Source organism: Dermacentor albipictus, chromosome 1 (assembly GCF_038994185.2).
Source record: "Dermacentor albipictus isolate Rhodes 1998 colony chromosome 1, USDA_Dalb.pri_finalv2, whole genome shotgun sequence".
Classification (NCBI taxonomy): Eukaryota; Metazoa; Arthropoda; class Arachnida; order Ixodida; family Ixodidae; genus Dermacentor; species Dermacentor albipictus.
In genome coordinates this window covers 346,209,456-346,478,497 of record NC_091821.1, presented here as the reverse complement: position 1 = coordinate 346,478,497, position 269,042 = coordinate 346,209,456, and the positions used below count along the sequence as shown (strand labels likewise).

The window sequence follows — 269,042 nt, the reverse complement described above, 5'->3', positions numbered from 1 at the left end:
CAAGTTGCAACACAGCAATATGAAACATCTATTAGATTAATTACCCATCCTACTGCAAAAAGACTAAAGCAAAACAGCATATATGCAGCAAACATTGTGCACATTTGTTCTGTATATGCATAGCTTAGCCTTAGACATGGGTCAACCAGTCCTCGTGAACATAACCTGGTCACAACTTGTCTAGAGTAAGCTTGTTGAGCTGTCATAATTTTTAAAGGCACACTTCAAGCTAACTATGTGCCATTATCCGCACTGCTATTTCAGAGTTTGGGAACTACACAGCATCTGAGGGTTAAGAAATTTCCACACCCTCATCAACTTGAAATAAATAGGTCTGTTCGATTCACCTGCATCGCCTGAACCACTTGACGAGGTGCTGCACCATGCCATTAGTTTCTATGGCACAGCAATGGCACCCGCTGAACCACGCCGTTAATTTCGAAAGGTGCAGGAAAAGCGCAGGGCTGGTTCACAATTTTTCACTTCCCTCCCTACCGACGGTGCCAGCCTAGTGTAGACATACAGGTGTGAAGCAGCAGTGCAGCAGATGATGCAGCGTACAGGTCTAAGTGTCGTTAAAACCCTACTTACGTGCATCTGTTGTGTCTGTGCAGTGCTGGGTCTGTTTATGTGCATTTTTGCACATGTGTACACTAGCATGTTGTGTGTATATTTGCCATAGCGCATTTAAGCTGTCCGTGCTGATCAAACCAACACTGTTTCAGATGGGAAAAAAATACACGTATCCATCAATATCTAAGTGCTGGTGGCTTTCCTGTATATTTATTGATCTCTAAAACCAAGCTGAAAAAACTAAACAAGGAAAATATCCTGCTTGTTCGACCACGAAAGCACAACAAGTTCAGCTCAAGATGTGCTATTATACTGGGTGTTGCTCTTAGAAATGTGCTGTCGGGTTTTCTGCAGTATAGGAACTGTTGCTGTCTGTTGTTTTTAATATTGTTACGCTAAAGCTACAGAGAGAACGGAAGAAGAGGAGAACGAAGTGCGCTTGTCTTTGCAGTGGCTCGGTGTGGGCTCAGCCCCTTTTCATCAATTCATCTTTAAATAAACGCACCCCATCGTAACAATATAGAACTCCTTGGAAGCAAACCATATCAGCGGTTCAGGACCCGTCACTGTGCTTTACCCCACCTCTCAAACTTTCGCGGACGGCACGCATTACACGGACAAACATAAAGCCTGCACCACATCTGCGTCTCGGCATTCGTTTTCCGTGTTGCACTGTGCCTGCACCGCTGAACTCAAGCTCCACAATTTCTGAACTTCTCATGCCTCGCAGTGAACTGGTTCACAATGATGCAGGCATATTGAATGCACCTAACGTCTGCACCCGGTTGAATGCTGATTTAACAAACCTGTTGCCATTTTTTTTTTGTTGTTCATATATATAAGCCTGTAGAATGCCTCTGGAAAACAGTACTGCACATCATTTCTCTCACTTTTACATTGCACTATCAGTGCAGTGAGATTGTAGATTGCATGAGCACTTATGCAGCCTCTGTGAGAACAATCCTCATAGAAGTTGCAAGCAAAGTTTCATCGTTATGATATTTGCTGGCCTGCAACCTTGCAACCTCATTGGCAGCCACATGAGGCATGTTCCAGTCGCACTCATGGGGCACTTAGGAACCACTAGCAGGCCAGATGCAAGCCCCCGTGAACTAACAGCAACAGCTGAATCAAGCTGGAACTATTATTTTGATATTAACTATATGGACACTCAAGGGGCACTCACACCATCACCATCGTGCTGTCCTGGTATCGAAGGCACATGCGTGGCCTGAGCATGCTGGATTAGAAGGCCTCCAGAGATACACAGTGCATTTGGCTGCAAAAGTTACAAAGCCAAGTGGCCACACTGTTGAACTCTGCTGACTTGGTTCTGCCAGAGCCAGGCCAGGATTCTACAGCTGTGAGCTTCGTACACACACATGGGAATTCTTGCCAAAGAGCTGTGTGCATACCACACCTGGTAAGTACGCTGGTCTGAGCAGGACAAATAGTAAACGTCTAGCGAAATCGATTTAATTATTTCATTGGGCACCAACAAACATTGATGGTCTTACATTGGCCCTATTTCGTGCATTATCGCGGTGCAATGCCTGCGGTGTTGCTGCCGACAACCATAACACTAGTATTGTGGCATGCCAGGACGCCGAGATGCTGCTGTAGGTCTCATGTGCTGTGTTGCGCCATGTTGCCTCCACGTATTGTTAGAATACCATGTGATGAGCTTGAGTGCAATGCTAAACCTTGCCACTGCTTTCAATGCTTCGCCTTTGAGCAAAACTGCCAATTTTTTTTTTTTTTTCGCTGACCTTTGTAACAGTAATGAGTCAGACATTATAATAAACAATAAGTGAGGCAGGTCTTTGCAAGTAGTTTCTGTGCACTAGTGCCATCGCAGTGAAGTTTTTATGTATGCAAGCAGGTGTGTTATTGCACCTTGACCCATTTGCACTTAGGCAAATGAATATTGCATGATAAAGGCCATTCTGGATCATCATGATGCTTGTAACGTGTAATGTGCACATGCTCCGTTTGTTTTTAGGCTATCTCATGAGGATTTGAATGCTCCCTTTTAGATAAGTGTAAGTAACTAGCCCAGGCCCCCCATTTCTGGGCTCTAACCTTCATGTGCTTCATTAATATAGCTAGATGCTGTTTTGGTGTATAGCGATTAGTACTGTAGCCTCTCTTCTAGTATACTCGTAACAATGCAGACGCATTGTGTCAGTGCACATTGCACCTTTGCTGTATTGAAGAGTACAATGGGAGGGTGCTGCTGGAAAGTCTGTGGTCTGCTCTGCTGCAACCTGAAGCCCTACATTAGTTCATATGACAGCATTTGCTATCATTTGACTTGCTCTATGTATGGAGATGAAGCCACTTGGCTGCAAACATAGATAATTCTTATAAACAGTTTTACCTATCTCATCGTGTTGGACCTTATGACAGCTTTATTTCAAGCACAGAAGGAGGGTACAGTTCTTATTCATACAATGTTTAATTCCACACATTTAGATGCAGCAAGAACTTTACAATATTCACACAAGCTTAACAAAGTTGCAGTTGGTGTCAACAAGACTCCTCTTTTAACAAGTGCCAAGGATGCCACCACATCCCACTTCTTCACATTCACAGCAGCACTTCAGACCACCTCCTAATAACACGAGATATCTCTCCAGGTCCAAATGCAAGTCCTTCTTCTGATGATATGCAAACACTAATGTCAATCAGACAAGGGCACATATTGAAAACATGGAATGTCAATCTTACAGACGTCTTCCCGACCTTGTGTATTCACTAGATGCAGCTCGAAGTTCATCCAGGAAGCTAAGAGGAGACATAAAAAGGGTCATACAACCAGTAAAATCATAATCATGCTCAAAACTGCATGCCTCATACAAAAACTTGAATTCTATGATGTTAACTTCAGATCTGCAACAGGACTGCAAACATAAAAAAACACCGCAAGTCGTCTGTATGCAGTAAAACTACATCAAAACAATTTTATTTTTTTGGTTCTACATATTAATGTGAATCAAACCTAGTCATAAATGTATTAAGGAGTGCATTGTACATACTTAGTAACTCACAAACTAGTAGGAATGTGGTGGCAAAAGCACTTTGAAATAATTTTGTGCAACACCAGCCAACTTTAGCTCATCTCCCTTCTCTTGCTTGTGCAAGGGTGTGCTTGTACTACAGGTACCACCAGTGAACAGGAAACATATTAAAGAAGGAATGAAGTGGATGAAGCCAATGCCTGCATTCACATTATCACTATATCCATAGGCATGTGGTTGTGTGGCTTACTAGTGAGTGAGAACCTCCAGCACTTTCTCTTCACGACTTCCACTTCTGTGCATGACACCATGTTACTTTTGTCAGTCCTCGATGAACCAATATAAGGGTGCACAGTTTGTTAAGGGCACACAGCTTGTGTGTTAAATCACAGATGATGCCTAGAAGATCATGCCCAGACTTGCTGCTCTGCAATTCTCGTTAAATGCGGCACTGCTTGTGCTGTCACACATGACAATATGAACCACGCTTTTAAGAAAACCATACTGTGACACAGGATGCCTCATGACAGCGTAACACTTTCTTAAGAAAACTTATAGGTCCTCGCATTGTACCTGGGAAACTGCAATGTGACAGTATCAGAATCAGCACACCCATGTTTTTGACTGCACTGCTTTAGGAATTGGCTCACTTTACAAACTGCACTAAAACCCGGGCGAGGACAAATTGTGCAATGGTATTAAGACAGAGCTACCCATGAAGTTGCTAACGCCACCTCTGGCATTGGCCCACATTATTTTGCATCAGCACAAGCAGTGAATGCTGGTGAGTGTGTTGACAAGCTATTGGAATGCTGTTGAGCTACTGCATTAAAAGCATTAAAAACATCAAACCAATGAACATTCCATTAGCAACTTCAATCAAGAACAGCTTGCACTAACATCACATATAAAGCTCTTTTTTAAAAACTCCCTTACCTTGCGAAATTGTGGACACAAGTTCCCCCCAACATGATGCGAACTGTAGGGTTCGCTACATTGAGCTTGTATACAGAAAGGGACTCCTCATAAGTCACTCCACCCGCAATGAACACTGTTATGTCTTGGTAGCGCAGAATGTTGCTGCTGTGAAGTAAAAGACATGTCTCACTTGATGCCTCATGACAATAACCTTCACAAAGCTCATAATACAAGGAGCAAGAAAGTGCAACAGGTAAGAAACCCTAAAGTATGGAAATAGGGAGATTTATCTGCGCATTTATGGTCCGCTCAGACCAGCATATCCTAACAATTTGCACACAGCCACTGAGCAGGAACACTAATGCGTGCTCTCACAAGGCTCATTTCAGCAGTTGAAGTCAGAATGCTGCCTTCGCTCTACTGCAGAGCCGATTGAGTGGAGCATGGTGGTGAATCTTAGTTTCTGTGACGTTTCACAGCCAACCTGACTGCACAGCCCCTTGCATCACTCTAAGACACACTTGTAAAAAAAAATTCAAAAATAATTAATTTCTTTGCACTGCCCTGGCACATGAAATGTTCATGGAACAACACTCGGCTAAAAAGTTCTAATATCATTATAGTTTCTTGTGTGTGAATTTGTTAAAACAGAGCTAGAAGTGAAGCTAGGAGTGTATAAAGGTACAGCACACTACGCTGACAGTGTATACTTAGTCTGCAAGAAAGCTGTAAATTCTTTTATTCATTACGAGGTATCACATACTGGGCTTTCATAGCTTAATGCAAGCCTTTTATCCTCTATTTTACTTTTCTTGCAAAAAAAAACTGTTCCCTCATAATTATGCCAAGCATGTATAACTCAGCAGTAGCTCTGCGTGTTCCTACACTTGTAAAGGCCTGCATAACAAGCACTGGCTCCACAATTTCTAACATCACTACAGTGCACACTTTTGGTTTATAGTTCTGAGCTGGCATTGTTTTTAAACAGTTAGTTGCTCTAGTCTCACCTGTCCGATGGAGCATAGGCTTGAGGATAAGCACTGTCTCTTAGCCGACCTCGCATCAAGTCTTCTAGTATGTCATAGACAAGTGGCACATGCTGTGTGTAGATGTTCTCGACACCCTGTAAACGATATTCAAAAAGTTTTAAAAAGATTGAGCACGAAGCTGCAATGAAAACATGCACAACTTCACTATTAACCGCTCAAGGCTAATTACCTTTTTTTTTCACACAGTGCCATAATGGCTCATGTTATTTGGCATTAAATGCTTCAGTGATATAGTTAAAAACACAAACATAAAAGCAAATCTTGTACAGCAATGAATAAATGTTTATTTACAGGCATGATTCACCCACATTTTTTTCTTTGAACTCAGTAAAACGGGGCACATTGTTTTGACTTACAGCAGTAAAGTTGCAGCAGTCCTTCACAGCTGCCGTGCAGACAACTGGAGGCTGAACATGGTCAAAATTAATGAATTAGAATCCGGGGTTTTATGTGCCAAAACCACAATATGATTATGAGGCTTGTCACGGTGAGAAAATGCGGATTGATTTTGACCACTTCGGGTTACTTAATGTGCACCTAAATTTCAGTACATCTGTGCTTAGGCATTTCACCTCTATCAAAATGTAGCCATCGGGGCCGGGAACTCAACTTGTCATCTCGTGCTTAGCAGTGCGACGCCAGCCACTAAGCCACAATGTCGGGTCTGACCGTGGTGTGGTATCACTCACACTTGCAGCACGAAACCTCTGACTCGTTATCTGGGGTGTCATTGCAAATTATAGTATGACCCTGGAATGTATGGAATGCTTGCCACTACAGTTGAGTCCCGTTACAATGAAATTGACGAGGCACACGAAAAATTTCATTGTTGCGGAAATTGTCATGATATCAAATACATAGGCGATACGTGACTCGCTGATGAAAAAAGCAAGCTTTAATTCCAAAAATCGGTCAGCTTCTCGCCAAGTGATGGCACAACGCGACTCTCGCATGCTGCCTGAAGAGCCATTGCCTCATCGTTGTCCTGATTGTATCAAGTACGTCCATGACCTGCGATGTAGTCAGTGGTCCAAACTCGGGTTGCGAGGCTGTTTCATCTTCGTCCGACGAAACACAGTCTTCCCGGACGCTCTTCAGGGTTTCTTGGTCTGTCAATTCTTTGTGCAACACCAAGCACGAGTCGGCTTGGATGTACTTGTTGGGATGTACATCGGCAGGCATATCTCCACTTTCCTGCAAGGCTGCCCCTGCGTCTGTGACTTCATCAGACGACAACCCTCTCCATTGCTATCTTCGTTCGCAGAGTCTGGAGTCTCGGCAGCCTACGCAGTGAACTCAGCGTGGAAGGTTCACTGCGTTCATGGCGGAAGCAGTTGCAGATTACGGTGCTTCTTGTTGCGCACCACGAAGCGGCAATCATTCGGAGTGCCATAAAGAGGTTCACTTTTGTTTCGAGGCCCAACTGCGTGTTCAGAAGCAGCCTTTGAATAAGAAGCTCACGGCAGGCCCTCTTGATGCTCTGGATGACCCCTTGGTCGAGGGGTGGAATGATAGAGGTGCACTTCAGTGAGCAAAACTTTAACTGCACATTTTCCAGCTCGGTGTCTTCTATGATGAACAATTGTCTAAAAGTACACAGACCTTTCGGCCTTATCTGCTCATGCTGCGGCTGAAGGCTTCGACACACTCTCCAAAAATAGCCTGGGTCATCCATGCCCAAGTGTTAGCCACGTACTTCACGGGAAGGCTCCGATTTCCTTTGAAGCAGCATGGTTTGGCACCTTTTCTGATAACCAAAAGCGGCCACCTGTCCGAACCGTCCACATTAGCAGACAGGAGCACGGATATTCTCTTCTTACTGTGCTGGCCTCCATGGGAGCACAGCCCCTTAAAATCCAGGGTCCTAGTGGGCAGCATCTCGTAGAAGAGCCCAGTCTTATCGGCATTATAAATATCCAATGGTGCGCAGTCTTTCAGTATGCCTGCGAGGCTGGCTGACATCCATGCAGTGGCACCGTCACGATCCGCCGAAGCGGCTTAACCGCACGAAACTTTGCCAACAATGCAGCGGTGTGACTTGAATCTGTCCAGCCAACGTACGCTGGCGTTAAAGCCATATATTCCTAGTATGCAGGCATGATCCAGCACTTTTTGCCGCACAATATTGCAGCTAAGGGCAATTTTCTTGGCCCGCCTCTCCTTGAACCAGGTATAAACTGCCTTGTCCAAGGTCTCGTGCACCAGCTCAGTCACTTTCTTGTGCATCTCTGACGTCCCTGCAGTTAGCACTTTTGTTATAGCATCCTTGCTCTTCAATATTGTTGAAAAAGAGCTCGCCGGAATTCCAAATTCTACAGGATGAGTGATTTTTTTTTTCAAGCTTCAGCCTGGGAGATAACTCGAGCCTTCTCTTCTAGCGACAAAAACTTGCGTTTCTTTGTCAGCTGCGACATGCTTCAGCTGACGATCCAACAGCTTCGAGAGACAATGACCAAATGGTGTGCAATCGTTCGTTTTGACGCGTGCATTGCCTGAACACCTTGTCTCACCCAGTACCTGGCAACTTCTACATATAGTAACTGTTGTACACTGGAGCCATTTTCACGAAACTTTGTAGAAGATGAATAATTAGAAATACTATAAAAATAAGATTATTGCGTGTATGCTATTTGTACATGCACCATTTTCCAAACCAATATGATCCAAAACATTTCCTCAGAGCTTGGATGCTCCTCCATAAGAGCGCGCTGCATCACCATCACCAACGCAACATGGCAGCTTTCTGTTTTGTTTATGTTGTGTCATGGCCCGAGCAGCTCCAGTTTTCTTTTGTGTGTGTGTGTGTGTGTGTGTGTGTGTGTGTGTGTGTGTGTGTGTGTGTGTGTGTGTGTGTGTGTGTTTGTGTGTGTGTGTGTGCACGCGCGCGCATGCGTGCGTGCGTGCGTGTCTTTTTTTTATGCTTTCAATGTTGATGGTTTGTCAAGGCATGAAAAAAACAATTTTAGGGGTTTCGATGAGCTACAGTTTAAATAATTTTGCTCACGTCTGCTCTGTAAAAACTTTGTTGAAGTGAAAATGTGCCTGTGAAGTAGTTTGTTTGGGAGGGAATTTCGGTGCATTATGTTCTATTGGGCACTGATGGGGAGTGAAAGAAATCTTCGTAGTGGCAAAAATTTCGTTGAAGTGCACTTCATTGTGCTTTGATTTGACTGTATCTGTAGTTTGGAAAATCCAACTCAATAAAAGTGATGACAATGATAATGATAAAATGTCTATTGCAGTCTATGTTGTGAAAAAAAAAAACACCACTTTATGCACTTTGCGTGCAACAAGCCATTCACAAAGTGGTGAGATACCCATTAAAAGGCGGGTTCATCACAAGCTGAAACGTGATGATAGCTCATGACAAGCTAAGGTTCAGATTTAAACAGGGTGTGTAAACAATAGTCCTGCTGCATATGTTAAGTTATGCCTATTATACCCTTTAAGTCTTTTGATAACTTTCACCCAACACTGCTGCGATTTTTGAAAGTTACCGGATTGAGTGACCATCTGTGATCTGGACTGAGTGATCGTAAGTGATATAGAGGGAGCAAAAAACTGTTGCCACATCGGCGACATCCACAGTGGACTTTCTCTTCTATTAATCTTTCCCTCTTTCCCTTCCCCAGTGTAGGCTAGCCAACAAGATTCAGTCCTGGTTAACCTCCTTGCCTTTCATTTATCATTTTCTCTTTCTTTTCAGCCAACATAAAACTGGCACGATTTCCCCAGCCTAACAAGAAGTGTTTTTCATCATGAGCGATCACCGACCTAAACATAATCAAGCATGAAAAACACACTTAAAGGAGATGTAAAAGAACTAACCTTTAGACCTTTGATGACTTTCTTTGTAAAGGCACGCACATTATCAGCACTGAACTTATCATTAGGCTGGAGCCTGCGTTCCTGAAAATCAAGTGCTGCCGGTATCATCTGAAAAAATAGATAACTGATTAAAACAAATGAAATAAATTTTGCTAGATGCCCAATGTCTCCAGTGCAAGTATCAAATGGCAAAAAATCAATTAATATAGGCCTGACGATAGATAATGTATAGTAATTACCATGCAAAACAACTATACAAGGCACATCGGCCAGTTCTAAATTCATTCTGAACGCCTCAATCTTTTGAATGTCCACTGAAATCTCAGCTCAAAGGCATTCTTGCATTAAGCACTATGCTGCCTTGTATTGCTGCCAGTAGCTTCGGAAGTAGAGGGGCAAGAGGATAGGGGTGGCCACACCAATTCACTGACTCCACCATCACTCTGTGCAGTATTTGTCCAGCGTTGACATGGGGCAAACATTAGACTGGTTGAAAAGTTACAGCTGGACCCTTTTCTGCCTTGACTGGGAACCCACCCCACAATCCATGCAGATTAGCTCAGCTGATAAGTAACACATTATGGGTTGGGGAAAGAAAAAAAGGGGGGGGGGTAGCGGGGGGGGAGTCCCATCACATTGAACAGCATTGTTTTGATGATGCACCATCTAGGCTGAAATGTGGCAGCGCACAACACTATAACGTGCCTGAATCATCAGTTCTGAACTCTCACAACTAACATGCGTCTGAAAAAAATTATGCAACCATTTCTTCTTTTACAACTCTGTTCTCACTAATTAAAAATTTTAATTCTGGGTTTGTATGTGTCAACAGCATGATATGATTATGAGGCATGCTGTAGTGGGGGACTCCAAATTAATTTGAACCATCTGGGGTTCTTTAACATGAGCCGAATGCACGGTACATGAGCAGTCGTTACTGGTGCTTGTATAGTTCAATAATGTACAACGCTATTTACGTCGTTCAGACTATCTGATTAAACAAGGGTCTTGCGCTATAAAATTAGCGACAACATTAACTAGAAAATGTCCATTCCAGTCAGATAACAGAAAGCACCCGACATGCGTGCATGATTGCGTTTTGCCGGTTATTTTGGTTGGCAGTGCCAACTTTTGGAAACTCTCCTATGTCTCCAAATGAGGGCAGCACTTTTTTTTTCCTTCCTTCATGCTTGAAGAAATTTTCACACAGTTTAAGGCATGAAGTGCCAATAGGATGGTGCCATTTTTGCGCCGCGCCCGTCTTTCGGATGAAATTCACAAAAGTTCTGTGAACCAGACGATGATTTTAGCACTGTAAATAAATATATTTCACCTTCAGATGGTCAGAAAACCATCCTCGAAGCAGAGCACAATAGAAGACAACAACTATGAAGACCTTATAGACTTGCAGTGTAAATGCTAGCTTCCACCCAGGTGAGTGCTTCGTGGACTGCCACAGAGTGCTCAAGTACTGTTGAGAGCCTCAGGGGTAAGTAAATTTTCCGTAATCAATCACTTACCAAGCGTTTATTTACCTGAGTGCTTTTTCTGCGTGACATTTAAATGCACAAAATCGCTCCTGACTGTAACAACCACCAATTGTGAAATTGTGCGTGACCGCAAAATACCAAAAAAATTTTGGATACACTAGAGCAATAACTTGTCAACAGTGATGATACGGTGAAAAACAGTCAGCAGCAAAAAGTAAAACAAAGTATGCATCAAAATAAACCTTTCCATTTCTAATTTGAAAATTTCTAAGCTTTGCGAGCGACTCTGATACTCACTCGTAATAGATTTTCAGAGATGCCTCTGTTCTTGAGGAGCTGCACTAAGCCACTGATGTCGTTGCTGCTATGTTTATCAAAGTGCAAGGCATACAGAATGACCAACCGTAGGCTGTCGATGTCACGCACTTTGCTGCTGCCAATCAAGCTTCGCACTCGCTGCAGAAAATTAGAAAAAAATCAACATCAACTGTTATAGTCAACTTGAATAATGGGAACCATGAACAACGATTGGAAATCGAGTCAGAGAAACGAATTAAAACACCAGAAAAGATGGCAGACACAGATCTCAGCACACTGGGATTTTGTAACATAAAATGCAGAGAAGTCAAACTTTAGGGGTGCATCTGAGAAATTACTGCCTTTCAAATGAAGAAGGGTGAGACGCAGACCCACAAAAAAGTGCACTGAGTTGTACATCTTGCTGTTTCATCCAAGTGCAGTAGGAAGAAACACAGAGTTAGCGCAATCAAAAACAGCATAGAAATAGTACTCATCTGCACTGCAAAATCTGACCATTGGGCAGATATATAATCAATGAATGCATGGTAGACTCGTTATAAGCTGAATTCTGCTAAGCCATGTTCTTTGATCAGATTAACATTCCAGCGTATAGCACCTATAGATTATGTGTACACTTCTCTCAAGTTAAACGTGTTAGGGTTTCAGCCTCCTGTGCATGTACTACAGTAGACTTCTGTTATTATGACTTCAGTTAATTTAATCTTTCGGGTAATTCGATCCCGACCGAAGGTCCCAGCTGGTGGTGCCCATGCACTTCTATGGGCCCAAACTTTCGTTATTTCAATCCGAAGATTGGTATTCACTGGATGATTCGAACTTGACCAGTCAGCATGCACACACCTGACTCCCATGGCTACTCGAATAGCAACCCCTTTAGTGGCAGTAATCTTGGCAGCGCTCAGGGAACAACAAACACGTCAAAAAATCTCCCGTCGAGAATGTCTATTTTTGGTTTGCCGTAGGAATATTTTCAAGCAATAATGATAGCTCACAATGTCCTATTAGGGTAAATAACTGATTCTATCACATGCTTTTTTTCTAGGGAAATTGAGATAGAAATAGTCTGCGCGGTGCTATCGGATACGAAATCAGAAGAGTTTGCAGTGGTCGCGTGCTTTACTGCATAACACGGCTGCAATGCGGCAAAGCTGTCTTTAGAAAACCGGTCGCCACTGCGCAACACATATTAGACCCTTGTCTATTTTTCGTGCTAAAGAATCAGGCACGCATTGGATTGCTAATTTGTTTAGGAGCTTTAATGTCATATCTACATTAGTTTTCTACTTTGGACACATACAAAGCGAGCGCGCATTTCGTTCGGTATTGTGTTACGATCGGGCAAATGCTGCCAAATGAATGAGCGGTATGTTTTGACATTGTTTCAGCGTCTTGTTTAATTCAACCCGTCACATAATTCCATTAATTTTGTCGGTACCTTCAGCATCGCTTTATTGTAAGTCGACTGTATTACAGTTTACAAAACGCCAGAAGACGTAGATAGCAGCAACAGTACGAGCAGCAACATCTTCAGACTCCCCATTAAGCCACATGACAAAAAAAAATTGGGACAAATAAATATTTCCTATCCGACTGTTCCAGTGCCTGTTGGCAGCAAAGTAACCTTCACAAACACATTTCTGGCAGTTTTGATGAAAACAATTATACAACACAAAAAACATTCCTAAAGTGACCATCATAAAAGACATCAACACTGCTACTACAGTACACATCTTGGGTATACCAGCATTTCGTAAATGGTAATACAAGTGTACCAAGCTAAAGCCTACTAAGGAGGACACATTTACGAGGTACCTTGAAGTTCACTTACCATAGTGTGTTTCATGAAGCCAGTAGAACATAAATATTAACTTCCATTCAATTATCATACAAAATATAAATTATTAATTTATTAGGTGTTGCTAAGAACATACCTTGAGAAGGTCTGAGTGGTCCCTGGTGGCCACGATTTCTTGCTCGACTTCAGACACCTCTAGTAGGCTGTGGGCACCGACTAGGCGTGACAGTTCGCCAACCAATGTGACATGTTTGGCCACCGTCCCCTGAATCTTCTTGAACTGAGGGTAGTGCTCCACAAATGCCTGTCCAGAAAGGGAGAAAGCACAAACTTGATGAACTCCTTTCCTGTTCTTTCTTTCTTTTCTTTTCTTCCATAGTACTAGCTTTTCAGAAATCACAATGCAGGGCTACTGTTATGCCTAGTCAGTCAATACGGTTGAGGCTGCACACGATGCTGAAGTGCCTCAGACAGTCAAGCTTCACCTTAGGTGATTACAGCTACACAGAATTTTACCAAAATTTCCTTAGTCATTTGTTACACACTAAAGTTATCTATCAAGTTATCAGGGCATAAATAAGCACACAAAACTACATGCCCTGCCAAGCATGTATATCTGTATTCTTCCTACAATATCGAAAACCACTCTTTCGAACAGCTGTCATCCAGTGGTTGAACTTGTCATGCAGTGAAGGGTAAAGAAAATAAAAGAAGAATCCAATTTCAAGTATGGTTTTATAAACATGTTGCAAGGTACTTTCTTGAGATGTCAATATCACAGAAATTGTGTCATTTTCACCCAAATATCATATGTCAACAGTGTGAAAGTTCGAGGTAGCTGGTCCCATAAAATGCCACTCTCAGTTAGCTACAATTATTATACTAGTAATAAACCATGACATTACCACATGGCTGTTATGTGCAGACATTGCGTGTCTTCATTTGTCTAGGCTGCCGCACAAAAGGCTACAAGCTGGCTTAAGTGCACGCTGAACACATGCCTATTTGCATCACTACCTGCTTTCTTAAGGTGCCTCCCACTAATAAAAAATAAAAAATCATAGCAATGCCAACATTAGGAGTGAACATAATCTAAATATTTAGTCACTCAATGAGCAATAACTAAGATTTCAGAAAATGTCAAGTCTGCTGACTTGCAGCTCTAGTATTATCAACTGATGAAAGCTTTGCATGCCACATACCTTCATGTCAGCTATGGACTCAACTTTATCATGACTTTTTGTCTTGGCTTGGAACTCTTCCATGAGGTCCTTGATGTTAGAACCAATCTCACCAAAGTTCTTATACATGTTCTGCACAAAGAATGAACCGTGATTACAACAGGTGCTGCCCTATAGTAAGCACTGCGCAAAGCTTACGTTGCTGTAGAACTCGTCATTATCTTCCGACAGCACCATGTCCTGCAGGTCTCGTGAGATGCCAGGAACTTGAGAAAGGTTGACTCGGTTGTTTTGGATTTTTATCAGCTCGTGAACCATTGCCTGATATGTCCACTGCAGAAGAAAACAAAATTTTCTATAGCACATGACTGGGTAACTACCCACCTTCTAATTAAAAGCAGTTTACATCATTTCTAACATCACAAGCACTCGGTGAATGAAAATTCAAAAGTAAAATCTTAATGTGGCGATGATCAGTCTTAACTGCTTCAAGCTACCAAATGGAAAAAGGTACAGAGATTTTGTCTTTTTTCTGGGCCAAACCAACAAGCATCCCAAGAAGTAGGCGTGCTTTTATGAAACAAGCAAAGTGCTTGAATTTGAGATCCTAATGAAGATACATTCTAAAATAAGAAAAACAAATCAAAAATCTTGTGCCTAGGATGTTTTGCTGAATGGTCAGTAAGACACTGATTATGCATAAATATTATGCTGTTATGCAGAATTCCTTTTACAGGAGTGAGGGAAAATGAAGGAATCAAATTGTACCAATTATTTTATTCGTTTTCTTTCACAAGTTTGTGACCCTTATGTACAGTATTACACAATCACTCTGCAGTTTACCTGATTTAGGAGTGGTGTCACTACGTCACTTCTGCGGTCCAAGATTAGCAGCAAAGGTGGCACCTCCGGTTTCCTGAAGTCGAAGAGCTTGGCTTCTCTTTTCATCCATTGCTGCAGATCAGATGAAGGTGAAATAAAGGCTGAAACATGCTGACCACAATATGACATTGATCTATTTCTGATGAAAGAAAAACAAAATTACGAAAATATAAGAGAATGAGCATGAAGGCACAGCTCACTCCATGAAGTGTACAAGTGATTACTCCAAATACTCGCAACGTGTTGTCACCGTTCACATTTTACTTTGATTACATGAAGATAAATTCAAGAGTGCATGTGTTTACGACCAGTAGGCAGCAAATGTTCAATGTAATACCATATGCTGTTGCCACAAACGACCAATACAAATTGTCGCATCGAGCAAAAACATTAAAAACCAAAGGCTTGATTTTTGTTAGCTATGACCACATAAAAGCAATACTCAATGAATTCAAGAAAAGCACAGGACAAATTAACATTTGTTTTTACTTCAAGTTTAGAAATAACGAAAACAGAAATTAAAGGGAACGGCATGACCATTTCCCAAAGGTGGGAGCCAAACCTGCCCCTTCTTCATTACGTGTGCATTGCTCTACCATTGAGCTACTGTGGTGGCCACTCTCCAGTGAACATTTTTGGGTGTTTGTGCATGTGTACTAGGTCCAGCCCTGTGAGTGTTAGCCAGTGTAACTCATGGCCACTCAAATGCTAGAGCATAGCACGCCTAATGTGGAAGGCATGGGTTTGGCTTCCACATGCAGCAAGTTGTCTTTTCATCCGCTTTTATTTCCCTCATTATTTGTATATATCTAAAAAAAATCAATCTTTAAAAACAGTTTCTTTACGCTTTACTTGGCTTCCTTGTTTGTTGCCATCACGTGGTAACAACCAATAATTTAGCACTTTTAACTTTGTCCTATGAATATGTTCACTGTACAACAAAACTGGTATGAAGTGAAAAGTCCCTGTTATGGCTGCTAAGCATTATGAAAAGCAAAAGTGAGCTCTACCACCCCCTACCACCCATGCCACAACATAAATGATGATGACACCAGTCACCCTTCTTTTGTTAACTCTTTATATCACACATTTTTTTTCTCTCATAATCCTGTTTGCACTTGTACACATTTTCTATCACTTCCAGAACAGTAACATCATTACCTAATGACCCAGCGAAACGAATGCCTGTGCACTGTATAATCTTTTTCCTTGTGAGGTTTCTAGTATCTTTTCATATTTGAATGTTTGCTTTTTTTGGCATTCTTTTAGCAACACTTGTCGTGTTTTCTACATTTCCACATGGGAGAGAAGGACCCTTCAACCTAACAGCTAGGTTTGTATACATCTACGTTTGTATACATCTACGTTTGTGGTCCAGTGCCAGTGTTAAAAAATTCTCTTAGAGCTGCATCACTTTCACTTCTACTAAATGAACTATAATTTAAAGTATGGCTCTTGTGATAGAGTTCAACTGTACACACAGTGCACCAACTAACATATGCCAAGATAAAGAATTAATAATAGTAATAAATGAGGCCCCCTATGCAAATGATACCAACTCCACATTGCCTGTAGTCACACATAACAGACGCTAGTACTTATTGTATTTGGTACAATCAGTATTAGTAAACATTAACAGCAGATTTTTTCAAGATATTGATGTCACATTGCAAACTAACATGATGAAATAATTCAGCATATAGTAAGCTAACTTGAACTTGCTGCTTTCACCATGTCACAATTAAATTCTTCAGACACTTGCGGTGGGTCTAGACTTCCTGACGTTTGAGCTTCTTAATCCAAAGCATTCACAAGTCTTTTTAAATGGCCCTGTTGCAGACGGGTATATTTTACAGGAAAAGAAGTAATGATTGTAATGACAACTACTTCGCTTGAAAACACTGTAATGTCAGAATGTGCACCAAATGGTCTACAACAATTTTCATCCTTTCGGACATTCTAGTAGATAACGCACAGTTGGCTGAAAATGGGCCTTACCGAGACACCTTCAGCTAGCCGCCGTGCTGGCTCCGAGTTGCACTGATAGCGCACCACGGGAGCCTTGCGCAGGCTGAGCAGCAGTGCCACCAGACCCTGAACGCTCCTTTCAAAGGCAGCCGTGCTCCAGCGCTGACCCTACATGCATGGGTACATAGATTTAGGCAGTTGCATGAGGGATGTTGCAAAAGTAAGCGCGACAGGGTGAGAGACTGGAGACAAAAAGAAAGCAACATTTTTTTTACAGAAAAGACATTATAGAAGCATATGTTTAAAAAACAAGTACTTTTCGATAAGACAATCAATTTCGTGCAGAGATCATAACGAACTAGCAGTACTATTCCACAGCTGAGCAAGCACAGGATAATCATTGCATAATACTCCTGACAGTCGTATCAGAAGCAGACCCTTACCCAGGGTTCATACAGAACATTCGACTCAAACTTCAAGCACAGTTTAAGCATTTCAAGGATGCTGAAGGCCGAAATTCAAGGAGGGAGAAACAAACCTAATTGGTGCACATACATTGAAAAATACTGAAATCTCCTTCATAGCTGCAATTTCTTGCAGCTGAGCAGCTGCTGAGTTGAAAATATACCTGAAACTCTTCAGTGGAATTTTTCAAAGTTTACTTTTCCATTGCAATGATTTCAATTGCCTTCTAACATGATGGTTAGTAGCGTCGGACATTCGCTAACAATATCCACCGCATTTAAGCCAAATGGCTGAAAGTTGTGCTGCCATGCATATATAGAGCCTATAGGGCTCAAAAATGCAGCCAGAGATGGTTGGAAAATGGAGAATGCAGCAGTATTAACCAACTAGCAAAACAACAAATATAATGATATGACTTGGTTGCATCTAGCTTCATCTAGCTCCACGATGGCAATGACAATTTAAACAAGCCTGTCACTGGTTGATCTGGATATGCCACATTACGTCATTTAGCAGCACTGAAAAGAAAATTTCAAGGATCATTTCCCTATATACAATGTCTATTGCATAGCCCCGATGCAAATTTTGTTACACTGAATGTTCAAAAGTCGTCCTTCAGCCCAATTTTCAGGGAATTCAAGGAGCACATTTATTTTCAACGTGTTTTAAGGATCCCTGAATTTTTATTTTCTAAGCTCAAGGGTTTCCCAGGATTTCAAGGAGGTGCACGAACCCCGAGACCCATACCTGAAAGCAGCCAGTCAGGTTGAATGAAAATAGGTGAGGTGCCAAGGCCACATAATCCCCAAAGAACTCCTTGACTTCCTGAATGCACTCTTGGTCATCAGCCTCCGCAAGCTCTTTGATGTCACTGCGGTTAACTGTGTTACTAAAATCTGCAAATCAGAAACATCAGGGCACACATTTAGTTCCTCTAGAGATCCCTATTTCTGTTTTCGCTGGTTGGGCATGCACTAGTCATTGGTGCAAACGTGCACTTTACTCTTCAAAGAAAGCATTAGGTCTACGGGAAAAAAAAAATTATGTAAAAAGTTCATCTATGTCACTGGCAAGCTGGCTAGCATCTCCAAGTAATCATGAGCTTAGCAAACTTGCAACTATTTGCTAACATTACCAATAAAGCATAACAGCCTCGGACATCAAAACTGTATGCTGCTCCTTAACAAAAAAATACACCAGGTTTAGAGAGCTTGCTTATGGCCAGAAAATTCAAGCCAGCTCTTCAAGTATGTGATGAAGACATTCAGAATAAATGTATACTTGAAGATAGTGGCATGATCTCAATAAGCTGTTATGCCAGTAATGTCCAGTAAACACTACTTATCAAAAGTAGGGGTCTAGCAGAGCCACTGTTTGGGTGAACAGAACCTATGTAGCCAAACCAACTAGCTTTAACTATCATGCCTCCATGCTCAGTTTCACTCCTTGAGGTAGTCACTGCACCACTCTTTAACGAAGGGTAGGCCTGTGAACCTTTATCACCAATTATAGATGCCTGGTTCCTTCTTTCTATCTGGCATCATCAATTGTGACTGAGCAGTTCACAAAAAAAGAAACTGCAATCTTCTTCTAAATTGAAGACAAAACTTAAGAACCTTTAAACATGGCGAATGGGGGTGGTTTGAAAAGGTATATTTACTGAGTCACACTCATGCAAAATCAGCACACGCTGTATTAAAATTGCAGAATGCACTGCGTCAGTTACATAAGTAACATACATTGTAATGAGCATGCACTAACTTGAGAAACAACGCAACAGAGCTTGTTCTGTGAAGGAGAAGGGACACACATCGACTCACAGATATAGTATTGACCGTAGCGGGGATTTCTCAGTTCCTGGACAAGTAGCTCCACATTCTCTCGAATTGGTCGCAGGAATGCTATGCATTTCATGTGCTTCATGGCCTCGGTACCAGCGCACACATCAATTCTCTCAAAGAGGTACACTTCCTTGAGCAGCATTTCTGACTGAGCATATACGACACTCACTGTAGTCGTCTGAAAAGATTCAACAAGGCAATCGTTTGGATTAAACAAAGCATGCATGTTTCACAGTATAAACAGTACTACATTTAGACGAACAGTGTAATAATCAGCAACACAGAACTACATCTGCATTATCTATCTTGGTGCACAGGATGAAAGGAAACAATTGATTTGCACACTAGGCTATAGGGTGATCATTTCTAAGTTTTAAAGAATATTTCAAAAATTACGTGTGCCAGAGAGCATAATTCTAGTCCTTGAGATGGATTATTCAAAGAGGTAGACATTACTTGCACGAGAAATTGAAACACATAATCAACTACTTAATGAAAATTCACTAGTTTACGTCTTAATTAATCAATTTACAACACATATTGCAGTTTACAAATTGTAGCCGGTGAGGTTGCAAGGCATGTCCGTGTGGAACAAATTTTGAGGATGGCACGAGTTTTAAGATATCTGCCATTAAACTTGCAGTAAATATGCACCGTTCGACTTACTTGTTTAAGAAAAAACATTTTTATGCAGTGCAGCACCAAAAAAAAATTAAATTTGGGGTTTTTTGCACTAGAACCACTTTCTGATTATGAGGCACACGCAGTGGGGGCGCCGTGAGTTTTGACCACCTGGGGTCCTTTAATGGGCACCTAAATCTAAGTACACAGGTGTTTTCGCATTTAGTCCCACTCAAAATGCGGTCGCCATGGCCAGGGTTCAATCCTGTGACCTCGGGCTTAACAGCCCAGCACTATAGCCACTAAGCAACCACAGCAGGTAATTGCAACACAAAAGTAATTGGAACATACATGTATTTAGTCACACATTTGGCAATGAATATCTCGAAGCTGTGTCATCCTGATCATTCATTCAAAGTGGATACGCCTTGCGAACTCGCCAGTTACAATTCGTAAACTGCAATATGTGCCATGAAGTAATTCATTAAAAATTTATTTAGCACTTTGTTAATTAGTTGATTGTGTTTTGATTTTCCTCGCAAGTAATGTCCACTCCTTTGAATAATCCAGCTCAAGGACTAGAATTATGCTATCTGCGATAGACAATTTTTAAAAAAGTACCTAAAACTTAAGAATGATCACCCGGTAAATTACATATACATTACTACATATTATACCCTTGCTTTCTTCAATAAAATGTTAGTACCACATTGATGCAACACTTTATTAACACAAGAACAACGCAACATGTTGCATTACAAATTGTACTTTTGCAGTAATCGTTGGAATATTATTTCGGTGATGACCTACCACAATATTTATTTTCAGCCACCATAGGTGCATCCTAATGCAGGCAAAATGCAAAAGCTTTTGTGTACTGGGCATTGGATATTTCAGGTGGCCAAACTAATTTATGACCTTCCACAACAAAGTCTGCCCTAGCCCATGTGCCGCTATGGGACACCAAGCCCTGAATAACAATCGCGTGTTTCCTTGAATACTGGCACCCTCTGCGAATTTATGTAATCAAAATAGCAGAGAAGAATAAAACAAAAGTAAGCATGCTGCCACATGACAGTTCATTTCCAGATAGGGCTGCCAATAAGAATGCTGCAGAAAACAGTTAGTATATACACATCATGTGGACCTACCACAAGGAACAAGTTTTTGATAAATTTGCAATGTCCATGCCAGCTTGTGTCATGCGCTTTGCTAGCTGCTTTGAGTCACCTTGCTAGCAGCATCGCATGCTTTGTTAGTCACTTTGGTTCCTTTGGCTGTCAGCGCTGTGATCTGGCATAGGCAGACATTGGTGTTGAACAAGCGTTGCTCCGAAGGTCACATTGTTCTCGACGATGCCAAAAGTTGGTCGAAAATTTGTTCCTTGTGGTTGGGGGTATAAAGTGCTAACAAAAACACTTACAGAAAACCAAGACACAACAGTTATACAGTCATGTGGGGCTGGGCTACAACTGTAGTAATGACACCAAGTTAGTGCAACACAACTTCAAAGGAAATACAAGTCAAGCAAATGAGCTGGGCATGCACAATTTAAAAAAAAAGGAACCACTTAGGCTTTATTTTCCCTAGGGCGAGTTTGTTCCCCTGAAGAATTGCATAGAGTGCAAATAGCGAAGGTACAAAAGGACACAAAGGGCAGATTGGGCGAGAAGTTCTGTACTATTTTATTTGGTGCCTTATTGTGTCCCATCCACTTGCACAGTCTGCCGTTATATTTATAACACAACTGCAATATGTAAAAAAGAAAGAGAGAGAGAGAGATGAGATTGTTGTACAAATGTAATTTGTCCGAGCCTAGCTGTAACAAATTTTATATAGTGTATAGAATACATTATTGATGTGTAGTGTTTAGTGACCCAAGGGCCAGACATAATACATTACTAGGCCAAAATTAAATGCAAAAAGTAAGAAAAGTAAAATACCTCTTTATCCTTGATTAGTCGAATTCGCATTGTGCTATTGTGCTGTAACTGGGAGCTGTACTCTAGTTTGTTCTCAGCAGTAAATGTTACATCAGCTGTGCAAGTAGTGCAGTCATAGAAGCCTCACTCCACATGTTTTGCTGTGCAGTTATGATCTATATGAGATGCCTTCGGTGTAAAAACTACTTTACATTTATAACTACAACTTGCAGACATAAGGTTACGTCAAATCACAGATTATTTATATTCCTTAATGCTTCCAATATGCGACGTGCTACGTTTTGGCGCACTGTAGCCACTGTTCCCAGGAATATTTCGCTCTAATCTTTCAGTGGTAAATAGATGCAGATGATTACACTATATCTTGCAACATAAATGTAACAGATGTACTGTTACACTGAATTACACAATACATACCTATAGCTTGCGTTCATACGTAATGCACTATTTTTTGTCTGTGAATGCGAGGGGTTAGAGAAGATTTTCTAGCCTTCATGGTGTTGCCTGCTATGCATGAAATGGAGTACAGTACTTGGGCTCTATGCCCAAACTATGCACCTAGCTGTGAGAGAATCGCACCACTGTCACACGTGCCGACAAATGTGAAAAGGGAAATGTACTTTCTAGTTTATTTTAGCATGTCCATATTTCATTGCTTCTGCCAGCACTATAAAAACATGATATCGCACTTCTAAAAGCATGAGCCACAGTATTTTTTTTTCATAAATAAAATAAGCCATTCAGTTTTACCAAGTAGCTTTCTTGGCCCATGCACAATAGTGTCATCGGTTGAATAAAAACAGAGACATGCCTTTTGTGCTAGTTAACTAAGTTGAAACATTCTAGCAACAATATTACTATAAAATTTAGCAATGGAAATATTTCTCTCTGACAGGTGCCATCATCAATGTGTTGTAAATGGGTTTCTATGCTGTCCATGACAAGTGTTCATATTAATGGCACTTCTAAAATCACAAATCGACTTGCTGTTATGAAGGATTTGGTGGTCTTGGTTATATTTTTAAAAGGTACCATGAAGAAAACACCGCAGGAGCATACACACTAATGACAGTAATGAGTCAGATGTGTACCGCACGGTGGTTTTAATGTCTTCAGCATATAGATGCTGTTGACACAAAGATATCAATTACTGTTTGACTACTCAATTTGATTGTAGTGCCACTGCTTCAGTACTCCAAACCTTAACATGTATACCGCGGATATTTTTCAAGAAAAGCAAGCTCAAGCCGTGCATAAACGAAACTAATTATTCAGCAAGTAGCATTACTCTTATATGTAATGAATAGATAAGTTCCATATTTTCGCCAAAGGCACAAAAAGGTATACATTTAGAAACCAAGAACGGTCTCTGAACTGCCAATGATACAGGATGCTTTTTTTCTCAGAACAGACGTGCTTAAGTAGCCCGGCGTGCTGCCTTTTATGAACACAAATTAGCATATAGGTTGCAACAGCCTCCTACTGTCCTTTGAGTAAGCAAGTTAGAACCAGAATTACTAAATATGCTACAGCGTATTACCGGCATTAATGGCATCACCATTTGGAGAGTCACACAATACGCCCCTTGTAGGTCATCTTGCATCGTGCATGCACACCAGTTTTCTGCGACCTTTACAACATAATGGGGTTTAAGAACGATTAAACGGTTCGAATACGTGGTTAGCTTACGGTTTCCTTATCCATCATCAACACTTTCATTCCCGGCCCACTTTCTTCTATCATCTTGTCAATGTAGAGTCGAATTGCAGCGACGGCACTCATCTTGATCCTTCGTAACCGGCTGTCAGTTCAAGCCGGTTAAAGAAGTCTGGAATGTTACTCAATATTCAAAAACTTAAGCAACATTTAGAATGTTAGGTGTTTCGACTTGTCGCTGGGAGAGTGGAACACCTGTCTTCATGGAGACGTGACCCAGTCGATCCCTTGACGTTCGGTAGCAAACACAACCGATGCTACAAAACGCGATATGCACCGAGAAACGTTTTGCACATTCAGATCACATCTGTGCGCTCTGAGACAGTTATAGCTGCATAGCGACAGGAAAACACTTTTCGCAAAGTGTGAATACAGCAACGAAAAGATTAGGTGGAGCCATTGCCAACCATTGATGTTTACATATGTACCATGTTGATGCAGTGATTTTATGCACAAGAACTTAACGACTCGGCTGCATTGGTTGTTTTGCCCGTTCTCCCTTAGCCGTAGGACGTTTTAACTTTAAAAAAAGTTAAACTTTTTTGTTTTGAGATTGAGCGCCGACTCGTACGCTCTCGGACTGCTTTTGCATCCAGCGACCGGAACGACATCGAGGTCAGCACAAACATACGCACGCACTCCGCTGGTACTTCGGCTGCTCCGGCGAGCTGTTTGAGTCTTTTGAGTTGTGTTGCAGGGCGGTGCTGTATATGCTATCCTGTCCTTTCTAGCGTGCAAACGTAATTATGAAAGCGTGTGCCCCTGCTTACTGTATCGGTGCAGTTGCTTACGCTTAGGTTGCTCACGTAGTCGATGCGATGGAGGTGTATATCTGGAAAGGTGACTGGGGGCTGCCCAGCATCGACACTGCGTGCCTGGAAGTCATGGTAATTCATTCGCATCTGTCCCAATCGAACTTCACGTACGCGCTGTGTGCAGAAATTTTGCTGCTTACAATGTGCTAATTTCTTTGTTTCTTTCTGCACAGGCGTACGCAAAGTTTTCCGGGGCGCCACTGAAAACTAGAGAAGTCCGTCGACCGTGGTTCGGTACGTACCGCTGGCAAAAATTGCTTTGCTTGCGACTAATTCCTGCTGTTGTGCGAAGCGATGAACTTGTGCTCTAGAAATTCGCCTTGCTGGCTACCATCGTTATGACGAAATCGCGTTGCAGGATCGTTGCCCGTGATGCGGCATGGACCTGAGACGAAGCTCACCAAGTTTCAAGATGTCGTGGCCTACCTCCGAAAACAGGCAGGAAACACGGAATAGTAGTTACGGAGCATAGTGCATTTACCTCCCCCGTCTTTTTTTCTCTCTCTCTCTTTTTCGATTGCAGAATTATAGCGCGGATGTGCAGATGACGCCACAACAAGCCTCAGATGCAAAGGCTTACATTGCCATGCTAAGACAAAAACTCAAGCCCGCTTTGGTACGTGTAACTTGTTCTCTAGGATGTGAAGAATTTGCATGTTGCATATATTTTGTGTCTCACGTGGTTCTTATTGCTTCAAGCATGGGTCACGTACATCATAAGAAATTTAACATGTCACTAAGATTGTCACTGTCATTCAAGTTTCCCTTAAGGGCTACATTGTGGTATTACACAAGTGGGCAGGGTGCAAAAAAAGCATTAAGGATATTGGCATAAGCCTACACAAACTTGTACTAAAGAACCATACAATCAAATCAAAAGAGACATTGAATGGGAAGGTACATGATAAAATGTCAAATATAGCGCCTTAATTTTTCTGGAATTAGCTGAGAGTAGCTTTGCACACTTAGAATGACAGAAAGCTGGGCTAGCTGGTAAGGATTCATAATGCAACAAAGGGTAAGGCGTGCAGACACAGACAGAAGAGAAGTGGAGTGGACGTCCACTTCTCTTATGTCCGTGTCTGCACGCCTTACCCTTTTCTAGCGTTTTTCACACTTTATGGCGGTATGCTCAACATTTAGCTTGGTAAGTTATTTCATTCTGCAATTATTGTACTTGTAACTGGTTGGTTAAAATCTTGTGACAAACTTGTAACTACTCTATGCTACGAGTGTTGAAAGGTGATGTGCTATGTGTTATATGTACTTGCTATTTTGCATGCAGAGCCACTTCCGACACCACGTCCTAGGTTTGTCTCTGCTAGATCAGACTCAGTATATATCAGCATAGACGAATCTGCACATGCACATACTATCACACTAATTGCACCTCTATCTACACTCACCAAGGCCCTCCACTAGCTCACACATGTAGTCCAAGTTTAGTGACTAGGGGCGCCAGCTTGTAGTGCTATATACATACAACTGTGCACATCATGCTTTTGGGAGCAAAATGCAGCACCTTACAAATAGATTGAAAATGCACATAGCACTATGTTCCATTTGTCTACGTGCTGCCACATTATGTTTTATTGTACAATGGCCTCATAAATGGTGATTTCAACCTCCTTTACCTGTGAAGTATAAATGAAAGCCAGTGCTACTTCTTGGAGCTTCATGCTAGCTTCAAAGGAAATGCCTTCTTCCATTCCAGCTTTACCAGTGGTGGGTCGATGCCCAGAACTTTGTGGAGCTGACAAGGCCCTGGTACGCTAAGGCGCTGGGCTTTCCCTTTAACTACATAATCCCTGGACAAATGCAGCGTGCTGCCACTACTGTCCTCAACTCAAAGCTGCAGGGCTTTGACCTTGAAGGCGACCAGGCACAAATTGCGGTTAGTGTACATTCCTTAACTGTCAGCTTTAAAGGAACTGAGAACCAATCTTAACGTGTGGTGGTATCACGATGCATGTCAAAAAGCCATGTAAAAGAGAAACAAGCATATTACTATTCCTTATAGTTCAAATTTATTTGTAAATAAGCTTGTAAAGTTGTGCAAAGTGACACATGTGCCCCCACAGTGAACCTTTGTCATTAAAACTGTTTATGGTTTACATGAATGCAAATCAGTGTTCATGCATTAGTCATCGCAAGAAGCACTCTGCTTTTCATCTTTAAAAGTTGTTGTTTTGATAACCTGGCAAATTCAGGTAACTTTTAATAGTAAGACACACAAGTAATACCTTGCTGTACTTTCTTGTGTTGCTGTGCTTTGCCATACTTCCATGACTTTCTCTGGAAAGTGATACTGTAGATTATGCTTGAAGTGGATTTGTCTCTCAACAGAAGTCTTTTAAGGAGAATGAGCTTCAGGTTTATTCATAGCCATGCACCCATCTATTTTTCTTTGGGCTTCTAGTGCTGTTGGAAGTAATGTGAATGATTCCTTTCAGCTTTTCAAGGAAGCACAAGAGTGCATGACCACACTATCTCAGCGGCTTGGAAAAGAACCGTTTTTCTTTGGCCAGAGGTGAGTGACTTGTATGCCAATTGCACCAGAAAGAAAGCCTTGCAGAATATTTTAAGTTAGGTCATAAGTATTCCATAATTTGTAGTTTTCAAATGCCTTTGGTTTCCAGCATTGGGAAACTTTAATACTCTTATCAGCAAGGGCTGTGGTATCTCATCTATGCAAGAATTAAGAAAAGGTGTAAGGCAGTGTGCCATATATTGCGTTATGTGTATTTCAGAACTACTAGGCTGTAGTATTGGCTTCAAAAATTTACATGGCACAGGGCCTGTGAGAAAGCATATATTTCTACATGAAAAAGCATATATGCCATGAGAAAGCATATATTTCTACAGCACAAAGTGTAGAATTTAGATTTTGAGCCCACACTATAATATGCAACCAGTGCAATTTTGTACTGTTTTGCTTTACACAAACACGAAATTTGTGAGAATTCAGCACTATTGTGGAGCTGTCACTTGATACTCATATCGAGCACTTCACCCAAGTATGGCCACAAAAGGTACTGCCACACTTGAAAAAAACTTGCAAGTAAATGAAATCATTGTAACATTTAACTACCCTTCTGATAGTTTTCCTAAACAGGCAATATATATTGCAAAAAATTGGTGGTGTAGAATAAGTAAAAAAAGAAATGACATGCAACTCTGACTGCTTACATTAGGGACCTAACATAAACTTTATGGATCTTTTGCCATGTAAGCAGTTCCAGTGATTTTTGCACAGAGCCGTGATGTGCGTCTTGAACTTATGCAATCAATTCTATAAATCACACAATGCAATACAGAACAGGATAATGAACAGCATAGTTTTGCTCTGTGCTTTTTTCATTTGTTTGCTTTCTTGCCATGTGTGCAACTTTACTTTCATATAAATAGTACATACTTCACAGCAATTAAATGTATCAGCATGAACATCCTTTGGCTAAAGACTGGAAAGCCCAAATGAGTAACTGTGAAAAAAAAAAAATGCGTTTGAGGCACCACAAAAAATTAATCTCTTTTTTCCCTTGCAGTAGCATATTTTCTCCTATGATTTGAGAAATTTTTCATGTTTTGGCAGTGCTAATTGTGATTTTCAAGCTTCTGGTATAAAACGTAACTTTTACAAGCTACCAAGTGCATGAATTTGCCAACTTGTGCCAATGCTATTCCAGCCCCACTTCCTTGGATGCCATCGTGTTTGCCCACCTGGCGCCTTTGCTGCGTGCACCATTTCCAAGCTGCGCCTTGCAGAACCACCTCAAGGCATGTGACAACCTGGCAGCATTTGTTACCAGAATCATGCAGCGGTACTTCTCTGTCAAGGGTGGGTTCTTCTGCATTATTACATATGGGCAGCGCCACTCGTTTGTCACCTCGATTTACAGCTTAGCAGGTGATGCATTTGCATGATTCCCTTGAAAGATTTATTTTGTTTTTATGTAGCAGGCTCGGCCGCTAAGCATCTGAGCCATTAAAAAAAGCCAACCGTAGAGCGCATGTACACTATTTCATAAGTTGACTTCTTCAGGCACCACAAAATGTCATGCAGCAGGGTGTACTGGTGGCAGTCAAGCAAGGTCGTCAAGAGCGCACAACCTCTTTGCAAGGTTGCAATACCAATGAGCAGTAAATGAGAGCTAAGCAGAAATTGTAGATGCAATGAATGAACAGCTTATGAGCATCTGTTTTATAAGTATCTGCTAGTGCTATACTTTACTGCATGCAGAGTCAAGCCATGTTATAACTGCAGTATAATTTTGTGTGTGCATGCACTTGTGTTTGTTTCCACAGTACTTGTCATCACATTAGAAATCTGTGTGCAGCTACAGTATCTTGCAGCATCCTTAATGCCAACCATTTACATGGTCGGCCAACTGTCTTGATTTTGTGCTACCGTGCGTCACACCAGGTTGCAGCTGTATAAAGAAAACATAGCTGACCCAGGACAGACTTTCATCCCACTTGGTAACTCTTGTTAGAAGGCAGGCAGATTGTAATGCATACACACTGAACAAAATGAGCAGTTTTTTTGTGCCGCCTCTGTTTGCCTCTTCTGTTCGCATGACAAGTTTGTCAAGCAAACCTACGTGGAACCAATGACAGAAATTATTCCACAGAAAAGTCCATGCTTTATAATATCAGTGATGTTATGAATCTGTATACATTCCATTACCAAACTACACAGCATGCACTTGTACAAGTTACCTAAGTGGTTTGGTGCCATGCTCATGTCTGTCTAGTAGGGCATGTTCTCTATGCTATTTCAGCTTTATGAGTAAATGTTCTGTTGTGAACATTATGCATGTTGATATGGAACAATAGGTGTTGGAATGGAGCAGACAACACAATAAGGGTCTTTTGGTTCTTATTATATGGCGTGGGTCTTTCCGATCAGTGTTGCTCATGCTGGAGGTTGACCAATGTAGCCAGTGCAAGCCAGTGTCAGCATCCACAAACAAGGTCATTATTGCTTATGACACTCCTTTGTCAGTTGTGCAGTCACTGAGCAAACTAGTGAGCAGAAGCTACACCTTAATGTCTGGAGACAACCCCTCCATCGAGGCACTAGGCAATTGTGATTTCATTTTATATGTTGTCAGCAGCCAGTTTGATTCCATGCATGTCATGGGATAACAATATATTATGTATGTCTACAGTGCTAACATGCTGGTACAGTTTTGTGCACATCAAAAGAACCTTTTTTTTTCCTCCCTCTCATCATTGAGTTAGGGATTATTGTTTCTGGCGGGTTGCTGATAGTACATCAGTGATTATTGTTGCATCACATAAAATTTGAAAGCCACTAAATTTACTACTGCAAAATGAAACCCCTGAGGGAAAATATTTTCTGCACACTTTGCAATAAGCATCATATGGTTACAGGTGACGCTTGCTTCACTCTTTTGCAGATACCGGTAGCGGAGACTCTGGAGCCTCAAAGGTGTCAACAGAGGAGTTTTCCTTCTCGTGGCTCAACTCACTGATATCAGTCGGTGTGGCCACAGTTGCCATGCTTTCGTATGCTCTGCTGTCAGGGCTTGTACAAGTAAGTACAAAGCATGTTTATGAAATCAGGAAATATATAAGCTGCTTTTGATTGAGTGTTTAGATTTCTGGAAGTTTCAACATAAGTGAAGAAGTGTAACCAACTTATGTAGAAGCAGCGCAACCACAACACTTGTCAATTACTGTTTCAGTTGCTTTAACTTATGGCGCTACATGCCGTAAAAAGAACTGAAATTTCAAACCAGACATTGTATGCCTTCTCCTTGAGGCAGCCTCACTCCCAACCAAAGAGTCACGGTCACACATACAAATGCCTCTTCGCCATGCATGTTTCGTCACTAACCGTAGCTAGTCATCCAGCGTGGAAGGTGGGGCTCCATGTCTTTCAGCTCCAGTATGGAAGACAAGAATAGAACACTACTTCAGAACGTTATGTCGAGAGAGAGAGACAGGTGCCTCCATTGTCAGCAGCGCTCGCCTCCTGGTGGCACGTTAACAGGACAGTTAATTTGTTTTATCTCCTCCAATAATGAACCGACCGAAAAAATTATTTTGGAGAAATACTTCTTAGATAGCGTTTTACAGCTTACAGTGTGTGTATAACCAAAATTAGTGATGGGGCCTGGTGAGGGGCCGCTTGACCAAAACAATATCAGTGGTCCAGCATGCTACAACAAAAGAAAAAAGAAATTATACTGGCAATTTTTACTCTGTCCATGACTTATTGTAAGAAGGCATGAACAATTTATGCGTCTTCATTAGCCATGAAACACTTGCAATCAGAACAAGAATTAAGTGTAAGAATTAAGTAAGAATTAACAAGAATTAAATAAAGGTCTGTTGCTAGACAAGGCTACTGTGAGGACCTGTAATGATCCATTTCTTAATGCTTGCTTTATGTTTGCACGTGGGGCACGTAGGTTCCTCATTGAAGTTAAACTGTCACTACTTGACCATTCTTGTCTCATCATATTGTATGTATACTTGGGCTATGTTACCAGTACATGCTATGGTTTCTTGTGTGTTATGACAACACCCAAGTCATTACTTCTTTGATTTGTTTATGAACATAGCAATTCTCAACTAACAGGAGAATGAAGAAACTGTTTTATAAATGGGTCATTCCACGCCAACTGTCCCAACCTTGGCGCTCGACCATCAGCGTTTTCTTCGAAAAAAATTGAGGACTATCTATTTAAAGCAAGAAGTCTTTCTGTAAAACATTTTTGCGAAAAAAAAAATTTCAGCCCCGCTAGGAACTTGTGAAATTTTTCAGAAAGCTCGAAAGTATGGGTTGTAAAACGCATTGTCAAAAAATTTTTTCTTCTTAAATTAGGCGCGCACACGATTTTTCATTGAGAATTAAGATAGGCTTTCCACTTAAAAAAGGTTTTATCGATCTTTACATTTCCGTGACTTTTTTATACGGCACTAAGTATGCAAAATTTGGTGCATATTGGGATTTTTTTTGCAGAAAGACAACTTTTACCGGAAGGTTATATTTCAATGTAACTAATTGGCAGCAAGTTGTACTCTAAGTGAAAAATAATTTGGGACGAATATAACGTGAAATGGCTTGTACAGCTGGCGACAAAGTTGCAAAAAAGTTAATTTTAGCATATGTTCAGACGTAAATTTAGCATTGAGGTGGTCGGGGTAAAAATACGCTACATAGTGTATTTATTAGAAAACCACATTGTCTACAAACTGAGAAAGTTTTATCAAATTACTTTTTGTTTTAAGCAAGAAAAGAATTTTTGAATTTGTGTTATGCCGGTCCGTGCGCTTGCACGTGTTTCCCCTTCGTAGGTAAGCGTCCTAGCGGTAAGTAGGACTTGCGTGGACGCAAAACTTCCTGAGTCGATGGAGGAACATCTAGACAGGATAATCATCTCCTCAAGTGTTTATTTGAATGCTTTATTAGAAATTATTAGCCTAGCCAATGAAAAACGCGAGCCCCAATAGAACGCATTTAACCGGATGTCGCCGTACACCGATGGCCTGCACAGCGTCGTCACGCGGCATCGGAAAGTTACGCCGGTGAATACAGAGTGCAGTTATGTGCACTACGATTTAGAAATGGACGAAAAATTTGTGATTAAAAAAAGAATTTGTTGCTTTATTACGGCAAATATGTAGCAAATATCAGCCAACACAATCGTGTTCTAGCGACCATGTTGGCAATGATGTTAAAGGAGTGATGTCGACTCGTCATTAAATGTTTTGGCATGCTCAAGTTCATACTGCATTCAAAAAGATGATGAAAATAAATAAAGACGTTTAGTAGCTCACCCTCTCTGTGTTTCTTGTAGTTAAATGTTAAATTCAGACCGAATGAGGCAGTGCGCTGACCTTTGTGAAGCGCAGGATTTAACATCCAGTCTGCTATAACTGAAGAAAAAAAATGGGAAGGCTCGTTCGAGTTATCGACTGTAAAAAGGTTGCGGCTATAATCCTAAAACACGCTCATATGCTCCTCAGATGCATTATATTTTTTCACACGAAACATCGTATGTTTAAATGTTTGCACTTCCCCTGATGGTCTTGCAGCAATGTTCAGAATAACGTAAGAATGACGTCTCTTAGGCATTAGCAGGCCGCAATAATTGGTTTAAATAAAAGGAGGGAGATTTCAAGTGCAAACATTTCCGGTACCTACAGCTACCATGTATTTCTGTACTGGCTCTAGCAAAACATCAGAACTTTTATTGGTGACATCTGCCAGAGAAGTCACACTATATATGCTGAAGCGTGGAAATACTCGTGCAGATCCGCCTCCAGAAGGATTACAGTTTCGACTGTCCCACTTTTGCGTTATAGAATAAGAAGGGCATCAGATACTTTTCTTCGCGGTTCTGCTTAATAGTCTTTTCGTATATGCCTGTTTTGAGTGGTCGCACTCATTCTTTCATATGTCGGAAGGCAGGAATAAAAAAAACGCGTGCTATTAATTTCGAAATTGTTTATTGCATCCGACATGGAGGTAACCCAGGAGAGACGCCGACCAGCATGAACGTATTGGAGAGAGTGTGGCGGAAGTCACGTGCTGTTTTTCACAAAGGAGCATTGGGTTAGGTACCCCATATGTCAACATTGCCATAGCAACTGCACTCCCGAAGCTTTTGCTGCTGTTCTCGGTCTCTGAAAAGTTAGATAAGATTTTTCCGCCGGTGTCTTTTTCGCAGCAGATTTTGTTCACGGAAAAAGCTGCATTTGGAGTGTGGTGTGTAAGCATGAAAGTTGTGTTTGGGTCTGTGAGGGTGAGTGTCAGCCAGCAACATATACACTCAAGCAATAAAGGCGCGGGTCTTCGTCGTCTTCTTCAACGTGCCACGGAAAAAACAAGAGCGTCTGCTTCGCTAAAACTGCTGGAGAAGTTTCGTAGGCATTGTTTTGACCCGCGTCGGCAGCACACACTTCCGGCGCTTCGTAACAATGCAAGTTCAAACTTCGCGCCCATCTGCTCCGTCGAGCTGCAGAACCACTGATTGGAGGCGCAAAGGAAGATAGCACACCAACATGGGTGCACTTCGGGCTTCAAAAACGTGACGTCGAGCCACTCGTGTTTTGTTTCTTTCCTCCATGGCATCCGAGGTCTTGCAATAACAAATGCGCCTCCCAGGGTGGACAACTTCTCTCACATGGAAAAGAGACCACAGAAAAAATAAATTGGCCTGTGGTGTGCAGCGCATTTAAGACAAATAAGTGCGACAACGTACTCAGGTGATTGTGCACTGCTTTGGTTCATGGCGAACTGCTCCTTTTGCAAACGCGCTCAAACCATCGTGTGTGGACGACGAACTATTCAAGCAGATAGATTTTCTCTGGAGATAATGATTTCCTTCAATTTTGAGCATGAAGTCAGACCAACTTGAAGAGCATGCTTTGATGTGGGCTTGAAGTAGTGGTACTTGCGAGTATTCTTGATGGGAACCGCATGCTTGTACCTTTCGGCGAGGAGTAGCTTTGTTGTATCAATAGCGTTTTTTGGTACCCATATTGCCCTGATGCCGAGAATATTATTTCGTGTCCACGTGAAGAGCTGGTGCGGTGTCAAAATCTGATCTTCATACGGTCTTTGTAGGCTTGCTTTCGCTGCTAAACGTTTCACTGTTCCTCCTACACCGTCACAAGCACTCTTTCCATGTGAAGTAGCGAAAAAGTTCCACTCTGCTGAAATTTCAAAATCTGTTTTGTGGTGGCAAAGATTGATGAAGTTCTTTCTGTTTTTGTATTGAGAAGCAGCCCCATCGGAAAAATAGTGAATGTGGGTGATTGCAGGAAAATCTTGTCTGACTATTTTTAGTATTGCTTCTTGGAACGCAAAGACGGAAGTTGTGTCGTGATCGAGACTGTCAGAAATCACAACGAAGGACATGATGGAAACTGGATCACAACTGCCTTCCGTGGCTCGATAATAAATAACTACTGGATGCAACGATGCCTGCATATTGACCCAGTGAAACTGCTGTGGCGCATCCTGTACTATGAAATGATAATTTTCGGCAAAATCCATTACCACGACTGCTTCATTGTTGCTTAGCTTTGCTTTCAACTGTCTAAAATAGTGTGCTTGCTGTTTATTAACAAAATGGTGACCTTTAAGTTTCTTCAGCATCTCCAAGAACCTTTCGAAGAACTCATCAAAAGAAAGCAGAAGTGATTCGAGTCTGCACCGCGTTCCGCTCACCCACTGTTTAACCACTATGCTTTCGTTCTGCTCGGCGTCAAGATTCAAGCTGTTCTTGAGCAGAGTTTCGATGTGCTTTGTTCCTGGACAACTGCTGCAGTCGTCTAACATGCACGGCTCACTGTCCAGTTGGCACACTGTTGTTCCCAGTAGCTCCTCACAGGTCTCTCTCAATCCAGAAGCGTGGAGCATAAGCTTAAAATTTTGATGCTGCATACAGACGCATACGGTGTGTGTGCCACATCCTCCTGCTAACACGCAATGTGCGGGTCGAAGGCTGGCAAACGTAGAAAAACCGCAAGTCATTTTTGATGTTTCCTTCCAATTCTTGAACATTTCTTTTAAATTCATTAACAGCAAACGCTTTTGATGACCACGCAGCACGTCTTTTTTTCCCGGAAGGCAGTGGGACACTGACTCATCCTCATAGAATTGTTGGATTGAACAAGTAACTTCTTTGCTTAAAGGCCGACCTTTCTTCGGTGGCGGCACGCTCAGGACTCCGGAATTGGACTTGAGTTTCAATGCCTCACGTACCTATCGCTCAGACGCGCCAAAGAAGCTCATAATTTTATTCCGCGACCAGGATTGCGGAGCCAATGTTAGAATCTGGATTTTATTTTGTCGGGGGCCATCTTGCATGAATTTGGTCTTTAGTTCATTCATCAATGACACGTAGTCATCGAGAAGAATGTCTTGTTCTGTTTCCTTCACTGCTGTGGATGTCTCGCTGAGACCAAGATAGGTGTGCATTGTTTCCTTCAAATTCATTCGCAGTTTTTTTGCTTTGTTCTGTACATAAAACTCTCTGCGCCCCCATGCCCGTTTTCTTCTAAGAGGGCTCGCACCTACGGCTACGAGAGCCTCGTTGACTGCATCTGGAATTATCACCGGTCGGTCATCCTCTGGAGACTCTGCTGCCTGAGCTTCAACTTGCACATCAACTCCCAGCGATTGTTGCTCTGGGGTTTCTCTTGGTCTTGAGTGGTAACAACGACGGAGACAGCGCTGACAGAGCCTCTCTCCTGGAATTAATCCCAAGGATGGTTGCATGTTCACAAGAGACATTGTGATCACTGAAGTCCCCGGAAATTCTTTGTATGCTCCAGAAATGGATTTGAGCACCATTTTGATGCTATAAGCGACGTGTACTTCTTTAAGTACACCATGTAATGATGGCCACACACTGTTTCGATGCCTTGCTTCTGCTTTGCTCGAAGAGTAAGTAAGCGGCGTTGCGGCTCGGTGAGGTCCTGAACATTGACTAAGTACTTCTGCTTAGTCTGGGTTATTTTGTGGCATCCATTAGGTCCGAGGGAGCACGGTGGAAGCGAAACACCTGTGAAAAGAAACAGTGACGTGTATAATTTTATGATATATTTATCTACTCACTCTTTTTATTCAGCGAATACGAGACAAAGTTATGATCGCTTTTGACTTCAGTAGCACGTGAAGTCTCGTGACAGAACCTAACGAGTCATCAGTCTGCCGAAAACCTTGCTAAAAGACATGGCTACATGCAGTAACAACGACTTGATTGTGGGGTGTGCGGTAGGGGTAGTACTCAATAATTTCGACCAACTGCACGAGTGCTCTTGCATATTGCCTTCACTGAAATGCAGACTCTACAGCGGGGCTCGAAAGCAAGACATTGATTGAGCTCAACTGAACAATGCCATAGACACTAAGCTGCGTCCCTCTGCTACGGATACGAGTGCAATATAACTACTCAGTTCATGTAATTTACATATACATTGAATGCATTAATAATATTTAACACCTGGATTCAGAAAGGTACTCTTAGACAAGAGCGCGTCTTTATTGGCAGGCATTCTTATTGGCATGCTACTAATTGAAGAGTCCAGCAATACATCTAATTGGCTAGTTGTGCATCCGTTCATACTAAGAGGTGGGCCATGCACAAAGACGGTATGCAAATGTGTTTAGTGTACTCCTTCTACTCTGCGTTTTCTGTTCATGCACTGCACCCCTTCCCGTGATATGAAGTAATCACGAATGGCTACGTAATTACATGTGCAATTACAGGCAATTATGTGTATAGACTAGTGTACTATATGAAACAAAAGTTCCATCTGTTTGGGTAACAAAATAGGCGCGTGTGGTTGCAGTACTGTCTGAAAAAATAAACCACAAAATAAATGCCATAGTAGCCATAGTGAAGAAAATTGTAACGGAGAGGCCAATAAGCCTGGTCCCTAAATAAAAACGTGATTATTTGAAAATGAGCTTTTGACTATGTGCTCTCAGGCTTCTATTTTTTCTCATTGGTCCACTGCTATGCCAGTCATACTTACTATATTTAGCGTAACTATGTGATCAATACACAACATACTTCACTAACTTTATGTCACTCATTTTATGTCACTCCATTAACATGATGCTCTCATTTATTAAAAATATCCTTAGTGGACTCTTAAAAACAAGAACAAGCAATCGATATAAAGTACGTATTCAGTGTCTGGTCGCTTTTGGTCTTTAGGGCATTCCGGATTTTATATGCTGGTTTCACAAAGTAATACATACGCGAATGCTGAAGAAATGAAACCTCGACGCTCGACATAGACCACTTCAAACAAATAGCGATTGTTTGGGTGCTAGTAAACGAAAGTCATCGCTACCCTATGAAGTTCCCTCGATTACCATAGATTAAGAATAAAGTCGTGTGTTCAATAGTGTAGGTTTCTCCGAAAGAAAAAACATACCTTCGTTAGCGCCCTCGTAGCATGGTGCCGAAGGAAGAGTAGGCGCTTCCATGACAAAATAGAAGGGCCTTCACAAAAGTGTGACAAGTACAGGTAATGTCATGAACAGAGCTTCTCGAATGGCACAACTGCTACATATCACCGACTGAAGAGCCGCCTTTGCTCAATGTGCAAGCCACACAGGAGATATCCACCACTCGGAAAATTTCACAGCCTTCCTTTGCAATGATCCAAGGATGTCTGCTAGTACGTCTGCCTGCTAGAGCATCGTAGAGTTTCGTCTGCTACTTGTTTTTTCCAGAAGAAACATGGTCGCTAGAACACGATTGTGTTGGCTGATATTTGCTACATATTTGCCGTAATAAAGCAACAAATTCTTTTTTTAATCACAAATTTTTCGTCCATTTCTAAATCGTAGTGCACATAACTGCACTCTGTATTCACCGGCGTAACTTTCCGATGCCGCGTGACGACGCTGTGCAGGCCATCGGTGTACGGCGACATCCGGTTAAATGCGTTCTATTGGGGCTCGCGTTTTTCATTGGCTAGGCTAATAATTTCTAATAAAGCATTCAAATAAACACTTGAGGAGATGATTATCCTGTCTAGATGTTCCTCCATCGACTCAGGAAGTTTTGCGTCCACGCAAGTCCTACTTACCGCTAGGACGCTTACCTACGAAGGGGAAACACGTGCAAGCGCACGGACCGGCATAACACAAATTCAAAAATTCTTTTCTTGCTTAAAACAAAAAGTAATTTGATAAAACTTTCTCAGTTTGTAGACAATGTGTTTTTCTAATAAATACACTATGTAGCGTATTTTTACCCCGACCACCTCAATGCTAAATTTACGTCTGAACATATGCTAAAATTAACTTTTTTGCAACTTTGTCGCCAGCTGTACAAGCCATTTCACGTTATATTCGTCCCAAATTATTTTTCACTACAACTTGCTTATTATTTCAGTACAACTTGCTGCCAATTAGTTACATTGAAATATAACCTTCCGGTAAAAGTTGTCTTTCTGCAAAAAAAATCCCAATATGCACCAAATTTTGCATACTTAGTGCCGTATAAAAAAGTCACGGAAATGTAAAGATCGATAAAACCTTTTTTAAGTGGAAAGCCTATCTTAATTCTCAATGAAAAATTGTGTGCGCGCCTAATTTAAGAAGAAAAAAATTTTTGACAATGCGTTTTACAACCCATACTTTCGAGCTTTCTGAAAAATTTCACAAGTTCCTAGCGGGGCTGAAATTTTTTTTTTCGCAAAAATGTTTTACAGAAAGACTTCTTGCTTTAAATAGATAGTCCTCAATTTTTTTCGAAGAAAACGCTGATGGTCGAGCGCCAAGGTTGGGACAGTTGGCGTGGAATGACCCAAATGTTGTACTCGCAAAATTTAGCAGACAATTTCAGAGATGAAATCACAAATCTTGGAATCCATGTTTGTTTTCAAGTACCAGCCTTTTGCAAGCTCACTGGCAAAAAATTACGGCTTGCACTCAAGTGCCTGGGATTTCTTTCAGGTTGAGTATACGGAAGAAGAACCACCGCCCATGGACAGTAAAGACAAGGCAACGAAACGTGCATCAGATTGACAGTACTCTCAAAAAGTGCATCACATAGTGCAGTGGTGTTCAGCACTGTGCAGGATCCTGGTGCAGGTTTGCATTGCAGATGACTTGTCAAGCATCAGTTCACCATACTGCAACCTGACAGCAATGACCTGCAATGCTTTCGAAGAGACACTGCAGCATGCAAGAGGCACAGATAATTTGTGTGTGGGAGTAGTTTGCCTTGGAACGATGCCTAAGTGTATGTGGCTTCATTTGATCCACAGAAGCACACCAGCGAGAGGTATTTGCTAATGCCAACTACAAACAGTGCAAGAAACTTGTTTTTGTACAAAGAGTGCAGATGCGTAGGCAACAAGGAGCAAGAACTTTCTAATTAAAGCACACAGATAAAATTGTTCATAATACTACAAGCATCGACTAGCAATGTAAACTACGGAGGAGGCTAACTGGAATTGGTACGAGACCATTTTGAAAAAACTTGGTGTCTCTTGAACACAACATGAAAAACTAGATGCTGTACATAATGTTGTCTGTTTCATGTTCAAAAAGCAAAAATACTTTTTTGCTGTTACGGCAGAAAATTTTGTTGCTGCAGCATAAATATATATGCCGTCTCTCCATGCACAAGCAGCTAGCTATATCCACTGCAATGAAGTTCTTTTGAGAGCATTGCTAAATTGCCCCTTGATGGGCATTGCAAGTCAGTTTATTTGAGTAAAAGCATCAATTTACCTGAAGCTTTAGCAGTTTGACTCACACTTATAGTGTCCTCCACCCATCGTTTTGGAACAGCTACCTGAACCTTGACCACGTGCTCAGATTTTGTAAGTTTATATCTGCTAGAGAACATACCAAGCTCCAGAACCTAAACCCGTTTCTCAACAGCAAAGCAAAAATATAGCAATGTGCTATGGAGGGTTGTTTGCGGAGGAAAACGTCAACCTGCTGTGAGTCAACTTGGTAGAAAACAATATCTTCAACATGGAGCAAGAAAAGTATCTTAAAATAGACCGGTGATATTTACTTCTAGCCTTTGCACTGCAGAGAAGAAACGGCCAAATAGATGTGCTGCACAACAATCCCGCTGCTCTACTTTGCCGCTGACTAGAAGCAAAAAGATGTCTTTGAGACACGAAACTTTGTACTGTACATGCAGTGGCTATATCACTAGATGAAGTACTGTTGTACTCACTATATTTACATGTTACAGTGGAAGCTACCTCATTCATGATGGACCTCAATATTTGGGTGCCACTTCATACTTGCTGACGATGCATCCAGCACTGTAGTCAAGCTGTAGTCGGCTCAAAACTACATAGTTTTTCTCTCTTTAGTGTCCTTTGTTGGTGCCAGGGACTAGTGCTTAGCATTTTAACCAAGCTTTGCAAGCAACTGGAAACACTGCGCAGTTGGACAAATTTTAGAATTTGCTAGCAGAGAAGCAGTGGTGACTTGGAGGGTTACGAGATTAACATTTCTTTTTGATCATGGATAGGGTAGGTTTAAAGGAAAGGTCACATAGCAGTGACGTACTCAGCAAACATTCATTTATACTGAATTCATTGAAATAGCAATATTTTGTTCTATGCAGTATTCTGTTAAACCCAAGGAGGCACTAAGGCAGCTGTAGTGAGGTGAAAAATTCATCCTAATGCAGCACAAGTTAACAGAACACACACGTGAGCATAGAAAAAAAAAACACTTTTTACTTGCCATGCGGCATTTTTATTGGCATTTTATTGGAATTCTTTAATTATTGTATTCTTTTAAAAAGTGGATGCAAATAGTGCTGTTAATTTTTTATTTTTTTGTCTAACATAGCTTGTTATGTTGCATCCACTACAACTACACTTCACTGTGTTATTAGGTAAATGGATTATTGGCATTTCTGGCCAGGTTCAAGCATACAAATTTACATAGCCACACAAGTGCAAACGCTTACCCCCACATTTTTATTGTAAACTGCCATGACACGCCTTCCCGTCTTATTTCCTCCGATCTATATCCTTTCTTATTTTTCCACTAGACCCACTTTGTAGTTTGGGTCTGAACCGCCGTGGTGGCTTAGCAGCTGCAGTGTTGTACTGCTAAGTATGAGGTCACAGCATGAAATCCCGGCAGCCATGGCCACATGTTGATGGGGGCAAAATGCAAAAACGCCCATGTCCCATGCATTGGGGACACGTTAAAGATCCCCTCATGGTCAAAATTAATCTGTAGTCCCCTGCTACGGCATGCCTCATAATCAAATGGTGGTTTGGGCATGTAAAACCCTGGAATGCAATTCAACGGTTTGGGTCTGATGCAGCATAAGTTGGTAACAGGCAGTCACCTATTGCAGATGAATGTTTGGAATTTGCCTGTTTTCTCACGTCTTCTGAAACAGCTATCAGCATGGGATATAGTGAGGCCAGACACATTATAGTACGGCAGTGACTTTTTTTTTGGCTTTCTTGCAGTGGCCCAAGTAGAGCATTTGAAAGCAGAGGACTGTTGGCACTTCTTCAGGCAGTTCTGTGACTTTTTTCATTAGCTTACAGTTCTGGCTCCATTGATGCGGAGATGACGAAGTAAACTCTCATGTTGGTACAAAAGATGCACCGGCTATAAAGGCACTCTTTGAGATAAGCCCACTGTGGTGGCATAGTGGGTATGGCATTGCTAAACTCAAGAGCACAAGATGTTGGCAGAAACGGCCACATTTCGCTGGGAGTGAAATTATGAAACGCCTGTGCACTGTGCATTAAGCACACATTATAGAACCTTAGGTGGTTGAAATTCATACTGCCTCATAATCATATAGCAATCTTGACACATAATATTCCAGAATTTTTATTCTTCAAGATGAAAAAGGGACCTTGGTAATCTGCCCACCTTACTTGACATTCAAGTGAACGCAAGCACGCTGAGTTCATAGATGGTAAATTAATGTTCTCATACTGTTGGCTAGTCATAGAATTGAGCTTATAGGTCTACTGTAGTTCATTTTAAGACTGGGAATTAGGACCGCATCATTGCAATTCAGATAAAGCAATTCTGGTGTCGGAAGAATTTAGTGTACTTGATGATTGTAGTGCTTTTCAGTGTTGGCAGTCACACAACCAATCTCATGTGCCTTTCATATGTCAGTGAGCTTTTGACCATTTGTTAGGCTTCAGTTCGTATGCAGTACTGCAATTAGTCATTTTCAAATGGTACAGGATTGAGCCAATACGGTTGTAAATGTGGCAAGTGCAGCTGACTAGAAAACATCGTTCTGTTTAGACTTGCCACCCATTTCGACCATTTTACTGCAAATAGCAGTTATGAGCTGGGGAATAGGCTGAATGTGTCCATCCATTCGCAAGAATTTTGAGTTTTTCTCATACAATGTAAGAAAGAAAACTCAGGTCCAATTCACATCTTGGAAGCTTTTATAAAGAAGTGAATCAATGGTTATAAATTTGTCAATTTCATTCCTGCGTCTTTGGCATAAAGAAAACTGCCATTGTTGGCGTTGGCACAGTAGAAGTATGTATGTCATTGTGGCCTACAATAAAGAGAAAAAAAAAGTGATTGTGGCCTAGTGGTTAGAGCATCAGGCTGCTGTGCTGGAAGACCAAGGTTCGATCCCTCCATCAGGCACGTAATTCTTTTTTTTTTTTATGTATGAGTCATTTGGCAAGACAGCAGCAGCACCCACAATGATAAAATTCAGGGGAGGTTCGCAAAAGAAGCTTCTCTTTAAATATTGTTCGCTGGTGTGGGGAATCAAACCATGCACTTATGCGTATTCAAGCCAAGTATCTTGCCCACTACTCCACACCTACTTTCTGATGCAGTAAACCCCTGGTTGAGCAAATTCTCTGGCCTGTGCAGACTGATGTGCAGTAGGGTAAAAAAAGGCTTCAGCACAGTGGCTGCGAGGCCAGATATAGCTAGCTTCATGCTAGTTCGGTGCAGTATGGAAAAATAAGATGCTCACCATCAGAGTTGAGAATGGATAGTTGCAGCTGGAGTTTGTTACTTGGCTGATCGAGGCTAAAGATGTAAAAGCTTGAGAAACGGCAGCCAGGTTGCGGATGTGTGCTCTTCAAAAGTGCCAGGCACAAGATTGTGCAGCAGCCTGAAAGAAGTGAACTGCCAAAGGAAAAAAGCTGCAAGAGAACTCACAACTGCTGTTTGCAGTAATTGAGTCTTTCACATGGGGCAGCTCAGTGGCGTATATCCCTGGGGATTGAGATATTAGTTTTGCGATGTTTCGACATAGCGAGCTGATATTGCTGTACTGTTGGCACACTACTGCCAGCTGCAATATGTAAATGTGATTGCAAAATATAAGAAAATGTTTTTCATTCCGCTATTGTTTATGCCGCAGGTAGAATATACAAAATGTCAATCTTCAGGTGCCTAGACTTTATTAGGTCACTTGCAGTGAAGCAGTGTGTTATGTTGAAAGGCATGTAGAAATAAAGGAAATGTTTAATTGAATGTCATTTTCACTTAAGCATGTCATAAGCCTGATCCCACCAACCAAACTGGGACAGTAATCACAGTAAAGTCACAGTAATCTGCTCTCATCTGCACAAAATGATGGTTTGTGTGTATTGGAAAAGCGTTCTCAAGTGTGCGAATTTAAATAGAGATATAAAAGGCGACTATGCCTCTTCATAAGTTGCAGTCGCAAGTTTTATTTCTCTGAACTACTACAAATGTTTGAAACGTCAGATTAGATGTCTTTGAAAGATTTCTTATATTTTGAATAAGGCGAGTTGCCAGTTAAGAGTTTTAGATTAAAATCCTCTGTCTCGACAAGAACACAAACGCCTTTCAGCGTGTGCATTCACGTTGGTAGTCCAAAGAGCATTGTGGGCATATTTATGACATCTGAAGCTTCAATGCCAAAAATGATTTAAATGCACTTTTTCCAACAAGATGGCCATATTTTACGAAAGCTTGAAGTGGATTCCACTAGTATGGCACCACAGAACTAAAATTCCTCGCCATGCCCAAGAGGCACTTCACTGTGTGTGCCACCACGTAGCTGACAGTTGGGAAGAAAACATTTTTGCTGCAATGCTTTGTCCTCATTACCATTCTGTGTACAACCAGTGATCATGAAAGTGCAAAAAATGAGGTGTGTAGCATGGCCCCTCGGAGGCCATGCGACCTTTCTTCATTGGCCTAGAGCCCAAGACAATGAAGAAAGGTCACACGTTGCCTGGCATCCGAGACCAACCTTTGTTGTGCTCACCACCATGTCCTGTACGGCTTAGCATCCAAGATGGGGAGTGCAACGCACTCGCAGAGAACACATTGCCTAGAGAATTTCTCAATTGTCTGTTGCATGGTAGCTCACAATAACATTTTTAACAATAAATAACAGATACAATTGCAGTAAAACCTCGTTAAACCGTAGCAGCTAAAACAGTAGTTTCGGTTTAAAAGTAGTAAAGTCAATTCCCCGACTCAGCGGCCATTGGACATAATGTATTTCGTATCCGCATAAACCGTACCAGCTTATTGCGTACGCATCGGTTAAAACGTAGCATTTCCACTTTTCGTCGCGCAAACACGGCGGTGCGTCGGCTTTATCGGGCGGCCCGGCAGAACAACAAACCTCAGAGATCGGAACAACAGCCTCCAAGCGCCCTGTGTGCTTGCGCGTGAAGCCACATCAACATCATTTCAACGCCGTGCCGCCGTGCCAGAGAGCGTTGTGGCGTCGTGCAAGCGAGGACTCACGCATTCCGAAGCTCGGATAAAAAAGACGCCGGGTGCTCAGCATAGAAGAAAAATTAGACATCGTCCGTGCTATCGAACGTGACACGAAGAAGTCGATGCTGGCCCGCGACGTGCATCTCCTGTTGACTACAGTGTGTGGCATTTGGAATGCGAAGAAGTTGCTCGGCAGCGCTGCTGCGACCGCGAAAAGATGTCGGCTACGAAGCTCGACTTTTCGCCATCGTTGCCTCTGTTGTTGCTGAAGTGTCCACTAGCGACAGTGATGAGGACGACACGGAAAACGACAGCACGGGCGATTCAGGCCCGACAGTGGCATAAGCTGCGCGTTACGTCAGCCTCATGAATGCAATTGTTGCGACAAGAACAGGGGCACGATAACGTAACTATTCCAAACGAAAAGTATTCCGAACTCCGGTACCCGGCAATGAAAAAGGCGCCCCGGGACTTGTGCAGCACTACTGCGCGCGTGCACGCAGAATACGTAACGCCAATGAGGAATCTGCCGTGCGAGTGTTTGCCGAGAAGAGGGGGCTGGCTGAGAAGCTGGCACGCAGCTTCTCAGCCGCTGTCGTCATGCTAGGCCGCTGCGGAACCAACCGAAAATAACACTTTTGTCGCGCGAAGTGAATAAATACTGCATGTTTTTTTCCTCTTTCATTGCACTCTCTCTGAGTTCCGTTTTCGACAGGTAAGTGGGCGATCTCATGCTATTTCGGTTAAACAGTACTACTGTTTAGTACGTAATTTTTTCAAGCTCCGGCCAGCTACTGTTTAACGAGGTTTCACTGTATAAGATAACAGGGTCTGTTGTGCATCTGCTCATGAAATGTGAAGCTACTCACAGAAAAAACATGAACAGCACAAATTGTTGCGAAAAAAAACTGTATTTTCCAACACTGTACAACATATGTATACAAGACTAGCAGTTTCATTTTTACATTATTTACACTGTTCAGTTCTTTTCTTTAATTTACATTTGTACTTTTGGCTACTGAAAGGCAGTTAAATCGATCAGGTTCTCACGACGCAAGTCACGCAGACTCCAGAAAAGCAGCTCTTCGCCAGGCAGTGCATCCCACGCAAACCAGTGCCACCCTGCACAATTTTAAAGCCTTCACTATAGCTCTCACGTAAGTAGTTTGCCCATCTACACACATTAGTAAACTGTCGTAATAGCTCTGCGGAAACCCGCAAGGTGGAGAGGAGTAATTAAGTGAAAATCAGACATCCACCCGTTTGTACGTTCATCGTACACTTTTGTATACAAGTACAGAAGGCAAACCTAAAGAGGCCCTGGGAAATCCTTGTAGGCCAACTTCAATAAAATTTATGTTTGGCTAAACTGGCTATAAATGAGTGGTGTATAGGTACTATTGAAGCAACCTTGGCAAAGCTCCAGGGCTGGTAATTGCCTGCTTTTCTTATTAACATCCTTTAATTATTAAACACCTGAGAAGACTATGCATGTGCCCACTGTTCATCAGGTACAATGCAAATATTGTACCATAGTCTCGAAGATTTTCAATGTGTTGTGGGCGCTGTCTGTTCTTGGAAGTCATGCTAAGGAAGTGCCGCACTGTTTCTCAATGTGCCTGTTCCGATTATCTGTCTACGACAGTCCCAGACTGGCCGAGGCAGCACTTTCAGCCAATGAATATTGCGTACGCAGCATCTTGGTAGTCCTGGACAGTTGGGGACAAAAAAAATCAGCAAGGCCCAATGTTTCAGGTTCTGCGTCATTTATGGCGAGCAGTAATGGCAAAGTTTTTTTCAGCTTCATTATCAAAAACGTCTGTTTTTGCTGGCTTTTCCTGATGCGTCCGCTCGTATTTTAAACATAAAATTTTGCAGACAGGCTGCTTTTCATCTTGTGGGGACACTTGACTTTCATGCATCCCCTGATATTGTTTTCCCTACATGGCTGCCGTCTCCTGTAATCCCGCTCTGCCGCATGGCATGGACTTCCTCTATTTGTTGTGCGCCCATCGGCACGTCCTATGGGTAGTAATTTGGCTAGAAGGCATTAGTGTATCAAAGGTGCAATAAATGCCCTTTTGATTGTTTTCACTACTGTGTTGTCATTCCTTTGTCCCAAGAGCATGTGTGAGACCCCACAACCTACACTATCTGAAACTAGGCTTTTTAAGTGGTCCAACATTTTGTTGTCATTGGTTTTGATATGTGTTCACTCAGAAGGTTCCCAAGCGACTCTATTTTGTGTAAGTTCATCCAAAAATCCACTTGTTTCAAGGAAACTGATTCTGGAAAGTGAGAACAGCTGATACTACTAGTATTAATTTCTGGATAATATGAATATATTTACTGTTACAATCTGAACTTCATGCACTAATCATCTTTTTACTTAGTAAGTGGAGCGGGCAGGTCATTTGAGCTACATATGTTTTGTGCAATCTTGAGAAATCTGTGTCATCAAGAATCCAATTGATCTCTTACCATGTCCTTCCAGGTTAAAAGATGCTCACACATGTTGTGGTTATCACAACCCAGTGATTGCCTTTCTCGCACACATTTCTTCTTTGTCTACCAAAATTCTTCACACCATTTCACCTAAGTTCTAAAGCAACGTGTGATCACAACTTCACATAATGTCTCTGAATGATTGATGGTTCACGTGACAGCAAAATTTGCATTTTTCAAAAACTCTAGCATTGCCACGTATGGCACTATAGCTTCTGAATAATGACACTGCTATTAAATGGTTAGGCAAAGTATGCATTACAACTGGCATGATACTGAAGCTTTTTATGCCAGCATGAAGTTCTTGGTTTTGGCATAGCGAAAGAAATGCCAATAAAAATGCACATTCAGCCAAATTGTACACTTGACCTGATTAGGCATACTGCTGTCAAATGCAATGCACACGTCCATCAGTTTGACACAAGCAAAACAATGTGCACTACAACATTTCTTCTTGCACTTTATCTAAGACATTGTTGTTTTGTTTTACAAGCATTAATGTTAGCAAAGTATCCACACTGCTAAGGCATTCAAGATATATTAAATGCTGATGTTATTTTCCATACCCTGTTCAGGCTTCAGCTGCAGTGAGAGCCGTGTGCTGATATCACTGAGCAACATCATGCCATCTCATATGCACAGGTAAGAGACAAATATGCGCACCGTGCAACATACAGTGCAGCCCACTGTTGGTGGGAACACTCCTATGTATAATACTGTACAGGTGAAGTTATGTCAATTCACTACTCAGGCATGTACAAAGCTGCCAGCGTTGCCAACTGAAAGTAGTCTGCTGGAAAACAGGCCAATCACACACTTGCCAGAGAAAAAGATTCACATGTACTCAACACTCGTGCCCCTTAACTGTGGATTGCTCTGTACATAAATGTTTTGTTCCTTCGTGGCCTCTTCACTGGTCTGACTTCACATTACTTATGCCATAAACAAACATTTTGTGTGGGGCATGGCACAGGTATTTTCATCTCATACCTATGCATTTGAAAGATGGCACAGTAACATGCACAAAGTCAAGTGGTCTCAGAGGCTACAGTAGATTGTTGCACTGTGCTGCTGCACAAGTGTTAACACAATTTCACTTAAAGTGAAAAAGGAATTTTCGCACATAATAAATCTAGGAGTACCAAATTACAGCCATGACTTGGTAGTTAAAACTTCATGTCAGCACTTCTTTGACAGGATCCTGTTTTGTACTGATGCACGGTTCCCACAATGACATCAACTGCTGCAGTTACTGCAGAGGATCACTTCACCTGTACATACAGCATCCTTGGGTGCAGCAGGCTCTGCTGCTGTCTCAGCCAACTTGCCCACCATGAATATGTTAATCCAGTGGTATCCCTCGGACACTTGCACCATCTCCACCACTGAGCAGACACAAGGTTCCACAAGAACGAGGCCAGTCTCCTCCTTTGTAGCACGCACGGCGGCTGCCTCCCAAGATTCACTGGAATGTAAGAACAAATGGACAACGCGACAAATTTTTGAAAGGGGGCTGCTGTTTGGGGGAAGCAGTGCAATTATACGCACGATAATGAAAGAGAAGATATACACAGCACAGGTGTGTGTCTTTCTTTCCCCAACATCCAAGTCCTAGTTATGCTGTTTCCGCGAATCGTACTGACATGACATTTTTGACTTGTCATATTTTTCTGTTAAATGAAAATCCAACCCTTCTAAACCTTAGAAGAAATACTTATAAGCACCAAAGCAACCCAAATGATTTACTAAGATACTTGTTTCTAAGACCCAATTTTGTTTTCAGTATAACCAGAGAGCTTCCACTGGGGTTAGTTGGTAGTATGACACAGCACGAGGCACTGTTCACTGCACCTATACTGTTACACAAAGTACAAAATATTTCGTCTTTTGTGTAACAGTATAGTGCAGTGAACAGAACGATACCCAGAGAGCGGATGCACCACAAAGCCACTATATATACACTGGCTTGCTCTATACCTGTGATAGCTGTGACTGCAAGCGCAGCCAGAAAAACATGCGTGGCAATCTCATTAATTTATTTACGAGCAACACCATCATGCCTACCCTTATTGCTGCAAATTTTGCTCTGTCAGTGTCGCAATAATGTCAATGACAATAGGTCCATAATTTCTTGACAACTTTAATAACAAAATGGAATATCTTGTGAGTGTTTTCCGATCATCATACTTGGCAAAAGTGGTCCTTTGATGCATGAAAAGTGTGTGATAAAGTTTCTACAACTTAAAAAACTATGTGCTCTTTTAAAAGGGCCCTGCAACATTTTTTTTTTCTTTATATGGTAAATAAACCTGTCGGGCTGCTACAGATTGCGCTGATGAACACCTGAGGCAAATATTACTTCACATGCAATAGGGAACCTAAAATGTCACCCCTTTCTGTTAACTCATTAAAATTTCTGCCACTTTTCATGTTCCCTGTGATGAACCAATGAACACCTTTGAATCAAGAATGGAGAAGTTTCATAAATGCAAAAATTGCCAAATCAGCCGTTAGCTTTCACTGCTGATTTTATCAATTAAAGCTAGTATGTGAACACTTCTGATCATGATATTAACTTAGAAACGAACATTTAATCAATGAAACACAGTAAAGCCTCGACATAGCAAAGTCTTATTTGACATTAAAGCACCTTCATTATATCTGACATTCACTATAAGCATACATTACATATGCAGCTTTCTTTCCTATGTATTTATGGTCAGTGTTTTAATGGCTATTTAACAAAATGTCCTATACTCGTTTTCAATGTATTTAGTTGATTCTTTTTTTTAACTATGCTACTCTGGACACCTTGGTTCAAATCAACTTCCTATAAATAAGTATGGCGCCTTGAACAAGAGCAGATACACAATAGACTTTTTTCATAATTGTGCAGCCAGCTTTCTTGCTAGGCAGTTTGCCCTAGTAATGGTGGCGCACTTATATTTGGAAACAATGTGTACAAGCACCAATTACTTGTATTATGACACGGAAAATGTGGGCATTCCTCTCATGATGCTGTCATGCATAAGAAAATATCCCCACCATTCGCAGCTAGAACTTCGTTTTCATATTGTCACATTGTTGTGACAGCATAGAATAACACAATGTCAAAAGTGTGACTTCAAAACGTTAACTCTTTATTGGGTGATACTGTGCCCAACAAAAAAAGTGGCAATCAAAGCACAATGATACCAGCGAGCACAGTCGGAGACTGACAAAATCTGATCTGCAGATCAGATGCTTCGGCTATTTATACATGACTCAATAAACCTTCCAGCATAATCGCCTGTGCTCGTGTAAGTTCTAGAGTATACATATAACAACATTGCGGTCGTGCACACAATTTGATTACATGAGGCTCGGCAACAACATAGACAACAGATAGAACAATCAATCAATAACATTAGAGAAACTTACGATACAAAAAGGCGCCTTGCACTGAGTGATAACCTTTAAAATTTGTTAGCCGGTGGAATGCAGTCACCAAATAAAAATAAAAAAGTACTGTGCATGTTAATATGAACAATGACTGGTGCCTTTATAAGTTGGGTACATTTGTCGTGCAGAGAAGCGCAGTTGCGAATGATGAAAAGAGTCTATAAAATAAAGTGTGGAGTCAGTGTACAAGCAAACCTGTTGGCTGCCGAATGTGCAAAGAAATGCACCTACACACACATACCCAAAGTGCAAGAAGTCTCCGGGCACCATGTAGAGACCCCTCGCCCATGAGCACCTGGTGCGCAAGCCAAGCAGGATGCATCCTGGATGTTTCCTGCTCAGCAAAAGGACCTCCACACGAACCTTTGGCTCTTTCGATATGCCTGTTACAAAGGAACAACAAAAGAGATGCAGCACTGGTCACGTTTAACTCATTGAGAACGAGTTTGGCAGTGCCAATATTAACTGTCTGGCATTCTTTTTACGCCTAACAATAGGGTGTGGAGTCTTGTTTCAAAGCTTGCATGTGGCTCTTATTCACTCACACAGTTATTCTTAAAATTTACTTACTACTTTTTCAATTACTCACATAAGCTGTGTGGGAAGGCACAATGCCAAGAATGTTTTACAGGAGGCAAAACTTCCATTTACCTGACTAGCAAACTAATGCAGGTACTTTAGGTTGTAGTGTCCTTTAGAGGCAGGAGTCAAAAGGGGAACACCTGCTGCTCTGACCAGCAGCACAGAAGATATTTAAGACCAAATACAGCTGGGGAGATGCCAAATCTTTCTGACTTTTCAAATTAGCATGATGCAACAATAGAAGTTCTGTTGCCTTTATGAGAAAGGGGATATGTCTATGCCAAAGGACTGTTTTCAGCAATAAATCCAGCATTCTTCCCTACAAAGGACAAAATGAAAACTCTGTGGCTCCTGGCAGCGAGCATAATCATGTGGGCATTAAAGGGACATTCGTTTCAAAGCTGGGTTTAAGATGGCCATTGCGTTTTGTAAATAATTGCTGTAGCAAAAGGATTCAACCCCAAAACTGTAGAATGGCACATTTTCTATGCAAGTGGGCATGTAGTCAAGTGCATTTACAATTTTTTGCCACACTGTGTAGGTGTTAGTTGCGTGACTTGTCTTTCACAGTTTAGTGGATGCCAATTATTTTAATTTGGTGACGGGCAAGCATATCTTCCAAGTCAGTACGGTGTTCATCAATCCTTCTGGGCTTGCCGAGCACCAACATCCTGGTGAAAATAGACGACAAGAAGGGGGGGAGAATGTCAAGTCCTCTATGGTTTCTTTCCTTCTTTTTTTTCATCAGGGGGTGATGGCGGGGCATCATTTGTGAATTTGTACAAATGATGTACAATTCGAAAAAAATATATATAAGAAATAAATAAAGAAAGAAACTTGGCTCTGGATTCAAAAAGATAAAGAGAGATAAAAAGATAAAGAGAGATAAGAAAAGATCTCAAAAAGCCCACGCTTTTAACATTTGCTTGTCTATCACTGCTTAAAATTTGAGAAATTTAATCTCCAGAAATTTTTCAAAATATTAGCACACAATAAAATTTCATACAAACTAAAACAAATTGAGTGCCCAACACTAAGGGCCATTCACTGTATTCTGGTTATTGAGAAGACAGACATGTACACAATGCTTGGTGATGAGTCTGTATTCTGCCTGAAGAGATCTTCCCATTCATTATGAGCCTTGAATTTCCATCTCCCGCGTTCCCTGTATTTTCCTTGGGTGCCTAATATACGTAATATGCATCCACAGCATGAATGCATATTCTTAATAATTCTTCATAATTAGGCATAATGTACTCGAATGCAGTTGTTAAACTTAGGCATTCTGCAGCTGCCCTGTATGCGTGCGAGAGAAGCAAACACTGGCCCGTCCTGCCGAAACGTTTTAGTTGATTACATGAGTTATGGAGATCTAACTGTACATACTCACATGTATTACTTACTTGATTAAAGTAACAAGCTTTCTTGAAGTGATAGATCAGATTGATCTTACGGTCACAGGACAACACCACCTTAGCAATCAGATATGCAGGGTGGAGGGCACTAAAATAACTTTCACCACCCTGGTTTCCTCAACATGCACTTCAATGAAACATGGATGCTTCTGCACTCCACCTCAGCCAAGACACAGCTGCTGCAGCCAGGAATCAAAGCAATGACCTTGCTCAGCAGCAGAACATCATAGGCACTGAACTGCAGCGGTGGAGAGTTCCATTATTCTCCTGTGGCAGGTAACAATGAGCTGCCTCGCTTACGGCAGGAGCTGGCCTGGCATTAGACATGGTCGTGTGGATGACAGCTGAAGAATCAGCAAAGATGGCAATTTCTCTCGTGTTCTCAGCACGCCGTGCCGGATGAACTTTGTCCTCGTTGCCACCACAATAACAGTAGTGCTACACTTTCATTGGCTACATTACATGACGTACATTTGCCTTTAACAAGTGCATCACATCACTAACAAATAAGCTGAACGAAGACCTTGCTAAAATCTCAATGTGGTGAGAACAAAATAAGCTGCAAATTAAACATGAGAAGACCAAATTTGTCATTTTCACTTCAAATCAGCAATAGCCAGAACTATGCTATTTCCATGCTATTTACATTAACCATCACTCGATCCATGCAATTAACCATTGTACTTATTTAGGAGTGGAATTTGGTTGTCACCCTAAATTTAACCTTCACATAGCTAACAATAACAAAGAAATGCAGCAGATCCAACGAGTTGGAATCTATGTACAGCGAAGCTTTGTGTGAGCACATAAAGACTAAAACATGAGTACATGCATGGACGCATACACGCACATTCCCACAAGGACGGGCATTCACAAATTATACTGAGCCTTTTGTTAAGTGGAGTTGCTGACTACTAGTGAGCATGACGGGCATTTTAAACGTGTCATGGTTTCAGAGGCAGCATGCTCATATGTGAATTTACGTAGCGCAATTCAAATGCATTTTAACCGCAAGAAGCATTTATTTCCCCATTACCGTGCAGCCATGGGTGCGCAAAGGCAAGCTTTGTGGTTCTTTTTTGTGTTCATTTCCCCCCCATGACCGGCACCATCACTGCTACAGATGCGAGCACCATCTGCTGGTGCTGCAAGGAACTCAGCCGTGCAAGTACTTGTGGTTGGTAGCTTTGACGGGGCGGCCGGCCAAGACCTACGGCGTGAGACCTAACAGCCGGGCGCCAAGCGGCGCAGAAGAAGAGCCGGACCGCTCAAGTCGGGGATCAGACAAAGAATGCATTTACTCCAGTGCGGAGAAAGGAACCATGTCAAGGTACACTTACAGCATTGGGCGCAGAGTAGTGCTAGCAGTCATGACCATTCAAAACCGAAACTGGATAACGAAACAGGAAACCACAGTGCTCCGCTGTGACTGGGTGACCTATTCGGCAAGGTAACAGCCAGGCCGCAGCTCCCATGATCATGAAACCCGACAAAGTTTGTAAAGGAAAGCTTCCTTTTTAAAGGATGGCATGGAAAATACATGCTTTAATTAAAGCTCACTGATGCTTTTCACTATCAACTCCATGTTGCTTTATTGCGCTTTTGTTCTCCCTCATATTAACTGAAAAATAGTATCACAGGGTAACACTTACAGCAATCACCTAATGTCACTGCAAGCAAATGAAAATTAAGCAATTTGTATAAATAATATTTTCCTCACACAACACCTGCATAATTCAATTACGAGCTAATAATATTCTGAGTGTAACTGATATTGTTAAATATAACTTTGCCATTTCTATTTTCAGGTATTAAACAATAATGTTCCGGTATAGCCACCATCAAAAAAACATCAATATGTTTTGTATAGAGTATGAACTTCATTTTAGAATGTGTTCGAACCAACTATAGCATATAGTTGGTACATTTTTCAGCCTTACCACTCTGGAACACCCAACCATTACCTCTAAAATTGCAAAAAGCTCGAAGATTTCAAACAGAACTAAAAAGCTTCTTTTAGCTACTGAAAAATAATTTTACCTTCCTATACTATAGCATTCGCTGTTTTTAATATATTTAATTTGCCATGTTTTTATTTTTTTATTTTCCTGCAGTATTGCATTGACATTCTTTTGGTTACTGAATTATTGTACCTATAAATTTTTTCACTTCTCACAATTTATTCATAGCCATATGATGTATTTTGATCACTCGTACATTGTAACATTTTGTAGGATTTTACAGTTACAAGTTTCACAAGTGTTGTCACTGCTGTTACATGTAATTCTTGTCATCGTGCACAGGAGATCCCAATTCAAGCTCCAATGACTTCCTCCTGAATACACATCTCTTGTAACTTCTACTTTACTACTGATATGAATAAACTGACTCTGACACTCCCTGTCACTGGCCACTACAATGACACACAAAAGAAATCACACTTACCTTCATCTTTGCTCAAGTTCACAAATGGAGTGAGAGCACTGACCAGTTGCTGCTGTTTCTCAGATGGCAACATCTTGACTTGACGAATAACACTGTCCACAATGCCATCAGTGCACTTCTCCAGGGCCTTTAGCTGCCTGTCCTTCTCAGCCAACTTGATCTTAAGCTCAGCACAGAGAGCTACATAGTGGCGCAGTGAATCAGCCAATGGTGGTGCTGGTGCCAGTGGTGCTGGTGGTAATGCTGATAGTGGAGATGATGTTAGTGGTAATCCTGGCGTTGGCGCAGTGTATGCATGGTCCACTCTCACTGCACAAGTACAGAGTGTAAAGTGAAAAAAACATTAAAAGGAACAAAACTGTAGACACGAGTATGCACACACACATATGCACATGCAAGAGGAAAGCAACATTGGTGAATGAGTTATACATGCTCAAAAAAAAAATTTACTGTTATGATCTATACAATATAACCTTGCAAAAGGATACAGTGAACCAATAAAAACTATTCAAGCAGTTTTTACCTTCTGCTATTGAGGGGTAGCTAGTAGGAGAGGGCACAATGTGCGCCTAGTTGCAACATTATGCAGAATTGGCTACGCTTATTTGCAAGTGCCACATGTCAGTGCCAATGGCTTGGCCACTGTTGGGTTGCTTGCTTCAACCAAATATGAAATATTTGCCTCCATCTTGCCTCCACATGTAATCAGCAGACAAACCTAATGTTAGAATGTAAAATAGACAGGTATATGTGCAACAAACAGCAATTTGAAGATGTGTGACCTGCTTGGAAGTGTTCCACAGGTGGCTTGCTTTAAAATATTTATTTTGATTAAAGTCACAAAAACAAATATATTTTTTACTAAAAGCCTCATTTACGGCTTAATGCAATTTATACACTGAATCTTACCAGCTCCCTCATTAGGCTCAAAGTCTTCCAGCCTGCGTACATCTTTGCCAAACAATGTTGGAACAGCATTCCAGATGAGGCGCTGGTAGGTGTGTGCATTCATGAACTGCGAGTCGTGGAAATGAAGCTGGCACAACACTCTGGTGTACAGGCTCTTTTCAGGGTGGCTCTTGAGGTCTTGACGATTGCAATTTGCAAGCCACTGGTTGCGTCTGCATGCGACAGGAAAGTTTGTGACATCCTCCCTCTCAAAGTCCATGCAAAACAAATTCCACTGCACATTGCGGTGCTGATGTTCTGGTAATAGGCATAACATGTTAAGAGACTGAGAGATGACTGCGTGGATTAAAGAGAATGTGGGTAGGGTTACATTCTTGCTGGCTTGCGTAATGCAAATAAAAAAAGAGAGAGGGGAAAAAAAAAGACGGGGCAGTCATTAGTGAACCCAAGAACACATTTTCATAGTAATCATAGCACAACATATTGATACAGAAAAATTATGTCAGTCAGCTCTGAAAGAAATAAACTATTTGGTTCGATGAGACCAGTTCGAAACAAGTTCCGAATATATATTCATAATGTTTAAAGAGGCAAATGATACCATTACTATGAACACATAACCCTACAATTTCAAGAACGAAATGGAAAAGAAAAGTAGGGTGGCCTTGCCTTTGCTCATCTGAAGGCAGACGGAAATAACGCACACGTCTGCGTTCTCCAATGCTCGGGCAACCTGGCGCTATGCACTTGTGGTTTTGAGGCTTGCCAATTTGATCAGGGAGCAACACCTTAGGCTTCAAGATGCTCGTCATTGCTTGGCAGAGCACAGGGAATACAAAAATAGGCAATCAGAAAAGACTAGAGACCACTGTCACATGCATTCAAGAAAATTGAACACCAAATGGAACTTTCTTTTTTTTTTTTTTCAATACATGCACGATACGTGTATTAATCCCGCTATGGTTTTATTTTCAAGCAAAGATCACAGAATGATTCATGGAAACAATGAGAAGACATGGGACATATTACTCTCCATAGAGAGCAGAAAAATTTGCAGTACCGCCATGAAGACGAAGCACCGATTGCAATAGCAAATTAGTAGATAGCTGTACAAAGTAAGGATAGTAGTTTCATCGGCCGTATAAACTTGCAAACATTCGCTTACTAACTAAATTAACAATGATAGAATGTGTACGCGCGATTCAACGAGGACATAGAAAGAAAGAGACACACAGAGACAGCGGCGTCTTTGTGAGTCTGCTTCTTTCTACAGCCTTGTTCAGTCGCGCTTACACATTCTATTATGGATTCAAACCAACTAGCCCGTCAACATGTTTTAACTAAGTTAACCAGCACGGTGTCATGTGAGCACACGTAAACATGAACCCATCTTGCTCGATGAGCACAGAAAATTACTGTGAAAATTATGGAGTGAGAAATAGCAGTTTGGGCGTCCATCCTGGTGTTAACAGCGCAAAACGTACAAGGGACACGAGACGATGAAAAGATGGCACCACAAGCACTGTGGTGTCTTCTTGTCTCGTGTCCCTTCTACGTTTTCCGCTGTTAACATCAGGATGGTGTGAGGAATCGCAGCAGCAGCAAGCGAGTTGACCTTCATGCATGTCTCGCTTCAGCGCGAACGAAACGTCGAAAGCACAGCGCATACGAAGCTACCGGCATTACGCGCACTATGCAGACATCGCAGATTGCGTTCAAGATTAGGTTCGCGCGGGCGCGCACTCTAGCCACGTCGCCGATCGCTTTCAAGGCATACGAGCGCCGACAACGCGACCCTACGTCGTCCGCGATTCGCGTGGCCAACGCCGTAGTAGATGCCGCGGTTGTCTCCACTCTGTACGGAGCGGCGGGCGAGGACAACGAGGCACCCTAGCAGCCGCTAGAGAACGCCCCTCCTCCCTCGCCTCACCCCCCTGCCTCGCGCAGGGGGGTCAGGCATCACCCCCCTGCGCGGGGGTGATGCCTCACCATCGTTTATAACTGCACGCATCACGGGCTTTATCCGGGCCGGGTTCCTCGCTCGCGCACGCGAGATTGAACCGCGTTCACCGGTTCACCGTCACACGCGTTCACTCACACAGAACCTCACGACGATGGCGACGCCGACCGTGATATAATCGCTATCGCAGTAAAAGACAGTAGACGGCATCCTAAACTAGTGAACGGCATTCCCTTGCATGGGCGCACTCCGTAGCAATATCCATAATATTCTAGGACAGAAAGGGATGTGTTAACCGACACATTAAAGCACCGGCCACAAATTGGTATGCACTTTAAATAACCAAGTTGAATGCACGGTGACAAATATATAGGTTATGCAAAAATCTCCTAGCTATGCAAAGTTGTGAGCCAAGCATTGAATTACCGTCTAACGATGAGAGGGGATCATTCGATTGACCTATCCTCGTTGTATTAAAATAAAGCAAGCGTCTGGCAGCCGCAAAGAAGCTACGAAGGCAACTGGATGCTGATAAATGAACTCCTGCTGCAATCACCAGCAAGCTGACGCTTAAAAAACTGAACAAGTAGTCGTCTGTCTTTTACACATGCGTCTGAGGCTTCGAACTTGTTTTGGATCTAAACGTATCCACAGGTATCCGTATGTGGTACGTTTAACCAATCAGCGAACAATCAAAGTTCAGAACTGCTTACCAATAACTTATATAAAAGTTTATTTTCACAAAACTGTTTAGACGTGACATGTAAGTTAACGAAAACAAATACATAAACTCCGGCTTCGCGCGGCTTGCTCTGAGGCTTCAATACAGACGTAACAGACGGCTTCTATCCGATGAGCACTGGCGGAGCAGACGAAGAGGTTCTTCGAGAAAGCTAACGAAGTAAGCCACGACTTCGATCGACATGATATATGCTGGAAAATGTTACATTTCTAACCATTACATAAAGTGCTGTGTCAACGTGCGCTTTTTTAAACAGGAGATAACCCACGTATCCACGGCCGTTTGCATTGTGTTGTTCCACTGGTTCTACCTAACCAGCGCTCGATAGATTTCACGAAGCGACCAATCGCAGATGGCCTCAGAATGGACATGTTACTTAAAATAAGCGACTAGTTCCGTAAATCTACTCTTGCACGTTCTCACCCAGCAGTGGCCTATGCTCGTCACTGTTCTCGAGGCGTGTGCCGCTTTTTGCATGCCTCTTTGGTGCCCTTTGAGACGAGTGTCACGTTTCCTGCCTCGCGCAATTTGCGCCACCGCTTAGCCAACAGTGCGCGCCGGGCATCCCTGGCCTCCTTTTGTGCACGTCTATGGTAAAAAAAGCGAGGAGGAGAGAAAGGAAAACAACAATATGTGCCTCTATCCTTCCTCGCTTTTATAAAATGCAAAAGTTATCACCCATCTGCACGCTTATGTGCATGCTCAGCACGCTTATCCGTGTACCTCCCAAGCAGTCAGCGCAGTAACGTGCGTGATTATGCGCGGATTTGGTATGTAGTACTTAATTGATCTGGCATATGGGAAATCGTTATTTTCTACGCGTCTGTTACGCATACACACACAGATACTACAGTTTGTCTGTAGAGCCTTGCGGTTTTTCATCTTCCCGATTTCCGCGCATGACAGGCTACATGTGCTTGACGAGCGTGCACAATTTTAGTCTAGTCCTCGTGCACTGCTACCGCTTCTTGACGACGCCCGCCACCTGCCAGGCGAGTTGCGCACATTCCGAAGGTTCCGTGCGCCGCGCGTATTTTGTCAGAGGCGCGAGAATGCAGAGCTGCCGGCGCTGCGCGCCTTAGAATAGAAAGCGTCGGTTACAGTCTAGCATAGCGTAACCTCGCAGTACTTTGTGCGCGGATCAGCTAGCAGGTGCAAGCTTGCAGTGACTGGTTTGGCGACACATATATTTCTGCTACGGATAAATAGCCTAGTGAATGCGTCACGCAGAGCACGCTTGTGCGGGTTGGTTACCTGTTTGTAACTTCAAAAGACCAACATTGCATTTTACCTTTGCCAAATATGTTTCGAAAGTGCACGACACGCATCAGTACTACGGCTTGGCGATTGGTCAATAAACATTTTGTCTACTCTAGGTGTGCTCTTTTTGGAATTGCAATACAAGATCACGTTTGTGACTCCAGAAAGCTAACAAACATTGCATTTTGTCACTCTCACCTGGTTTGAAAGTGCATGAGATCCATCAGTAGCAATGCTGAGAATTAACATTTGAGCACTTAACATTTGGTGTAGTCTGTTTCCATTCTATTTAAAATTATTATATTGGAAAACACTCATTTAAATCACTTTAGGAAAATGAGGCAGTGCATCTTTGAATTCTGTCTGCATTTTATTGCGTAAATGCATTGCATGCATTGCTCTCCAGCACTATGATTACAGAATGAAAACTGTGCTCCAAGTGCTAGGAGAACACGTGCTCTAGAAGGTAGCTTCTATTTTTGCTAGCGCAACGCCCCCTCCCGTGCCAACAAGCTACAGTGTAGTCCACTAAAAGTGGCCCATACCGTTTATAATTTCTCCGATGCATAAATGTCCGTGCTGACTGTACAAAAGAAAAGCACCCAGAAATTTTCAACGAGATAATCGGCTTCACTATCATAAAAGGGTCAACGGGTTCTAGAGACATTTTCTATCTCGTCGATCAATAGAAATACACGTGTCATACAGCCCTTCTGCCTTTGGCAGCTTTAAGGCAGTTTCTATTTAATATTTGTGAAATCCTTAGTTACAACAGCACAAAGAAGTGCTTATTTTTCTGCCACCACTCCACATTTCACTATGAAGTGTCAAACTAAACACTGCATGGCTGCACACCGAGAAAATGTGGTTTTTGCCTCTTCTTGCTGTAGATGGCACCACACATACGGATTGAAAGTGCAGAGCATGAGGCCTACAGAAACATTCGTGCAATTTTGTTCCCACTTATTGCACTGCACTTTTCATTTACCAGTAAATCACATGCAAGACAATTTATTGTGCAGCAAACATGAGTCTCGTTTTTGTGCATCACATCATGCTGTAATTTTTAGTTTTACAGATTGGGCTAGGTGTTATTTCATGCTGTAACTTCTCAGCGTGAAAATGAAGGACGTAACAGAAGAGGTAAAACATAAACAAGCGCTAACTTCCAACTAAAGGCTTATTTCTGATACAATATAATTTATACATGAAAAGCCTTGCGCGTGAGCCACTTTAATATCGCATAAAGTGACAGAGCCATAAAGGAGAGGTGCCTCGACCTGCACCACTAGTGTATCGCAGGTTGCATAAGGGGACAAAAAACAAACCAGCAAGGACTGCCGCATGTTATGAAGAAGGAAAAAAAATGACAAAGTTCAAGTAATGTGCAAGAATCTGCCAGCCATCGCCTACACATGCGACACTTAGAGAGTGCAATTCCTTGCTTGACAAGGTGATAGACAGCACACTCACACACTGTCTGCATGAGTGCAAAATGACAAGCCCAATTGCCAATTAAGAGTCAGAATGCTCTATGAAGCATTGGTGTCCATTTTGCAGAGTGCAAAAATACTGCAATATATACTTTCCCTCTCTCATGAAGTAACCGATGTGTTGGACAGACTGGGCGTTGCCTAAATTCCCACCTTCGCAAACCCAGCTAAAACATTCATAATGTATTACAAGGATATGTGGTGATGAACTGCAGTAGCTGTGTGTGTAAAGCAGAGTTTGAAAACTGCATCATTCCTATATTCACATGCTGACCAGTGGATGAGAGAAATAGTCAAAAGCTACAGAAATGGCCATTGGAGATCATCAGTGGGCTAGTGTGCCATTATCGCCTTGTCAAGCAAGGAATTGTGCTAAATAGGTGTCGCATGTGTAGGCAATGGCTGACAAATACATTCTGGCATGTTACTTGAACTTTGAAGTTTTTTTTTCATACCGTCAAGCAGTTCTTGTTGGTTTGGCTTTTGTCCCTTTATGCGATTGTAATGGTGGTTCGTGCATATGGCTTCTTATGTATAAATTTTACTTTATCAGAAACAAACCTTTAGTCGGAAGTTTGCATTTCTGCATGTTGTTTCTCTTCTGTTTTGTCCTTCATTTTCGTTCTGCGAAGTTACAGCACCTAATTGTCAATCAGGGAATGGCGATTCACGGCAGTGAATTGCAGTACTGACATTACAAATGTGAAAAATAGGCAGACTTGACGAGCTTCACTATTATCGTGCAAGCCCGCAACTGTGTGCCCCACCAACGCACATTATTTTTGCTGCTTGAGCAGTACAAATTTCTCTTAATCATTAGTGTTAAAAAATGGAAAGCATAAGTATTTCTGGCGCAATCAGATGCCTAAAAATGACAAGGGTGCTACAGTGTCCAGATTTCTCATTCACTGCTAGTAGCCTTACTTGCAAAATCATCAGAGCGTATCTTTTCAGCTTGCAGCTCAATGGAGTTTGTTATGCACAACCGGGAGGGGAAGAGCATGGCATCCATCCTGTTCTTTGGTGACGTGACAAACTGTAGCGAACTCCGGCAGCTGGTGCTAAGTGGAAGCCTGCAAGTGTGTCTCATCAGGGCATCTCTCGTGGCAGACATTTTCCAAGTGCAGTGTGCAGTTGCCAAGGCATTGGCAAATCATTCCAGTGGCCGCATGAAAACAAGAAGCTTGCTCTCCGAGATTCTCTATGTTCTGGGGCCCACTGGCAGCATTGGCGACTCATTACGCCAGATGGGTGCGCAGGACACCGACTCGACAATTGTTGTTGTGCGCCTTGATGACCCAGGAGACAGCAACCTCAAAACACTCATGGAACGCATCAAGGGCCGTCAGCTGCCCTTGGACAATATTCCACAGTTCACCAACTCTCAGGCACTTGCAAAACTTTTCAAGGTGACTGAGGAGGAACTCACCGTGGGCAGCTTACTAGATGCCGTGGTGACACGAATTGCTCTAAAGGATACAGTGTAGGAGTGGGTCAGTTTGATAAAGCATATAATGTACATTTCAGGAAACAAGCAACTTGCAATTGCAGATTTTTTAAAATATTTTTTTAAGGAACAAAGAAGGGAAAGCCCTGCAATAGGTACAGGAGACTAGATGAAAAATATACAAGTGAGCAACTGATACATAAATATGTAGAGTAACAAAGTTTCACTGGGAAGCATGTGCCTGAGTGATAATGCTGCACAATGCTCACCGGTCCATATGCCATGTTCCACACAGAGTTGTTGGGTACAGTCTGTGAAATTAAATTTCAAAACATAACTCAAATAAATAAAAGCAAACACACTACTGTCCAGGTTGTAGTGCTCCTGACAATAACATTGTGGCAAGATTTTTCAAAACCACGTTTAGAGATTCACCCACAGCACATAGCAGCACAACAGTCCTTTGAGTTGGCTTGGTCAGCAGTACTGTCCGAGTTCATCCATCAACAATTCCATGTATATCAATGTGATTACAACTGCACAGAGTGAAACAGCATTTCTATATACATGCACAGCAACACCTGCCAGCACTTATTTCCCACAGGTCCCACTATGCCCAGAGCTAGGGGTGTGTACATATTTAACGACATTCAAACATAATAAATACCATTAACTTCATTATCTTCTCAAAAGAAAAAAAAAAGAAAAACATGGTCACATATATTTCATGTTGCTGAAAATAATGAGAACATGCAAATGCATTTTGTGTTAAAGAACCTTGTATTCTGATGCTCCTCATTCATATTCAGAATTATATAGTGCTGTTTAGGAATCACTAATGAAGTAATGTTGCAGTCAAAAACTAAATCTCTGCTTAAAACTTTTTCATCATTCTCTTAAACATTCCCTATCTTAATGCATGCTGTCAAACACCTGAAACTTTACTTGTGTTTAACAAGCATATAAAATAGCAAGTTAACCTATAACCTCGTAGATTTCAAAGCCAACAAAGCCCACCTTAAGATCGAGTAAAGGGGGGTCAAGGTGCTTTGACGTCTTTCAGTTTAAAGACCAGTGCAACTGTGTTCCCTATCTGAAAAATATTTCAACGTAATTGAAAAGTATGCAAAAACATTAAGTTATATCCAACTAAGTACCATAACTATTCCATTTGATTCGCTTTCGAAAACCAGCATTCACACGCTCCTAACAGTAGGCCTTCTGTCACTGCTTGATGCTCTACACTGCTTGCACACAACTCTTGAGAGGTGGAAAGCAATGCCATTCCATGGTATGGGCACTAATGACTACTGATGGTAACAGTGACAAAAAATCAAAATCTAGACTCACTCACATAACTTGACAAAGGTATGCAGTTCCAATCCTACATATGCAGATCATCCCTACCACAACCAACTCTGCCTCGAGCCAACCAACCTTTGGCTCGAGGTAATACTGAGGCATCCATACAGTTTCCCAATTGTAGTCCTCAGGAACAGATTAAGTTACAACGCTGCTTTGGAGTCTGTCTTAAATGCATCGGCACAGTACTGCCATTCCTGCCAGGTGCACTATGTGAAGAAGATGATCTCTGGAATCTGGCCATCTTCAACAGAGGTGCCATTGTTGTTTCCAGCAGCATAGGTGAACTGGAACGTAACCTTGCTCCCACGAGGGCAGTCGAGCGTTACCTTGCGCAAGCCCTTTGTTCCATAATGAGAGTCTGGTCCCTGCAGGGAGAAGAAGGTTGCTTTGTCATTAGTGTGCCTGGTTAGGCTATCAGTTCGAACATGATGAAAACAGCCCACTGTTTTTCATGGAAGAGATTCACTGAGGTCAGCAAAAAAAGAGGATGAAAAGGCTGACATGTTACGGTACAGTAACTGCACTTTCACAGAGCTATACAGATTTAATGCTCATATCTCAACGTTAACCAACCATTCCTAGCCTTAAACAGTGTAACGCCAAAATTCAACCAGCTGCACGTTAAACAAGGGTCAAAGGCAGACATTTGGCAGAAATACGTCCGGTTTCGAAGAAACACAGAAAGCTGATTGAATTCTAACTAAGAATACTAATGGGCTACCTAACATTCTAAAGACGAGGTGAAGATGCAATGGCAATAAGTTTCTGCAAGGTCACCATTGTGACACTGCACAGTTACATATACATGCCCATGCATGTTCCAGAAGGTTCGATTTTCCCAGTCATTTCATATATACTACAACCATGCCTACCTCCCCACTTCAGAGCAAGTGTTCTGTTAAAATTGACACAGTGTTTGAACACCCTACAGTATTTTCCAGCAGTTCCCCATTTGATGCTACTGTGGCGAAGATGGTGGTTCCTGTGCCATCAGATTCTCATGTGCAGATTATTTGCTTCCACTATGTTCAATGTGTAGTGCCCTGAGCAAAGAATTCGTGTTCTTTTTCAATGGGCTAGGTGTCATTTGGGTTTCCAAGGATAGAATAGTAAGCTCAGAAGCGCCTTGTCCTGTCGTTCCTCTGCATTTCGTCTTTTCATCACATTTTAAAAAGTTCTGAAGTGGGCTCACGGGCAACATCTGCACCTAGACCATGCAAGCTAAGATCTCCCTTGCATGAAGAGGATGCAAATGCAGCACTGCTGAAGGGGAGCATCATCTGACGTTGACCATCGGTCTTTGTTAAAAAACATTAAATTCCGTGGTATTACATCCTAAGACCACAATCTTATTATGAAGTATGCTGTATTGGGGAACTTTGGATTATTTCTGACCACCTGGTGTTCTTCAACATGCACTCAATACATGATACATGAACATTTTTGTATTTTGCCTCCATCAAAATTCGACTGCCGCAGTTGGGTTCGAACCCACAACCTTGATTTATTGTAGTGCTTCTAGCAGCAAAGAAACATAGAAAATACTATGTGAAAAATTTTTTAGCATGTTGGCAATGACTGCTGCTTCTTTCTTTCTCTCTCTCTCTCTCCTTTAATTATTCCTTATTTTTAAAATCACACAGTAATGGTGGGGAACAGACTACTCTCATTCAGTTCATCAGACCTTTTAATTAAAATTAAATTCTGGGGTTATATGTTCCAAAACCACAATATGATTATAAGGCACATCGTAGTGATGGACTCCAGATTAATTTCGTCCACTGGGGGGTTTTGAGCGTGCACCCAATGCACGGTACACAGGTGTTGTTGCATTTCGCCCCCATCGAAGTGCAGCTGCTGCAGCTGGGATTTCGCCCCGCGTCTTCAGGCTTAGCAGCACAATCCCATAGTTACTGCGCCACCATGGTGGGTCATCAGACTTTTTCCTACCAAATATTTGTAGCATGTTGAATAGCACAAATTAAAAGCTTATCATCCAGTACATATGGATATTTTAGTAAACAGAAAGGTGTAATTTGGAAGCACAGATTTTAGAGTTCAGGTCAGAAATACCAGAAATATTTTAAATAACTGAATTTAGAGATAACATTCACTCACAGCAAATAATAATAATAACAAATTCTGGGTTTTATATGCCAAAGCTAAGATCTGATTATGATGCATGCCATAGTGGGGGCCTCCATATTAATTCTGACCACCTAGGATTTTTTTCATGTGCACCTGTGCACCCAATGTAACGTACATGAGCAATTATGCATGCCGCCCCCACACGAATGTGGCTGCTGCGACGAGGATTGAGCCCATGACCCCACGAACCATGCAACCCCATAGCCCCTGAGCTACCGTGGCAGGTTCGCTTAAAGCAAAGTAGCAGGAAAAGAATTGGAATGCTTAAAACGAAGTGCTATGCTTGTGCACTACACTTTTGACAGTATATTATAGTTATGTCAGTTGTACCCACCATATTATGTAGTGCTAGACAGCTAAAAAAAGTGCAAATGTTTACTGACCTTGAGTGTGGCACAAGCTGTGTAGTTGACATTGGGAGTCACTTCCACTGGGCTCTTGAAGAGCACACGAAATCTGGTTGGTGATCCATCGCTATTAAAGCTTGTATCATGTGAGCCAAGCACTTGGCCAGAGCCTGTCTGAATGAGCTGAATGTTGACATCATAGTCCGAAGGGCCATGAATAGACCCATATAATCCATAGCCGAGCACAAAGATCTTCCTGTCCACTGCAAACCTGAGGGAAGGGAAGGTAAACATGATGGTTCAAAGGTCAGTGCACCCAGCCAGCCCTCAAGATTTCTCCACACAATGAATTATACCAGTGTCAAATGGTCGCTTTCAATCGTGGTTGACCTCGATTTGGATCAAAACTCTTTACCGTGATTGGCTCCCTTCCACAGATTGAGCGAAGAAGTCAATTGCAATTGAGAAATCCAATCCGGATCGGGCTCGATTGCAATCAAAAGTGCGTTGTTTGACACCCATATTAAGTCTCAACTTAGATTGTGAGGATAATAATAACTTATATTAAGCCAAATAGATTCAGCTTAAATTTGTCTATACTGAAAGAACTAAATAGGCCTCTTCTATTTGGCCGCACTCTGCTCTAATTTATCAGAACAGCATGTGCTGCCACATGCTTCAGTTTGGCATTGTGTGAGAGACAGTTTAGAAGGAGCCCACAGTCCTCTACCTTAGCTACTTTGGAAGTGCAGACACAGTGTTAACTCTTGGTAGCAGACATGGTGTAGCAATAGCTGATTAGCGGTGCACGGACAGAACTGTCTCACACTTAGGTTACAACAGTCAGTATAGTTTGCATAAGAAAGGGAGTTACAAGTTCGATGTCTCAATAATTATCAGGACACATTGGTAAAGGCTCATCATGTGCTAAATTCCTTTTGTTTGAACAGCTATTCACAGGTGCCAGTTTGATGTTATCATGCAGTACAACCACAACAGAGATCATTGCAATAACAGAAGAAAGCTATTCTTTGCAATCCAACATGCACATTCATTGGAAAGACTTAGCCATTCTTAACAGCCCCACCTGTGACTTCACTCATAAGATGCGCAACCTGGAACACGAAGAAAAAGGATGGGACGAGCACTGTTTGCTCAATTTGGACTGCACTATATTTGTCTCGATTTGCAAGTGCCACAAGGCATACAGCTGCACTTGCACAATGTGATTGTATGTGCCACCACACATGACACTCTCGAGAACTGCTTGAGGGAGTGCAGCCAAATTGCAGAGACCTAATAATTTGTTACCGGCTGCAAGGTCAGGCAAAGTCACCATCTGACAGAGACTGATCTTAGGATCAGTCTTAGATCAGTTGGACAAATTGGATCTTGGGTGAGCATTGCTCTGTGTGTTATCCACTTGCCAGCAGCGTCACCCTCGGGTGCTCACAGACATGGCAATGTGAAACAAGCAGTGCCACTTGGCCTACATTGTAAATTTTCACACCATTTTTTGCTAAACTAGTGGGTAGCAGTGTACTTATATCCAAACTTTTTTGTTTATTGATACAGTCCAACCTGGATATATCGAATCTGAAGAGGAACACAAGAAAGTTTGATACATAAGTAATTCAATATGTAAAATAAAAATTTCAGACAATAATTTTCCAAGGGGATTGTACAGCTGTTCAATGTGTACAATAATTATTTTTATGTGGGTTCGCTATATCCAGGTTCGGCTGGACATTCATTGTTCCAGATATCACGCACATTATTGTAAGTCATGCAAGCCATGATTACATTCAATTTAGCATGCAATGCACAAGCAATAAACCTTGAGCGTGTATACAAAGTACAAATACAATATTTATTTGGTCATTTGGTAGCTCTTACTGTTGAATGTGCTTAGATAACTTTTAATATACTAAGTTAAATTTTTTGTGCCTACCTTTCGGGGGCTATTTTTTTCTACATTCAGAAAAAAGCCCGCAATTAAAATAAAGGGGCTGTGTGCTATGGACTAAACTTATACATGTACTTGCATGGCCTCGTGACACCATATATACGAGATGTTGCCTTAAAGGCATCTGCTCTGTGAGTGGCTTCACATAACATGAATAAAAAGTGCATACATTAATTCCCACTAGCAGGACATTAATGGGTTGCATTTTGTTATTACACAAATTGTTGTGCAGACCTGATTCCAGGTGGGAAGGAAATGTCTAGCACACATTTAGTGACCACACTAAACAGATTATTGCCAGGTTGAGTTTTCATTTATTTTCAAATGCCATGGATTCATTATATCTAATAGATAATGGAATAATTTGTGTCAAGCACTGGCACTACTTATGCCATCACAGGCAACGAGTGCTGGAATTTCAAAGTCCATCGTTATACTTTCATGCTGTTTCTCAATATGCATAGTGTACTGCTACTGGTGAAGGTCTCCTACTAGTACTGATGGAGGTGTAAGCTACGAAATCAGCTGAACATTTCTTGTAACATTATTTTCAAGGAAATGTTCAAAAGAGTGACCTCAAGTTTTTGTACATTCAGAAAAAAGCCCGCAATTAAAATAAAGGGGCTGTGTGCTATGGACTAAACCTATACTTGCATGGCCTTGCAAGTATACTTGCAAGACTGATGGAGGTGTAAGCTACGAATTCAGCTGAACATTTCTTTGTAACATTATTTTCAAGGAAATGTTCAAAAGAGTGACCTCAAGTGTGTTCCAGCTACCCATGTATGCATGTAGAATCATGCTAGAGCATGCTTCTAGATATTAGAATAACATTTAGTTCTTTATCTCTCACGATAAACTTGTTACTACAGATGTCCTATTTTTTGAGTAACACCTCTGACACGTCTGAGTACCACGTCTGTGCATTGGAAGCAACAACTGAGCCAGTGGCTTTACACCAGGCTAAACCAGATGAACCTCACCGTATACGGTCAGATGTTCCAGAGTAGCCCCAACGGCTCTCGGTCTGTTGAAAGCGTGCCACCACCTGTTCTTTGCCCAAGATGCAGCAGCGAGGGCTGTCCGGAAACATGACAGGTGGTTTTGGGTTCACCGTAAGGTGTAGAAACAGGGAGACCAGCTCCCTGTCCGTCAGCAAGCCACTTTGTGCTGGCCCTAGTGCAAACTCCTCGATGCTCATGAGTGGGAAGCGCACTAGAAACAGTGCCCGACCCAGAGCAGCACGCTTGTTGTCCGCAGTGACAGGACGTCCTGTCCTCACACACTCCGCCTCCGCCCAGCGCACAGAAGCAGCAAACAGTTTCACCTCCCGGATACGGAGTGTGTCTCGCTCAAGTACAGCGCACAGGGTGTCCCGGTCAATGTCCACAAAGCCTTCCGCTGCAAGGGCTTCTGCTGTGCACTTGTCAATAGTGTCGAGACAGAGTGCTGCCAGCTGAGGCTCATCAAATAGCCGTGCTTGTGCTAGGAGCAGAAAGGCGTTGTCACTACTCAGCTGTCGCTGTAGAAAGTCAACACAAGCCTTCTCCAGAGCAGGCACTGCATACTTCTTTGCTGTGTAGAGGGTGGTCATGACGGTCTCAGCACCAATCTGTACTTGGTCAGAGTACAGGAACTTGAGTAGGGCCAGGAAAGCAGCAGGTTCCACATCAGGAAGCTCCACCTCTTCCGAATTTGTCGCCAGGGCCCCATTAAACATTGCGTCAAAGACGGCACTTCCTACGGACAGTACAAACTTGTGAGCAGGCAACCGTTGCTGCTGCGCACCCCGGCCAACCAGGAAACGTACGTCACTGAGGATTTCCTTGTTGAATAGAAAAGACAGCCGCTCCTGCACGGTGCTCTTCGAAGCTTGCCAGTTGAACAGCACCTATGTAACCAATGAGACAAAGAGGTTAGCAGTTGTTGGAAGTGTGATCACTTCAACTGCTCACAGTGAAATCCCATGTGCAAAACTAGCATGTTGGGTACATCTGTACCCAACATTCATTAGACAATGTCAATCTCCCATAAGCAATGGTGATTGTTAAATTTGCTATTTGCAATTACAGTGCTAACTTTCACAATATTATAGCACTGATGGTATTGTCTGACAAGCAGATAGAATGGTGCCTATTTCAATTTCACATTCATGTGTTTAGAGTAAACACACTTCTAGTAATGAAAAAGTATTGCAGCACTGTGCTGTAGCCATCAACACCTGGCACAAACTTGGCACTTACTTGGCCACTGTTTGATCCAATAGGCGCCAGTGAATCGTCACCACGTGCTCGCACACCGTTGGTTGTAAGACACTGTGAGGCATCGCTGCCTCGGCGGTTCATTGGTGGTGAAGCATTTGCAGGGCTCTCAACAGCATGTTGGTCACAGCAAGTCCCAAATGATTTGCTCTGTGAAGGGAGGATATCAAAGAATAACGGACATTTTTTCAGCTCTTGTACCAAGCACTCAATTAATTGTAGCAGACAAAATTCAAGCCAAATGAAATGATCATGTAATGATGAGTGATAAAGTAAAAATAAGACAAGTTTATGTCTGCAAAGTTCTAGAATTTCCATGGCACAAATGGAGTGCATTAAACTTTAAAATGTTAAAAGACTGACAGCAGTTACCAGTCAATCAGTGAAATCAGGACTGGCATTCCACAAGCAACTACCAACAGTTGAGCATCTGAGAAGATACGCTCAGTTTGAAAGCCTGACCTGGACATCAGCTATTATTCAGATGCGTTTCTAGAGCAGCCAGTCAGGTAAGGCGAATGGCAAGATATCTAGGTACAAACACCAATTGCTAATGATCTACGAATAATTTCATAGCCCCTGTTCTTTTTACACTGAGCATGTGTATGCAAAATCATGGTTAAGAAATTCACATGAACAAAGGGCCAACCATCATTTCCAGGCAGGTGTGTGTGTGTTAAGGAGCGTTATTTAAACCGTGTCAGAATGTAGAAGACCACTAGCTCAAATTACCATAGCCCCGGAAAACAATGCCTTCACAGAGTAGCTGCTAATCTCATAAACACAATCAGAAATGCACCAAGGAAACTTCTTGTACACCTACATCAAAAAGGTGTCGACACTGTACCAAAAGTAAATAGAGAAAATGAAAAGCAGGCTGCAAAAGTTGATGGCACGCAGTACTTTTACAATATTTCTTGTCATGTGAGCACTGTTACATAACACAAACAGGATTATGTATCGGCATGCACTTGCATGAAAACATGTTTGCTTAAAGAAACACCCATGTCCAAAGGATGCTATTTATAAATAAATATTGTGAAGGAAGGAAACGTGGGATCTGGAAGGCATTCGTAATATGGCAAAATGGAGATACACATATGAGCACACACTGTTCCTGCATGAACAGGAATGCGCACGTCTGTCATCCTGTGCTTTTAGTGTGGTCAACAGTGTTTCTCCCCTAGTGTATCAGGATGCAGGGCCAATTTGGGCCCAATGTAGGGACACACTGGTCCTACATTGGGTAGTGTTGCCTCAACAATGGCCCTGCTCAGCGCTACATAGGTTGTTTACTGTTGCTTGTGCACCATTGAAACAAATAAGCAAACAGGTAATAACACAAGTGGCTGGTTGTCATTGCCTACTGTTTGTCTCTTTCTTTAATGTAAAGTTTACACACTGCTTTGCTTTAGCCATACATACCAACCAGCTCACACGAAGACAATCCTGTAGCCATGGACATGACAAAAATTATTAGAAAGGTCTTAGATTTTGCCTTGTTTAGTTTTCTAGGAGAAGATAACCAAGAGTACCAGAAAACCTTTATTGTGTGTAGATGCAGCCCTAACACATGTGTTTGCAATTTTTTGTGATACTTTGCCCAGAGCTGTTTTAGTGGATTAAGCAACAAAATATGTCTGATGTGCCATTTATGAGCAATGTGATAAAAGGCAAAGGCAGAAAAAAGGGGGAGGAGGAAAATACACTGTGCCGGAGCTGGTTGGAAAGAAATATTATGCAGATCCAATACGCACGTTGGAAATTGCGAAACAAAGCTTTCTTGAAGCGGTTAATTAAATGCTATGAAAGTAAATGTGATGCATACAATTCTCTTTATTTACATCCTGTGCAATGCATAATCTCATGCAATGTTTATGTTTACGCACTGTATAAGTCACAACCTTAATTTCATGCTACGTTTAAGCACTACACCGTGCACAAGCTAAGCTGAAATACAAAACAGTTCATGTGAATGCACACTGCGAGTCATCACCACAGCAATGTCACGAGGACAGAGGCTATGTTTGAGGTTTTCCAGGAAGAATGGTGGGGATAGGTTAAGTGTAGTTCGACATATTGCATCTATTAAGGCTTCTATGCCCCTTGTGTCACAGTGGCACATACCCTTTCTGTGGGATCGGCCAAGAGTGAGCACCTACTTAGTGGCCCGAAAACAGGGTAGGCCAGATATAAGAACTTCAGATAAGGCATCTGTTCATTTTAGAGATAACTGTATATGTGAGCTGACTGACATCATATGTTTTATGTAGCGACTTTTGTTAGATTTTTCACAACAGAGGTACATCTAACTGACGCTCCTTTGTTGGTTGAAGATTCATCCAGTGGCACATCAACAGTTGTCCAATTGCAAGAATGGGGGTAGCCCAAAAGAAGAACATCAAAGAATCCTGCTCAACATTATGTGCTATTCCATTAAGAGGTCAGTGTGCTTTAGAGATACCCATGAGGTGACAATATACGTGCAAGTTTTATGTCATGATATAGTTTGAGTACGCAAAACAGAGGTGCACTCACTGGCACTATTTTGTCAGTCAACACGCAGTGCTACTATAAAGGTCGTCTTGCAGGAGGCTTGCATTCGGTATCCGCCGAGATACTGGCCGACCGACAGACGGACGCGAAACGGTGCTAGGCTAAGCAGGGAAAGCTTCGGTTTAAAAAAGCAGAAATAAACTGCCGTACCTGGCCCGCCTGGCTAGCGGCTGCATCACTTTCACTCGTCATGTTGCTGGGAGTGTCCTCTCCAATACCAGCCATAATGCAGGTTCGATGAGCTTCACACCAGTTTCCTATATGAGAAATAAATAAAGTAGAGGAATCTGGTTAACGTTACAGCTGATGTGCACAAGCGTATCGCTCCAGAAAAGAGACGATGCCAAAAAATGGGTGCATGCGGTCACCCACTATTCGCGCTTTTACATTTGCGTATGATAAATAATGAATCTTGTGTGTGGACGCAATACATGAACGCAATACATTTTATACGCAATACCTTTAACGACAGTGATCACGAACGATGCCGGGCAGTCACATCATTTGAACGATGCATGGAGACTCCATTCTCCAGCTTCCTTTACAAGTAACGGAAGCAATGCTCCAGCAAGGGGAGAAAGGTATCGTCTACAGAACCCGCCGATCGAAGTGATCGCGCAGCAGTCGATAGCCTACATTATCTTGCAAACAAGAGTTTATATGACAAGCCTCTCAACGCTGGTGATGCGGGAAGCAGCTGTGCTAGGTGTTCTGTAGGTTGTGCCTGCCGGTGCAGATGCTGCAACATGTAGCGCAGGCACAGGATGCTGTGGATCCTACGATGCGAGCGATGGGATTGCACAGATAGGAGAGTCGAAAGGATGTTATAGTGGTGTTTGCTCCTGATTGGAATGAGCTTTTGAATTAAACAAAAAATATTCACGGCACAGCATAGCTGGCTTCGGTGATTGCAAGCAGAGTATAAAGCGATACAAGAAATGTATACTATAACGCCTTTAAGATCGGCATCACTTATGCCAATCACGGAGGCCACAAATTGCTGACGCGATTGCGCCACGTGCCGCTAGGTGAAAGCAGCTTCCTCCCTGAAGGCAGCAATTCAACACATTGTCGAACGAACGGTATACATCCATTACGCACCTTATTGTCGTCGTCGCGTTGGTCGTCGCTGCCTCCCGCCTGTACTGTGGCTGCATCGCACATGCAATTTTTTACTTTTGTGTGGATGCCGTGAACAGGGCAGCGTTTATTGTCATCGTTAGAGCAATTGACCACTTGCAGAAGTACGACTGCGCATGCGCCAAAACCGGCCGCGAGGCGGCGCTTCGTGAGCGCCGTCTCCGTGGTTGGAAAGCAAACTGCGCTGCTCGGGTAGGGTGTCTAGCCACCCTAGCTCGGGCGTGACATGCCGGCCAACTGAGTCGCTTTCGGGTGCACGAGCTATTATTATGAAAATGGAAATAGTAATTTCTTCAGATTTCCGCCCGCGAAGGTTAAAGTGGAGAAGTTTGTGGACGGCAGCGGTGAAGCGGTCGAACCCGGACGGCACGCCGCGGCAGCTAACAGTGCATTCTAGGATCTGTGGCTTATGCAGGCGACTTCTATTCCCTTGTCATCTCCTGCCAGTTCTGCAACGCTGAACAGAAGGCCAGCGACGTGCTGGCAGGGCTCGCTGAGGCTGTAAAATATAAATAATGCAGTTTTCCTTCGCGCTCGTCACTGAGTGACCCTGAGTACATGCGAGTACGATTAAGCGATTTGTGAAGAACGGCGCAAACAGATGCGGCCAGTCTATGTACGTCATGTCATTTGTGAGTCTGCGCTCATCTTCTTTTTTTCCGTACATGTCAGCTGTGTTACACTCTCCTCCAACATGACTTCGAACCAATTCGTCAAACTATCTGCCTTGATGAGTATTCGCGAGTGAGCGCGAGCGTACTGGCCTGCGGACGCACACGCTGCCCATATTTAAGCTAATATAACATATAATAAAATAGGTTGGCGTGAGCGTTGAGGCCTTAGCGCTCGCAAAAACAGACTGAATAACCTACCGCGTACATATAGCGCATGCGAAATTTGGGAAACGGCTTCGTAAACCACAAGCATGCAACACAGCAGTTTGGCGAAACAGCACGAGATGAATATCAAATTTGCAAGCTAGAACGTGTACTTCTGTTGTTCCATGCAACAACTAAGAGTTCGGGGAATGCGACAGGCATAAAGCACTCATCCGGCCACACATTCACAGTGCTCTCCGGCAATGTCGCCAATGGCTTTTGTGAACCATGCTGTAACCACGTAGATGCCTGACTTCATGGATGGCGTGTACGTAGCTCCTATGAGGCCAAGTGGAAGGTCCACGGTGTTTACGTTAAGTTTTATGTGCTTAACTTAAGCCTATTTTTTTAAAGCCCATCGGCGGTGTGCCTGACAAACGGACGAAGTGTTGGCATGAAGATAACCCCACGCATTGTCGCTCATTATTCAGCGCTCTGAGAAGTCAGCTGTCCGTCACATTTGCAAAAACGGCAAGAAAATGAAGTCCTCTTCAATCATATTTAAGGCAGGTCATATATGGCAACTACCAAAGAATGTCGGCGCTTTCACAAAACGTGAAAGAAGCGCTGCAAACACAAAGTCGCCACTCGATGCCGCCGTACCAAAGCAAGGCTGGAGCCGGGATGTTTTCCAACCAAGCGGCGAGGCGCAAGCTTCCCGTTTTTCGCGCTAGGTGGCGCTCCGACTTCTGCAAGTGGTCAATTCCCGCAAGTAGAAGGTTGCAACTTACGTGAAAAAGGTAAACAGTTAAATCTAAAGCTTCTAGCACCCAGACTCCGTGGCCGTCCGCGCTCTCAAGGGTTCCGCAACATTCAGTCCGACATGCTCGCAAACGCCACGAAACTGCGCCTGTGCGGAAATGATTTGGTGAAACGTGTTCCTGTCCTTGTGCGCCTGTGCCACAAGGAGGCCGAGCCTGCACCAGTGAGCACTCCCGCAAATGCAAGCGCTGGCGAGAAAAGCGACTCAAGTTCGTCTGGCAAGGATCCGTTCGCTCGTTTTCCTGAAAACACCAACCCAAAGACTGGTGAAGTCGGTGGCCCCACCGGGCCCGAACCAACTCGTTACGGAGACTGGGAGCGGAAGGGAAGAGTTACGGACTTTTAGCACGGACTGAAGGCGAGGCAGGTGAATTGTATAAAATAGTGAAGAGCACTGTAATGTTTGCATCACTGTGTCCGTGTCATCTTTTCCATGCCGTTCTTGCCCTGTGGTACGTGCCCGTTAGCGCATTAAACGTATAAACTGGACATTCAGTTGAGAGCAGCGTGTTTATTTACAATCAGAACGACAGGAGAGCCACCTTTTACCAAAAGAATACAGCGAAAGAAGAAAGAGGTTCCCAGCTGGCATTGAGCTACTGCAGAAGCCGCCAGGCTGACGGCAAGAGCCGCACCCACAGGAGTGAAAAAAAAATAAAAGGCCCAGCTATGTACAAGGACAGACCTTCTGTAATGTGCAGCACAAAGCACACCGGGGGTCTTTTGCAGTGTCAGGCAGCTGGAGCTCTGGATTAGCACAAAGGTTGCCTCCCGCGCTCCCTTGGGGAAAAAAAAAAACATCTGGTCCAGTGCTTGGGAAAAAGCTTTGGGGCCAAGAACTTGGAGTGGGCAAGCACTGCCCAGCTGGGGGCCACCCAACCTTGTTGCAAGCTTTCAGTTATGCAATACACTATGGCATTGGGCATAGAAACAACAGAGGCTAAGAATATGACGCATAGACATGGCTTTTGTCTCACTTGTTTCAATGAAGTAATGTTGAGGTAACGATCACATGTTAGTGCCGTAACAGCACCTGAAGCTTCAACTTCCAGTAATAGTAACACCGGCACAATACTACATTAAGTGCCTGTAGCTTTGCAAATGTATGGAGAATTTTCGCTCTTATTGCCTTGATTTCCATGATAGCAGCACGAATGTGTATGAGAACTGAAAGCTTGCAGCTCCTGCCACTACTCCCCCAAGGACCGGGCTTGCTCCAAAGAGAGGCGTTATGACCAGAGGCACTCGGCAGGGCTGGAAGTGTGCCCAAGAAGGGCACTCCACCAGCCCACTATCTTCCCCTCTATCCTCCTTCAGGGTGCGGGGGTGGTTGGGTCATGGCTGCATCACTTGACAAAGGCAGCAAAGACACCCCACATGACCTCGTTGGCATTGGGCTTGGCTGCCTCAGCCTCCATGTCGAGCTCGAGCAGCTCGCGCACCCGGCGCATGGCCAGCTCGTAGTCATCGTCTGAGAGCGGTGCAAAGGCATTCTCCAGCACATCAGAGGCATGTGCCAGCACCAGCAGTGCCAACAGCCGCCGGTCCATGCGCTGGGGGTCATTGACCCAGCGGCTCAGCACTGCCTCCTGCACTCGGCGCACCAGCTTGCCCTTGGACGTCTGGTCTACCAGCGGGTGCGTGGTCATGTCAAAGAGCAGGAAGTTTTGCTTCTCTGTGGTCAGAACTCCCTTTTCCACCAGGTTCTTGGCTAGACGCTCGCGGACATTGCGCAGCTGGTATCGCAGCTTCAGAGGATTCCACGTTTCACCTGCATACAAGCAAACCAGTAGGTGAATGTGCGTTTGTACAATGACTGACTAATTCCAAAACTACAACCTGCAATGTAAAATAAACTGCGGAGTAAATATCCAATATTTATATCAGTGTGCTTGATCCACAGATCTCCGACGCAGTGAATAACGCAGTGCTGAGAAACATCACTACACAGTTTTCAAGAAAACATCTTGGCAAAACTACTGGAATATCAAAGCTCATATTTGAAGAAGCGAAATTCCTACCTGGACAAATGCAATGTTTCCATTAATAAAGTACCTCCTTCACATAACTGCGTAAAAAACAAGATGATTGAAGGAAAAAGCTACAATAACAACTTTAAAAGTTCGATTCAAGCTACACAACGCTCTGGCTTGGCTGCATTACGTGACAATTTTATTTCGTCATCATTTTATGTGTCATGATAACTCTTACAATTTAATGGGCTGCAGTGTAGTACGGATGGGGACATAAAACACATCATGATTAAGTCTCCCAGCAAATTGTGTCTATATATCAAAGCCCTTATGGCCAGCACGGATGTGGCTGTAGAAATAAACTACTTGGTATAGGATCCAACCTTGGACCTCTTAATCCTGTGACGTGCTCAAACCACGTGCACAGCAAATATCATCGAGCATTAAGACAAATTAGTGTTTATGACAGACATGGGGAACAGCAGTGATGCTGCTATTCCTTTAGGCCTTGCCCTCGGCAGCATTACATGGTACTCCAATTCATTCTAAATGTGAAAAATGCCACTAAAGCGCGAGCTGAAGACTGTCAAAATCTGTGGTGTCATGAGAGCTGCTGGAGAACACTTCTAGTTTCCTCTACCTGACTTTCAAAGTCTCCACATACTGGGCCAGTATAACATAAAGCTATTCCAATCTGTTTTTCTTCCAAATCCGCCATTAGCCTTTCTGATAGGACAGTGTAGTGCACTGCTACATGCTACAATGGTCCGGTCACAAAAGATGACATGTCCAGCACGCTGACAGTGTGCGAGCAGTGGAATTGACAGAATCAGGCTTTCACCTGATTGAGTGGGCTCAGCTAAAATATAATTTGTGGACACCAGGCACCAGCGTCTTCACCCACATATTGGTGGCTCCGGACTCTGCATCATCGCTGCAAGCTCCGGCTGCCGCAGCTGCCTCGCTGGGCCTACCGCCACAAGGAGCTTGAGCCCTGCTGTCTACACAGTCACTAGTCCTCGGTTTAGTTATCCAGTCAGCCATGGCCTCAGATTCTCCTGATCAAGTACTGCAGTCAGTGCCACTACCCCGCGACCCCAAGGTATCCGCTCTCAAACTCCCAGAATTCTGGTCGTCGGGCTCGGAACTTTGGTTCATTACCATGGAATCCTTGTTCCATCACTATTGCCTCAGTTCGCAGTTGACCATGTTCGACCATGTCATTGGAGTGCTTCCACCTACTACTGCTGCGATTGTTCGCGATGTTCTACGCTCTCCGCCCATCGACAGCCCCTATGACCACCTTAAGGTAGCACTCATCCAGTGCACCACTGAAACGGAGCAGCATCGCTTACAACTTCTTACATTGGAGGAGCTCAGCGGCTACAAGCCTACCGACTTATTGTGCCGCATGCAAGCCTTGGCAGAGACCTGACTTCTTCAAATGACGGCACATTTCTCAGGGAACTTTTCCTGCGGCACCTCCCACCGCAGGTGCACATGACCGTGACTGTGTCTTCATTCTCGACGTTGGAATCTCTGGCCGAGTTGGCCAACAAGATTATGGATGTTGGTTTTGCCACTGTGGCCACAGTTCATTGCTCTCCTGATCCTCCATCCCACGGCACAGCCTCTGGCGACAGCTATGCGCAGCAAGTAGCCCGACTGACAGCTGAGGTCGCTGCCATCAAAGCACACCGTCTATGTTCTTTGTCATGACCTCGCCGGCCCGGCCTCGGTCACCCTGAACACCGTTCTCCTCTCCCATTACGCTTTGCTGGTACCACTGTCGCTATGGCTCTCACGCAAACCAGTGCCACCATCCCTGCTCCTCCACAGGAAACGGTTGGGCCGAACACCAACGGTGACCGCTGTTCCTGACCCCAGATTCAGTCGCCTTTTCCACATCCCCGACCATATCACCAAAAACCACTATATCGTCGACACTGGCACCGAGACTTGCCTTCTTCCTCCCACCTTGGCTGAGCGCTGCTATCCTCCTGACTAGCCTCCTCTCACCGCGGTCAATGGATCGACCATCCGGACCTACGGATGGAAGTCAGTGACTCTTGACATCAGCCTCACACGTACCTTTCACTGGATCTTTGTCATCGCGGCCAGGTGCCAGTCCATCATCGGAGCCGACTTTCCTTGGCACTACAAGCTCGTCGTCGACGTGCAGCTTAGCCGCATCTTGCACTCCGAGACGAGCTTAACTGTCCAAGGAGTTTCCTGTTGTGCTCCACCGTTTCGGCTTCTCCAGGCGCACATGGCTGTTTCTGACACTTGGTCAGCCGTCCTGCCTAGTTTCTAGACGTGTAGCACTTCGTAGTTCTAGCACTTCATAATGCCTAGTTCTAGACAGTGTAGCACTTCATACCATCACCACTGGCCCTCGTGTTTGCTTGGGCTCGTCACCTCGCACCGGATCGTCTAGCTTCACCAAAGAGGAGTTTCAACACATGCTTGACCTCAGCTTCGTTCCTCCTTCCTCCAGTCCTTGGGCCTCGCCACTCCATGTGGTGTGCAAAAAGAATGGTGACTGGTGCCGCTGTGGCAATTACCGTACTCTTAACAAGGCACTGTTCTGAACTGGTACCCTATACCTCACATTCAGGACATTACGTCGGCACTGCATAGCTGCACCATTTTTAGCAACTCCGCCCTGGTGAAATCCTACCACCAGATCCCTGTGGAACCCTTAGGTACCCCAGACTGCTATTACAACACCCTTCAACCTATTCGAATATCTGTGCGTGCCTTTCGGTCTTCGTAATGCGGCCCAGAAATTCCAGCGTTTCGTTGACTAGGTATGTGTGGCTTGACATGCTGCTTTGCCAATCTTGACGACATCCTCATCTACAGCACCACCGTCGAAGCTCACAAGCTCCATCTACATCAAGTGCTTGCAAGAGTGAGCAAGTTTGGCTTTGTCGTTAACGGTCCGAAGAGCAAGTTTGGCATTATGATGTTGGATTTTCTCGACCATCGCGTCAATGCATGCGGAGTTCGTCCTCTCCAGACGCGTGTCACAGCCATTGAGTTTAATCAGCCATCCACCACCAGCCTACTGCGTGAATTTCTTGGCCTCGCCTACTATTACCGCTACTTCATTACTCACAGTGGCAATATACTGCAGCCTCTAGACAACCTTCCCTTGGGCTTCAAGACACCGAATACTGCCACGGCCTGGAACGACACCGCTGATTGTATGTTTAGAGGCATTAAAGAAGCCACTGCCTCTGCAACGTTCCACGTCCACCCCAAATGCGACGCCCGAACATCTGTCATGGTTGGCGCATTGGACACCACTGTTGGTGCAGTCTTGCAGCATTTCGTTGCTGATGCTTGGCAGCCCATCGCCTTCTTTTCCAAGAAGCTTGCACTCCCTCAGCACCGCTACAGCATGCTCGGCTGAGAGCTGCTTGCCATCTATTTGGCTGTGAAGCACTTTCGACATTTTCTCAAGGGATGTTCCCTCCATGTCCTTAGCAACCATGAGCCATCGACTTTTGCCCTAGCGTCCAGCAACACCTCCTACGCTCCCCACGAAATCAGAGAGCTTGCCTACATTTCTGAATTCATCAGTGACATTCGTGACGTCAGCGGAAAATCCAACGCCGCCATCCATGCAATGGACCATGGCCGACTGGTCATCGACTTCACGACCATGACTACCGCCCAGAGTGTCGACATCAAGCTCCAGCTGCTTTGAATAAACGGTACCTCTCTGGTGTTTGAAGATATCATGCTTCCTCATGGCGACATGCCCCTTCGTTTGTGATACGTCAACCGGATGTCCTCATCCTTACATGCATCGCCCATACCGCTGGGCCGTTTTTGATGCTCTCCATTCTTTGGCTCATCCTGGCATTTATGCAACACAGCGACTCGTCACTTCTCGTTATGTGCGGCCCAGTATCAGCGTAGATATTTGTCGCTGGTCACGCGCGTGCCTCAACTGTCAACTGTCTAAAGTGCATCACCACATTGTGACTCCTCTTGGCACATTCCCATCCCTAGATGCCTGCTTCAGCCATCTGCACGTCAATATCGTTGGCCCCCTTCCACCCTGTGGGAACCATCACTACCTGTTAACCTGCATTGACAGGTTCACGTGATGGCCTGAAGCGATGTCCCTCCTGGACATAACGGCAGACTCGATAGCTCGAGCACTCATCACACTCTGGATTAGCCGCTACGGTGTCCCTTCCACTATTACGACTGACCGTGGTCGTCAATTAGACAATTACCCAGTCTATCTCAGCTACTCGGCATCAATCACATCAAGACTACCTCCTACCATCCAATATCCAACGGGATCATTGAACGTTTTCACCGCCAAGTGAAGGCTTCACTCATGGCTTCAACTTTTCCTGCATCATGGATAGAGCGTCTTCCTTTCGTTATGCTTGATATCTACACCACTCATCGCCGTGACTCTTCCACCAACACTGCCAAGCTTATGTTTGGCACCACTCAATGAGTCCCTGGCAAACTATTAGACGACTCGCCCACCGTACCCGAGACTATGCCTACTGTCTACGCAGCGCTATGCATAGTCCCTCCCCCCCCCACCGACAATGACATTCTTCCCGGTGTGTATACGTCAGCCCTGGCCTTGAGAACTGCACACACGTCTTTATGCGCCACAACACTGCGTGTCCTCCATTACGATCTCCGTATGATGGCTCGTTCAAAGTACTAAAGCATGCACCTAAACACTTTCTATTGCTCATCAATGGCCGGTAAGATACGGTCCCCGTCAACTGTTTGAAGCTTGCCTGCTTGGACTCAGATGCTTCAGCCACTTCTGCTGTCACATTCCCTCCCAACCAGGCCAGTCCTACTCGCCGTGTGCATTTCATACCACCGCAATCTACGCTTTGCCATGCGTCCAGCTCACGGCTTCCTCGCTAGAAGGGGTGCCCTGTAGTGCACCACTACGTGTCACAATGGTCCGGTCACAGAATACGATAACACACCCAGGTGCGCAAGCAGTGGAATTAGCGGAATGAGGCTTCCGCCTGATTGAACGGGCTCAACTAAAACATAATTTGTGGACACCAGGCACCAGCATCTGTCTGGTTTTTCTTCACCCACAACAGTATGGTTCGGGTCCACCCCATATGGGCTGGGGTCACGCCCATATGGGCAGAGCCCGAGCCATTTTGAACTATCGAGGAGGGAGGGCTAATGGCCGATTAGGAATAAAAACAGATTGGAATAGTTTTACACGATACCATCCCTATTTACAATTCCTTTCTTGGTGACACAGCGGTATCAAACCCACACTACACTAAATGAAAACAGAAGAGATAGAAAATAAAATAGTAGATCATTAGAAAATACCACTCCTGGCTGCCTCAGCTGACAAAGTACCTGTGCTGGACTTGCAGAGGTCCTGTCTGTACCGTAATCATGGACAAGTCCACACTTTTCTATGTTGCTAAGTTTGCTTTTCAAGAAATTAGTTTGTTCCATTTGGAGCATTTAGCTACAATCAGGTGGAAGGTGTCTTTTTTTTTTCATGATATGTTGATGTGCCACTGCAAAGCAGATGTGCATGCCAACATCCCTTGCCATTGGCACAATGGTCACCTGACCCTTGGCCTGCTGCCATGAGCTTTAATGCACGTGCTAGGCCTTTAATAAAACCCAGCATCTGCTCTCCTACCACTTAGGTAGTCAATCCAGGCCTGCAAGGTCTCGGGGGGTCGAGTCTCCTTGAGGTGGCGCAATGCTTCATCCAGAAGTACGTCGCCTGTAGGTGTGTCCGAGCGTAGCAGCACCTTGCGCAGCAGCAGCGACCGGCGCCGCACCCCACATCGCTCTAGCTCAATGCGGCCTCGCAATGCCAGCTCCACCAGGATGCACCCTCGCAGGCCGGACGAAATGCAGTCATTCCAGAAGGATGTGTAGCCCTGCATGTGCCAGCGACCTCCAAAACGTCAGCAGCTCACCACCACATACAGTACAGGCAAACTATTGTATCACAACTTCTCAAAATATAGTCTTGTACACCGTGTTAACAATGTATGCATTTCATAAAGTACTTCCCTAGTCCAAGCAAAATAAATCAAGAGCACATGTCTGCAGCTATTTCAGTTCAAAAAATAAAAAAAAATGTAAAGGAAACAACGACACCCTATATTCTATGAGGGTGAAATAGTTTCTATAAAGACAATGCTGTACAAAGTGGTTTTGCTCTTTGGCTAGACAGTACTTGTACACCGCTGTTACTTCAGCTGAGGAACCCAAACCGCTCTAAATTTTTTTTGTAGGTTCTGTGTGAAATAGTAAGCTCACACCAAGTGTGGTGTGAAACAATAGACAATGACTTCCTGATAAAGTTTGACTGATTGGAAGGCAACACACATGATATGACAGTTGCAGCAGTGAAGCCTATGGAAGGATATTGCCTAATTTCTATTGGCAGTTTGGGCTATTTTTAAGAAATTGCTAGAAGTAATTGAATTAATGGTAGGTCATCGTAAGAATAATGACATTAAAGGCTGCACTATTCAGATTAAAGAACATAATACGGGTTTTTTGTTAGTGCGTGATAAAAAGCTTTGGTCAAGTAGCAATTATTAGTTTTTATCTTAAAGCCGAAGCATAGAAACATAGCAGTGTCTTCAGTTGCAGCTCACTAATTGCGTTCTTGCATAATAGCTGTGTTATACAGCTGTGTGTATTCCATTCATGTCTTCAGTTGCTGCAGAATGTTCATAAATTTTTAAAAATTCTGCATACCAACAAACAGTGCTTCATTTTGTATCTATCTACTGTACCTCACTCACGCAGCAATACCACAACAATGGAGCCTGCGAAGAACATCAAATAAATAAATTCAAATGCTTCTGCATTCATCCTAACCAGAATGTGGCCACCATGGCTGGAAATTGAACCTGCAACCTCAGTTCAGCAGCCTCAGCCATAGACTAACGAGCCGGCTGTTCCAAGCCAGTCATAAATGAGCCAGCTGTTTAGTTAAAGGGCTCATCTAAATCGAGCTCAATTTTTGGTCCAACATTCTGTACTGTCACATCATTTTCACATGCATCAAAAAGTGCTTGTCGAATGCAACTGTTACTTCAGTGCAACGTCTCCAACAGTTTTTAGAACTGTAACAACAGCTGGTTAATCTGAACTCCACAACAATACAACACAATTTGATAACAGTTGATCACGATCCCATTTTCAAACCACCTCTCTTTCATTAGTCTTTCGTTACAGACAAGAAATCTGACCTGCAAGAAGGTTGCAGCAAGTTTTGGCAAGTACCATCACCACCATTTCAATATATATGAATATAGCAACAACTCGAAAAAGTGCTCCTCTGGTTTTGAGAGACATTAGCAAGTTTTAGTTTTAGCATGTCTTTATATGTATCACTATTGGCAGAATACTACATTACTAGAAATAACGCGAGAAGCCGCATTGGTGGCACCACCTTGTAGTTTTTATCCAGAGGGGGAAAAGCTGCTATTGCAGTGACCAACCATATTCTGCTTAGTTGCTGGTGTAATCTATCAGCAGCAACATAATTTTGTAGCCAAGTATTTAATGGAAACCTGTCTAGTCGGGAGGTTGAAATTGTAGTTGAAATTGTTGAGAAGTTATTTAAATTGGATGCCAACCACAAAAATTGAAAATATGAGAGGTTCTGGCTTTCGTGCGGGAGCCAAAATGTCTTATTTTTAGTTGTTGGCATCCAAATTCAACAACTTCCCAGCAAAGTAATTGTTAACATGCAGCTCTTTTTATTTTCCTTCAACAAGAACACACATGAATCACAAATGTTTCTTGTGCACTGTGGTTTGATAAAGCATTACAGGACCTTGCCACCAGCATTTTTACTGCTGTCCACATCTCAGGAACGAGGTGTTCCGTGACGGGTAACAGTTAACGGACAAGCCAAAACTCTCGAAGGGCAACACTAGGTCAGTTTAGACAAGTGAAGTATTTTTCCAACACTTCACTTCCGTTTATTTTGGGGGGGGGGGGGGGGGGGCAGTTGATTACCAGCAGAGAAAAATAAAAGCCAAACTACTCCTTTACTTATTTTCCATGCAAACCATAGTGCCGGTGGCATTTAGTAATTCCATACACCGAGCACATTCGGGCTGGTTTTGCAGGACAGAAGTACTCAAATGTTGCTGGGTTAAGTCCGATTCATTTGAATGCAATGCAATGCTTGTTTATCACTAAGAACTTGGCTAGTCCTGAGCAGATGCTGCTGAATTTCATGATGGCATGAAAGCTGCCGAGACCTTCCAAGTTGGTGTAGCCATGAGTTTCAATTTTACATTTTGCCTGACTTACAAACATCCCCTCATGATAGGAATGATGTTTCGTGGTTTTCCATAAGTGCAAGTTATGCATCCAGCTCTACTTATATTCCATATGAGGGTCTCTTTAGGTGTACAGCTCATTAGTTGGTTAGCTTAGATGCAGAATAACATTACTGCCTTCACTCACTCTGTGCATTCCTTAGGATTTTATCAATATTTCTGAATTCTTTTCCAACTTAAAGACCATAATTATTTCAAGAATAAGAGTAATTCTGCGATTTATTTTATTCAGGTGTATCTTTGAGTCAGTTGGTATTTCTTGAAAAAGAAAGTTTTTGACTGCATAAAGAAAAAAATGAAGACAAGTTTGAAACAGCAGCACAGACGCTAATTTCCAAGCGAGTTAATTTACAGCAGTTCAACATATATATGCTAAGTGTTAAAAACAATGCATGCACACAGCAAACACCATGAGGCCCCACATTACCTGCTGACCTCTAGCCATGAGCACATTCAAAAAACAGTGCTACGCAAGGTTTTCAATCTTTTGGCCAACATTTGTGGGACGGCATAACAAAAAAACATGTATGTCTATCCTGCTCTTATCAGCCAGCCCTAAAGACCAGACAATCCTGTTGATAACGAAGGCCGAGTGCCTCTCGGGCTACTTTCACCATGATTATACGTCTTGCTTGTGCAAACTTTGCCTATTTGGTTTCTCCCACCCTATCATTACGCTTATATTTTAACTATGCATACCACCATATGATAATGCAATTTAGCATACCCAACTAATTGAAAGAACTTCAATGCAAGAAATGGTTACATGGGGCATCAAAATTAATTTTTTTCAACACTTATTTCCTTCCTTTGATTTTACAAGTGTGCTTTAAACCTTGCAAATTTTCCATAATTCGTTCCCCGAAATTTGGATTAGACGGGCTGCTGTTGCCTTAGAGATGCTGCTCAATTTTGCAGAAGTAAGGCCGGCTACAACAACCAGTGGGTTTTACCACTCAATAAATGGCATGAATCCATTTACAAGGTATGAAATTCGAAACTGAAAATGTATTATTGAGTTCCATCAGCTCCCATTAATTCGACCTTTATGGGACTACAATATTTGGAATAAAAAATGGCGGTAAAACAGACACAATCAAATATTGTTGTATTACTTGAGGCTGAAGTACGACTCAATCAGCATGCGGTAGCAAGCATTGACATGTATAAACGCTGTGCGCAACTGAAAGGAAAAGTAAAGCTTTGCAAATAGAAGTAAAGAAGTCCCATCAGATGAAAGTCTTGTTTTTTAAGACTTCGTAGCCACTGCATACTGAGAGGAAACTGGCGGGGGTCAAATTAATTGAAGCGGTATGCTTTCACATTCGAACTACGCAGGTTTTTTTTTTTTTCCATAGCTGCCCCCCCCCCCACCCCATATGTATGGCCTCTCACCGGGACTTTTCAGTACGTTCGAATTATGCGAAAGTTCGAATTAACCAGCGTCGACTGTATTGGCAACACAGTTTGTGCTTTGCTCATACACAAACGTCAGCATTTCTGGAAAACATCCGTCCAAAATTATATTAACTCTTGGGTACACATGCTACTTATTCTTGTACAGAAGTATACGCTTCGCATGCGCTCAGCTGCAAGAGCGCTATTTATATGCTCAATTACTGAACAACAACGAACGCAGCAATAAAAAAACAGGCATTGTAGTCGCGCGTCGCGTGCTGGTTCTAGTAACGCAAGGAAAGGCCGCAGGCAACGCGGAATTCCCCACGTAAGAAGAAACGCCGATACAGGTACGCCGCTCAACGAGTTCGCGGCTGTCATGAGTGTGCACGCCGCTTTCGAGTTTCAACACACCGCCGGACTTCATCAACGTCTGCCAATTGCAGCGTCGATGAAACGACAGGGCGGTGATACCCGCGACACACACTTGAAAAACGCGCAGCTGCTACGATGCGAGGCAGGCGCACCGCCAGGCAGCTGGCAGAGGAAAACAGGTGGACGACAACAGGCTCTCAGAAGCACCATTTTTCGTTCAGAAGCCTGACGGACGTCACTCGCGTTCACTGCGCAGTGTCGCTCGTGTGAAACAACTGCATCTCGAAAGGTTAAATCACATGAATTCATTGCCGTGCAATTCAGCCGGCAGGGCATGTAGGACGAAATCTTTCTAGATCGAACGAAAGTTTCAACGAATTATTGCGATGCAATGCCGCTGCCACTCCTTACGCTACATTTTGAGCGGCGCCAGAACAGCAAAGTTCAGGTACAAAAGGAGCAAAAGCATCCGCAATCACTACGTAACCAACTCGGCGGCCCTGACATGAGGGCGGCTACAGAGAGCGCTGCGCGAGGTTCCGTTGTGAAAGCTTTAGGCAAAGCGAACCACCGGAAGGAGACCCCAGCACTGTTATCTATACATTAAAATGCGCCAAAGCGGAGTGTACTTCACAGCATAGAATTACTTGCCTCTTTTTCTTTAAGCCCCAAAAGAAGCACTTCTTCCATCAGCGTTAGGCGAGTCTCCTTTGAATCGACATCGTCTTCGCTCTCTGGTCGGTTCACAGACTCGTCCACGTCTTTGCCCCGACCGTCCGGGTTCGAACAAGCGTTCTTTCTTTGAACAAGTCCCTCTTTGCGTAGCATTGTACCTGATCGGTGCGAACTGCTCAGAAAGTGGGCATACACAGTCCTTCCCTTATAAGCAGGGTTTCACTTGCCAACGCGTTCTGCACAAACACATAGCACACACTCCAATCACGTATACAAGAAAAAAAACTGAGCAGCAGCAGTAATGGCGGACAATGACGTCAAGAATCACCGCTTGACACCGCCTAGTAAGCGGTGTCGTATCAACAAAGAAAAAGAAAATGAGACATTTGAAGTTCCGGCATTTAAAAAACAAATTAATTGAACGTTTTTCAACTCTTTTACGCATCCCTGAACAAGCCATTGAGAATTACAGCAAAACAGCCAACATAAAATTTATTTAACGTTCTGATGAATACATCGCCGAAACCGAAAGTTGCGGAAATTATCGCACTGTTATAAACATAAATGTCGCCACATGCATGCTGCATGTAGTATGCATTTAGTGTCAAGCCTATGTGTGCGGTAACACAGCGAGCTAAATGGGCCGAAAGCGTGCTGCACACATATTGCACATGAGCCATTTTTCATAATTATTTCGGACGTATCACTGCACAACGGACGCACGAAGCGAGCCCCTCTAACAGTGGTCATGCCGCAGACAGCGTCGTCGCCCGTAGAAGTGCTCCAACAGCAGTTAACGGTATGCAGAAGCGAAATAGCCAATTTGCGGTAAGTGTCAACGTTTCGTTTACATTTATAATCATTGACTGCCACGGTTTATGGTGGAGACGATTGGTCCATCTCATCATTGTGCTGATCTATTGCAGGACGAAACTGCGGGCAATGAGCGCACAGTTCAACAGACAGTCTAAGGAAATTTTGCAGGCACTGAAAATGCGAAGTGGCACTACTGAGGCTACGTCTCATCATGCACGAGTCTGCGGTACATTTTTCTCACTGATTTTTGACAGCGAAGTTGTGTTACACTTTCATTGACGTTGAAATGAGTACTACCATGATAAAAATTGCTTTAGCATTTTTGCAAGTTGCATTTGTTTGCACAGTTCCGTCTTGCAGGCTGGTACAATTCCCTAGGAGGAATAGATGGATGTTCAATGTTGAGCATGGAATAACAGCTGTCTTGAATAATCGAACGTGCATGCCTATTAGTTAGACCCAAACTCTGTTTTCTACTTTCGTGTGTTTCTGCTCAGCTACGCGGTTGTAAGATACGTCTTATTCAAGCATGTTTTGACTCACGCCTCACTTTTTATGCTATAACCTTTGCATGCACCTTTAGGTGGCCGTATTATTTTTGCAGTAGTGCCATGGCAACTGGCAAATACTTATTTTCAGAATCGGCGAACAGCAGCGATTTTACATTCCAGCCTATAGGACATGTTCAGACAGCATTTCCCTACAAGAATGGAACACCTCGCCAAGGCTGCATTTGTCCCGACAGCCAGGCAGTTCTGATATTGGACAAGCAAGTTTTCACATGCCCCGAGCATAGTCTGGAGGGCCTTGACAAGTTTTCTCATGTCTGGTAAGCAGTCAGTCATGGCGCACATTATGTGCTTGGTTTGCCTAGTGTGGCAGAACGCAGTCTCCTGAAATTGTGAGTAGCATGGTTCAGACTATTTGCGGTATTAAAGTATTTATTTGTCAGTGTTTGCCCTTAATCTTGTTTTCTTAAATATAAGTGCCAAGAGCTATAAAGGTCCTTGAACAAAAAAGTTATTGCATGCCAGCATGAAAGCTAGAACAAAGCGAAGGGTACTAACAGGACAACTATGATAAAATGTAAAGTTGTCTCATCCAGCAGCAATGTGTATTGGATGAACATGTCAATGGTGCTTCTTCGTCTGGTTCAAGTATTCATGCAGTGCAACTTTTTTGATGAGGAAACCCCTCCCTTTTCAAGAGTGGAAACCCATCTGTCATGTTGTGTTCGTCAGTTGAACATGCATGCATGCCATGTTCCTCTAGTAGAAAGATGCTATGCTGTTTGCTACAAACTGCTTTCTTGCTAGCATATCACAATACAAAACTTATTCACCAGTCTTTGTAGATTGTGTGTATGGAAGTTTGAATGAAAGAAACTTTATTTCCTCTTAAGGTTGTTTGACAGGAAATGACAGCTTGTTGCACACATGCATGAGCACTCGGAGGCTACCTTTTGTTAAGAAACACGGCCTATTCTTTTCTTAGGGTGAACATAGTTATTGCAGTCATATCTTTAGTATTACCTTTAACACAAACACTTGTAACAAAAGTTTTAGTGCGTGCACTTGGTGGTTGTCGCTATGATGAAAGTCCCAACACACCACCTCCAAGATTTCTTCAGCACAGCGCAGGCGCCACATTTTCTTGGAGACCATTCCGATGAGCCGCTCGTTCTAGATCATGCATCACTTCCAGCGAGCAGTAAGGGCAGTCTTTTCTTTTTCTCCCAGTTTCAGCATCAAAATAGGCTATTTTTTCTAGCTTTTCATGACACTTTCACTGTTTCAATCATACGGTCTTTTACAAAGGCTCCTCTATATCTACAGTATCTTAAGCTAGGATTTTTGCATGGTTCAAAATTTTATTACTGGCCTTTAAGCTCTTGTAATGTTTTTTTTTTTTTTTCTCCCCCACCATGGGCAGCACTATGTTGGGTCCCCGATGCTGCATGACTCATATAAAAAGCCTTGTCTGCTAAATCGAACAAATGTTTTGCGAAGCATTTGGTTAGTGGCTTGCTATGAAATATTATTTCGGGCTCTGCAAAGTGTTACTAGGTGGACCAGCATGTTTATGTGAAGACAACATCAAGGTGACTACAACTACATGACAGATTTTTTGTATTCTGGTCAGAAAACATTACAATCTGTTCCATTCCAGCAATAGAACGTGATGAATTGCCTTGGTAACATTTTAGATCTAATTATGTCTAACATGCCTGTTTTTGAGGTTCAAGCAGTGCACAATCCTCTTGTTCTGGCAGTGGCGTAGCAACACGGGGGGCCGGGGGGCCGTGGGCCCCGGGTGCAAGGGGCCAAAGAGGGGCTTCATAACCAAAGGATGCACCTACATTTTTAGTCTTGCTTTGACGTATTTGTACGACTTATCCTTGTACACTGGTGTTTTTTCTTGCCATTGGAAGCTGTCAGCAGTTGTTGCTGTATTTAAATTCGGCAGTGCTTGTGATGTGAATAATTTGCAACCAGTGTTCACTTATTTGTTGTCTTGCAAAAGTTTTTGAAATGGTAATGTACAAACGTATGAGTTCATATTTCAAACAGAAGATCTCGTCTTTGCAGCATGGTTATTTAAAAGGACGATTTGCTGAATCAAACTTAAGTGCCTTTTTTGGATACAGTAGGCCTCACATGTTTAACCGCAGTCAGGTAAACACTATCTACTTTGACATGACTAAGGCTTTCGAAAAATACAAACTTTGCCCCATGTACTGCCTTGGCAACCGCCATAATCTGGTCAGATTTTCTGGCTGTGTGTTCAACAAATTTGTACCATCGTCAGAAGTGCCTCAAGGCTCCAATCCTGGGCTGTTGTTGTTTCTATTTTTTTACCAATGATTTGCTGCGACATGTCACGAACTCAAGGGTTTGTTTTTTTGCAGATAATTTAAAATTATTTAGCAAGATTGAGAATTTAGAGGACTACCGTCACGGTTTGCAAGCTGACATTGGCTACATAGAGAAATGGTACTGGATGAATAGGCTTAAACTGAACATTAAGAAAACTTCTGTTATGTCTCTCACTAGAAAACACAACTCAGTTAAGTTTGATTATACTCTTTTGGCAGAAACATATCTCGTGCTGCCCATGTACGAGACCTTGGTGTCTACATGGCTTTATTGAAGCTTGATTTCTGGTTGCATGCATCTTCAATTGTTTTGCATACATTGAGACATATTGGTGTTATTTCTAGGTTAACAAGAAAGTTTCATCGATACGAGTGTCTGCATACCCTTTACTGTGCTCTCATGAGACCATGTCTCGAGTTCACGTCAGTAGCCTGGAATGGCACCTCCCTTAGCTATTCCAATCGAATCGTAAATGTTAAGCGTAAATTTGTACACATCCTTTACGATAGATATATTGGTCAGCATCGTTTTTATAACTATGATTCTCTCCTAGCAGATCTTAGTATGTCAACTCTTCAAGACAGGCAACTTGTGCATTACATGCAGTTCCTTCATAAAATTGTGTGTGGCTCCATTGATTGTGACCGGTTATTGATGTCGCTAAGATTTCATGTGCCATTTGTCTCATGTCTTGTTTGCAGATCACCTTTAATTTCCTTTATAACATGGACATATTTGCCTAAACTCCTGTTTTTCATCACTCTTTTTTAGATGTTTTGTTATTGTGTTTGCGATTCTTTTTTCTGTAATGTGTCTGGTTCATGTCATGGTGTTGAGCTAGTGTGTACTCGTTTTGGCCAATGGCTGTTGATGCACACTCAAAATAATATAAAATATAAGCATTACAGCCTGGACCAATCCAAGGGCAGTAGAATGTCACATAGTGTTTTAGAACGCAAAATAAAATATAAAAATTACAGCCTGGACCAATCCAAGGGCAGTAGAATGTCAGTGTTTTAAAGTGCTGGGTGCCACAAGGGAAGGATCAGTGAAACTTGCATGCAGTTGCTTTTATTAGCAACTTGTTGCTATGTGATCAACGAGAAGAAAGGGGGTTAACCGAGGGGCCCAATTTTTATTAGTCATATCATAAGAAGCCAGCAAACACTGACACCAAGGACAACATAGGGGGAATTACTTGTGCTAATAAATGAAGTAATGAAACGATAAATTAATCGCAATTAAAGTGGATGAAAAAACAACTTGCCGCAGGTGGGAACCGAACCCACAACCTTCGCATTTCGCGAAGGTTCTCCTTGGTGTCAGTGTTTGCTGGCTTCTTATGATATTGTTGCTATGTGGTGTGATGCACATTCCTCTCTCTGCAGCCTGATAGAAACTGGTAGAAAAATAGCAACCTTTTAAGCAATATTTGTAATCTACTCTGCAATACACAATAAGAAAAGATGAAAAAATTAGGACAGAGCGCTGTTCCATTACAAATATTGTTCAGTGTGAACCAACTGCTCCGCAACAGAGTACTTCAGCGACAAGAGAAGTATGCATGTGTCAGTGACCTATCCAGGTAGATAGAGAGAATAAACTATTTAGAAACCCCCAGTCAACATTTGCCCATCTTATTCTAGCTGTTATCTGCCGAGTTTAGCTGCATGACGACCTGTACATATGTAGTTGAGAGTGATGTCCGCCAGCCACTCCTTAAATGTCACAAGCCTATGGGTGGGTGCGAGTTTGGCCAGGCTCGCCTCGATAGCGGGACATGGTACAAGCTCTTCTGCTGGGAACACTGGTTCACTCCCAACATTGGAAACAACTTTTTTACTGAAGGGGCCCACAACATGGCAAGACAGAAACCTACTTGCATACATGCATACTGCCTGGTATGAGGCAAACGAAGCTTTGCATTAAAAAAAAAGGAAAAAGAAGGCATATTTAGTGACAAGAAGAGTAATGGACAGCAAAGCAATCATTGCGGTGGATGAAGCCAAGAACAAAGTTCATAGGAATCGCAACAGTTGCAAATAAATCTAGGCCGAAACTGTGAAGGCACAATTTCTAATTCAAAGGCCTCTATCCAGACTGCACTTGACTAGTCGTGCTTGATTGCTTCTTGCAGTCATAATTGTGCTATGAAGCTTTTCCGTCGGCTGCACAGTAGCTCCATCATCTCGGAATCTTCCATGTTCCTTGCGCAGGCTGCTGTCAGTGTTCAACCGCAATACCAAGAAGGAAGACTCGGGGGAGTTTGCATACCGAAGCAAAGTTCAACCACCCCGCCTAGGTGGCCAGACATGGGGTGTCCTGGCCAGCCGCTCCCCACATCGACCTTGCCCTGTGGGGCTCACCTTAGCCCGGTTACACTCAGTCCAAGGTGTAGCCTAAAGACCTTTCAGATGCATTAGCATTTATGTGCATTGTAGTTTACTTGAGCATGTTGGACAGAGAAGTTAGATAATGTTCGGTGACGTTTAGCGTGGCCTAAAAGGAAATTACCGTCCCAACAAGCTGCAGTGACTACACGAAAGCAATACCCGAGTTATGATGAACGACATAGCAGAGGGATCTAGAGCAGTTTTGACCAACCGGGTCATGTGTTCATTGTGCAGCGATCATGCCTGTGCTCTCTGTATCTCATTTACCTTTCTATGTCCCCCATCTGCCAGTGTAAGGTAGCAAATGACATTCTATTCTGCTTAACCTCCCTACTACCTTATGTGCCTCCCTCTTGACCATCAGACATATTAAAGTTCACCTATATCTAAGTACATGTTTATTTTTCTATTCCACCCGTATTGAAATGCAGCCACCATTGCTGCACGATTTATTCTTCTATCTATAGATACTGCAGTCTTAGCGGATAGACCACAGCAGAGCAGTAATGACATGAAAGCAAGGAAAAAGACATTAAAAGCCTGTGACCTTGCATTTAGCAGCACAACACTGGCACCATTGAGCCAGTTTAGAAGATGAGCATCGTAGCGTAGCAAGTGCATATTGTACTGTAGCAAAATCAACACGGAATTACCGGATACTTTCAGCTGTCTTCATATATTTTTGTACTAATCCTCCTGATTTGCATTAACAAATTCACTTGCCACTTTAGGCCAGAAAAACTGTGGAGCATGTCAGAGGAGTGCAATGTTTGTGCAAATTGCCACTTTTCACTTCATCATTCAATTGTTCCGGAGTCCCCTGGCTTAAAGAACATTGTGATTACCACCACCCTTATGCATGCCTGTGGTAATATTTTAGTGTGATTCTCACATTTTTTTCATTGTACGGAATGGCTGACCCCTGAAAGGCGCGTATAAGAGCATATGGATAACGATCTTGACAAAACGATAAGCAGCAATGTGTGCAAGGTAGTGAGGGAAGACGGAACCTTCAAGCCCGAAGTTAAGAGAGTCTATAATTGTGCTATAACTGCACATTCCATGCATCATGAATGCAGAATATTTGTCAGTGTAGTTTTGATACCAGGCGATTGCAAGTGTTCCAAGGTAATTGTTGGCATGTGTTCTGTTGTGTAAACTTGTCTTTGTTTTCAAGCAGAAAGCCACTGCACGCTTTGTCCTGCATCATTGAACCTGTGCACAAAAAGAAGATTGCATGGACACTCTATTTGCAAACGTGAAAATACATCAGCTGCCAGCCCTTCAAAATTTACCTATATACAGAGTTGTCCATGGTTGCACTGTTATCAGCATACAGAGACAACTTTTGTGAATTGCAGACAGCTGCTTTTTTCCAAGGAGCGTGTTCCAGACGACCATACACCCAGAACAGTAGGCAGCACAAACACCCATTTTTGTTAATTTGAGCAATTTGTCCTCGGATGAGGCACCGCTTATAATTTGTACTTCAATTGGGCTTGTACAAAAGTATACATATTAGCAAGGACTTGCCTCAGTACTACAAAGAACTGGTTGTGGCTGTATCTCGGGAGGTAGTGGCAACCAACCAGATTGGGCATAATATATAATTCTCCAATCGCCGTTTGCTGGTCAAGGACCTTTATTAGGTATTTCAAAAGCAACCATTCGGAAGTTGTCTAGGTGTGCTACCTTTATTTGAGCTATATGAAATTATTAGAACAAACCTTTTCGGCAGTTGCTAAATTATGTATGTAAACTTTTCACAGAAAATTTGTTTCACTGCTATGTTTTTCTTTACGTTATCACCATTGACAATTGTGAATGTATGCCCACAAGCTGTGGTGTTATTTTCACACTCACTTTTGCAAGACTAGCGCACCAGATGCGTTGATGTCCACAGGCAACAGCTGGCACAGTGCCAAATATGCACTCAATAGTAGATGCATCCCGCACTAGTCACGCAATATCTCAAAAGTACCCCCAGAAGTTATTGCCTAAGGGTGGTGGTTCAGAGATAATTTTACTATGAGAGATAGACACACTTGGCAATGCAGATATCCACGCATATATGGCCGACATTTCTGGTGCTTTGCTAAGTGTGCTATTAGTTGAACACTTGACAAATACAGTGCAAGTCTCACGAAAGGTGAATTGCCTCTGAAAGTGATCGCCCAAGTATGCTGTCCCAAGAATCGAGAAGCCGGAAACTAGGTAACACACAAGGTGGCCTCTTAAGACGTGAGGGGTGCGATCTTGTACGCGTTCCAAACTCGAACGGAGGCGGTCCGTTCTTTCCGTCGCGAAATTGGCGGTCCGTTCCGTTGCGTTCGTCCGATAGCAGACAACACGGAATGATCGACAGCAGATATCACTCCACAATTGACGTCATGGCGTTCGACACCGTTCAAACTGACCAAGCGTGTGCGGCTCGGTGGAACGGACCGCCTCCGTTCTATTTTGGAACGCGTACAAGATCGCACCCTAGATTTCAATACCATTAGTAACCACTTATACCACAGGAGCACAGAAGGGATGATTTGTGGAGATTGCAAGCTTTAGAAAAAAAAAGGGGGGGGGGGGGAAGTGCTTTGTCATTCAAAAAGTATTGTGTGACCAACCTTTATTCGGCCTCACAGACTATGGAACACAGGTTTTAATAGCAGTGCACGGGTTTCGATGGACCGTTCTATGCATGTTGCATTGGGCATTTCGTTTATCCAAGATGCCTTACAGGCCAATCAATGGGCATCTAGAACTAGCCATTACTTCACCGACGAGTGGCTTTTTTAAGGTCATTAAGTGAGGTGTTGCTGTTCATTACATATAAGAGTCAGAACTGGAGTCTACCTATATTCTAGAAAAGTTTTTGCAACATTTGTAGACTTGCCCTTGTTAAATAGCCAGAGTGTTACTATGACTTTTACACTTTGCGTTTTCGCTGTATGCCTTGTACAGGGGGGCTCGGGCCTCCCTCAAGTGATTGTGTTCACTTTTTCCCCGGGCCTACCCGCATCGTTGATTTTTTGGCGATGTAAATAAACTTCAGCTACACTTATGTACTAAATACACTATTGTTGTCGTCCGCCGCCAAGGTCTGTGAGTGGTGGCGCTGGCTAACACTCCCACGGTTCTACTAGGACATATAAACACCCAAGAAAGTGGATGGGAAAACGGCACCGCGGTAGCTCAATTGGTAGAGCATCGCACGCGAAATGCGAAGGTTGTGGGTTCGGTTCCCACCTGCGGCAAGTTGTTTTTTCATCCACTTTAATTTTCATTAACTTATCGTTTCTACATTTAATATGTTAAGCACAAGTAATTTCCCCTATGTTGTCCTTGGTGTCAGTGTTTGTTGGCTTCTTACGATATTGCCATCATACTGTTACACACATGTTATGCGACCAATGTCATGGCTTTAAATTGGCGAGACTGCTGCTAGCATAAGCATTTATTGCACCATTCGACAAGTTTGCGAACACAGAGAACCATCTGCAACTCAAACAACAGATAACGACCACTGGAATTGGCCTCGGCTTGTAGCATGCTGCATGACTGTAGCTGAAATTCTGCACTATCGCATCAAAATAGTAATTTGGAACCCCTTCAGTGCCCACGAGATGGCCACAATAACCACGAGTCTGCTGTTTTAATGCTGCTAGTTGCCTCCACAGTATGCAAAGAGTGTTTACAAAGGCTTTAGGTGAATGTTAGCCGTGGCTGGCAACACCTGTGCTTCTTGTCTTCAATGCAAGTACCAGGTATCCATTTCTCAACTATGCAGGCTCTGTGGTGCACCTGTCTGGAGTGGATCTTGTGGACGGGACGCCAATCCTCGACATTAAGCCATACTTACCTCAGTACGACAGCCCCCAGCAGGGGACCTTAGATGAGACACCCGAAGTTCGATGGGCAAGCTGGATTGAGGAGGCCGCCACACTGGCAGTTGACTTTACCCCAAGGGCACGAGAGCAGCTCTCTCATTTTCACGGGCGCAGCAGCCACCCGGCTTTTGAAAAACCCTGCTCTTGGTGCTTGCACCACTTTGAGGACTCGCATGCTGCAGCCAGAGCTTTGGAATGCCTTCTGAAGGCTGATCCACGTTCTATTCATCGCAAGGACAACTGCTCAGATAGGCTGTACTACTGTGTTCTTGATAGCATCCATGTCACTGCGTGGTTTGATGAAGGGAGAGCCGAGGTGCTGAAACTATGGCCTCGTGCAGAAGATGGAGGAGACGAGCCTGCTTGTACAAGCTAGCTCCCAAAGAGATGCTAATAAAAGAAAGCTGCTACGCCTTAATCTTCCAAGGGTAGCAGTTAAAAGCTGCAAGAAGTGGGTTACCTTAAAGAAAATGAGCACCTCACCATGTTAAGCCAAATACAGGTGTGTTGCAAGTAGCACAGTGCAAAAGGGTGGCACAACTGCAATATGCCATACTATTCCTAGATATGCCCCACCCCCGAGAGAAACACACCTGTTTCTGGCTTGGCTTGATTTTTTTTTCCCAGAACATCAAAATCCCAGAACATCAACCCACTACTCGTAATCCCACTGCCTCAAGGGTTTGGTGCCTTTGCCACTACCACCAATGGTGACCATGGCAAACACTGGGTCATACAGAACGATGCAGACAGAATAATTCTGGTTCCTCCTCCTTTGTTGCAATGGTGACCTTGGCAGAAACTAGGTACCATGGGAGATTTGCAAACAATGCTGTACAATCCCCAAACTTGAAGTCACTTCATCTTTAGTTGCTGAGCAGCAAGGATGTCTGGATGCAACAGACTTTGCATGAGAAGTTGCCAGTATTTTGTTCAACAGTGATGGTGACTGCCCTTTTGAAGGTTTTGAGGAAGACTGAACACTGGCATAAAAAAACCTTCACATCCTTTGCCTACAATTTCTTTCTCAATTTTCCTCAATTGTATGCCAAAAGGTACCACACTCTTTCCTTTTACCCAAATTACTCTAGATTTTATCTGGGCTATATATCTGGATATCACGGTAGTGTTGCCCTGAAGCCTACAATGAAGCCTCCATTGAACGTAAAATATTTTAGAAGTCAGAATTCAGTCTACCTAATCCAATTTCCTCGCACTTGCCCACACAGCTTTCACGAACATCAATGGATCGCTTAACCGCGATGCCTGTGTTTATGGCCTTTCTTCCAACCAAAATGGGTAAAATTCAGGATTTAGTAAATACAATTCCCCATTAATTACCCGACTATGCCCACAGACAACATTCAGTGGCTATGAAGGGAAAGCTATGGAGGCAAAGCACGTACAAGCGAGAGCTTCTGAAAAGAGCCAGCGTTTTCATCCACATTAGTTTAAGCCGGGGACGAGAAAACAAACATTATTAGCAAGAGCTAAATAAGACAAACACATTACTGAATGTAGAAGTTCTTATTTTGCACTTTTTTCTTCCACGTCTGGGCAAGTGCGAAATGTCGCAATGGAAGCTGCATTGATTCACAGTCTGTTCTGAGCAACCAAAAGCACTGTCAAACGCCGACAGACAATTTGGCACGGGAACACATTTGCAGCTCTGCCTACATTGCCAAAGAAAGTTGTCCACGAGTGTACCTACATTACCTCAATATCCCAAGCAAATGCTACAGAACGCTATCTGTTCTCTTAATTCATAATTTTTATATCGTAATTAACATCGTGCCAAATGCAGTGGCAAGAGCAGTAGGAGAGAGTGACAGCTCTTGACCCTGCACATATCACATCGGTATCCACTCACACGAATTCGCAATTTATATAACTTTGCTCAACTTATTGCTTTCCCAATTTTGTTTTATGTAACAATATTAACAAGATGGTTCACAGAGACGTTCAAATTTATAAATGGAGGTTCACTGCACACCTGAAAGCTTTTGAAGCATGGGAGACTATGTATTTACTATACCCCTCACACATTCTCACTTTCAATGACCATTGTAACGGAAGCTATTGAAATACCATTATTTGGTCAATTAGGTGCGATTCGGGGGGGGGGGGGGGGGGGGCAAGAAATAACTGGAAAATGGGTGTAAGTGAAGCTTGTCCAGTGCACATGTAGCCTTCATCACAGTTAAGTAACCCACAAGTAATAGTGCCGGGCTGCTCCAGCCTCCTGTTCCCTCAACTTCGTATCTTCTCGATGCTGTCGGATTGCCTGGGCTCGGGTGGCTCTAATGACTGGATACCTTTCACAGGCGAATTCTCACCGCTGCTTGTCGAAGGCTGCTTGTTCCTCGGGGGAATGCAGAACGCGAGGCTGTCCCCATCCATTTTCCAATACTAACTGAAAGCAAACGAAGCCAGCGCGGATCCCTTTCTTGTCCTTTCCTTCCTGGCAGAAGCTAAGCGATTGGATGCGTGCGTGGCTCGAGTGCGCGCCTATGCAACTGGAATCCTTGCTAATGGCTCGCGCTCCGGCACAGCTGTAATCTCGTCAAACCACCCTTTCTCGCAGCTACTCTGCTCTGGGAGCAACTGGGTTAACGCAAGACCACGACAACTGCATGTCCGAAATACTGAATTACTAAAATTACTAATTTTGCCTTTCAGTGTGGCTTAACAGCATCACAGCACGCACTGCCGTAACGCCAAACTATAAGGGGAGATCGGCACTGTCATGAAGCCACACCAATAGGCAAAGTTGGCGTATGAAAGGTGGGAGGAGAAAGGATCCTGGGCGAAAAAGAAACTCTTGTTATATCGAATAAATATGTGCACGACCCCGATCGGCCCTCTGCGAGGACGCAGAAGGGAGACAGTCGAGGCTCATCTATTTCAATGAACATCTTCATTGAATATGTCTGTAGTATCGGGGCTGATGCAGATAGGCGAGCAGAGATCAAGGTATATAGCAAGTTAGGCAGGTCACGTAATGCATGTAGCCTACAACCACTCGTCTCATCCTGCAGCAGACTTAATTAAAGCATACTTTGATTAAAGGGACACTAAAGTGAAAAATGATTTCTTCTGCATCAGTAAATTACCATTCTACAACACCAAAAACACCACTCTTACAACCTTTGGTAAGCCAGAAAACGCGCAAGAACAAAATACGGGTGGCGACGCCTACTCAAGTTCCCGCACCTGAGGGCTGCGACGTCTTGGATTTTGGTGGCTTCGTCTAGGGTCTACTAATTATATATAGTGGTACAGACTGACTATTGAAGCTAAACATTTCGATCCACAGACCGAAACATTTCGGTCTGTGGAGTGTCTCCCCACCTCCCGTGTTCCCCCCCCCTCCTTTCTTCAAAAAAGACGCTTTAAAAGAGGCACACCGCCACCCCCCGAAGAACAACCCCCTGAAGAAGGAGCCGAATGGGCTCCGAAACGTCGGGCTAATAAAATTCAGTTATTTGGTTGGAGTCAGTCTCAAGTTCTAATCAGACTGACTATTGTGTTCTAAAGGAACCAAATATTAAACATGGCAAGTTTAGGGAACCTTTATTCAGCCAACGCGGCCCAAATGCGAAAACATACTTTGGAATTTCTGACTTCACGCCGACGTACCGGCGCTGGGGTTTTGGCGCGAAATTCAAATATAATCAAACTACCTTTTTTAAATGACTTCCTGCAAGGGTTCTCAAACAATGCTTCATTAGTCTAAACCGATTTATTTTTTTCACTTTAGTGTCCCTTTAAAGAACAGAGATGAAAAAATAGAGTAGTCATGTTAATCTGTGCTGCACTGTGAAGCAGCGATAATTCCCATGCTCCAATAACTTGACAGAGGTACAGTCAAGCTCAGCTACAATGATTCTGGTTTTTTACATACTGGATATAACAATGAGCAACTACGGTATTGATATTTTTAACAGTAAAACAAACTGCTTACTACAATGTCCTCATGCCGCATTTTTGCTGATAACAATAGCTAGTAGGGTGTGCGCACCCAATGGAAAAGAATGCAAAACCCTAGAAAATGAAAAAGCTCTCGCACCCGAATCTACTGCATCGCCTGCTTTCTGCCCTCCACCTTTTTGTAACCCAAGCCGCCAAGGTGGAGTCAACAGGTGGGAGATGGAAGCGCGCAATTTCCTTTTTCTCCAGATATCTCGTTTTCTTAGGGCGCACAATGTGGTTATGTATACGGTTTTTACCATAGAACACACAAAAGTTGCTGCAGCTGCTATTGTTACATTCAAATATTGTGAAAACTGGCGATGCTACAAGTGGGTTCGTTTTTAATTGTCTTTACATCTGTCCCCTTCATTACTCTCGCGTGATCCGGTTATAAAATTTTCTTGGCAATTGAATGTTGCGATAAGTGTGTTGACTGAATAAGTCACTTTTCTACCCACTTTATAAGAGGCGGTCTCATCAAATCAATTTTCTGGAAAGACTTCTAGCCAACACTAAGCAGGACCCATCATGAAGTTTAAAAATGTTTTTCAGTCGAAAAAAAAAAATGGCATGGCGTTGTTCAACTATCATAAGAATTACAGAGTGTATTACAACTATTCTTGCATAAGTAAAACAAGCACCCAACGCACTGCTAGTATATGCCTACAAAGAGCAGAAAAGCTTGCAGTTTGTGCAATAGAACCATGCTTTTGCCTCACACATTCAAGCTTTTGAATGGGCAGCCAGGGGCACACACTTACCTTTGAGGCAGGTATTCTTTTGCATGGGGACCAGGCTCATGTTTTTCCCAGTTTCAAAGATTATGCCTGCAGATACTTTGCTCAGAGCAGGAGGACACAAACTTCTCCAAGGTCAGCAGATGTCAAGGACAGGGCAGTTAGCAGCATGCTTGAGTCTATTTCGTAAGCAATTTCGCTAAATTATGACAGCTGTGTGAAACTGCAACACCTGTAGTAAGAATGGTCATTTTTACAAAGTTAAACCACATTATGAAAGCTATAATAACTAGTATATGTTGCAGCCAGTCAGTGACATCTACAAACTTGGAGAAGCTTGCACTTACCTATATCAGGCAAACAAAGAGCCTAATTTCAAATTGTTGCACAGATTCCCTGCAGCAATGGCATTTCACATTTTGCAGGTCAATTTATGTAAAAAATTTCGGCCTCCACACAAGCTTACTGACAACATTTGAGCGCATTTAACTTGCTCCTGCACATAACCTGAACCCTCAATTGCAATTATGCTACTCGGTAGAAACAACAGCATACAACATTGGGATTAAGGAGCGACTACTTAATTTACTATGCAATGTGTTTAGAAATATTTCTGCCTCCTGCATGTTCAGTCACAACCAGTTTCACTGCTACATTAGACAACGGTTCCGCTTCAGTGCACTGAGTGAGTGCATCCATGTGCAAATTTTACCTTTAGCTGCTGCTTCATGGCAATAAAGAAACCGTAGCAGTGAAGCTTGCACGTGAAGGGAAAATTTGTACATGACTCGCATAAGGTGCACTTTTTTTTTTGCACGTGTTACATACGCAAAGATGGTATATGCACAATCAAGAGAACCTTGCACTTTAAGGCAGGAGACAACAGTCTCCTCTGGCAACAAAGAAGTCCTGAAAGTTGCTTTTCAATACCAAAACATTCAAGGAACCCTTCTCGCTGTGCAGAGAAAGGCACTGCCGGGCCATTTGGAATGGCTTCACAGTTAGAAACGACACAATGAAAACGAGGCTGAACGAGTCTGTAGGCAAATGAGTGTATAAAAAATCCAGGGTGATGAGGTGGATCTTATTGAGAGGACGAAAAAAAAAAAGAGGGGAAGGCGTGAGGAATGTACACTCGCTGGTGCCTTCAGATTCACCTCCGGTAGGGATGGTAAGCACCATCAGTTTGGCCGACTGCAGCACCTGCCATGCCATTGGTGCTGGGTGCGTTGTAGCCACCTGCACAGAGCCAGATATTGCAGCATTGTTACAGGTTATTCCATTTCTAAAAGGCAGAATGCCAACTGACCTTTAACACATGGGCATGTAAAGCTCGTTCCACAACCCCACCAACACATCAGAAAAACACCCAAGCAGCCTAGTGATTTAGAACATTGCATCCTTCATGAGATATACATGTGCCCCGATGCCAGACATTCAGGCCGGTTGAAGGCACCTCAAGTTTAGGCAATCTTTAATATGACTAGATAACATCTAATTAGGCTTTTTGTAGCAAGGAAACATTGTTCCCTTCCAGTTCTTGAATTTTGTGCCAAAACCCCAGTGCCAAAGTGACTGCAAATTTTGTAGTATTTTTTTTTTCATATTTAGGGCATTGTGGCACAGCAGAAGTTCTTGAAACTTGCCGTGTTCAGTCTTTGGCGCCCTAGAATACAATGCAGTGCTTCTTCGGTAATCAAAATTTTGCTAGGCATGAGCAGACAGTTGAAATTCGCGACGTTACAATCTTGTGCGAGAACTTTCCGGCACCACCACTGATCTTGCGTTGTTGCGACTTTCCTAGCTTACTAAGCCTTTTATCATGGTAACAGTCACTTTTTGAGTAGGTCAGTTGCCACTGCAGCTGAAAATGTAACTGAATGCAGATCAAATGAGACAAACTGCACTTACCAGTAGCTGCTGGGGTAGCTGTATATCCATCACTGTAGCCAGTGCGCATGGGTCCATAGCTTGAGGGCTGTTGCTGTCCATATGATCCTACAGAATCACAAAAGATATGAAACTACACAGCTAACAGCCACATTTGTGCTGTGGTAATCAAGTAATGTACCATATTTGCATGATTCTACAGCGCCGCTGTGTTTAATGTGCAGTTATATTACTGCCCAAATATAAAAAAGAACAACATGCTGCCATGCAAAGTAACAAAATTGAGTTCAGGGGTACAGTGTTGAAACAATATTATGGAACATAAAAGGCACACACACACGTCCACAGCAGAATCTTAGCAGCTAGTGTCAAATGACACTTATTGACGTCTACTGACCACAGAAAGCCATATTCAGTTCAATTCAGCACCAGAAATGTCACTTCTGGAGGCTCGTGCAACCATTGCCTGGGGGAAGGCAATCCATGCACCAATGACCCACCTTGCGATGTTTCCAAGCATCGCAAAAATTACCAAAAAATCAATTTTTTGAAAATCACATTTTCAGTTTCTATAAGCCTTTTTCTATCTGATACCCAAATATCATCACTGTAAACCATTTAGAAGTGCTCTAAAAAATTCGGTTTATCAGCTAAGGTGGCGAAAAATCTTGTGGAAATCAAGAAAGAACAGAATTTTTCACGCCACAATATCTCCGGAATGGCACTACCGAGCGCCGCAATCTTGGTGTCGTTGGAAAGCGCGTTTCTCAGTCTTCAAATCTGGCACGTCAGCTATCTCCTCCATACAGAAACAAGTGCACAAAAAGCAAATGATTTAAGGTCGTGCCAAAGTCTGATTCCAGCGCGGTTCGCCATTGGTTCGGCGCTCGCGTCGTCTGCTCGGCTCTTTGCACCTTGCAAGTCTGGACGTCTCCACTCGCTGTAATCTCGACGTGACAAAACGGGTGCTTTGCGGACATCGGAGTAGCGCGGCCGATCCCTACGCTTGTGGACGTTGACTTGCGGCTAAGCATTCCGAGCATCGGCGACGCGGACTTCGCGACAGTGATTCACGCGCGGAATCCTCGGACATGCAGCTAAGCCTTTCAGCACTCTGTGCTGCCCCCGCACACGCAATCCTCGGGCACACGGCTAAACATTTCGCGCATAGGGAGCTTCCAACTTGGCGATCATGCACATCGCGCGCGGACCTCTCGGACCCTCACCTAAGCAATTTGTGCATCGGCACCTCCGACTGCGCGAATAAGTGCATCGAGTGTCGACTCCTCGAGCCCGCGGCTAGGAATTTCGCGCGTCAGCACCTCGGACTGTGCGAATAAGCGCATTGAGGGTCTACTCCTCGAGCCCGCAACTAGGCATTTTGCGCGTCGGCACCCTGGACTGCGCGAATAGGCGCATTGAGGGTCGACTCCTCGAGCCCACGACTAGGCATTTCACGCGTCGGCACCTCGGATTGTGTGGCTAAGTACTTCGCGCGTCAGCACCTCGAACTGCACAACTAAGCACATCACGCGTCGGCTCCTTGTATCTGCGGCTAGGCATTACGCGTGTCATGTCGGACCCACAACCAAGCATATTGCACGTTCACTATATATTGTCACGATAGCTTGTAGCAGTATCTGTCATACCGCCCCTTCATAAAGAGAACCTCATCATGAGCTCCGTTCTAGGCCCCTTGGGATGGCACACCTGGCTGCAGAAGTGATCAAGGCATCATACAAAAGTACAATTCTGGAAAGCACCTAGAAGCTGCATATCTATCACTGGCTCTCTGATCCTAAGTTCTACAGCCATTGTCAAGTAAAGATGACTTGGGAGGCTGCTGACACTCAGAGCCTTCATTCAGTAACATGGTCAATCCAACAACAACAAAAAAAGCCTCAGTGATTGTACTGGATTGCTATGAATTTGGCAGCCTGCGAGTACAGGCTGCCTGAATGTACAGTGGAACTATATTCATGCCCACACAGAGTTCTGCATGCCACTTGGTTTGAAACCTAGGCACCATGCTTTTTGTAGAGCAGCAGCAGCAAAGAATGCCCTGTACAGCAAAGAGGCCACATGTACAAGAAGCCCTATATCACAAAACACCCCAAAGACTACAAATTTGGTGCCTTTTAAAAAACTGAAGAGAAGGTCAAACTTTAAGAGCTGTTTTCTCAAAACTGGTTTTCTGCCTTTTTGCTCAGTTTCTGGAGCCGCTTTCTTTGTTACTGTTTAACATATGTAACCGTTTAACAGTGCAGGTCGTGACATTCTCGCTTTCTTATCTTGACCCTTTGTAAGTTTACAATATGGCTATTCGTCTACCCTGAAAGTGTGCTTGATGAAAGTGTGCTTGATGGCACCCCAAGAAATCTGTGTTGAGAAAAAAAAATTTTTTAAATGCAAGAATGTCACGACCTTCAGCATGCATTTAGCTATGCAGTCAATACTTAATAAGCCTTCTATCACATTCCTTATGTTCCCCAGGCTCTCCAGAAAGTAAGAGGGAGAAAAATTCTGCTCAATAAAATTGAATAAAATGATCACAAGATATGGCTGTGAAACTTTTATGGAAGCATCAGGGAGACAGTGCCATCAGACAGACATTTGTGACAATTTTTATCAAAATCCATGAAGAAATAAGGAAGTTGATTTTCAAAGCCACGTCCCCAAAGGGGGTCGTGGCTTTGAAAATCAACTCCCTTATTTCTTGGCTGATAAAACGAATTTTTAGAGCACTTCTAAGTGGTTTACAGTGATGATATTTGGGTATTTGATAGAAAAAGGTTATAGAAACTGAAAATATGCTTTTCAAAAAATCTATTTTTTGGCAATTTTTCGCGACGCAAAACGGACCTGCTGCGAGAACGCCTGTTTAAGGCGGTGATATAAAATAGTGACCGTGGTGGCTTCGATCAGTGCCGTTGCGAACCTGCAGTCATAAAAAAACTAGGAAATCGGATGGCGAAGGGTTTTCACGTCCGAAATTTCCCATGTTCCTATACACTGATTTTATTGGATACCGTGGCATTGCCACGAAGGTGTCAGGGTTATCGGGCGTCCGAAAAATTGGTTGACTGCAGTTGCATAGCCCTACTGAAAACATTGAGTTGTGATAATGAGAAATATCGCACTTTTGCACAGCTGGACCGCTGCTTAATGCATGACACATGTGCACACACACCCTGCCTTGAAGGTACAGCTAATCAAAGAAAATGGCAAACATACCATAACCACTGTAGGACTGGTCACCAGCTCCTCCATAGCCATAGCTGTTCTGGCTATTTCCCCAGCTGTTGTAGCCACCACCATAGCCTGCATTAAAGTTATGCATTAGCTTCAACATTACACAATAAGGAGAACATCTCAAGAAAGCTTAAAAGAGGCCTTAAACAAAACGAATCAAGCAATGCTGACTGATTGCACTTCCAAAGGAACAAATACATACAGTTGAATCCCTGCACAACAAATACCGGCTACACAAAATGCAAATTTTGCTAAGCAGTGAACTACAAAACACATTTTATTTGGTCAATTTGCTAACTTGTCATCAGGTATAAACCACACAAACAATTTGAACTGTCAGGATTCTCATCTGGGGACAGTGCTAGCAGTTTTTGATAGTCCAACAGTCCATCATAATCAGTGACGTCCAAAGTATTTATTATGCAGGACTTCTTGAAAGCATGCCAAACACTGACAAAGCAGTGATCACTTCCAGCTGGTGGTCTGCAGTCGATCCGCCTCCGCCCGCCCCTTTTTTGATGTTGCTGATGACCCTTCGCTCCTTTCACTGCTTTGCAGCGTCTGGCAAAATAGCGCCATTTCTGATCTACAACCCCCTTAGGAGAAGGGCATTTCCAGCGCCGAGGTGGAATGTTCAATATATTGACTCTGCTGAACAGAAGTCCGATACACACAGAGTAGCGCTACGTTTTTGCATAGGATTTCCAGGGAGATGTTAGTACTGTTTGATATAAGCAATAATTTGATATTTCTGGGTTCGGTATATCCGGGATAGACTATAGTGGCTTGACAATTAAAATTTTCCCCTGGAATACTATGCGAGACAAAGGGGCACGTTCCACAAAATGTTTTTAGAACAACTTGACCTAAATGCTGGAATTTACAAATTTTTAATTCCATGCCAAAATTGGCAAGAAACATTCAAGATTTAAATCATTTTATCTTATACTTGTTATATCAATATTTTTTACTATTACTACAATGAGCATGATAATGCATTTCTTTTGCCATCGTGCACTTAGTTAAATATACCTGCTTTTACATGTCTCAATATAGTTACTTATTTGAAGAAGAGTGTGCCGTTAATTAGGGTGCATGCAAAATAATGTCACACAAGTCGAACTGTATTTCTTAAACGAAGCTACAATGTACAATAGTTTGGCAGGAAAAAAATTATACAGTAAAATTTACAGTTTTCCTTAGAGCGAATTCAAAGGTTTAGGGCTCACTCACACCGGCGACTCGCATATGCCGTTCAACTAAATTAGCCACAAATGGTTGCACAGAGACTGTTTCAGTTTAGTTGCTCACCATTTGATTTTTCAGTAATGCGACTGCAGTTGCAAACCTGCTGAATGAATAAGCTACGCAGAAGCAAAACACGTCTGTACAAGCTAACACATTTTTTTTAAGTGGTGATGCCAGTGCGAGCAGACACAAACATTTCTGTGTGGCGACAGGCGAGTCCCAATTGCCGATATGCAACATCAGTCCAATGTCACACAACCTCTGTCAATCGCCGGAGTGAATGCACCTTCAAGTCGGCTCGAGCGAAGACATTTCTAATAAATAAGCCCTACAAAATTCACATGCATCAAATGCCTCACCCTGGTAGCTGGAGTTCATGTTAGAGCCACCCCCGTTGGATGAACCCCAGCCCCACTGTTGCTGCTGTCCACCCCAGCCGCCACCACCGCCACCAGGGCGGCCACCCTTGGCCATCCTGCTTTCCTTGGGCTCCGCCCGCTTGCACTCAACCTGAAAAGTCGCATATTTCATGGGAAGCTGGGATAACCAGTGGGAAGCAACTAAACAACAAAAAGAGCACCCACATGGAACCCCTCTAGCGCTCTTCAAATGTTATTGATAACTTAGCGAGAAAGTTGCTAAATTTATAAAAGTTTTCAGTCACTTCAAAAACAGCTTTGTTTTCCACAACTCTTAATGACTCTTTAATCACCTTCTTAGTGATGAAAATAAGCAATAAATTGAACTGGTAAAATTTCTCAGAAGCATTGGCTAAGTTCAATGCCTCGTCCCCCATTATCCACGAACTGCCGTTATGTACTCGAATCTAGCGCGAATTTTTTTCCTATAAGACGGGTCCAAAAATTGCATGTGTGTTAGAATCAAGTACGAACCTAAATCTGCCTTATCATATCGCCATTGGCATTTCAATATGGCCGTCTTGTACACGCTTCGAGCCTAGCGGCCGTAAATTCCTCTGTGTGCTGTAGTAGTACACCGTCCGTTCCCCGTTTTCTGCGTTTGCTCTATCAGCATGGAAGTGCCGACTGCGGAGACATGCGCTGCCGCAATTAAAAGGAAAGTGATCAGGTGTGTGGAAACGGACAGATATCGGGCCGCATCACGCACGTTCAGAGTTCCCTAAACTTGCACGCAGGACTGGCGCAAAAAGGAGAGGCATTCCACTCCAACAGCTGCTGCGTAGGGCACGGCCACTATCTTGAAGCGATCAGCAATGGAGATAGTCTATGCATCTAAGCACACTGCGCTGTGTTCTCGTCGCTTAGTTCACGTTGAAGCGAGAAGTCGCACAAAGGTCAATTCGCTTGCTCCTGCTACTGCACTTCCTCCAGCGTTTTGATAGTTTCCATGGTCACTGAGTGAGATGACTTCATGTTTGCTTGTGCTGCGCGATGCCATGCTTCTTAATTTAGTAAGTCAACGTTTAAAAGTTTATATGGCCGATAAAATTACTATCTTTAATTTTGTAATTCAATAAGTAATTTTGCAGTCCACTCCCATTGAAACTCTGCTATCATGACCAGGAATCAAACCCTGTGAACATGATCTCAAACCGCAGGCTACAGAGACTGCCCGAAGAGTTAGAGGATTTGCAACTGTTGCATAGCACGCCCTAGCATTTCCACCAAACTCTGCTATCATGACCAGGAATCAAACCCTGTGAACATGATCTCAAACCGTAGGCTACAGAGACTGCCCGAAGAGTTAGAGGATTTGCAACTGTTGCATAGCACGCCCTAGCATGACGATAGCTGTGCTCTTGCTCTCACACCCTCCCGTCACCCTTACACGTGTAGATAAGGTGGCTCGAAACAAAGCGCTTCGCACAAGCCACCGACCTCAATTCTGTTCGCATAATCATGGAATAAATGATTCCATTCTGTCAGCGTGGTTGCCTTGCCGTGAACACGACAGCTACAAACTCCAACACCACCAAAAAGTAAAATTTCTACTCCGGATATACAGTCAACTCCCGTTTAAACAGACCCTGATATACCGACAAAAAACGTCAGTTTTATCCGAAGTCTGTAATATCCGAGGCACCTCACTTACGAAACTTTCGTTGCGACATCCAACAAATTTATTGCAAAGTGTGAGTGCCGAATGTCCAAAGTAAAAAGTTGTAGTTTTGCCTGAAAGGCGCCACATCGACTGCTGTAGTAAAGGGGGGAGACCCTGCGCCTGGAAACTTTTAAAAATTCTTTGTCGATTTTGATGAAACTTGCCGAGCTTATGTATTTCAATGTGCTAGTTTTAAATATACATCCAGTTTTCTTGCAGAGTCAACAACTTTACAGAATTTGAATAAATTCAGCTTTATTGTATAATTTGCTAGGAGGTGAGCTATTTACCAAACTATACAAGGCATAGTAAATATCGACATACAAAAATGATGAACTAACAAAGAGTGCAAATAAGCAAGTATGGTGTTCTAACCCAATTTTATAGCAAATGAGAACATTGCAAACTTCAGTGAGAGAAATCCTGCTAACTACTAAAAAAAAGAAACTTGTGTAAAATTTGCTATTAAATGCAACAACTTTATTTCGTTTATTTGCACTCTACACAGCTTTGCCTTTCTGCGAAAAAAGGAATTACAGTGATAGCACAAGTAGAAGAAGAGATAATGCGCCTCTAATACGGCATCATCATCAAAATTGTGGTTTTGAGAAAACAGAAAACATTTCACAACTGATATACTGAAAGAAAGTTTGAAAAAACGGCACAAAAGCAATAAGTCGGCACTAGGTATAATTCATGGCCGTTCCGGTCGACAACATAGCATGCACTGCGAGTACGTTCACGTCAAAAGGATTACACGTTTTCGGGCCCTCAATTCCCACCAAACTCCGTCTCGACGCAACTTCACCGCAGATCTCACAAACCACATTCAGTTTAGTAGTGACCGTAATCCTGATCGCTCTGCACCAGCTACGCAGAACCACTGCAAGTGTTACACGAGAAAACGCCGAGAACTACGACACAAGTCCGACGACAACATACCGAGTAGTGGGCTTCGCGACCGAGGCTGTTGCGGCAAGGTTCTGATTGGTGTAGTATGAGTCGCAGGGTCGCTTTTTTCGTCGTCACGATAGATTGCATTTTTTACAAGCACTGCTCTAGAAGGGCACATGTAACTGGCAAATGGAAGCCTCAGGAGAGGACCTGAGGTTATAATAAAGCAGGCGGCGGAGGATCTCCAGGGCACCCAAGGGGTAGCGAGGGGGGATCAAAGTTGGAAGCAGGGCGGCCCCCATGGGATGGGGCCGCGGAGGCCGAAGCGTGCCAGGGGGGTGGTCGCATAAAAAATTTACTGTCCGCAATAGCGGACAGCCGAGCTTATATACCCTGGCACGCACAGGCCTCGGCGAGCCTGAACCAACGGACCAGTCCGGGTTCTAGCTTTGGTGTCCCCGTTTCCACTTTCGTATCCTGGATTATTTCGACAATAATGCAAAATAATGACAAATTGTTACATTTAGTAAAAAACACGACTGGATAAATATAATTACGTCCAGCTGCCAACTTGTGACGCTAAGTTCAGCACTACCGCACCTCGCGACTTCTGCAAAACCAATCAGAACTTTGCCGGCTGTTGCACTGTCGGCGATTGGATCTTCAACAGAAGACAATCTTTCGTTCTGTGGCTGTCATCGATGCAATCTTGTTGAGCGTAGCTTTCTCATGTGCTCTTATCCACTTCCTCTTCAGTTACGACAGCTGTGTTCAATTCTTACGCGAGTGTAACCGGCGTATGGATATGCGCGATCAGGCGAAGCAGCTGAAGCGGCGATGTTCGGCAACGGTACGACTCTAGCGACGCGCTGTTGGGTATCCTGTGCAGACTGCGACGATGTAATCGCTTTCGGAAGTTTATTGTGACTCGTTCGTTTCCACCCGTAACGATTCACGGAACGAAGCTTTGTTGGACCTCCAGCATGTCCAGCATCGCAGTAGCAATACTAAGACAAAACGGTGGCCGTTTTTGTCGTTTGAGCACTCGTGGTCCTTGGAGCCCATCATGACTCGCCATCTTGGTCATGCGCTCAAACTGGCCAATAATAGCCACACCGCGAATTTCTTTTTCTGTCCCTTTCTTTTGTGACCACAGCGCTGACAATGTTGCCAACCACCGAATAAATAAAGCGAATGATGCCAAAATCGAATGATACGAAAATGGCACTGGCAGAGCGCGTAGTTATCGAGTTATGCGTAACGAAAATTGGGTGCGATTTGTCCCCAATTTAAAGGGCAACGCTTGCGGATTCGCATCTTTAGATCACAGTAACAAAACTATGCGGTATTTTGTAACCAAATTTCAAAGATAGGCGCGGAAACGCATCAGGAACGCGGAAAGTAGGAATAGAAAATTCAAATTTCTGGCCAAAGCCTCAGGTCCCCCCTTAAGCAACATAAGCGCGGCAGCAGCAGCGAGCGAATTGACCTTCGTGCTATCTTTTGCTTTAACACGAACTAAATGTCGAAATCACAGCAAATATGAAGCTACCAGCAGTAAGCGCACTTTGTCCGCATCGCAGATCGCTTTCAAGATATGGCACCCGCGCATCTCTGACCGGAGTAGAACCATTCTCCATGTCTTTCCCTAGCCTCCCCCCCAGTCCCCGTGCCTAGGGGGCGAGATGCTGTGCTTTCACGTTGCTTTCCTCCCTCCCTCCCTCCCTCCCTCACGCGCAAGATATTGAGCCGCGATCGTTGGCTGATGCTCGCTAGTCAGTCGCCAGCCTGTGTCGATAGCCGATAGTACGTTGTGCAGCGATTGGTTAAAAGCGAACTTTGCTACATTTACAAAATGGGTAGAACTAAGGCTGAAATATGGTCCATTATATCCGAAAGCCTATTGTAAGTGGGTCTGTTGTAATGAGCGTAGATTATTTTTATGGCGACACTACAGGCACATGACAAATGCTTCAGAAGGTGGACATACCTGCTTTCCACTGATCTCGACGTAACGCTGTCCAGTTAACTGGTTGACCGCATCTTCTGTCTCAAAGCTCACGAAGCCAAAGCCTGCAAACATATAGGCATGTCAGCAATGTGATGTGTAGCCACTGGTAGCAAGTACCGCACTCGAAGACCCTCATCTCGATTGTAAGCCTTACAATTTTCCAGTTGTTAAAACACTTCAAAGAGGACATCATGGGCAAACAGTGCGCCCGGTACCAGTAATTACCCTCGCAGGCCAGCAAATGCTGTCCCTGCAAACAAGTGCCTCCTGGGAGTTGAGGGCGGGGTGCCATGCCACTTCCCAATTGTCTCAGGGGTGGAAAAGGTAGGGCTGCTTTTGGGCAGTCACTGACCGGGCATGGCTTTGACCAGGCACTGCTTTTGGCCAGGCTCAGGCACTTGCTGGTCCAACCGCACTCGGGGCAGCAGACTTGCCAGAGACCCGGTTCATCCCCCCCCACCCCACGCGCACAAGATGGAGGAAAAGAAAATGAGAGGGGAAAGTTGGGCCTAACAGCCAGGCTAACTATAATTATATCCTAGGGTTAATTAATCTCCTTATTGACTACAGTCTCACGCCATTAGCGCCAGGGAGCAGTCCGTCCATCAAGAATGCATTTTGCAGGAGTTGAAGGCGGCCGCACATTTTCTCAGGCGCTTGCTCGCACACTGAAACAAATCGTTTGGGGCTCGCACCCTCCTGCAAAACCAGAACAACAGCACTGTCTGGCTCCCTCAAGAGCGACTTCATCTTCACCATAGCCTGCTAGAAAAAGAGGGGAAAGCCGCGTTTTACGCAAACTCACCTCGAGAACGCCGCTGCTCTTGGTCATACATGATAAGAACTTCTGTCACCTGCGAGGAGAGAAGAGTACACAAGGCACAAGCTAAGCCTTAAGCCCCAATGACTTCTTCACGAGCAGAAGGCACATTATGTGATGGCCTACCTTTCCATACTCGGAGAAGAAGGCATGCAAGTCTGTCTCTGTCACAGTGGCAGGAAGGCCGCCAACAAATATCTTAGTTGTGCTGCCTTTGGTTCGACCACCCTGTAAAAATACCAAAGCAACTCAGAAAGAGCTCATGGCAATACATTCAGAAACATCCGCATCAACACCCATACATCAGCACAGAACAAGTTGAACATACAGATACTTACGAGGTGGCAGTATTCTCGGGAAATCACTTTTGAGAGTTTTCGTGCGACTAGCAACGAACACATTCCTGACTATGGGCCGCAGCATTACTAGCAATATGCGAACTGTACTAAGACAGCTGTCGAGGCATTGTGCCGGAAACCCAATGACGCCAACGCTTCTGGCACTAGTTGTGCAAAATCTTGCGAATGCCTCCCCAAAAGTTACTGCCAGAGAATGCCACCCCAGCCAGTTGACAGCACAAAATGCAACTCACCCTGGCCCCTGGGCCTCCTCCTCCTCCACCAGGACGACTGGCACTGCGTGGATTGCACGATTTGGGATCCACCTGGAAAAATAATCTTCATAAACACATGCCCTGTAGACATTCATGGGAAGCTAACTGCATTGGCACAAGGAACACCCTATTAAAGCCCCAAGTCCAAGTTCCACAGTGCAATTTGTTGCAACCTTACCAAATTAGTTGTAGGTGAAAAACGATGTTTACAGAAACAAAAAACTGGCGACAATGTGTGGTTTTTAATGGCGCAAGGGCCAGGTCTGGCCAAAGAGCACCATGAAGTGATTACGAGTTTTCAACGAAACAGTGAACAACAAAGCATAGATGTAACACGGCTGTGTAAGGGCCTAAAAACATTTCTTGTAGAGTGCATAAAATATATATCTATTAAAACTGTGACGACTTGAGAGATGAGCCGTGAGCATAAAAGACTTGCTTTGAAAGAAACGTAAAACAATGACTGGTTTTATACAGCTTGCATGCGGCACAGATGGCAGGGGCAGCAACATAGCCCCTTTACAAAGAATGAAAAACAAAACTACTGACTGTTCGCCCATCCAGTTGATGCGGTCCTCCAGCCAGCACGGTAGCCACGCAACTGGGGTCCCGGAAAGTGACAAATCCAAAGCCACGAGACCGGCCCGTCTCATTGCACATCACCACACTGTCCACTACTTCACCAAAACGGCTGAAGTAGTTGAGCAGGCTCTCTGGAGGAAAAAAAAAAGCAAATTATCATAGTTTGCGAAAATAGTGTTCTGAATCCCATGGAAGAAACAGCTAACAAAGAAGAACACTAGCTATGCAAGACTACAAATTTTTACGAAAACAGCAAAATCAACAGATTTCACAAAGACAGCGCTTACTCAATTTTTATAAATGGCTGCGGAAATGCAGCATATGGTTGCACTGGCAGGAAAACAAGCGCTGATACAGCTCTGCAGACGAGGAGCCTAACAGCTGTCACATGTCAGACAGGGCTCATGCCCGCGCTAGGACACGCAAACAGCTAACATAAAAATGCTGGTGCACAATTTACATTGGCCCATATATTTGCCTTGCATTTAAGGCAATGATCTGCCACAGTGGCTTAGCGGCTACGGTGTTGTGCTGCTAAGTACGAGGTCACATGATGAAACTCCGGCCGCAGTGGGTGGATTTCTATGGAACACAAACCAGAATGCAAAAACACCTGTGTCCCGTGCATTGGGGGCGTGTTAAAGATTCCCTGGTGGTCAAAATTAATCTGAATTTCTCCACTACAACATGCATCAATCAAATAGTGGTTTTGGCACATAAAACCCCAGAATTTATTCACCTTTAAGGTGATGAGAGCCACCAGGAATGTGGATAGCAAATCTGGGTTATTTTTACATCCCATGGCTCCACTCCAGGATGAGAAGACATGGTGAATTGCTCTGAACTCATTCGCTATGATGAATGGGCGTTTACATTCTATCTAAATGTAGCCACCGAAGCCACTTATCGAAGTTGACATTGTGTTCAGCAGTAATGTAATTCTAAAAATACCAATGCAACATGAATTAAATTAAAAGAACGGCAGTACCCCAGTGATGCGACTCATTGACCACAAGCAAATAAAATGTCTGCTAATTAAAAAATAATTTAAACTCCAACAATACAGATACATCAAGAAAAAGCTCTTTCGTGGAAGGCTACTGACAGTGAATTATTTAATATGGCGCACTTACAATGCACTATTGACAATGCGAGATGGCTTTTCATAAGGCACACAATAAAATTACTGTTTTTGCACTGTATTTTCCCTACAAGAACATCACAGACGTGGAATTACCTTGCGTGGTCTCCCAGCTGAGGCCCCCCACAAATATTTTCCTGAAAAAGTGAAGCAGCAGAATGTGGCTTTATAAAGCTGCAAAGTCAAGGCAGCGAGAATAGAATGCAAGCCAACAGAAAGCAAGTTTATAGATGAACTGGAATTACAGAATATTCAGATTTATTTCCAACAAAATTGTTATAGTCATTACAAAAAGCTTGAGTGTGCCTGGGTACCCTTTATGACAGTAGCAGACTCCTACCACAAGAATATACACTGATGATTGTAAAACTATACTAAAATACACCTTGAGGCACAAACAAGATTACAACACAATAATGCTAATACTAAGAAACCCGATGTATACATTAATTTGCGCTGCGGCCGTGCAGCCCTCTTTGTCCATTTGTGGTTTCATGCTGTTTTTGCAAATATGGAATACTGACATGCTTAACTTTTTTTTTTGCAATAACATGGAATGCAGGCATTACTGCCATAATGTTGCCTAAAAAGTACAATGAAGAAAATACGCCAACAAAATAAAAAATGCAGTTGCATCCATTCATTGCAAGATAGTGTTCTTTTAAATATTTGGCAAGACCCATCTGTTCTTAATATGTACAATATACACTGTACTAATGACAAGTCATCACACATGGCTCACAATATAGCATGAACAGCACCCCACACACATGCACATATGCATAGAACATAACCATCAATCAAATTAGGTTGCACACCTCGAAATAGATCCATCAGTTCGGTCACCTAATAAGTTGGTATTATGCTACTCAACCTATTTAGAAAGTACTCAGTATTTTATGCTATCCGGTGTTCCTTTCTGTAGCCAGCCTTTTTTTTTCTGTATTTAACAGAATAGTGGGGTAATGCTTATCGTGGAAGCCTGCACGTGTAAGGCAGTAATTAAAAGTTAAAACTGAACTAACTTAGCACATAAACTTAACCGCATTTTATAACATGTTAAATAGTCCATCACATGCGCCTTTGCACAAACAGTCTACACCAAAGGAACATAAATGTAAGTAAATGCAAAAGTAAAGGTGCCCACTTCAGCACAGATGAACGCCACCTGCCAATGGTGCATATGTTAAAACGAGGTTCAACGACACTTTTTTTTTTTATCACAGCAGCTGCAACCTCAATGCACCGAATCTGTAGTCACCCGCACCGACTGTTCTATGGATTATATAATAGCATTCGCGCTGCGCGAACGCGTCCATTCTTGTTACTGTTTGCCAGAGCTCACTCTGCGGCTAAAGCTATGTGCTCTAACTCAAAATAGCGCTATAGGCCCCCACATCGATACTGCCAAATTTTAATCCGATCTGTAACATTTCTTTATGGGGCCTAAAACTAATTATTGGCAATAATTATTTCTGAACGTCTATTCTGTAATATTATATACGGTAATAATATATTAACTGGTCAATGAACTAGTATTCGCACCTACGCTGCAGCGACGCCATCACGGGCCGGATTGATAAAATATATTACGTCAGTTCAGTATGCGGTGACTGACCGGAGCCTGCGTGTTGGCCAATCGCAAAAGCCATCGATACCATGGCGAAGCCGCCAAGCGCTCCCTATCAAACCTATTTTCCGTACAAAAAGGCCTCGTGCATTCTGCTGCAGGTTACCAGCGCCCGGTGCCAGAGAGCAGTAATGAAAGCGATTCGTAAGGTTATCAACAGCCAGCGCACTCCTCGCGCAGCTGAACCAACAATAAAGCGTTGGAGGCTTCCCCGTTGAGGAGGAAAGCTCCCGCCAAGCGGCATCCCGCCGCCTTCGCTCGAAAGAACGCGCTCGGAATCTTGCAAACGATGACGCAGCGCTATCCGAAGAATTCGCAAGCACGTTCAAAAACTTCATTAGAGCTCTAAACGACGTGATTACAACAAACGCAAAGCGCAATTCGCCACAAAGGGCCTCGAGCATTGGCACCAATCAAGCAACGCCACTATGGGCGCCGCTCGGGAGATAGGACATGGAATGGCCGCCGCGCTGACTAACGTCGATCGAGAATAGCGGAAAGATTCTCACCCTTGCTCCTCGTTTTCCCGGCGAGCCATCTTTTGGGGCGTTTGTGAAAAACAGGCTCAGAACACTAGTGGCTCTCAAATACTGCTACTTTGCACCAGCACCAAACTTGCGACACGTTCGGTCCAAACAACGAACAGGAACAAAAGAAAGATGCGAAGAAAAAAATGTCATCTGCGTCGGCGCGTGCGCACGCAGCGTTGCCCGACTAACATGCTATATCTGCTAGTGAGCCACTTGCCGAGAGGAAGCCCATCTAAATACATTGGAAAGAAGAAATTGACTTTCTCGGCAATTATTGCACCAAATTTGATTAGCCTTGTTACATTTAAAGCTAACGTTAAAACCTAGTGGCTGTTGGTAGCGAATTTCGATTGAGACAGTGAATGTTTTAATAAAAATTGTTGAAAATCGAACATTTTCAGCAAGTGAGACTATATACAGGGTCCTGAATATTTTGATGCGTATGTTCGAAATAATTTTTTGCCCTCACGGCTACGCTGTTCGTGCTCAAATCTTGCAGGGCGATCGCATTTTGGCGTCAACTTCGTTTAGTGTAAAACTTGGCGAAGTTAATTGCCTGGATTTTGCCTACGCTTATGGGGATGTGAGCTGGTGCCGCGACGGCGCAAACATAAACTTGTTTCGCCGCCTGCCGACAGCTGCAGAAAGCAGCGTTTCAGGGTGGGGCAGTCGCGCGTTCCAGAAGCGGACAACACGCGGCAGCCCGCCCCGAAACGCTGCTTTCTGCAGCTGAAGGCAGGCGACGAAACGAGTTTATGTTTGCGCCGTCGCGGCAGCAGCTCACATCGCCATAAGCGTAGGCAAAGTCGAAATTTTTTCTTAAAATCCAGGCAATTAACTGTGCCAATTGTTATACTAAACGAAGTCGACGCCAAAATGCGATCTTCTTGCAAAATTTGAGCAAGAACAGCGCAGCAGTGAGCGCCATATCTTTTTTCGAACACGCGCAGCGAAATATTCACGACCCTGTATGTGAAGTTTACAACTATTACTCGGCAATAGAAAACAATATAACAATTCTGTGAATTGTATCTAATAGTACATCTAAAGCGCACAAAATAGATATATTACATATGGCTCTCAACTTTACCAATACGTGAGTAGGACTTTTGCAGAACCCTTGTAAACAACGTAACAAATTCACTTAATATATACATAAATTGATATATCGAATTTGTCCGCTTTGAATGCAGTAATGAATGCAGTTTACAGAACTGCAATATCTGTTCTTCGAGCAGAGCTACGAATTTGCATACTTCGGACTTCTATTTTTTTTAACTAACACATTTTTGAAGATTTCGTGAGAAATTTCAGGCCCTAATTTAAATGTTCGCTACCAAGAGTCACTAGAATTTAACTTTCTCTCCCAAAAGCAACAAAATTCATTTAAGTCTGCCCGGTGATTATCTCAGAAAAGAGACTATAAGGGCATCGCCTTTAGTTTCCATGGTGTGCTGCTGTTCGGAAGTATTGAAGGCACGATATGACTTTCTCTGGCATGGCGGTGCTGCGTTCTATTTCATATATATATATATATATTTCATATATTTATATATATATATATATATATATATATATATATATATATTTCATATATATATATATATATATATATATATATATATATATATATATATATATATATATATATATATATATATATATTGAAGCAGTTTATGCTATAATCATTTTTTGCTATCACACGGCAGACGCTACATAGCCAACCAGAGTGGCGCGTTTTTGCATTCAACAAACGTGAAAACACACTGGTAGCAGTTATGAATCACTGCACACTTTACAGAACTTTATTTGGAAAAGAACCTCTATCCCTGAATTCAAAAGAATACATTGTTGCGCCAAAGGGGCAAGTAAGAAAGGACAGGTCGAGCGCTGAGGGCTATAATTAACATACAATTGCAGGGTTACAACATACGAGTAACAAAATGCTATTAATTAGGCTGGTCTGAAATTGTTAGCTAGCAGTGCAACATGGAATTAAAATGCAATCACAGAGTTTCTCCTAAAGTCTGTCACGACAAAAATTAATTTTCTCTTTTTCAGCCTGAAACACGCAGCGCCTTAATGCCTACGCCGACTTCTTCACAGATGACAGTGTTTTCTCTACTTGCGCCATGGTGTCTTCTGGAGATTTCACAGAGTGTCCCACGGTCCTGGGGTCTTCGTAGATTTCATAGTCATTACCACCCTCGTCGGTTTTATCGCCAAAGAAGTGTATAGCCTTGTAGCCATCTCGAACAAGTTGGTCAAGGCAATAAGTCTTGTCCCAACCGCGCGGGAAAACGTCGAAGCTGATCTGTCCTCCGATGGAGTACTGCAGGTTGTAATCGGCAAAGTTTTCCCGCAAAGCCTTCACGAATTTCGTTCTGATGCCATGTTCTTTGTCGTACATTTCGAAGGCATTTCGTTCGCTGAGGCTGCAATTGCGGCCAATTGGCGACACATTCAGCATGCCCGATCGAAACTCGACGAAAGTTCCGCGCTTCTGGGGCAAAGTCAAGTCGGCCACGTAGCGGAGGCAGAAGTTGATCAGTTTCTGCAGCTTCTCCTCTCCCATGAAGTTAAGTAGGCTCTGCTTGCCGATCAGTTTACCGTTCCTGTGGGCGACCAAGCCGTTTTCCGAAAACACGTATTCAAACTCGGCTACGGCACCTGGACCTCCCATTTGTTCTTCTATCTTCACCAGGTCCGAACCACCGACAAGAGCGACGGCGACATCACGCTTCAGTCTTTGAAGAAACTCGGACATTTCGTTGGTGATCACTTGCCTGCTCTTAGTCAATGTTCCGTCCACATCAAAGAGAAACACTGTTCCCGGCAGCTTAGCCATTCTCCGTGAGTTGATGCTATAGCTAAATCAATATTAATAGAGTTCCTCACGGCGCATTGAGGAAGACGGGAAGCGCCACAGAAAACCGCGTACCGTCAGCACTCGAGTAAAGGTTGCAGTAGGCAATATACGATAGTACTCGCCACGTCAAATGCGCCGCTGCGAAACCGACTCGACTTGAGCTGCGGCTTACAGCCGGCTCGCGTGCATGTGCACGGTCAGCACGTAGGCAGCATTTGCATAGAATAAAGAACGAACTTGGCATCTGTCACACAACGTGTATCACGTTTTCCCGGCTCTCGAGAATATGGATTTCAAGCACGAAGCAAGAAATCCCATGTTTTCTTTTGAGTAACACGCATGTCGATATCCAGCGCATTCGAAAAAAAAAAAAAAGTTTTAAGCCGCTCCTGCTTTACTTACACAAACCGCCCTCATTTTCCGTTCTTTCGTCTGGGTGTGTGTGTTTGTGTTGTTGCGTAGGCTGGGTTATGCTGAGAATGCTGAGTGCAGACAATTGGTGCAGATCAAGGCGGTTATCCGTTGTCGTTCCCAGTTCGCAGCATGACCATTTGTATAGGTGTTCTGTGGCATGACTTGACTATCTGCCAAGGTTTTTCACGCCTGTACTGTAATAACAAACTACTACATTTTTTACGAAATTAATGCTGCCGGCTAGTCATGGGCTGGTGTTACCAGTCTAGTAACGTTGGCGTTACCACTACAATTATTTCAAAACACACAAGAAAATAATGTGAAATACAGCACACCTAGCGGACGCCAATCTTTTGAGTGTCGTCGTCGATTTGCTGTCGCTGATGCAAAGAGGCCCAGCGTGATTATAGAGGCTGATCCGTGTGATCCTTATTCTATGGGCCTGCTGGCACGCTGCTGTCCTGCGGTGGCGTAAAGTTTCACACAGAAAACCCACACAGGACGTGACAGCAAACTATTCGCACTGGACTGGACAAGGAGGACGATGCTGTCGCTCAAGCACGTCCACAGAAGTGGCCTCCTCCAGGTAATCACACGGAAACGTCGATCTCGTTTTATTGGAGGTCGACTAGCCGACCGCAAGGAGAGGGATAGTGTACGTGTAGATAAGCGCTGGGGAAATAACGCACGTGAGGAAAATTAGTTTGGCGTCAGCGTTTGCTAACGATCTTTTGAAATAATGACACGTTGTTACAAGTAATAAAGAACACGATTGAATAAATATAGTTACGTCCAGCCTCGCAACCTGTGACGCTAAGTTCAGCGCTACCGCGCCCCACGACTTCTGCAACACCAGTCAGAACTTTGCCCTGTCGCCTTAGCATGACGTGGTGCTAAACGGCGCTCAGAGAAACCGCAGATTTCAGTTTTGAAGATTTCTCATTTTGTGACTGCGATTCATCAGCACTCTGAATATGTAAGATTGTTCGTGCATGCGCTTGCTTTTCCGAAATGCCAGATAAAACGTTCTTCCGTGAACTCTCCGCATTGTGCAGGCCTTGTCTACAGCGTGTCGTCACAACAGCACGCTCGTCATCGCTGACCACAGCGGGGGCCAGATGCTGCCGTCGACATTGAATGCCATAGCTGCGGCGAAAAAGATCGGTGGCGAGGTTGCGTGCCTTGTTATTGGCAAGGATGTGTCTGGTGTACGTATGTGTGTTCACTGTTTACTACTTCTGCAATAATTTGATTCTGTTGCGAATGAAAACAACTTTCAGGATCCAGTGCACTTGTTAAAGGACCCCGACAAGACGTCTACAGAGCAGGTTATATCAAACTTAGATTGAGATTAATTAATATATATTAACCCTTCTGAGCAGTAGTCTTTTGGCTGTTTCTATTGTAACAATTGTGGAAACCTTGTGTTAACTAAGTTTAGGTTTTTCCAAAGCAAAGCCCTAGATTCCAACAGCTCTAGATACTAGATTTGTATAGTGAAATTGCCTAATCGAATCAAATGCAAATATTCAAGAAAAACACCTTAAACTACTGAATCAAATAAAATATATATATATTTTTTAAACTTCTAAACAAAATGAAATGTAAAGTTTTCGTGGAATCAATTTGGAGAAAAGAAAGGCTGATTTACATTTGATACATGCATGTAATACTGTTCACAATGAGATGCCTGTTTGCAACTTTACAATTGCTACGAAGTACAGTGAGGCATGGCATTTCCTGAGGAGCCAGACATTTTCTGCACGTACGAAATAAAGAGCAGGTGCGACAGAGAAAATGTGGGGGGCTTTTGCTTTTTGAATATGTGACTGTGCCTAGGACTAGGGATGAGAAGTTTCTTTGCGCGTATTGTATGCATTTGTCCCTAGACGTGCCAGCATTGCAGATTTGAGTTGAGTTTGTTTACGCTCGGACGCTGGCTGCTGGCACGATGAAACAGGTGAAGCAGTGGGCACTGACGCCTCATCTAGCGATCACTGTGTCGGACAGACTCTTTTGCACCTGCGGCACTCATGCTAATTCAGTCATGCTGGATCATACGTCTGTCGTGCCTTACGGTGATCTACCTTCAAAATAACATAGTAGGAACCGTAGTAGAGGTTGGGCCGCATGTATTGAAAATCTAGAAGGCAAAGCGCCTTAGCAATGGTGGTTGAATGTGAATGGCTGAAAGGCCACCAGTGATGCTCGACGCTCCTGCAACCACTATAAATATACACCGTGCCGCCCTAAAGCCTTTTACGCTAACCTAACGTAATGTTAACCTAACCTAATGTGGCCGAGACACAAAGACAATAATGCTCATGGCATAACCGCTGTGAGAATGCGCCCTGCCACCCTAACACTTTTTAAGCTAATCTAAGCTAACCTAACGTATCGTGGGCGAGACGCAAAGCCAATAATCCTCAAGGCGTGACATCAAGACATCGCCTGCAGCGTTTCAGGCAGTCGCAATCGACTGCGGTTGATAAGGCGCTGTGCATTTATTTCACTCAAAGCGGATCATTCAAAGCTGAAAAGTTGAGGACTGCAGCATACGAAAAGCCTGCCAAGAGCGAAGATACTGCTCCAGGAGAGCAGGCCCAGCCTCTACTACGGCCCCTCGTGGTCCCCCAGGAAAATCAGTGATGTTTTTTTGAAGGTAGAGCGCCGTAAGGCCCAACAAAGTTATAATCCGGCATGACTGACTCAGCACCAGTGCTGCAGGCGTGAGAAAGTCTGTCCAACATACCTTTATACACAGCAATCACCCAATGCATGGGGCATCTGTGCTGACTGCTTCACCGTGCCGGCAGCCAGCGTCGGAGCGTAAACAAACTTGACCCCACTTCACAATGCCGGCATGCCTACGGGTAAAATGCATGCAATACGCGCAAAGAAACTTTTCCTTCATAGTGTCTAGGCAAAGTTAGGTATTCAAGGAGCAAAAGCCCCCAGATTTTCTCTCTCGCACCTGCTCTTAGTCGCGCCTGCACACAAACGTTGGGTGCCTCTGTAAATGCCACGCCATACTGTACTGACTAGCAATTGTAAAAACGCTGCCCGATCCACTGAGCAGCTGTAAAATCAGAACTTCTTTCAGCTATCCAGTAAACCATGACAATCACAGTAACGAAACTGGGGACTGTATGTCAGTGTTTGCATGGAATGCTTTTTGTTCATTGAAGGAGACGTGCGATACTACTGCACACTGCATTTTTAAAAAGATGCAGACATGGTGAGACTGGCCAAATAATAAGTTGCTTAGCCTAAATCAAGACAACAAATTCATAGGCTGCCCACAAGTGTGGCGTTATTGGATGAGAGGAAATTATTGAGCAAAATTATCTGACCGGTGTGTTTGCCTAGGAACTACAAGGGGGACCACAAAAAATCTGGACTGTCTCTAAAAGAGAAAAAGTTATAGCATTTAGGATGCTGATGATTTTGTTCCTTTCAAGATATTCTACAACAGAGCCAATACTTGTCCAATGCTTTCTCCCTCTGTTTGAAGCAACTCTGGAACTCCTCAATCTTCATGCTGTTGAGTGGCCCCTGGGAAGTCAGCTTCGTTTCATGAACAGTGGCAAATCAATATTTTCTTTATGAATTTTCTTTGTGATGTCGGCTTGGGCACTGTCTCATGAAATGTCTACCGATACCCATCTATCGGGAGAACAGAGCATTACAATTACGAAGAGCTCCATGATTTTTTTTCTTTTTTTGTACCCCCTTGTAGTTATATGCAACAACTGCAGCTTTCCTGCAGCAAAATTACTCAGAACACCACCCACTTCCATCAGTACTTCTGCCTCGAGGCTCCAATAACTTGTGTTCTCTCTTTTATTCCACCAGAAACAAATATTCATAAATTTTGAATATCTATTTATTGAATCATATACAATTCAAACAGGAAAGGCTATTCGATTCGTGTCTAACATTTTAAATATTCACTTGCCCCTAATTTCAACATATTTATTCTGAAGACATTGATGTAACGCTGTTGCGGCTCAACAACAGTGTTGTTAACTGTTGCTTACAGTAATCTAGCTAAGGTGACACTAAAGAGAATAAATCACTCTTTCAAAACTCCATTTTCATGAATTTTGTAGTAATAGATTGATTAGTAGAAAAGAAAATGAAAGTCAAACAATTTTTAAAATTTTGTGCGGATACCCTACGCTGGAATGTCACTGTGATGTCACGGATTTCAAAGTGTCTTTTTTGCATTTGTGGCCCAGTAAAAGTTATTGAAACTTGCTAAGTGCACTCTTTAGCTTTCTTAGAATAAAATGCAGTCCATCTATATTGACAAACAATTAACTGGGCTTCAGCTGGTGCGGGAACTTCAAGGTGGCATCACCACCTGTCTTTCAGGTTTGCGTCTTTTCTTGCTTACCAAGCCTTCTCTCATGGTAACATTCTCTTCTTTGACATTGTAAAAGCATTATTTACTAATCCAGCTGAAATCATTTTTCTCTTTAAAGTCCCTTTAAATGTTTGATGTTAAATGTTTTGCAATGTAAAGTTTAGTAGTAAGTCCACTTTATTGCTGCTATCTTGGCCAGTAATGGAGTAACTAGCAGATAGATAATAGAGATTAATATATAAGTATGAGTATTGTATAAAAAGAATGTTGACATTGCAGAAGCAGGGGCTCACAGAAGATGACTTTGTATGACTCACAGATGTGGAATTTTAATGTTGCTTGTTTAAATAGACTGTCTAGTGATAAAGAGCAGACGAAAAGTTTTCTTGTAGTCTGTTAAGCAGTTATGCCGAAGCATCCCTGCAAAGCTTTCACAGTAAACTTGGTGGTGAGCCTTATTTTCTCTACTGCATTTGGCTGCTCTGATTTTTGAGGAGGCTGTGGCAATTTGGAAACCTATCACATCTCAGCCTGCTGTGGGCTCCAGTAGATTGAAGCTTGTTTTCTGCTCTTTGATTTCCACTACAATGCAGGTTGCAGCTCAAGTTGGCAAAGCTGAAGGGCTTCAGAAACTTCTCTTGGCTGACAATGCTGCCTTTGAAGGCCTTTTACCAGGTTAGCGGCAAGTTTCTTTTTACACTTGGCCGTCCAGAGTGAGTAGTTAAATGTTAAATAGAAATCTCATTAGCTCTTCCTTCTTGCTCGCTCTTCCTGTATAAATTTTTTTTTTAAAGTGAAGCTTTCTTTACCTCTTCCCCCTACTCTTCGGGTGCTGCCTGCTGGCTGTTTTGCATGGTTGGCGGGTACTGGACATAGTGCAAACAAGTACCGGATATAGTATAAACCGAGCGGCCCAAGGCTGTAGGTGATGTACATAAGCACAGACATGAGGTCTAACACCAACATGCTGTCGTCATTTCATTGCCTTCATGCTGTTGCGGCGACTCCTTTGTCGTCATGTCATTGTCACTGCTGTACTGTCTTCACTCTGTCATCATCACTATGCTTTTATATCGTCGGCCAGTCACTGTCATAATACCATCATCTTTACACGGTCATCATCATGCCATCGTCATTCTGTCGTAGTAACTCCAGTGTCGTCGTCCCACTGTCATCATGCCTTCGTCGTCAATTCATTGTTCTTATGCATGATCATCATTCCAGCAGCACCCTACCATTGACATCATACCATTGTTGTCATTCCATTGTCACCATCATCACTCCAACATTGTCATCCCTTTGTCATCGTGCTTCGTTGTCATTGCTCCAGCATCATCACTCTGTTGTCATTGTCATGTGTCAGAGGTGAATGGTCGAGCACAGAAAGTTTATTTGAGCGAGGCGTTTCCCAGTGAAAACGTGTTGAGCTTGCTTCTGTGCTCTGTACTTGCTAATGGTTGCCAAACAAGAACAGTGTTCATCGCAAACGCCAATGAAAGCTTCGGTTTAACCAATTTCCACAGCGCATGGCATACGCATATTTTTTTTTAGGCAATAACTATAAGTTTGATGTAGTGTTAATTGCTATGATTAAAGACCGTTAGAGGAAAATAGATGATGGTCAAAGAGACCAAGCGGACTGTGCATCTCTTTCCCTGTTAACCATGTACTTGGGGCTTTCCATAAAAAACTATTTAAACTGTTACTATATAATCTCTCTCTTTTTTTTTTCCCACTTAATACCAGCCTATGTTCATGCACATTGCTAAGACCACTGGTTCACTATTGTAACACTCACAACATGGCGATTCTTGATGCAGTGAAGTGGCTACATTTCAGCATGTGATAAGTACACATCTTGCATCATTAATGTCTGGCTGTAATGGGAATACAGATTCCCTTTGAAAACTGTCAGATGTACCGTAATATTCTTCGGAAAATGAAAGTTTCAACCTCACCAGAATGCAGTCATAGTGGTCTGGCATACTGTTTATACAGTCCTGTGGTTGTTACTTGTGTGCAGAACGTCTGGCACCTGTTGTTCTGGCCACATGCAAGCAGTTCAACTTTACCCACATGGTTGGTGCGTCAACTGCATTTTCAAAGGCAAGTTCCTTCTTTCTCTTCTTCATTGCATCACAACTGTACTGAGCTCAGTGTTTCTAATGCTTACATGCGAGGTTAATCACAGCACTACTGTCTATGCATTACATCAGCTGCATTTCAGCTGGCATCATAAATACAGGCAGTGCTGGCATTGCCTTGATTTGTCTGATGGCTATACAACTATAGCTTCAAAGGTGCACTTCTTCTTGTGTGACGGAGGTAAGAGAAGCCAAAAAATGTTCTAAGTTGTGTACTTGCTGTAGAAAATTCAGTATTAATAAACTTCCCACACTGTAAATCACTGTAAAGTGGCAAATTTTTTCCCATAGACTGCGATCGTCTGCTTGCTCACTGTAATGCCCAATAATGATGGCAGTGCCATCACACTTGTGTGATGTGTGAAAGACTATGTTCGATCAAAATGCATGAAAAATTCTGAACAATTTCACTACTTAGCTATGTTAAAATCGAAAGTAATAATAATATTTGGGGTTTTACGTGCCAAAACCACTTTCTGATTATGAGGCACGCCGTAGTGGAGGACTCCGGAAATTTTGACCACCTGGGGTTCTTTAACGTGCACCTAAATCTAAGCACACGGGTGTTTTCGCATTTCGCCCCCATCGAAATGCGGCCGCCGTGGCCGGGATTTGATCCCGCGACCTCGTTCTCAGCAGCCCAACACCATAGCCAATGAGCAACCACGGCGGGTTAAAATCGAAAGTAAAGTCAGCAGAAGAAAATATAACTGGCAGAGCCAAGAAACAGTCTGTTGCAGTATGCGAGCCTTTTTAAGTTAGCTTAAAGGAGCTCTCTGTACATCTCTCCAAGCCCTCCTCACAAAGAGCTTCTGAAGAGTAATCTGCTGTTCTCGCCATGTGATCTGGTGCCTGCTTTTAATGTACCCTAAAAAAAAGGTGCAAGGTGCATATTCGCTGGGCTAAGTAGCCAATCCTCAAATTTGATTGCAGGGTCTGCTGCCTAGGGTAGCCTCAAAACTAGACGTGTCTCCCGTTTCCGACGTGCTCGACATCAAGTCCCCTGACACCTTTGTTCGTTCCATCTATGCAGGCAAGGTTTTCTGTGTTTATTAAAAGTTTACTGTATGATGCTGCTGTCAGTGGTTTGATATCTAGAGAACCACTTCTTATGCTATGTGCATCATATAGCACCCTCTAATAAATTATAGTGCTATTGAAGCCACAACTTTATCCACAGGTAATGCTATTCAAACAATCAAGGCAAAGGACCCAGTGAAAGTGCTACTTGTCCGAGGGACCTGTTTTGATGCTGTTGGCCATGGCAGCTCTAGTGTCTCACCTGAAAGTGGTAAGTTCGGGCTGAATTGTATGAGAAAGTAATGCTGTGAGGTCAATAAAGCCTGCTTCTGTAGTTGGCATAGAAGACACGCTTTCATTAGGATATTAGTTAGGTTCATGTGATCAAGTTCACAGCCTGGACTACTCGGCTTTTCATAGTCACTTTGATGGTTTCACCATGCAGCACCAACTGCTGAATTTGACACCAGCAAATCTGCGTTCGAGGGCCAGGAACTGAGCAAGAGTGAACGGCCAGAGCTGACCAGTGCGAAGAAGGTCATCTCTGGAGGTAATGCTTTTGTCACGTTAATTTTACAGTTTTATTGTTACGTTCTAGCAGTACTGCATCTCTGTGACCTGTAGTACAGCTAACCTGTGGTCTGTTAGAATAGCGGAATAATAGTAGAGCTGCAACAAGATTTTGACTGGTGAAGTTTAGGTATTAAAAGATATCTAGAAGGTGGGTATGGTTGGTACAGCACAGAATTGGAGAGCAGACTTGCTGTGTGTATGCTTGATACTGTTAATTGCAAGTTTTCACATCATTGCAGTAGCGTAGCCAGGAATGTTTTTGTGTGTGGGGGTGGGCACGTGCCCAGTGACTCCCCCCCCCCCCCTCTTTTTCCGGCTATGCTCCTGCTTCATGTAACTGTTTTCCAACGCAGGACGAGGCATGAAGAGTGGAGATAACTTCAAGATGCTCTACGATCTGGCGGACAAAATTGGAGCAGCTGTTGGTGCCTCTCGAGCTGCTGTGGATGCTGGCTTTGTGCCCAATGACATGCAGGTTGGGCAGACGGGCAAGATTGTGGCTCCGGTGAGTTGAGTTGGCATTCATGTGCAGGATGGGTTATGTGGTCAGTAATATAGCTGGGTGCATAAGTGTTTCGAAGTGAATTAAGACGACATTGCCTAATGCACTGTGCATTGCGGCTGGGAAGATTCATTTTGTACTCAGCAAACGGGCATTGAACAGCAGTCACTACAATTGACACTTCATACTCTAGCACGGGGCAGCTGCTTAAATCTGCTATTTGTACCACACGTGTAAAAAGCATTGTCATGTTTTTTCATTACAAAACATGCCCTGTTTACTGTGTTTATACATTGTGCCAACAATGAATCTCATTATTATAATTACTGGCATAATTAATGCATGAAGGTACTTGCAGTATGACACTGATAACACATGCAGTCTTTGCATTCTTGTCATTTCGCCCTTGTCAGTAATCAGCCGCAGTAAGTAGGCTCACATCAATTTCACCACCACAGTTTTTCTTTAAAACTCTTATTTGATTTCAATGTTGGACATATCTGAACTGTAACAAAGCTGTGTGTATGATGCTCTCTCTATGAAACTTCCCTGCATAAGACACAAGTACTAATACTACTAATAAACAAGCAGATATGCACATACTATTTAAATAAACTCAAACCTTGTTATAACAAATTGGGATTTAATGAAATAATGGATATAACAAAGTACATTAAATAAAAACCCCCTTGAAATCCCTATAGAAAGCCATGTATTTAATACCTCGTTTTAACAAAAAATTATCCTGCCAATGGATATAACAAACTAGATTAGTCTATGGAGTCCAAGAAGTATGCGACCGTTGCACAACAATTACATCGTTTTCCATGGGGTTTGGCACTCGTTCACCGCAACAGTTTAAAACTCTCACATCCCTATGTCAAAGACGTCATCGAGCAAAACTGCTCTTTTTCACCACTGCACGTAGCTGCAGCCTAGGCCGCTATTTTGTAGCGATGCCTTATGCCTTATTCTATGCTATTCTTATCATCCTCCACACAGGGCCGCCTGATCCCGTTGATAATGTGGGCAGACCGTCGCTCTGACCACTGGCCAAGCGCAAAAAGCCGGAAAAAGCATAGAATGAGAGAAGACATCGCTACAAAATACCAGCCTTAGTGAGCTGCACATAAGCATCAGCTCATCATTATCATCATCATCAGCCGGGTTACGCCCACTGCAGGGCAAAGGCCTCTCCCATACTTCTCCAACTACCCCGGTCATGTACTAATTGTGGCCATGTTCTCCCTGCAAACTTCTTAATCTCATCCGCCCATCTAACTTTCTGCCGCCCCCTGCTACGCTTCCCTTCCCTTGGAATGCAGTCTGTATAATCCTTAATGACCATCGGTTATCTTCCCTCCTCATTACATGTCCTGCCCATGCCCATTTCTTTTTCTTGATTTCAACTAAGATGTCATTAACTCGCATTTGTTCCCTCACCCAATCTGCTCTTTTCTTATCCCTTAACGTTACACCTATCGTTCTTCTTTCCATAGCTCATTGCGTTGTCCTCAATTTAAGTAGAACCCTTTTTATAAGCCTCCAGGTTTCTGCCCCGTACGTGAGTACTGGTAAGACATAGCTGTTATACACTAGTGAGCATCAGCTCACTATTGCACTTCTCCACTGACCTCTTTCCAGTGCAATTGGGGAGTCACGTGTAAGTTGCGCCATGCTGCGCGCTTACGCACAGCGATGGAAAAAATTAGTGCATTCACTTCTTTCTCTAAGGCGTGCCGTGCACGCAGCTGGGTCTGACCTCAGAGATCACACTGGCATAGTGCAACCTTGGAGGCCACAAGCCAGCCGAGCCAAGCCGGCACGGCGATGTTCGCTTGCCTCCTCGGTCACACAGCGGAGCGCAGTGTTGAGTGCCACGTGCTGCTCAACCGTGACGAGACAAGTTTAAAGCGGGCGCAAAAGACCATCATAGTGGAACAGAAGGCAGCTATCTAAAGGCTGCAGCGTCAGGTGCCAAGTCGCGTGTTGCACACGTGGAAGATTCCTTTGTTCTTTTATTCAAATTTCTTATTTCCATGTTTACAATTGTGCATCCCATTGGCCATATATTGCAGTAAACACTAATAATGGATATAACGAAGTAACCGGTATGACGAAGTATAAAATACTGCTGCCCCTTCAACCTCGTTATAACAAGGTTCAAGTGTGCATTTGTTAAGGTGCATCACTGAAGCAGCAATGTTTTCTTGATTGCTACAGCTTTTGCAGAGCATACTAATTGGCACTGCAGCAGATTGCAACAAGTGAGCTTATTGCAATTATGCTCTGTAGCTAGTTCTGCTTGAACAGTGGCATTCATCGCCCCATTTTCTGCTGTGGCCATTACAGGAGCTATATGTGGCAGTGGGAATCTCTGGTGCCATTCAGCACCTTGCTGGCATGAAAGACTCCAAGACCATTGTAGCCATCAACAAGGACCCTGAAGCACCAATCTTTCAAGTGGCCGACCTTGGCCTTGTAGCAGATCTCTTCAAGGCTGTTCCCGAGATGCTCAGCAAGATAGACAAGTACGTCACCAAGTGATAATGGGTACACTGTTACTAATAAACACATTTTCCACATACGAGTCGAGAGCTCGGTCTTATGAAAGGCCAGTCTGTTGGAGCTTCGTTCTGGACCAGTAGGTCGTGGCAACACACTGTGCAAGATTTTAGAAAGGGACCAGGGCAAGTAAATAAAAACAGGGACTGTTTCGTTAGTCTTTCAGCTCCTTGTTCCTTTACAGCATGCCAGTCGTCAGAACTGAAGATCGTTGACAGTGGGCATGCAGTAAGTAAAATTTCGTTGTGGTACATTTATTGTGTTCAAATTGCAATGTATCGTCGCTACATGCAGCAGCAAAGAAAAAAAAATGTCAGCAGTTAGCTTGTGCAAAACAAATGTTTACATACATGGCTGTTTGATAAAATGTGCTTTATGAAAGTAATTGTTTTCTATTGATCAAATAAATTTTATGTGACTAAAACCACCAGAAGTTGTTTCTTGATTTCTGTGGCTGGCGGTGGTGGTTACATTTGATGTGCTCAAGACATTCTTCACAGTCCTACTTGCTAAAGCCAGGGAAGGCACAGACCAGAAAGAAAGACTTCCACAGTGTTGTACGCTTACATGTGGCATTAAGCCCAAGTTGAGAGCATCCAGGACATACCATATATATTTGCATAATGATCGCAATTAGAAAAAACGACTGACGCAAAATCAGGGGTGTGATCATTACGCGGTGTAAATACCCCCCCCCCCCCCAAATTCATCCTGCGTTTGCTGCGAGATGATAGCAGGCCAACTAACACGCGGCTGCCGTTGAAATAGAACGGGACATCAAAACAAAAATGGCGGCCGGCAGAACACGCCGGATGTGCCAAACATGATTTTTTTTCTTCTCGTGAGTACATTACATGCATTGAAACTGTTTCTTCTGTATCAGTAATGAATAATATCGTTAATATCTGCAAGTTTGCGGCAATAACGTAGCCCTGTCCACTCAGAGGGGACAGAAACAGAGATGGGCGTGCTCAGCTACCAGTGACAGAAACACATAGCGGAAATGCTGCGAAAACTGCGACATTTGTCTTCACTGCAATCCTAATGCGGCACATTTCCACTAAGGGTGGGTGAATATCTTAGCTGTGTTACAAGCGTTGGCACAGGAATAGAGTACACTTGCTTGCAACATATCAATGTAAACGTGGCTACTGTCATTGCTGCTAGCGATTTGTTGCGTGCCCACGAGTGCAGACACGAGAAATCGAAAGGCGCCTTTTTTGTTGTTGACCACAACCATTACAAAGCCAAAAAAAGTGTGGTTGTAGATTTTTTTTTTTTTTTTCCGTGGAAGTGCAGAAAATTATGAATGAAATATGCTTAAGAATTTTTTTGGTGTGTGTAGACTGCTTGGTAAGTCTTGAACAGTTGTTCGCGTAGCATTCGACAGATGGTAAGTACGATCATCATCAGCTAGACTTGGCAGATGACATATTGCTGCGGCAAGCTCAAGGTGCGATCATTACGCAGGAAAGAAAAAACATTGAATTGTGACAAAATTCAGGGGTGCAATCGTTACGTGAGTGCGATCATTATTCAACTAAATATGGTAGCAAGCAGATGAGGCCTACAGTAAATGAAGCCAAGGAAAGCGTGGGTGAAATTGAAAGCTAAAATTTCTTACAGGAGTGCCTGTCTGGTTGCAATAATTGCCTAATAATGTCTCCAACCAAATCGTACATTTATTAAAACCCAACGTTCTGGAGCAAACTCTGCTGCTTCCTCTGGGGGTTAAATGATGGTGATGGCGGGGTGCACCTATCAGAAGTCCTTGATAGAGGACAATTTCACCTGGGATCGTAACTTGTTCTCTAGAGTGTTTGACCCAAGGGGAAGAAAAAAAGAAGCGGGTGGACTGGGGTGTGGCGATGTTGGCACTATAAATGGAACGCTATCGTGCCGCAGTGCAGGCCCTTTACAGATACGGTGGCACGGTTGCTCTTCAAATGGTCTATGTTTAAAGAGCAACCTCCCCACCGCGTATACCCATGACCAGCGCTTTACAACGAAAGAGAGAAAGAAAGGCACCGTGGCACAATAGCCTCTTGTCTCCAGCACCAACATGGCCAGGTTTTGGTTTGTGCGTGTATTTCAAGGGCCACAGCAGGCAACTGCTGCAGTACAAGATGATGTTTGCATTGCAAAGAAGTTGTTCTTCAGAAGATGGCCTTATCTGCTGTGAAAACTTGTCACTGTCACAATAAATACACAAGCTCAGAGCTAGAGGAGTTGCTGAAGTCTGATGATGTTATTTATGTTGCAATGCATTCTCATACGAATTCTATAAACTATAACACAGCCCCCACTTGGCTGTTAGAACAGCTAAGCCTGTGCCCGGAATGCAAGGCAAGACTACCAGCAAGAAACACAAAGTTGGGAGAAATAAGCCATTTCTTTATGCAGCTTGTGCGTAATATCATGGCTTGCAGCGGCCCACAAAACGTGGGTAGAGGCAAGCGTCGCGTATGTGGTTGCGCTTGAGCACCCAGGTGAGGAAGCGTTCGAAACCCAGTCCGTAGCCACCGTGTGGGCAGGTGCCATATCGCCGCTGGTCCGTGTACCAATAGTAGTGACTCGCATCAATACCTTCTCGCTGGTAGCCCTTGAGCAGCTCTTCATAATCCCAGATCCTCATGGAGCCACCCACAATCTCACCAACGCCAGGCATCAACAGATCAACCTATAGCAACAAAATGAAGAAAGAAAAACAAAACGTTATCAGTACAAACTTTCAACTAATGGGATTATGAAACATCATTCCAGTGTACAAATAAACATGGATGAGCAGAGAAGGACAACAGGAACACTGGCATTCCTGTTGTCCTTCCCTGCTCATCCGTATTTATTTGTGCGCTAGAACGATGTTAAATAAAGCTATTCATAACCAACTAGCCCAGCTGTCCATGCTTAACTAATGGCATGCCTGGGGATTGCTACTATGCATGCTTCAGCCACTTTCGTATATAACTGAAAACTGACATTGTGGAGCAGCTACAGTTCTAGACTCTTTCCTCACAGTTGTCATGGCCAGTACCACGACTACAACACCAAAGCCATTACCATCATGTGTCAAGAAAGCACCAGTGAGCTTGAGGCTGGTTTTACGAGTAGAGTTCAGCTCTAGACCCAACAGATTTGGGGTGCTACTCGGGATATTTGCTAGGTCAGTAATCGGGGCACTTGAGAAGAAAAACCTATCGTAAAGCAGCAAAGAAGCAATCTGGTTAAACAATGTAAACAACAAATACAAAAGGCAGAAACAAGTGTCCTATAGTCTTCTGCAAGTGCTGCTGTTGCTAATGGTTCGTGTTACAAAAACTCCTCAATTCACTCCAACAATAAATTTGCAACCCAATCTCCAAGTTTTATTGATGGCATTAACCCAAACAACCTGTTGAAGTGTCCCACAGACTAAACATAATGAGCTTAAACCTGCAGTACTAAGGCACCCAATGCAGTAGCTCAGTGAATGGCATTCTGATCCGGAGCACAAATTTGTTTCCAAGACAGCACATAATCTGCAGGCACCACTACCACGACCTGTCGTGACATCTACAGTGACCTGCCATGACATCTACTGCACATCACAAACCATAACTTTTCACAAATGTCAGCATGAGAACACAGTGAAGTTGTCACTGAGACAAAGATGGCAACAGCGATGATGATGATGGGTGAGTGGTTCATGCTTACATTCACTTCTGTGCACAGTATAGATTATGAAACTGCTCTTTCAAGCCATCATTAGAGGAAGTAATACAGTTCTCCTGAGAAATGCAATAGCTAGTACCCGCACAGTATATACCAAACAAGACACACACCGACTCTGTCAAACGGGGGTCGTCGGCACACCGCTGCATGTAGAAGGACTTTATCTCCGCAGGAAAGCGGCACAGAAGGATTGGCTGCAAGAAAACAGAATAAAATGGGGCACGCAAGCTTGCAAATAGGTTTCAAATAACACACGAAGCACTCTCATGTTCAAAGAGTTGTAATACAGTTCATAGATGCATTTTTCTTTCGCCAGAAGAGTTGTAAGGCGTATACACTTTACATTATTACGTTAAACAGGGGTGCTACCAGTTTTTGGAAAGGCATTTAGTCCACCAACTTTTCAAAAGTCAGTGCCACCGTGCATTCTCAGAGCTACTTGAGCCACAGGCTCTTGTGTTGCAACTCACATTGAGCATGATAGTACATTCTATAGCAGAAAATCAATTATCAATGTGCAAGTGAACATTTTTATGCTGGGAAATATATGTAATGCAAATTCTGAGCATAGAAACATAAATCTTGACTTCGTTTTCTAAACAAAAATCATTAGCAGATCGAAAAACAGGGAAAGTGACTGCAGCTGCTCCCTGTTGTTTTCCAGCAGACTGTGGGAGGTCTAAACCCTGTAACCTGGTGCATTTATCACATGGAAACCCCTCTAAATGGAATCTTTCTTTCCTACATACAGTAAGAAAATGAGAGGCAAAATCTGGCATAACACCTATTGTTTCCTATTCCCACTGACAACTACCTCTCCTTCCCTCCATCTCTCTCTCTATATGTATATTATATATATAATCTCTCTCTCTCTCTCTCTCACACACACACACACACACACACACACACACACACACACACACACACACACACACACACACACACACACACACACACACATATATATATATATATATATATATATTTATTTATATCATCATGCGAGGCATATTGTGATTTGATCATACACGGAATAGTTGACTGAGACAGTCCGAAGCAGCACTGCTTCGTGTTTACAAGCCTTTGTAAATATTACGGCATCTGTAGTTCGTAGTAAAATAAAGGCCAGTATCTCGAGATATTTGAAGGTGTTGTGTCTCCTGACACCCGTCTATTCTGAAAATTGCCGAGACGTTTAGTTAGGATAGGCGACTGGTCACGGCTGTCTGGTGCTGAGCGATCGGGCAGTGACGAGACACACTACCCATGTCCATATCTATCCACCAACTCAATTCTTGACGCCTTTTATGCGCATCCCCCCCCCCCCCCCTTCCTGTTCATATCCATCACTCCACACCCCTTCTTAAAATTCTTTTCCGTTAGTCACTGTCGCACTCTTCAACATTCACTGCGTTGTTGAACAGCAAGGCAGCCCCTAACATTCCTATATTTCTGTTTCTGCATGGACTTCGAGGCCATTCACCTACCTACCCTCCTACGTGTTTGTTGTGTCAGTTTTATATCTTCTTTGGCCCAGCACCCCCGTTCTTGATATATTTTGCCGTGCACAAATCAGCGTTATGCAGGTTCTCCTTGTCCAACTTTTTGCCCCATTCTCATTCTTAACAGGGTGTACAATCCAGCCTAACAACAAGCTCTTCTCAATTTTGTTAACATAGTGAAAGTCAGAGACAAGGGAAAGAAAAAGAAGAAAAAAAAGGGGGGGGGGGAGTGCTCATCATGCATTTCCTAGACAAGCAAGTCACAGTATTTTCAGAATGCTTTTCTTCTCCGCAGTGTGGTCAACAATCTCTCTGACAACACGAAGGCATGGTGGAGAGCAACAATGCCTCCAAGTTTTATGCACGTGCTCATCCCATCTTTATCTCCATGTGGAATTTTTAGCCCTTCAGCAAATTTGCTTAAAAAGAGTCGGAATGGGGTAGAGATGAGCTATGATTGGGGCTACGAAGTTCCGTGCATGGGAAAGGGGTTCGCCCCCATGACAACACCCCCCGCCCCCCTTCGGACCACCACCAGCCCTCGCCTTACTTTCATCACATTCAAGCTTTTCCTTTCATCCATGTTGCTCTTTCGAAGCCCACCTCCTGAAACTTCCTGTTCCGTGGAAAAGGGGGGAAGGCGTTCATCAGAAATTTTTGAGGGGTGGGAGGTATTCGATCTGACCCCCTCCTGGCTACGCCAATAACCGCAGTGTTCTCTCAATCTCTTGCAGCCCCAGAGTTGCTTTGGGTTGTTAAATCCCATGGATCAAATCAAACGATGGAACACTGAACTGGCACAACTTTGTAGTGAAAATCTTGCACATTTTTAGAAAAGCAATACGGGACTCTTAAGCACATTTTCTCCCTACTGCATTCCTCTATGAGCTAAACATAATGTGAATGGAACCAACAGTGTCCGACTGTACACACGTTTATCATAACTGTCTCTTTCTTTTGCAACTAAACAAATAAGCAATTTCAACTAGTAATAAAAACCCTTTGAATTGATGATGGAAGTGTCAAATTTAAAGTTATAGGACACATAGAGAAATGACCACATGAAGTGTTCCTGTAAAACTATTTGGCATTGTTGATTTTAGGCCTTGAAAGTAAACCTCTAAACAAGGTAAAAAATGTCAAGGAATCTTTGCACAATGCGTCCACTTTGTTTCCTGCCCTGAACAAAACATTTCTCGGAAGGGTCTGGGTGCGAGGTAGTTGGTACGGATCATTCATATTTAAAACAGCGCCAAAAAAACACGGACAAGGGAGGACACAGGACGAGCGCTGTCGGAATGGTCCTGTATCCTTGTCCGTGTTTTTTGGCGCTGTTTTAAAAGTATGAACAAAACATTTCATTCAAATGCTTTACATCACCAATATTTTTCCACTTGAAACACCAGCTCAACTTCTGAGGGACGCCAGTCCCACTGGGGCGACTACTTCAGGGTCACTCTTGGTCACACGCACAGTAGGCTGTGAACTTCCGGGCAAGAAAGTGACATAACAATCAAGACAAGGAACTCTGCAACAACATACCCTGTTGATCTTGTCTGTCATCTGGCGCTCCGGAAGTTCTGGAATGTCCTCACCAAACTCGTAGAAGGAGCCATCTTCTTTGGTGATCTTGTGTTCACGTAGGTACTCTATTGCCTCCAAGTACTGTAGCCTCAAGAAAGGCCGCTCTGGAACAGCAAACTCCTGCAACCAGCAATGCACAAAGTGCAGTGCAACATGAAATAAAAACAGCAGGCCATTAAAGCTAACACTGCATGTTACACTCCAAGGAAAAACTTAGTTGGTGTTATTACTGACTATAGTGCAAGTCATAAGAAGCCAACAGACATGACTAATAAAATCGGGACCCTCGGTTAACCCCCTTTCTTCTCGTTGACTATAGTGCAAGTTAGATATGAAGGTTCACAGCCAAGTTTTTTTTTTGTTTTAGTAAGTATGAACATGTTTGACACATTGCATCTTGGTGTGTGCTCTGTGGTAAGCATGCAGAACACATATCCTTATTCATACTTTTTCATTTACACTTTCCAATTTACACCAACAGTGGAGCTGTTTCTGGTAACAATGCAAGTCCAAACTAAGTCCAGGTGTCCAATGAATTTTTGCCACTAGGAGGAAATGAACCCATGTTATCATAAGTGGTTGCAACTGGAACAAATGACTCACAGGGTTGAGCTCTAGAACAATGGGAGCAGCATGAGATTTGAGGATGCGTTCACACACGCCCACCACCAAGTCTTCTATCTTGTCCATGAACTCATCAAAGGTCAGGAAGGGGCACTCTGCCTCAATGTGCGTAAACCTGCAAAGCCCACCCTAGGTCAGCAACTGAAGACACCCACCCCCCCCACAAACACACACACACACAAAAAAAAAAGAAAGAAAGGAAAAGACACCAAACAACACTCACCAGACTGCACTGTGCAGCACAAGTGAACAGGTGGAATTGACTATTAAAAACGTGCCTTACGGCTGAATAGTAATAAGAATTTGTAGTTTTTATGTCTGGTAGAGGCACAGTGAGCTATGAGGGGAAAACATAGTGAATTGCTGCAGTTTAAGTCACACCACCTGGTCTTCTTTAACATGAATCTAAATCTGAAAGTACACAAGCATTTTACATTCTGCCCCAGCAAAAGTGAGGTCACCACCATGTGCATCACAGTCTCTAACCATTGCGTCCGTCATGGGGGAAAGCCGAATGCCACGTGGCACGAAAGTCATGTGAGGCAGGCGAGGCAGGCGGATGTTGCTCCTGTCCCCAAATTCACAACCATGTGTCCAATGACAAACACTACAAAAAAAAAAGACTTACATGCCCACTTTAACATATATTGAAGTTCGTTACCTTAATTGCATAAGTCCCTGGATGTGCAGGCCATGTGGGATGTCAAATTGTGTTATAACATTAAATACAGTTACTTATCTCGAAGACCTCGAAAAATCAACCTTGCGATTACTATACTTCTGTAAATAGAATGATGTCCCATGTGCCAGTACCTTTGTATGCTTACAAATCTCCTGCTTTTGATGCAAGGCAGCAGCATTTGGTCTATCGCTGGTTAAAGTGGCAGGTCATTCATGACCTAAACACAACAGCACCGGTGACGAACCGTGGTGGCAGTGATGAGCACTGTCACAGAAGATGCAATACCTAATGAATGCTCTGCAACAAGTCATAATGCTGGTTGCAGAGCAGCAAAGGAGGTGACATACTCAGACAAATGGCGCCGTGTTCGAGACTGCTCCGCTCGGTAAGACTGGGCCACACAAAATACATCTCCAAGAGCAGGCACGACTGTTTCCAAATACAGCTGCGAGGACTGTGTAAGGTAAGCCTGCAATAAGTGAAGGAAGAACAGTGAGGCCAGGAGTTCTAAAGTAATAGGAACAAAAAATATTTTTTTTAAGAATCTCAACACACATCAACCAGCCAGTACAGCTAAAGCCTAGCAAGGAATTGCTTTAGTAAAAAGCACATCCAGTGTGCTTCATAAGTAACTGAACATAGGGAAAAGGGATCTAAGCTAGAGCTATTTTTCTTCCAGAAAAAGAGTTCTAGAGTGTTATTTACTTCTATACTTCTCAATTTATGGCAGTTTGACATTTTGACACTATAACAGAAATGTCTGCATCAGGGAAAATTAATATGAACATATTTTAGACCAGATTCAGATAAGACGGCATTGTTAAACAGCATCTCTGTTATACTTGCAGAGCTGGGCATATTGATAGCTAGAGATTGGTGTGCCAATTGGCTATACAGTCAGTGCTCATTAAAACAGACCATAATAACCCAGAAATAAACGTCCATTATATCCAAAGTCTGTTATATGTAAAATTAGGGTCACGATATTGTAGTTAAAGGGCACAACTTTGTATGTATACTGCTGATAGTATTGTTTGATAATTGGAACCTGGATACAACTGCAAAAACAATTTTACAGATAGAAATTAAAATATATGAGTAGATAAATGGATTTACACCGTAGTTGTATGGCACCTTGCTGCCTGCCTTTTTTTTTTTAATCTGGCTGCCAACAAATAACAGTTTCCCAGCACAAGAGCACAAACACTACCCTACAATGGCAAGATTTTCCTGTAGGCAAGAAAAGTCGGTTCAGATGATATTTCTGTCGTAGCGGCCAGCTCCGAGATAGTTGCGTGCAGTGCACTGCTATACGCACCCATCACCACAGCAAAGTAGCGTATTTAGTTGAATCTAACGCAAACGTTTTTTCCCATAAAATAGGTCAAAAAATTGCGTGCACGTTAGAATCGAGTACAACCGTAAATCTGCGTTACCATATCGGCATCAGCATTTCAATATGGCCGCCTCATACACACTTCGAGCCTAGCTGCCGTAGCTTTCTCCATGTGCTGTAGTATGTGTGCTTAGGCCATACAGCTTCTCACTATAACACTTAGAGGGAAATCTGGCACCACCGTCTATGGGAGTTTCCTAAGAGGCACTGTGCTGTCATGGGAATGACGGTAGCATATGTGTCTACGAGGCTTGTGTTGGCTGGTGTTGTAAAAGGCTTCGTCTAAAACATGCACATGGCTCCACAAATAATGCATTCTTAACCCTTCGAGGATTGATTTTTTTTTTTTTTTACATATGCGACCGCCGCGGGTCAAGTCTTTTTTATTGCAGATTCCGATTCTTCTTAGGGACTCGTTTCGAAAAAAATTGACCACAATTTTTCTAGGGTGACCGTAGAGTGAGAAAAATATATTTTGCGTTGGTATATATGTACTGTTCATTCATGAATAACAAAAATAAAAAAAGGAAATAAGCTTACAAGAATTAAGAATTTGATGCATTTTTATACACATAATTCAAGGCCTTGAAAATGCACACACAAGAATATTTCGTAAGACTCAAATGTTCCAGCCCTTACACTAATACCTAATATGTACATCCAAAGCGTAATCGAACTGCGTAGGTGCACGCACTCAAGAAAATTGTGTGGTTGTGTGCCCGTCAAAAAAGAAAAACGTGTGACAAGCTTCCGCTAATTTTCATCTTATTGCCAACCAGAAGCAGTTATTTTTCACGTGTCAAAAAAAAAAAAAAAAAGCAGCAGCAGAAACGCATGCACGGCAGCATCCTTCCTACGCACACCCCTGTGAGCACTGCACGAGCGAGAAAGAGGCGGTCGCCCTTTGAGCGATTAGTAACGAGATAGCCATCAGTTTTGCAAGCTTAAGAAGCCAAAACCGCCCACAAAAACAAAACCCAAACCGCCACCCGCGCGCGTGGTACTAGCTAGACGCGTGGGAGCGAACTAGCGCTAAAACAAACCATGCAATAAAAACCGAGAGAGGGAGGCACGCGAAAAAATTCCCTGTATTCCCACATAGTGGCAGCACATGACAGAAAAGAAAAGTTAGGAAATGGGCGCCTTTTTAAAAAGTGCAGACAGCGTCGTAAATGTGCAGCATCGACCATTTTCGGACTTGTTCGCGGCGCCATGTATTTACGTCATTGGCCCTCAAAGGATTAAAGTAAAATTTTCATAAAATGATTTCATTCATGCATATTACATCTTCCAGTGAAGTTTACTCCCTACAATGCATAACCAAGAGAAGAAAAGGAAGAACAGACGATAAACTGTTCCAAAGCGGGTGCGAATCTTGTCGTCTGTCCACCAACTTTAGCGGCCCATTGATACTTTTTACGTCTCATATACTGATTGTACATGCAATAACAAGTTCTCATAATTAAACAAAACATGTTTTTGTGTAATAATAAAGCTAAAACAGCTTTTTACATGCTGCTTTAGCAGAAAATGAATCGTTGTGACAGACAGAACAGTGCTTGCCAGGCGCACATTGAAGGTGTCCTGGTCTCCGAGAACGATGCCAATTCGAAGTCACAATATACTGGCATTTCCACAGCACAGCAGCGCCAGATTTCCCTCTAGGCAATATAGCGAGAAACATTATGGCTTAGGCAATGCTTCCTTTGGCCTAGGTTAGTGCACCGTCTGTCTTCCTGTTTTCTGCGTTTGTTCAGTCAGCATGGAAGTGCCAACTGCAAAGACATGCAGAGTTCATCACGATGCCACAATTAAAAGGAAAGTGATCTTGTATGTGGAGACGGACGAAAATCTGGTCGCATCGCGAGCATTCAGAGTTCCCGAAACTTAAGTGTGGGACGGGCGCAAACAGGACAGGCGTTCTACACCGGCAGCTGCTACGTACGGCGCAGCCGTGCGGCCCCTATCTTGAAAGCGATCTGCAACAGAGACAAGTCTACGCATGTAGGCGCACTGCACTGTGTTCTCGTCGCTTAGTTCAAGTCAAAGCGAGAGGCCGCACACAGGTCAATTTCCTCGCTCCTGCTAGTGAACTTTCTCACTCCAGCGTTTAAAGAGTTTCCGCGGTCATTGAGCGAGACGTGTTCATGTTTGCTTGTGCGCGCATGACACCAGGCTTGTTAATTGAGTTACTAAGCGAATGTGTAAAAGCTTTTACGTACGGCTGATAAAATTACTACCCTTTCTTTTCGTATAGCTGTCTACGAATTTGCTATCATAATCGATGCTTTGCCTTTCGGGCGAAACTGCGACTTTCGTTATTTATCGCAACTTTAGTGCACTGGGAGTAAATCTATTGTTTTTTTCAAAATGAGAGAAAGTTGTATTTCTGTATGAAAGAATGAGGTGCACGGTACTATAAAGGACTTTTCTTTTTTCAGGTCACAGTAAACAGGTGTGCATTACAATCAACGGGCGCTATTTTTTTTCTTCTTTTTTTTTTGGTCACGGAAAATGGGTGAGCATAACAATCGAGGGTGCATTAGAATCGAGCAAATACGGTGTGTTGTACATGCGCCATCTACACAAAATTTTCCCCATATTTTCCCCATTGTGGCTGGTATATTGTTTGTTAGGTGCGGTAAAAGTGAAATTTGTTGCAGGAATGGTCTGTTATATCTGAAGGTATGCTTGTGCAGATCTGTAAGAGCTTATGCAGAACGGGCGTGGAGTACATAATATGTCCCTCGCAAATAACTTCCACAAGTTGCGAGTCAGCACTTGTCTTGTGTGCTTGTCTACATCTATGTCTTTTCACGCTGCAAAAAAAGTATGTTTTACTCCTAGTATATCACCACAGTGTTTGCTACAGCAATAATGTACACAGCATACCTGTTCCCCAAAGTAGTCAAATGCAAACAGCGTTGAGCCTCCTTCCACCTGCGTCTGTACCATGGTTGGCGGGATGACCTCTACATAGTGGTTGCTAAAGAAGTAGTCTCGGAAGGCGTGCATCACAGCTGACTTGGCAGTCATTATTTTAGACAGCTGGAAAAGAAAAAGAGGCTTTGATGTTAACAACATGGTTAAAAAATGGCCTGTGCCTACCACACAGCTTGCGGCCTCATTGACAGTTGTCACTGCATGGCCAAAATACACTAGAGAAACACTATCAGTCAGCTGGCCTTTGTGACGGTATTACTTTTATGTGGTGCAACATCTAGTGCCACAATTTCACACTTGTGCCACCCAAACCATTCACTAAAGCACTCTATTATTTGAGATTCAAGATACTGAAGTAATACTGATCAGAAGTAGGGCAATCCACAGATTCCTTTCCTTACTTTCTCTACTGGCTTAGCCAGACAATGCACACTAAACGATACCTTCAAAAGTCATCAATCAAGATTGATCAAGAACAGTCTATAGGTGCGCTGGAAATGACACTGACCAACAATTTGATCCTTCACACACAAAGTCATTTGCTGTACTGTTGTAGCTCTAAAATTCACAACCAATTCATCATCCACAGGGAACAGAATGGTTTTGTTAAAAACATCTTTCAGAATGCTATACCTGTACGTGTCTGAATGATGATGAAAAATAAAGTAAGAGAAGGCTGGCTTGTATTTCAGTCAACAGTGACTTCACTATGTTGCCAAGAAGCATGGCTCATTGGATATATGTGCCAATATGATTGTCAAATTTTTCATTTACATTGACCTCAATGTACCGCGATAACTTTCTTAACTAACTCTCCTCCTTTTCACTGTGCCACCAGTGTGGTCAGAACTTTGCAATGTGGCATGATAGTTGACAGACGTCTTCATCTTTTTCCAATGCTATGGCATAACAATGAATTATCTGCAACAACGAAATGACGATGAAGAACTTCCAGGAAGGTGCGTATGAAGAAATAGTGAACAAACAACTTAATTTATCCCAGGACAGAATAAAATGAAATGCTCACAAGACAAAACTCCTAAATGTTCTAGAGCAGCGACAAATGCTTTAATACATGGCACCGTTATGATATGGGTGGACAAAAAGACATATTCAAACATCCATTTCATTGAGCAGCGACGCCAAAAAGTGGACTTCGCAGCTTTATTCTTTTTCTTTCTCTGAAGAAACTACGTGCAGTAGAATCTCGTTACAACAAACTTCGCACGACTGCCGAATTTAATTCGTTAATTTGAATTATCGTAGTACTGAAAAACCAATATTTTCATGTCAGTAATGTAACACAACGAAAATTACAGACCAGTGCAGCAAATGCGCGTTTTCATACGTAAATAATAAACGAGAACGTTGGGCACAGTTTAACTACAATTTATTGCTTGAAGAAGTCTATTCTTCTTCTGGCGAGTAGACAGCAAGCGTTGCAGGATGAACGCCTCCACATCCTCAACCTTCCTCTGAACGTCATCGGGGACATCTTTAAGGCGCCCGAGGAATGATCGCATCTTTTCTAGTAAAACTAAAACATTCGAGCTGGAAACAGTCGCTTCCTCTTTGTGTGTTGATCCAGTGTCGGCATCGTCTTCATCACTATTGCAATCTTCTTGCTCAAGCACTTTATTAACAATGTCTTCATTGGTGAGCTCCGCGGATGTAGCTGTCGCTGTCAATGTAATCTTCGAAGGTCACCGCGGTGTCGACAGGGAGCTTCTCGGTAAGCTCATTCCACAGTTCTGAGTTGAGCTCCTCTGTGTCCTCGCAGTCTTGTGGTGCAGGTAAAGCCTTTAAAAAGCCTGCCTTTTGTCAGCAGTTCCTGGTTGTGCTTGCCTTCACGTTCCACCATGACCCTGCAAGCATTTCTGCAGCTTGACGGATGTTTACCTGTGTGCACAGCTTCAGTCGAATATTGATCAGGAGGCACTGTGCAAGACGCTTCCAAAATTTGGCCTTCACACATCTGATGATGCCCTGGTCCAATAGTTGGAGCAAAGAAGTACAATTCGGGGGCATAAATTCAAGTTGCACATTGCTCAATCGCACATTCACGGTATGCGCCGACCAATTGTCAACAATGAGGCGAATTTTTCTGTCTGTCTTCTTCATTGTGTCGTCGAGCTGCAGCACCCCCTGAGTGAACAATCCTCGCGTCATCCACACTTTTTTGTTGGCTCGGTAGTCGCAAGGCTACGAGACAACGTTTTTCAAACAGCGCAGCTTAGCAGACTTGCCAACAACTAGCGGCTTGAGTTTTTCCGTGCCCGTCGAGTTGCAGCAGAACAAAACCGATATGCGGAGACATGAGTTCTTTCTGCCCTTGCACCTGTCACCTTTGAAGTTCATTGTTTTATCAGGCAACAAGTGATAAAAGAACGCCGTTTCATCGCCGCTGAAAATGTCGTCTGGAGAGAAAGACTCGATGATCTCTTGAAAGCGCTCGTTCCGCCAGGCAACCGCACTCTCGGCATCTGCTGCCTTTTCTTCGCCACAAGAAACCTGTCATGTAATGCCATTCCTTTGCCGAAAGCGGTAAAGCCACCCGGCACTTGCATCGAAACCGGAGATGTCCAAGGTGGCCGCGAACTGTAGCGCCTTCTCTTGAATAATTGGGCCTGACAAGGGCACATCGTTCTGTCTGGCATCCTTAAACCACGTGAGGACGGCGTTGTCGACGTTCTGGTAGTTGCCAAGCCGCAAACATTTTCTTGAGGAAGCCAGCTGTGACTCTCGATGCAATTTCATGATCTTTTCCTGATCCTTGAGCATCATTGCCATTGTTGACGGGGGAATATCACGCTCCCTGCACAGGTCGACTTGCTTTCTTTCAGCATTCAGCTGTGTGAAAATGTCCACTTTTTCTTTGAGCGAAAACTGGCGTTGCTTTGTTTTAGTGCGGGGGCCAGAAGAACTCATTGTCAGCAAAGTGATCGCACAACAGAATCACAGCACCGATAACTTTGCAGCTCCTGCCAATCGCAATCAACGTGGGGACGCTAGGCCTACGACGTAGTAGGAGAGTCGAAACATGACCATATGTGACACTCATGCTGATGCCGATGCTGCTGGGGCTGTATCCGTTGAAACAGAATCCCCAGCACATGGCTGCTGCTGCTGTGGATGATGATGATAGGCGTAAGCCTCAGGAATTCGGTACCAAAACTTCCATGAAACTTCGTAATAATGAAGCATCTTGGTGATTATGGGATTAAATTACATACATTATTCTGTAAGGTTCGTTAATGTGGTGTTCATAGTAACGAGATTTTTCTGTACTACATGCTAACCACTAATCTTGCGAAAAGCTTCTAAATAGGCGATAGTTGATTATTATGTTATACAAATAAGATTAACGTGAAAAACAGCTGCCTGACCAAACAACCAGATAGATAACGAGTGTAGATTGCAGAACAATATGCTTGTTTATTGGGCGATCAATCATAATAAGGAAAAACAAAAAAGAAAAACAATGTCGACTCGGTGCTTCAGCAAGGGAATTCAAGGATGTAGCTGTTTTGCAAACATGACTCCCTGTATTCTACAGCACTGCTTTCAACTCCAGAGTGCTAAATACCTTAAAGTGAAAGCAATTATATGTGCTCCCTATCCCAGAAAAGTCAAGGCTATCCAGCCACTGCTGGCAATGGAAAGATGGTACTATTTACTTTTATGGAATAAGGAGTGCATTAACACAACTGATTAACTAAAAAATTAACCAATGAAATGCTGAAGGTACATCCAATCAAAACATTTAGTTGACATGCTTTTATGAATAAACGATTATTTGCAGATATGGCATTATCACCGCTTACCGTGTCTCCCCGCAGTGCCAAGTGGCGGTTGTCTAGCAGAATGTCAACATGAGACTCCTGAAAAAATTGTAATAATGCTTAATATTACCATCAACCACGGATGGAACAGAAAGTTATTTTGGTGATGACAGGTAAGCAAGCAAAAACGAACTTGTTGCTGGTGTTTTGTTTCTCTAACCCAGCTGAGAAAATTAGGCAGTACACATTCAACATGAACAACAAAATCTGACTCCTACTGAATAAACAACTCAACAGATCAGCAAAAGCATTTCAACCATAGCATCAGGTGAAAATAATGTTATTCTCATAGACAGGCCACTGCAAATGCAACAAGAAGCACAATGATGTACAAATATTTAAAAAATAAGGAGTTATGCAATTTAGAGCTGTCCCTTGCATGCACAATACCATGAAAACCTATATGCTGCATGCCGCAAGAGTTACAACAGAACTTCGCTGATATGATCCTGTTTTGTATGATTTCCCTGCACCAACGTTCGTGACTGAGAACACAAAAAGTGACTGAAGACAGTTGTGCTTCCTTTTTTACCCTCTAATAAGTTCCAGGAAATGCTATCTTTTGGCACCAACAATCACTGCACTGCCTAAGTGCGATTGTATGCGATTGTATATCTTTTCCAATTGCTAGATCCCATCTGAGCAAGAAAAGGCGTGAGGTACGCAAGATCGAGAGCAGTAGGTGCCCACCACAGCAGCTTCCCCGCAGTACTCACCCGCCTGTGTCATGTGAAAATGTCAGCGTGCAGTCAGTCTCCTTTTCTGGTACCCGAATACAGTCAAATCTTGTTACTACGAACCCCACATTAACGAATTTCTCAAATTTATGAATATTTAAAAAATCCTTGCCAGATTGCCTATATTTTCAATGCAAAAATATTTGAGAACTATGAATTTCAATACAGTGCATATTTCAAAATAACGCACGCAGTTTATTTTCCTCTTTACAACTGAAGAACATCAGTATTACGAATTTGGCTGAAAGAAACAGCGCCGCAACACTCGCGTGAAACAGAAACCGCGAGTGCGGTAGCTATCATCATCACCATGTCGAGTGCCAACTGCTTCACCAAGAGCTTCACGACAAATGTTTGGCGATGTTTGCGTGAGATCAAACGATGAATGCAGCTAGCGACGGCGCCAAGAAGAAGCGGAAGCAGTTTTCGCTGCAGGACAAATTGTACGTATTACAGGAAATGCAATGCACGGAAAAAGCAAATTGACATGTGCAGACAGGGTGGCATTGCCACATCGACCATCACAGCCATTTTGAAAGGCCAAGACAAGATTATCAACCTTCGCCGGGAATCACAGCTCACTCCTAAGAGGAAATGGCTGCGACTGGGAAACTTTCAAAATGTGTACCAAGCTGCTCTCACGTGGTTCAAAATTGCCAGACTGCAAAACATTCCCATGACTAGCCCAATGCTCGAAGAAAAAGCCTGCGAATTTGCCAACCCACTTGAAATAACTGGGACCAACGGCAGTGTGGGTTGGCTTTTTCGTTTCCACCAAAGGAACAGAATAACTTGGCAGCTAGCCTCGGGCGAGGAAAAGGCTGCTGACAGAGAAGGCACGGATTCCTGGTGCAATGATCGTTTTCTAGAGGTGGCTGAATCGTACTCTGAAGACGATATTTTCAACGCGGATGAGACAGCATGTTTTTATCAGCCCCTGCTAATCCGGATGATGCACTTCAAAGGGCAGTGCAAAGGAGGGAAGAAGTCGCATGTTCGCGTAACAGTCTTGCTCTGCTGCAATGCAACAGGCACAAAGAAAATTAAACCGCTCGTCATCGGCAAGTACCAGAAGCCTCGCTGCATGAAAAATGTCATGTCACCATACGACTACCGCACCAAGGAACGAGCCTCGATGACCGGAGAACTCTTTTTCAAGTGGCTCATCAAATTCGACGACCAAATGAGGAAGGATGACCGAAAACAACTGCTCTGCTCACATTGCGAATGTTTGTTTGATGCACGTTCGCTCAGAGTTTCTGCCACCAAACAACACATCCTTGCTGCAGCCCCTAGACCAGAGCATTATAAAGAGTGTGAAAGCAGATTTTCGTAAGCGCCTTGTACAGCGGTTGATTACCAACCTCTGCCTACAGCAGCCGACTGCAATCAATATTTGTCAGGCAGCAGAAATGCTCACAGGAGCTTGGTGGAACTTGAAGGCATCCACCATTAGCAACTGCTGGCGAAAAGCATGGCTTGTCAAAGCACTTGTGCAGCTTGAAGATGATTTGGAGGTGACCGATAAAAACCCAGGAGAGTTGTGGACCGAGGTTGCGGAACTGCTGCTCACCCTCTCTTCCTTCGACGACTACGTCGTGAGCGACAGCGGACCTTACAACCCAAGAGATTGTTAACTGCGTTTGTGACGTCTCCAGTGATAATGACGACCCGAAGACGACTGTGGGTCACTGAACACAAAAGATGAGATCATGTTGAACATTGATGTTTTAGTGCTCATGAAGCTCATGAACAAAGTCCACACTTTCATCGCTCAGTGCAATGACGTACCCGATGAGATAATGCATAAAGTGGAAGATGTAGTCGCATTTCTAATCAGTCGTGTGTGCTGCATGCGCCTGAACAATATCACTGATTTCTTCAAATAAAGCAGCTTTGAAGTGAGAAACATTTGTATTTGAGAGTACGCTTGTCTGCACACGCGTCTACTGCCAAAGTACGTCATTTTGATTCCTAGGTTTGCCCACTGGCTTATAACCGCAAGGTTTTCATTACAACGATATTTCAAAATAACGAACCATTTTTGGCGGTCCCGCGTGATTCGCTACATTGAGATTTGACTGTATGCCCTTGTGGGTAGTCACAGTCATCACTGCCAACCCTATTGTAATAAGCATATTCACCTATCCGTTTCACAGTACATGTAGTGTAGTGCTGTTGGAAGTGTACTGCGTGCCTTTAAAAGATGACAACCCAAACATGCCAAATGTACCCTGCTGCATGCTGCAGGCAGCACAAAGTGAGTGCCTGTTTTGCTCAGGCGGGATCATATTCTGGCACTGCCCACCAGCTCGATTTCACTTTGGATTCCTGTTGCTCTCTCAAAACCCTACACAATAGGAAAACAACACAGCATATCTCAAGTCGCTTGTGAGCCAGCTTGACACATGTAGGCATTTTCCATCCAGCAAAGATGCTCGCCGAGTGGGCCCATCAAAACTTCCCGCCAAAATGCCCGGCCTGAAGAAGCTGCTAACCAAGGCCAAATGTGAGGAGTGCAAACATAAGCTAGCTGAAGCCACAAAAACAATGTTTGTCTTGGGCTGCTCGTGCCCCAGCAGCTCGGCGCGTGTTGGCGTCTCGTGCTGTAGCGGTTCGCGCAATGCTTCGCATTACGTAGACGTCAGATGCAGTAGAGCCTGCCAAATTTTTTAGCGACTTCAGATCGTATGTTATTCCGGTTAGTATGTTTTTTGTCACTTTTTTTCTAAAACATACGAACGAAGTTCTATTGTATACAACACAATTTCATACAAATGCCGTTCACACAAGAACAAGAATGATCAGCAATGGTAATACTGTCTATGTGCATCACTCTTATTGCATATATACTTCAGGAGGGCTGACTGTTAGGCTAGTTGGGCTTGCTTTATAATTATGGTAGATTAGCTCAAATTAATTATGGACCCAAAGAACAAAGTGGACAGATACAAGCACTAATCACACTTTGCACCTGTCCTTGTCCACTTTGTTCCTTGTGTCCCTCATTAATCTGTGCTAATCTACCATAACTCTTACTACAGACAGACAAATACCTCGTTGAGGACATTGTCGAGGCCTCCAGCCGGAGCATCTCCAACAAGTTCCCAATAATCTACATGAAGCTCATGGCCACCGGGTGCCTGCAAGCAAAAGCCACATGGTCAGTGAGCAAAATGACAGAATGACAAGCAACATTTATTTTAAATACTGTCTATGTGCATCTGCAGAATTCTAACATGGATGAGCAGCTACGCGTAATCAGTGTAGAAAAAGTAATTTTCTTCCAAAGTGTGATCTTTGCAATTTGGACTTAAGTGTAAACTTCTAATATTTTTTGTGTACTTATGATTATTTTTTTGTATTATTAAGCCGTTGTCTACTTGTATTTGTACTATCTGCTGACTGCCCAGCTTTGCACACAAGCAATATTGCTTGCGCAGTCTGGATATGTATCAGTGATGCGAAAATATGTAACAAAAGATTATCATTATTAAATCAGAGCTCACCTCTCTTGCCATTCAGATAACGGTAGATCAATCAAAAATATAAAACTAAAGCAGTTTCTTAAGTTATCCAAAACTCAAGAGCAACAATTTGTATTGCGCTACAACAGAACACATTAATCTACCATGTCTGTTTGACACTAAAGGCCACAATGCTCCCACTGCTTGCCCAATCATAAATATATCTCTGCTTCCAAGCCAAGTGTTGGGCAAAGGCGGCATGTAATGTCATTAGAAACTCACTGTTTTGCCTTCAAGTACAGGACGAAGCTCTCCATAAAGGTGGACGGACGACTCAGTAGTCAATACAAGGGCCTCGTACGTGTGACACTGGAAGAGAGATATACGAATGTGTAGCTCCCAATGATTTTCCCAACTTGAAAAATAAAGGAAAGTAGTCATCATAACAGCTTGTGAATTGCCTGACAATTTCAATAATGAACACATCTTGTGCCTTATGCTTACATATAAGCATGGTGATTTAGGATTTCAAAACTCCCCCTGTTCTTTAAGTTAGCTACTGTATGGACTCATGAAAGGGCTGCACCCCCAACTTAGCGGCCAAAAATTAGGAAAAAAAGAAATTTCCATCGGAGAAGCAATAGCGTTCGGTGCCCCGATGCAGCTCGCGCTGCGCACGTCTGGGTACCCCTACTAGATGGCGAGAGCTGCGCATTTAGCTCTGATGCAATGGTACATTCGGGGATCCGGGATGTGCAGCAGTCGCCGGCTGCACCAGCACCATTTTGACCAAAAGGGTTGGTCACGTGTAAAAGCCACACCTTGTGAAAATTGTGAATAAATAAATAAATAAATAAATAAATAAATAAATAGTGCAGCTCTTATACAAGTCTATACGGTATCTTTTCAGAAAGCAAAGCCCACCCAGATCTGTGTGGGTGGGTGCATTAATAATAATAATAATAATAATAATAATAATAATAATAATAATAATAATAATAATAATAATAATAATCCAGCATAAACACTGCCTCATGAGGAGAGAGAGAGAGAAACAACATTTATTATTTCCAAAGGAGCTAAGGCCCCAGCCTGGCCTTCCTGGTAGGTTCATGCCTCCTGGCCTAGACATTCTTGACGTGCTACACCAGAAGCAGCCACCATAGTCTTTCAGTCACTCTTTCACTCCGTATTTACATTCGTATACATGAGTGCAATTGGCGCAGTATTTCCACCACTGGTATTGCTCAGAATTTCACTAGTTTATCACTTCACTTAATCCTTTTCCCCCTTCCATCTTCAAAAAAAGACACAGCTTTTCCAAAAAAATTATCTACTCATTATGCCCTACCTGCTAGGATGCTTGCATCACTACATAGATCTCGTTTTTTACAAGTTAATGCAACATGTTTATAAAGTTGATGTAACAGTATAAGTAACATACTGTTTGGTTTGGTATAAGTGAATTACACTTTAGAGTAAACTTATTTGTGTCTTTTTAACATTAATAAATCACTGTTCTGAGATCTCTACACAGCAGTCTGCAGCACACATAGGGGCGACGTACCAACTGGTCCGTGAGAATGCATTGGAGAAAACCCGTGCCATCCCGCAGGAGGATGAACATGAGTGAGCGGCCCTGCCTTCGTAGGTGATGGACCCAGCCAAACAGGTGTACACGTTTGCCCCGATGGCCTTTTGCTTCACGGATCTTGATCTGGGTAAAACACATCAGTAAACAAGGAAGTCATTATTTTATGTTCCGAGAATAATTAACTTTGCTGTTAGCTACCCAGTAGACACAATATTGACAAAATGAAACTTGTGCAACACTCCTTAAGACATGCTAAGGAATACACTGAATCAATGTAGTATATTCTTAGATTAGGTACTCTATACAGTAAAAGCTCGTTAATTCGAACCGCAAGGGGAAGCCGCTTGAGTTCGAGTTAACGAAAGTTCGAACTAACGAAAGTGAAGGAGAGCAACAGTACACTGCGATTTGGAAGCAGTAGGGCATATCAGAAAGTGATGGCGTTTGCTGGGGGCACACGCCATCTTCAAGTCGAAGCTCTGGGTCCGACTGTGCCCCACCACCGATGTCCACCGAAAAGAACGTTAGCCGAGGCTTAACACCATCACAATGAATCGCGATGGCCGATACCTCCTAATCTGAAAACAGAGGTGCACAACCGATGAAGACTGCCGAGACAAATACGCTGAACACGTGAAGGTGGCGAACGCCCTGATTCATTGGTTCTTGATTGCAAGCGCAGCTGCGATGTACTTGATTCTCCGTGTTTTGGCGCTTGCCGTGCCATCTCCGCACAACATTAGCAGCTGTACAGATTTGTAAAGCCTCCGGGATTCGCAACGGGCAAGAAGTCTCGGAGGTTACGTAGAACGGAGAGGCGGCAGCCGCCGCTGGCTTCTGGCTGACCCCGCGCAGGTTAGATTTTTTTTCCGATTTTGCCTTCTCTCGCCGTTCTCTCCGTTTCGGAGGCAATACAGCCTTGTGTGTAGGCAGTAGGCGTGTTTCTCTGGCCGTATGCCAGGCGAGCGTAGTTCGAATTATCCGTGAGGGAACCTTCTCGCGTTCGAATTAACGGACTTTTTTATACATAGACTTCTATGGAGCTTGGCCGGACCAAATCGCACAGTTCGAATTATCCATAAATTCGAATTATTGAAGTTCGAATTAACGAGCTTTCACTGTACAAGCATAATAATATTTGCTTTGTGCTGAGTGATGACTCTGTCATAGAAAACATTGCAACTATTAAGTCACGTATAGGTGTTTCACTCATCTTTCCGTCCTTCCTCAATGCAAATTGACCTCAATGAATGATTGTCATGATTTGCCAGGAACTACTGCCTGCTTTGAGCCAGAGTTCCACACAGAGATCTTCCCACACTTCTGTAAAATGGGATAAAAAAGTACTGCGAAGAGGCAGCCCCGATGAATTCTTTCAATGGGCCAAATTGCATTTTCCCGTTGTTGAAATGTGACAATATATATATTTTTTATCATTATTAATGGCTGACTAAAATTTATTTATTATAAACGGGATGTCTTGTGTCATGGGAGATGGCATAGCAGTTTCATAAATCCTGAACTGTGCCTACATGAATTATAGAGGCTCTATTCACTTTAACAGCGCATAGAGCCTTACAATAGAATAGAATCTATACCATTAGCTTGACTTAATATTTGTCTTCAGCATGCACTTACAGTTACCCAAAGAAGTAGCCTACTTATTATTAGGGCGCGGCTGTTCCTGCGTCGTGCATTGGTGTGCCTAGGCGGTGTAACTGAGCGAACGAGCACAGCCAAGGACGAAACATTGAACACTGAGCGTAGCTGGGGATGAAATATGGTGAAAGTGAAGGTAGTGCGAGGAGGAAAGAAGAGGAGGAGGGTGCAGCGAAAGCACGAGGAGGAAAGTGGAGGAAGCCACCTTGAAGCACCGCCAGAAGGCACTCATGTTCGTAGATCTGCAGCACTGGTTGTACGGGGAAAAAAAAAAGAACCAGAAAGCTCGTCTTCACAAGTAGCGTTCACCGCAAGCGTTTCCCAGTAAACATTACAATTGCATAAGCTGCAGTGTCTGGGAAGTGGCAGCCGTGTGGGCGGTGTACATATAGTGCAGGGCATCGTGGCTCTGCCAGTCGAAGCAGTGATTGGAGCGATGCCTCAACATATTGCAAAATGAAGACATGTATACTGCTGCACTGAAATATAACATTAGGGAGTATCGTACTTGTCGGTGATTTTTATGATTTACTTCTTCTGCATTGAGATGCGCTTAAAAAAATAAAAGGCACAGTTTATTGCAATAATGAAGTGAAAACCATTTTACACCGGGAACTGTAATGTTTTATACGAATAGTGCAGGCAAACTCCATATACAGAAAGAGTTGAAGAAATTGCAGAGTCTGTATAACATGGGTAGATCTAGGGCAATGTCCAGGAGGGGGCAGTGGGGATTGGGCCAGCAAGGCATGTTATGTAACGCCTGTAGCCTCGCACTCAGCAACAAAATTCTTGAGCCAATGAGGCACAAAACCTCGCACATGCAAAGGGACAAGTAGTGTTACCCCATGTCAATCAATGTCGAAAAGCATTCAAGAACTGCATTTTTCCATCCTAGAAATGAATATATCAAGAAAATCATATAACCGGATTTCAAAGCCCCAAAACATGGCATAATAACTGCAACAAATAGAGCCTTGGAAACGAACTGCAAAGCCATAGCACATGCCTCAATCTGTACTAACTATTTGAAAATGTTTGTTATAGGAGCAGAAAGGGAATCGTGCTGGATGAATTCCTCTATTCTGCCGAGATGTAATTTTTTGGGGTGTGCGATTGGTATAAGTCTAGTAATTGCCTCCCATAACCTGCCTGTTGACGACTTTCAGTTTGTTTCATAGTTATCCTGTAGTATTCGGTTCAGGACTGCTTGAATTATGCATTAGGCTACTTTCTCTACAGCTCCTCCAGATCACAAGTGTATTCTTATGAGCCTTATGATCTGTTTGACAAATGAAAGGGCCTGCTGAAGCCGTCTGTCAGCTCTTATGGCTGGTGTTAGAAAAATGCATAGTATTGTTCGCTCACTGGTGCCATAAATACATTGCATCCAAAACCAGAGATCAAGTCGTATCCATACTTCTCTGCTTGTTGCCTGTGATAACCACGTACAGCAACTTCTCAGCTGCAGAATACTTAACTGCAACAGTACATATATGTAAAGGATTCTTGAGCTCGAAACAGAATGCCGGCCACACAAAATTGTGACATAACAAAGAAAAACATGCTTAAACAAGGTAAACTATTACTTACCTTGACTGCATCTGGTAAAGATGGATCAAGCTGTATCTTCACCTTCTTCGCTTCTTCAATGTTCTTCTCACGTCGTGCATCATCTTCTGCTTCTTTCTGCACTCGCTCAGTATTTTTAAACTGCTCCCGCACCCAGATCTTCCGCACCTTCTTAAACTGCGACTGAGACACTAGGGTCCACTTCTGGAAAAAAATGGCAGAATCAAGTGAGCACAATTTTCGCTAGTTTCCACAGGCAATGAGAAGCAAATTAGGGTGCCCCCTCACAAGGCCCTATCAGAAATTTTGGTTACACATTAGATGTTGTAAAGTGCTTTCCAGGAAGTGTTCCAACATAAGAATTTTGAGAAAGGGCTCAACAGTAGCTGGTATAGCAGATGAAATATTGCAAGGCCATGGCATGAGGAGGTTAGCTACTTTCCCTCCCTCAAGCAGTGCCTGCAAGCAACATTGGGCAAATTAAACCATAATAATGAAACCTACATTTTATTTATACACTGAGTAACTTTCATGTCTGCACGTGTCGCAACACTAATCCCTGCATTTTGGGAACATGTAAAGGATTACCTGAGAGCTAATGTCACGTATGTCATGCTGTGAGAGGAATTTCCCATCCCAACATTTCTGCTGAAGAAACAATAGTACAAGTTCTCTTCCTCAACATGATTCACATCTGTTTGAAGATTTTGAAACAGGATAGTGCCCATCTAAATTTTCATACTGAAATCTATTGAAACCTCAAATAAGCAACTGTTTATATGGAAGGGGTTTGGCTAACAATGGGTTACCGCTCCTTTGGGCTCAATGGTCTCATGACCTCAACTAAACTATGGCTATTCTTTTTCTTCATGGCTTATGCTAAACATTAGCATACATTCAATCCCATTAGCATAGGAATAAGTGAAATAGAGGAAATCATTTGCAAGTACAAATGATTTCCTGTATATTTGACCAAGATAACAAAATGTTTTTTATCAAATGCAAGTCTGGAAACCATGCTTACCTCTCCATCTTTGCCATCACCGTAGAATAGAGGGAAGGGTTCTTCGGCAGCTATCCTCATTGCCTACGTAAAGAATACCTTGATCAGGAGTTTGACCAATGCCAACCAACTGTACCTTGTTTATTACAGCGAACAACAACACAAACCTGTAGTAAACTCTTGACTGGCTTCAGCTCGCTGCCATCCCCCGATTCATCATCGCCGTTCGCTTCAGATATATAAAGTGGATCTTCTGCAAGGTCGAGGCAAGTGCACATTAGCTCAGTGTGGTTTATATAACTAATGTGTATCCAAATTACTGTTAGTATTGGTAGCACCACCAAAAAATTGAGGAGCAGGAGCAAGCGAAATTTGTTGAGCAAGCAGCAAACCAGACAACTTCATTGCACACAGCGCTAGATGTGGCTGTTCAATGGGACTCAAGAGGGCCAGTTTGTATGAAATATTGATGTAGCAATACACTGAAGAAACACAATTAGCCAGAAAGAAACACGGATTTGATTTGGACATTTGATCACAAACAAATCTTACCTTTTTGTAGTAATTCGTAGCCATTTTTTTTAAAGGGATACTGAATAAAAAATTTGTCACCAATATTTCTGGTTTCAATGGCAGCTATCACATCGAGAGTGACCAAAACCACACTCTTTCTGAACAGAAATGAGCAAAAAGCAATTATTTTAATGAATATTTTTCAAATCGCCCGGCGTCCTCTGAGGGCTCCGGCAAAACCAGATATTGCGTCACAGTTACCTGCCTCACTGCGTCCCACCCATTGCGAGTGATAGCAACGCCTCGGAGTGTCATTGAAAAGGCAGCGCCTCAAGCCGGACGCTGTGCCGTCTGTTTTCTAGAGGAAGTACAAAGGCGCATTTGAAAAGAGAAGGCGAATATGCGTGGCTTTGCTATCGCAAACACCAGAGATCAGCGGAGCTGGGGGAAGGCCAGTAAAGTAGTGCCAAACCGCACACAATAAACACGAGTGCCGGCAACGCGTCCCAACGGCATCCAACAAGGGCGTCTGCTACGGCGTCCACGATTCGTGTGGCCCACGCCGTAGTAGACGTCGCGGTTGTCTCCACTCTGTACGGAGCGGCGGGCGAGGAGGACATCGAGGCACCTTAGCAGCCACCAGAGCGCAACGCCCCTCCTCCCTCACCTGACCCCCCCTGGCTCCAGTACCAGTTGCTACCTCCGATGGAGTGCCACCGGAATGCCATTCGTTCCGGTTGTTGGCGGTCGTTCACTAGGCCACTCATCAAAGTCAAAGTCGCAATCTCTGCTCATGTCATCACTCTCACTAGAACTTAGCATTGCGCACGGTGCAACGCAGAGAAAACACAACAGCCCGAAGCCGGTCAGTTTGCCCTGTCGCTGCTGAAGGTAGATGTGATGTCAGATCCGCCGGCTTGTTGTCAGGAGCGCGTTGTGTGTGGCCCGGTGGCCGCTCACAGAGCATCAGAAATAAAGCCATCCACTAAAAAATAACCTGAATAATTACTATATACAAGAGCAATCGTGTCTTAGGAATGCAATTGTGGTGCTTTCACAATATTGTTGAATTTTTATTCTGTATCCCTTCAAATGGATGTCACGAAGAAATTTTCTGGTGGTTAGCCGCCCAAAAGAAGCTTAAAGGACAAACAAAAACAAATAAACAAACAAGTCGACCACATTCTTTTAGGTTCATAGTGCCAACACAAATTTTTGAAGTTTTCACTGAGCACACACCTTTTATAGGATACATTTGCATGTTTAATAATGATTGTTTACTTTCAGGTGAGGCACACAAGCAGCAGCAAATCTTGGAGCAGCAGAGACTGACAATCAGCGCCTAGTTTTACGATCACAGCGACTTCTTCAGCAACTTTGCTGTTGTCAACTTCGCCTGCTTCAGAAAATTTTCTTAACTTGTTCAAAGCCTAGTGCCCTCCATATGGTGTCTTGCATTGCCACAAGAGGGCACACAATTTCCTTTTTATCTGTGCCCCCCCCCCCCTTTTTTTCTGCAATGTTCCCCCAACCCCATCTTTCAACACCTTTAAGATAATTCATTTTTCGTAAAGCTTGACGCAAGATTAATAAAATTGTAAAATGAGCCCAAATATGTAAACATTATGAAAAATTCAGGACAGTTGGTAGGTGTACATTTATTTCAAATGATTCATGTGAATTTGATTCTTAATCCTGTCCAAGTGTTTTTCCACATGCTCTCCTATTTCAATGACGTGGCTCAAGTACAACAGCTTGATGTTGGCCATCATGGACATGGCCAGAAGAAGATCCATAGTTTCAGCTTTGTGCATCAGCACCTCAAAGAGCAAGGCCCTAATGTAGGTTGTACTGGACAATTTTAAGGGCTAGGACACAGACAAGCATGCCAAGGTCTTGGTCAACAATGCCAAAAATGCAGCACCCGCACGTCTGGTATATTTATATTCCTGAAACCAGTCTGCCTCGCACAATCCTTTCTGAGTGGTGTCTCGGTATTCCTCAGGCACTTTCATGTGTCCGTGCTCGTGTTCCTTTCTCAAATTCATTTAATTTCCTGCTTTTATTTGTTCTTTTTTCTTGTTCTGCACTTCGCAAATACCTCTGCTGCTATTCATGGTTCATTATTCGCTAGTATTTTATGCATAATTTATGACAAACCTTCCACTGGCATGTAGTTGATCTACACAGTTTGGCTGTGTTTGGATTAGTGCAGTACAATTATTGAAGCAAATAAACATTTGAATTCAACAGGTATCATGCACAATGAAGTTATGATTGTCGTTGAAGTCGACCTGCATTGAACTTTTTATCACACACAATAAACAAAAACATGAGTTAGTACAGCAGGATTGAAGCATGGCTGAAAAAAAGCTGAGCTCAACCTGCAATGGCTCTAGCATGCTCAGAGGTGTATATGCATGACAGCATCCTTTCAATTTCGAGCACAAGTAAGTGGGTCTATTGAGTAAAATTTTACATAAATGTCATGGCTAGTCACAAATGTTTACAAGCAAGCAACGTTTTGTGTATGCACTACAGTTAACTTTGGTTGTATGTGCTTATCAAATCAGTTTCCACATATGAAAGTGAAGCAGTTGATGGTTGTACACATGCCCTCCTCCCACTTTAATATATATATATATATATATATATATATATATATATATATATATATATATATATATATATATATATATACATATATATATATATATATATATATATGTAATGTGTGTGTGCGTGAAAAATAATACGTGACGTTTACAAAGTCTGGACACTATACTGCGCGGCTTTTGCGCTGTAATGCACCTAAAGTGTGAGAAAAAATTTGAGCGGCAATGTCGGGTCGTTGCATAACGAAAATATGACTGATGTTACATGCATATTGCCCGGCTACAAATTTTCGCGCACAACCAATCGCACATGCCGTAAGGCCACGCGACAACACTCCGTCCGAAAGTGCCAGCCCTCGGTCTAACGAACTACACAACAACGGTCCAAGTCAGACATAAGGTCATTCAGTGCTGTGCTGCTGAAATAAAACTCATTATGACTGAAGCAAATCTGATCTGTTTTAAGGGTACTTTCTGTTCTTCTGTGAAAATGAACATCGAGTTGTACACGAGTTGGCGGCGCAAGATGCCGGCGGTTTGCCATGACAGCACCATAGTAATACAAATGCACTACTACAGTACGAGAAGCTTTGGAACTCACTCTCCTCTGTCTGTTGCGAGCTTCCACTCATGTTGTGCGTCAGCAGGTTGTCTCTAATACCAGAAAAACGGATTCGACCAAAAGGAAATTGTTTCTCAAGAGAGGACGAAATACCAGATTTGGGCTCGTTTCGCTGATCGTAGCGCCAGCTGGTGCCAGCGAGAAAGATGATGCAACTAGTGGAGTGGAGTCATCATAAAGATGACATAAGTATGCAGTAATCAGTGAAATTCCGCTGACAAGCGTTAAAGCGCGTCACTGCGTTTCTAAATTACGAAACATGTTTAAAAAGTGAAATAAGCGTAGCATGCTGCATCAGGAACTGAACATTGCCTCCGAGATTGGGTGGGGCGCGCTGTCTAATTTCGGAAGCCATCATGGAGGAAGGGTTCCTAGATAAAACAAGTAACTTTATAACTTTTTTTTTTAATAGATACCTCAGCATACCGTTGCTGCATGCTTCGTCTAGTGGCCACCGCTAACAACAAAAACAAAAGAATGTTTGCTTGCATTGCGAGACGACGCCACAGATAATTTCTGTTCGATAGCTATGATAAGCATGGCGCGAAGAGCGTTGTAACAGCGGACCCGATTGAAGGCCATATCTTGTGACTCGTGAGGATTACTTTCCTCTCAGAAGGACGAATTTTAATCTTGAGTTTTACGTGTCAACAGGACGTTATTTTGAGACACGCCGTTGTCGGGGACTAGCTCCGTATTAATTTCGACCATATGAGGACCTTTAACGTATACCCAATGCACGGTACATGGGCGATTTTGCATTTCGCCCCCATCGAAATGTGACCGTCGCGAATTCAACCCGCCAAAGCCACAACTCCACCACGGCGGGTAATAAGACGAAGAAGGTTTTCGTTCATAAGCGTTTCACTCATGCGGGGGCACGTGCACGTGACGGCACGATAATTCTCTCATTTTAGGATAAGCTCGCTTAATTATTTCACGCGAAATAATATTATCGCGCGTGCACGACCTGTGCTTTATACCGGGTGATAATTTTTAAGGTTCCCGGAATTTAAAAAAAAATCGCCTGTGACAAACAACATTCTTGCACTGCTTAATCGATCTGTACTATTCGAAGAAGTGGACATTAACAGTAGGGAAATAGAAACATACATTGCACCTATTAAAAAACAGTCACGAATAACTAATAACTTTACGGCACATATATTGCAATTTTAAAAAATTGGAGGACGCTTAAGCTTCGCCTTCAAGAGTGGGACGCGACAGCGTTCCCGTCGACCCGCCAAGGGGTATAAGACAATGCGCTACGGCACAGCAATCACTTACGATGCGCCCCGCATCGGACTTAGCGCCCACCTATCACGCGGTGAGCGTCGAGCAACGCAGCGTTCGGCGCGGCAACGAAACGTGCGCCTGAGCGAACGAAACGAACCAAAGAACTCGGTGTCTCGGAGGGGAAACGATCTACGCCAGCCAAACGTCGTGATCGGCACGGGCAGAGAGATAGATAGTAATCTAAACCGGGAGCACGGCGAAGCGTCGTCAGGGGAGAGGGAGTCCCGCGACGCGCCTGGCAGCGGTCCCAATGCGCGCGCGGCGCGCCTCCTGTCGGGGCAGCGCCGTACATTGAGAGGAGGGGGTCTTCTGTGTTTGCCGCAAGATGGCTCTGCGTGTGCGGAAAGCGCAGAAGAAATGCAGCGGAAACGCACTTCGCAACTCGTGTAATTGTGACTTCTGTACGTTACATGTTCATAATTACCGATATACACCGCAGTAGAACTTTCCACGGCTCGTTTCGAAGGCAACAACGCATTCACTAGAGGCGCGTTTGCACCGCTTGAAAGCATCGAACTCGTGGCTGAGTGGTAGCGTCTCCGTCTCACACTCCGGAGACCTGGGTTCGATTCCCACCGGGCCAATCTTGGAAGTTGCTTTTTATTTATGAAGCGCCTGCCGTGATTTATCGCTCACGGTCAACGCCGCCGACGCCGACGACACCGGCTTTTCTGCGACACGAGCTCCTTAACGCTATCGCGTTAAAAGAAATCGTAACCGGTGAGTTTGCAAGCTAGCCGTATCCACGTGAAATTGGCCTCCGGTATGGAGCCATGGCTCCATATTTTCGAGGTTATATTTCAATCAATCAATCAATCAATCAATCAATCTTTATTTCCAACGACAGTTGGGGGTCCCTTAGGCGAAAAGCGGTAGTAACACCACTTGAAAATACCTAAGGGCCCACGTACATGACAGCGGTATTACGATTCATACGTACAAAAACAAATTTACAGAAATCAAGTAAAAATCCAGTAAAAAAAGAAATTAGGAAGAGGTTGTGCAAATGCAACAAAGGAACAATAGAACAAACAAAGTCAGTATATAAGTACACTCCAGAACAGTTGTACATTATAGTTGAAATATTCAATGTTCACATGAACACACATTATAAAATGACGAAAATAAACGTGTTACAAGCAATAATGAAACATACTTGATCATGTTCGGGCAGTACAAAAGACATTAGACTAGAGTTAGAAAAAATTCACGCATTTCCTTTTTTTGTAAACGTAGAAAAGTTGGCGTCTTTCTCTTCATATTTATTAAGTAGGGACGGCAGTGTGAATCTAAGAATCCCCAAAGTGTGGGACGAAATACATGGGTTTTCCAGTTACTTTTGTGCTTCAATGCACAAAAGAGCGTTTTGTTTAAAAAGTAAAAGGAACAACAGTGCCTCTCTTACGGCGAGTTTGATGGCGCAACTGGTGTCAATATTCTGGAAATTCATTCCAAGTTGATACACCTTGCAAACTCACCGGCTACAATTCGTAAATCGCAATATGTGCCGTAAAACTAATTATTAAGTCGTTAATTAGTGATTCTTTAATTAATCTATTATGTATTTCGATTTCTCATGCAAGTATATAATGTCCGCCTCTGAATAATCCAAACTCATCAGGACTAGAATCCTGTTATCTAGCTGCAACGGGTGATTATTAAAAAGTCCGGAAAACTTAAAAGTGATCACCCCACATATGCGTAGACTCAACAGTTTCATTTCGCGTCAGAAAGCGCAGTTTTGAAAAACGACAGTGCTTGACAATATTTGCCAACACGCACGTGCTTCAGCGCAGACCCGCCTTGGGGTGTATTGTGGTAACAACCTCCGAAAACTCCGTATGATCGACATTAATCGAATTGAACGGTGGTTAAGATATTATACACATAAATTACGAACTTTGCAGAACACTATATAACGTATATATATGCGTCACTTTGGGTCAATGCCGAAATAAGTTAACCCTCAACCTTCAGGTAAGTTAACCTGGTTATTCGGAGCAGCCGAAAGCGCCTGCCGCGAATCCGCTCGTCCATATTTCAAAGACGCGCACATGAGTTTGCGAGGCAAAAAAATTTGCCGAAGAACCTCGCCATATCTCAGCCAGCATCTATAAATAGTTTGCTGTAAACGCTTGCTGTAGTAGCATCACACCTGCGAAATCATCCATTAACTCGCTGGGGCCTACGGCACTCGATCGCGGTTGTTTAATTTACGAGCGGACCTAGCGCTGGCATATATATGCCCAGACGTAGCACAAATATCGGTTAGGTGTGCCAGCTTGAGATTATATATATATATATATATATATATATATATATATATATATATATATATATATATATATATATATATATATATATATATATATATATATATATATATATCAGGGTTAGTTCTAGTAGATAAACATAAGTACACCAGAAATACACCATAAGAAATCAGTACACCATCGCACGCGTTCGTAACGCAGCAAAGACGCGCTTTGCGGCATATTCAACGTAATTTTCGCTGTGGGCGCCGAGACTGATTGCGCGTGTACGCTCTTATAATGGTGTTCTATTTCAAATGCAAATTTATATTGACACCTTTTTTTCTACGTGCAGATATTTGAGGTATGGATTATAAAACATGACGTCTGCTTGCTGTCTGTCAAATGCGTCGTCTGCTAGCGCGCGCGCGTTTGTTGCGCGGACGCTGGCGGACGCACAGTCTCTCGCAGAGAGTCTGCGCAGCATTTTTTTTTTTTGTATGGTTTTACTTGTCTTGGTGCGCCCGCGACTCTTGACTGCCGGTACGAATTGTGGTTTTAGGTGAACTGATCTCTAACATTGTTTTCTAAAAGTGACACGTAATTTTAGCCACAGAAGCCGCCTACCTGTAACATGAAGTTACGTAATTAAGTGAGTGAGGAGTGAGTGAAACAACTTTATTCGGTCCACAATATACGCGAGTAAACTCAGCGTCACCTGGCTAAGCCCACTCGGGGACTATCCAGGTCAAACCTGACGGCCCTCTCGCGGGGCCCTCTGGACTGCCAGGAATTGAGCTGCGTAAGAAAATTTTAGTGAAATCGTGTCATTTTACGCATGCTTCTTAGTGGAGAATTGATTAGAGACAATTATCAGAGAAAAGAATATTAGTGAAATAAACCAAGTTTTTTAGCTGCATGGCGAGAAGAGACGCAGATGACCAGTGCACATCTAGGTAAATATAAGGGTATACATCTAGACACATATATCCACGAGATATATATGTAAGAGAAAGATGATCAAATATTCTAAATGTACTGATTGAAAAGTGAAAGCTTCCGACCGGAATAAGCGCGTTTCTTATAAAAGCTGCACCAGCCCCAGGTGAGCCAATAGGCTTTCTGAGAAAAGAAATCAAGATGAACGTTAATATGAACAAAAGTGTTAGGGAAAAGAATATTACCCATGTTCTCAGACTGAACCGGGGGAAACCAGGAATCTCCGTGGCTTGTCGGGCGATCTCCTTCACCGTGCCAGCAGGCGAAATGAAGTAGAAGCATACGGTCTAATCGAAGGCTATATGCTATTCATATCGCATTCGACTTCAGAATTCACTATTAAAAATGATCGAATCGCCGTTTCCGTTCGGATGTAACGCATGTTTGGAGTCTTGAAGGTGCACGAGGGCCGATGTAAGTGAGGACTCTTAATGATTCCGAATGATAGTTCTGCTGTAGAGTCGTGGCTGTTGCGCAGAGGCGCTCCAGTTCCTGAGATAATTAATGCACGGCTGATAATCGATGTTCTGCTAACAGGTTCCTAGCTGCCATTGTTAGGAATGGCCGTACAAGGTGACAACGTGCCAGCTATTTCAGCCCACTCCACGTGTTTCAATCCAACCGGACGGGGCGCACTTCAGAGAACTGCGAATAACCGGCAGCCACGTGGCGCGGGGTCAGCTCAGGGGAGTTCTCGAGGGGAGGTAATTGGCGGAACCTCCCCATGAGCTTTTCGAGACAACAGACAATGTGCTACCCGGCGTGCCACCCGGGACGGAGCAGAGCTCTACGAAGCCCCTCTGACGTCGGCTCCGGACCTTTACACCAGTGTGTGTGTGCGGCACGTGTATGTTAGCCCTTATCCTCCTCCAAGTCGACAGCCCTCATCCTCCTCTAAAAGGGCGGGTCATCTTCAATGACGTCGAACTATGACGTCGAGCGGAGAGTTTATAAGCAGCGATTGTCGGCTGCTAGAGTGTGCTCGTTGTCGTGCTCGAAATGTGTGCTCGTAAGCTGTTTGCTGTAGGTTAGTCTTGCGGGCTCCATATGGGAGTCACGCTAGACTGTCGATGTATGTCTTGTCTAAGATGTAAATAATGTAATAAATCCTGCTCGCCTAGTCCTGTCGCCCCAAGGTCCTTCCTACAGCTACGACTGCCAAATCTTACATCTGAATGGCAGCGGTGAGATCGGCCTACAGCTCGTAGATCGTCCGACAGCTCTAAAAATGGTGGCAGCGGCGAGATCGTCCGACGAATCTAATATCATTCAATAGAAACGCCCCGTTTCGGGGCAGCCTGTAAATCTGGTAACTTGCCTCAGGCAAGGAAAACATTTTTTTGACAGCCTTACCATGTCTGCAACTAATTAAAGCTGGGTGCCCAATGTGGTACCACACTTGTCTTCAACGAACACAAGATCTACAAATATCTCTATGTGTATGTGAAGCATGCCGTTTCTTTAATTGCTTCGTCATGCATTGCCCTTGTGATAGTGCACCGGATAACCGAAATCAACCGTGTATAATACAGAAGCTGCATGCTTAGTTGAGCGGACGGGCAGTTGGGAACGGTATTACATTCAGGTATGAAGTATAAGATAAACGTAACATGTTCATGTTTTTCTCAGAAACCAGACGCAATAATAGTTTCTTTCTTTTGCACCACTAGAAAATAGCCAAAGGACACAGCTACCGTTTTTTTTTAATTAAACAAATACTGGGGTACGTTTTACGTCTGGCGGTATAATTGTGGGGCACCCTGTTCAGTACTCACCACCTGAGGTTATTTAACGTGCGCCTAAACAGAAGTGCACGAGTATTTTTCCATTTCGTTCCCATGGTATTCCACGACATGGTTTAAACCCGTGGACCCGTGCTCGGCAGCGCACCGTCATATCCACTATGTGGCCACTATATAAGCTAACGCGCTTTTCTTTTTTTTTGTTGTTAAGCATGGACTTGGCAAAAAATTTCACACGGCTTATACGGACCAAAGATTATATAGCATATATAATTAATGGCTACCTAAAACTGTTTCCCGCGCCCGAGGTCCAACCGCAATAAGAGAACCCGTACCAATTACTCCGCATTCTGTTACTCGAGGAAGACGGAAACATGAATGAAATGTTGCACTGTTTTTTTTTCTTTGTCTATAAGAATACTTCCCGTAAATCTCAGTACATGCAGGGTGGCCGCAGACCGCTCAAACGGTGTTTATAATTGTTTATGACATCTATTTATGCCTTAGGAATAGATGCCTTTTTTTCTATTCTTTATTTCATTTTATTTGTTTGTCTTTAGTGCCGCTTAGTGATTGCGCGTGTATTGCGGCCGCATTGTGGGCTTTCATTCTACTACATATGTTATCGTATGGCTCCCTTTGGAGGACGAATATTTTTCTTGTTCTTCAAGTAGCATTATCTCTCGTGTGTATCTTTGCGCATATAGTTTTCCACCAGTAGGTCTTGCCAAACGCAGACGGAGAAACATAAACTTTCTGCTTGCCGCTTCAAACAAATTAAGTATACCTGCCACATCCGCCGGCGTATGTGGCAGGTATCTTTAATATTTGTTTGAAGCGGCAAGCAGAAAGTTTACGTATGTTTCTCCGTCTGCGTACACGCGCGCAATCACTAAGCGGCACTAAAAACAAGCAAATAAAATGAAATAAAGAATAGAAAGAAAGGCATCTATTCCTAAGGCATAAATAGATGTCATATACAATTATAAACACCGTTTGAGCGGTCTGAACGCAGTAAACGACGCCGTCGAGCGGAATCGCCAGCTGTTTCCAACGGCGCGACCTTGATGCGGCCCACCGCGGCGCCACTACAGTATTTTTTCGTCCAGGGTGTCTACCAACCGGGAAAATCGGGAAAACCGGGAATACTCAGGGATTTTGAGTAGTCTGGAAATACTCAAGGAACACTCAGGGCATTTGTGCTTCTATCAGGGAAAATTAGCTGTAATTTTACTGAAAGGGAACGAAAGTCGCGGTAATACTGGCTCGATGTAACAGAGGAATTAATCGACTCGTCATTGACGCCGTGTCGTAGGCTGGGAGAGTTGCCAGTGTACAGTCAACTAGTAAAGCTCATCCATTCACGTTTTCACCGTCAGCCACCGACTTTCCGGATGCCCGATAATTCGGACGGCTTCGCGGCACCACTATAAGAACGTCTGAAATTTATCAGATGCAAGAACCCTTCGCCATCCGATTTTACAGACTTCTTGCCGTGACCGCAGGTCCGAAACGGCAATAATCAAAGCCACCATCGCTGCCGTTTTAATTTGTTTAACTCGCCGCCTCAAACCGGCGCTTTCGCACGCAGAACCGCTGGCAGCTGTAGCCACCACAGCGGCAACGCTAGGCCCAGCTGCTTCGACGTTCGCCAATAAGATTCTTGTCGTTGGCTGCCGTGTTTTTCATTGAAAGAATTCGCCGCTCTCAGAAATGGCCCCAGCTAGGCCTTTGTAGTCCTCGCGATTGGTTTCGAAGCTTGGAAATTAAGCACGATGCGTTGCATAATGCCGCTTTCCGAAAGTCAGCTTCGCATTAATACAGAAATGTTACGCTGTGATGCATACGCGAAAGTATTGCAGTGTAGCATAACAAGCGTAGGAAGGGTCAATTATGCGTGTGATACTGCGTGGAGCCTGGAAAATCGGACATTGACCATACAACTGACCAAGAGGACACTTCAAACGGTCTGTGGGGTGAACGCGCGGCGGAAGCAGGACGAGAACACAAAGTATATATGCATTGAGGAATGAATAATGGTAAAGGAAGTGTGCCGCCGCTTCTTTGAAGGAGCTTGAACTAAAATAAAAGAAAGAAAGAAAAAAAGTGTTGGCTGACGCCGAGATGCAGGTATCCCTCATTCAAACTAACTCTATAAAACAATGCAACGCAACAGCTGAGGCGTTGTGCGTGTGCTGGGAGTATGTCAGGACAGTTGAGCTTGACTTACCAGCTGTTGCGCGAGAATCTCACCTGTCGCAAAGTTCGGGCTTCACCACTACCAATTAATGAGCTTGCTATCAGTTGATAGAAATAGCTCATATTCGAAAAATATTTGCTTCGGTATGCATCTCCCTTTTATTCGTATTTGAGAATGTTTGACTCGATTTGCAATGGTTTTTACCATTTTTATTGCGAAAGCAATACTGCTCGCACTTTCGGCCCATCGGTGGTCGTGGCGCCTCCTTACACAGCTGCGCGTCACGTGACCATGTGACGTCACACCAGACCGAGAGACGGGGCCCCAGCTCGCGGCATCGATGGTAGAGGCGATTGCGCGCCGCTGCTGCGGCGCTACCGAGAGAGGGCGCTCGCTGGTGTGACGTCACGCTAGGAGGATAAATGGGGCTACAGCTCGGCTCCTCGCAGTGGTCGGCGCGCTGCCTTGCGCTATGTCGGATGATGTATAGCCATAAGTTTAACAAAGGGCAACCATGTCCACACCATCAGCCGAACCAAGGCGCAGCGAAGGGTATTGCTTTCGCAATCTTCCAGGCTTAACTAATCTAAGCCTTCAGCCATTTTTTTTTCGAGTATCTTTAATTTGTTGTGCATTTCACTACCCCTCACTTCTGTTTTCTTTTAGAATAAAATAAACACTACTCGAACCTTAGTATTCAAACTGGACTAAGTCGTGATATTATTTTTTAACATGCTTGCTAGCTAGTGCATTGGGTGACATGGTGTCAGCCCGACTTGACATAAAACAATTAGTTGTGGGTCACTCAGGGAATCTTACAATGACACTCAGGGAAAACCTGGAAAACTCAGGGAATTTGGAAACGTCAACTTGGTAGACATGTGCCCCCTGTTCGTCGTTGCGCGCCTCACGGCAAAGCAACGCGGCGCCGCAGCCGCTCGTCCCACTCAACCGTATTCTAGTACATTTTGGTCTAGTATCTGTTCTTATGAGCTTAAATTAATGTCTGACAGGTTCTATTTGGACCCAGGCTATTAAACTCATTTTTGTAATTTGGCGGAGTGTTTAAGCCCAGCTGCTTCACTTCCGCTGCGGGTCGGCCCGTTATTGCACTATCTCCTGGATCGGCCCACGGGCTTTGCACACACCGAACAAAAATGCACGGAACCCTAGCCACAAACAGCTTCGCTGTAAAATTACCACCTTCCTAGCTGAAACTCTGCACATGATGTGGGCTTCTACGTGCACATGCATGCTTATCTAGACAGTGGGCCTCTTCGATAATTCGTCCCAGGCAGTCTCAGAATGCCCTAGGCGGTGCTTTGAGCCAGTATGCGGCGTCTCGTGCATTTCCAGACAGTCCGGGACGACAAATCGAATAGGCTGCATCAATTGAAGCAATTATATATTTCAAGTGTTAATTAACCTAGTTACGATAACGGTGTAGCATGAATATAGTTCAAATTTTATTACAATTCAGTGCTACTGGCTGAAATATGTATATTGAAAACAAGAACAAAGGGTGCGTACATAAATAGATACATTAAAGAGAAATTGCCGTTGACCTGAATGCGGGCTTCTCCTGCATAATTATACGTAGGCAGTGAAGCAAGCTTTGAAGTGCTAATCGAGTTATTCACGAGCATGGTGTACGTGTATTTCTTCTCTTTTTAACTATTAACTTCACTGTTACCGGCTTGAATATGTTTAGTAACAACTTCTCGTTATACTTCTTGGAAGTTGTGTCTATAAAAACTTGTTTCAATTCCTATTGTGCGCTATATATGAAGCCATGAACTTAAAAAAAAAATAATGCTAGCGTCACCTCATCACGCCTTTAAACTGTCAAACGAGCAGTGCCACTCCTAACAGAAGCCCACGACAGACAAAAATAAACTATAAGCCATTCATAACCAGTGCACATGAGACGCAGACCTGTCAATGCGTTTCTATGTACACGGCGCATTGATGAACTCTATATAACGACGTACGCCGTTGGCTTGTGTCAGCGCAATACCTGCTTCCTGCTAACATTTTACGCTCGCAGGGCAGGCTAAAGAGCTAGTACACGTACCATTTTCCAGAGACTCATGATTTTCGGTTCCGCTGCTGGCGCCTGCGAACAGCCTTAGACTGTGCTGGCAACCATGTGCTACTGTTTATGATGCTCGCCGCCCGTTCCCGTTGCTGCGACGATGTAACGAAACCGAAGGCATCGCCGTTCCTTGCAACAGTTGTGACCTTTGCAAAAACTCGGTTTACCTTGTGTGGAAGTGAGTGCTGTAACGGCGTCATAAATATTGTCCTTCAGTCGAAGATGGCGCCGAAGAATGCTTATTCATGTCTATTTAGGCTTCCCACATTACCTGAGGACGGACTGTATAAAGTGCAGTGGTAGGGCTGGCTTGCTTCGATTTTCGTCGCCTGTTGTGCTCTGGGGCTTCTTCAAATTGCCAAAAATCGGGGCCACTGGATCCAAAGAATGGCTCTAAAGAATTTTCGGACTCCACCGGGACCCGCTTTATAAATGAAAAGGCGGCGCAGACTGCTTCCCTCCCACCCCTCCGTCGTGAAAAATGCTTTCCACTCGCAATGGCTCTGATAGCAAGGTAAGTACCAAAATGTTTGGGGTATGCGTAGTTGTAGATGCAAATGTGCATCAGGGCGTATGCATCCAATACAGGTTGGCATGCTTCAAATGTCGATATTGTGTGCCCTTCAACGGTTGACGTTCTTGGCGCAGCTCTGTATAAGCTTGCTTGTTCGTGAGGTTGTTCGAGGTGAACAGGTTCTTAGCACGAATAAATGTTTTTTTTATATACTGTGAGCAAAACATTACGTGTTTAACCAGAGAAGACAGGTCATTTTCTTTTGTCTTGGCGTAATCTTTAATATAGCGCGGTACATTGGTAACTGTATGGCGACTTTAATGTGCGCACATTGAGCGCTTTTTTTTTTATCCAGTGTTTACGCATGTACTGTAAACTACACTTCCATGAACATCCCATTATACACATACGAGTTGTGCTTTTGCATATACGGCCATGATAGTTGCTATATTATCTTCAGCGGGCACAATTGAAGTAACTCGAATCAGAATGTGTAAAGGATATGTTGAAAGAGAGAGAAAGCAAAACAAGAAAACTAGCATTTTTTCATTATCTTTATCGCAAGAAATTTAAGTATATTCCGGAAAAACGAAGCTGAGTTTTAATGTGTGTACAAATCAGGCGAGGATTAACTTCTTCTGTGTGGTGAAAAACGTTGTAGCGTATCAGGAGTGAACATATTAGTTTGTCACAGTTCTAGGAGCTGTTTTCAATAAATGGGGTGAAACGATTAGTTGGCATACAATGGAATTGCCGACTTGTGCATGTGTACACATAAAGAGAACAAGTAAATTTTGTTAACTTCGTGGACCATGGACATCCTCAAATATAAACTCAGCACTAAGACACTTTCCAAATTTGGTTGTACCAGTCTGCAAGAGCAGATGCCTACAAAAGTATGGCTGTGTACTGTGTTGCGGTCAACGCTGTTCAGTCTGCTATACGTTAGCATTTTATAGTTGAAACTCGATTTAACAAAGCGATGACCACGCTCAAATTATTTTGTTAGATTAAGAAGTTAGTAAAATCAAGCAAGGCATATTTCCATTCTTCGAAATAAAGAATTGTAGCGTAGCAACACGTGAAAGCTACTGTGGCATTGTATTTGCTCCTAATCTAGCCATCTGTCGCATAATAAATCCCGTCCTGTTATTGTGAAGTTCGCAAACTTCAAAACCAAAGAAAGCTACCGTCTCTGCGCAGCCAATTCAAGCATAAGAACATCAATCTAAGTGAAGAGTTTTCCGTTGTTACACGAATTGCGCGAAGAAAACTGATCACATTCAGTAAGAGCCAAGCCTCTTCTGAACCTTTCAAATTACAATATGATGAATTAATCCTGAACGGAAAATCATGCGTGTACAATGCCCATAGGCGCCGACTACGAGGGGACTTCGAGCCGCCTCCAGAATTTTCAGGGGGGTGAGGCTGTGCCCCTCCGGGCGATGCCCAAGCCCCCCTCCCCCCACCCCCTCACACCTTAAGTGCCATTACCAGAGCTTTGTCATTCACACAATTTGAGGTTTCTTTTGACTTTCATCGACCTTTTCACTTGAAATTTACCGGGGCTAATAGCTTACTGCATCATTGTTGGTGCAGACGTGCACAGCTTTTAATTCATACTTTCGCTTTATTTTTGCAAATCTTTGGACAAGAGCATTAGAAGCACTTGCGGCAGCTGCCTCATCCGTATTTTCTCACTTCAACATTGTTTTAGATAACCACTGTGAACAGCATGCACACAAACAATATATTTAAATATACACACAAGACAAAGTTTATTATATTTAGAAAGAGATAGAGGTAGCCAATTAAAAATTATTTCTAAAGGTATGGATAGCCTATGCCTTGAGAATGAGTATGTTGCTGTACGTTCACCATGCTTCAAATTACTTAGCGTGCTTTTTTGACCATGGGAAAAACCTATAGACTTTAGTGGCCCCTTCAGCAGTCTTTTATCAATGGTGCGGGAAATGCACATGAAAGTTGTGTGTCTCAGTGTTGCTTCCCTTTCCAGTAAGCAATGCTAATGACTCATGAAGAAAAAGAAAAAAGAACTCTAATAATTTACAACATTTATTAGGGATGGGAACATCGTTGTCTGCATGCAAAGGTCATAAATATATACAGGGGGTCCCAATTAACTATCATGCACCGAGATTTAAAGAAAGGAGCGATGCATTACTCGAAGAAAACCTAGTGCATATTGTTTACAGTACAGTGGAGTAGCTGCCAGTAATTTTTTGCTTTACTGAGATTTAATTAGGTAAGTCTAAATAATTATCTAACTCGAGACATACTGTCGTAATTATCAAAGTGTCAGTGAGGCATCTGAAGGCACACCCAAAAAGACATCTAACTGCGGTATTTTCAGCCACGTACTAATTGCGTACAAAATTTTTTCCCGACTGATAAGTAAACCCTGCAAAATATAGAGAATACCACGGGACTGCACTCTCACCCAGATCATAAAGCTGTGCACTTGAACAGGCTACCTTTGAGTTATCCAGAACAAAATAATGGAAATAAAGAAATACATGGTGATCGAGCTGGTGCCTTATCTGCCGCTCACCGGCCGAAGTAACACATCACGTTTGATGTTAGTTGGAAACAAGCTGTGATAGCTGTCATTTTGGCATAAATAAAGTGTATGGTTGTTTTTTTTTTGTCACCAAACCTATCACCACAAAAGCAAACTGACAACACCGGTGCAAAGATTTCAAGGTGTGTTTTGCTTCATCCCGGTAGCCATGTGTTTCTTTAATGAGCAGAAGGTAAACATGATCCTTGCCTTGGGATCGACAAATGGCAACAAGAGGAAGGCCGCACACACACACATATATATATATATATATATATATATATCCATTCCACCTGCGGCAAGTTGTTTTTTCATCCACTTTAATTTCCATTAATTTATCATTACTTTATTTCGTTTATTAATCACATGCAATTTCCCCTATGTTGTACTTGGTGTCAGTGTTTGTTGGCTTCTCATTATATGACTAATAATTATCGGGTCCCTCGGTTAACCCCCTTTCTTCTCGTTTATTACTTACGAGGGTCTCGAATCCGGCAACATTGATGCCTTCAGGTAGCATATGTGGGTTTATTGACCAGTTGCCTTCACCCGAAAAGATCACGTTCTCGTGACGCCTGCGGCAAAAAAGATATATATATATATATATATATATATATATATATATATATATATATATATATCAGTCATGGAAGCGTGGCAGTAGACCAAACACATCAGCTATCATCAGAAATTATGAAAAACTGACACAAACCGGCAGCTTCAAGAAACAGCGGCGGAGGACTCAATCTTTGAGTCCTAGCCTCTGCACGAATGTTGTAGCACTTATGGCCTCAAACCCTCCTGCTAGTGTGCGGAACGTAGCCTCCCAGGTACCTATTACCAAGTCATCAGCTTGGAGGATTCTAAATGAAGGCCTTTCACCCGTACCACCTTAACCAGCAAATGCTTATAAGATAGGGACCTGTACAATCATCTAGATTTCTCGAATTGGGTCCTCAGAAAAGCCAATGAGTCACCGGACTTTTTGAGCAACATCATGTGCACAGATGAAGCCAATTTTCTCAAAAGCGCCTAGGTAAATTTGCATAATGCACACTATTTGAGGGTCTCCAATCTACGCTGGGTAAAGCACAATTGGCACCAGCACCAATGGTCGCTCAATGTGTGGTTCAGATTTTACGCCGCTGCTATAATCGGTCCCATTTTCTTCGATCACACACTGACTGGACAGCGTTATGTGAACTAAATCCTTGAAGGCGTGGTGGATGAGTTTCCCAGCGAAGTCCCGCTGCCACGTCTCTCACTTCTGTGGTATCAGCAAGATGGTGCACCTGCACACAGCAACAGCTGAGCATGAAACTGGCTGGATGGGAGTTTTCATGCGCAATAGATTGGAAGGCACGGGCCTGTAAATTTTTTGGCTAGACCACCTGACCTCTCTCCACTCGATTTCTTTCTTTGGGGTTATGTGAAAGATGTGCTTACATGATCGAGACAGGCGTGAGATTAGTTCAAGGTACGGATAATGGATGTCTGCCGTAGAACTTCAGCTTCAGTCATCGAGAAAGCCACTGAAGATGTGATAAAACGGACACGGTACTTCGTAGCTGCAAAAGGCGACCTATTCAAACACGTGCTTTGGGTAGCAGCTGGTGTTCAATGAAGCTTACGAATTCATAGATAATAAGGGCACACTGAAATCTGATGTATTTTTTTTGTGCAGAGATCCTGATTGCCAATTAAAATAATTTAGAAGTGGTATATTTACTTTCTTGAACGCACTGGTTTTACCTTTTCTCTACAAGTTGGTCGCTTCCCGGTCTATTTATTTCCCTTTTATTTTTTCACACGAACCTGTTTTTCAGTAAGTATACACTTTCATGAAAAATAAAATGGTCCCTTTAATTTGGCTCTGATCCGAAGCAAGTTTCTGGCATGAAATATAGCTTCACGCGCACTCTTTCGATGTAGTGCGAGCAAAGCCAGGATTTTGAAACATTCTGTGCCTATTACATTGCTTATCACATTTCATGTGTGGTCAGAGCACCGCTTCGGCCGCATTATCAACGTGCTTTTGTTATCAATGTGATCAGTTTGCCTTGAGAGACAGCTAATAAGTTTGATGTAGAAATGGCAGGAAGGAATAGCTGCTAAGCCATGAAACCTGCTGTCAGTGCTCCTTCCGTACCATTATCAAGGTGATGCGCTGTCTCTTCGGGCTTGTGACAGGCAATGCAGTTGCTTTCAATCAGCTTAATTGAGGGCGCTGCTTTATCATGCGGGTGGGAGCGCATTCACATAGTATTTTTCATATTTAATGAGGTTTCTTTGCCAGTCGGAAACTGTACACAATTAGCATGTCGCTGAAAACACCACTTTTAGATGTCCTTTTGGCTGTGCCTTCAAATGCCTCATTGACACTTTGATAATTAGGAAAGTACTTTTCAAGTTAGATGCTTAATTGCGTTTACTGAATGAACTCTCAATAACGAAAGAATTACTGGTGGCTACTCCACTGCGCTGGAAAGAATATGCACTAGGTTTCCTTCGAGTAACGCAACTGCTCTTTTTTTAAGCCTTAGTGCATGATAATTGGGGAGCACTATATAATTCACTCAGTAACTGAAATGAGGCCAAGTCGGAATCACTCTGAATCAGAATCAACAGCAGTCATATGCAACAGCGCTTATGCTCCGACTCTCAAACAAACAAACAAGAGAGAGAGAGGGGGGGGGGGCTGCAGTTTCGCCGGAAATGTGATGCAGTAGTAGTGATAGCCAAGTATGCGACAATTACACGAAGGAAGATTACACCAACGAGAGAACTCGGGCTGTGAAAGTGAACTGTCTCCTACTATGAGGTCTTATATATACTCATATAATGCCATCACTTCAGTGCTCAAGTCTTCGAGGTCACACAAAGTTTGTTCCAATGCAAGATAAAAAAAAATTATATATATATATATATATATATATATATATATAATGGGTGTGTGCATGGGGGGAGGGGTTCAGAAAGCTGGTTGGCCCTCCCCCCCACCGGGAAAAATGAAAACTGTCCGCCTGTGACAATACCAATACAGATCAAATTGAAGAACTCAAGCAACGTAGTGATAGTGTAGTGCGTGCATATCCTGTTCCGCTACGTCCTCAGATCTAGGAAAGAGCGAGGGGCAGTGGTTCATTTTCATCATTTACTGAAGTTTCAGCTTTATATTCTAACGTCAGAAGCACCTCCAACAAATACGATTCTTTATCTTCTGCAATTTACTCACATTCTGTAAAAATCATTGCGCTTACTGAAACATAGTTGCCTGCGCATGTCACTGACACAGAAGTGTTTCACAGTGCTGTGCAATTTTGTGTTTCTTGCTGTGATCGTACTGCACGCAGAGGAGGTGGCGTCCTTTTGGCAATTTAAAATGACAATCCATCTTCTCTTGTCTGTATGAGTGAAGATCTAGAAGCTATGTGGGTTTCCCTGACTCTTGGTCACAAAAACTTCATCATAGGCATGTGTTATCGCTCACTCTCTGCACAACCTACGTTTTTCCATGACCTACATGACAGTATAAACCTTGTTCACAAACGATTTGCTTCATCTCCGATCCTACTTCTGGGCGATTTTAATCTTTCAAACATAACCTGGAACGATAAACCTTCTTCACTCTCTCCCTTTTCATCACAAGCTAAGGAGTTTTTAGACTTGTGTGCAGTTTCTTCATTGTCACAACTAGTAACACAACCTGCATGTGTAGCTTCTAATGCTGCAAGCACCCTTGACCTGGTTTTGACACCCCACCCTGATACAATCTCGGAGATTACACACCTACCTGGTATAAATGATCACTGCCTACTTGCATTTTCAAAGAACGCTTTAACCTCCAAACGACATAAAATCAGAAAAACTATACATATTTACAGAAACGCTAACTTTACCACCATAAATAACAAATTAACTGCATTTTGCAACAATTTCCTTCTGAATTTTGAAAAGTGTTTGCTTCAGGACAATTGGGGCATGTTCACCACTAAAGTTCAGGAACTAACTGAAAAGTTCAAGAACTGAAGTGATGCAAGATGGAAATCTTGCATCATTACCTACAATTCTGATTCTCCTTGGGACAATACTGGTCTTAAGTGCTTATGTAACCACAAGAAATGCCTATATCACTCTGCAAAACACTCGCCAACTGCCACACGCTGGACTGCTTATAAGCCCACATTTGACACGTACCTAACAGCACTAAAGAATGCTAAGTCTAACTTTCTATCTAACATACTTCCATCAATGTTAAAGACTAACGTTAAAAAGTTTTGGGGTGTAATCAACTCCTTGCATGATGAGCACCTAACCCTGGAAGACCCAGTGGACATCCTTTTATACCTAAGGAGCAGTGCGTTGCCGCCCTTAATGACACATTTGTGCAAAAAAGTCCCCTACAATGACCGCCTACCTCCTACTTGCCAGTACGATTGTGTAGTTATGCCTCCAGTGATTGTAGGTACGGCTGGTGTGGCGAAACTAATTGATTCCCTAAACCAACACTGATTGCCTGGTTATGTCTCTATTAACTCAAAATTTCTTAAAAATACCAATGCCATTAGTTCAGTTATGCTAACAAAACTTTTTCAGCAATCACTGGATACATCTACTCAACCTAGCCAATGGAAAATCGGGAAGGTGGTTCCACTGTATAAATCAGGTAACAAAAATTTAACAGCTAATTATCGCCCCATCTTGCTCTCAAGCACTTGCTGCAAATTGCTCGAACATACAATTTTCAAACATCTTGTTGATTTCCTGGAAGCCAATGCATTTCTCACACCAGCTCAGCATGGATTTAGAAAAACATTTTCATGTGAAACTCAGCTTGCAATATTTACACAGAAATTGCATCGTATTCTCTATCGGTCGTCATTTACAGATTGCATTTCTTTAGACTTTGCTAAAGCATTTGATAAGGTCTGTCATAAACTTCTACTTCATAAACTTAGTCAGCTGAACCTTGATACTAACATACTGAAGTGGATTGAACTATGTTCACAATTAGCTTCTGCTTTACTCTCACTTTAAAGCACATGCTCCCCTAAAAATGTGCTGAGACTCCACAACCAACATGCTCATGTCAGCGATAGCCAAGTCATTGAACCATGATCTCCACCCACGATAATTACCTGAGAATGGAATCTTACGACTTGTGGCTAGCTATTTTGATTGAGCTTTAGATCTCCAAGCATGACAGATCGGTAGGGCAAATTGTTAGAGAAAATCTTCATTATGCTTCCATCTAACAAAAAGAATTAGTTTTCTATTACAAACTGCATTCTATGAATGGCTTTAAGAATAGGCCATTTATCTAAAATGTCAACATTGTTCACAGTGGCTGGTTTGCACACCCCTCTGTTTGGGCCTTGCATTAAAGAAATATCTAAATTGAAATGTACAGTCTTACCTTTGTGTAGTATACTGTTCTATGAAAAGAGCTTATACTGCAAAGCAATGAACTGTTTGTTTTTGCACATTAACATCTAGTACTGAATGTAGTTTTGATATACGTGACACATCAAACAAGACAAACTAGGACTACCTGTATATGCTAGTTTTTCATGTAGTCATTCAAGCAACAACAAGTTCATTTTCTGAGACTGGTGGCAGTAAAGTAATTTAGCATTTTGTCACTATAAAGGTTTAGTATACAAACAAGCTGGCATAAAATACAAGTGACAAATCTCTGTGTTATGTCAGTACTCTTAAACATTATTCAGTCTTGACAGCTCCTTGACTTCTGGGCGCCCACCTGTCGGGGTTGCTTAGTGACTGTGGTGTTGCGCTGCTAAGCATGGTGGTCACAGGATCAAATCTTGGCCACGGCAGCCGCATTTCGATGGGGGCAAAATGCAAAGACACCTGTTTACTTAATTTAGGTGCACATTAAAGAACCCCAGGTAGTCAGAATTAATCTGGAGTCCCCTACTACAGCGTGCCTCTAGGCAGATCATGGTTTTGGCATGTAGAACGCCAAAATTGAATTCAATTTTTTTAACTTCTGGAAGCGAGATTTCTTGTATATAATTAGGATACTTCATTTTTGGGTAGAACCTGAAAATTCCAGGCTTTTGCACCTTGAATAACTTTTGCAAAAGCACGGTAAACTTTATTTCACCTTGAAGTTGCACCCATTTATAAAGGGCAAGGAGAAATGCAGTGATATGAAGGCCGAGTTTTGTCTCTGTGTCACCATTCTGTGTTGGAAACAAATGAGGGAGTCTCACTTGACCTGGAGTTGTGCCCCTAGTGCATCCGCATAGAGAAAAAATAAAATAAAAAAATTTGGAGTAATTTTGCTGGGCAATAGCAGGGCATTTCAATGGGCCAGTGCATTGCAGTGAAATGTAAATGATAAGGACAAAACTCGGCTTACTATATGCCAACTCGCGCGCTTTTGGATCCCTTTCAGAACAACCAGTTCAGTCATTCATTCACTGCATCCCTCTGTGGAACTACTTCAATACTGATGTACATTCTCTAAAGTATTTGTTTAAACAATAGACAGTTTTAGTTTAGCATACGCTATAATATAGCGGGTCATTACAGCGCATGTGCAGAATGCTAAACGACCCATAGCATATAGCGTACGCACATCATTTCTCAAATTTAGCATTAGCGTCTTTGCGGGGTTTGCGTAGCTTGCGAAAAACATGGCAGTGGTCCCGGTTGTCCGCTTCAAATTGAATTTGGCGTTGCTTTTGTAAAATTCACTTAGTTTGTAGCAAATGACTGTGCAGACAGCTTTCACTTAGTGTCAGGCCGTTTTGACGACAGAGTATTATGGATAACCTTGTGGAGTTTTCGAGATCGCTTCTTGGTTCGAACGAGTCAAAGCCTAACCTTCGAGATGTCAGCGCCACCTATCGCTACAGTCGGGAGATAGCCCCAACAACGGCATATGGCCTCTGAGATCTGAAGGTATTGCAGGACAACTTAAACTGTAACAAACGTGCGCTGCAACGCTATGCTATAGCATATAATAGAGAGATTTAGGATAAGGGTCCCAAACGTAATAATTGGGGCCCCAAAGAAATAGCGTCGAAGCCGCTGCGCATGCGCGAGATGCAAACTGCATTTGGGTTTTGCGTTGGGTACGCTATTTCACCGATTTAGCGGGAGCCCAAATAGCGGCCCCAAAAGCTTTGCGTCAGCAAACATGGCGGCACCCAATGAAGCGACGGCTCTAACCTAGCACTAAACGGGGTTCGATTCGTGGTAACACATGAAGTTCGCAAACTAGGAGAAGTTACTGCGGTTATCGCTTTCTCTCAACTAGCGTGCATTGTGAAGATTTATTCATTAGATGCCGCTGATTCCGAATTCGATTGTGGATTTTAGGGCTCGATGGCCTAACACTGCTAAGCTTGGCTGGTGAAGGCACTTAAAGTAGGTTTGCTCAAAACTAAGCGCAACTAATTGTTTGCTGCTTACAGAATAACATCTAAATTGTAAATAAACACGAATACACGCCAGTAAATATTACTATTCCTATAATAAAATGGTATATCTTATTTAATTATTTCTACTAGCTTTTCTTTGACGCCGTAGTGGTGCTGTCAGCGCAAGACGCTATCTGCAAACGTAAAACCCTGTTCTAAAGCTCTTCGCTCCTGCGTGCCCCAATGCTAACACCCCCAAAGCTCTCTGGGGCCCCAAACTATTGGGGCCCCTATTCTAAAACTCCCTAATGTACACTATAGTTGCGTACGCTATACTATAACTGTCTAATACTTCCTAGAATTTGTTGTCCATGTTGTCTTCTATGTGTCTTTCTTTTGTGTGTGTTTTAACTTGCGGAAAAAACACCTCCTAGAATGAAGCCCCGGGCTTGCTGTCAGATCACCACTGCCTGCTGCCCCAACCTAGCGAATGCAACACTGATGTTGTTCTGCATTGCGAACTGTTGCTGTGATGTTGAGAGGATGTTTTCCTAACTAAGGTATATTCAAAGGCCTGACAGGTCCAATACATAAACACGGAAATGTCAAGAAGGGCTTGTAAGATAACGAAAATTGTCACACCTCTTCTGAAGCATGCTTGTGGGCACTACTATTTGTGCTTTTTTTTTCTCGTTAAAGAAAGTGCAGAAGATAAAACAAACATTTGATTGCCTAGCACGTTTCTATTTGTTCTCCTTGTTTATAAGGTTTTCTGAAAAGTACAAATGATGCTTGCCAACGACGATTATATAGATAAGCTTGTCACATTGACTTGCAAGCTGCTCTTATTGTCATTACCTATTCCTGTGAGTGATTTTTCTTGTTTAAATGGAAAGTTTTTGTCCATAAGTAGGCGATTGCCTCTGTAAATAGTTTGGTAAAGTTATCAGGAAAATCCTGAACTTTGGACTGACAGCCAACAAGAACCCCTGATTCCTCTCCACTTTTTGCCTTCAAGAATAACACCCACATTAAAAACAAACACATAAAATGCAGAAATAAAGGACTATTTGTTCGCCCACCAGTAGGCACTTTAGCAGCTATAATTAAGGTGCATTCTTCAATTGATTATTCATTGCAGGAATAGTCAAAGTTTGTTATTGAATAAGAGGCACTGCCCTCTGCTCTTACCAACAGTACACTCGACTGGTTACTTTCTAGCTCTCTGACGGGGCACTTTACATTTGTCTGGTTGAAATCAAGTGCTCAGAATACATTCGCCTGCTTCATTCAGAGTGTTCTCAGAGGTGCTCTCGCTTTTTAGTTTGCAAAGCAACCAAAATGCAACAAGATTCTGGTCACATGAATCCTTTAATTATGTCTCATTTTTTTTTTCTTTATCATGTACTTCTCTCTCCACCTTGCGGGTTTCCGCAGAACTATTACGTCATACTCTGGGAGCATATTGACTTTCGGCTCAGGCAAGGTTTCTCTGGCTTCAATCTTGTAGGGCTCTGCATCGGTGCAAATCGAGCCGGAATGTGTTCGGAACCAGTTAATGGTACCATAAAAGTGGTACGTAAAGTCAAAACACATTTACATATGCAGGGATTACTTCCAACAAAATATTTTAGCTGTTGCCTTGCAGCCACTTGTGCTCATTGTGTGATATGCTGCTGGTATGAGCTTTGGAGGGGCCATGCAGGGTGCCATGAATCAGGAGCTGTCCATAGCACCCGTGTCTTGCCATCGCTGCTTCCTGGCCAAGTCTTCCAAGGACCACGTTGTTGTGGTGCCCTCTGGTGGAGCCAACCAGGAATACCATAGATTGATCCCTGCCCTTTTTCGGGATGTGTCTACCATTTCTACAAAGTCACTGCTCAAGGTAAATTGCTTCCTACTGTGCTCCATGCCTCTTTTTCCCTCCAACACATGGTTGGTAAAAAGGATGCTTCCATGGCTTTTTGTAAATGCATTGTAATCTTTGCAATCCCTGAAGTTCACAGCAGCAGCAAAAAGAGAGAGAGAGAGAAAAATGAAAAAAGAAGTCTGCAGAAAGCTGTGATAACTCCATACTTTGAGTGCCTACTGTATATTTCATCAAATTTCACTTTGCGTGATGCTCTTCTGTCGTGGTCCTGCCATATGCGGTATCGCCACAAGAAGAATGTGCTATAGATCTGGTGGGTGCCTACTTTGCTATGCTTATCTACATTTTTTTTTTCATGTAGGCTTGCTCCATCTCAATTTATTTCCAAAATACATTCCCTCATGGACTGCAAAATTTGCATGTACCATGAAGCCTCAAAAAGATATATATATATATATATATATATATATATATATATATATATATATATATATATATATATATATATATAGAGAGAGAGAGAGAGAGAGAGAAAGAGAGAGAGAGAGAGAGAGAGAGAGAGAGAGAGAGAGAGAGAGAGAGAGAGAGAGAGAGAGAGAGAGAGAGAGAGAGAGAGAGAGAGAGAGAGAGAGAGAGAGAGAGAGAGAGAACAAACATGAGACTATACTGCACTTTCACATGCACTAAGTTAGGTGTAGGATGTCTGTAGTCAGGCACTCAAGTCTGTTGCCTTCAGGTAGTGAAAAAGCGCTCGAACTGCTTTCTGGGCTAGTGAACTTCGAGGCCAGGCTCCCACGTTCTTTGCTTCTATAAATGGCTTGTCATCCAGTCTATTCAAGGCACAGTGGAGAGTCTGACGTTGGTTGTCAAAGCGAGAACAGTGGCACAGAAGATGACTGATGGTCTCTTCACACTTGCACTTAGCGCACATTTGTGAGTCCGCCATTCCGATATGACAGCTGTAGGAGTTGGTGAATGCTACTTCTACCCACAGTTGACACAGCCGTGTTGCGTCACGTCGTGAAAGGTTTGCTGGTAATTTAATTTTCAGTGATGGGTAGACGCTGTATAAACGACACCTAGAGTTCTGTGGTGTATGCCAGTAACTTAACGTGATGGTACGTGTGAGACTGCGAAGCTCTCTTGCAGCGTCGACTCTCGATAAAGGTATAAGGAGTGTCGGCGAGTCAGCCTGGGCACGTCAGGCAGTGTCATCGGCGAGGTGATTACCAACGATGCCACAATGTTCCGGCAGCCACTGAAAGATGATATCATGTCCTTGTTCAGAAAGGCACTGGCAAGTTTCGTTGATTTTAGACAGCAGCTGCTCATAATTGCCACGTCGTAAACCTCGCAAGCTCTGGAGGGCTGCTTTTGAACCACAAAATATTGCCCATTTGTTAGGCGGTTCTTTTTCAATGTATTCAACAGCAGTGCGAAAAGCGGCAAGTTTGGAACCTGTAGATGTCGTTACATGTGGAGTCTTAAACTTGAAGACGACTGATTGAGATGGTATAACAGTGGTGCCCATCAAATTTTCTGAGACGGAACTGTTTGTGTAAACATGGATTCAGTTAGCGTATGAACAATGCAAAAGTTCCAATGTGATCTGCTTGAGAGCCGCGGTAGTCAGGCTAGCTTTCTTCATTATTCCTGGAACAGCAAGGTACACAGAAGGCGTTTTCAAGCACCACAGAGGGGATGGCGTTCTTGTTGCGGGTGAGTGTCTCAATGACAAAGAGTGTCGGTTAGCTGCAACTGATCTGGAGAATGCTGCGTTGGGTCTTTTCCGAGGCAAGTGAACGAGATGGTGGTTATCCAGGGACTCTGAATATATGGCAAACATGCGCCCGGAGTGCATCGATAGCTATATAGGTCATTATTGGGTGGTCTCTCGCGGTGGCAATTGTTGCTATGGTTGGAGCACTTCGCGGTAGTCCCAGACATATTCGAAGGGCTTGGCCTTGAATGCTCTGTAGGACATGGAGGTTAGTTTTGTTAGCATTGGACAGCACTGGTGTGCTATATCTCAAGTATCCTAGGAAGAGCGTCCTGAATAGTTGAAGCATAGATGCCACGGATGTGCCCCACGCTTTACCGGCAAAAAACCTTAGTATATGGGCGATAGAAGTAAGCCTCTTCTTCAAGTACGAGATGTGGGGGCTCTATGAAAGGTCTCTGTCGATAATAACGCCTAGGAATCAGTGAGATTTTGCGTATGAAATTGTTTGGTGGTCAATAGAAATAGGGTACCAGGTTATGGGCTTGTGGGTAAAAGTGACTAAGGGGTACTTCTCGGTCGAAATGATGAGGCCTTGAGCACCCAGGTATGATGATGTTAGGGTCACTGCTTTTTGGAGCCGTGCACGCACCTGGAGACGTGTAACTGCCGAGGCCCATATGCATATGTCGTCAGCATATATTGAAAGGTTTACTGTATGTGGTAGAACAAAGTGGGGCTAAGAACCCCACTCTGCAAGACACCACGACAAGTGTAATGGTCAGCGGTTCGGCCATCTGCACTGTGCACAAAGAAGGTTTAACTTGAATGTGAGGCTTCTTAAGCCACAAAATAGTGCTGTGCTTAAAAGTTCTTATCTGTGTTCATATATGCAGGATTGACAGAGCTCATGAGATATAAATGTGCGAAAGGGGTCATGCCAGCTTGGCGGCATTCCTGGAGGAGATGGGCCTGGTGTCACACATAACTCCACCATGTAGCTGAATGACACATTGCACAGTGCCGTGTTGTGAATAGCTGTTACATGTATATTTCTGTGTATCTTGATTACACCCTTTTATTTATTTAAAACGTTATTTATGATCATCACTTTATAAATATATCCCCTTTTCACTTCTTTGTATTTTCTTCAGGCCTAGTTTATGGTAACTTTCCTCACCCCTATCTTTTCTCTTAGGCTGTACCTTTCTCATGGCCGTGGGACAGTTCATGTGTTCACTGGGAAGTGAGGCAATTACAATGCCCGTACTCCTTAATTTCCACGCTCCTTTTGTCTTTGTCCTCAATGAAATGAACAACTACTGCCACTCACTCAAATGAAGTGCAGGAAAAGTTTTGTGGTTTCCTGCTGTCCTCAAGTTTCTGTGTGTGGGTGAATTTTTCTTTTTTTTTTGTGCAGCCATAAAGGCTGTGAACTGAGGCTTTATTTGTCAATGTGCCTAAATTGACATGGTTATACCATTTTTGTTTGTTTACTGGGTGATCTGACACCTTTAGAAGAGCTATATGCAGTGCGTAGATGCAGGTCATTTACCTTTACTTCATAGTTGGCTGCAGTGTCCAGTAGTGGCTGGCCAACAGACAAGCATATTGCCATCCTGGCCCGGTAGTTGAATCATTCTAAGCTCTCGCCTGGCCGATCATCATCTTTGTCAGTGGTTATCACAAATGGCTCTTGGTATAACTGTTACAGTAGCCTCCACACCAGCGCGCAGTGTAATGAATAAAGAGAAAGAATTGCATGAGGCAGTGTGAAAAGACAAGCAAGAAAAGTTTGTATACAGTCCTCACAAGTGTTCTGGGTGAGCAAGTGTAGATGAAGGGGGAGCATATGTGGCTGTTCACAATATGTGGCATGTGACATTACAAATATCTACAGTATGTACGGTCTCTTCGAGGAGGCCAGGTCATGATGTGTATAGAGCACCCATTGCACAAGATATGCCTTTGCTGTCTGCAGAGTCAATAGGCCAAAGTTTACTCAGTTTCATAAGACCTTTGCTGCTGCAAATGCTGCAAGCTCAAGTGTAGTTTTTATTTAATTGAATAACACATATGAGTAAAAGTGCTTGGTTTTTTGTCAACCAGCAAGCTTTCTGACGTTCATTTCTTTTTTCTTGCAGAAATGCACTCTGTAAAAGAAAGGAACCAGCCATGTAGCACACTGCATACTGTGTCTTTCCAAAAGAAATCACAGTGCATCTGCAAAAGCATCTGAAAATCTCTCAGGGGGACCCCTGTAATCATTCAGTCTGATATAACTATTAACAATTTTTCTACTTGATGGAAACAAATGTTGACACTATGTTGCCTAATACATTTTCCAATTAATGAAATAGGTATTTTTTCTGTGCATGTTTATCCAAATTTAAGCTACTCTGAATCAGTGTTGCAGAATGGGTGCCCCCATTCCATTCTGGTGAATCAGAACTTGCAGCAATTCCATTCCTTTCAGTTCCTCGGAATGAAAAAACTTAGCCCATTCCCAGTCTGGGAATGGCCGGGCAGTTCAATTCCATTCCTGTGATTCCTCAATGTAAGAAAGGCATCTTGGTAGTTTATCGAGTTACCGATAAATGCGCCATGAAGCTGATGTCATAAGATGCGTTAAGAGCTGCAAAAATACGCAAAACATGTTACCAAGGTCGAGGGATAGTAGCTTGGTGACATATCTCATGCAGTACAACCACCCTTCTAATTCCCATAGGGGCAGTTTTCCCGCTGCCTATAGTATCTGCATGGCAGCATGTTTTAACACCTTGTAATGTTTTCATATTACTTAAGCTTAAATGTGTTAATGCTAAAATGACAACATAGCTTATTTTTGCTTAGTTGTCCTTGTGATTTTTAAATGCTGCAAGAAAGGCCACAAGCAGTGCAGGGTGGAGAAAGAAGCTTTATTTGGTTTTATTTGTCGAAATTTTGCAACAATATGTCATCAGCTAAATGGGCACTTCGTCGTTTCATTTTGAAAACCCGAAGTGTAAATGATGGCTGCTTCAACGGTTAGTTATAAAAACAAAAAAAGTGAGATGGAACAATTGCCTTCTACCCCTAACTATGTGTTGTGCTTCACAAACATAAGCTGCTCGAAAGAGATGCTTGACAGCCGATTTCGCTTCGCTGTCATTATCAGAGATGCTGTAGAAAACACGCATTCCACGTCAGCTGATGTCGCATTCACAGTGAAAACTGCCCTTGCCAAGCGGGAAAGCAAGGAAAAGCGGCTAGCATTTGCTTTTCAGTAGGTCAGGGGCTTAACCGCGTCTGCACAAGTTCCCTCTGTAAGGTAAAGAGAAATTTTTCCTGCACTGGATCCAGGCATATTGTCTTTGTGAGCATTTTCATTTTGCCTGATGTTTTTAAACATCAGTCTGCTTGGCCCTGCTTCAGAGTCTGCATTCGCGATGGTGCTGGCACTGTTCTGCCCTAACAAAGGAAGCCCCCTCCCCAGCATAGCAGAATGCATCTGCTGGGCTGTTGCAGCTGAGCACCAAGAAGACTTAAACTGCAGGTCTAGAAGGGCAACCATAAAAAAAAAACAGAGTCAGTCCATGTGCTTGCGAACCACTTCTCCAGGCTACGCTGTAGGCCTTTAGCCACCTCTTTGCAAAGTGTACCTTTGCTTAAGATTTCCGCAAGGAAAACTTCAATATTTCAAATGCGGGAAGCAAAAGCCCGGCTGTCTTGTGCCTTTTCTGCAGCAACTCTGTGCTTCCTCTACAGAAGAGAGAAGCTCAATTAAGTCTCTCACCAGCCTCAGTTCATATTTAGCCAGCTTAGCCTTCTTGCACGCATGCAGAGTTTCTGTCAGGCCTGGATGACTAAAAAATGTGGTAACGAGCTCTCTCATCATTCGTAGCTGTGAGTTACACCTTGTTGCATTGTGAGATTCCAAATGCAGACCGGCCACAGTCAACACTTCTTTCGTGTGAGTGGTGCTCTTGCGAATAGATGCAATGATGGCACTGCATTTTTGTACGACTCCCTCGGTATTTGGGTCCTAAAATAAAGCAAGTATAACAATTAGTGAATATTGCCAACGCAAGTACAGATAGCGCAAACAGCAAACATGCAATGCAATAAAGTTTCAGAAAAAGAATGATGGCGTATGTAATTGTACGGTATTGCACTCAACGACACATTCATACTCTTCAAGGCTGCATTACACAAAATAAAGTGGGGACAGACACGGCCGTTTTCTCCAGCCCTACGATAAATTGAGGGCACATTAATGCATAGGCTGCACCTTCCTGTTCTTTAGGAATAAATGTCATGCACATAGTGCCATGGCTACGGCACTACGGCTGGTATTATCTTAGTGAAATGGGCTTTGTAATTCAAATAAACATACTAGCAGTAGACTGCTGCCTCGCTGACTGGTCTTATATGCCAGGCATCTGTGTTCACGGGCAGATCGATTTGTACTAGAAGGAGTGACGTACACAGGATATCATTTTTCTGGGTGGGGGAGGGGGAGTGTAAGGCAAAAGAAAGGAGAGGGAGACCAGAAAAAGAGAAAAATAGCAAGGAGGCACAAAGTACAATAAGACAAAAATAGCTTGAACAAGGAGTCAGCCCAATCCAAATCTTTTAAAATGTAACTTCGAGGCACTGCGGGTGCTCTTTGCATAATGTGCCAGTTTTGTTTTTGTTTGTCTTTAGAGGTATTTCAGAATGGTTGATTAACGGGGTGAGGGCAGACCTCGAAGTCGCGTAACCTTGGCGCCTGGCCTATGGCAGAAGAATGACCCGCAGCCACTATTTGATAGGAAGCAGAGTTTGTGACCTCAGCCATGGCAGCAAATCCACCATGAATCCTCAAGATGAAAAAGTGAAGCATGCTCGAAAATTCGGCTGAACATTAGCTGGGGGTAGTTGCATAATAAAGCTTTAAAGCACCAAAACTGTAATGAGCACAGTTATCTGCCCTTACTTTTCAAACTGCAATTATTATATTCGTACATTTTTGTCCATGCATTCATGGTAAATTATTTAACAAGGCTTGGCCCAAACAATTGTTCATCAATATAGTAATAAATGAGCGATGTATCAATGCATATAAGATTAAACCAATATGTTATTTAATAACACATGCCTGCCAAATGGCGAAGTTTCCTTAAGCTGCAGGCTATGGGCGGTGCAGCCAAATCAAAATTGCTCCAACTGATGGAACTCACTTAAAAGCTCCTTGGTTCAGCGTTCCAGGCAGTCGTCAAAATTGTCATCATCATCGTCCTTTTTAGTCTCCCACCCAGTAAATGCAAATGCTTTTATCGTTGATGAAGCGTTATCTGTCACCACGCAAAGAACCTGGAAAATGAAATAAAAACAGTTAACGGAGGTGAAATTGAACGAAAATGCATATTTCACCTCGTCAGTGATGTTCCACTGCAGCAACGCAGCGCCATACTCGGAGCGGATCCGAGCATCCGCGTGGCTCCCCATCAGACGAGTGAAACTGAGGAGGTACATGTGAGCCGAGAAATCGCTGTCCATGAATGTTGCTTCTACAGCCAGGAAACCCTCCGTAAACCGCGACGTCCACACGTCTAGTGCGATACAGACATGCTCCGCTCCCTTCAAAGACGGATGATGTTTCGGCGTGCAGCGCTGATACTTTCCCGGGCAGGAACTCCTCTCTGAGGTCATCCTGCGATGGTGACTTGCAGCCCGGGAAGGTGACCTGAATCTGAAAGAATACAAAGCAGTTACCTTTATGAAAGGCGGCTTACAATATTGTCAAACTTAGCGTTATGAACTGTTTGAATAACTCGCTCTCGACAACACGAAAGGGCTCCATTTCAGTGCAAATCATGTAGATTATGGCGTTGTCAAGAGCAGCCTTTCAATAAACAGGAACAGAGCTGCGCCTAGCGGTGAAGGCCGACATTATCTTTGACTGCCTTGTCAGCCCTTTCTCTTGTTGTGTGTGCTCACGTCCGTGCATTCTTTTTAGGTGCCGAATCAAATTAGATGAAACTCCGACTACAGCATGTATAGTTTCGAAGCAAAGCTTACAGCATGCAGCATGTTTGTTTTCTTCATGGGTAACTTCAAAAAATTATTTCCGATGGGCCATGTTGGCGGACTTATGGCGTGCGTGAACTGCTGGGCGCAGGAGCCAGCATGGCAGTGCGTTATGGAAGCGTCTTTTATTTAGCAACAGAAGGCTGGAAAGGAGGGTGGGGGTAGCCAGAAAGCCAAGGTGGATGCTTCGAAGCACTGTCTAGCAGTCACAGTATGAGCAAGCTACTAAATGAACCATTGGACATCTCTAGCCGCCCCCCGGACTTCCCCCACTCTAGACCAGAGCTCCCTAGAACAGAGTGAATGTGGGTTTTCTTTGGCGTGAGTCCTTGCGTTGGGGCTCGAGGAGGTGCTGCCGTGGCTGCAGTTGCATGGGCCCTACTTCTTTGGCTGGCTTCCCGAACCAATTCTTTCAAAAGTTTATTCTCTCTCTCTGTATGGAGGGAGAGGGCACACAGTTCACCATGTACGACTGTGTGCTGCGCTGACCTGCAGACCTTCATCGACAGAGTTTTGGGAAAGGTGTCCATGTGTCTAGACAGGGGGGACAGTATTGCAAATTGGTTGGGGGGGGAGGAGTACAAGGCGAGATGGTGTACAAGCTGGTATGCAAAACCTTGCAGTGAACACAAGCATTGCTCCAGCGTCAATACACATCACAACTTAGAGAATTGGTTTTTTGAATATGCATCCGAGCTGCCGATGGCGACAGAAGCAAAAACAAAGAAGTGAACGGTGGGGAGACAGCAGGCGGTCGGGGCGAAGGCGTCGCCCAGGTAAGAAAAGAAATCGCAAGGTGCAAGGGGAGGGAGTTGAGTATGCCACCATGATAGTTCCGTACGACGAATACCAACTGCTTAGAGCCGTGGTTGCACGAAGAATTGAGATAAACTTCGGAGCAACTCAGTCTATAAGAACAGAACTGTAGTAGGCGCATTGCTTATAAATGTACTGTGCTTGTAATCAGCCAAGCCATTCAGAAATACTGCTTTATTGTTAAATTCGAGGCTCTTACTTACTAATGTTTGAACGTGGCCTGGTTAGTTCTCTGGCATATTTTGACAAAAGAACAGCGCGTAAACGAAAAAGCACTCTATTTTCGGAAAAAGACATAATTCCATTCCCGTTCCGCAAAAGACACTTAATTCCATTCCCATTCCATTCCTCCAAGTGCTGTTGCCATTCCATTCCCATTCCATTCCAGGGTTGTGAAAATGTGAAATTATTTCAGAATCATTACAATGCTGGAAGGGTAACTTCGGAACACTGCTGTCAATGCTTTAATGCATAAGGTGTGTTTCACCTAAGAGCCACTGACAAAATGGTGTTTAACTGAGCTAATTGGTTCATTATTTGAGGATTGTAGCAGCAGAAATTGTAGAGCACAGACACAGAAAGGAACAAACAGACGTGAACATAGCTGCTACAGACATAGACGTAGATGCACGGACATAGACATAATGTAGACGTAGATGTAATGTAGACATGCTATGGACTTCAATGTAGCAGCTATGTCCGCGTCCATAGCATGTCTGTGTTATGTCTTCGTTTACGTCTGGAGGTGTGCACCTATGTTCGTAGCAGCTATGTCCAGGTCTATTCATTCCTTTCTTTGTCTGTGTTTTGCAATTTCTGCTGCTACAATCCTTGAAGCCAATGACAACTCTGTACACAGCTGGTCTTTGTTATATTGTATGGCCTTTGCTCTGCGCTGCTGGAATTTAGTAGGTGTGCAGCAAAAAGCCATGGGCTCTAATGTTTTCTCTTGGTGCGCACCTCTATGGACTATCTAAACAAAGAAAATGTCAAGAAGTTGGGGCTAACAAGAACACATTATTGTATTTCCACTGTCGCCAGTTTATATGAAGTTGATAGGGTTTCGAATCGTGTGCCTAATTTGGGGTCTACCCCATCTTTTTGATGATCGGGCATGAAGTGACGTGACATTGCACTCGAGATGTACTACTTGTAATAAACGCCCTACTCTAGACCATCCTGTTTGCATTTCATTTGTTCGCAATGGTACATACTAAGCCCCCTGCAAAAAATTGAACGATCACATGCAGATCTTACCGCATCATTTTCCTGCTTTAATCACCTCCCCTCTCTTACTCCCCTTTCACTGCCCTTCCTTCTCTTCTTTCCTTTTCTTGTGCTTAACATGCTGGTACTACTCAGCTCGTTCAAGAGCTGTCCAACTCGCTGACGGAGCACAGCCTACTGATGCGCCTGGTGGGGACGCCCAAGGACGGCCTCCTTCAACGGAGCCGCATGTGTACTCTGCAATGCCGCTGCTGCCAGATGGCACACTGCCTGAAGGCACATTTTGTGGATGTTTTCCGTGGGTGCGCACCTTCTTCCTTTTTCCCGTCTCACTCCAATTTTCACGTGGCTGTTTTGCTATTTCTGTGGCATGTACTTGTTATTACCTACTGCAAATGACCTTCTCTCTGTGCAGAAAGCATTTTAGCGCATATGATCATCATCATCATCATCATCAGCCTGCTTATGCCCACTGCAGGGCAAAGGCCTCTCCCATACTTCTCCAACTACCCCGGTTATGTACTAATTGTGGCCATGTTGTCCCTGCAAACTTCTTAATCTCATCCGCCCACCTAACTTTCTGCCGCCCCCTGCTACGCTTCCCTTCCCTTGGAATCCAGTCTGTAACCCTTAATGACCATCGGTTATCTTCCCTCCTCATTACATGTCCTGCCCATGCCCATTTATTTTTCTTGATTTCAACTAAGATGTCATTAACTCACGTTTGTTCCCTCACCCAATCTGCTCTTTTCTTATCCCTTGACGTTACACCTATCATTCTTCTTTCCATAGCTCGTTGCGTCGTCCTCAATTTAAGTAGAACCCTTTTCGTAAGCCTCCAGGTTTCTGCCCCGCACGTGTAAGACACAGCTGTTATAAACTTTTCTCTTGAGGGATAATGGCAACCTGCTGTTCATGATCTGACAATGCCGGCCAAACGCACCCCAGCCCATTCTTATTCTTCTGATTATTTCAGTCTCATGATCCGGATCCGCAGTCACAACCTGTCCTAAGTAGATGTATTCCCTCACCACTTCCAGTGCCTCACTACCTATCGTAAACTGCTGTCCTCTTCCGAGACTGTTAAATATTAGTTTTCGCCAGATTAATTTTTAGACCCGCCCTTCGGCTTTGCCTCTCCAAGTCAGTCAGCATGCATTGCAGTTGGTCCCCTGAGTTACTAAGCAAGGCAATATCATCAACGAATGGCAAGTTACTAAGGTATTCTCCATTAATTCTTATCCCCAATTCTTCCCACTCCAGGTCTCTGAATACCTCCTGCAAACACGCTGTGAATAGCACTGGAGAGATCGTATCTCCCTGCCTGATGCCTTTCTTTATTGAGATTTTCGCATAGGATAAGTACACAGAAAGAGATGAAAGACTTTGCTCTGTGCTGTGATAACTGTCGTGTGCAAAATATTTGTGCCTTTGTATGGGGCTTTGGAACATTTTCATAACAATAACCTGGAACTGTAGCTTTGTGTCTTCTATAAAATGAATTCATTCCTCGCAAGTTCTGAGGTTCAGTGCCAATCAGACTTTTAGTTAGCATTGCTGCAATTTCTTTTACAGTTCAATTTGTCTTGTGATTTTATTTTATGCCAAAGGTTTTAAATAATATATACTTTGCAAGCACTAAATAGCCCGCATGAATTTCCCAGATTAAAGCAGGCATGAATGATTAAGTTGTATCCAGATATGATATGACGTTGGTGTGGGCACATGGGTAGCTGCTATACTCGGCTGTAGCTATCAAGGATGACGACACCACACCGTGATTAAAAATTGAAGTTTAGTACGTATTTAATTGAAACTAGCCTAGCCACCCTACCCACCCTACCCACTAGAAACTCTACCCACCAAGCATTCCAGGGCATGTGCGTCTTGGCTCAGACAGTGCATTATGCACCATGGTGGTGCACTTTCCCTTAAGGAAAGTTTACACCCTTTGGGGCTTGTCTTGTCCCAAGGTAATAATCGTTATCTTGTATGCCTTTTCTTTCCATAACACTGTGTGCCCAGTACTTTCATGTCACAAATGACATAATCATATCTTTGTGACACAGCATTCTTGACAGGAAGGTTGTGAGTGAAGAGATTTAAAGAAGGGAAATGCAAGCAAGATAGATGACGATTATTGTCTGGGAACAAAATACGACTCAAAGGGTGTAAACTTTATTAAGACAAAGTGTAGTTCATCCACTGGCTACTGAGATGTTCCCCATGATCTTTATATATAGGACTGTTTTGTTCACTGGGCTGTGCTGAGCATGTTCTCCTGATTTCAGAGGTGTGCCGTAGTGCAAGGTTGACATGCTTTCTCTCATCACTGGACAGCGAGCTTTTACCCAGGTTTTTTTTTCTTTCATCCTCGTCTCATGGTAATTCAGGATGGAAACCTTGTCACAGCCTGACGTTGTGGAGCTGGGCAAGTCCCTGCGCATCTACATGGCCTGCTTGCACTCCATGGAGCAAGAGCTTCTCCAGACTGCCCACCTGTTCCAGCTGTTCCCCTTGCACTCCACCCCAGGTAAATCTGATTCTCATCTACCTTGCCACGTGCCTTCTTTAACGGGAGAAAGTTTCAGTTTCCGTGCCTCTTCTGAAAATGTCTATTACACTTTGATTTAATCACTTTTGGATTGTGTTTACTTTGGTATGCTGCATTATAAATTCATGAAAAGGAATGCAGGCATATATCCGAAAGTAGCGTGAAGTTCATGATCCTCCACCCTTATGAATTTATACAAAACTGATTTGCTCATTCAGTGTTTCTGCACTTTCAGTTGGATTCCCTTAGCTCTCACTGTGCCATCTCCTAAGCCTCCCGGTTAGCTCAAATGGTAGAGCAATTTCTTCAGAAAGGCAGTGGTGCTGGTTTTGAATCCTACCCAGAAAAAAGTTTTACTTTGACTGTGAAGCTTTTTTTCCTGAGGAAGGCAATCTGGTTTCCTTTGTAGCTTCATGCTACTTTCAGGCAGTGTTGCCATACTTTTTGTAACATCTGGCTCTAAACAAGTAGCTAAACTTTTTCTAAATTTTCCTGTGAAGTCACTAAAATTGTGACTAAAACTGTCAAGTGAATTTTATGTAGGCATATTGAAATGCTATAAAATAGGCCAGCATGGTGTAATAGATCTCCCAGAACATTTCACATTCGTCTAGTGTCCCTGCGGGTGAGTAATAAATGATGGATTTACCAGTAGGGTGTGGAAGACCCTTGTTTATACATTAGTAAAGCAAGGGTCTTCCACACTGTAACAAAACACTGCATGATGACAACTGAAATGCTGCATTTACCTTCAGATTTTAAGATTAAAATCCAGCACAGTTTAAAAGAACACTGGTCACGTGAGTTTCCTAAAGCTTTTGTAGAATGCATGCAAGAGAAATGTAGAGAATGAAGCTAGTGAAAGGATGTGTTCATTGTCTGCAGCTAGATGACTTGCACAGTGCGCTACTATTATAGGAGACAGTGACAGTCCTTAGAGGAGAGCAGCAGTTAGGGTCACTTTTATTTTGCGAGTAGAGATGTCATGTAAGACATACTTGCACTGGAACCATGTATGTGTAGCATAACATAATTGCATTGTTTAGCTAACATCAGCTTACACCAATAGAAGCAAATCCATTTGGGCTTAATTTCATTTCTGGGCAAGCTTGCCAAGAACTTGAGTAGTGTAGCATTGCAGTCAAAACAAGATTGAAAGCACGAATACACTTGCTTGGATAATAATTGGGATATAATGTTTCAGTGTAGTACGTGATGCTGTTGGAAAACGTGGAAAGAAGAGATTGTCTGAGGGTGACAACCGAGTTTGTAAAGTGGAGTTTGAGGTGGTCATCACGTTGTATCTGCCGATCATGATGGCCGAACATCTTGACTACTCTTGCACTTTCTCATTGCAGATGGTTCGGTGAAAGCTCAGTTTGTGCACACGGGGACTACTGGTGGCATGGAGCAGATGTTCAGTGCTGTTTGTGAGTCCCTGATGTTGTCCACGGCTGACAAGTACCGGCAAGAACGGGAAAGCTGGAAGCAGCTGGCAAAGTGAGCGTTGCATCAAGTGTGTTCACCATTGCTGGACTGTAGCGCACACAAAATATGAAGGACACAGGCTGATATAACAAAGAAGCACTGATGCTCTGCTTGTCTTTCTTGTCTTTTGTGCGCTCTGCAGTATAACCGTGAATCATATTACTGACCTGCCCAACTGTGTTGGACAAAGCTTTTCACCAGTCACTATCATTGAAGCCACAGTCATAACTGTATGGATTATTAACTGGAAAGAATGTCTTGTGCTAAACGCCTTTCTGCTCTTTAGTGGCCTGATTCCATTAGATATAACCCCAGGAGTATGGAGACCAAGAGTAGAAGTGACACACACTCATTAGGTTTCATTGCTTTATTAGAAATAATGTTTGCCCAATAAAATTGTAACTAGCCACATGACGATTCTTTCTTGCCTCTGCAATCTTTCTACCAATAGCACAGCTAATGCTTCCTCTTATTTGCATGCTCTTATGGGGCATTCTCCGGTTACATTATAGGGTGTACCCTTGATGTGTGTTACATTTTTGCACCCAGGCTTACGATGGACATACGTGCACTCAGTGATTCGTTGCATACGGATGCGGTTCTAGGCTCCATGGTTGACTATGTCATCTTTAATCCAGGTGTGCCCCATTCCTCTCATCTACCTTTTTAAATACGTGTACCTGTATGGCTCACCTTGGTGAACTTGTGATTTTACTCCTTCAAATACCCTTATATGTATCGTACTAGTTTGTCCTGAAATAATCTAAACTAATGGAGCCCTCTTAAAATGTGTTGCTTCTGAATGTACTTATATAATTTTGTTTATTGTAGCCTTAAAGGCCTGGCGCCATTACTTAAGGTGAGGCCTACAACAGGTAGTACACCATATATGAAAGGAAACACCAATGGCACAAGGGAAATAGGTTAGGCATATGAATAGCATTTAGTTATTATGCAAGTACTGAAAATGAAGAAGAAAAAAACAGTGAAATAAAATAAGCTATAAAAGAACACTGAGAAACTGGGAAGTCAATAAGGCAGTGGTAACGGGGGCACCAAACCGGAATTTTTTCGGGTTCGGTTTGGTTCGGGTTCAAGCCTGTCAGGTTTGATTCCAGGTTCCGTTCCTGAGCACCATTCTGTTCTGGTTTGAACTAGTTTGAACTGGTTCAAACGAGTTAAAATGAGTTCGGAGAAAAAAAGAACAGGAGTGTTTTTTTGTTTTACTCTTTTAGTGCTACGTTTTCGTTTCTCTGTACCGTCGGTATAAAAACAAATTCACAATGTAGGTTTCTTTTCGTAAATGTTGTGACTTGGCCAACTTAACTGTACAATCCACTGCGAAATGTTTTTCATGGGAAGCCAATGAATAAAAAACTAACTGAAGCGAAATAAAAGGTTCGCAGGGACACTTAAAGCTGCTTACGTATGTGAATGTGAAAGCATTACTCTTTATGGGCGCAAGTCTTCTTATTAATTTATTTTAGGTAATATAATTAAATTTTATTTTATTCTTGGCTCATAAACCTGAAGTTTCATACCATGCATTTGTTTTGTGATACTGCTAGAGCATCGCATGCATACTGTGAAGACATGCGATCGTTCCCTACCTGCGGCAAGTTGTTTCTTCACCCACTTTCATTGCCATTCATTTATCATTTTTTAAGTTCAATCAGTAAGTACAAGTAATTTCCCCTATGTTGTACTTGGTACCCTTGTTTGTTGGCTTCTTATGATATGGTTAATAAAAATCGGGCCCCTTTGTTAACGCCCTTTCCTCTCATTTGCTATTGAGAAGGGCATTCCACAGGGCTATTGCATTGGGGTTGGGGGAAGGAATAAAAATATCTGTCATCGCTGACGTGTGTTCGTGTGTTATAAAGTGATTGTAATAGAAGCGTGAAGATAATCTTGGTGGTTTGAGTAACAGATGTTTTGATTCCAGAAAAAGGAGTGCAAGCGGGGCATAACTGGGGCTTTGCAAACACATTTGTTAACAGTAAAAGCAAATCATGCATTAATCAGGTTCCTTTCAGCCATTTATGTCTGATGCCAGGCTGCTGCTATGAGTGCGAAAAAGAGACAACAGGACCAAGTGGACTTATCATGTGATGATGTTTGTGAGCAAAGATTGCCTTGCCTTTTCAGATGACAAACTGTCGAAAACTCACCCACCCAGTGAAATGGCGCAGTCCAACAACCTGAGGCTGCTTGGGCCTGCCTCTGCCACCAGTTCTGAAGAGAATCTGGTGAGCTCGATCCCAGTAATCTGTCTCTAGAATAATTTTTAATTTCTGGCAAAGGAAAGCAAGCTCATGCTATTGGTCCCTATCTGTTGGCTTATCTTTTTTATAAGCTGGTTGTGCAGAGATGGCTCTTTGTTGTCAGCAGAGAACTTTAATTGTAGCCCAAGGTATTCCACAGAGTCACAAGTTTACACAAATTTTTGCATTTATTTTTTGTGGAGTGCCTTCTGCTGTGTTAGGGCCAAAGAAGTGTAAGAATTAATGGTAGCAAGAGCCCTCAGTGCGGCACTTATTTCTCTTGTACTTTCATTCATTGACCATGCATACTTATCATTCTTGTTGATATTACCTTGACATTGAGATGACGTAGTTTGCTTAGTGCCACTTAAGTTGTGTCAGTTTATGAGAGGAGGCTTCATTCGACCATTATTGTAATCATCATGGCGTGCAGAAAGAGTAGCAGTAACAGCACAATGATGAGTCTGAGAAATTATGTCGACGACGCAGTGCCTTCCATATTTGTCACTATTACCAAAGGTCGCCTTAGTGCAGCTTTTCATCCATAACCATAGCACTGTCAACGTGTCATTATTTTGCAGTCCCATCCTTGTGCTGTTTTGTGAGAGATGGGTACTAACCAGCTCAGATTATTGCTGTTCTGAGAACTTGTAATGAGCCCAGATTAACAGCCAAGTAATGCATTTTCCTTGACATGTCTCTTTGCCCCCTTCACCTTCCCCTTTAACCTGAACCTTGTGATCGAGAAGGTGGCCAAGAAGAAGCGTCCTTGCCAGCTTGCCTGCCTCGTCTCGTTCATCTTGCTCATCGTCTGCATTGCTGTGGCTGCCATCGTCTTCTTTCTTGTCTTCTCGTAGCCTTGACTGTGGCATCGCAGCTCTCCAGCACCTGTCCACTGAGCCTATCTCTGTTTTCTTCCACCCTTTTTCAACTGCACCTGTAGAAACGTTATTCCATTTTCCTCTATTTGCTCACTTCAGCTGTTCCGTCAAAGTGTACTCCTCTATACAGACATTGTCTGGAGGTTTCCTCCCTGAGGCACTGTTGTAGATAGATGCGTGCGCGCATGTGCTGTTGATGTGGAAGCACAGGAAGAGATCATTGCAGAGGATGGTTGATGGAGGCACTTATGCATCTCTATGCTCGCTTCTCATCATCCCTAAGCCTTCTTTCCTCTTCTGTTTGTACAAAGGACATCTGCTCAACAAAAACTCAGTCAATAAGAGGAAAGTCTTACCCACTTTAGTGCTGACCCTAAATGCAGTATGGCCAATGTGACCTGGAAAAGGTAAAGAAAGTGGCTTGTACTTTTTCTTTTCTGCCTCTATGTTAGTTTCTTGTATACCATATGTGTATATATATAAAAGAGGCTAGCATTTTTTAACTTTTATTTTCATTTCGTTCCAGTAGTAGCCACACACTGGCAATTCCCAGGAGTACTAGTTCCTGTTTATGTAAGCTTTTGTATTGTTTGCTTTGCTCTCAGCATTTACGAAGCAATGGTAGGCTGTAATGAAGAAAAAAAATTCAAGATTTCTAAACAAAAAAAGTATGCATTTTCAGGACACACAGGAGAGATTTATTATTCATACATTTTGTGCCAGATTGCATAAGTTATCTACTTAAATATCAAAGCAGCACTTATTTTTATACATATTTTTTTTTTCTGTGGAGGCGTCATATTGACATGGAAGACCTGTGACCTGACCTTTCGTTGAGCAGGGGATACACCGTGTGTTACCTTCCTTCACTTTATCATGTGACTATTGCTTAACAAATTATATATATATATATATATAAAAGACTAAAAGGAATTTAGATGACAGAGAAAGATAACCTAAAATGAACTTACAATATTTTCTTAGCTCACCGTCTTTTCTCAGAGCTTCGTGCGCTGTGACCTCCTGTTTGGGCCACACGTGCTCTGCAGGTATCAATTTGCTGTTCTTTCGATATAGATGGCCCTTTGGTCTTCAGAGAGATGCAGTCTATTTATGAAGACACAACATTAGTAATAGAGGAAGGCAGGAGATTGCAAAATATGTCTATACTGCTTGACAAGGATTTATGCTTAGGAAAGTGCACATGCTTGAACAGGGAGGTCAACATATTTCACATACATATTTATATAATATAGTCACCTTTACTGATGCATTCTCACATCAGTTTGGTTTAAACATGTTTAAGCCATAGCTGCACTGAGGTAAGCATCCCTGCTGCCATGCTCACTCTCGGTAATGGTTCAGGCACAACACTTTCTTTGGTGTTTGCAGAGTGCACTGCTTCTGCTAGTTAGGACTATTGAGGGCCTCATAACTACGCGTCGTTTCTCACAGGGAGAAGCCTATGGTATATACTGGCTTCTAAACCTGGGGAATAGTCCAAGATCTCACTCTGAATAGATACATACGATTGCGTCGAGCTAGCAGCTTCAAGGCATAGAAAATAGTCTTGCTCCTAGGATTCCAGAAAGTGTATTTCGAATGGTCACAGTAGGCACATAGGGGCAGTGCTTTGTCTTTCTATTGCCTGGCTAACACGCTATGAAGGAGCTGCTGTTTCTTCTCTTAACTCCTGTAAACTCCTGTAAATCGAAAATGCATCAGATCATAGCTCTCACATCTATGGACAAGCAGTATGGTTTGGTATAGTGCGTACTTGCACTGATCAAGTTAGAAAGCTGGTAGTTGGCAATATACCATTTTTATGACCTTATTATAGGCTACCTATGATGAGTTTGAAGCAAGTCCAGATAAATCGTAAATTCTTGTTTTTTAGAGGGCAGAGTCAAAAGTCAGTTGAGATTAGATGCTGTTCATTTGATGTCTGAATATTGACTCTTGTTCCTTGTCATGAGGTTCATAAAGACACACCCACAAGTTTTCTTAGTGCATGTTTCTGAATATTCCCACTTTATGTGCTTATGATAAGACTAACGTGATAGCTGTGGCTATAGTTCTGTTTGCATGTAGATTTAACTTTATTGGGGATGTTTTAGTAAGGTAATAACATTTGTGAATTAGTTGTGAAGAAAATGTGGCTGTGTATTATGGAGTCTGACGGGGACAAAAAGTTGTTATGGCTTATCTTTTTTTTATACATAAATAGTTTTTGTTAACGTAGTGCAATGAAACATTGGCAAACATTTCATGCCCTGCAGAATTTCTGTCCATAGGTGAAATGAAAAAAATTCTTTGACTGATATGCTCATTCCCTTATGTTATGAGTGCCTGTATTTTAAAAGCCACACCCTTCGTTGAAGTAGAAAACAACACTGAACATTTTCTTAGTATTTTGTTTGTATGCTCTGTATAAGAAGGTATTGACCAGCTCTGGATCGTGTACCCAACGCTAATGAACCTGCCTATGTTTGGTTCCTTGTGATATACATGATACTATGTGTTGCTACAAAGTATTTTCCTTCCATGGCCATGCACGCAGTGCTGATGGTCTTGTTGGCTAGTAGTTTCAGAGGAGTGGGCAGCTGCTGTGTGTGTTTCTCACAGAGGTGCCCCTTGTGTTGCAAGGCTCATCATACTTTTGCTGCTTTGCAATTTTATCTTGGCAATCTGTATGCGCAGTTGGTTTCGTTGTTGGAGCGCCAAAGCCTGTGTACCTGCAATCTCGAGAACAGTGTCCTCCATAACTTTTGTGCCCTCTTCCCTCAAGATTTTTTTCTCTCATGGAAGTGTAGGTTGAAGTTGTGGTTCAGCTGCTTCTCACAGCACACTGGTTACCACCATCTTGAAAACTTTTTGTCATCTGTTCCCTCTCCTAGCTTCATTCTTGCTCTACTGGTATTTACTGGTCTTTACTGGTCTTTCTTCTCAGATGCCTTCCTGTGTTGTCAAGGAAGCTTTGTACATAAAGAGCTGTATAGCAGTTGTAGGCATTATTATAGTGTGCATATAGCGTACAGTCTTCCTTCAGAAAATAGAACCTGTACAACCTGTACAATAGTAAATACAAATATTATATATATAGATGTATATATATATGTATGTATATTGGTATGTATGTACATGGTGTTTTCTTATTTTCTGACATTCACCTGCTGCCAAAGGAGAGTGACAGCTTCGTTAGTGTATCATTTTATGCTAACATCTTATTCCTGGGCATGTCAGAACATGAAGGGAGTGGGTATGACTGTTTTACTAGGTTGATTATTCTTGCTTCTTGGCTTGTGCATTGTGGCTGTCATTTTATACTGCCATCATCCAAAAGGCTATATCTAAATGGCTGTGCTCTTGAAGAAATGCTGCGTTTCAAAACACACTACTTTCTAGATGTCACATGTTTGCTTTACAGCAATGATGCAGAATACTGGAATGGTCTGAACCCATGGGAACAAGACAGACAAGTGCCAGTGTGGAAGTTTTTTTGCGCCTTCCTACATTCTTAGTCACTTTCACATCATTTTAATATTAAAATTAACTGTACCAACCATTCTGCTTGTTAGCCAAGCTACAGCAGTGCAGGGGATTCACATTTCTTTGAGTGAAAATATTTGAAATGTTACTGGGGCCCCTATTACATCAATATTGGCACTGCAGTTTGTGAGTTTACTATTATTTGGTAAGCTATGTGGGCTCCGTGTTGCCATGTCAGTTTCTAATGCAGTTTTATGGCAGTAAAATTGCAACACATTTGTGCTTGTTGCTCACGAATGTATTGCACGATTACAGCTAACTAAAACTGCAATGAGAGATGCATCACATACATAGACTTCCTATCATGCCAAATTTAAATAACGCTATAGAATCTTTACGATGAAGCAGCAGAATTGCATTCGAAGTTCTAATTTATGCAGTAAGAAAACCTGGCATAGCAGCCAGTTGATTTTTTGGACATGTGTGTGATGTAAAATGTGCCCAAATAAGCTGGCAGTGCTATAAAATGAATTTAATGGCTTTAAAAAAAGTAATTTCATCTCCTTTTGAAACGTCAGCAGAATGGAATGCTTGTTATTAGACTTTTGCTCAATCTTGCACTTTAGTGCAATAATATCATCTACTTTACATTCTGAGATAGCTGTACATCTTCTGTTAGCCCAATACCAACTGCTCGATGTGTGTTGCATCTTGTCACTAGTGGCAACGTTGGCAGTCCAGGGTTATGTCATGTTGCGTGAATTCAGTTTGGATCTTTCTGCCTGCATACAAGCTTCTACCATTATGGTCTGTAAGCACACAGGCAAACTTGTTAAAAGGATAGGCATGCTGTAATGGTTGCTGGCAAGTTGACTGCAGATCCGCTGGGTGCTTCTTATGTCAATCGAGCCCACCGCCAAGATTTCTTGCATGATTGCCCATGGGGCATACTGCAGCACTGAAAGTGCACCATGGGAATAGCTGTCGTGAGCTGACATGCTTACCCTGACAAAACTGTCTGCTGACTTGCCAAGCTTGGATGTGACCTATGAAAACAGCAGCACAAAATGAAGTTGATGTTATCGATCAAACTTAAATACTTGCATGTCTTCTTTGTGGGATGAGCTACTTTCATCTTTCTCCATGACCACACCATTTCTACCACCACATTTTGTGAACAAATTTGCTGCCCGACATCAATTTGTGTCAATTGTAGTGGTATGGAACATTACTCGGTCAAATTTGTTGCATAATACGAAATATACTGTGCCTAAGAAAAGTATATGACGTTGTATCAATTTGAAGCTTTTGTGTCACTGAGGCTCTACTAAAAGAGATCTTGAACATTTTGATGCACACATTTTTCTTATACTGTAGTACTAAAATTTCTCATTTCGGTTTCTGGTAAAAATTTCAAATGGATAGTATGATGATTGTGACATTGTGCGTAACAGTGATTGTGGTCGTTTTGACCTACAGACCTCCATGGTTGCAAATCCTAAGGACCCTTAGAAATATTTCCACAATACACACTGCCCAACAAAATGTGGAGCTTCGGACTTGAACATAAATAATTTTGTGCTACTGTTTTTTGCTATTTGTAACAGCTTGAATGAACAGCCAAGTGCTCCAGATGTATGAAGAGACCTCAGAAATCATGCAGTCATCGGATACACTCTGAGCTTATTCAATACATTTGCATGAGCATAGCAGGACAGGGACTGTAATGACGTAGCTGTCTTTTTGGTGCTTCAAAAATATAACAGGTGGTTATGATTGTTAAATGATCTGATGCTACTTGTAACGATCAGATTCAAGGGCTTAAAGTGGCCCTTAACCACTTTTTATCGAAGTCGAGAAATGCATTTGAATTTAAATTAGACTATTTCAGAAATACTTTGCTGCAAAAAGTTATTCAATGTGTTCAGCAAAAGCGGAGTTATTGGCAGTCAAACGTAGTGTTTACGGTGCTTCCACTCCTTCTGGGGCGCCGTTTCAAATTTGATTTTGGGTGTTCACACAGTCGGCACTATTTCCGATTTTGGTGCCAACGACGTGCCAAACGCAGATGTCCTCATTGAGCTGCAGTGTGCTCAACCAGTGGACTCGTCGTGGCACCCCGTGGCTGCCGCGGAATCTACACTACGTAGCAGATAGCAGCTACATGCAATTGCAGCATTTGCTTTGTGCACGACAGGGCTAGAGTGCACGCTCGTGCTCGAATGCTCAGTTTGGCTGTGCTACATGGTGCATACTGGCTTTGTTCTGCACCAGCTTGACCGACGGATAGTAGCCACATCCAACTCGTGCATTTTTAAGTGCTATCAATAACTCATTACAAAGCGAAGTCTGCCACAGAATTTAACCAGGAGTGGCCAGGAGTGAACGTGCACTGGGAAGTGTGCACTAGTCTAACCGTAAGTTTCGTGTGGTTAGACGTTTATTGAGTGTTCATCAAAACTAGTCGAAATTAGGGAGACCCTACGGCTACAACATCGATAATCATGGTGGCGAAAGTTTAATTTTTACGCGGACGGTTGAGGAAGAGCATAAACAGATGATAGTTGGCTTCGTCCCGAAGTACGCAATTATAGAAATTCGAAAGCAGATTTTCGTTTACTTCAGCTTGTTTGTTAAACTGCGTCAATAAATATACTCAGTAACAGTAGGAAGAAGTGCACTGATCCAAACACCCTTCTTGATTGGTGTCAGCTATTGGCCAATAGCATCCATGTATGGGAATCTGCTGTATTAAGAAATAAGGTGTCCAGAAAAGAGTGAGGAGCAGACTTCTATTGAAAAGAGAGCGTTTGAGAGAAGGGTGACTTCGCACTCTGCTTGCAAGGTCCTTGCGCCGCACACGACTGCAAAATTTGGCTGAGATGTTCACAGCAGCATATGCTATCCGCAGCCTGTGGTTTTTTTCACTAAGCCCGAAGGGTGGTTAAGGGCCCCTTTAAAAAAAATTGAAAAATGTACAATTTGTTCATTTACACTGTCTGTAAGTGTAACAAGTTAACAAATAGGTCAGGTTCTTGCCAGTGGCCGCCACCTGGCTGACACTTTTGTGCTGTGTTGTACTAAACTTTGTCGTAGGCTACATCTAAAAGTCCATTTACATAGGTGTAGTCCTGGCTTTCTTAAGAGTTTTGGAGGCCTAGCAGTTGCACCGGGTGCATTAAAAAAGGAAGTTTCAAAAGTTTCAAAAAATGGAAGTTTTGAAAATTATTTAAAAAAGGTTATCTTGTTGCGTACGAAGCACGGTTTTGAAGTAGCACAGATCAGATTTTTGTGCCCTAAGTAGCAAAAAAAAAGAAAAGAAAAGAAAAAGAAAAAAAAAAGAAAATAAATATAAAGAAAGACTTTAGTTGTTCATATTTATGCAAATGCGGCGTATAGGGAGTATTCAGGTGGTGTCACATAGGCCATAGCAATGTCCTATTCACAGCTTTCACTGTGGTTCGCTGAAGATAAGCTAATTGGGATAACACGCAGCTTTTCTCTATGCTGACTGTACAACAATATGGTGACCTTCATGATGTCAGTGCATACCCTCATGCTGTTTGGATATAGTTGTCTTCCTGGTGACACAGGGCTGCAAATAAAGCTTCAGAGAGCAGATTTATGCATGCCACTTGAAGTAAATACTCTCAGGTTATGCAGGAGTCACTTGCACATGTTCTTTCAGGCACAAAACATTCAATTGTGAAATTTTCTCAAGAGTCACGCTGCAAAATCTCAAGATCTCTTCCATACAGGGATGATTGTGTGCCCTCTCCAATGTCTGGCATGCCCATTAACTGGCCAGTTAAGGTGGGTTACTTGTTGAAACTAGTCAGCGCTTTCCTTTTGCAACGGACTTGCATGAATGAAAGCAAAACACCCTGTATATATATACACATATACATACATACACAAGACGCTACAATTAAATACCGCACTTTACTTAAAGCGCTCGCTCAGTGGAACTACTGTTCAAAGTACGTAAAGAATTCTTGTTTTAGGCGTAAGCTCTGTTGGGCACCGATTCCGTTGTCTTTCCTTTTGGTTTTCTGGTGCCTTTTGGCTGCTGGTGGTTTTTTCGCATTGCGAGAATCTGTGATATAATTTTAAATGTGGCAGCTAGTCCTGAGTGCTCACAGCCAGCTCCTGGAAGTTTCAGAATTTTCCTCTGCCAACATTTTTCTGCTGCCGCATTTTCTCGAGTTGATTCTGCCATTAAACACGCAACTCGTTGAAAGAGTGAATGCATGCGCATATGGTAGATTCGCCTCTCATCAAGGTATATTGAGTTGCTGTTGGCCATAAGTGTCATGTTGTCTGAATGTTCTGAAAGGACTTTGTATTGTCCATCTGTCGTCAGTGTTTCCTTGGCTAGTAACATTACTCATTGAACATTATGTGTGAGAGAGTGTTTCCATCCCTAATGCATGGTTAAAACATGTTTTGTCATTTGTTGGCCTTATATATTTATCGAGGATGTGCAACAGTAAACTCAATTTGTGCTCTTTAATTTAGCTCGAGGGAGTCTGGATATTTGTATCACTCAAACATGCATGAAGCTATATTTAGTGGAAGCTGTGCAAAAGAGTTCCAACACATTTGTCATCATGGATGCATTCTTATGAAGTGAAACTGTGCCCAGCTTTCATGCTTAGGTCGTGTGTTTTGATGTGATGCTGAGTTGTGAATCCTGTTGTGTTCATAATTGCTGCCACGTAGCATAATATCTTTCATATGTTCTGTGGACCGCATTTAATTGCAAATTTATTATACACGGAGTCCTTGACAGCTTTTCTTACCTTTTAAACAGCACTTGATTTTACATAGGTTTAAGCAAGCTTACATCAAGTCTTGTATGTGCATTAAAACACTTAGTCTTCTTTTTGCATGTGTCTAGACAAGCAACCAACCAGTTTCAGGTTATTTTACGAGCTCCTTTGGAAACTTTCTTGGCATGTTTCACTATGTTGCACATAGCTTTTAGTGAATGAAAGCTCTGCATGATGGTGTGTAAACTCTGCAACAGCAAGTTGTCTAGGTAGCTGCAGTGCTTTAGCAGTTTGATAGACAGCAGTATGTGTGCATGCATGCCTCTGTATGTGTGTGAACAGGCTTTTACTTCGTGTTTGTTCTTTCCTGGCCCAATAGCATGTCATATATGAATACTAGTCTTTTTCAGAAGAGGCTTGGAAGAAGCCACCTATGTGGAAGCTGTATGTTAACTGCCTATGTTTCATCGTACATGCATTCTGTCTGGTTCTTTCCAAGTAAGGATGTATTTTTAACACCATTAACACAGTGTTGTCCACTCTGTATGTGAAGAAATGTATGTGCCTTACTTATGAATGAATTCATTCACTCTCTGTGCAACTCTGGGGTAAGCTGTTTTTGAGTCATGATTGAAGCATTGACCCAAGTGCTTCTTATCATGTCGCTTGCACTTGCAATTCTCAACTACTAGCTCTTCTATCTAATGAGCGCTGTTATTCCCACGGCAATCCTTAGTGTTGTCACGCAGTAAAATGTCTCTGCATATGCTCTGCAGCTCCACAGGGAATGCATTTGAACTATGTCATAGATAGTGTTGGCTTTATATAGCAGCCAGAGTACAGACACAGCATTTATAGAAAAAAAAATATCGTCACCATTTCATGGTTTGTTTGTTACTTTTTACATTGTTCCAGTGTTATCAATTTTTCTTGGAAGGTATGGCAGGCTGTTCAAAGTGTTTCAAAGTTCATGCCAAAGAATAGTTGCGCTCTGTTGTGGAAGTTGACTACACAACATATGGCAAAGCTTCAGCACAATGCATTTGGCTGCTCAAAAAAAGGAAAGCTCATCGCTGTGATTTGTGAGGCAGAAAGCAGTTGTGTGATCTCTTGCCTATGAGTTGTCTTTCCTGTAAAACAGCAGTCTCTTGTAATGTGCTCAGTGCTGTTTGCCCGTGTTGGTCATAGCTCAAATGAAGTGTGCACGCTTTCGAATGGCCCTTGATGCGATGACTCACAAGTGGCACATGTCGCATGCCAATAGGACTGTTAGTGTGTACTAGGCATTATGTGTGTGTTTGGCCATATCTTGTTGCACAAAATATTTAGTTGTAAGACATTGTCAGACACATGGAAAAAAGAACAAGAACAATGTTATGAATGTAACAGCTTCTGTGAAATGAGATGTTGTTTTCAGGATTAAGTTTAGAAGCATAATTTCAGTGCCATGGTTATGATGTATATGCTGATTCTGACCCTTGCAATTTTTTCTGAGGCAATGTAGGACTCTGCTACCAAAAACAGTGGTGGCTTTTTCTTGAAGGGTAGATGGCCTTTTTAATTTTTCTTATCAAATTGTTTCCATGGCAAAAGAATCAACATTGCTACTTTTGTGATGTCTGCTTTTAAGATGATGCTGTTGCTTTATTGTACTGAGCGAAGTGTCCGCCTGAATGTGAGAGATAATATGAGAAAAAGGGAATGGGTGATTGTTTGGTAACACAGCCAAAATGCAGGTGCAGTGATTGATAGTAAGCGTGCTATATAAATTTGAGAGAATTGAAAATTGTGACTTCTTGGCATGCCTAATATTTCTTGCTATCTGCCTGGTGCATCAATGTATGAAAAAAGGAAAAATTAATTCTATTGAAACCACCTCAACCCTTATTGACTATTGGTTAAAGGTCATGTCCAAGTAATTTGTCCTCTACCCTGCTTGGCCTCTCAAGTGCGCTTCTGTGTCAAAACAAAAACTAAAATGCCTTACCCCTTAGAGAAGGACACAGCAGTCATGCTGTGAACTTGGAAGCTCAATGTATCACTATTTATCTTTATCAGCACCTACCCTGGCAGAACAAGTTAAGGACCGTGCAAAGAGAAGTGGAATGAAGAATGCTAGGCATAACGTTAAGACACAGAAAGAGAGTGGTTTGGATCAGAGAGCAAATAGGTATAGCCAGTATTCTAACTGACATTAAGAGAACAAAAATGGCACTGGGCAGGTCACGTAATGCGCAGGTTAGATAACCGTTCGACCGTTAGGGTTACAGAATGGGTACCAAGAGAAGGGAAGCGCAGTCAAGGACGGCTGAAGACTAGGTGGGGTGATGAAATTAGGAAATTTGCCGGCGCTAGTTGGAATCGGTTGGCGCCGGACAGGGGTAATTGGAGATCGCAGGGCCTTTGTCCTACAGTGGACGTAAGAGATGATGATGATGCTGCTGCTGCTGCTGCTGATGATGATCCTGGCATTTTATGATTTCAACAACTTGTAAGAATAGAGTTGCAGCACTTGCTGCATACATCATAAGATGATGTTGAAATTCACTTTGTAAATTCACTTTGAGCGTTCATTCACTCATTCAGTCATGGGCACTTTGCTCACTATTTTATGGCAATTGCTTTAAGCTCAGTAAGAGCTGGCATGCAGAACTGTTAATTGCTGGGAACGCTCACTTGCTGCACAGAAGCTATTTATTTATTTATTTATTTATTTATTTATTTATTTATTTATTTATTTATTTATTTATTTATTGTACCCTCAGGGCCAATGGCATTGCAGAGGGAAGCGGGGAAAAGAGTTTGACATAATATTCATAAGGAGAGCATCAACAATACAACCAAACACTGCTATTACACAATATTAGTGGATTGCAGTTAGAAGTGCATAACCATGATGATGTAGGGCCTGTGGAGGTTGGCATGCATGTATGTGATGGCTAGCACTGAGCATGAAGGCAAAAATAAGCACTCGGGGAAGTACCCACTAGGGAGCACTGAGAATTGCATTGCCTGAAGCACATGTAGCTCATGCAGATACTGTTCACTTGTAAACTGCACGTAGCTTAAGTTTTTTAGGGTCCCTATGAAGCCATTGCCTGTTTTAACTGACACGTACAGCTTTAGGCAAACACTTGATGCCTGACCTGATGGCATGCTTTGTTGTTACGGGTACATATGTTTTTGGGAAACGGCTATAGTCATGTAATGTACTGGCCAATGGTCTGTGCCTGTTCGGCCTAGCATTGACATAATTATCCTTTTGCAGCAAGAGTGCTGCTGGCTAAACTGCCATCAGATCTCTGCCATATGCATGTCATGCCCTTTGCTTAAAGTCTGTCATTAACTGCGCACTGGTTATGATGTTGCACCTTGATGTGCATTTAGAGTATGTCAGGCTTTGCAGAAATGAAGTTTCACACTAGAGCAAGAGACAGGGGTATCTGAGGCATCTATCATTGACATATGTTTTACAACGATTGTTGCATGTGGTCTTTAAGTGTTTTTCACAAACACACTTCATACCAACTCCTGGCATGGTGGGTTTGGTACATCTCCTTGTTGATCTGTTCAGTGTTCGTATGTTTTTTTTATTATCGGCTGCTGGTTACAATGTGTGTTCTGCTGTTCTGGCTTTTCATGAATTTTCATAAGTACTGCTATGCCGATATGAGATTTGTATCAAGAGAAGAAATTGGTGTTGCACTTTTATAAATTTGGCTTTGGTAAATTGAGCTTGTGCCATGAAATATCAAGTAAGATAATTAAGTATCAACTAACTTTACCTTGTGAAAGCATAATGAGTCTGCACACCTTATGTCTCTGTGTGTTGTGTCTCATGCCATGAGCATTCCTTTATCTTTGTAGCAGGATTAACTAACTCTGCAGGTTGACTTATCTGGATAACTTATTCAAGTTGCATCATCTAAACTGTTTTTGTTTTTATTTCTGTTGTCAAAAGCAAACAGCCAGTCATTGCTGCTAGTGATTCTGGAGGGCATTGCCTGATACTGAAGCCTATCTTGGCTGCAAAACAACAGCCTAATCTGTAAGATGAGAAACACTTGTTATCAACAGATCACCTTGCTTGCAACCTCATCATTTGGCCATAATATCCAGCCAGAACCACCTTTTGCATGTGGTGCCTGGATGAAGTGAGTCCACTATCCCTGACAGTTCTGCTTGCATAAAAATGTCCAGAAGTATACTGATGGGTTCTCGCTGCATGCATGATTCTACATACTGGCGAGGTGAAGTTGGCTCCACCAGTACTAGTTGCATGCGATAACCTGTGATATATATAAGCACTTGGATGTAACTGCAAGCTTAGAATTGAAGCATGAAAGTTGCATTGAAATGTGGTGTTGTTGTTGAAACAGAATGGCTCAATTTCAAATAGTGATTTATTTGAAGGTTTCTGGTGACACTAGAATACTGGCACCTTTTTAAAATGCTAGTGCTTTATTGAAAAACTCTTTGGCATCTCGTGACATTGTAGCCGTGCTGATCTGTTACAATAATTTTGCAATGTTTATTTTTGGATGTTTCTCTAAAACAGCTTGATTATGTTACCTTTTGCAATGAAATAAACCAGGGATGGCACCAGGATATTTTTGTTGGATTGGGGAGGAGGGAGGTAGGAAAACATGATTATCCATTTTTGTTGGCGGGTGCTGCACTAGGATACTCCATCACTTGATACTACATCCAGAGGAAAAGGGCGAATGGGTAGGAAGAAATACTGGGTTGTTGGCCACACCTCTCTTGCCCCCTTTAGAGTGCTGCCGCTGAAATCAGGTGCTGGTTTACCAAACAATTGATGTTGTTCACATTTTATGAAAGAAGCAGTGATTCAAAGCAATATTGAATGTTAGGGTTTTGTTGTAACCAAGAAACCTTGGCTTTATGCTTTTACATATGCCACTGCTACCCTTGTATTTTTTGAGACTCTGTACCATGTGCATGTTTTCATTGCATTGCTGTTACATGTATTTGAAGAACAAGGCATGCTGAGCTCCTTTCTGGATGGAAGCCTGTTACTCATGCATTCTTTAACACTGCACTGCCAGTGTCCTTAGTTGACGCTGTGTCCTTTGTCCTGTCCACTGTATGAAAGCTTTAATGTGCCTTTTTAATCCATTTTAACAGTTCTGTCTATGGACTAGCATTGCTACGAATTTTGGTTTGAACTAATTCTTTCTGTTTTTCTAGTTAAATTAGAACTTGGTACTTCTGCAGAAATTTAACCATTAGTTTTACAGTAAGCCTGAGCATGTTTCTTGCGCAGGCGTACATTCTTCTCGTTGCAGAATTCAGCTGCAGGACCCAGTGCCATTGTACTTGGGCAGTGTGCTGGGTGTGGGCTATTTAATATTTATTACAGTGTACTTTTTTCTTTACTTGGTGCACATAGTAACTGTTATCAATTACTTATTCTAGTAGAACTCAGCATGTGTGTGTTAATTATGCCCAAAAGAAAATGGCTGGATGACTTGTATGGGGTCGTCTTGCTATGGCAAAGATGTCAATTTATGCACAGTGGAAGCTGCAGTGCAACAGGAATATCTATCTTTTTTCTTCAGATGCATGCTTCCTCTTGAACTGTAGCTGTTTTTACCATAAGTGAGGCTTAAAGGTGAAACATCTTGAAGATGATGAATATACTGGTTGTTTCACGGGATGCGATTTCTCATGCAAGCTTATTACTGGAATGCTTGGTAGGAGCCATTTGCACTCTTAATGAAGTGCCACGAGTTGTTAGCATCAGTAGGCTGTATCTTGCACGGCTTCCATTGGCAGCTCAGTCAGTGCTTGAGCTGGTGTTGATGTTTGCAGGACAGTGTGACCCAGGGCTCCGATGATAGAATAACATTAGCAGAAGAGCAGGACAATGCACTGGGGTGATGTGTTTAATTTCTTGAAGCATCTGAACTTTCACTGTTAGGTATTTTATATAACAACCAGCAGATGTAACATTTTCATCAGGAAGTAATTAGGATGCCCTCTTAGCATTGCTATTAAAATTCTGTCTCACTTTTGTGCACTTTGTGCACTTACAGTTTGTACTATTATGTTTTCCATCTTTATTGCCTTTCACATCCCACACTATATGGCAACATTCAATAGTTTAATAATGTAGGGCGTCTACCATTTTCTTTGCTCGTTCTTCTGTCCACACTGTGATGTATGAGGTACTTAAATGGCACAGCTAATGAATCCATTGTTTGATCGTGCTGAATGATTTTTTGTTGTTGTTTACTGATTACTTTTATGGCATTCCTTTTATTGTCTTTGCCGGACGGTACTTCGAAAAATTAACCATTTGGCCCTATAACATAAAACTATTCCCATCTGTTTTTATTCCACTCTCCTGACGACAAATCTGCCTAACCACTGATGCTAGCATCGGGCGGCAACCCGCAGCGTTGTTTGAAAAGCCCTATCAAACACACTTTTCGTTTACAGGCGGTCACTTTTTTTCCTTTCAAAGTGAATAGCATCGCCTACATTGAGCAGCTTTCCTTATGTAATTGGCTGACACAAGGCGAGGAGCATGCTCAAATGGAGAGGGTTCCAATGGGGCCGAGCCAGCACAGTGAAAGTAGATAACCTGATGAGGGGGGTGGTGCCGGCTTCTGCGATAGGTCTGCTTTACCTTACTTGCTTGCAGTGGCTCATAGAAAATCGCGGTGGCATGTCATGGAGAATTACAAATGCTGCTAAAATGGATCCGCACAGCACAGCAGTGTCGTATATTGCACAGCAACGTCGTATATGTGCAGGAAGGGCTTGAAAAAGTTATGCTGTCACGCAAAACTTTTTAATACATGCAAATAAATACATGCTCCCTGGCAGCTCCGAGTTGCCAATGCCAAAATGATTGGCGGGCAGCCATTTTCTATTCCATTCGGAATGGGGCAGTGCCTGGCTATTCAGGGAAAAAAAAATCAGCTTTGTTCGGCATATTAATGCGTCTTTAATGTGTATACGTCACTTTGACACAGTGAGTTTTCGTGGTTTTATGACGTCGCGTGATAGACAGGCGAAGTTTGCGCAGCCCATAAATGCTTGGCAAATAGCAGAAGACTAATGCCGAATAAGGAGTCGAATCGGAAATAATTAATTTTCTTTCGTTTGGTCTAATCATGCATAATTGTTGTGTGCATATTATATCAGATGGGGCATTTTCGCGGTTTTCGTGATGCCACGTTTGAAAGACAGGCGAAAGGGGGTGGCCTGAAAACTTTTTGATCAATCGTGAAGTGCTGATTGCAGCATTGGAATATATAAGTTTGGAATAGCTTTAGGTTATAGCACCCCATATGTTCATTTATGGCATCCTTTGTTACATACACCCCGCGTGCGGTTATAATTTAGTGTCACTAAATTTTCATCATGCTCGTGATGAAGCCATGCAAGCTGTCGAAAGTGCTTGGGTCAGCTTGAAGAAACAAATTAATGCCTGATCCTCTTCAGCTTAAGTTTGAAGACCTTTCTTCGGGACCTTTGGAGGGGACCTGAATCACTTTTTATTGAAGTGAAGAAATGCATTTGAAGTGAAAGTAGGCTATTTCAAAAATACTTTGCTGCACAATGTACTTGAATGCGTTCAGCGGAAGCAGAGTTATTGGCAATCAAAGACGGCCTCCGTCGTGCTCCCATTCCTTCTTCAATGCCTTGCACTGCGAAGGCTGCGGAGCAGTGCAAGGCATTGCACTGCTCCCCTTTTAACTGTAACCGTGGCGCGCAGTTAAAATTTAATTTTAGGTTTAACGTGGATGCCACAATTTCCAATTTTGGTGCCTATGCGCGCTACAATAAAGCGGTTAGATAACGGTTTGCCTATCTTGCCAAGGCGGATATAGCTGCCATCGTTAGTTCGCATTATCGTTGTAATGTTTATTTTATTAGTACAGTCTCCCACCGCTCTGTATTCGTACGTGATCGCGTAATATTTGTGCAAATACTACAATGCGTGAGATAATGTGGCTTGTAGACATAAAAGAAACCTACCTTGAAGAAAATTTTTGGCAACATTTGTATACACTTTCGTTGTGATTCCGTATAGGCTCACTGTAAGTTTTTCCATTCCCAGTAAAAATAAGTTACCTGTTGAATTTGATTGTTGTACAGTGTTTGGCGTTAGCAGGTGGTTTTAGCTGGCTTTAGATGGTTTGTATTGAGTTCTTCTAGTCAGGCTATGAGAATAATCCCACTGAACCATATATTGCATTTAAACATTTTCACCTTGAACTATAGCTATAGTGCAGAGTAAAAAAATACATATAAGGCTGTGTCGTTTGTTTTGAAGCAAGCCTGCGCTAAAGCACTCTGGTCTTGCTAATACAGTCTGCATCTCACTCAAAATAGTGACGAGATTCAGCGCCTCAGCTGTTTAAGCAGCATCTGGTTGGTGCCGGAAATGTACCTTATTTAATGTAATTTTTGTGTGTGTCTTTTATGTTCTTTTTTCTGCGAATAAAGACTTGCGTATGTCTGACAAACTGCACACGAAAACAGAGAAAAACGAGTGAAACTTAGAAGTTGGGAAATTTCTATTTCAGCGATGAATCCCCAGGGACCAACAGTGCATGCTCGCTAAGTTATAATGTAGCAACTTGAGCCCCATGTAAGCACCATGCTAGCGGAGCTATATATATGTATGGTTTCGGTAGAGCTGAAGAATCGCGGTGAACCACGGGCAAGTGCGGGTGGTCTGCATGGTCTACGTACAGTAGTGGGGCGGGTGCGCCATATGGCGACCTCTTGTATTAGCACGGAGGAAGCCATGCGTCGCGTACTCTGCACGTGTTTTGTATAGCATAGCCCACTGTTTAGTGCAGGAACAATTGATTGGGTCAACTGACTGCATCGCACCGGGTCTTTCCCGTAGAGTAACAAAACGCATGTGCCAGTTGCTGGGTGTTTTAGATTGCCGCGTCGCTGCACGTGATGAAGCTGTATATAATACGTGCTGTATAAGACATGCTGTATGAGGACGCTGTACTCATCGCGTAAAATTTGGGAGCGTTGCTTGGTTTTGCTCTAAGCGGGGAGGTGTGTAACATATGTCTCACATTTTTTCTGTTGTTGTTTATGGATGCTTTTAGCGTTTAATAAAAACGTCACTCACTTGGACTGTGACCAACTGCTGCTTTCTGTGAATTTTCCTCACTGTGTGGTGAGTACTGGAGGAGTTGGCCCAATGCCCGGTCAATACCGATGCTGACAGGTACGTCGTATGCTGCAAGGGTGGCAGCATGAATGATGCCTTCGAGGTAATGGAAAAACTTCCCTGTCGCTTATATGAGCGAGAAACCAGGGCCGTTTTGTTTAAGGGTTTTGTTTAAGGTTTAAGGGGTGGGTGAACGTGCGAAAATTTCAAATACAAATTAAACGCTATCCACTATACTTCATCGCGCAAATCTTTTTCAGTGTTGCTGAAGGTACGAAGCATACACAGGCAATATCCTTGCGCAGCAGATATGGTCTGGTTATGGTGGATGGATAAAGGTGGATAGCAGAAGATAGGGTGGACGGAAGGTCAATAATATAAATTAAAAAGTTTTGTTTTCCTTGATACAGATTACAGCAATGTGTGACCACACGTTGGGACCTTTGCGCATGCACGTCGTATGTCACGAATTCAGCAGCCACTGAGCAGACGACCCGGTGCGGATGAATGCCTCTGGAGGGGCATTATTGGCTAAGAAGTTTTGTAGCTTCCACAGTGCCGGGACAAAGGACTTGTTGACTATTCGTATTCGTAACAGAACTAGTGGGTCTGGTAAAAAAACAAAGCTTGAAAGAACATACGCATACATGCGCACACCCACACATGCAATAGCTCCAAAAAAAGAATCCCCCAGAGACAGGAGTGTGTACTTGTGTTCTGGTACGTTTTTTTGTGCTCTAATTTGTTTTACCCGAGTGTGCTACCAACTAGCACAACAGCACGTTCCATGAATTATTCAGTGTTTTCAAATATTCAAAACTAACGAAATATTTCGCAACAAGTGAATGATAAAGTGTGGTTACTGTCCTCCATTTGCTAAACAAGATACAAGATTGCGCAGAACTTCGAAAACAGCAAAAGTTGTCAGCAGCAAACAAACAAACCGAGGTTAATGCAAGCTTATTTATTTATTTATTTATTATACCCTCGGGGCCAAAGGCATTACAGAGGGGAGTGGGTAATATATTTTACAAAGACAGTGAATCTTGTTAGAACATAATTTCAATATTCTCCAAAATAAACAAAGGTTGTTAGTGCATCACAATATCGTTGGTTATCTTCAACGGCTGCAATATCGGGTGGGAGGCGGTTCCATTCGACAGATGTCTGGGGAAGGTAGGACTGAAAAAAAGCTTTAGTATTGCATTTTTTTATGCCAACCTTGTGCCGATGATCAGTGCGATGGGAAATGTATTCCGGTGGTGAAATAAAATCGTCGTGTTGCGTGACGTGATGCTATACCTTGTGGAATAGAGTGGGGCGAATGATTTTCCAATGAGATTTTAAAGGTGGGAGAGAAAGGTTAGTTTTCATAGCTGTGATACTTGTGGTACGGTTGTAATATGAAAAGATGAAGCGAACGGAGTTATTTTGTATAATTTCGAGAAAAGAAACAAGATTTTCATGCACAGGGTCCCATATAGATGATGCGTATTCAAATTTAGGTCGTATTGGTGATTTATAAAGTAGGAGTTTTAAGGACGATGGAGCAGCAAGTTGCAACGTAAATATCCTAACATGCGATTAGCATTATTAGTAACGTATTCAGTATGGGCATTCCATGTTGTTTCGTTATGTATGTATGCCTAGATATTTATGTGATGTGACGGAATCAAGAGGAATGCCATTAAGACAATGAGAAGGGAAAGTGTTACAGCAGCGAGAAACACACATGAACTTACACTTGTTAATATTTAATACCATTTTCCATGTTTTGCACCACTTAGAGACCAAATTAAGATCGGTCTGGAGAGTATTGATGTCATTGAGGTTAAGTATTTCTCGGAAAATTACACAGTCATCAGCAAAAAAGTGGATGGCAGAAGATGGGGTGGACAGAAGGTCATTAATATAAATTAAAAACAGAATTGGTCCGAGGACGGATTCTTGTGGTACACCAGATAGCACGTTAGTAAGTGGTGAGGTTGTGCCATTAGTGAAAACAAACTGCCAGCGGTTGAGAAGGAAAGATTGAATCCATCTAAAGACATGTGGATCAAGACTAAGATGACTTATTTTATAAAGCAGCAATTGATGGCACACTTTATCAAAAGCTTTTGAGAAGTCTAAAAAGATGCAATCGGCGCAAGATGACTGGTCAAGAATTCAATACAATTTATCAGTGAATGAGAGTAACTGCGTTTCGCAGGAATATGTTTGACAGAAACCATATGTTGCGCAGAAGAAAAAAAAATAGTTATCATCAAGAAAGGTGGAGATGTTTTTAAAAATGATATGTTCTAGTAATTTGCAGCATGTGCTAGTGAGTGAAATGGGCCGTAATTTTGAGGCAAGTGCTTATTACCAGATTTGTGAAGTGAGACCACCTTCCCGATTTTCCAGTCATTAGGGAGGCTTGATGAATTGAGCGACTGGTGAAACAGTTTTGGTAGTATAATTGAACTATAAGTGCAAGTACTTTTTAGGAATTTAGAACCAATTTTGTCATACCCCAGACATGAATCGTGTTTTAAAGACTCGTTTAATTTGGCAATGCCAGGAGCATCAATAGTTATTGGTGACATCATGGAAAATCCGTGGTATGGAAGATCTCTGTCAGATCTTTGTGGAAGATATCTGGAAGATCAACTCGTGCTCAAGGAAAAGCTTTCAGTGAATGTTCTATTCAGTGCGGTAGTTCACATATTATTTGGGATTATGTTGCTGGAGGTATCTTGCAATGTAAATAAAGGGTCGTGTGCAGGGTGTATAATGCGCCAGAACATTTTAACATTTGTGTTCAAAATAGATGGTAAAGTAGAAGACAAAAAGTTATTCTTTGCAAGTTTCAGTGTTTTCAAGTATTTATCAGAAGCAGTCTTGTATGTCGACCATCACTCAATAGAAGGTGAAAGTTTGGCAAGACAGAACAAACATTTCTTTTTGTTAGATAGTCGCCTGATGTATGAATTGTACCAGGGTGCTTGAGGGTTAGAGGTGACGACGCACTTAGGAATATTTGTCTGATATTGGTGTACCTTCGTTTTGAACAGTAGCCAATTTTCTTCGACAGAGCGAGTATCGAAATTAGCAAGAAAATGACCAATAAATGCAGATAGTTCATAAATAATAGCAGCAAAGTTAGCCTGTTTGTAATCTAGGATGTTTATTTTATTTTATTTGTTTTAGGACGTGGCATAATAATGACAAAATAGAGCAGAAGGTGATCACTGATACCTGGCAGATATGTTAGACCTGTAGCTAGCTCTGGATTTGTGGTTAGGAATAAATCTAGAGTATTTGCAGTACTTTTACAGTCCTAGTGGCTTGCATTACTGAGTTAGCGAAAACACTGTACATAGATCTAAGAATTCTTCAGCTTGTGACAAAGGTGGCGATGAATAAGGTGGTTGAGCAGTCCAAAAGATACATGGAAATTTAGTCTCTGAATATAAGAAGTGGTGATGTAGGATAGCGCGTGCAAACCAAGTTTATAGCATCATGGAGTTCGCTAGTAAATGTGGACGAATGAGATGGAGGGCGGTAGCATACGCCAATAGTAATTGTCAGATGATCGATCACTACCAAAGCGAAAACTAGTTCCAACTCGCTGCAGATTTGAATGCATGTAGAAGGAATATCTTTTGAAATGGCAAGCGGAACATCACTGCCATGTCTTGCTCTCCTATTGCAATGATACATCGAGTAACGATGAGTGTCGTGAAAGATTTCGAAATCAGACATGTGCACTGGGAGTCAGGTTTCTGTTAGTGCAACAATGTGAGGTGTACATGTATCAATGGCGGAAGAGAAGTTAGTATGTTCATTAAGAACGCTTCTGACATTGGTATAAAGGACAGACACAGGAGATAACATCCGATTGCTCCTCACGATTCCCTACGATACAACTTCTGATGCAGAATCGGTATCTAATCCACTGGCTTCACCATGTGTGACAATTCCATTGGCAGTGTCAGCGGTCACTGCCCCTGCACACCATGTGCACCACGTGTCACGACCTCGTCGACAGTGCCGGTGATTGTGTTGTACATAAAGCATCAGTTATTGAAGCATAGCTTGTTGTATCGTAGTTTAAAAGAGCGAGGGCCAGCGTGGGTGCTACCAAATGCAAACAGTTTTTTTCGAGCCAAGCGTGTTGCAGGCGAGAAATCTTCACTGATAGTGATGCCTTTCGACTTAGATTCATTACGCAAGGAGAGTATCTTTTCTTTCATCTTTGAGTCAGTAAATTTTACTATGACAGGACAACACTTATGAAAAAATGCCCAGGCAGTGTGCACGCTGGATTAAAGCACCAGAGCACGAGTTGACGACCTCAATGAGTGCTTTCAATAGTTTAGATTCTGTATCTGCCGAAGACTCTTTAGCATCTGATATACCCCGAAATATGAAGTCCTCACGTCGTGATCTACCTTCAGCTTTGTCAAGACGGGACTGCAGAGAATCATTTCGATTATGCTGCTCATCCATCGATTTCTTTAAGTGTGAAAGTTCTTCACTAATGTTGTCAAATTTCATGGCCTTTTCCTCGTGTTCATCAAGGCTCTTGTGCATGCCAGCTAACTTTGATTCAATGTTCTTTTGACTATTTTTAATTGCTTTTACGTCCGCAGTTATTTCAGCCTGACCTTTCGAGCTTTGCAGCGTACGAGAGTGTACTTCTTTCAGGAGCTGAAGAATAACCTTCATTTGATCAGATGGATCGTCTGGTAGGGTATTCACATCTAGGAGGGCCTCGGAGTGAGTTGTAGGACTCGGGTTTGACTCAATGTCACCCGAGTGCAATAGCAAGAGAACCAAGAGAACCAGTGAAAAACAATCACAAGCAATACCACAGCAAACCCGTGGGCATGGCAACAGTAACAAACAGCGATCGTCGCTCCTTTTTGCATGCAAAGAATAGTGCGTACACATCTGCACGGCGAAAAAACGAAGCATTGGAGCCATGCCGTTGTCACTGCTCCCGTGCCCTCTGATTTCCCTGCTGAAACCTAAAAGACAACCTGTGACATAAGTTTGCTTGTAGTGTGTTATTTAGTGTTTCTGGAGTATAGTGATTTAACAGCTTTATATGTTGCGGTACAAGCTGCGATGTTTTCCTTGCAACGCGCCCTGTTACATGTGTCTACGGCACACAAGTCCTTCAACAACTTTATTTTTTCCTTTTTTTTCACAACTTTAGATTTTTGATGCGAAATCATCAGATGGTCCATTGAGCGAAAAAGCCGTGGGCTTCTGTAGCAGCGGAACTTCTCATTGGCTGCGACACCACGTCACAAGCACGTTCCCATTGGCAGCGACGCCTCACGTCCTCGTGTCACTGGTGTCCGCTTGCTGGCTCGGGCCTCGACGAAGCAGAGTGGGCGAAAGGGCAAACCTTTGCCGCGCTATTGCATGAAGGGAGAGGGCATTGCCGCGACGCAACGTCACCCTCGCTCTCAGAAGTCTATTGTTTGCATGTTCCTTGTCCGCACAAGCCATTGCCTACGTTCTAACTGCGCCTCGGTGAAGCTAAATCGAAACGCGCCAAGAGTCTCAACACGCTGGCTTGCCCGCGAGTTCATAATTCGAAGGACCGTTCAGCGGCGTTCAAATGAACATTAATGCTTTCATATTCACAACTCGTAAGAAGTGCTAAGGTGTCCTCGGATTTCTTTTTCTCTGTCTTGGAAAGCTTGCTTGCAACCAGGCTCTGAAGTTGTTGGCAGGCTATTCATGCAGCTTTTTGAATGACAATTTGTACTCTCATGTTAAAAACTGATCCTTTGTCCCTGACAGCTGTCTTTTGCACTGTCAGTACATGCGTGACAGCTAACAATACCAACATTTAACATTTCTGGTGTAATATATGTGTTTCTGCGTTTCACCATTCGGTATTCAATTCAATATTCTACAATTACTATTTGTATTCGATTCGTATTTGTAAATGTTTGTATTAGCCCACCTCTAATTTTATTCAATTTTCTTCGTAAGTTGTCGCCATTGTCGGTGAATAGACAGCAGTGGACAGTAAAATTGGAATAGACTCAAAGAAATCCTTAATAGTGTTGCAGTGCAGTCGAGTTACAGTAACAGTATATTGTGTAAGGAATCTTCTGTAGTTTAATAGCTGTTAATTAACCAAATTAGGGCTGTTAATTTTTATAGCTTACGATACCACAAGTACACCAAGTTCATACTAAAGTTGTTTGAGATCTTGTAGCGATACACTAACACTTTATTAGCAACATTTTTAGGTTTTAAAGGGAAGGACGTGAAATTAAAGAAAATCCCAGGCAGCCTCTTTTGTGCACATTATTACACAAAATCAGTCGAACACGTTGGGGATGAACAAATCCTACCTTTAATTGACATAGGTGTGTGCAGGAGCGAGGGAATGTAGTGTTTGTCGATGGAGTTCAAGGGATGGGGGAGCGGTCATTGGCTCACTGTGTCCACCTTAAGGTACCTCCGCCCCTATTTCCAATGCCACTGGTGCTTGGGCGGCACCAGAAGTGCGACATTTCATTTCATCGATCATCACAGTGAAGGCCTTCTGCCTTCACGGTGATGAGACAAGGGAAGGGGGCAATACAAACATGGTATAAAAGTTGTGACTAAAGAAAAAATAAACGTACAAATAAAGCAAACAACCACGAAAGTTAAACAGTTCTTATTTTGTACGAATTGGAACAAGTGAACGAAAAAAATTGTAAAGTAAAGAAGCAAAACGGCATACATAAGCGAAAAAATACACTAGGTTGTAAAATTGACTTATGTGACTTATGTGAACCTCAGAGTGGTTTTTAATGACCTATAAACGATGAAAACTGGGAAAAAGAAAGTGAACACCTACTGCCGTGCTATTGCGTAAGGGGAGAGGGCACTGCCGCGACGCCACGTCACTCTTGCTCTCGGAAGTCTGTGTTATCCGCGTGTTCCTTGTCCACAAAAGCTCTCGCTTGCATTCTAACTGCGACTTGGTAAAGCCAAATCAAAACGCACCAGGCGTCTAAATGCTCGTTGACTTAAGTAAACTATTCAGAATGGTTTTTAATGAAATATAAGTGATGAAAACTGGGGAAAAAGAGTCACTGGAAGTTATTTCTTTAGGCACTCGCAAAATTTATTGCGGTCAATACAGGTAATGAAGTGACCAGGGAGCGAAATCTCCCCCCCCCCCCCTCAGAAAAATGCTTGCATCAGGGAAGAAAGAAGTGGTCATGGTTGTTGTGCGGCCACGTAAACGTGCTACTGTGAGCTGTGGCTTACAGAAGAGGAAATTCGCAATGGCGGTTTAAACAGGTGGTGCCTTAAGCGTGGATTGTAAAAGGAGTGAAGCAAACTATGACGTGATACATGGTTGCATGACTTTAGTGTTTGTAGACCGATTGAATATCTCGTCTTTCCAGGTGCCACTCTGGATCCCTCGTTTTAGCAATTCACGTAGCACTTGTTCGAATTCGTGAAAGACCTTCCTTTATCTTGTGCAAAGACGATTCAAAGGTGCAATTTTGCCACCCTGCGTTGTGAAGTCCATAGAGTAGGGTGTAGTTTCTGGTATCGGGGCCCGGGAGCATTACATCAGATTGCGAGGAGATGGCTGATCCTGCTTTGATCGAGCAGACCTGCTTGCCTGGCATCCGGAATTGACAGATTCAATTGTGTTTGCATGACAGTAATTCTCCTGGTAAGTTTCCAAAATGCTGAATGATCAGCTGTCGCTCTCCAGGTCAACAACAATTTGGACTGGAGCATGAAAAGATGGCTATATGTTTAGGGGAAAAAAATTCACTGACGATTACAATTAATACTCCCTAATGCGAAATTTGAGCACAGCTTTATACGTGTTCTCACTTCGCGATATATTGGCTGGCGCGGTCAATGTCTCGTGCGGCATGTTGCAAACGGAGCGAAGTCTGACGCGACTGCCTCGCTAATCGGGAGATCGCGAGAGGCAGCGTGTGGGTGACGTGTGGGCGCGATTGACAGCATATGCCGCAGACAGACCTCCGTTCATGCAGCATTTTGTTTCCATATACAGTATGTGGTATCGGTCGCGTCATCGGTGAACAGACGACGCGCGCTATTCTGGCGCCATCTCGTAGCCATCGCATCCGCAGAACCTGTCTTGCGCGGCACTACGCTTCTCGCTTTTCGCCATTGCTTTTCGCCATATCCTCCTCCGCTTTTGACCTCACGGTTCCGCTGCACCCTCCGCCACTTTCCTCCTCGCGCCCTCTTCGCTCTCGCCGGCATTCAGCGCTCCGGGTTCACTTTTTGAACCTTCGCCGTGCTCGTTCGCTCGGTCACGTCGAGGACGCCAAAGGACGCTGACGCTCGCCGCAGGAAAGGGCACCCTCGATCTGCGCTATAAACAATTCAGCGGTACCCATCTATCGATGATTGCCGACGGTAATGCGTTTGACATCGCATCAATACAGCGAAACAGCTTAGTGCCACTGTCGAAACGAGTTACGTACGAGCCGTGCACTGGAGCGGGATTACTTTTGCGCGCTTACGTAAGAACATTCAGCGCTATCTAGCGCCGCTGCCGCGAAGCCCCCGGAGACTTCGCAAAGTCGCCGAAACGCATGTTGCACCAGTGCGAACGAAGTCTGAGAAACATGTAATGTGACTGATGGGCTCCTCACTCGCGCTTATTTCTGGCTGCGCCATCTGGTGGCACTGCCGAGAAGTCCAGGCATGGCCTCCGAGACTGGAAGCGTGGCGCACCGGTGCCTGCGAACTCTGATAATTGTTCCCTTGCTCGCCGCACACTCAGTGACACATACTCGGTGACCCAAATTGGCTGGAAGTTCATTAAAGAGCGGCGCATTCATGGCGCAGCTCGCTAAAACGTTGGTGTGAAGGGCATTTGTTGAAAAGCGGCTTATACAGAGTTGATTTGTGGTGCAGCCTGCTGGTGCATTGGGTTACTGTCCTGGAACCCTTGTGGCATGGGGCAAAGTCCACTCAGCATCGGAGAAATTCAAGGGATCCTTATTTTTTGTCATTGTAGAGTGGCACATTAATCCCAATGGCACATACCTAGTTACCCAAGCTGGCGTTAAATACGTGCATTGCGCGCTGCTACAATAATCAAATCAAGTATGCACCAACTCGCCCAGAAAGAAGATTTAATGAAGTACCTTTCATCGCTTGTGTCTTGTCCTTGTTACTTTGTGGATCGTCTCCTCTTTGTCCTGGTGACAACGTTCGGAAGGAAGGTGTCAGGATTCATGACTGCATATGGTTAGTGCACGGCTTTTCGGCTTTTCTTCACTGAGATATCACTTGGCTTTACGTATTTTGGGGGAAGTACAAAGCAGTGATTTTTCTTTAACGGTTGACGGAAGTTTTGAGTACGTCGAGGTTGTTATAGAGTGAAGAGTTAGCAGCACTAAGGGTAGCCATGAACTTGAAGGCACTAAAGAAGCCGGAGTTGTTTAACTTGGCCAGAGAATTGGGCCTCCAAATTGCCGAATCGAAGAGAAAGCCGGAGATCATTCAGGCGATTGACGATGAAGGCGATTGACGACGATGAACTGAAGGAATGCCCAGAGAGCATTGCGGATAAGGAGGAAGAGCGTAAGCGCCTAGAAGAAAAAGAAGAGCGCGAGCGGGCAGCACGTCAGGCCAAAGAAGAGCGCGACGCACTCGAAATGAGGCGCCTGGATATTGAGTTTCCGAAAGCTCAAAATACCGGACCTAGCCCAGAGGCACGAGAAAGCGAGCGCAGAATGACCGACTTCATGGCACCCTACGCCGTAGGAGGGGACATAGGTCTTTTTCTGGTGCAGTTTGAGCGCGCGTGTGAGAAGGCAAAATTCGCGAGAAACACGTGGCCGCAACGCTTGCTTACCTGCTGCCACGTGAGGTAGCTGATACCATTGCCCGCATGGGGAAACAAGAAGAGGACTTCGATAAAGTAAAAGCGAGTCTGCTTAAAAAGTATAGATTATCAGCAGAAGCATTCAGGCGAAAATTAAGGGAGGTCGAAGAGACCAAAAGTGAGTCATACACAGACTTCGCATACAGCTTGGAGGTAAACCTGAAAGAATGGCTCAGAGAAGAGGGTGCACTTGGTGACGCCGAAAAGACAATGCGGTGCGTTGCATTAGAACAGTTCTACTGCCGGACGCCAGAAAACATCAAGTATTGGGTTCATCATCATCATCATCATCATCATCATCATCAGCCTGGTTAAGCCCACTGCAGGGCAAAGGCCTCTCCCATATTTTTCCAACAACCCCGGTCATGTACTAATTGTGGCCATGCCGTCCCTGCAAACTTCTTAATCTCATCCGCCCACCTAACTTTCTGCCGCCCCCTGCTACGCTTCCCTTCCCTTGGAATCCAGTCCGTAACCCTTAATGACCATCGGTTATCTTCCCTCCTCATTACATGTCCTGCCCATGCCCATTTCTTTTTCTTGATTTCAACTAAGATGTCATTAACTCGCGTTTGTTCTCTCACCCAATCTGCTCTTTTCTTATCCCTTAACGTTACACCTATCATTCTTCTTTCCATAGCTCGTTGCGTCGTCCTCAATTTGAGTAGAACCCTTTTCGTAAGCCTCCAGGTTTCTGCCCCGTAGGTGAGTACCGTAGGTGACAGTGAGCAATGCTAATTTCATCTCTACGCTCGATTTAGTCAGAGGGTACTGGCAGGTTCCGTTGACCGAGAGGGCAAACAGGCTTGCGCCGTTTATTTGCGCGATGGGAACCTTTCGGCCGAAAGTCCTGAGCTTTGGAGTGAAGAATGCTCCATATTGCTTCTCTAACCTTATGGACCAGGTGCTACGTGGAATGGAGGACTTTGCACTTCCGTATCTCGATGACATAGCAATCTTTTCTTCATCATGGGCGGACCATATGCAACACCTGCGAGCCGTGCTGTGTCGTCTACGAGAGGCCAACTTAACTGTTAAGGCTCCCAAATGCCAGTTAGGGCCCGCGGAGGTAGCCTAATTATCTAGGTCATATAATAGGGCAAGGCCATTGTCGGCCTTCCGAGGTTAAACTGGCTGCAATAGACAACTTCCCGCAACCATGCACGCACCAAGCGGGACATCAGGTCATTCCTTGGTTAGGCAGGTTATTACCAAAGATATATCCCGCGTTATTCTGAGATTGCAAGTTCTTTAACAGATGCTCTCAGAAAAACAGAACCGCAAACGGTAAAGTGGGATGACGCAAAAGAAATAGCTTTTAGTATGCTGAAAAAAGCACTAACGAGTCAGCCAGTGTTGAACGCGCCCGACTACTCTAATGGCGTTTTTCACTGGTCGATCTGGAGCAGCCGCCTGAATCCTCGAGCGAGCGCTCGGCTTTCACCAATCCGAGTCTGCCAGTGGAACGCACGAACGCTCCGCGGGAGATCACACAGGAAGTCTGCGTGCACGTGACACAAACCGGTTCCGCAAACTATGCCCAACACAATGTTGTGCGATGGTTGTGCGTACCGACCGGGTACCGATTTCGCTTGAAGACGGAAGTGACGCCATGTGACGCAAGCTATTTCCGCCCGAATCCGCGCCTCGGCGGCGGAGCAAGTGAGAGCGATCCGGCGCGGAGCGAGTTGATCCGAAACGACCAGTGGAACGCGCGAACCCGCTCCAGATCGACCAGTGAAATTCGGATTCGTTGCCGCGGAGCAAAAAATCCTGCTCCGAATCGACCAGTGAAAAACGCCATAAGCCATTCATTCTTTAGTGTGATGCCAGTGACCGGGGTATGTGGGTGGTGCTTTGTCAAAAGAGAGATGACGAAAATGAATACCCCGTACTGTACGCCAGTAGAAAGCTTTCAGTTTGTGAGGAAGCATACAGTGCATCAGAAAAGGAATGCGCCTGCGTGGTATGGGCGGCGCAGAAGCTATCTTGCTATATCGCTGGTTCAAGGTTCACCATAGAGACTGACCACTGTCCCCACAGTACATGTCCACGAAAAACGGCCGTCTTTTGCGCAGGAGCTTGGCTCTGCAACAGTACACCTTCGATATTCGCTACAAGAAAAGAAATGCCGACGGTTTGCAGATAGCGAAAGCCTCATGCTCACTCTGGTTTCCGTGGCATTTTTACGTTGGTATATTTTTCATACGTCTTTTTATTATCGCGAAGTTGTAGTTGATTGTTAGCTGATTTTAGTAATCACGTCTAACGCTTTCAAGAAATGGCTGTTCTTAGTGTTTAGGGGGGCGGGGGAGGACGCGCGAAAGGGATGGGAAAGCAGTAGCGGTCTTGAGGTAGGGTGGCCTCGTGCTCGCTTGCTTTGTGGTTTTGGGTCCGGCACGTTTCCTGAGTGATTGCTTGCCCAAACAGGAGACGAAAATTTGCGAGACCGGTCTGCAAGTCCAGTTTCCCGGACCGGACCAGGAAGAAAAGGCATACAAGAGCGCCACGAGGGCTCATGAACGACTCCACGGAATCTACAAGCTACGAACCAAGGGTTCGTCACCCCGGAGGGAAATTTTGCTGCTGAAACGCCGATCCCTCGCCCAGTGGCTGCTGGCCCCTATGCGTCGGTATCTTCCTCCCCCGCCGGAGATGCTGTTACGATTGGCGTGTAACACGCCGGACAAAAAGGATGCTCAAAGACCATGCCTAATCGAAACGGAGGATGGATCCCCAACTTGGTGTGGTTGTCTCGAGCGGTTGCCGGTCTAACCGGCGCTCCGCAGTGATTACAGGCCCCTTTGTGCGTGTGCGACTCTAGGAGAGAACCATTTTCACAAACTGTACGACTCTAGGGGAGCACCCTTTCCGCGAACTGTGCGACTGTAGGGGAAACCCTTTCCGCGAAACAAACAGGAGCCGCGGGTTGGCGCCAGAGGAGGCAAGCACGTACAACATCGCCTAGGAGAAAGGATCAGCCGCCCGTCCCCGACCAGACTCAGTGCACGTCACGTGACGCTGACGTGCGCAAGATCTCGCCTACGATTTTAGCGAGCCTATATTTAATTAAGCGGCCCTGCAACGTATTTTCAATTCATTCATTCATTCTCTTCTTTTACATCCTTCACCAATCATTGAATAAACAGTGCAGTTTTCGCACTAGGAATCGTCTCGTCCCTGCCTGGTCGCCATGGTCCACCGGACGCCTTCAGCCTGCCGACAACGCCACGGTATACCCAATAGTAACGCCGGTCGAGGTTCGAGTAACCGGCGTCGCAACAGCCGCCGAAGAATGCGTGAAATGCGCTAAGAATGCCAACAAATTAAAAGGCGATGGCAACGGCAGAAATGCGCCTGGAGTGTAATTGCTATCGCAATAGTGAAGCTTGGCAGGCCGTGTAATGCGTAGGGCAGGTAACTAATGGCCCCCATTAGAGTTACAGAATGGGTGCCAAGGGAAGGGAAACGCAGTCGAGGACGGCTAAAGATTAGGTGGGGTGATGAAATGAGGAAATTTGCCGGCGCAAATTGAAATCGGCCAGCGCAAGAAGTGGGCAATTTGAGATCGCTGTAAGAGACTTTCGTCCTGTAGTATACAAAAGAAAAAGAAAAGGCTGATGATGATGAAGCGCGAACGCTGATGGTGAGGGATGCAGCTGTATTTAAGTGGGTGTATGTTCTCGCGTATAAGCGGCGAATGCAGAATACGGGGCCGATCAGGTGTAAACTGCTGTATTTTCTCGCACTCAAAGAACCTGGAGAACCTGTGGAAGACACAGTGTGGAAGAAATTTTGAATGCACCAGAGAATTCCTACTAGACAGACAGGCTCATGTAAAATTGAAGATGTTAGGTCCCAGCCAATTCCTATGGACACTAGGGGTACGCCACAAGGAGCAGTCCTCTCCCCTCTGCTCTTCAATTTTGCCCTTATAACTTTGCCTGAACAACTCGATCGCATAGAAGGAATTCGGCACACCCTCTATGCAGATGGCATCACGGTCTGGGTGACGAAGGGCAGTCTGGGGCAGATGGAAGAAGCACTTCAAGAAGCTGCTTCGACATTCCAAAAATATACCGAGGAGTGCGGACTGCGCTGCTCTCCGGAAAAATCTGCACATCTAATCATGCGCAGACGAGAAGATGAAGCCCCAGACAAAATTAGGGTGCACAACGCTGCGATCCCTGAAGTGGAGACAGTGCGCATCTTGGGACTACAGGTTAACAACAAGGGTGTCAACGCAGCAATGATTACTCAACTCCGTACGTCATGCGAACAATTAATGCGAATGATCACACGTATCACCAATAAGAAGAGAGGGATGATAGAGAACGACACTCTTCGGTTGGGCAAAGCCTTTATACTCAGCAGACTTGTGTACGTGGCTCCGTACCTTCGGATGAGGAGGTGCGATTTAAAGCATTTCGATGTCATGCTCAGAACAGCATATAAGAAGGCACTAGGACTGTCGGTCAAAACATCTACAGAGCGCTTGTTGCAGTTGGGGGTGCGCAATACAAAAGATGAGATAATTGATGAGATAAAAGATGAGGCAGCCCTGTCCAGTCCAACCCTTGAGGACCAGCGAGCCCTCGTGGAAAGAGCTAGGGCGGCGGCCTTAGCCAACGGAATTCCGCAATAAGAATCCGACCACCCTTCTCCTAACTCCGCTCCCCTTTTCCTTTCAATAAAACGTTTTCATAATCATCATCTCCCATGTAAGCGTCGAATGCAGAATACAAGGCGATCAGCTGTAAAGTGGTGCATTTTTTCGCATGTAAGCGCCAAATGCGGCATATGAGGCGATCAGCCACAAATTGGTGCATTTTCTCGCATGTAAGCGGCGAATGCATAATAAAAGGTGATGAGCTGTAAAGTGGTGTATCTTCTCGGATATCAACGCTAACCTCGAATATGAGGCGATCCCGTGTGAACTAACTGCCTTGCGTTATTGGAGTTAAGTGCCTCCCCGCAATAGCTGTGCCCTTTATTGCGGCGACTGCTGGTGGACCACATAAAACACGTCGATGGGGCCATACAAATGGACTCGGCACCAACACCGACGACCCAGCTGGACTCCGACAGCGATGACTCGGACTAAAAAATGCAGTATCTTTCACTCGCTTTTTCTTTGTTGTTGCTTTTTCTCTCGCCCGTGGTGAATGACGACAGTGGGGGTCGCGTGTGCGTAAGTTGGAGGCAAATGAAGTTCGTGTTACCAATTCAGGGAAAGATATATTGTTTTATTATACAGGATATGCAAAGTGAAACAGTCCACACTTCGAACAAACGCAGAAGAAAGTTCGCCGTCGCTTGACTTTGAAGCAGTCCTCCGTGTCGCAGCTGCCGCTGCACTCGGTGTCCGATAACAAATTATCCTCAGTTTCATCGAGGCTGCTTGTGATGCGGAACATTTTCTTACGAACCTCGGCATCGTCTCGAGAGCCAACATTCGAATATACTAAGAGAGCGCTTGTGATGGCGCGGGGTTTCTTTTCCGGGCTCCTCCGTCCTGCAGGTTGCGGTGGCGCTAAGATTTCTGCTTGCGTGTAACATATACAGGGTGTCCCAGCTAACCTTAGCCAAGCTGTTAAACAAAAAAGATTAAAAAATCGTGGTGCAAAATACGATTATAAGACCTGCGGTATCTGGTCGTCAGAGATCTGAGGACCTAGCGCCGTATATGTTAAAATTGTATCTTGCACCGTGTTATTTAAATCTTTTTCTTTTTTTTCGTCGAACATCGTGGCTAACATTCTTTAGCCGGCACTCCCGGTATGAATGCACGATAACTGCGATACTGTCGGAAGTAGTCGGCAAAAGGAATGTCGTTGGTGTCGTAATTAGCGGGTTGACTGAAGATTGTGGCACAAAGTGCGCAGAAATATAAGAGAGGTGACTGGTCGACCAAGGGTCACGGGCGAAGGAAGATTATGTTATTGGGGTTCAATGGAAGAAGGCCAATATTTGCTCCATGAAATGCGAATGTGTCCGCGCGCGCGAAAGAAAGTATTTGTTCTCCGGGGTGGTGGTGGTGGTGATAAACTTTATTGAAAGGGGAAGGGTAAAGAGGGACGTGGCTGAGGGTTTGGGCTCAAGTAAGGCCCTGGGCCTGCTTGGCCTTTTCCGCCCAGTCCACCAGTTCAAGTTGTCGGTCGACGTCCCCGGAACTGAGCCAGGCTGTCCAGTCCGTCTCGCTGCTGACGGGGGGATGAGAGTACGGGGGCGAGGTGCATTCCCACATTATGTGTGTGAGTGTTCCTGTTTCTGAACAGAGCCTACATTTGTCGCTTTCCTTGCCCCCTGTGATTTTGTTAATGTGTTTTGGGTGTGGGTATGTGTTTGCCTGAAGTCGCCGCGTCTCTTGATTCATTCTTTGCGAACTTGCTGTGATGTGCCGACACGCTTTATTTTCTTTGTCGAACAGCTCGTGCAAAGAATTGGTCCTCGCAGCCAATTGCGTTCGGCAACGTTCGACAACGTTCAGCAACGTTCGTCTGTGCGTGTGACTTCGTCAAGAACGCGTAACGGCAAGCGGACGCAAGAGTGTGTGGAAGAGTGCGCAGCACCATCCACTCGCGATGCCGGTGTACACTGCGAACCTGAGCAGTTCACTTCCCATCTTTTGTTGACGGTCATGTATTAAAAGCCACATCTAAGTTCTTTTTAAATGCGTAAGCATTCTTTGACGAGTACCGCAGCAAAATCTGTCCGTCGCGTCACGCCTTATATCTGCAAAATAAATTCGTAATTGGTAAAGTTAGCACATGTAATCGTTATAATGGTGTAATAGATGACTGGTAGTGTTAGAAAAAAAAAGAAAAATAACATCAGACCGCTATTTGAACCACGGACAGCGGCCTGGCAGGCAGATGTCTGTGTGAGCTACATTACATTAATGTAAGAGTGAGAGAGAGAGAGAGAGAGACAGAAAGAAAGAAAGAAAGAAAGAAAGAAAGAAAGAAAGAAAGAAAGAAAGGAAGGAAAACAAATGAAAAAAATCCTGGTTACCGTCGCCGCGTCAAGGTCGTAACAAAAAAGGGAAATGAAGTTAACACATGCAATCGTTATAATAGTGTAATAGTAGATGATTGGTAGCGTTAGAAAAACAAACAAAACAATAAATAAAACTGGTGACGTCGCCGTCACAGCGTCAAGGTCATAACAATAAAGTAAGAAAAAGGAAAAACAAAGCTGTGGTATGACAAAAAAAAAGGAAAACGGTTGTGACGGCATTTCGCCTCAGTTGATACGATGTATCTGCAAAATAAACGCATAATTGGTCACCTCAACACGTGTAATTGTTATAGCAGTGTAATAGTAGATGATTGGTAGCAATGGGTAGACATGCGTAAGCTAGTTAAATAAGTAAGCAAAAGCGATGTAGCAGCCGAGTCAAGGAATACTTACGCATTAGTAGACAATTTGCAGAATTTCTGTATCATTTCCTTCCTTTTTTTAGTTGGATGTATTTGTGCTGTTCGTCTTATTGTTTAGGATTACAGAGGAAACGGAAACAAAGTAATGTTCGCATCATTGATCTCCCTCTCTTCTGCTTCAGCCAAACCGGGACACGTAGGACTAAATCAAGTTTTTAAGTCATCAAATTTCTGAATCAAATTTCTGCTATCATCGCAAGAACTATGTATTTCTTGTCGTATTCGTCATCGTAACTGGAGTCGTCTCCTCGTTCGCCGCATCACACACCTTCTCGGCATTGATCTGACAACGCAGCGTCGCCTTAATTTCAACGTTATTTAGTCACGCGTATAGCCACTGGCATTGGGAGCTCACTCAGCTCACATTCGAACTGTTCCAAGTACTCTTCCACCGCCACTTCGTCGGAAATGTTCTTTTAGGAGGATGATAGTGCAAGGTGCTGATAGTGACAATAAGCTCACGTGTAATGAGTTAATCACAGAAATGCAATGCAACAACGCCAGTTCTAATGTTAGATCAACGTTAGATCAGATCTTGGGCAACAATGTTAGCTCATAATAGAAAACGGCTTTGGAGAGGGGACAGTGCCCAACTTTATACGACCGGCTGCTGTGGCTACGTAGGAATGGCGTTGTGCTGCTGAACATGAGGTCGCAGGCTCGAGTCCCGTTTTCGGAACGTTAAACCCCACAGCATGAGTTAGTTGAAACTTTACACGAAGTTTGCTTTTCGAGGAGACTGAAAAGGCACAATCTGTAACATTCCTGGTGTGGTAGCTTTTTTTTTCTTAGACATTTAGTTTTGCGGTCTGCGAAGGTGCGGCCTGCGTAATGTTCATCATGAACTATGTCGTCCGCGTAGCCACCGAAGGCGTTTACAATGTGAGAGCCCTGCGTCCTGACCTCTGTTAAACGCTGCATTGATCATCACCCCGCATACTTACTCACTTTTTTCATCAGTCTTGTTATTCGCTGTTTCCACCGCAGTTCAGATGTGCGGTCGCCCCACAACAAACCTTCTTGTATGACCAATGGGGCATTGGTTGCGTGCATGTAGACGTGCAAGAGCGACGATATAGGAAAAAAGGCGTTGTCTATGCGACACCGGTGGCACACTTATGCGCACACACAGTTGCCCGCATTGAAGTAGAGGGCAACAACAGCTTCTACAAAACGCTTTAATAGGAAATCTCACATGAACGAACAAACAAATCAGGTCGGTACATGCTCACTGTGGAATCTTCAACAATGCTCGATCGCACTCCCTATAAACGCCGTCGGTTCGACCAGCACTCGCGCGTAAGGTTCGTGCTTTCGTGAATTGCACCAAATAAGAGCAATACCATGAGAGTATGGTGTGATAAAAAGAAAAAAAAAGAAAAAAAGAAAGAGAGATAGGAAAAACGACAAAGGCGTGGAGAAACGATCTGCGCAACCGGGAAATCGCCAACATGGACAAACCTTCAACAAGCAGCATATACCTTTATTGCCAACAGCATATGCACAATATGTAATGACGTTGAGAAACGAAACAGATATAGACACAACGTATGTAACGCAACAGTAACGACACTTGAAAAAAAAAAGAAAAAGAATGAGCGCAGTACAGCGCTTCACGTTCATTACGCTCGCGCAACTGTGTTCGCTTTATTTTTCATTTTTCGCTTCATATTTCACTATACAAAAATAAGGTACAATTTCAAGCGGTGTAACTTGATTCTCTATGGTTTTTAGATAAAGGAGCACTGCTTTGTTTCCACGCTGCTAACTCTATGGCTTTCTCTCAATTCCTAGTAGTAGTGTTTTTTTTTTCTTAGCTAAAACTTAGTTACGGGTTTCGTCTTGCATATTGCTATTGATTACTATTTACACTCGGCAGAGCCGCAGCTACGGCTCTCGGAAGTTTTCTTTTTCGTACAGCGCGCGCGCGCACACACACACTAACACGTTTTTTTTTTCCCTTCTATCTTTTGCGTGGCCGCGATCACAGTCTCTGAGTCTTGCGGAGGAGAACAGTTCCACCCATTTCGTTTTTTTTTAAATCCTATTTTGTGCACAAACCCTGGTCACACAGCATTCGCGTGTACATCCGCACGCGGCCTCACGTCTTTGTCGGCCGCGCAGAAACAATTTTTTTGAAAATTCGCAACAGCGAAAACACCTGGCTTCCGTGGTTTTTCAGAAAAGGTGTGCCGCTCTTTGTCGGAGCCCCCTTTTCTGTGCCTCTCGCTCGAGCGTATTGCTTTCGGAAGCGCGTGACGTCTGCATGCACGTAGGCACCCACGATTCGTCCCTTTGCATGTTCAGCGTGTTCATCGCACAGAGCATTCGCGTTCGACGTGACGCACACGCCTTCTCGTTTTCTCTCGCTTTAGAAGTCTGAAGGAAAGGAACGACGGGGCGCTAAAGGGGGAGTACTTCGTTCTGGAAGAGTCGCCACGTATATAAGAGCAATCACTGGTCGGGCGTGTCTGTATGTTCCAGTTCATCATGTCGCTGTCGGTATGTACGTATCGGTCTGTTGCCGCAGGGCTGCGAACCACTTGTAACTGCGGTGTCTGCAGGCTTGTATAAGAGGAGGGGAAACTGCGGGAAAGGTTAGGTACCGTTTCTTTTCCGCAACTCGTTAGTGCTAACCCTCGTTATCGGCGCTTTCGGGACCAATTGGTCGGGACACGTGTGACGATCCTGGACTGGCAGAGGACGGCTTTCGCCGTACACCCGGCTGCGCTGCACTGGCCTCCGAGGTGTTCGGCGTGGCGCAGTGCTTTTGCCGACAATCTTGGAGGCCACGAGGCGCAGCACGATTTGTCTCGCCACATCGCTGCACTTGTCTCTTTCCAGAAGTTTGGGGCTCTACTGCGGCCGAGCCAGTATTAGCTGACAAAACTTGCTCTCTGGCGAGCACTTAGAGCCCATTTCCTAAGTACGGCTATTCTTATTGGTCGAAGTCCTGATGGGAAAAGGGAGGGATGGTAATACTATCATTGTGCCCGATTTCCGTTCGCGACACGTGATGTATCATTTTCCCGAAGCTTAGAAATGTGGTTAGCCATGTCGTTAATTTACAGTTTGTGCTTCATACGAGCTTACAGGATGTAGAAAGAAGCGCTAGAGCGTCGGCTAATCGTATCTGGCTTGGCTGCCCAGCAGCGTTAGGCGCAGAAGGGTAACAAGCCGTGCACAAACCCGATCCGTATCGTTGCCTGATCCTTATGCGCCGCGGACTGATGTTCGAGCGTTTAGCTTGAGGTTGCAAACATGACGCACACCTTCAAACACAGGAATCAGCGAACCGTGCTAGTCTTCGTGAGGCCATCGCAAATGCATATTCTTACGCCATACCAAATTATGCCATTATTGTACGTTGTCTGTATTATTATCTTAAATAGGGAACCATTCGTGATGATTCGTACCTTACGTTTTCGCATGCCCCATAGCAGATTTTTTTCCATAACTGACTTCTTTTTTCTTTCGCATCAACGATATGTGCTTCTCATACGCCGCGCTCTGTCACTCTTACATACGTTCGTAATATACATTTTACATGTGTTATTCGCTAATGTTTACTGGTGGTCTAATGCAATCAGTGATGTTGAATGTACAGCCTCGTCAGCCGTCGTACAGGCAATGACTTACTCACTGCACTCAAGAATAGAAGAGACGAGGAAAGATAACTGCATTCCTTTTATCTCTTGCCTTTCTTGACCGGCTGGCGCACTTGGTTCGTTGCTAATCCCCAAGGCACCAGCCCGACCAATTCAGCTGAACATCAGTCCGAGATGCAAAAGCTCCAGCGGTACTCTTATGGCTTATAACCGGTTCGCAACGCCGTCACACGAATACGCACAAAGCGTTTTCTATAGCCAGGCGCTGCGTCGAGAAAACGGCAGAGGCATGTATGGTCTGGGTGTGCGATATGGGAACCGCGCTCATTTGTAAGTATAGTGACAGCGCATCCTGCTGTCCGTCTTCAAAGATACGAGGCCTCTGCGACCTATTCCTCAACTGCCGTGGGCTTTGTGCTTTCTAACTACAGCTAATATTCTTCTGACGCGCCCGCGCTTTTTTGTTCAGCTTTTCTTTTCTCATCAGTTTTTTTTTCTTTTGCACCGTGACGTGACGTCACGTGAGGATGGTGATGAGGCGCGCGATGAGGTGACTAATTTTTTTTTCTTCTAATGGTGATTCCCGATGCTGCTTGAGTGCTTTTGCCTGCTCTACGTTTGCAGAGTTGATCGCGAAGACGTGCGCCTGGCGTTCATGTGTGAGACTGCGGTGTGCACAAGCTTGCGTGCGCTAGAGGGAGCCGCATTGTGGTGTCGTACGACCCGCCTTCTGTTACGGTACTAGGTACAGGTCACGTGACGGTGGCGGCGTGTCCTTTGCTGAGGCCACGGCGAAGCGCGGAAGCCCAACTTCAGTGGTTTATAAGAAGTTTCTCTATAGCTTCGAGGCGGGGCCTTAATCACAAATAGCGATTACTTTCAGGGGACGTCTCGGATACCACACGAAGAACTCCAACAATCGTACCTTCATCAGCCAGTGCTGCTGGAAACAGCTGCATAAGATAAAGTGCTCCTCTCTCTGCCGTGGGAGTGGTTATCTAACATGTTTAGTCTACGAGATCTATACAGGCTGGTCACCGCGTGACAAAAGCTGCACGGTAGGTTGCGAGGTAACACACTCGGTGGTTCGAAAAAAAAAAAGAAAGGCCAAATTTTTAATAAACAGCTAAAACTTCCTCTACGGTTTATCTTCCCAGTAGTCTCATTTTCTTCAGAGAACACGAGGTTGCGAAGGCTGCTAAGGAGCGCTCTTCTTTTCTACAAAAATTATTTATGCTCTTTAAATGCTTCGGAAACCGCACTACACGTACTCGGGGAGGCAGCGCTGGCCACACTCAGCGCGGTTCGCGAACCGTAGACAAATGCTATGCACACATATACCGTTCAAGGTTATTCTCGCCTACGGTGTTGTGAATGACGGGGTTACTTTTCCCGACGCTCTTATAAATGCCCGATACGAGTCTCGTCATTGGTCCGCGGTCGCCGCAATGCGTCTCCCCGTTGCCAGCGCACGCAATGTGTATAACGCGATGTGTTCGACAAGCTGCGTCGTGCGGCGATGTGCTCGATGTGCTATGTACAGTACAAGACAGCAGAAGTTTGACTGTTTCCTCACTTGTTCTCTTTCATTTTTTTTTTACGTTCTCGAGGAGTGGCGTGCTAAGTGTATGCCGCAGAAATGAGAACGCCACTCGTTAACGAGCCTATTCGTTACATGCAATACATATACTATAGCTTACATATAGTACGCGTTTGACCCTACGTTGGCTGACTAGACGTTACACAATGACTCGCTCTCGAAACTCACCGTGTACTGAGATGTGCTCGTGTGTGCGGCTACGCGCAGTGCGTCATTGCTTGTCCCTCGACTTTTTTTTTTTTCTAAGCAAGAGCTTCGCATCTTCCGCTCGCGCATCTGTCTAGATCGCCGATCGAAGCTCGCTCTTATTGGTCCATGCTAAGGCGTACGAAGAAAACAAAACAAAGAAAAAAACCCGAATAGACGCCGCTCAACAGACATTTTACTTTCATCACAGGAATCTGTTGCGAAGGCAGTGACAGTGACCCGTATGACCGGCCGTACGTGTGCATTGCTCGAGACCCGATTACCTAAAAGGCTGAACACGAGTGTGCTGGGGAAGGAGGTTAAAAATAATATATAAATAAACGAGTTTTTGACCGCGGCCAAACGTGTGTGTCCGTGTGTGGACTGCTTGCTAAAATTAAAACGCGACGAAAACAAATCAGCACTGTCGGTGTCGGTTTCCGCAACCACCGACGGAGCGATTCGAACGGTTCATTTTTGCTCTACAATAAGTTGCTGTGGCCATGTTACGCGGGTGATTTGTTGACGCGTCGGTGCCCCATCAGACAATGAGGTTGGCACCGCGGCGATCGGGTTTCATTCTCTCTGTTTCAAAAGTGATCTTTTTTTTTCTTTATTACTGCACGCCGACTGATATCCAAACACACTCGCCGGTATTGTTTGTCCAGATTATCGTGAAGTATTAACGTCATCGAAGAAAAACGCGCGACCGCGTTTTTTTTTTTTGATTTCATGTGACGTCGTGTTTCTCCGTTTGGCGTTTCCGCAATTAGGTGGTAAAGAACTGGACGCGCCTGCGATTTTGAATGAAACGCCCTGTAGGTTGCGTTTCAGTTAAAAACAACAATAAAGATAAAAGATCTGGGAAGGTGGAAGCAGGATATTGAAGCCCACTAGGAGAAAAACAAAGCAAAGCGACTCATAGATCGAATAGAATCGATCCGGAAATGGGAAAAATAAATAAGCCGGATGTCGAAAAACGCGGGTTGCCTTACCCGTGTTTCGAAACGATTTGAGCTTTTTGCCTTGATTCGGTTTCGCACGTTTTGTTTGCTACTTGGCAGTATGATTTTGTTGTGACAGCGCCTGACTGGATAGTCCTTTCTTTTATGTTAAAGAAAAAAATCCACACTTACGAATTTAACGAGACCTACTGAAAAGGAAAACCGAGCTTGGATGTACGCAGCTTTTGGCTTCAGATAACACGTCTTTTGCGTTCTAGACGCTCCTTAAAGGGATTGTATCGCCAATCAACAGAAATTATATAAATATTTATACGCAGTGTATAAGAACCGGCTATAGAAAATCGGCATTACGTGGGCAATTAAGGACACATAGTGTCAAAGTCTACATATTCTACGTAGACAGTACATTGCGCGGCAGTGAGATTATACGCTGCTTTTGAGCAGTCCTTAGACCAATGGCTGCGCATTAAATCAACTGTTGTCTACACAATGTCCACAGAATATGCATATAAGCGAAAGAAAAGAGAATACTACATAGGGAACGAAATTATTCTTTAACGTGCGCGCACGCGCCGTCTATGTCTGTCTATGCATATGTATATGCATATGTATATGCATATGTATATATAGACATATGCATATACAATTCTATAGACACTTCACGTGTGATCTCAAAGATTGATCTTATAGACAAGATGTAGTTCGTAGGCTGTGTATGTATATCTTGTTTATGCACAACCTGACTGCTGGGCAAATAATCGGTACCATATAGAGGAAAAAAGAAAGGGAATATAGCTAACGTCGTCGGCCATTGAACGTTGATGCTCAGTGGTGCGCTCAAAGGCGAGATCAGGCGCTGGTGACCACCAGCGAGGCCAAGCGGTGAGGACGACAAAGCGTAGCGCACAGTCATTCGAGCCACTGTCACTCCGCGTTCACCGACACTTTCAAGATTGGGTATTCATCACGACTCTGTGTATACACTCGCGCGCGAATACGATACTGCGGCGTGGTTACGTAACGCCGAAGCACGTTCGCTTCAACCCTGCTTATGACGTCAGCGAGAGAGAAAAAAAAAGGAAAGCGACGAAATAACAAACACCAGCGCGGCGGAAGAAGCAACAGAGCGCGCCGCAGAGTCGAGGGTTGGGAAAGTGATTTAGGGTTCGGGTCGACCGCACATTACGACATCAACGCCTGGATTGGGAAGGTTTTTTTTCACAAGACCAACGCTGTGTGTGTGAGGGTGTGCGTGCGTGTGTGCATGATATATAGCAATACGGTAATAATAATAGCGCGCACAATTTGCAAACAGTGTTCAACTAACGCGGGAAACAGGCGGGCCTGCACAACAGTGGCGCACCGACAACAGATACGAGTTTGATTGGCTGGCCTATATGTATATAGTAATATATATATGTGTGTGTATATGCGATTATGTACACCTATGTACAGCGACGAGACATCCACCCGCGTGCACCTGTGCATCGAACGTTATAATAAAAAAATGAATAAGCCTCAGCGCGGCGGGGACAACTGGGCGCCTCTTGGCAAGCACGCGTTATACGAACGAGGCGCCCGCTCTCGTACAAGGTTTCACTGCGCCCGGAAGATTCCGTGTAAGTATTCGACGTCCGGTGTTTGTTACCGTGCGTCCGCGCTCCACGGCCTACTGCGCGTAGGACACCTCCTTGTACTCTTAAAAGATGTCGGTATTGCTTTCGTACGTGAACTGCCCTCGCTTTGCGTGCGCGCAAGTGTTTAGTTTGCCTTTGATGCCCTCGTAAAAATGAATTTAGGCAGTCTGTACCAGAGTGCTCGTAGAACTGCTTCGTCTCGTTGTAGACGTGTCCTTTTGACTGAATAAAAAGCTTGTAGACCGCCTGGCCAGAAGTCATTAACGCGTCTATATTGCAGCGTCAGTTAGTAGTACAGAGAGATTTCCAAGGAGGTTGTTAGCAATGAGCCTAAAGGAAATTAGCCAACAAAGTTGAAGGCGACGAGTCTGTAGATTGCCTATAGACGTTCTATAAATATCGCGTAAAAAGGACATCCGTAGACTTTGCGTAGACTGTCTAAATGCATTTTTGTGAGGGTACAGTGTGCGCTCCTCCCCCCCCCGCCCCCCCCCCCCCCCGCGCGCTTATTTTTTTTCTTCCTGTAAGTTTTGCTTTGCCTTCGGCATCAAATCACTGCGGAAAAGCAAGGAAGATACATTGGTGGTCCGAGGAGCACGTTCCGTACAAAGCGCGTGCGTAGCCCTTATTAGAAAGCCTTCTTTTTTTGCAATCTATAAAGTCTCATCATCGAGCGCTACGGCGACTTGTGGCTGCTTAAGAAGCTCAAGGACAAAGCGCTGGAGTGGTGGAAATTGGTTATATTTAATAATGTCGCTCCAAGCACATTTTTATTGCGAAGCTAAGTTGCGTCCGAATAATACTTTGTAATATGTTGAAGCAAAAATTAAAGATAAACGCTTGCGATAGGTAAGATCCTTTTCTCTTCGTCTTTACTTGCTTCTTCTCATTCTTTTGTTCTTGTGCACTGAGCAGTGATACGAATTACCATAACATTGGGGTTTTAATACTCAGATGATTTCGCATTCGCCGCTTTCTCTCTTGTAAATATAAAGAAGAGGTCACACATTCTATAGTTGCTTCAGATATCGGGCTGTATATAGGAAGTTGCAGTCAAAAGCTCGTCATATTCACTGACGATTCGCGATAACTTATCCTGCAAACCGTCGATCGGCGCCGTTTGCTGGGAGATAGAAACAAATAATAATAATAAACAAAACTTTGCGTCGATGAGTGATTGTCGCGAACACTTACTCCTTGCCACACACCAAACGTTCGTGATTATTTCTCAGCCTGTCACGTCTTATTCGTTAAAAAGAAGAAGAATAGCGCCTTACAATGTTACGCAATGCCAAGCGGGCAATTACCGACCGCCTCGCTATGCAAGCGAATTAACAGCAACGTGGAGTTATAATCCTTCGACACCTATCTACGACTTCGCCACAGCCCGGCATAAATGGCAACGCAAAACTATAAATAACGAATGCACTTAATTTTATATGAATACTACTGCTGCGTGCGAGTGAATCTCTCTCTCTCTCTCTCTTTCTTTTCCAGAGTGAAGACCGTCATCCATCGTTAAGAGTGATCTAAGCAGTCGCTGAACCCTGAGGCTGTTTCGGTGAGAGCGGCTGACGTGAATAACTTTTGTTCCATCTGCGGCCGACGTTGAACTAACGCTTAAGCCAAGTCTCCGAGTGACGTCGAATCGATAATGTATAAGAATAAAAAGAAAAGTATCCACGCAGACAAGCGAAAAAGAAAGAAATCGGTTACTCCTCGCCTGCTTTGTAGGTAGCGATTTTTTTTCTTTCTTTATATGGTAGCAGCTTTATTAAATTTACGTGTCACCGTCGGCGCCCGCGTTCCGATAAAACTGAGAGCGGAAATTCGCCGCTCACCGATGTGTGTTTCGTTACAAGCGCACGGTTTAACCGCACGGTTTAAGCGCACGTTATAAGCGCACGATCGTGTGGGCAAGAACACAGAACCCAACTTTTCCTCTATTGCGTTGCGTTTGTACGCGCGTCAACTGCGTTTCTTCTAGCACCCGTGCCCTGCCCCGCGTGTGCTTGTTTTGCAGCGAGCAGGCAAGCAAGTGTGACAGCAATGTGCGACGATGTGTGATGGACGACTGAGATGGTGGGATTCGTACTGCTCTTCCGGCGGCGGCATGGGGGGGTCGCCAAGGAAATGAGCTACACAGGGGCTGGGAACATCATGCTCCTAGTCAAAGAGTTGCATGCAGTTTACGATGTTCTCAATGACGATTCACGGAGAAGGTTGTCGGGAAATGGGGGGGTTCGAGAGTGATAGTGAGTTTATGTTTGACGCGGAAGTTCGGACGATGAACGCCTTTCCGAGTAGTTATTTTCGTTTTTTTCTCTCTTTTTTCTTTAGCGCAGCACGCGTGGGTACCTTATGCTGCCAACAAAAAGGAGGGCCGTGGACACATAATTCTCGGTCGGACTTATTCCGGAAAGTTCTTGTTTTGCTGAGTCCGCAGAGGCGCGTGATTTACCCCCTGTACAAGCCCGCGGGAACGAGTTTACGCAGAGCTTGCCTGCGCAGTGACCGTGTTACAGTACAGCCGACAACAGGGCCCTGCGGACGCCGCTATGAGCGCTCGTAAAGTTTTTTTTTTCCGCACGCGTTTGTGAACACGTCGTTTAGTTTGTGCGGTGGGCGTCATCGCGAGGGCCTGCGTAACGAGTTTCCGCTGGCTTTCACGAGAGAGCGAGCTGCATGCTTCGAACGCAACAGCAGTCGTCGATCGTGTCTCGGAAAGGACAGAATGCCAACTGCGACTCTCTCTCTCTCTCTCCTTGTTCTTGCATTTTTGTTTTGTCCGAGCGCGCCTCTACGGTTTCGGAGAAGCGTCATCGTCCAACTTTCACTTCACCAGCAACGTGGCTTGTTTCCAACCACCGACTCATACCGAGCTCAACGAAAATGAGAACATTTGTCGAGTGTACACCATTACTGGCAGTTTCTGTTGCTTCGAATCCGTATCTGGTTTACGTGTGTTCTTTTTGTTTCCTTCTTAGTACATGTGTATAGATTTCCTAGATTACTACACCAGCCCACAAGTCTGGGCTCGTAGACTGACCACCAGCCCTCAAGCCCACGTGTACTTAACGTGTAGCTTCTCATTGCTATGTTTTTAGTCTCTGGGAGCGAGATCAGGTAACATATGTCGATGGTTTCTATGCAACGCACGAGCAATGTAATCAAACAATCCGCTGGGCCTTATGGGGGTACGTCCTATCATGGTGAACATTAGGTATATCCATGCACTGCAGTTACGGCCAGTCAAAACGACGTCACCTTTCAGGCACAGAACTACATTTTACAGATATGGCCTCTCAGTAATTGTTATGAGGGCCATGACCAGCGTTGCTGATGCGTACATTAACTGGTTTTGTAAATGCCTGCAATACATCTAGAATATGCAGCATGGTTCACTTCTGCCTCCTTTTCTGTCTTTGCGGGCCCAGTAACACTGCGAAGGGGATAACGGTTGAACAATCATCAACGTAGAGATTTGGAATTCTCCGGCGAAGTTAAGAGAACGTAGCCAAGACACGTTATTTGGCAACATAGGCCACCAGATACGTTATACGCCGCCGGACGACTCATAGTCCGGCTGATGTTCATACGGGAATACAATGCGCTTCAAGGACACCAAAGCTAGGTCGGCATGAAGCGTTTTTTTTTTTAATACTTTGGGTCTATACAATTTGAGAATTTTGCTCTGTGCGCCGATTTCGCGTGTTGACTTCGTTCGCTCCCTCCACTGGAAATAACTCTGGGGGCTGACGTGGTTGTCTCGGAAACACACAACATCCATAGAACAGCAAGAACAACTTATCGCGCATCGCGGTTTCTTGTGTTTTCAAAGGTTAAGGGTTTTCTTGGCCTCTCAGAAAGGGTTCCGCGAGCCAAGCCTCGCGAAAGCGTGTCTTTTGTTTTCTCAGGAGTAACTTATGGGAATCATGCTTCGAGGAGGAGAAAAAAAGACTAGAACAAACAAATCGTTTCGGTCGACCTCGGTTGGGCATCGGGAGGGGACGGCTTGAGATCGTCCTGCAGTCAACTTTAGGAAGGGAACATGACATTGTGCATACGAAACAGACATACAACGAAGTGGTATCATGTGACGTGTCTCGGCAATGTGAGCAAGGTGTCGTGTGACTTTTTTTTCTTCTTTCTTCGAGTCGTGCGTGGAGCGATATGTGTGTAGATGGTGTGTGTCTGTCTGTGTTAATCCCTGTGACGGTTCGCCCCGTTTCTTCTAAGGCCACTTTGCTCCCAGGTGCGCTGACGCTGGTCCCGCATACAGTGCCCGCGCGGCCACGCGGACGCCTGCGTCGTGCGACCGAGGGACGTCGCAGATCTTTGCGAGGGACGCGCGCGTGGACACTTGCGCAGACTGTCACAGACTGAACAGCGGACAGTCAGCGCGAGTTCGCATGAGGTGTTCCTTAATTTTGAGCTCACTTCCATAATTTTCAGCATGGTTAGCCTGTAGTGGCTGATAGAACAAGCGTTCAACGGTGTCCCAATGAACGGTGCGGTTCGCCTACTTTTTCTTCTTCCTTTTTGCGGAAGATATTTATTTCTGAGCCGGAACAATAGCGCGTTTCAGTCCCTCGGATGCGCCGCGAGTGTTCGCGGACCGCGCGAGTTATTTCGCCGGACGAGGAAGCTGCCGGAAGATGTAGTGTAGCGAGCATCTAATTACGCACGTTAATTTTAAGCACAGCTTCTGCCGAGGTTGTCCAAGCGCCGTCAACAAATGTAAACCGCGGTCGAATGACCAGGTTTCTTTTTCTCTTTTTTTGTATTTATGATCGAACGTTTTCTTTTATCCCTTGACTAATTTGGACACTCGCGCTTACGCCGAACCGCTTGAAATAGTTTTGAAAATAGTTTGCTTTCGAATCGACACCATGCGACAGGGCAATAGAGGTTGCGTGCTCAGAGATGCTGCTGTCGAGAAGACAGCCAATTCAAGGAAACGCAAGCGAGAAGGCTGTCGCCGCGGGTACAGCTACTTCACTGGCGCACGGTGTTACTGCGCAGTCGCAGAATCTCATCGTAGAAACCCGTGGCCCTCCCAACCTACGTCTCCGGCGGTCAGCGGCCCGATTTGACTCGCACCATATTGGCCTTGTCTGATAGGCTTTGATTCGTCCTCCGGCGCAACCGCTAACCAATCTTTTGCTTCCTTTTCATTCAGAGTTCGCCATATCGTATTACCGTAATCGCTGTGCGGCGCCAAATGGACGCTCAGATTGTCGTATTAACCTCGCCCGCGTTTAGTTCTGCACGAAGCTTATGGCTGGGCTGCAGTGTTGTGACTACACCTGTCTCGCGGCCGGTGCAGCAGCTTCCTCGGCCGGCGTCGTCCGAGGTCCCGTGCGACGGCGGCCCCCTAGTCTTCCTGCAGGTTCCCCTGCGAACCCATGCCGGTCAGGCTCTCGTAGAAGGTGCCCGATCGCGGCAGGGCCGTCTGGGCCGCCGCGCCGCTGGCCATGTCGAACATGCGGTGGAAGCAGCTTTCGGACTTGGGCCTCGGTATCGTGGTGCCCCCTCCGCTGCGGTGGACCCCCAGGAGGTTGCTGTACTTCCTCCGGTTGCCGCCCTGCGCGCGGCCGCCCCCCTTGGCGTCGCCGCTGTCGCCGCCGTCCACGTCTTCGTCCTCCTCCTCGTCGTCGTTGTGGGCTGCCTGGGCGGATCGGAGCAGGGCGGTGACTGTGCTGAGGTCGACGCGCAGGTCTTCACGCTGGCACACGATGTCCGGGTTCTTGCCGATCTTGTTGAGCCGCTCGGCGGCGATGGACTCCATGGTCCGTCGCATCACAGGGTACACGTCCAGCACGGCGTTGAAGTGTTCCACGGACAGGGAGAAGAGGTTGCAGTAGGTCTCGGCCCGAACGCTGGCCACGCGCCGGGCGTTGGTCAGCAGGCAAATCTCTGCGAGCACGCGCCACACACGCGCTGGTGAGGGAGCAATCGCGGAGTGGCGCCGAGCTTCGAGAATCGTCTGCTGCGTACACGTCTGGAGGCGTATCTCCCTCCCAGAAGCTGACCGAACCCACTGCTCCTTCGCTTCGCTGATCCGAGAAACGCCGGCGTGCTCAGTGTGACATGGTTTACGGCGAAGCGTCCGTTTGTAGCAACCCTCTCTGCCTGCTTGACAGCTGCCCCGATCGCCTATACTATGCACTAGCTTTTCTTGATCTTGTAAGTGACACAGTCCAAGATTACGATTGTTCCATCAGTACTTGCCATACTTTTATAGCTTCGTCTGGGCATGTCTGGCGTATACGTACACTAGAGCTGACATTAGATTTAGTTTCAGAAACTGATCGTGTTTAAGAGCTCTTTCGCATTTTCCGCGTCTTCCTACGCCCTGTTAGGCTTCAGCGGTTGCATCAGTTTCCCAAGTTTCCTAACTGTGATGTTGCCAGTGCCTTAGTGCCTGTTCTATTCTGGCGAAGCGCGAGTAGGTTTTGTCGCGCGCGGAAGTGGTACACTTCCACATATTTTGCTGCTTTGGCACATGCATTATATCATCAGAAGCACTTACATAGAGTCATGTGAATTACGTAGTCATTACAAATGTCTTTACTAACGGTAGCTCATTGTGGTAGGTACGTGAAAACTGCCTCGTTATCCTCTCTGGGGACCATTTCTATAAGTTCTTCCGCGTCTGTCCTTCAAGTTCTCTTATTTCGGAATATCTTTAACAAGCAAAACTGTTATCTGTCACGTCGTCAACTGATGGCGGTTCATTCAAATGTTCAAATTTCGTTCCGCGTTAACCGCGCGTTCTTGCTGTGGGGGTACACGAACGGCGCCAGGCAGATTCGTCCACGTGCACGAGGTGATATGCATACCGGCGCTCAAGCATGGCAGCGATATACAGTAATGATATTTCTCTTACGGAACGAGCACTCTAGGAAGTGGAGTAAGTATACGGCTCACCTCCAAAGTACGACCCGTCGGAGAGGCTGGTGGCCACCTCTCCATTGCTCATCACAATGTCCACGATGCCTTCCTGGATGAAGTACATCTTGGTCCCGAGTGTCCCCTCCTTGATGATGATATCGCCTGGCTGGAAGACCTCGTACTTGAGTTTGGTCACGACGTCGTTGACGAAGTTTGGGTCCGCGTTCGCAAAGAACGGCACCGACGCCACGAGCGACCGGCAGTTGTAATTGATTACGTCCTGCAAAATGGCATGAGTCTGTACAGATCTCGGCTCTCTATGCAAACAACGAGGCTGTGTCTTGGCTCGTTGGCAAACGTTGGTCCTGGCCTTAATGCTTGCTTCTTGTGATGCGAATGTTTTCAACGTGCACTTATATTTAACGGGTGCCATGACCGACAAATATGGCGTAAGTGTATGCTACAGACTTTGGAGTAACACTTATTCTTAGCTGAATGACAATGTGACGAAGTATTTTTAGCAGAAGCTTTTGAAGCCTGAACGTCCAGATGCTTAATGCGTACAAGGTAATGCATATGCTCCAACTGCAAGATGTTACAACTAGGTCCTCGTCCTTGCTTGCGATTACTGGTCAAGGCAGGCATTTTTTTTTTCTGTCACGAAGGAATCTTCATAGCATGCGAACACTTCAACTGTCCATACTGGACGTGACATGGCTAGGTTCCATTTTTATATTCCTGGCATGATACTTTTACGATGAGTTGCCGTTTTCACATTTTCGACATCATGCGACGACTTCGTTACAACGCTATCATGCTAACGCTCACCTCTCTTAGCCGCTCGGAGAGCTCCCCGAGTATAGCTTCTTCGTCGAAGAATTTCCCTTGGTACCGGTGCTCGAAGTAGTCGGTGATTCCTTGTCGTAAGTCTCTTGGAAGCTTTCGGTAAGCCATGTACTCTTCAACTTGTTTTAACTGCGCACCAAAGACGGGATAGTCAGAGGACAGAGGGTACACCATTGTCGCTCAAAGCATGGTGTACACGCGGTGTAGCAATGCGTGTAAAAATTCCCAGACCGGGCCGCAATTGGTGGGAAGGGGGGTGGGAGGTAATTTAGGAGGAAGTTATAGCACAACTAGCAAACATATGAAATTTCATGGTGAAGCAAATGACTGCTTCGACTAAGCGCCTTGTTCATCAAAAGTGAAAGACGGATTCAAGCAATTTAAAGGGCAACAAGACAAATATACAAATAGTTTATCTTGTGTTCTGAAAGTACAGAACAAAGGGGGTGAGAAAAAAAAAAGCTGCTCATTTGGCAGCTTGAAAAGCTCTCAACCCCCGAGTTGGGCGAGTTGCATCATGATACAAAATAAAGTAAAGCAGGGCAAAAAAGACAGACAAGATATAAGAGCACAAGCGCTCACTAACAACTCACGTATTTCAGGGGAACGTGAAAGGAGAGTTGATGGTCTGCACATGCGTGAACACAAACGCCACATGGAGTACTCAAAATAAAACAAAAATAAAAAAAAGGAAAGAGAAAAAAAGTAGCCGTTTCTTTATCAAAACTAAGGACATTGTCAATTTAGGCCTTTCGAGACAGGTGTGTCACTAACGCAATCGTCACCCGTCTGCTTGACGAAGAACAGTGCCCCCTGCTTCTACCCAATATCTTTATTTCGGCAAGCCTTGAGCCGCCCTTGCAGCTTCCGCAATGCGCGGGCAGATGCGCCAGAGAACATGCCGTGTTACTAAAGAACAGGGAACATGCGCCACTGCCCGCGCACTGAGAAAACTGCAAGTGCGTGCCGTCATTCGGTGAAATAACGATATTGGGCAGAAGCAACAAAACGCTGAGGCACGTGATATGTTGGAGGCTTCCTTCGTCAAGCAGACGAGTGACACCTGTGTCAACTTGAGGAAGGGCGAGAGCAGGTTGCTGGAAAGGCTAGATTGACAAGGTCCTTAGTTCTGATAAAGAAGTGGTCCAGTTTTTATTTTTTTATTTTTCATTTTAAGCAACACTGGTGGAGTTTGTTGTCGCGCGTGTGCAGGCCATCAACTTTCCTTTCACCTTTTCCCCAAATATGATAGTTAGTGAGCGCTTGCGCTGCTCTGTCTTGCCAGTGAATTTTTTTTGCGATCTTTTTTGAACTTTGTTCAGAAGTATCAAAATAACGAAAAACATGGAGACACTCGGCTATTTAATTTTTTAAATGTAAGTGCTGGTTGTTGATTATGCATTATCTTTTCGGTGATTAGCGGCTGTACGCGTTGCTCCACATGCGGGCCGAAAAGTCGAATGTCCAGTTCTGGATTCACTGCCGGATTTGTGGCGGGTCGACGCATCATTTCCGTCGACCACGCCGTCGATGAGTGGACGGCCCTTACCTTTTCTCGGTACTGCCGTCGCGAAGAGTCCAGCGACTGTATGAGGTTGGTCGTGTGTCCGAGGAATAGTGCGTAGCAGGTGGCCCCGCTGATCATGCTGAGCAGCGTGAGCCACATATCCGTGAGGCTCTGGGGCGGGAAGCGGCCGTAGCCTATGCACAGCATGTGGGACATGGCCTTGAACAGGGCCCACGAGTACTGCTCGAACCAGTACTTCGTCTGCGGCGACAAGGGCGCACGGAAAGTACATGAGGTCACGGGACGAGCATTCGGGATCTTCTATACCCGCCGACGTATACATGATGGAACAGCAAGTGAAAACGCTTGCAACAACCTTATAAAAAATTAAATTATGGGGTTTTGCGTGCCAATACCACTTTCTGATTATGAGGCACGCAGTAGTGGCGGACTCCGGAAATTTAGACCACCTGAGGTTCTTTAACGCGCACCTAAATCTAGGTACACGGGTGTTTTCTCCTCCAGAAAAATGCGGCCGCCGTGGCCGGGATTTGATCCCGCGACCTCGTGCTCTGCAGCCTAACACCATAGCCACTGAGAAACTACGGCGTGTAACAACCTCATAGAACGACGAAACATGCAACACTCTTTTTTTTTTCATGTGTATGCGCATTGCATGGCTAGCCTGCTTTAAAAGCACCCGCTTATTCGAGCTGCGTGACTCAGGTATTTGTGGCTGACCCCTGTTTGACGTGACGTGTTTGACGTATACAGCCGCTACTCAGACGATGCAAAATTAAGGACGCCTTGCATTTCATTTTGTAATGTTTTCTTTCGTTTCATGCGTTCCGGGGCGCTCTAGCGTAAAACCATTCCAAACTTTTCTATTCCAATTCTGCAATCTGCCCTCCACGATTGGTCAAACATTTACGGGTCACCCCGACATCGCCTGTCTGTCACGCGACGACACGAAAACCGCGACAGTTCCCCATCTGATATGACGTGTACTCGCTGATTATGCATGAATATACCAAACAAAAGAAAAATACTTTTTTTCTGATTCGATGCGTTTTTGACGTTAGCACTCTGCAATTGGTCAAAAGTTTTCGGGCTGCACCCACTTCACCTGTCTGTAACGCGACGTGACAAAACCGCGAAAACTCGCCGCGTCAATGTGACGTGTGCGCGTTAAAGATGTATTAATATGCCGAACAAAACTGACTTTCTTCCTGAATAGTCGGAGACTGCCCCGTTCCGAAAGGAATAGAAGATGGCTGCCCGCTCGATCGCTCAGGCACTGACTACTCGCACCTGCTGGAGAGCACATATTTATTTGCGTATAATAAAACTTTTTGTGTGGCAATATAATGTTATCGAGCCCTTTCGGCACTTATGCGACATCGCTATGCCAACTTTTAAGATCGGTTTTAGCGGCATTGTTAGCCTTCCGTTGCACGCCGCCGCGATTTTCGACCAGCCATCGTAAGCTAAGTAAGGGGAAATGGACCAATTGCAGACACCAGCAACACCCTCCTCATCCGGTTATCTATTTTTCACTGGGCATGGCTCGGCCCCATCGAAACCCTCCCCACTTGAGCGTGCTCCTCGCCTCCTGTGAGCCAATTAGATAAAAAAAAAATATGCTCAACATAGACAATGTTATTCGTTTTTAAAGGAAACAAAAATGGCCTCCTATAAACGAGGACAGCGTTTGACTGAACTGTTCAGACAACGCTGCGGGTCACCGCCCGATGCTTGCGTCGGCGGTTACGTAAATTTGACGTCAGGAGGTCGCAATAAAACAGATTGGGATTGTTTTACATAGGGCCCATGTTTCATGTCAAGTACACTGAATAAAAAAGTTAATGTGGAGTCAACGTGAATGTTCACTGAGCACTATTTTTTACCACCTTTGTCTTTAATGGCATCTGTCCTCAACAGTGCCCTGTGCAAATAAAGAAATACTTATGTGTAAGTTCTTTTGATCGTCTTCTTGAGTCTACGAAAGAAGGCTGTAGAAATTTCCTGACACCTTGTGGCTAGCTCAGCATGACCCATGTCGCTATTGCGCCGAACAAACGCGAACTAATAAATTATCAGCCCTTCAATTCTCTGTCACTGGGCTCACCTCAAGTTCGTTGATGGCGACCCAGGAATTGGAAGGAAACCCCTGCAGCATGGGGACGAGAAACTGAAGGCACCCGCTCCAGTGACCAATAAGAAGCATCATGCAGATCAGGTTGAAGATTTTCATAAACACGCTCGCCATATTCAGGAACTGCAACCAGAAAAGGAGGAAAGGAAACGGGAGAGAGATAAAGGAGGGAGGAAAGAAACAAGTATAGAGACTGGCGTTGTGGTACAAGTCAGCTAGGCACAGAGAAGGACAAACCCTGTTTCTGCTTTAAGTCCCGCACCACACTGTGAGACGGCACAGAGCCGCACCGATAGCCGTTGGACTAATATTTGGTCTTTTATATCTATTTTCCTACACAGTGGACTGGGAACATGTTAGGGCGGTGTCATAGGTAGATGTGCTTCTCAGCGGCTGAAGAAAGAGATATTAATAACTGTAATTTGTTCGGGTTGTTCTTACTCCATCTTTCGGAAGTATAGAGTCATAAAACAAACAAAAGGCGAAATGAGATTTTGAGAGCGAACATTTTGTCAGGCGTCTTACCTCGTTGAGAGTTTGTTTCTATACTTACCTACTGAAAAAGAAGTTATCTGTGCTTTGTCGTTGTAGATCTTAGGGGTATAATTTTTCAGAGGCGACTGCTTTTATAACATCTCATAAACTTTGGATTTTTCAAGGGCCAGACTAGATTTTATCTCTAGTTCCCCATGTGAATGGTGCAGCTTACTAACGGCGCCAAACAGACGGTAAATAAATAAACAAATAAATGAAACTACGACGGGCTCTGGCCGTGCAATCCAAACTCGCGTTTCCATTTTTTCCAGCGCCCGGCTTATTTACTACTGTTCCCTGTCCTGTATATTTAGCGCGTTTAATGCGTTCCGCCGTTCCAGCAACGAATTCGCTCATCTTTCAGCATTAACTGCGCAACTGAGGTTTTGCAACAGCTTGAAACTGTAATGTGTTACGTTGCGGAGCCATCAGTATTATAGTGAATAACGCAGGTCAGGATCGTTAAATTAAAGCAACCGTGCGGAAGAACAGCCTCTGAGACCACAGTTAAAGCTGAGGTGTGCACATTCTCGATTTCTCCTTCGATATTTGAAACGCTGGCGAATCGTCTCACATTCGGCCAGGTTTTCGGCCGGAATTTAATTCACACATTTTGCACATTCTCTCATCCTTGACCCAACAGCACCTCATCCATAAGTATAGAGAGCTTTGTCGAGCCGACGTAAATTCCGAGTTTCGCATGGGCTGGATTGACGATGTAGCAATTGTGATGCCCCGAGCACAAAACGAAGTGGAGGTGCCGACTCTCTCGGGAACGAGTCGCCGTGATTTGGACATTTCAGGCCAAAACCACATATCACGCATAGTTTCAATGAGGATACGCAAAAGTACGGGTAAGTTACAAATCTTTGTTTGGAGAAACGGCGCCTCAATATGCGCAGTATAGCTCTGATCCATTCCAGACTATAGTCCCTGTTACGTAGTACAGATTCCTAGTACCGAAGAGAAGACCGACGGCCCCACTTTGTATGATGCCACCTCGCTGTCTCAAAAGCCGCTGAACGATGTCGCTTGAACCACTAGGTTTCTGTTAGACGACGTGCCTCGCGGGCGGCCCGTGTGCGCATGCCTTAGTCGCATTCTTCCTCTTTGACCTTGCAGTGGGAACAAGTGACGAAACAGTTGTCTAACGCGCAAACAGAGAAGGAAACACTTCCTGGTATCCTGGGCCGAAGCGCATGGCGCGTCCGACATCGACGACCGTCTGGAAAGGAATCGGTGGCCTGTTACAGCTGGATAGCTCTACTTAGTAGGTAGTGGTACATATACAACGACAAGCGTATGCAGCTTAGACAAACTAACAGCGCCTGTCCTGAGAAACGTTCCAGTCGATCTCGTTGTCTGCTTGCGCATTGATCTGGGACGAGTTTACCGACCGGCAAGCTGCGTTAGCGGCTCCGCTCTTCCGCTAAGCGTCAGCTGCTACTGGAAGCTCGCATTGCAAGTAATGGCATTCGCGAGCGTAAGCCAGCCGCTGTGCATTCGTCTGTATCCGGCTGCGCGAACGGAGCTAGAAGCCCGTGTATCAGGGCTTTTGTTCTTCTTTATGTCTGTGCCACGCGCGCCCGCTGCTTTGCTGTGACACCAGCGAATAAGCGTGTTCTTGGTGCCAACATGACCAACAATATATTAAATAAAGAAGTTCCAACTGACCACATATTTTTTGGGTGTCATTTTAAACATGCATTTAAAATTGAGAATCGACAGTTGACTCGATCTTGTATTCCTGTATTCCGAAACATGTGGCAGAACATCTGTGGTTTAGAAGAACTTGTTGTTGGGCGAGTTGGTACATATTAGCGAACATTTAACTGCGCGAACAAACGGACCACAGAGACAGCACGGGACAAGGACGGGCGCAGTGGGCACATGGGACAAGGACTGCGCCCGTCCTTGTCCCATGCTGTCTCTGTGGTCCGTTTGTTCGCGCAGTTAAACAATGTTGGCAGAACATCATTCGAGGTTAGCTGGCACACTGACGGTAATATTGTGCAGTTGCCTTACACTAAGGACAGATGTGGAAGGGAACAAAGACACACATTCATGAAAGGATCGTAAATTCGTGAATAAGTGTGTTTGTGAAAATTTATTCCGCTTCTGTCTTGTCTAAACTGTGCAACTGCGCAGGATGAACTTATGTATTGCCAGAAAACCGAACCTCTCACGACTCTGCAACAAATAGTACAGGCCCAATAGTAACAGCATGCCCATATCTGCAATACATTCTCCAGCGCATATCGTTATATATTAGCGCATGCGTTTTTAGAGATACATTAGCAAGCTCCATGCCGAGGAAATTTTGCCCGACTGCTGTCGCTTACTGTAGGTCCTTGTATATGTCACTTATTTGTAGTGAAAAGCGTGTAGCCTAAAGTATTATATCGCACAATTACTGTCAGCGCGGACGACAACATGCTCACACGAATCTGTGAAGTGAAGCCACTGAAGGCCCGATTTACAAGATTCGCATGACCTAATTACGCATCTTTTGTCTTTTTCACATGGCGCCACAGCGGAAGTGTTGAAAAGACTATCGTCATAGCTATTTAGTGAAATGCGGTAACTTGTGTCTGTATGAGTAGACGAAATGATCCTCGAAAATGCCACTTGTTATGATCCGTTCGAGGAACCTGACACTGACGGCAACCACTTAAGTGATTAAACGACCAGAAAAGGGCCGTCAGACCCTGTGCATAAGTTAGTTGCACGTGCTTCATTCGTCTTCGGCCAGGTATACTTCTTAGGTAACACGAAATGCTGGTGGAAATTCGGCATAGATGCTCTTCCAAGGCCTGGCCTCCTGCCAAGCGTACTTACAAGTACTTCGCGTTTAAGCTCACGCTACGTTAATAAAGCATTTTGGTACCCTATTCGAATACGCACACTTTCTGCTAACTGCAATATCTCGAACTTTACGCCAGGAGAGGGTTCCTTCCAGGGCTGTAGTTTTTGCTCATTCCTTTTAAGCCGTATATTAGATTAAAGGGTACCGTAGAACCTTGCGTATTCAATGCACGAGTAGCGTTTGTCTCCCGACTGTTGCCGTGAAAGAGCCCTCTCGCTTCAGCGGCAAGCGTTAAGATCAGATGCGGCACGCAGCGATAGCCGGCTGACATATAAAGCAGCGACAAAGAGCTTTCCGCAAGCGCGCTGCAAGCAGCAGCGACGGCAGCACTAGCACATTCTGCAGTAGCACGCACAGAGACAGGACACAGCATTGGCTTTGGCTGCGAACGGCGTTGGCAGCGGCAGCTCTAGCGGCAGCCAGCGGCCGTATATGCCGTCACTGTCAGGCAGAGAGAGGACGGCATCGCCACGGGCACGGAGTGGCACAAGACGAGGAGGACCGGAAGCAAGCGCCGCAGCACTGACCTGGATGGCACAGCCCTCTCCACAACTTTTCAACATACAGGTCGAGAGCCCCGAACTGTTGGATAGCGTCGCCAAGCTATGCATCTGCAAGGGGGGAAGCAAGGAAGCAACCCGACATGTAGGCACCGGCGACAGTAGGGCATCGAATGTCGTGTCACCTGCCCCGCTTCGCCTCACAAGTGGCGGGTGTTTTTTGAGGATGGGCGTGGCGTTTTCGAGAGGTCAACGCGGTGTTGTCTCGGTGGTGTCTACGGGGTCGCATTCGAGGAGTCTGATCCTGCGGAGGTTGGGGAGGGGGACGGGGGACCATTCTTTATCTTCAGGACCAAGCAGTAACCGAAACACGGATGGTCTCAGTGCGGAGGATACGTGGTAAGGAAGAGTGACAAAACGAAGAGTACTACGAAAGACTACGTTATTCGAATCGCTCCCATGCGACGTAGATTTGTGAGCGTTGTCAGATAGTGGATGATTACTCGTTGCCTTTGTGTAGACTTCACGATGTGTTGAGTGTGGCTGTAGGAGCATTCGGGCCCCTCAACTGTGCCTCTTGAGGACGGCGAGGACTGGACGGAATCCTGCTGAAGCGTCTTTTCCGCGCACAGCCAAGAAGTGAAAATAAGGTTGTACTGTCTTCCAAAATGCACTTTTGTGGGTTTACGTATAAATATGCGTGAGGAAAAACGCTAAAGCACAAAACGTGAGTGATTCGTCATTTTTGCAATTTGCAAAACGCACGTTATTGTCGGTCATCATTCCAGTTGAATTATCGTTCGCTAATCACGGTAGTGTCATTTGCAGCACCCCCTTAGGTATAAGAGTCACGTAAATGTGGAGAATTAAGATGCCTACAAGAATTTTGAGTCACAGATGGAATATTATCTTTTTTTCTATCCTGTTTCCTGAACAAAATGCTTTTCCAGTGCATTAATCAGTCACAATTTAAAGCATCGATAGTGTTGGAGCATTGTGGCAGCTGGTATTATAAAAGACAAACGTGATTTCTGTATGGAGAGGTAGAGACAGTACTTTCTCTTCCTGTTCTACGGAGCGAACCAAACCAAAACGCACTTCATTGATAAGGTAATTTATCTATTGTATGCTTTATACCATTGCTAAACACCCTGGACCATTATTTATTGCTCATATCAGGAAAGATTTTTCTGTACTGGCATAAAATGGATCTTTAGGTGCCATTCTTGTATCTCGCAAAGAATTTGGATAAAGTTCGACAATGTCATGGTACATTTTCTTGTTACATATTATATTTCTTGTCACTACCATTTTCTTCAAGTTAGTCAATTTTCAGCTCGTATTTGTGCGACAAAAGATGTCGTAATGTGTTTCAACTAATCGCGAACTTTGATAATCTCTGCACGGCCTCGGCACGGCCTACTCATAGTGAGGAAGTACCAAAAGCTCACACTGCTAGATAACGGTGATAACGAAAAAAAAAATATCATAGCTTGGTTTACAATGACTTTTTGTAGAGACGCTAAAGTCATGGGTTGGTGGAGTTTCTATGTTCAATATTATTTTTATAGTCAATAATAGAAACTTCAATATTATTTGTGGTCAGCTTCTGTATGTTTCAAAGTAACTGTTTCATAAATGTGAAGACAGTCATGCACATACAGAAGAAAGAATGGTATTATTACAAAATGACAAACAAAGACGAGGCAAGACACCATGCAGCAGTCATACGTTCATTCTCACAACCATGCAATTGTGGTTCAACTACTGTTTCGAAAGGCACTTACCAGTGCGAAAAACGAAGCACTTTATAGTTTCAATGTTCAGCGTTCGCCTCATAAAAGGTGATGTCTTTTCTGACACATCTTTCCTGTTCGACTGTTCGAACGACATTAAACGACACCAACACCAACATTAAATGTAGATATTGCGTGGAACCGCGTGTGGTTCTGCGGCATTATTTCATTGACCACAGAAAACAGGCCAACTTTGACACGCAATGTGTGTAGTCAACAAATCTACCGAGTTGACCGTTTGGCTAATGGGAGCTTTCCTTTAAAACATTTAACATTACCAGTTACGTAATTTTCGTTCAAAATTCAGCCCCTTCTTGAGATAAGTTTTCGGAAAATAGAAGGAAAACAAGCCATATTCTTGGCGGATTATATCAACATTTATGAAGGAGACGCCATCATTTCATGACACTTCCAAGGTTTTAGGTCTGCCACTAGGCTCTGGCAGTTTGTAGATTTCTGTTTCTTATCAACCAACCTCCCGGCTATTGATACACGGAGCTTGTGTGGCGTTTTGCATCACCTGAAATAAGTTCCGCGCAAACTGAAAAAAATCTGATCAATCGCGGAGATAACTGATCCGCATCAACCTGCGAAACATGCGATGCGGCGCCCACTCGCTCACTGCAGCGCCGATTTTAGCTTCCACAACAAAATTTTCTCTAGATTGACCTGCGGATATTGCCGTACTTGTAGAACAAACGGGCTAAGTTGGGTTCCGTTCTTTGGAGGTTAGCCTGTAGGTTACTCCGCATTTCAGCGTTCACGCTGTCTTGATAACTGAGGTGCCTTCGCTGCTGTATAATTAATGTTGAGAACACGTTGATTAGCTGCTAATAGTAGAGCCTTAGCGCAGATGCGCACACTAGTTTCTTATATCATGGCGCTACACTTTGACGCCCTCGTCAGAAATGTGGCATCCTATACCCACGTGGTCACGTCATCGTCAGAGTGTGACATACGTTTAACTTTTCACAGTGGCATGCTAAAGCCACCGAGAGAGGAAAACAAAGCTTTCCTGCGCTGTGAAAGGCACAATGTATGAACACCCCGTTTACACTTCCCGTCCTCCGCGATGGAAAGCGACCCACCATAACACACAGCCCGTCACATAGCTGGTCTGAGAGAAGAAAAAGGAAAACTGCCTCGTTGTTTCGTCAGCTACGCGCGTGGGAGAGGAGACAAAATTGCATACGGCATTTACGAATGTCATGCGATGCGGCAGTAAGGGTTGACATGCCGTGCACAAGGAGAAGGGTTACCAACAAACGTGCCGGTATTGGGTTTTCGAAATAGAGGGCAACGTGCGTGTGAACGAGGCACGAGGCGTTTGCTCTGTGTGTCCACAACAACCGTTCAATACACAGAACACTTGACTCCTGTTCTTCAACACGAACACATATGGGAGCAGATATATATATATATATATATATATATATATATATATATATATATATATATATATATATATATATATATATATATATATATATATATATATATATATATATATATATATATATATATATATATATATATATATATATATATATAGGACACCTATACACACATACACATAGCAATGTGCACGATTATTAGCAATTGCGCTTTTTCGCTTGTTTCCTTAGTGTAGGAGCTTATTTAACCCCGAATCATTCCGTTTCTTTCTGGAATTGTGAACGCAGTGCCTGAAAGAAACGTTCTGTTGGTATCTACCACGTTAAACGCATAATCATTCTATATAATATTTAGTCTTTTTTTTTGTCGATTCGTAATGAGGACCTTGGCTTGGGCGATGTTTTTTCATATAGTTGGTGCCAACAGAGCAGTGCTACTATAGGACTGATAGGACGAAGAAATGTGTTCTCCTGATTCTGTTACAGTTGCGCTGCGTTCACATCATCTGTGCTTAAGCTCTGTGTTCTTTAACTTAGGAGACGTATCCAAAATAGTATCTACAAAGCTGTGATTTTTATCATTCAATGCTTCTGCAAAAATGATGTCGCCATGATATTCAGCATGTTATAAGGTTTGTAAAGCGGCTGGAGGTTTCCTCACATTGCATCATCGATATTTTGAGAAAGCTTCCAGCGCAAGTGCTAGTAACCGATAATTTAGTTTAATCACAGGATGGATGTTCTCATTTAGAATGTATACCAACCAACGGTAATTTCTTCATGCAATTTACACACAACAATTTGTCGCCTTGTCACCCCGAGCGTGCACTTCGCTTTACGCGCATGTTTTCTCGTTTGCTTGGTTTCTCGCTTTACAGCTGGAAAGTTGATGCAGCGAGCACATGTCTCACTGTGCTTTGCATGTTTTGCTCGTTTTAAAATAAAGTTATGGAAGTATTGATTTCCTCTGAGAATTTTTCTTATATTCTGCTTGAAACGCCACACTGAAGGGGCAAAATTTGTAAACGAGTGGTTTCTTTTCTCAGCGACACTGTGGACTGCAAAGCTGGATCACTGTACCTGTAGTATACAGCTGCTGTATTGTTGCATTAAAGTGCCTGTCAAGGAACAATGACACGGAGAACCCGCACTATGCAGGTAAGTTACAGCTGCTGAAAATTTTTATTTCAGAATGAAGGTATCTTGACTAGACTGAACCTTGCGCTCATCGCGATCACTTGAATTACGTCACCAGTCGAAGTCAAAGCGAAGTTTCGAGGATTACTCCGAAGCGAATGAATCGCCGTACAGCAGCCTTAGATTTGCGCACGTTTTCCCGCAGTTACCGTGCCTACTACTGTTGCCCAGGTCGCCTCAAACACAGAAAGTCTCTGAGAGCATCGCTCTGTACTCGTGGTCGCCGAATCAGCTTTCCAGCTCTCCGTCGCTTTCGTTATTTCTACCACAACAGCTGAGAAATACACAAACACAGCACTCAAGCAAGAACAAATACAACGTGACACTTTCACAAAAGGGGAAACACACGTCACATCACGAGCATCCGTACGAGTTATTGATTTCAGACGTGGAAACACGTTGCGAACAACAGGAAGACGAAACAACACTCACAAGGTTTGCAACTTTTCTTCTACAACCAACATAGTTTTTCGAAACGTGCAACACAACAAGTTTTAATAAATTCTTGAGTACATTTCCACTACTTAAAGAAGCAGCGCCGTGCTTGAGAACGCGATTAACGCGTTAAGCTTAAAAAAAAAAAAACATGGCGTTAAAGCCATGCGCGCAGCGTTTGCTTCTTTACCGTGATATAGTGCCAGAAGCTGCACTGCAGCTGCAGTCTTTGTTATTTCGATGACATATTTAATGTCGGCCGCTTTTAAGCCATTCTGATTTACTTGTATTAGAACAATACAGTAAGCTCCTATTCTGATTTTCACACCCTTGACGTGCAGGGCGCGTCAAGGATGCACGGTTATTGTGGATATTTATTTGACTTGATACAATAAGTGGCTTCACAATAGCATGGTTGGTATTCATCACTATATTGTCTACTTGATGAAAGGAACACGTGAAACGAGGGCAACAGCGAGCAGCTTCATTCCAGCCGCTGTCGAGTGTACTGAATCTAGCACAGTACAGCGCAGCGAGGCAGAAAGCGAGCAATGTAAAAGCTTCTACATTTCCAACGCATGCGTGCAGTTGTTGAAGAAGCAGGCAGCAATGTATAATTTCATTTCGTCCACCAACACCGTGACTTGCCACGTCGGCACAAGTTATAAGTGCTTCGAGCACTTCATTATGCAAGTGAATGAATGTTTAATATCCGGGAATTGGTTTGTTTAAACGGCGGCAGTCAAATGTCATTATTGCACAAAAACTGGGCAGTTTTCTTTTCCTTTTGCAATATTCCTGTTTTCTGATCTAAAATGGAAGCGGATTTATTACACTTGTTATGTAGTTTCTTGTAATCCGTGTAACAAATTGCAAGTATGCTGTTTCTTGGTACAGTAATAAACATTTCAATTCAGTTGATGTCTTTGTTAAACGAGCGCAAACGGTACAGGCTGATATAAACGAACCGGTGACAGATGGTTGTTGGAGTGTTGTTGAAGACTTGTTGTTTCTAAAAGCATGGACTGATGGTACAAAGGTCGTCACTTGCCTTCATTGAGAAGCGGTTGCCTCAGGTAACTGTCGAAACGTGTCAGTAGTTCTGCGCGATCTTGTCACGAAATATAAGCTTATATTGTGAAGAGAAGAGCTGCTAAAAGAGCCCTATCTTATACTGATTAAACGCAATGGTACCGAAATTGAATATTCCTTGACGGCTTCACAGCTGCCTGATTTCCTTACTGAGATTCACTTCTCATATATAAACCGCGGAA

At 43.6% G+C, this 269,042-nt stretch overlaps 13 protein-coding genes and 1 non-coding gene across 31 annotated transcripts in view; 6 read left to right on the top strand and 8 right to left on the bottom strand.

The window, feature by feature from the left end:
• Positions 1 to 3,012: 3,012 nt before the first annotated feature.
• Vps45 (vacuolar protein sorting 45) lies at positions 3,013 to 24,061 on the bottom strand. Of its 3 annotated transcripts, none has more exons than XM_065451586.1 (13): positions 23,585 to 24,061; positions 19,311 to 19,509; positions 18,238 to 18,386; positions 17,056 to 17,193; positions 15,019 to 15,129; positions 14,374 to 14,508; positions 14,197 to 14,307; positions 13,131 to 13,298; positions 11,176 to 11,334; positions 9,389 to 9,496; positions 5,519 to 5,634; positions 4,530 to 4,676; positions 3,013 to 3,360 (listed from the first exon to the last, which is right to left on the bottom strand). In XM_065451586.1, exons 1-13 carry the CDS (start codon positions 23,675 to 23,677, stop codon positions 3,300 to 3,302), a joined length of 1,695 nt encoding a protein of 564 aa, XP_065307658.1. In that variant the 5' UTR covers positions 23,678 to 24,061; the 3' UTR covers positions 3,013 to 3,299. The 3 variants fall into 3 exon arrangements, with proteins under 3 accessions (XP_065307658.1, XP_065307719.1, XP_065307782.1); XM_065451647.1 differs by having other exon boundaries at positions 4,530 to 4,673; XM_065451710.1 differs by lacking the exon at positions 23,585 to 24,061 and adding an exon at positions 23,436 to 23,555.
• A 196-nt stretch (positions 24,062 to 24,257) lies between these two features.
• LOC135918345 (metaxin-1) lies at positions 24,258 to 43,411 on the top strand. The gene is made up of 9 exons (XM_065452054.2): positions 24,258 to 24,498; positions 24,600 to 24,660; positions 24,785 to 24,864; positions 24,950 to 25,042; positions 26,141 to 26,320; positions 26,880 to 26,956; positions 28,113 to 28,264; positions 29,850 to 29,986; positions 38,891 to 43,411. The coding sequence occupies exons 1-9, from the start codon at positions 24,430 to 24,432 to the stop codon at positions 38,960 to 38,962; spliced, it is 921 nt and encodes a 306-aa protein (XP_065308126.1). The 5' UTR covers positions 24,258 to 24,429; the 3' UTR covers positions 38,963 to 43,411.
• Positions 43,412 to 45,530: 2,119 nt separating this feature from the next.
• LOC135918251 (uncharacterized) lies at positions 45,531 to 59,079 on the bottom strand. The gene is made up of 7 exons (XM_065451946.1): positions 59,061 to 59,079; positions 56,605 to 56,749; positions 55,936 to 56,147; positions 55,027 to 55,335; positions 50,826 to 50,967; positions 48,415 to 48,608; positions 45,531 to 45,760 (listed from the first exon to the last, which is right to left on the bottom strand). The coding sequence occupies exons 2-7, from the start codon at positions 56,745 to 56,747 to the stop codon at positions 45,654 to 45,656; spliced, it is 1,107 nt and encodes a 368-aa protein (XP_065308018.1). The 5' UTR covers positions 56,748 to 56,749; positions 59,061 to 59,079; the 3' UTR covers positions 45,531 to 45,653.
• Positions 58,647 to 62,936, top strand: LOC135918551 (EKC/KEOPS complex subunit TPRKB-like). Its single transcript, XM_065452193.1, has 2 exons — positions 58,647 to 58,796; positions 62,345 to 62,936. Exon 2 carries the CDS (start codon positions 62,356 to 62,358, stop codon positions 62,875 to 62,877), a length of 522 nt encoding a protein of 173 aa, XP_065308265.1. The 5' UTR covers positions 58,647 to 58,796; positions 62,345 to 62,355; the 3' UTR covers positions 62,878 to 62,936.
• Positions 62,885 to 74,729, bottom strand: LOC135918103 (BTB/POZ domain-containing protein 2-like). 2 transcript variants are annotated; one of them, XM_065451857.2, is made up of 6 exons: positions 74,582 to 74,729; positions 73,631 to 73,737; positions 70,907 to 71,074; positions 69,647 to 70,554; positions 66,734 to 66,968; positions 62,885 to 64,567 (listed from the first exon to the last, which is right to left on the bottom strand). In XM_065451857.2, exons 2-6 carry the CDS (start codon positions 73,703 to 73,705, stop codon positions 64,409 to 64,411), a joined length of 1,545 nt encoding a protein of 514 aa, XP_065307929.1. In that variant the 5' UTR covers positions 73,706 to 73,737; positions 74,582 to 74,729; the 3' UTR covers positions 62,885 to 64,408. The 2 variants fall into 2 exon arrangements, with proteins under 2 accessions (XP_065307929.1, XP_065307862.1); XM_065451790.1 differs by lacking the exon at positions 74,582 to 74,729 and adding an exon at positions 73,941 to 74,409.
• A 2,022-nt stretch (positions 74,730 to 76,751) lies between these two features.
• On the bottom strand, positions 76,752 to 89,369 carry sau (Golgi phosphoprotein 3 homolog sauron). Its single transcript, XM_065452104.1, has 3 exons — positions 89,015 to 89,369; positions 83,911 to 84,157; positions 76,752 to 78,031 (listed from the first exon to the last, which is right to left on the bottom strand). The coding sequence occupies exons 1-3, from the start codon at positions 89,189 to 89,191 to the stop codon at positions 77,607 to 77,609; spliced, it is 849 nt and encodes a 282-aa protein (XP_065308176.1). The 5' UTR covers positions 89,192 to 89,369; the 3' UTR covers positions 76,752 to 77,606.
• Positions 89,370 to 89,588: 219 nt separating this feature from the next.
• Positions 89,589 to 99,458, top strand: LOC135917849 (tRNA (adenine(37)-N6)-methyltransferase-like). Its single transcript, XM_065451477.1, has 5 exons — positions 89,589 to 89,866; positions 89,965 to 90,080; positions 90,494 to 90,683; positions 94,947 to 95,122; positions 98,908 to 99,458. The coding sequence occupies exons 1-5, from the start codon at positions 89,787 to 89,789 to the stop codon at positions 99,381 to 99,383; spliced, it is 1,038 nt and encodes a 345-aa protein (XP_065307549.1). The 5' UTR covers positions 89,589 to 89,786; the 3' UTR covers positions 99,384 to 99,458.
• Positions 99,459 to 104,752: 5,294 nt separating this feature from the next.
• On the bottom strand, positions 104,753 to 120,573 carry LOC135917758 (heterogeneous nuclear ribonucleoprotein 27C-like). The gene is made up of 11 exons (XM_065451388.2): positions 120,389 to 120,573; positions 118,346 to 118,386; positions 117,076 to 117,239; positions 116,506 to 116,577; positions 116,040 to 116,141; positions 115,899 to 115,947; positions 115,073 to 115,155; positions 110,466 to 110,616; positions 108,841 to 108,927; positions 105,628 to 105,714; positions 104,753 to 104,955 (listed from the first exon to the last, which is right to left on the bottom strand). Exons 1-11 carry the CDS (start codon positions 120,415 to 120,417, stop codon positions 104,870 to 104,872), a joined length of 951 nt encoding a protein of 316 aa, XP_065307460.1. The 5' UTR covers positions 120,418 to 120,573; the 3' UTR covers positions 104,753 to 104,869.
• Positions 120,574 to 122,179: 1,606 nt separating this feature from the next.
• On the bottom strand, positions 122,180 to 123,695 carry Pmm2 (phosphomannomutase). Its single transcript, XM_065451281.1, has one exon. It carries the CDS (start codon positions 123,255 to 123,257, stop codon positions 122,496 to 122,498), a length of 762 nt encoding a protein of 253 aa, XP_065307353.1. The 5' UTR covers positions 123,258 to 123,695; the 3' UTR covers positions 122,180 to 122,495.
• Positions 123,696 to 124,049: 354 nt separating this feature from the next.
• On the top strand, positions 124,050 to 135,022 carry wal (electron transfer flavoprotein subunit alpha wal). Its single transcript, XM_065451188.1, has 9 exons — positions 124,050 to 124,278; positions 124,748 to 124,900; positions 128,655 to 128,736; positions 130,085 to 130,167; positions 131,139 to 131,238; positions 131,386 to 131,496; positions 131,671 to 131,775; positions 132,152 to 132,303; positions 134,653 to 135,022. Exons 1-9 carry the CDS (start codon positions 124,237 to 124,239, stop codon positions 134,845 to 134,847), a joined length of 1,023 nt encoding a protein of 340 aa, XP_065307260.1. The 5' UTR covers positions 124,050 to 124,236; the 3' UTR covers positions 134,848 to 135,022.
• Positions 135,023 to 137,238: 2,216 nt separating this feature from the next.
• Positions 137,239 to 165,072, bottom strand: AsnRS (asparagine--tRNA ligase). The gene is made up of 14 exons (XM_065451105.1): positions 164,911 to 165,072; positions 161,349 to 161,434; positions 161,203 to 161,265; positions 160,200 to 160,382; positions 156,921 to 157,070; positions 155,636 to 155,722; positions 154,943 to 155,029; positions 151,132 to 151,188; positions 147,257 to 147,412; positions 143,316 to 143,437; positions 142,266 to 142,401; positions 141,621 to 141,782; positions 138,687 to 138,770; positions 137,239 to 137,545 (listed from the first exon to the last, which is right to left on the bottom strand). The coding sequence occupies exons 1-14, from the start codon at positions 164,939 to 164,941 to the stop codon at positions 137,282 to 137,284; spliced, it is 1,668 nt and encodes a 555-aa protein (XP_065307177.1). The 5' UTR covers positions 164,942 to 165,072; the 3' UTR covers positions 137,239 to 137,281.
• A 9,303-nt stretch (positions 165,073 to 174,375) lies between these two features.
• Positions 174,376 to 174,558, top strand: LOC135897912 (U2 spliceosomal RNA). Its single transcript, XR_010563193.1, has one exon. It is a non-coding gene; the product is annotated as a U2 spliceosomal RNA (small nuclear RNA).
• A 1,003-nt stretch (positions 174,559 to 175,561) lies between these two features.
• Positions 175,562 to 249,279, top strand: LOC135915985 (uncharacterized). Of its 14 annotated transcripts, none has more exons than XM_065449293.1 (9): positions 175,562 to 176,029; positions 187,707 to 187,886; positions 197,821 to 197,987; positions 200,079 to 200,218; positions 201,598 to 201,739; positions 202,277 to 202,365; positions 203,876 to 203,976; positions 213,534 to 213,631; positions 234,634 to 234,919. In XM_065449293.1, the coding sequence occupies exons 1-9, from the start codon at positions 175,997 to 175,999 to the stop codon at positions 234,791 to 234,793; spliced, it is 1,110 nt and encodes a 369-aa protein (XP_065305365.1). In that variant the 5' UTR covers positions 175,562 to 175,996; the 3' UTR covers positions 234,794 to 234,919. The 14 variants fall into 14 exon arrangements, 12 of the variants coding, with proteins under 12 accessions (XP_065305365.1, XP_065305281.1, XP_065305416.1 ...); XM_070531769.1 differs by lacking the exons at positions 213,534 to 213,631; positions 234,634 to 234,919 and adding exons at positions 227,512 to 227,608; positions 249,139 to 249,279 and having other exon boundaries at positions 175,563 to 176,029; XM_065449421.1 differs by having other exon boundaries at positions 175,563 to 176,029; positions 213,544 to 213,631; positions 234,634 to 234,844.
• A 3,730-nt stretch (positions 249,280 to 253,009) lies between these two features.
• Positions 253,010 to 269,042, bottom strand: part of LOC135915571 (potassium/sodium hyperpolarization-activated cyclic nucleotide-gated channel 3-like) — a 452,750-nt gene continuing 436,717 nt past the window's right edge. For both annotated transcript variants that reach the window (XM_065448715.1, XM_065448783.1), the window contains exons 7-11: positions 259,020 to 259,169; positions 256,934 to 257,152; positions 255,367 to 255,513; positions 254,575 to 254,818; positions 253,010 to 253,560 (exon numbers count right to left, since the gene is read on the bottom strand). In XM_065448715.1, coding sequence (XP_065304787.1) covers positions 253,019 to 253,560; positions 254,575 to 254,818; positions 255,367 to 255,513; positions 256,934 to 257,152; positions 259,020 to 259,169 — 1,302 coding nt within the window. In that variant the 3' untranslated portion in view covers positions 253,010 to 253,018. The remainder of the gene's footprint in view (positions 253,561 to 254,574; positions 254,819 to 255,366; positions 255,514 to 256,933; positions 257,153 to 259,019; positions 259,170 to 269,042) is intronic.

Bases quoted from the DNA above. Each gene is read 5' to 3' on its own strand.
- Vps45 (XM_065451586.1), bottom strand. From the start codon at position 23,677: ATGAGTGCCGTCGCTGCAATTCGACTCTACATTGACAAGATGATAGAA. The intron at 19,510-23,584 runs GTAAGCTAACCA...GAATCTTTTCAG, and splicing joins TGATGATGGATAAGGAAACC to ACGACTACAGTGAGTGTCGT. The intron at 11,335-13,130 runs GTATGTTCTTAG...AATTTTCTGCAG, and splicing joins ACCACTCAGACCTTCTCAAG to CGAGTGCGAAGCTTGATTGG.
- LOC135918345 (XM_065452054.2), top strand. From the start codon at position 24,430: ATGGAGGTGTATATCTGGAAAGGTGACTGGGGGCTGCCCAGCATCGAC. The intron at 24,661-24,784 runs GTACGTACCGCT...ATCGCGTTGCAG, and splicing joins AGTCCGTCGACCGTGGTTCG to GATCGTTGCCCGTGATGCGG. The intron at 25,043-26,140 runs GTACGTGTAACT...CTTCCATTCCAG, and splicing joins AAAAACTCAAGCCCGCTTTG to CTTTACCAGTGGTGGGTCGA.
- LOC135918251 (XM_065451946.1), bottom strand. From the start codon at position 56,747: ATGACGAGCATCTTGAAGCCTAAGGTGTTGCTCCCTGATCAAATTGGC. The intron at 50,968-55,026 runs GTAAGTGTGATT...CCTTTGTAACAG, and splicing joins GAACTTGAGCAAAGATGAAG to GCATATCGAAAGAGCCAAAG. The intron at 45,761-48,414 runs GTGAAGTGATCC...AAAATTGTGCAG, and splicing joins CAAGGATGCTGTATGTACAG to GGTGGCACTGGTTTGCGTGG.
- LOC135918551 (XM_065452193.1), top strand. From the start codon at position 62,356: ATGGAGTTTGTTATGCACAACCGGGAGGGGAAGAGCATGGCATCCATC.
- LOC135918103 (XM_065451857.2), bottom strand. From the start codon at position 73,705: ATGGCTGGTATTGGAGAGGACACTCCCAGCAACATGACGAGTGAAAGT. The intron at 70,555-70,906 runs GTAAGTGCCAAG...TTGGTTACATAG, and splicing joins TTGGATCAAACAGTGGCCAA to GTGCTGTTCAACTGGCAAGC. The intron at 64,568-66,733 runs GTCAGTAAACAT...TTCTCCCTGCAG, and splicing joins CAGCTTGTGCCACACTCAAG to GGACCAGACTCTCATTATGG.
- sau (XM_065452104.1), bottom strand. From the start codon at position 89,191: ATGCTACGCAAAGAGGGACTTGTTCAAAGAAAGAACGCTTGTTCGAAC. The intron at 84,158-89,014 runs GCAAGTAATTCT...TGGCACATGCAG, and splicing joins TGGGGCTTAAAGAAAAAGAG to GGCTACACATCCTTCTGGAA. The intron at 78,032-83,910 runs GTAGGAGAGCAG...GCTTGTATGCAG, and splicing joins CTGGATTGACTACCTAAGTG to GTGAAACGTGGAATCCTCTG.
- LOC135917849 (XM_065451477.1), top strand. From the start codon at position 89,787: ATGCCGCAGACAGCGTCGTCGCCCGTAGAAGTGCTCCAACAGCAGTTA. The intron at 90,684-94,946 runs GTAAGCAGTCAG...TTCCTTGCGCAG, and splicing joins GACAAGTTTTCTCATGTCTG to GCTGCTGTCAGTGTTCAACC. The intron at 95,123-98,907 runs GTGTAGCCTAAA...TCAACTATGCAG, and splicing joins CCGGTTACACTCAGTCCAAG to GCTCTGTGGTGCACCTGTCT.
- LOC135917758 (XM_065451388.2), bottom strand. From the start codon at position 120,417: ATGGCTCGCCGGGAAAACGAGGAGCAAGG. The intron at 116,578-117,075 runs GTCAGTAGTTTT...TTATTTTTCCAG, and splicing joins ATCAACTGGATGGGCGAACA to GTGGATCCCAAATCGTGCAA. The intron at 104,956-105,627 runs GTAAGTGCAGTT...GGCTCTGTGCAG, and splicing joins AGCTACCCCAGCAGCTACTG to GTGGCTACAACGCACCCAGC.
- Pmm2 (XM_065451281.1), bottom strand. From the start codon at position 123,257: ATGGCTAAGCTGCCGGGAACAGTGTTTCTCTTTGATGTGGACGGAACA.
- wal (XM_065451188.1), top strand. From the start codon at position 124,237: ATGCTGTCGCTCAAGCACGTCCACAGAAGTGGCCTCCTCCAG. The intron at 131,239-131,385 runs GCAAGGTTTTCT...CTTTATCCACAG, and splicing joins TGTTCGTTCCATCTATGCAG to GTAATGCTATTCAAACAATC. The intron at 131,776-132,151 runs GTAATGCTTTTG...TTTCCAACGCAG, and splicing joins GAAGAAGGTCATCTCTGGAG to GACGAGGCATGAAGAGTGGA.
- AsnRS (XM_065451105.1), bottom strand. From the start codon at position 164,941: ATGAGTGGAAGCTCGCAACAGACAGAGGAGA. The intron at 147,413-151,131 runs GTAAGCGGTGAT...TTTCTTTTCCAG, and splicing joins TGGCACTGCGGGGAGACACG to CTGTCTAAAATAATGACTGC. The intron at 138,771-141,620 runs GTATGTTGTTGC...GTTTTCTTGCAG, and splicing joins TGACAGACAAGATCAACAGG to CCAATCCTTCTGTGCCGCTT.
- LOC135915985 (XM_065449209.1), top strand. From the start codon at position 175,997: ATGCTTTCCACTCGCAATGGCTCTGATAGCAAG. The intron at 201,740-202,276 runs GTGAGCGTTGCA...TTTTGCACCCAG, and splicing joins AGCTGGAAGCAGCTGGCAAA to GCTTACGATGGACATACGTG. The intron at 203,977-234,633 runs GTGAGCTCGATC...TTGCCCAAACAG, and splicing joins CCAGTTCTGAAGAGAATCTG to GAGACGAAAATTTGCGAGAC.